Source organism: Lytechinus variegatus, chromosome 1 (genome assembly GCF_018143015.1).
Source record: "Lytechinus variegatus isolate NC3 chromosome 1, Lvar_3.0, whole genome shotgun sequence".
NCBI lineage: Eukaryota > Metazoa > Echinodermata > Echinoidea > Temnopleuroida > Toxopneustidae > Lytechinus > Lytechinus variegatus.
The window spans coordinates 35,535,110-35,797,972 of NC_054740.1; the positions used below are offsets into that span (position 1 = coordinate 35,535,110).

Here is a 262,863-nt window from a genome sequence, read left to right on the forward strand (position 1 = left end):
ACACTCCAGGAAATGCAGATGATGATGGGGGGGGGGGGGGGGAGAAAGGGATGAATGGACAGGTAGGAATTATCACTACAAATCCTTGTGTAACTTATTGGATGGGTATTACTTAAAAAGATACATCTCTAATAGCTGGTGCCATCTTCTTTCAAACAAAGGTTTTGAGGTGATTACTACATATTTTTTGCTTTTGTTCTGATTTCTTTTTGGAGTAGATAGCATCATATCCTGCTATGCTTAATCATGTTAAACCTGTGCTAATACTTGTAAGAATTTGTAATTCTTTTGTGCGATATGAAGCCGATGCCTTTCAAGATCTTTTCTCAGAGGGATGATCCTTGGGTTAAGAAGGAAAGGAGACAAAGTGGCACTTGATAAGTCATTTCTTTACTTTTCAGTTTAGAAAATGACAGCTGGGGTATGAAAGCTCATCATTTTGTCAGCTTTCTATCTATGATGGATCTATTGAATTTTTGAGGAGTGATTCATAATTTCTATGCATATCTGAATGAATCATGTCCATCTAAGAAAAAATAAAATGGTGTAATATTATGTAACTAAACCATTTTTGGTCCGATTGTTATATTTCAAAGCTCAAATTATTAGATTATCTGGAAATGATCAAATAAATGGACATAAATTACATGAAATATAGGTCTAACTCTTAACCTTTATCCTTGTTATATAAAATAAAATTGTCAATTTAGTCAGGATCCACAAGAGTCTCAGTAGAGTATGACCAACTGTGCTACTGTATGTCAGAATTATTTGTCCATATTCTTTTTTACTAAGAACACAATGGAATATCATGGAATATTTTTCTCTGACAAGTTGAGTTAATTATATGGGATGCTTTATTAGGATTCTCAGCGTGAACTAGACAACTGCTTCTACTTCAATGCCCTTCATTTGGAGGCAGGATTTAAGGAGGGAGGAATTGCTATCCTGCACTTGAATTGTACATCCTGAAAATTGATTAAATTTGAAGTATATTTTATTTCACGATAAATATGTACATGAAATGCCCCATATACGGTATAAATGTCTCTGCATTCCGAAACAACCCGTAACCCTCCTTTGTCTTCGTTAAAGAATCTTTCTGTGGAAATGTCATCTTCTTGAACTATCACTACACTTTCACATTCATCACCTGAACAATGACAATTTATGGTTTGACTCTGGCACATCTTATCATAAATAAATCACAGAGTTGGAACAATTCAATCACTTCCCTTTCTTGAACAAGCAATGAAATGGATAGTCAGATCCGAACTTGAACCAGTTTTTTTTTTCCTTCCAAACAAATTAAAACAAAATGCAGCTCATCAATCATTTTTGTTTCTCTAACATCTTGATTCTCAACAATGACTGTTTTGATTGCCTCTTTCTTGCCATAAACCAAAAGGTATTTGGGTTATAGTGCAATCATCTTTCTCTACCCTTCTGGAAGATACTAAAGTGTGATCACAGTTTTTTGCATGCAGCAATAAGTCCAAGTTCGCATCATTCACATAAGCCTACAAAAAGTCTCAGTTACTTATGAAGAGAAAATAGACAATATAAGTCTTGGGATCGATCATGCTAGGGTGATTTTGTTGACACAACGACCATCTAGATCTGAACGCATAGTTTCAATGTTTTGAAAAGACCATCACAATCTTGACTCTGGTTTGCACTTTCCGCCATGCTAATTGCTATCACATTTTGGCTTCAGAGTTTGACAAGGAAAAGAAAGGTTTTGACTTTGGTATTCAAATTGAATGCACTTTCAAGGAGCAAGCTAACAATTGAAGCATTGGTTTGGAACCTTTCTGCAACAGAGGAAATTTAAAGCTTCACCTCAGGGAACAATGAAGCCCCCACCCCCCAAAAAAAAATCTGGATGACAATCATCTTAAAAGATTTATTAGAGAAAATATAAATATTGGTACGCTTTATGATTTTTTTTATTTCAAGAAATCCACCCCTCATCAGAGTCAATTTGATTATTAGATCATTATGGTTTTTGAACATGGAATTTTACTTCTGTAAAGGAAGGGAAAAAATAAAGTCTTGAACCTGTTTAGGGACAGAGAACAAGTAATATTCAATTTCTATATTCAATGTGATTGCCCAACCAACCTGCTACAATATCTGCACAAAAACATGCTACAATATCTGCACAAAAACAATGTAAATGATGAATAATTTTAAATTTTCCTATTTTCTTTTTCTCATTCTTCTTACTGCTGAATGCGCAGGTATGAATTTAAATGTCAACATGAAGATATAGCATAGGATGAATCGAGAGCACGCCCACATTGTAATATGAAGATGTGAGAGATTATATGGGCTCCAAGAAAGGAGCTCAGGGAAAGGCTTCTACTTCTTCCTTTCTCCAACCTGACCAAGGGGTGAAGGAACAATGGTATCTTATGTAACAAGAACAAAAGAGAACCTGGGACTGCTGATCTGTGCCCTGAGGGGGACCGCCAAGATCCTAACAGACTTCTCTCAAAGGAAGGGTGATTTCAAAGGCCCCTTCCCCCATTCCGTTTCTTTTTTGCATGATTAGTCTTGTATCAAAACAGACAGAGAGTAGGCCTACTATTTTAGGTCTACATCTGAATAATGACATGCGAGACTATTTTTTTTCATATGATGGATGTGCATAGCATCTAATATGCCACCAATTGTGTAATAAGCTCAAAATAAAACTGGAATTTATCCTTGAATTCTGATTAAAAAAGACTAATCTCATAATCCATGAGAGTGAGTAATGTCCAAAGTGGATAACTGCACAACATGGTTGATTGATCAAGGTATTGATTTGAATTGTTCTCCGGATTCTGAGCTTCTTTTTGTGCGCTGAAAAAGATATGGAAGGCTAAATACCATTCAAAATCTTCACATATAATATTTTGTAATTTTTCAATAATATCCTAGGGCTCACGACATACAAAATATCTCACTATACCTTGTAAATGCCTAATTTTTATCCACAAAGAATTGTAGGAGATGAGAGCCAATGAACCACTCAACAACTTTCAATCTGTGTGGCTAATTACATGGCCATTATCCCAGCTTTTCACCAATTTCTATGAAATTTCAATGTTTTTCGTGTTTTCTATAAGAGACTCATGCAGCGAATCGTAGGTGATTACATGGTTCTACATAATGAACAAAAAAAAACACTGGTAAGGTATCTCTCCCTCAATTAAATCCCGACAAAGAATGGACCTCTGAAGGAACTGGATTCTGCTCCCACAAGATGCCTTCAAGCCTTGAAGAACTGAATACAAAATCATCAGCGATTATCAACAGTGGATGAGGAAAAGAATGCATTCCTCCTCTTTGGTGCACACTTGCTACCCCTATAACAAGCGCCAAACATGATAAATGATTCTGTTGAGAGATTACGGCATGATATTCAAAGACAGTCAAAATCTTCAAAACAAGCGGCTTTATTTTTTTCAATACTCCTGCTTTTTTACTCCACAAGCCTATGAATACTCTTGTTTTTATAACTTTTGCAAGACTACTTCAATACTATACTACTCCCATATATTTAAAAAAGAACAATTTTTATAAAAACTATATATGCTTGGTTTTTAATAAATTGTCAAATTAGTTCAATAAGATCTAAGAAGATATTCAGATAGGACTGGATGGATAATAAATTTCACTGAGGTATAAAAATTAAAATGTCATGTTCTCTGTCAATAAACTTGGAATGTTACAAGTATGGTGTTATGTACATTTGTATATATGGGTTAACAGTACTTTACATAGAGTTATTGGTATGATATTGGTATGAAATTGGTATGAAATACTTTAATATTCTATTGAAGATCCCCCTCCCTGTAATCCAGGCCTCGATTTCTTTTAGACCAATGGGTATACTGTCAGCTCAGATGAGTAATAGCTGCCAGTAATGTCTCTACACAAGCTCTGGTATTATCACAACAGTGCCCACAATAGGCCAACCTGCTAAGCATCTTGTACCCAATAGAACGGCACCAAATTGGCAACATTCTTGGGAGGATAATTTGGGGCCTTAGTGCACTATAGTCCAGGAGATGGGGAGCCGCAGTTGTCGCCAGATTTTCTTCTTTGTCTCTTCAAAAAGAAGAGATAGAATAGATGGTTGATACAGGCTTCATTTCATACTGACAAAGAAAAACTTTTTGTGTCTCTTTTGATTTGCATCTCAGAAAAATAATGAAATGGTCAGTTTTCCTGGTCGGATGACAAGCATCAAGCAAAGGCTTAGCATGTCATAGGAAAAGTTGAAATAGATGTTTTGGGGGGCGTGTGTATGCTTCCATTTTTCAGGCCAGCATAAGCGTTTTCATACGTGATTGGTCCAAAACACGGTTGCGTCCATGCTTACCTTCATTTAAACGATGTTTCAGAATGCCGATCGTAAACTTACAAAAAGGTGTGTGACTAAATGTCATTTGACCAAAATCAGGGTTTCTAGGAAGTATCAACAGAACCACAATCAGGCCCAGCTTATTTTTCACTGTAAACGGTGTCTTTGATGAAATATAGGTAGAATACTGTCCGATGCACAGTTAGTTGGTCATGCCTTAATGAATAATCATATCTAGCATTAAAAAAACAATAGCCTATCTAAAGTGTATGTAATTTTTTTTTACTTTACACCGAAAGCCTGAATTAAAAAAAATATATATTTACAGCACCATCATATGCCTGCTTCACAAGGGAAACTCATGAACTTATGCATCAGAGATGGTAATTAACATAAGCATCATACTGAGCTAGAATGTAAACAAAATACCTACATGTATATGCTGAAGAGAAAGTGGCCAGGGTACATTTAAAGAACGCTACCACAATCCTCTTGAAAATACACATGTAATCTGACATAGGCCATCCTCCCTCTATCCACGGGGTGAAGGGGGAACAATACGACTGGGTATACAATGGTAGGCAAACAAACAGAGAAGGGGAACCCAGGCTACTAATCTATAAACAGCTCCATGTTGCCCTTCATACTGGGGGTCTGTAGTCTTCAGTACATAGTTCTCCATATAAAGCCATCATGCAACTAGCAAAAGGGCATGGCACAAGCCCTGGTCCCGAATGCCATCACGGCTGAAAGAAGGGCACAAACTATGGCGTAGATGTAACAACTATCATACTGCTCGCAATGTCACTTGTGAATGTTCCACACAAAAATTATGGTTAATGCCTTTCTGCCAGCAATACACCATAGAGACACCTGTGACCAAATTTACAACTTTTTCCTTAGTTATGAATAACTACAGTATATACAAGTGTTTGAAACTGGAGTAATCAGGATGACATTGATGTCCAACATATACATTCTCTAAAACCTCCTCCCCCAAACTCAACACAGGAGTAGATCTATATTACTCTATGAAAATTTGCTTATGGGTATGTTGTGTGTGTCGCATATCCAATTTGATGTGAACCCCTTGTAATAGGCTAGATGAACTTATAAGGAATTACGTTATTAATGAAGCCATATTTGTAGGACAAAATCTAGAACTACAAAAACTACAATTTCCAGTATAAATTGTCCACGTATATATAATGTAGGGTGTGTTTTTAGCATTGCAGACAAATTAGTATGATCCATTACATGGTTTAACACATAATAATGACCAAATATAATCAAAGAACAGAGGAGATAACAAATTATGTACAATCACTCTGAAATTTCCTAATACAAAAACCTTGTATTCATTATTAAGCTGTTAATTGGTTCTCTCAAGCTATCTCATTCCACAAAGCCCTCTTTTATTCTGACGTAATTTTGAACACTGAAAGAAACTATTTACATGTTCACACAGGGTCACCCATGATTAATGTCCCCATCTTGTGTGGAATACAAATTAGGTGCCTATTCTTTGTTCAAATCAATGGAATTGGATGTTATATGATACAAACTCAAAAGAGAACATCTCCCTTATTACATTTCGATGATCATTAAATCGCGCAAGTCTGTGATAACAGACAACTAAACGTCAGAGACGAGGACAAATCAATCGGGATCAATATGCTCTCAATGTATAACAAATTTTTGCATTGAGTACCAAGCCATTCCAAGAGCTGAGTGGAGAATGGTTATTCCAATGCGGTTTGAAGGGACTGTTCAGTTACTATTTAAAAGGGAGACCAATAAATGCTAATGATGTTTACAATTCAAGTTAGGGTCTGTAGTTTCATTATGTGCAGATTGAGAATCCTGGAGTGGGGTTTGGTACGTGAAGCATTTTATTTCACATGATTGTACATTTCTTTCTACATGGACAATGAGATACAAACAAGTATGTCATTAGGCGGTTTCAAACTGCCTCGATCACAAGAATCCCCGTTAAATTACGAGAACTTTTTAAGGCTAAAAGATACCCGTTAATTATTCCTGCATTCACACCGCCCCGAAACACATCCTTCGGGATAAGTTCCCGAAGTTACGAGCATGCGCAGTGTGGTCTGATAAGCAGGCAAGGCGGGAGATTCAAAATCACTAGCCCAGCAGCCACCCACGCCGCCGCGCCCAACGACACGCTGGGATAAAAGTTCCCGTAATTTGCTTTCACATCGCCAAAATACCTGCGACCTTGGAAAAATCCCCACGAAAGTTCTCGTAATTTCGCCAAGTACCTACTATTTAGCGGGTATTTTCTTTCGGGGAGATTACGCGTAGTTTGCTTTCACATTACCAAAATACCTGGTATTTTCTGATCGGGGTAAATTTCCCGATCAGAGAATACCTGGGACTGGCGAACTTCGAGGCGGTCTGAAACCACCTAGTATGTCGAGTTGGTATGAGAATACATACAAGTCGGTGGAGGAAATTCAGCTCTACTATCCTAACGTACTGTTGAAATATTATCAGGAAAATCTAGCACACAATGATAATGGAACAACCAATCATCAAAAACAACATTCTTTCAAAGCATGAACGCATTATCTGTCCTTACAAAATAAGATAATCAATTCTGTTCCAAATATACTGGTCAAGCAGTTAAGTTCTATGTGAACATGCAAACAAGGACTACTTAAGTTTTACAAAGATAAATCATGTAATTCAATTCACATTCAGACAGTGCTTGAAAAAAATCAGCCTTTTCTTTACCTGTTGACTCACACATGTCCAACCTCAAACCAAGATTATCTCTCTCCTTCATCAGTTTTAATATGTCATTTATAACAAGTGGTGTAAATAACAAACACAGTGAATCGGGAATTAATGGTCTACTCCATCTCTTACCAGAGCCTGTCTCCCTCTCTCAACCAAACTCAGGTTGACCAAACTGTCTGTTTGTATGCCACTCAATGGTTATTAAGCAAATTAAAATGTGTCTGAAACCTATTCTGCCTCATTTCTAATGATTTCTTCTGATTTACAATATCCTTATAATATTCCCCTAGGTCTTATTGCCTCTTGGCCAATTCATTATTTTACTCAATTTTTTTTTCTTCACATTATTTTATCTAATATTCACTTGGTACAATCATGAAGCTCTCTATAGTATAACATCATTATCTGATCAAATTGAATCAGAAACCAAAAATAAACCAAAGAATAAACCAAATAGAAATATAGCAAGTGGCAATCTATCCAGAACATCATACAATGTGCAAAGTATAGGCCTACAGGCGAAACATAGTATACAAACACTAACTGTATTTTATTCACAGAGAAGGTTTAAGTTACAATGTAGGCTGTGGAGAATCACTCAAAGATTGGGTAATAAATAATCATTTAACAATGTTTACTCATGAATGGATTACAGAACAAAGACGGGTTCTCATGAATTCTGTGAAGAATCTGTGATTTTCAAGAAAATCTGGAAATCATTCATTCAGCCTACTTTGTTGACTGTTTTACCAATAAAACCTATCTACAAACAAAGAGGGCATAGGCAGCGGAAGCGGGGGACGGGTCCCCCTCAAAAAAATTTGAGGTGGGGGGATGATCCCCCCTAGATTTTTAGCTGATAATCGCCAATGAAGAGGGGACTACTCTCTATGAGGAAAATGCATATTCAGTAGGTCTATATCTTTTAAATCTGCATGATAATATTTTTTCATAATACAATCATATAGGCCTATTTGGGATTTATATTATCAATGGCAACTACTTCTGAAAGGTATCAAAGTGACCTCAAATTTTAAGATTTTGAAGGGCTATCTTTATCATTATTAAAGCCTTAATATTTCCAAAATAAAAAAAAATTGAACCAAAGTAAAACTATGTTATTATTTTTCAAGAGAACTAGAAGGGTATCAACTTTATATCTGAAGAGGATTTATGGCTATCTAGTCATCAACTCTATATAGCATCAAATGTTTTACATGTATCATTTACACAGTGATACTGTAGGTTCATGGGAACTGTCCTGATGAGCTAATATTTGATGAGGGTTATTGGGCATCATTAAGTCATTAGATTGGGGCTGATGTCTTTATCAAAGGGTGTCCACTACCAGCTAATCTGAACTTGATGATGCAAGCTCATCAATGGAAGAGGTTTGTCATAGACTCAAGTCAAGTTGTGTGCTGAGGTCTTAGCGCCAAACAGTTAGAATGACTTAAGAGTGGGATTATGAATATGTGCCCCAATATGTTAATTAGACTTGCATATGGGGAATTTCTTTTCATTCAAAGCATCATCGTAGTAAAAAGCCGACAGGAAACCAATATGAATGTTAACACAAGAATTGCAATTCTGTATTAACACTATTTGTACATTCCATTGCATTTTTCAAAGATAATGTTAGCAGTAGGTGGTACCTCCTAATAATATGGTATTATAATCATCAGTTACACGAACATTACAGGGAAGACAACATATTTCACGGCTGATCTTCCCTATAAAGCATGAAAATCACAGAATAGATCAGTTTACTCAGCACGATACACGGTTCACTATCCCATATAGGCCCCATGTTGAGCTATCCAGTGACTGGCAAAAACTAACAGAGAAAGAGAATTCCTTCCACAAATTTGACACGAAAGGTGCCGCTCAACAACATAATTGTGCTGGATGGGCTCAGATCTTGCCGGCCTTCTATGGACTGGAATAATGCAAGGATTTATGACATTGTGCCTGGTTAAAGCAGGTGGAATTGATAGATTCAATCATATTTTTTCTTTTTTTGCGAATTGAATTTCTTCACATTGGCTCAAACTGTGTGTGTAGTGTGAAAAGTATGTAGATCAAAGAGAAAAGTGTGATTTTAGCTAGCTTTCAATATGGCAGGCTGTGGTGTGAACAAAGTATTTTGGTTGTGCCTTGTATTTCAGATAAAACATCCTCTGAATTAAATCCACCCCCTTATTTGTCATTCACATTTTTTTTTCAATCTTTGTTTATTTCTCCCCTCCCAGCCTGCCTAGATCTCCTCCCTTTAACTCAAACAGATGTCATCATGCAATCAATTATCATCAAATACAAAAGTTTGACAAAATACCTGTGTATTATAAGACATGCAAAGAAATCATTTTCAGTTTAGATCACACTTTCAACATGCAGCTACATGAAGGCTACAATACGAACCAAAGTCGAGATCAGACAGTAAATGTCGGCCTCTCATAAGATTCTGTGAGCACAGCTCAGCAAATAGGGCCTACATGTATCAGAGTGAAATAATGAAGGAAATAACACAATATCTATCATTATCCTTACTAAATATTCATCCCAGCTTTCAATGTAGAGGCTTATGAGATGTGCTGGCAGCAGGTTAACCTTTTTGCAATTACTTCCTCTCTCAAAAAAAATGGCTGCAATAGGCCTACAAATAGTAGCAATAATCTTGTGAAAAACAATAATGTGAACAAATAACCAAAGAATCTTTGTCAGAAATGCAAGATCTTTTTCTTTTGAAAAACCAGGAAATGGCTAGACCTAATAAAAATCAATTTTCTGGAGCCAATATAAAGGATTCTATTCTGAAATCTTCAAACAAAATGTAGTCTTGGACTGATAATTACAGAATGCCACTGTACTCCATTGGTTTTCATCTTCTCTGCTTGAAGTACATGTGCAACTGGTTTGCATGCAAGACTCTCATGTTTCGCCGGTCACCATGGAGACTTCAAACTGAGTCAGTGTCTTTGCAACCAGACACCTTCAGGCAGGCTCATGTAGGATACCTGTTTCAGGTGTTTACTGGACAAAGAGACCAAAACTGGCCAGTCCTGAAGAAACTGACCTTTACAGTGACCTCGCAAATTGATTTATAGTTTTCTGTCAGTCCTGTGATGATAATGACCACTAACTGACCCATGCCAATGGGTTTGCCTGCTTCTTTCCTCACATGTGCAAACTCCCTGCTCAAAGTCAAATTTATGCCATCAGGCTACAAGTCTACAAGTCGTCAACCCAAGTGCTGACACATATACGAGTGCTTGGGACCAAAGTAAAGAAAAGTTTCCTCTGGTTGTATAATAGGGCTAGAAATTGAGGCTTGAGGTCAAATTTCAACCTAGAAAATAACAAATTTATGATAAAACATTCTTTCAGTCTGTAATCACTTTGCCAATTTTAAATGGTACTGGGCCATGTAATGGAGGTCTGAATGGAGCACATAAATTTTCAGTTTTGGAGGCTAAGAAAAAAAAACAAAAATCTAATATTACATAAAAATCATATTGTGCAAGAAATGATAGTGATTTACACCAAGTAGGAAGGGTAATAGCAGGGGCAACATATTTGGCATATAACTAAAACCAAAAAACAGGTGCAATAAGTCTAAAAAATTGAACTGCATGGAGAAAACCTAACCCCCATTACAACATAAACCATGTATATTGAACATTGCTCAGAGGGAGGTTATTACTTGTGATTTTGTTTCTTCGTTTTTTGCTCTTTCAAAGTAATGTGGCACCCCCTTTTTAGATGAGTCCTTTTGAAAGGCGACACTAGCCGTAACCGATGAAGGAATGAGTGGGGCAGTGGAGTCTGGAAAACAACATTAGTGGTGACATTTGAGAGAAAAGGAGGAGAAATGGGGGAATGGAATCCAGAAGTTGGAGAAGCAATCAACCGGGTTCATAAGAGAGCAACGGCAGAGCGGGTGGTAGACCAGAGGAAAATTACACAGATTTTCAGGCTTCTCTATGCTCATGTATTATCATTCAATGTTATTATCAAAGGGAATTTATCTCCTTCAAATAAATACAGTTACAAGTTCAAGAGAAATGGCATAATTGGGTTTCAGGCCACAGGACAGTGGTAGGGGTGACTTGTAGCAGAAGAGAGGTGAGGGAACGCTGTGAGAAAAGCGAGAGAAAGTACAAGATAGACAGAAAGAAAGAAACTGGTATGTTAACAGGAAATCAATGGCAAGCAAAGAAAGAGAAAGACAATGGGATGAGAGGAGAGAAAACAGGGAAGCTACATTCGGTGATGAAAAGGATGAATGAAAGATAAAGAGAGAAGAACATTAGGAAAGGCTATTGAAGTATTACCTATCAGTTTAATTCTGTCTGTGAGGATTCTTTTCTGTTTTGATTCCTTGATGAAAAAAAAATCCGAAAGGCAAAGTACAAATATGTAGAAGAGGATATTAGTGAGAATACAGTGGGAAAAAATGAATCAGAAAGAGAAATGAGAGAACTTGACACTTCAATAGGAAATAGAAAACAGAGAGACATAGGTGTATTTACCTTCATGTACACTAAGGGGTAATTCAATTTACTTTCAATCATAGCCATCATTCAAATATTATTTCCTTTTCACCTCCAAATCATGAGATGAAACATTTTTTGGCAAACCCTGAAAAACATCCCTTCCTAAATGTTGACTGGATAAACAAGACCTCAAAATAGAGCCTTGGAATGCAATTTAAACCAGATAAACTCTCATTGTGTCTACCTTCTTTTAAGTTTTTATGGTGCCATTTTGATGGACACAATTGTGGGTTACGAATATTGCTTTTTCTTAATAGTGCCTATGCTTGCACTTGGTAAATTTATTTTCCAGTTGCCAAGTCGCAAGCTTTGCCGAGTAAGTCAAGTGTTGGTCAAGTATAAGAGGTGCAGATGACACAGCTAGGTAGGCAAACAAGATGGGTCTCCCGGGAGAAACTCAACAAAGAAATGAACACATTCAGGCCATTCCAGATGCATGAGAAATACAAATTTTGAAATTTATAAATTTTCTCAAAGGTTTCAATTTAGGGTGCAATTAATAACCAGGTGCGAGGCAAACAGCTATTTTTCATATATATACAGAATATGAAAAAATACTCAATGTACATATCAAGGAAAATCCAACCGTACAAAAAGAAATAAAATAGAATAACATCATAATACATGTATTTCCCCACTGAGAATATCTTTGAAACTTTCAATGCATTTTTTTTGTTATAACACACTCAGTAAAATTTTAATATAAACATGTCAAAGACTATCAAACTCTAAACTGGAATTACAAATTCAGTTCATTCATAGGCATTCATCCATTTTTTTTAGAAAACAACAATGCTAAACCTCCAAACCAAACTCCTCATGTTTTGATGAATTTGTATACTGAGTGGGAGTGACATTATCCACAAACTATCATTCTGAATTGAAATGATCACTATTTACAGCAAAGAATGACATACTCCAGATTATTTCATATATCAAAAGGTATGCAAATATCCCTGTATAGGCCTTCATGTAATATGATTATGCACTCAAATAAAGTGATTTTCAGGACAAAGCTGTGACATACTGCAGATTTTGCAAATGTACTCTAAAATAATGAAGTGCATTTTCTTAAATTGGGTTCCCCATTCATCAATGGCGACTCACTAACATAATTACCAGTATTTTCTTGTTAATTTGAAGAAGGGCTCAATTAGCAATATGAGATATTCTAACTGCATCTAAAACAGCTCTCACATTCACAATATGAATTTAGGCCTGTCTGGCCTGATATGAAGAAATAATACTAACATCAAGCCTCTAATGAAGCCAGAATACAAATGAACTTTGTTTTGTTCAGACATTTTTCTCATATCAATCTGAATTTTTTTACACAAGGTCAGAGTTCAAAAGATGCCATTATAAGAAAGGTCAATAATTTTCACTGGAAGCTGATAACATTGAAAGTTGGCTTGTGGTAAACTCACAAACCAAATGAGCAATGCATCAAATATCTCCATAAATGTCACAGAATCCACCTATGGCTATTATTATCTTTTCTCTTCTTTTTAAATATAGGGAGGAAAACTTATTAAAGTGTTTTGATAACATCAGTTTATTTAATCCGTTTCCTGCAGGCTCGGTCATAAAAAGAAATAAGATCTGAATTTAAATGGATTTTACACCAAAATTATAGAAAGAAAATGAGAAACTTCTATAAATTGATATTTCAGGTAGTTTGTTTCCGTATCCTGTGTCAACAACCTTGGAAGAAATGTTTTGCCATCAAAATCTGACTTTTTTCGAGATCAATCCATACGGCTTATTTCCAATTCGTCTAATGCTAATTCGTCCAATTGCCAATTCGTCTCTATATCATTTGGTCTACCAACAGTTTGTCCATTATCCACATGGTCTAATTGCCATTTCGTCCACTCACCATTTTGTCTAATAACCAGTTGAACCAATAGCCATTTAGTCCATATACATTTATTTTCCGTACAAAAAAACACACAAAAAATGCGAAACGGATGGATAGCCCTTATTCAGTTTAGTCGACATGATTATACTATTCTTTCATGGGGTCAATATACAATAAGAAATAAAAAGTAATTGGACTAAGTGTTGATTGTGCAAATGAATGAAAATGAATGGTTATGAGATGAAATGGAAATAGAAAAATGTTAAAGGATGGAATGGCATAAAACTAAATGAAAGGAGACCAAGTGGTGAGTGGACGAGTTGGCAGTAGAGGAACTTGGAATTTACCATCCAAATGGGAGCAATCAAGATGACTCAGAATTTTTGTTGGCACTTGTACTGTATGTACCTGTATTTTTTTCATTATGATTATGAATGTTTAGGCTAGAGGTGCTGGATCAGAAATTGGTTTGTGTACTTCCTTCATTTCAATCCTATGAAAATTAAAATGGCCTTAAATCATTCACTTCAATGAGCTGAGACTGTGCAAAGTCACATGAGAGATTTTAGAATAAATATCCTCGGGCACCAATAAAGTTGGACGCGAAGTGTTTTGTCAATCCCAAACCGTCTTCGTCGCTATTTTCCAGAAGAAATGTCACAAGAAAACTGAAGGCAAATTGAATTTGTATATGTTAAGCTGATAAGAAGGATTCTCATTAAATGTTACAGACAGTCACTCTACTAAGAAAAAAATATAGGCCTAGAGGTTTCTCTAATGCCTCCTGTGATAAAAGTTTAGGTTTTTTCTGAAGTGAAAAATAAATGCAGAATTGAATACAGGTATGCAAAAATTAATATGGCACATGGGGTCTGATATGGCAGTTGCTTATATTTTATTAAAAACCTATTTATGTGCTCTTTATAATAGAAATTAGTTTGCTCTAAGGATAGGCCTCATATGTCATGAGATGAAATAAAACCTTTACATAAAACAATTAGCAAGGGGAATTTCCAGGAGTGTTTTGGGGTTATCCTTACACGATTTTGGTGAAAAGACTTCAGATAAAACCAAGAAGAGGACATTCCTGGTTTGTATTTAATAATACACTACTAACTACTCAGAATCAAAAGCATACTTTGTGCTTTTGTGAGCAAGGCTTTTATGTCTACTCTTTACATCCACTTTCATTTTATTTACCCTTTTCCAGATAATACTTTATTGTTAACCATCAACCTTTCTACTATTTTTAATTGCACACATGAAGAATATTTTCTAAATATGCTGAAATGAAAAAGCATTCAAAATTTTAAATGAATGGAAAGAATAAATATTATTGTTCATAATTCCTTGCATTTTTGTGTGAATTTCATGTTTTCATGACATCATTTTCTATGAATGGGCTGAATTGAATATTTTCATAACTTTAATTATTCCTGACATGAGAATGATTTCCTGGGACTGAAGGAATGCTATTCAACTATCATGTTTATTGAATACCTTACATAGCCACAATTGATGGTTGTACCACACATGACCCTGTAGATAATGTATCTTAATCTTTATTGGTAATACTATTTGAGCAGCTCATGACAAACATGTATGGCAAAATACTGCATCATGCTGTGATAAATGGACTTCAAGGATTTGGAAAACAAGTTAAACTTCTCTTTAATCTTCGTGTAAACGGCCGCCTAGTGTTTTCATCTATTTCTCCCTTTTTTTGCACTCTCAATAATCAAAAGAATTACATAATGCAAATTCTATAATGGAAAATGCACATTACAATACTTAAAGTGATTGGTTAACATTGGTCTGACTTTTAAAAAATCTGAGCTAGAAGGTCACACTTGTCACCTGTGTCTGTGATATGTTACAAAAATGAAGCCCAGAAAAAATTGTGTTCGAAAATAATTATTTAGTGCTTCAAAAATTGAAATATAAAGTGACCGGAAACACCATCTTAATTTTATCCCATACACTTATGTGTACTATTCAGGCGCCTTTTTACAAAATCGGGGTTTGCCTTGTAGTTTTAGTTTTTCTTTCTCAATAATGGTTGTTTTCAGGGTTTATTAGTTCTAATACATACACTTGTACACATGTTTCATCTAGGTTTGAGAATTTTTTAAATTGGCTGCTAACAAAGTTAAACAACACCTTTAAGTGAATAGAGATTTTTAATTTGAAAATGGGTTCAAAATAATTTAATGAAGTACATCATACATTGATCACTTTAAAGTTGAATTACATCACTAAAAAAGAAAATTCATTGGATGTGTAATGCCATCTATTAAAACTATCTGTCAGAGTGCTGTTCTTGAGCATGGTGAGGGTGCTGTTCCCAAAGTGATATTTAAAAAAAATGCAAGATGAAATTATTTTTGCAACATCATAATTTTTGCTTTAGGGCCTACAATCTGGCCAATTTTCCATTTTGCATCTCAAAGTTATTAAAAAATGACTGATCTTAAAATCAATGAATTTCCATTTCTATGGAAAATAAAATGGTACACAACAACCACTATGCCAATGGTCTATTTATACCTCACAAATTCAGAATAAATTTGGATGAAACATAATAAAACTGTTATATAGTTTAACTTTATATTAGAATAAATTATATTGATACACTTATGCTATAAAACAAAAATCATTTGCTTATAAAAGACATCTATAAAATAATAGCCAGGCCAATTCTAAGCCAAAGATTATTCCTTATGAATATAAAAAAAATTCTACTTATAATTTTGAATAATCTGATCATTCCAAAGCTAATAAATCTCACTCTTCGTTTTAATAAAAGACACCTGTAAAATTTAAGCCTAGACAGCATGACGCCAAAGTTTGATTTTTTTTCTCAAAATAAATAATATGACAAGACAGACGGGTACAAAGGTGATTGTAAACATTAATATCAGATAACAATCTTGATGAGCTTTAATATGAGCTCATCGGTCTGTAATATTTAGGTTAATTGCACGATGCAATGATAAATATAATGCCGATATCTTGTTTGAAAAATAATTTGCATAAAATGAAATACAAATATACAGTAAGTAAATGTGTTGGTTGAATAATCATTTTAGATGAGACTCTTAAACCTTGGTTATTGAGAGCATTAAGGCCCAATCAAAGGTCAATATGAAGACTGTTACAACTTTGACTGCCACGCATAAAGAAATATTCCAAATTTATGTCATACAAATTCATTTCTTCAGACTTATTCATTTTAATATACATAGTAGATATCAAATTGTCAAAATATGAATATGAAGAATGAATTTTTAACTATTTTGGGTGAAGTACATGTATTGAGATATGAGGCCAGCTGATGATGAAATTATGCACTGCATTTTTTTTTATATTTCAGAATAATTTCAGGAAGCTTCTCTTTTTTATAGGGAAAAAATGGTAGTGTAATACATATGTAAACCAGTCAGAATCCAATAGACACTATACTATAATTCCATAAAGATACATTTATGTTCAAATCCATGCGCTTTCTTATTTTCAATATGACTCCATGACGTCAATCCTCCTTAGGAGGACATTAGAGATGTCTTTCAAAGGCTTTCCTTACAGGCTTTTGCATATTTCTCCTAACAAAATTCAGGTCTTTATATATGCATCAAAATGGTATCGATAACATAGGACTAGAATCAGGCATGGTTTTAGTTTACAGATTGCATGAAATTAAAGAATGAAAGAGAGAGAATCAATGTGATTAGTTACAATTCTCTCTTCCTCGAGCGAGTTCATTGGTCATGACAGAGAACAAAGAAAGAGATTGGATACATGTAGGATTATAGTAGAGATGGTGGATTGTGTTGTTGTTGTTTTTTTAAATTACATGAAGAAGAAATAGAATCAGGTATGTGATTAACCTTTTGTATCCTTTTGTATAACTTTTCAAAATAGAGCAGTTGGTGCTTAATGTGTCTATTTTTTAAAAGTAAGACACATAATGTAATATTTATAAAGTGAATATATATATGTATTTCAATCACACAAGCATGAAATTAATAATATGCATGTTGTCTTTCACGGTTAAACAGGAGTAGAAACTAGTAAAATATTGAATTCACAAACAATTTTTTAATATCTTACTAGCACACTAAACAGGGAAGAAACTCAAATTAGACAGCAAATTGGTGTAAATCCCTGCATGGTTGAGACTCAGATAGTATTTTTGTGTGATACAGCTGTGGTATCATAGCTCACTCACACCTTTATTTTTTGCACAATTTGACACAAATTTAGAGTTATTAGAAACCATTGACCTAGTTAAATATTACTCTGATTGGCTCTTTTGACAAAAGTGGAGAATAATTGATACTCAATCCATTCTGAAACTCAGAAGCAAATATTTTTGCTGACCTACTGTTGAGAAGCCATGACTTTCTACCCTGATTTTTGACACCTGAATGCTTGATATGAACTAACCAACAAAATTCTTGTAACCTGGTAAATTAAGGAAGGTTACCATATCCTGCCCACTTAAATTGTCATCAATCACAATGCACAGAAATAAGTCATGTGATTCTTTTTCTTTTTAATCTGAAGCAACTTCAACCACCAACACTCTCAAACCAGGAATGTCAAGTCCTGTACATGATGGGGGAGTTTAATTATTTTTTAAATGGAAGAATGCATATGTGTGCAAGAATTGCCATCTTAAGAGGCATTATGCAGACAATTCGAGGATACAAATTCAACTTTTCCTGCAAGCCCTTTTACTTGGCAATTTTATAAGCTTTTAGGGTGCTGTGAGAAGAAAAAATGGAAATCTGAATACATTAATTATGAGACGTTGAGAACCATAAGGACTTCATGTATCTGCTTAATAGTGAATGTATTGTATTATCAACCTTCTAACTCTTAGCTGAGGCAATTCAAATGAGAAATTTAAATGAGTTTTGATATAATGATGATAAATGTATGATTCACATGAAATATCATTCAAGTTTCTGCAATGATGGTAAAATGATCTTCACAAAAATGTAAGGCTGCATGTTTACCATTACTTAATATTAGGGATTACCTTTTCCTCTGCATTGTGTTTTTCCTTCATCTGTGACAAAAGTCAAGTTGAAAGTCAATTTTCAGAAAAGTATATTGAATCACATTACTTAAACATACATGGACATTAGGTCAAGGGCTTTGATTTCCCCCCATCATGACCACTTTGTTAATGGGTGGAGTATGAACTTAACATATACATAGGGAGCATACACCAAATATTTGCCCATTAACTTGTCTCAAGTGCAACAATATACTCCAATACATTTCAAATATCCTCCCCCTCAAACTTCCAATTCCTTCACTTAAAATCGTATTTTCATCTCATTAATCATATCGATATACACAATCTTTTGTGGCAAATAAACTTGGTTTACCTAAGTGATTGAGGGAGTTTCTAAAGATGACTGATGGTGAAACACACAAAGGAATGCAAGATAAGGATCAAAACATTAGAGGACCAAGTATTGCTATTGCGGTCCTGCAAGTAGATACACTCAACACCCAAGTGCAGGAGGGAACTTTTCCAAGGTCATATTGAACAGAAAGTAATATTTAATGATGCAGAAAATCAATCACAGATATGTTTTTTTCTTAACCAGAGAAAATACACATTAGGGCCGTCTGCACCATCCCGAGTTTTCAAATTAGCGCGCTATTTCTGATCCGGCAAATTATCCTGATCTGAAAAATCTCGAGATTGTTTGTAATGCAGACGCAATTATCGCGCTAGTTCGTAGGATTAATCTCGAGATTGCAATCCCAAGTCAACTCGGGTTTATTTGCAAAATAGCGCGCTATTTACGAATTATCGCGCTAATTCGTAGGTGCAGACGCACTCGGGTTTGGACTCGGGTTAATTTATTCATGACCTTCAGTCCATAATGCAATTCGCGTTCCATTTCCGCCTTGGTAAAAACATAAACAGCGATTATACCGAACGCATGCGAAAGTCAACTTTATCATAGCGTTCATCAATTCCCCAATCAGCAACGATGGTGTCAAGCCCCCCGTGAATGGATTTTGGGAGAGACCAGACCGATGGGGGAGGCGCTCATTATCGACGATGGTCATAGTCAATAACAATACTGACAGCATTGTCGTCTTATTCCTTCGCAAAATGTGAGCAAATAGCATTTCTTTCCTCCCCTCTCTCTCTCTCCCCCTCTGTCGTTGCCTCGGAGTCCGCCATCATATTAAACGAAGAATACTTCACTCGCTTATAATTATAGCGCGGCTGAGCTGAGAGGATTGTTGCATAACAACGGTCGAATTCGGCGAAAGAGTACATGTACTTGATTGCATATCGCGGGAAGTTATTCAAAAGCGCGGGCCGTTGAAACTCCAAGATCGAAAGTGCGCATGCTCGGAATATCGGGCTTGTTGCCTCGCTCGAGCAAGAATCGCTCTTCGTGCGATGGTGGAGACGGGGTTTCTTGAATCTCGAGATTAATCGCGAAGAGGGCTGATCGGGCTAAAATCTCGAGATTGAGCAAACTCGGGATGGTGCAGCACCGCCTATACTGCAAGACTGCAGGTCCTGGGATGATTACAACAATCATCACAAGGAAAATTCAGCATTTTGCTCAATTGACACACACAGGTCAAATAATATCATGAGATAAGATAAGGAATGCCATATCTAAAAGTCAACAATTGAAGCTATAAATTGATATTAAAATGGATGACTCAAAGTCTCAATTAAAAAAAATATATACAAAATTGAATAAAATGGCATATTTTATGCAGTCTCTGTAAGTATCCTGTTGAAATATATCTTGGTTTGTCACTCTAAAAATTTAATATTGATTTTTTTTTAATACAGTGTACATGCTTTTTGTTGTACAAGTGTATATTTGTATGTTTATTTTCCCCACATATTTTTACTTCCTAATACTTGAACATTTAACATTGTTCTAGAAAGAATAACATTTTAGTTATAATTCCCTGTACATATCGCGGTTGGTCATTTCAGAAAAAAAGTTGTTTTTCAAATCAGCAAGCAATATACAAACTACATGTATGTTCAATGCTTATTAAAGTGTACAACAATGTGTACATACATGTATATTTGCGGTTCCCATGCTTTTATTGGTGGTGATGGAGTATTGCTGGTTATTGACTCAGGACTATAATCATCTAAGAACAATTAAATCTGTTTAACTGGACCAGACTCCATAATCAGTGAAGATTAGGATTTTATTTTATATCATTCTATAAACAGCAGTGAGCAGGTACCCACTGACAACTGCATGAAGAACCAACAATCATCCCTTACCAGGGGAACAATGATATCACCCCCAGACAATAGAATGGCTGAACAATGTGCTTTATCGTTTATTTGAGAATTTGTGGAGAATGGATGGATGATAGATATTCATTCAGGATGAAAGGGGGTCGCTTACACGAACAAAGATTAATGACTGCAAAATGACAATAAAAATAGGCTTTTAGAAAAGCTGGTATATTATGGACTTATTCATGAACAGATTAACAACCTCTCACACTAAAAATAAAACTCAGTAGGCAGATAAAAACGCAAGTTATGAATTTTCCTTTGGAATGTGCAGAAGCTGTTAACTTAAAACCGAACTCAAGGGTTTTATAATAATTTCATTTTATAATAACTAATAATTTCTATGTTTAAACAATATTTCAATAATCAAACATTCCTGTTATCAGCGATATTGTGTTTATCTTATAAGAAACAAACACAGAGGACAGGTACCTACATGTACATGTAGGCTGACTGCGTATATACTGTATTATCACCCGTATCAGACATCTGAGCTGGTCATTTACAAAACCGTATTGCCCTACATTTTCTTAATATCGGGAAGGGTAGGTATATTGTTTGTATTTTCCTCGGTCTCAATGTGCGCATTTACTTTGCATGCAGAGACGACGCAAAATATACCTTTGTATTTTCCCTGGTCTCACATCCGGGCATTTGTGGATGCGTATAAAGAGATACGCTTCATAAGGATCCGCGCACCAACAATATACGTCATAATAAAGACAACGCTGGATCCGAGAGCTTGCAAGTACGTCATAATGGTAAAGTGCAGAGCCTAGACCAATATTAACATGACACAATAGAACTCTATTTTTAAAAGAAATATCCCCATTATCATGATTTTTGCTCTAGATATCTGATTTGGATGATAATAAAAATATTGACTGGCTCTTCTTTCGGGGAACATCAAATATATTGCCCTTAAAAGACCCATATTGCCCTCGTCTAAAGACTCGGGCCAATATGATTCTTTTGCTGGCAATATATTTGATGTTCCCCTCAAGGCCAGTCAATATTATATAAATATGTAATTGTAAGGCTGACACAAAAATTTATACCCTGTCCCAAACCTAAAAGTATATACCACAGGATTAAACATGCAGGATTAAACTATGGAATTTTCTGAGATCTAAATCCCAATTTGAGGGTTCAGCAACATTTTCCAAATCGCATCAGGTCTACATACATATACATAATGTATTTGGGCCTACACATTCGTCTTTTTTTTCAAATCCTATGGGGTACAGTGATATCCTAGCATTCCAAAAGCACTGAAGGAAAGAGAACATTCCTAAAGGGTTTATCAAAAACCAATTTCCTCTGAATTTTCCCTATGTCTACGAAAGGGTGTCTCATCCGCCAGTTGCGGTTCAACAAATTTCAGCCACATTCATCGGCCTGCCTCTTGACTTCACCCATTATGAGGCACGGCAGACCTTCACAACAAAATACTAAGGATTATTTATTTAAATATTTTGTCGAGATAATGAGATTATTTAGTACTGGGTGGCGAATTGGTGTAAAAGGAAAGGCAAAATGAGCAAAGGAGAGGAAATTCAATCTTCTTTCATAAAAAAATAAAATAGAAAGAAGAAAAAGAGGGTGGATCATCGAATTTGATGGCCTGTTCTGATATACCTGAATGACTGGTACCCTGTCATGTTACAGTTGAACAAACGTGGATTAGAATGTAGAAGATTATCTCAAATGTACCCCAAGGAAAAATCATTTTCTACATGTCAGTATGTGTGATACTTCCACTGTATGTAGGCTAATATTTCTATTGGTGCATGTACTGTACGTAAAACTTTGTCCATCAAACTTTGATAAGGTGATACACCAAGTTCAATGAAGAAATGTAACTGATGTTAAGAATTGAAAATGATCTTTTTATGCACTTTGTCATGTTTTTAATTATAGAGGTTTGAAAATTCATTTTGTTCAGGACATGGGTATTTTAAATGGTAATATAGTCCTGCAGTTTGAGTAGCATGTAAACTACCATTCACCAATGGAAAGCAACTAAATCTGATATCTTTTTTCCCCTTTATTTTCATTTAACACTGGCATGATAAATCTACCAATCATGATAAAGATATGAACCAGGGCATGCATAGGCCTAATTTTCAATCACAGATCATGTTTTCCTTGTCTTTAGTACCAGAAACAATGATCGCTGAAAAAAGCCAGTATTTTTTCCCAACAAATAATAAGGCTCTCAAATTTGAACTTTATAGAGATATCATCCCCACTCTTGGATATATACACACATGTGCATTAACCCACTTGAATGATGTCATTGACAAGGTAAAGTAAACAGTTAACAGACAAAAAAAACCTTCAAAATGAATAAATTGTCCTCAAATCAATCCCAAACTATCATCAAATTCTATCCCTAAATCCCTTTCCACAAAATTCAATTGGAAGCCAAGGATTCCTGTACTGTAAAAAAAAAATTCCATCTCTTTTTTTTTCTCATTACAATTTTGGTAGGACCAAGGAGTTTTCAGTAGTGTAGGCTACATTATATTTCCAAAGTTTGAATGTCTTTTTCCACACAGCTATTAATGAAATAGGAATGATACATGTAAAAATTTAGTGAATTTGACTTGGAAGTTGATGATACAGACTAATTTTTTGTTCAAAACATTTTTTAAAGTCCCAAGATGAATGATGCACGTGAAGGACTACAGGCCTATACAGTTTGCAAAATGTGTATTCAACCAAGCCCCATATTGTCTTGAATGTACATGTACCCCTTCTAATCAAGAGTGATATTACAGTTGGCAATAAATAATTTGAAATAGCTGGATAACTTGAAGTCCACATCTAGATTATGAAAACCTGCCTGATAAGGTGTGAACTCAAATCATTTACAAACCTGACATCATAATGGCCTTCAGATTTTCTTTTCAATCTATTTCGGACTATGGTACAATATTGAAATTATACTGCACTAAAATACAAATATAAAGAGTATCAGTGATACAATACAAACTGTATATATATTATAACAATGAGGACTCCATCTTGTAATAACTCAAACAATGCGCAGAGCACTTCATTTATCTTCACTGGATCCAGAACAAACTGTTCCACTTTCAAGTTTGCTCTTCAGTCTGGTTTAAACACACAAACTTTTCTAGATTTTCTCACAAATTCAAACATTCTGGAGTAAATAAATTATGATGATGAAACAGATCTGTTCAACTGTACATATACACTGATGTGTATTAGGAGTAAAGCAATGACCTTCAAACTAAAAAATACATGTATTTTGACATGTAGACCAACATGTACAAATACATGTTGTACAAGATGTTACTCTTAGCATATTTACATAATTGTAATGAGCTTTTAAAAACGCCTTACATTGTTCAACCATTCTTATCTGTATATAATGTATCTCTTTTCCTATTATGTTTATTTTCCTTCAGATGTTACACGAAAGCAAATAATCTGTCTGTATCAGCCCATGGAAAGACAAAGTAAAATGTGATATCCATGACTATGCATTTTAGTTCAAATTTACAATGGAATTAAAAAGACATTGATGTAATCCCTGTGAATGTCATGTGAATGTGAACTGAAGATGGACTCCACCTAGGTGCTTGTCATGAAAAATAGGAAAACAAGAAAAAATAGAAAAAATAATGGAAATATGCTTGTCATGTTCGGACTTCACATAAATCTTAAGATAGTGTCAATGTGGAAATAGTAAGGATAGTGCCAGCATATTGTCCCTCTCTAATGCATTGCATTTGGGAAAAGGTCAATATAATAGTCCTACATGTACAATGAAAAATTGAAAAAACAAATCATATTACATATACTGTAATATGTTTACAATTTACATGTTTGAGCAATTATAAAAATGGATTCCGTGTACACATAAACTATGTACAAATATTAAGGTCAATGAAAAATCTTTTAGCCATTTTTGTATAAAGCCTCTCCTTGTGGCCAAGGTATTTGATTTTTTTTATCATCATAAATATTTTTGTGACAAAAGAGATTTTTTCAACTGAATAAAGTCATGCCTGAGGCGATCGAGGATCCCTACAATGGAAGGTTATCTGAACCTGTCCAATGATTTTGTCCAGCTCAAATGGCGCCTTGGTTGAGTTTTTTAGTGCCTGGTTTGAATACAAAAGTTTTACAAAACAAATACTTTGCAATACATGAAAAGTAATAGGGATAATAGTGGTCTGTATGCCCAGATGAACACACAAACCTTTTTCATATCAAAACAAATATGGAGCTGGCTCAATGGCAAGGGGGTTGGAGAGAGAGAGAAAAAAGAAGGGATACAAAGATAACTGAAGGTGACAAGAAAGGTTTCGTTTACATTTATAGTTTGACTGAATAGATTTGAATAAATATCCAATCAAGCATTTGTTTGTGATAAAATGCATGTACCATGGCCCAAATTTTTAAACCTGAATTTAAGAGTGTTTCAAACCATTCAATGGGTTACAGGAATTTACCCAAATGGAATTTTTAAAGCTTGATACAAATACATGTACATGTAGTACTATCTGCCCAAAATGCCAAATGACATTTTTTTTTTCATAAAAGCTGCACTTTTTAAATCCAATAAACATTCCATTAAAATAAATTTATTTGGAGATAAAAAAACTATAAATGTCACATTTTTTTATATACATTTTACTCTTTGATTTTCTCTTTGGAAATCCTAATGATGAATGAGGTATAATACAACTCTACAAATAATAAAACATTTACTAGCAAATGCACTTGCTTTAAGAAAATGATTTAATCCATTTTGAAGAACTGCAATAAGGAAATCAGCTTACAAGGCCAGGGGGTATTACACATAGAACAAATACTGAACCATAATATTGCAAACATATAAAATCTACAATACATTGATGTTTTCATCTCAAATGATTCTTTACATTGAATCATTTTTCTCAATTCAACTGATCTTATCTCCAAAAAGTCACTAACCCATAAATAGGTTTCTCATTCTTTCCCGCTTATTATTCTTCCTTTTTCCATTTCTTCTTTAAAAACGTGATAAGGGGATGTGCAACAACTCTGGCGTCTCACTCATCGACAGTGCAGACTGTTCCGTACAGTTACAAATTGTGGTATTTGATTCCGTGTTTAATGACGTGTTTATTAGACCATTAAACAATACTACCTGCTATTAAAGACTGATCACAAGAAGCTGATAAATTCTTGCATACTATCGATCCGACAGGGTTGGAACAGAACGATGACGTGTTACGCTTTTCTTGAAAGTGACCAGTGACGTGGTGACTCACAAAGAAAGAATTCTTTGGTTTCCAATTGATCTCTAAATTTCATGAAGTTACATCTACATTTGTCATAGATTTGTTGATTTTTGTTAATTTTTGGATGAAATTAACTCTGAACAATTTAAAGGGGGTTGATTCAAATGTGTGCACTTTATCTTCAAACCAATTTTCACTTTCATAGAAATCTTTATTGTAAAAATGGAAATCTGCATGCAGGTCTACACCTTGTCATAAAGCAGCAAATAAGAAATACCATTGAGAATTACTAGCGGCAACAACTTTCAGTATTTAAACAAATTGAAGTTTGGGCCACAACTAACAAAATGTACATGTACATGCATGTAGAAGTATTGTACCCTCTACATGTACATGTATGTACAGTGTAAAGTACGAAGATTACCAAATAATAGACAAATTATGTGCAAATTATTTACTCGGATAAATTCAGATTGGTTTTGAAAGTTTATACAGATGTAATTATGTGAAATCTTCAATCAAGCAATACTGTCTTCTGAATCCAAAAAAGTAAACAATCATAATCACAATTCACAAAGTACAGAGTACCCGGTAGGCTAAGTTGAGTATGGTCCCTCATTAATTCTGATGAGTGCCAAATCTATTATCTTATAACTTCAGTAATAGATGATATGCCTACAATGTGATGTAAAGTCTATCTGGCTTCTCATAGACTACTAAATAAAGCAACAACATATATTATCTTTATCTGAACATCAAAAGATGTACTTAACCTACACTGTATGAATATGTTTTGAAATCCTTTTCTTGATAAAATGCATAGATATGTACATGTCCATGTATCTGCATGTAAATGCATGTGATCATTATGAGCAGCATCATGAATAGAGAAGATTATGTGCATGCCCCCTCACATTGAGTACGTCTGCACATGAGGAAATTCTTTTTAAAAAATCTTTTATAATAGTTCAAAAAACTCTCCTCTATTGTTTGTCACCCTGGCTTTTCATGAACACAACTTCGCCTCTAGCTATTTTCCCAACGTCTGATTACTCCTTCCCCTGCTGCAATCAATCGTTGCTGTGCAATGTGAATAGACAAACTACCCATCCAGTCACAAAGGGGTTAATAACATTGGTGAAAAGCGTGACTTGCATTCACAATGGATGCACAGTGACACGCAACATGGAGTCTCGGCAGTCACACTCTATTTCAGAAATTGATGTACAAAACTATGTAATTAAACCTTAAATCAATAATATTCTTGTGTCTCATGATGGGATAGGCATTTAAGTAGAAAGATCTCCCGGTTGTGGGAAAATGTTTCAACTGGCTACAGCTTAAATGGAACAAAACCTTTACTTTAGAATAAATTGGGCATAGAAATGTACTTTTCGACGTTGGAAGGATAAGGCAAAATAAAATTTGTGAAGAAATTGTTGTTAAATTGTCCTACGCTCATTGTTTAATTGGTTTTGGTGCAGCCTTGCTTGGCTAGCATATATAATAATGCATATTGATTTTTGGCAGGCACAATTCAAGGGACGATTTTGAAATAACTATTCGCAAATAATGTTCACACACATGTACATGGTCATGTATTCCATGATATATGGACCTGAGGGCTAAGGCCGACACCTTGTCTCAAACATAAACCTATGTTTAATAGGGTTTTTAACATTTATACATGTATATTAAACAGAGCGAGTGAAGCATAAACTGTAAATAATTCTATTTAGGCTATGCAGGATTTTAACTGAAGTGGAAACGAAATCAAAGACCAGCCTAGGAAAAAAAGGAGGACAAGTTCTGCAACAGAAATAGCACTTGTAAGAACAACAAGATTTCCTACTCTTCTTGCTTGCCTGTGCCACAAAACAAACAGCCAAAGCAAACAAACTTTCTACCGGTCCTTCTTCAACTTGCGTCCCATCCATCAAAGGCTATACACAGGAATCTCAAAAAGAAAGAACCGTTCCTCTCAGACATTTGCTTTCTATCCCTCCATTATTCTCCATTCTTCCCCCTTTTACACATGAGGTTCCAAAAATAACAGACCAGCAAATGTACAATTGAAATCAACGTAGCAAGGAATATCTCAATTTATTTGAAAAATTTCATAAGAAAATAGGCTGGGCTGCTGGGAGGTGTGTTGAAGTTTCTTCTGCTACATTCGGTTTGAATAGCACTTGTATCCTTGTCAAAGCAATGACAGACAACGGTCCACTGACGCTGAATAGAATGTATTTGTTCTACTTTATTGTCTCTCATCTACACTGCATTATCATCTACATGCATAATGAAGTAACGCTTCCAAACCACAATATGTTCTTGGCCCTTTAATTAATATTAAACCATTTATCAGCCGAAATGTCGATATCACAATGAAATCACTTTTCATCAGAAATAATAATGTAAATTAGGTGTAAAACAATTGGATAAATGCATTTGGTCAAAATAAAGTACATTAATTTGGAAATCAAAGCCTACACTACAGGTAGACCTCTGTCAAAGGATGTTTTTGAAATCCTTTCTAAGTTTTGATGGCATGTCATATGTATAATTTACCTTCAGTGGTATCAAGTCTCTAGCTGTAATGCATGGTACATTGTAGTTTGCTTTAATATGGCCAATCAAACTCAAGGATCCCAGGAAAGCAATCAATTGTCGCAGAAATTAATGTTTCATGAAATGGGACTATAATTACATACACTGTACATCTAGAGAGAAGAAAGGATGTGTGGGAATGGAATAACAAGAATGAATTTCAATGTGCTAGGATGTCAATACAATTACAACGACAGCTATGGGTATATCGTGCCAGCCCCACCAATATTTTACACCTGGTGTGCACAGCATTCACACCTATGAAAGTACAACTTGCAGAAAATAGAATTTCTCGTTCTCTTTTCATATTGGAATAAATATGAACTTGGAAGTGATGAATATTGATCATCACAAACAGATGTTGCCAAGCAAATCTGAAACTCACCAAATCCATTGTAAAGTAAAAGAACCAAAAGAGGACTGCAATAGGAACTAGAAACAAATAGAAACATGAAAGTTTCCGTGAACAAACATTAAACACTATATCTAGACCAATTTGATATGAACAAATACATAATTTTTACAGTGTTGGTTTAAATTTAAAAAAAAACTATGCCAAGCCTACATTGTTGACATTTTGGTATTTAGCACAGCTTTTTTTAACATTCTCCTTTCCGCGCTCGAGTATATTGGGTAAAGCTCTCATCCATTGTTCGGCCACAAACTTCTGACAGCCTTTCATCGAGAACCCTTGGGAACTACACAACTTCATATCCTATGAGAGCTCAGGGTTTGCTAGGCAAGTAAATATTATGCTAGCACAGGCAATTGCCCACTGTTGAACGTGAACAAGACACATATGAACTGTGTACCAAATTTAATCAAAAAGAAAATTGCCAGCTTTCAATTTGTTTTGTTGGTTTTTAATATTAATTAATCTTACAAAATTTTGACATTTCTTATTTTCTTTATGTGTAGTGGGATAAAATGCATGGATGATGTCAGAATGGAAAGGAACATTATCAGTCATTTAATACCATTTTTTTAAAGTTTATTGAAAAAATGGTTCCATGTAGGCCTACCATTACACTGTAATAATTTTCAAACAAGAGCTGGATTTATAACTTTTTATGAATTTCTCATACTTTTAATTTCTGAAAACCAAAGTGATAACTTAAAATAACCCTAAAAAGTGCATTTGAGTGAATGAAATATACAGAAAAACAGCCAAATAACTCGGATTCTATGTTCACATGAAATGTTTTGACTTGTCATACTTCAAGGACAATGCTTGTCAGTTATCACCATGTTGAAAAATTCCCCTTTTTTCACATTTCTTTTTTGAAAAAGTGAATTTTAGGGGTTAAGCATATACACGTATACGTATGTACTGTACATGTAGATTTCTATAAATTCTCAGGTAACACAGAATTATTTTCATTTCTATTCTTAAATCACAATTATTTTATTAATTTCATGGGTTAATCATGGGTTTCCATGCATATCAATCCTCAGGCAACACAGAAATATTAAAATATACAATAAATATACACATGTAGGCAATTAAACTAATAAATAAATAAACTGAGTATTTCACTACATAATTTTTTAAAAATATGATTATCATTCACCACTAGAAATGAGATCACACGAAAGTCACCAAATATTTTCAAACTGGACTCCCCCCCCCGTGTGAAAACAACAGCAGTGAAATGTAATTGCTTTATTGGCTCTGAACTTACATGTACATGTATATTCAATACCAAGATTTTGGCTGTTGTATAGAAATAAACTTTCCTTTGGACATGATAAACTGTTGTTGAATGTTCTTCATTGCTAAATATGCTACTGCTCTTTTACTATAAAACATTAAACATTTTTCTTTTTGCATCACAGTACACAGAGAGATATGATTTGTTGAGTGTAATTTTGAGATGAAATACTTCAACTTCTTTTATTTCTGTCACTAGCTGCCAATCAAGAGAACCTATAGCCACACACCTGGGGTTGTAACCAAATAACCCCAGCTTTGGTCCTTATGAACACACGCCATCGCACCTTATCCTCCCCAGAGGTACAGACCAGTGTCTACCTTTCACGATTCCTCAAAGTGCTCTGCTATATTCCGTAAATCGGTCTGCCCTACAAATTTGTGTTGGTATTGAATGTTGTACTATGTAGATACAGTTAAAACAAGTTGATGGTATCCAAAGGTGAATTGTTATAGATTCATCTATGGTATGTTTAGTACATGTACATGTAGGTTAGATTGATTATATTGGAGGGAAAACTTGATATGGAAGATGTACAAACATAGGCCTTCATGTACATTACATGTTTTTTTTTATATTAGGAAATCGCTGGCCTGCAAATTAAAGTGCCCAGGAATGTGTATTCCTACATTAACTACATGTATAATGTAATCAGAGCATAGGCCTATACCAACATGTACTTTATCAATGAGCCCCAAACTATTCTATACCGCACCATCCTAAATGCACAAATGTAATGAAATATCAAGGATAATTCATTTCATTATTCTCTAACATTCAGACAAGTCATTATAATTAATCTAATCGCAGCTCACATGCCTCTCCATTATAGCATTCCTATAATTAAAAAAATATGAGAATCAGCAAATGCCGAGCATGAACATGAAAAAACGTAAATATGACTGGTGTTGGGTGCATCGTGGAGAGACTGAACATGAGAACATTCTCTTGGAGTACAAATGCGGGTCGACATCTCAAGGTTGTGGGTATATATCCCTGGAGAAAGTTTGAAAACAGAAAATCAAAGGTATGAACCTTACATCAGTGGAGGGTCTAGGGCAGAACCTGACAAGATGAACCCAATTACCCATTTCTCTTTTGCTATTCTGGAAGGGGGGGTGTGGTTTGTGGGATAAATGAGAATTTGAGACTGATTCTGGTGCATGCCGGATCATAGAAGGTAGTTCTCAGATGATGGTGAATTTAAATTTTTATTATAACACAATACCAAGAAGCCTATACAGCGCACAAGTTTCCATACATGTACATGTAGATGCCGGTATAATTAGACTCTAAAAAGTAAGAAAAGAACAAATGAGGTTTCCCATTGTACACAAATGGCATTTTCTATTCCCCAAAATATGTTTTAATGTAGGAATTTCAATACAAACTATTTTCCTGTCACCTAATCCTGATTAAAGGTCATTTGCAAATATCAGCTAATACATATTCTATTCCACCTTATTATGGAATCTACACTACAAATTCAACAGAGATGTATTATACACTGTATACAGTGCATTGAGTGCAATGATATGGATCACATAATGCAGAATGAAATATTATTTTAGCGGCTTTCTTTATGAAAACAGAAAAGGGAGGACAGACTGAATGCCCTTTCAGGCGGTTTTTAGAAGTTAGTTGGTTGGTAAGCATTAGGTCAAATCTTGACGGGGTTTCTCCTTTGTGTTCTTCATATCATTGGTTTTGCCCTTTGTGTTCTCATCAGACTGAATTCTCACTTCAATAGCTTATCAACAAACTAACAAAATTGGACTATTTTTAAAACATGTTGCCCTGTTCCTCTGTACCAGAACAGTACTGGTGCAAACACATGTGTTAAAAATTTCACCCCATCCCTTCTGATCAAATGAGGGTGAATTCTCAGTTAATTGAGGTATACATCTACATGTATCAGCCACCTTATTATTTTGGTGGAAGACTAAAATTATAACTAGCTAGCAATAACTATTAAATAAAAAAAAAACAATCCAGAATAGAAACAGTTATCTTTGCAGAGAATATTCCATTTTCACCTATCTTGTGAATTGAATAGTGTAGGCTTTACTATTCATGTTCCTATGATTTTGATTTGACTGTAGATGATTTATTATCGAGAGCATTGACTCAAGACTAAGTGCAAACAAAATTGTATATTCCATGGGACATTCCTGAGTGTGAATTGCACGAATGTTCAAATTTCACATCATGCCAAAACATCACTCCGTTCGTGCCCTACCTCACACAGCGACCAAAACTTCCAATTTGTCTCATTTTCTTCCTTCGTTTTCAGAATGAAATCTCACAGATATCAGATGTACGCATAGCAAATGTTGTGCATTCCAATGATATGAAGTTTAGTTTGTTTATATTGACGGACAGACATTTTAAAATTGTAATTTCATAACACTTGAGTTTGTCAAGAAAGATCTAACCTCCATTATTCAAAAACCACATAGACCTACGAGTACATGTATGGATATGGAGTTTTGAGAAAACAGTAAAATACTAAAAAGATTGCAAATGCAGAAGAATAATCTGGGAGCCCAGTATCTATGCATTTGTACTCTCAGTTCACAGTGATCATGTTTATACAAGGAAGATGTGAGGCTTGTGAGGAAGGTGCCAAACCCAAAGACTTAGCATTGACAAGAAAGACTAGAAAAAATACCAGTAATACATATACAAGATGCATGTTTTTTGCCAAAAAAATTAAGTGATTTCATTTTTTCCTTTTATATATTTATACTATCGACCTTTTTCATAAAGTTATTAGTATTCATTATTTTTCTAACTGGTGAGCTATACGTGAAAATGTACTTGAAAAAAGGCTGCCCATTCGGTAAGCAATAGATCGATACAAAGCAACAGCATTTAGCCTGAATACTTTACATGTACATCCATCACTATATGGACGTCCAGTGATCACTGTATTTACAAGCTAATTATTTCATGAATTTCAAATTAATTCACCCTGGCATTTCAATAGAGCTTTATGCTGACCATTTACAAAATTCTGCAATATGTGACTGATGAGTTTTCCCACTTCATGTCAAAGCAGTAATAGGTTTAAATTGCCCAGACAGGTGATGAATGATTTCATTTTCTAACAAGTACATCAAACCTGAAGTGAAAATTATGTACTTTCCGCTTTTTATCAGGAATAAAGGAAGTTATTTCATAATTCAGACAAATATCGAAGGTACAAACAATGGAAAATGTGTAAATAAATATGGATTGTTTATAAAATTTGTTCTGCCAAATTCCCTATTTTACATGTAAGTTTGAGTTTATGATCTAGATGCATCGTCAAATAATGTATAATCTGATTATTAGCATTACTGTAGGTACATGTACACCATACATGTATATGAATTTTGTTTCAAAGAAATTACAAGTATGCCTATTAAAAGTATGTGACCTACTACAAGTTATAAAATACAAAATATGTCAAAATTACATTTTATTCTTAAATTGGAAAATACCATTCTTAAAAATTCACATTGAACATAAATAACAGCTGAAAACCTGAATCTGCATGGAGCTTGATGAAATGTGTGAAGAAAACTCAAGCTACTTCTCCAAATCAGGAACTTTTATAAATGTTTAATAGGGCATCAAGAAAGTAGCACCTTTCATAAAGGAGATTTTTATCAACACAATGTCAAAATAGTTGATGACGTTTTAAAGTATTGCAGTGTGCAGACTTGATGGGTTGTGGTTTGCAAATGAATTCACACGGCAGCCAGACCAGCCATGTAGGCCTGCTTATAATTGGGCCATGGGAGTCACAGTTTATTTTCAAACACTGACTGGCCAGCAGCAAACTCGTTATTAACAAAAGACTCTAAAATAAGTTCAATTTCATTTTGAGAGTTTCTGTATCGTAACGTAGCTCTGCATTCAGCAGTGCAGGTTATTGAAGAGCATTTATCAAAACAAAATAATTGATTCTTATTATTCAAATCAGGGAATCATGAATGGAGTAGTAATATCAAACTTGCAGAATATCTCCCAGAATTTTTCCATTATTATCTTTGTCCGAGTGCAATAAAATCTGAGGTTTGGTCTCTCAGTGGGGGGCTTGTCATAGGAAATTGACTCGACAGGGGTTTAGGGTATATGAGCCGAATTATTGGAATCTTTTTTAAAAATGGGTAAAAAGTCTACATTGAGCGATGATGGCTTATCTAATTTTGAAAAGCAACATGAAAACTTGGAAAACATGAAATGTAAAGAACCTACGATTTTTTTAGTAGTATCCCTTTGTAACTATTTCTTCAGGCGATTTTCAATGTTTCATTAACTTTATCATTCCATCCACTATACAATGCAAATTGGCACATTAATTGGCGATACGCTGTTGATTCAGTTTCTTGAATTTCTTAAGAACCCTTTTGGCTGAATTTGTGGTTTTCTCGGTTTCTAATTTACTCTGCGTAGGCCTGCAGGTAATAGAAGTGCAACAAAAAATTCAAAATAATTCAAATCACTATGTCTCCATCCAAAAGTGCATGTAGAATGTGATTCATGCAAGGAAGTGACCCTAAACCCATGGAGCTATTAAAATACATGTAGCTCTATGCTAAAACAGTTTTTTTTTTATATAATACATGTATGCCAGGAAATGCACATTGAATTACAAAGGAAACTAAATAGTCTTTGTTGGTGGATTTGATGAATGTTTTGTTTCAATTCAAACTCAGCTGGATATTTGTGTTGATAAAGGGGATTGTGTCATTGTACATGGATTGAGATAAAAGCCATTGATACTCAACACTTCTACACTCATTAAGATCAAAATCTCTTCAGGTTGCTGACACAAGAGGTCATTGACATGTAATCTACACAGACTGGTGTAGTTTTTCAGTGGTCTTGAAGAACATTGTGTGAGCATGTCATAATGTGCCTTATAAAAGATGTACCTTATAAAAGAAAAAAGGAAATCAGATACCATTCTCGTTTCTGAAGAGCTTGCCACATCGCAAGATATAACTTAAAAATGTAGCCTATATTTTGCTTTCTTGAAAAGGGTAAATCAAAACATGCTGCTTGCTCACTGTCTTATTTTTCTAACTGTCAACTAATTGTAAAACCCACTAGACTCTCTAACCTCAAATTAACATCCTCCACAGTTGCATTCACTTTTAATGTTTTTTTTCTTCTTATTCTTTGTTTTAATTCAGTCCTACTAAAACCTACATGTACATGTATTACAACTTCAACAATAACCACACTCTGTACATGTACAAATACTAAAGTTATGAATTATTGAAACTATGTTAAAGCTTGGATTCATATCACATGTGAGATCAATTGAACAGACCTCTACATGTATACATGTACATGTAGGCCTACATGCAAGTGTATACATGCACAAGTATACAGCAGCAATAAATATCCGTACCCAACATGAATATGTATAGCCTTGGTATAAAGTTGTATTCATAAAATGTACAAGATTTTTTAATCTATTCACCATACATGAAATCACAGAGACCAAAGAGTAAATAAAACAGGTGTGATAAACATACATTCCCACCAAGAATTCGTAACTTGGTCATGACATAGGAATGTCCCATGCACCTACTTGCATACATGTACACTGAACATAAACACTCTATATGCACTGTCTTTATTTCATGAAACTATTTTTTTAAAAAGAACTTCTTCAGTTTCTTCTTAAACCAAGAACCGTAAAATATCGGCAAGAAATGAATTGACTTTCAATCTGTGCATAGGCATACATGTATGCAATGAGCGAAGGGTCAAAATCAACTTAACTTTGGTAGAATATTTCTTTGAATTTTTATTATTACTTTTTCCTTTTTTTGGGGGGGGGTGGGGTTAGATAGGTCTATCCAACAGCACACCGGTTATATAATCCTATTTCAGTGTATACCAAATGGGAAATAAACAAACTACATTAAGCATCCATGTGAACATCAAGCCGAGAGATGACTGGATGTAGGTTTTACAAACTGAGCAAAGTTTTCAATTTTGTTTCCCACTACCATGTATTGACTTTGTATGTATATATATATATATTGTGTGGCAGAGTGAAATTATGAAATGCTGTGTAAAAGAAAAGATATATTAAGTTGTTCGATTTGGCTATAAATTTACATGTACATGTAGTTTTTTTTTCTTATACATTATTCAGTAAAATCCTTGTGCCAATTCAAAGATGGAGAACATTCTTAACACATGAGATTCCATGAGGGGATTATGACACTTCAGCACGCACAGAGTATCTGAAAGGACACTTTTCAAGACCCATCCTCATTCCAATTTTCACATTTCAAATAAAGCCTTAACACAAACCCAAAGTATAATAGAGGATGGTCACTAATCAAATACTGGCCAGCAGACAATTCTAGTCACATCCTGACACCGGTGTGCAATTTGCACTGCCATCTATGCTGGACTTTCACAGGAGGGGGAAAGTGGCTACAACCTGGAACAAAAGGGTAAAATTTCAACACCCAACATTGAATCTACCGTAGCATTCAAACCAAACTCAATTTGCAAGGGGGTAGGGGGTGGGTGAGAGAGAGTCTTCAATTGTCTTGTCAGGACGATGATGGAGGATTATTGTGGGGTGAGACCTTGGTTGTTTTCTTCTTCAGGAGGCATCGGATCCATGATCCAACCCTGATGAAGCCACACACACAAGAGAAAAATGTTACATCGTCACCACAATCAACAACCGTGTCCTATTCATATGGAAATGAGCCCTCAGCCCTATACACTGCGTGCCTCTGCTTCGGCTGTGAGAATGCCAGGCTGTTTCAGTGCGGAGCAGAGGCTTGGGCCAGGAGAATGAATAGATTGTGGTAGGTGTTCTATGAAAGAGAAAGCTGTTCAGTGTTAGGCCCAGCACACTATAAAGGAATGACTAATCAATACTTGGGCCAACGAGTATTCTTCTTCTATTGTCAGGGGTATGGCTTGCCAATTTAACAGGCAGAAAATAGAAGGATTAACTTGAACACTAACACTGTGTCATGGAAAACAGAATAAAGCATCACTGTAGACCTACATGACATATCCTTTCGAAGACTCTGGCCATGGACCTACAATGTACATAACAGGTCTACATAATATCCCATAACTGTGATAAATTAAATTGTGGTTCTACATGTTTAACGCTTTGCCTGCTACGGACAACTCGCGGCACATAAAGCACACAATGCCAACGACGACTCAAGTCAGAGTTCGCAGACAATGCATACGGCACCCCAAAATTAATGTAGCGCAGGGGGGAGTGTACGTGGCGGGCAAAGAGTTAAGTTTTAAGTTGAAACTATAAAATTAGAAATAAACACCTACTCGTTATTTGTCAAATCAAAATAAAACTTATAAATGAAATATAAACTGTAATTTTATGCATCTTAACAATTTGACTATATGTGCAATGTATCAAGCATACATGTATATCATGTACATGTAGATGTACTGCCATTTTAAATTTTTGTAAAATCTCAATTTGTAATTTTGAATTTGTATAATTTGTAATTCATCTGATGTAAAACAATGTCACAATAACTATCTATATGTAATTCAATGCAGCATAATAATCATTTTAATTTGCATCAAATATTTCTTAATCTAAACTTTTGAAATCATTTATAAAATATAAATTACTGACAGAAATGTGAGTGTCTCTGACACTTTAAAACTTGTCATATTGGGTTATTAATCTTTTGATGTGTTTGGCTTCCAAGTGATTTTACTGTTAAAAGTGAATAAACGATATAACAAATCAATCTGGTGAAACTATCTAATGTGTGACTTTTATTGGCTGGGCGGGCCAGGTTCATTTCAGGATGAAGATTTAAATTGTCAATAAAAGTGTCTAAAGCCAAGAGTTTCTATCATCACATGGCCTTGACTGTTAACATCTTGTAAACTATCATTGGTGAAAAGTTCCAGACATCAGGATTACGTGCTAAACAGTTTACTCCATTACAAGTTTACAACATTATCCATTCTTACGACTTGGTTTTAAACAGAGCCCTACTTGAGAGATGAATGCTGGAGTCGGCCTACAAGAAGTACCCTTTTCTATCCTTTGGAAAATACATGTACATGTACATCTATGGTCAGGTTTAAAATTGAAAGTGTTTATTATAGAGAGGTGTGATTGCCTATATCATTTTTGTCATACATGTACTGTAGATGTACAATGTAGTCCAGGGAATAATTACTAGGGGACTCAGGAATTTTTGCCCTCAAAATGTTCAAAAGAGCCCTGGAATTCCCCATTCATATCATAACGATGTTAAACCTTATGTTGCAGATTTAGGTAGTAAGCTGCAAAAAGTACATGTAGATCCCTATTAAATAAAAAAAAAATGATTTTTTTTTTTTTTGGGGGGGGGCTGTGTCATAGCTGTGATCTTCTAGTCTGGCTCAGACAGAAAAATGCAGTTGCCCATAAATTAAAAGCTTTAAATAGAAGTTTGCAGCACTTCCAGCCAACATGTACATTGTAGGCCTATATGTCAACAATTCAGAGATAAAAACCAGTATATTTGAAAACATGTGGGTTAATTGTGTCACTTTACATGCATTTGCAAATTGGCATGCCAAAACAAAGTTCAAGTTCACGTAATCACAAACTGACTTGCTCAAACAGTCCTTATGATTGACACATGTAGCTGAATTAAAATGGTACATGTACATGTATGTATTGTAGACTTTTGTACATGTAACATAGTGGGTAGTAAGAAAGAATGGTTCTAATTAACACCTAAACAACTTGGTGTTAATACCTTTGGAACTTTAATCTGGATTAAATCCCTTATCTCCTTTATTACTAGTCAATTACAAAGGGTTTATGATTGGCAATAGCCATCTACATGTAACACCTTAATCCACAGTACTTTTTGTTTACAAATGGAATAGTACAGGGATGTGTCTGTGTAACCTACTTCTACATGATGTATTTACATACAACTTACAAGATTCTAAAAGTTGCCAGGAAGAATAGCAAGGCACAGTAGGTGGTTTCAAACCGCCTCAATCATATTAAGAATCTCCATTAAATTACAAGAACTTTTTAAGGCTAAAAAATACCCATTAATTATTCCTGCATTCACACCGCCCCGAAACATATCCTTCGGGATAAGTTCCTGAAATTACGAGCCTGCGCAGTATGGTCTGATAAGCAGGCAAGGCATAAGATTTAAAATCACTAGCTCAGCAGCCACCTAAGGCGCCCGCGCTTAACTACACGCTGGGCTAAAAGTTCCCATAAATTGCTTTCACATTGCCAAAATACCTGCGACCTTGGAAAAATCCCCGCAAAAGTTCTCGTAATTTTGACAAGTTCCTACTATAGTGGGTATTTTCTTTCGGGGATATTACGCATAATTTGCTTTCACATTGCCAATATTACTTGGTATTTTCTGATCAGGGTAAATTTCCTGATCAGAAAATACCTGTAACTGATGAATTTTGTGACGGTCTGAAACCACCTAGTATGGACCCCTCAACAATACATGCACATGTACACCTTATGATGTAATCTTGTAGGCCTATAAAAGGCAGACATTTTTCCTACGAAAATATTTCAATACAAATGCAGTTTCCTTACATTTGGTTTGAAAGACAAGATTCTTTTCATAATTTTTTTTTAAATACAGCCATTGCTTGTTTGTGAGTTTTTAAGTGTTACCATTAGGCCTAGTTACCATACTAGGATCTATGTTGTTACATGGACACGTAAGAATTGGGTGATAACTTTCGAGTAACTGGGTGAACATCAAATGTATTAAAACTTCATTCATATTCTGTCAGCACCTACAGTGTAGCAGAAAAGTGCTTAAACAAAATCAACTTCCATTTCAGGACAAATAAATCTCATCAAATCTAATGATCTTTTGAAAAGCCTACTTTCACAATAAATTTCATTCACATACATGTACTCACTGCCCAATACAATCCCATAACATATTGGAATAATTGGAATATTAATTAAATATACATGTATATGCCTACAGGTCTATCTTTTGGTCAATCATGGCCAAAAACTGAATGACACATGAACAAAACTTTCCTTTGTGTGTTGTAGGCCTACCAATCACTCTTTCTGGACCAGTAAATTTCAGACATTAGGGATTATCACAAAGACACTTTCCATAATAGCAAGATTTGGATAGGAACTTTCAAAAGGGGCACTTTTAACTGGCCAGATTAATGTAAATGTCTATATATCAGGGCGGTGGATTGGTACAGCTGTCTATTTCAGGCGTATTTCTCTAGATAAATGCCCCTTTCGACATCCATCCCACACACAGGCAGACAGAAGTAATCTCTTACTGTCACTTGCACAAAGTCATTGGGAGATTAGATCTAGGAGTTTAATCTCGTGAAAAATGTTTAGTGAGAATGATTACATGATTTGAAGCAATATCTAAGAATCACTCCATCCTTGACAAAATGAAAACTGATCACTGTGGGCACGTATAGAGTTCTCAAGGATATAAAAACTGTATCCTGTACGTACATGTATGTACACGCATTCTCCTTACTTTTCATTTCACTGATATGTTGACCGAAATGAGCAAATTCCTTTTCATCATGGAAATCTGCTGTTAATTTATATCATATTTCTTTCTTTCTTTTTTGCTCAGATAAAAATTTGTAAGAAATCAATGACAAAGCAACACTTCAAAGAGTATTTAAATTTTAAATGACTATCAAGTCATGCACTGTACAGTACATGGCAGATCATTATCATCATCATCATCAAAATTTTGAAAAAGGTCTATGATATCTAATTTGAATTTCTTTTAAAAAAAAAAAACATAGACCTTGTTCTTTGAGGAAAAGTGTTTTGATACACAATCATGTAGCATTTATTAGAAACATGTTTTCAAGGTACCATTGCCCTTTTTAACTGAAAAAAGACTTGTCCTATTTTCTTTTCTGAACATGCAGACCTAATTACTGAGAGATACAAAAGGAAAATCTGCAGCTCTGAAACGGCACAAAAAATGGATAGACTACTGTATTCAAAGTGGGGGTGACAAACAATTTGCTAGCACGCAATCTTCAATGAGGCAATGGGGCACAACTTTCAGTTAGAGATACACACATGCATTGTACAGTAACCATGTACAGTATTCAAGCAAATACCAAGGCAGAGACTAAAAATTTGTTTATGTCCATTTACGCCAGCTTTTGAATTTCAGAAAGGCAATTTTGTACTGTAATATAAACTAGGATTCAAGTGTTGGGACATGTACATGTAGTTCAAAATGCTTTTAAGATCACAATTTAAATGCAAGGTAGATCAGATTTAATTTCCCAGTCAGAGGGTAAGGTATTCACAGCTTTTGAGCATCACTATTACCTGTGGAAAATGGAAAGTCAATGTTTATATCTGGTGTCTTAACCCCCACTTTCGTATTATGAAACCTCTTTCTCTCTCACTCTCAGCCACCCTCACCCCTTCAATATCTCTCTCACTTCCACTCTCTGTTTTTCAAATGTGCAAGCATCAAAGTCAATGACAACAGCATAATCAACATGGAATGACATGGTGCTTTGATATCATGAAACCGTAAAACAGGTATTTCACTACAAGTTTGGAGAATCAAGTTAGAAAATAACAATATCAATGGTTATATTATTGTTAGGGACCATCCAGTGGTTGTGGACATCCATGTAAGTTTATATTATAAGCCTATGTGAGATTTAATTTTTGGTTTGATGATATCATTAGATAGAATTATTAAAATCAGTTTCTTACCTGCACACTTTTCACATGGGAAGATGAAGAGCTTGTGTCAACAGCATAGACAGTAGCCACTAGAGATGATCCTCCTCCCAGGTCTTCACGGTCCAGGACATCACCAGTACGTATAATTCCATTGGTAGGACTAGCAACAATCAGGTTTCCCTTGTTGACTCCTCCCGCAGTCACACCAGAAACGTAGTACCTCACCGTAGCAGAGCGGCCATCAGAGTACTGTGCTACAACATTAACGATTTCAGTCCCAGAGGGTTGATTCTCACGTACTGATCCAGAGTAAGAACTCTGGACATAGTTCAACACAGAGCTCTGGCCGTCTGAGATGATTATTGTCAGGGTGAAGGTGGTCATCTGCTGCTGGGGGTTGCTGCCTGCATCCTGGGCCTGAATGTCCAAGGAATAGAGGTTGACCGATGATGGAATGGTCTGTGTAAGGGTCAGATCACCTGAGTTCAAGTCCAGTCTGAAAGGCACCCCTGTTGAGAGCAATGTGTAGGTGACCTGCCCGTTAACACCAGTATCAGGATCATCAGCATGCAATGTGGCCACTTTGGTGTTTGTTGAGGTGCTTCTGGAAATGACAGCAGCCTGCTGAGAAGTAAACCTTGGTGCATTGTCATTGATGTCTCTGACAAAGATGACAACATCAACAGTGGCAGTACGCCTACTCTCCACAGGGACAGCCAGGTCAGTGGCATGGACAGTGAGGATGAACTGATCTGTAGCTATCACTTCAGATTCTCTATCAATTCGACTACTGGTGGTGATCCAGCCACTCTCTGGGTCAATAGCAAAGAAATCTCTGGCAGGTCGCTGACTTAAAATGGAAAATCGTACTTCACCGTTGACTCCAGAGTCTGAATCAGAGGCACTGACTCTAACAACTTGAAATCCTTCAGCTTCCTCTTCATCAATTTCAGGAACTCCAACATAAGCAAAGATAGGACTATTATCGTTGCAGTCTCTGATATTTATGACCAAGGATAAAACAGCCTGAAGAGAAGGACTGCCACCATCGCGAGCTGTTATGTTAAGCAAGTACTGGGATGTTGCCTCATGATCAAGGAATCCTGTCAAGTACACTTCTCCAGAGTTGCTGTTGACTCCAAATACTCCATCAAGATTACCTCCAGTGATTGTATAAGAAACCCGTCCATTGCTATTGATATCCATGTCTGTTGCTCGGACACTACCAATGATGTCACCAATTTGCAGACACTCTGTAACCTCAATCTCTCTCTGCACATTTGAATCAAATGAAGGTCGGTGATCATTCTCATCAAGGACTGTGATTTCAACATCAACAAACGATTCCTGCGGAACAGTACCTCCATCGCGAGCTTTCACCCTTAGAACATAGTTATCAGTTACTTCACGATCCAAAGGAGCAATAAGGATTATCTGGCCATGTACATGATCTATATGAAAATGTCGCTCTTCATTTCCACCGATGATGCTGTAAAGGATATTAGCGTTATCTCCAACATCGTCATCTGTGGCGCTGACTCTGATGATCAATGTTTGATTCTGAGCTAGTTCAGAAACGGAGGCCTGATAACTCTCACGGTTGAATGCTGGAGGGCTGTCATTGATATCAACAATATGAATGTTCACATCAGCATGATCTTGAAGGGGCGACTGTCCACCATCACGGACTCGTACACGAATAGAAAAGGTAGTTGGCTGGCCTGATTCAACAAGGCTTTCTCTATCAAGGCTCACTTTACATGTTATGGCACCAGACATAGGGTTAAGTGTAAAGAGACTATGATTTGCTGTGAAAGAGTATGTAAGTTCTCCATTTTTACCGACATCATTGTCTACTGCATGGATTGTACCAACAAATGCATTGACACCAGCTTCCTCTGATAAGTAGAAATTGTAGGTGGCATTGTCAAAGAAAGGTCGGTTATCATTTTCATCAAGAACGATAATTTCTAACATAAGTGTAGAGGTCATGGATGGCACACCACCATCTGTAGCTTCAATAGCCAGGTCATACTGGTCAACCTGCTCCCTGTCCAGTGCTCTCTTTACATACACCATGCCATTAGGAAATATACCAAAGCTGTCTGCTGTATTCCCACTGGCAATGCTGTAGGTGATTTCACCATTGGTACCTTCATCAGCATCTGTGGCCAAAGCATGGATGACTATTCTGTTAACAGGAATCGATTCTGTTAATCTCAGAGTTGTGTTAATAGAGTCGGCAAAAACGGGAGCATTGTTGTTGACATCTCGTACGCTGACAAGGAGGTTCATACTGGAAGACAGGGGAGGGGTGCCATAATCTGTAGCCTGGATTTGCAGATTATACTCCTTTTCTGGGTAGCTTTGAAGATCCTTACTCAAGAACAACACTCCAGAAGTATGATTGATGCCAAAGCGGTTGTCAAAGTTCATTGATATGTCATAAAGGATCAAATTATTTGGAGGACTATCTGCATCTGTAACTTGAACAGCGTAGAATTCATATCCAATAGCCCAGTTTTCAACCACATCCACCTGATCTTCCTGGAGTGCAAAGACTGGTGCATTATCATTGATATCCAAGATCTCGATCTCAACAACAGTCTGCCCATTCTGAGAACCATCAACAGCTAAAACTGTCAATCGGAAAGTAGTAGATTCAAATGCTTCACGGTTAATAGAACGCCTTGTCTTGATGACCCCAGAATAGAAGTCAATCACAAACAGTCCATTTGGATCTCCATTGACAATCGCATATGTGATTTCTACATTCAAATCCATACTTGTAGCTAGGACAGTTCCAACTTCTGTACTATTAGGGCGATTTTCTTCCAGCTGAAATCTGTAAGGGTTTAATTCAAATTCAAGAGGATTGTCAAGGGTATCAGTGACAGAGACATAGATTGTTGCTGGTTGAGTGGCAGATTCTCCTCCACCATCTTGAGCATGTACTGTAAGGGTATAAGAGGATTCCTGCTCCCTATCAAGTGACTCTAGCGTGGTAACGTTTCCAGATCTGCTGTCAATCTGGAACTTTGATGAGTTTGAGAGAGAGAAAGTGATTGCTCCATTAACACCGACATCAAGATCTGTTGCTGAAACGATGGTAACAAAGAGTCCAGCTGGTTCATTCTCCCTTATACTCGCATAGTACTCTGTGGGATAGAATTGAGGGGGATTGTCATTTTGATCTAACACAGCGATATTGACAGTAGCGGTGGCCTGAAGTGGAGGAACACCACCATCTGATGCAATGATTTCAAGTTCATATAAATCTTGTTCTTCACGATCTAGAGATGCTGTTATTTGAAGCAATCCACTCTCTGAATCAAGACTGAAAATGTCAGAGTACTGGTCACTGCTAATGGTGTAGGTTACTTCTCCATTCACTCCATTATCTAAATCTGTAGCAAGAACTTGAACTAGATCCCGGCCAGGAGAGTTCTCACGAACAGTCTCACTGTATATGCTCTGGTTAAAGACAGGATACTCATCATTCTCATCGAGGATATCAATGGTAAGGGTGGTGGTGTTTGTCATGGGTTCCAGGCCTTGGTCAGATGCTGTTATTGTCAGGATGACCTGGGCGGCTGTTTCATGATCCAGCTCTTCCTTAGTTGTCACAAGTCCAGTTTTATTATCTATTTGAAACCACCCATATTCATCTCCAGTTATGGAATAGACTATATCAGCATTGATTCCAACATCTGCATCAGTAGCAGTCACACTTTCCACAAAACTGCCAATCTGCAACGATTCCGAAAGGAGGGCATGGTAAGATCCCTGGAGGAACTCAGGGGCATGGTCATTCTCATCCACAACATAAATGATAATGGATCTGTATGTTGTCTGGGTCGGTGTTCCCATGTCTTGTGCAACAAATGTGAGGTTGTAAGAAGCCGTTATCTCCCTATCGATATTAGCCGTTTGAGATACCCGGAGGATGAAGACCACATCTCCAGTTGGCAGAGGAATAGAGCTCCCTGAAAAGTCATTCCGTTCGTTACCACTATAGATGTTCAAAGAAACCCTTCCATTGTCATCCCTGTCATCATCCATGGCTCTGAGAGTGAAAAGAGGTCCCGGCATAATGGTCTCACTAACTTGATGAACACCACTGGCTTCAATGTCTTGAGTTAACACCATAATGACAGGACTGTTATCATTTTCATCCTCTACCATAACCTTTACAAATGCAGAGCTCGATTGGGAAGGTGATCCTTTGTCTGTAGCCGTGACCTCAAACAGATAACCATTAGAAGTATATGGTAACTGACGAAGAAGAGTGATCCATCCCGTATCAGGATCCAGGGCAAAGTTATCAGATTGCTCATTTTTCAAACGGTACACTATCTCACCATTTGAACCTTCATCAATGTCGGTAGCATTGAGGTGCACAACTGATGTTCCAGCTGCTGAGCTTTCATTGACTGTAGCAACATAGGTCGTTTGGGTGAAAATTGGGGAGTTATCATTGACGTCTGTGATGGTGACATTAACAATGAGATAACCAGTTCTAGGGGTTGAGCTGTTGTCAGTAGCTGAAATATTCAAGATGTAAAAATCCTCCGTCTCCCTGTCGAGAAGTGAGTTGGTGACAAGTGAGACTGTGTACTCGGCATCTTCACGAGGACGGAAAGTTTGGAGCGAAAAGACATCATCTCCTTCTCCACTCACGCTTTCAATCCGATACGTGCTGATGTAGCCGTTACTGTCTTTATCAGCATCCATAGCAGATGGAAGAATCTGCACACTTCCACTGTCCGCATTCTCAGAAAATGACAAACTGATAACAGGTTGAGGGAAAACTGGAGAGTTATCGTTCAAGTCACTGACCGTTATTTTAACATCCACAATATTTGTGGCAGCCGATGTTGCTACTGCCACTGGAAGTATGAACAAATCATTTGACAATAACTCTCTATCTATGCGTACTGTAGTGGTGATAATTCCTGTACTACTATTGAGCTGAAATTCAAAGTCATTTGGAGGAGAAGATAGAAATGAATACGAGTTGCTAGTTGCACCATCCTCAGCTACAGAACCCACATAAGTCCCAGGTGGTTGATTTTCATCAACAAACAAGTTTATATCATTTGTAGTTGCTCTATTTTGTGCCTTTGCTCCTCCTGGAAACATACAAAGTAAAGTCAAATATAGCACCAACGCTCCAGGCATCATGTTTGTCCATCTTTTCCTCTTGGACCGCGACATCATTTCAAACAAGTTTGGGCTTTGCGAGCCTCTACACATTGTCCGCTCGTCACAACACATCTTCCCCCGAACTCTCGGGGCACCGCACATCCTGGATACGGCGGCGTCACTCACTGGCATCAGGCAAGCGTCCCTAGTGAAACCTCAACACAACTGCAGGCACGGCTCCGCGGGTCCACAACACAGTTTCGTTCCCATCGACATCGTCAGTATGCAAAGAAACAAATAAAATGTCACTAATAGACGATTCCGTTCAGAAGAATATTATATACTCCACTATCTCCATGACCTTAAGTGTACTTTCATATTCACTTCAATGTTTTTCAACAAACCGACGCGAAGAAATCGAAAAATGTCCAAGAGTTCATAACTGAAATGTTTCACTCCGCTAAAGCAGCGAGTCAGATCGATAATACCAGTGTACCGGTACGGTACACAAATACACTGCGCATGCTATAGCGCTAGCGCTAGCAGACTATGCTAATACCGGTACTGGGCCTACTCCAATACCAGCAGCATAGCGTTGGGTCGTCTAATCCCTACCCCAATGATGCGGGGGTACCGGTATATAGCAGTGGACTGTTTGCCCATGATTTCCTCTTATCATTTTCACTTGGCAAATGGGCAAACTAAAAGTGGCATTTTATTTGACAAAAAAGCAACCGCCTGATAACATAAAGGAAAATGATGGAGTTGGTCAGAACTTCCAAGAGACAGAATATAATTATTATTTAGCAGCAATAGGCTATCTGCATATAGATATAATCTTTTCGAGATGATATAAAAAAGGGCCGGATGTTTTCAAATTTTAAGATTATTTTACTACATCATTTCATTCTGGATCATAGTATATATCTCTATGTTCTGGATAGAGTTTGTTCATGCAAGAATTTCTGACAATTTTATCTAACCATAAGCCAATGGAAGAAGCGGGAGAAGAAGAAGAAAAAGAGAAGACTATAGTGAACATACATTATTAGCCTAATACCTTGCACCCCCTCTTCCATCAACGCTGTGGCATGGGGAGTACTTCAGGGGCTGTATAAGAAAATAACCCAAATGATTTCAAAATTCTCTTTCTGATCCAGCATATAGGGGCATAACCAGGATTGAGGAATCTTCTGCCAAGTTAAAGGGGAAAAATGAAATTTCATAACCATACAAGCAATTGCCAAAATAAAATTTGACAACCCAAAATAAGCCGCCCCCTCCCTATAATCCAAATGACATTTTTGTTGTTAGAAAGGGCATAACATGACATCTTTCAAGACCAGACATGCATCTTAGAAATTAGGCTGTTTGCTTCATCCTTCAATTTTCTTCTCTTTTTTTTGTTGGCCAGTCATAGTTTCAAATTCATGTACCATTGTAATTTGAAATCATCACCACTGTCATTCTAGCAGTATTCCCTTAAGGAATGCACAAAGCATTTTTATAGCAGCTGGACACAATGGCGGGATAATATCAGGCGCATACGCAGGGGAGGGGGAATTACAGGGGTTCAACCCCCCCCCTCAGATTTGTTTGAAAACCTTATTTTTTATTTATTTTAATTATTTTTTTTTGCTCGTCAATTTTTTTTGTTACGAAAAGAAATCTAATTTTTTGATTGTTTTTTGTTGATTTTTTTTTCCTTGTCGAATTTTCATCCAACTCGAACTCCCTCCCCTAAAAAAAATCATGATTATACGCTACTGGATAATATCGATTAACTATAAAGATCGCCATAGCCTATAGGGGCTCAGAATAGTGCTGTAGTGTATAGGTCTATATTGTTAAATTTGGATCTTCTTTTTATTCAAATCTATTCATTAATCATAACTTTATCGCAATGTGCCACAAGATATGTACAAAGTGATACCGAGTGGTTTACCATTATTATACACCCCCAAAATTGAGTTTGAGTAGAAAAAAAAAGATCCAGATCCAGATAAATTTATAGGGACCAGTATATATTGTGTCCTCCCGCAAGAGGGCGCTAGTCCAAATACTACAATCCACTTTATGGGGCATTGAATAGAAGTACGTAGTTAAGGGCAGTTACACCCCCCCAAAAAAAATGAAATAGATAGATAGATAGATAGACAGATAGATGGATAAATAAATAAATAAGTAAACCAACAAACAAACAAACAAACAAATAAATTTATAAAAAAGAATAAACAAATGAACCCCCCAAAAAAAATTAATAACATTTTTTACTGAAAATATTCACAAAATTAATCATATAATCATAGGTGTGCACGAAATCCTTCAATTTCACTTTATCAATGCAAAAGCACCCCCGATGACTTGCTTTCGAGTTTCATTTAAAATGTTTACACGTCCCCCCCCCCCCCCGGTAAAACATCTGCTTACGACCATGGTCCCCCCCCCCCCCCCCCACCATGAACACAAATCGACGACATCCATGCATTCGACCAAACCTCCAGCAACTGTGTACATCAGTGAGAGTTCAGTGGGTAACACCAAGGTGGCCCCACTCCGAGTAAAGGAAAGTGTGAAAACTTTAAAAAAAGACAACGTGTACACATTTTGGGGGCTCCTCCCTGCATGTGTCAAGGGGGGGCTCCTAACAAGGGCCGGGAAGGCTCTGATAAAACACACCCAGATTGTTATCTTCTATACTTAACTTTCTTCACCTTTTTATTTTACAATTATTCTTGAAAAAAATAAAAGGGGAAACACGTTCAGATATAACTGAACAACAAATCCTATTTTGGATAGGGCCCCTCTTACAAGCCTACTGAGCTTCTTTTGAGTTCCTGTGTGTGTGCGTGTGTGTATTTGAGTATTGTCAGACGTGTATCAATCAGATATGATTATTTACGTCTGGGACCGACCTTAACGTCACCATCCGAAAGACGTGACCGGGGCTCGAACCTCTGCATCAATTTGTAACTTCCCCCACATTGCTATTGGATTACAGGCGCACGCCACAACGCCCAGTTCCTAATAACCATTCAATATAAACTCATGTAATGTATAATAATATGTGTGGTCTTTAATAAATCAATTTATTCATTTTATTCATTCAATCTAACCGGGCAAAGGGTGATAATATAATCAAAATTCTATTTAATTCAGAATTCTTAAGTCAACCCGAATAAAACATTAAAAAGTGCTAAATGTTTGAAAGTTTATTTATTTATTCACCAACTCGTTCTGGGCACTCATGGTTCTGGGTATCGGAGTCCATACATTGAAAAACATTACGTATTATAAAACAACCGATTCGATATGATAATAATAACAATAATAATAATAGCTGGATTTATAAAGAGCATTTTGCCTGATATACTTTTAAAAACCAATATGTACAAAATAACATAGATGCAATAAAGTATGAGTAAAAATACGTCAAAATCGGAAAAAGCACAGAGATATATAAAAATATTATTTTAACAAGAAGAGAAATTTGAAGAGAGAGTTAGAAGGAAGAGCGAGAAAAATAAACAATGATTATTAAAAAATTATAGGCACACATTTAAAAAAAACCCGGTCCGTTATGAGTAACAAAAAAGTGTTTGGATGCTTTCAATCTGTAATATTGTTTTCGGTACTTCTTTCGGTGATCGTGAAAGCGGGTGTACTGAAGGCAGAAATTGATCACCAATTTTACCCTTATTGCTATGAGTACAAAATCTCTAATTTCTTGGAATGACATATATCTTCCAGAAATTGGTAATTTGTGATCAACACCGCAAAATCATGCACTAGATTTTCGCCTCTGCATGGCTCACTTAAATGGTGAAAGTAATTTTCAAAATCAAACAATGGGAATTTCCTGGAAACTCATAAAAACATTAATCTCAGTAGCGGACCGTGACCCGGACGAGACAAAGCATGGGGGGGCACTGCATTGTCTGTGAACAATGCTGTGCCCCCCCCCCCCAATGCTTTGTCTAGTCCGGGTTACGGTCCACCACTGATTAATCTTGTTCATATATGTTATTTAATTTTATATCAACCAAAGTTTTGAAGCAAGGAAGTGTAAGATCTGATGCTTGATTGTTCCAACTTTTCATGAAATGATCAACGATTTTTTTTTTAGTTCTCTGATTTAAGAATTTTATCTTAAGTTGTCAAAATCTATAGATTTCCCCCACAAATCCACAATCAATTAGCATTAAACCCAAGAATGCAGCTGTTACTTCATCTTGTGCGGAATAACATTTAATGATTAATTAATCGATTTGGGGGATTCCAATAATATTTTAATTAAGTAAGCGTTTGGTACCGCAAAATCGTAAAATAGCCTTAAAAACGGACATAATGAAGCTTTTCGACATGCACTAATCGGAGTAATATCACATGACTAATAACTATAAAGCGAAACAATAAAACCGAAAGAAACAATGGACAGTATAAACTGCGAGCTGTGATATAAAACATATGAAATCCCATTAAACAACTCAATTTTCACAAGCATATAATGATTTTAAAAAATCATGAAGGTTCTGGAAATTGACTTTACACTTCATCGACATTTTCGTTTCTTTATTTTCTCTTTCAATTTCAATTTGTTTTATTTAATTTTCAACAGAACAAAGTAAAATGGTCGTATATAATTATTACAATGACATTTTGCAAATGGAACTTATACAAACAATATAAATTGAGTTAGGTACAACATATGACATTTTGTCCACAAATAAAACAAAGTATTATATATATCATGTATATAGTCAGGTCCAGATTTGAGAAAAGTAGACTGCCTTAGGCAAATCGTGTTAATGCTGAATTGAGAAGTGCTTTAACATAATTTGAGGGCGCTGAGTCCAAATTTGCTGTTTGCCAACCTTGATTTTTATGTTAAAATCCTCAAATTGGCAAAAACAAAATGGCCGCCATTCTACACCCATTTTTACTCTATTCTGACCCCCAAAACTTGTAACAAAAATGTTTGTCAACGGTTTTTGGTACTATTTGATCTCAAAAATAACATACTAAAAATCCACAAAAATCTGTATCCGGGAAAGTGGTTATTTTCAAGATGGCGTCTAAGATGGCCACCATTAACTGAAAATTAAAATAACCGGCACTTTATCTACCCTAGACACCTTTTCCGGTGCATACATGTATTCATTGGGGAAGGCCAAACAGGAAAGAGTGAACATAAGCACTCCAGGGTACCTGAAAATCCAAGATTGCGTAAAAATGGCTGCCATGGCCTAAAATTCATAATTCATCTTTTACGTATTTTAGTGTCTTTTATTTGGGTTGTATTCATTGGTGATTTCAAGGGTCAAGAAGTAAACCGGGACAACTGGTTACAAGGACAGTCAACAGTCCACTATGTCCAAAAATCCAAGATGGCTTTCAAAATTGGAGTCTAAAATAGCTATTGTTATCTAAAAACCCACAAACCCGACATATAGTTTGTTTAATACCTGCCTTGGGCATATAATGTTGGTGTCTAACCCATGGTTTAATGGGTCAAGAAATACGTTGGGACAAGTAAAAAGACAGTCTATGGTCCTCCATGTCCAAAAATCCAGGATGGTTTGCAAAAATGAAGTATAAAATGTCTGTCGTTAATTACAAACCGACACAATTTGTTTAAAAACCGCCTGGAGAATATAATTTTTTAGTATAACGCATGGTTTAAAGGGTCAAGTATTAGATTGGGACAAGTTACAAGGACAGTTAGTGGTTCCATTATGTCCAAAAATCCATAATGGCTTCAAAGAATGGAGTCTATATAGGCCGTTCTCACCGAAAAACTGACATAGTTTGTTTAGTATCAGCCCGGTGTATATGATTTTGGTGTTTAACCCATGGTTTAAAGGGTCAAGTAATAAATAAGGAAAAGTTACAAGGACAGTCAGAGATCCAGCATGTCCAAGAATCCAAAAAGGCTTCCAAAATTGGGGGTCTAAAATGGCTATTGTTACCTAAACACTGTCATAGTTTGTTTAATATCCGCCTGGGGTATATGATTATGTTGTCTAACCCTTGGTTTAAATGGTCAAGTAATACATAAGGATAAGTAACAAGGGAAATCAATGGTCCTGTATGTCTAAAAATCCAAGATGGCTTCCAATTAAGGAAACTAAAGTGGCTGCTGATACTCAAAAATTTACATAATCTATTTAAAATCCATTTGGGAAATATGATGTTGGTGTCTACACTATGGTTTCAAGGGTTGAATAATAATTTTAGATTAGTTACAATGGTATGAAGCGGTCCATTTTGCCTATTATTTAAAGCTGGCTTTCAAAGTGAGCCTTAAAAGACTTCCATCAACTAAACATAGTCATAATTGGGTGAAAATAAAATCTACACTACATGTATTGTGGTTTGAAGGCTGACATAATTAATCGGAACAAATAAAAAAGATGGTCAGTTTCATTTTCATCGTAAAAAGTCCAAAGCGACTTCTAAAATTGCGTGAAAATGACTGCTGTCCCCTCATCATGAAACCATAGGATATTCCTGAGCACAAAAATGAAGTGTCTTGAAATACTTATCAGTGAATTATGGAAATTTTTAGGTGAAAGTGTACCTTATTTTTAAAGTTTGTTTTTGGATGTTTACTTATTGGTGCACCACCACCTAATTATTCACTGATTCACCAAAATAGGGGCACTAGATGGGATATGAAGTATTGTCATTTTTGTAATAATTGTGGCCAATTTGAATGTTATTTTTGGAGCGTTTTTCAATTTTTTGACAAAATGGACAACAGTGGTTCCCTGTAATCTGTCTTCACCTATATCAAATGACCCTTAAAATCATAAGAAAGGCCCCAAAATGTTCTTACATTGTAGGTAGATAGTATATGAACTTTGCAGCCAGATTTTTAAGAAATAGCAACTATTTTCTAAGCCATCACTATTTGGGGGGGGGGCAAAACTGCACCATTGATAAACCTTGAAATTTTTCGAATGTAATTTTTCCCTTTGAAATCATGATTTTTTTATATGTTTTATTTTATTCTCGGTAGACCCCAAAGTTATTTCTACTAGGTGGATATTATATGAATTTGGACCATTTCAAAGTTACAACGTCCATTATAGACGCCATTTTGGAAGGTAATCTTGGATTCTCTGACACACTCACTGACTATCTTGTAAACATGTCTTGATTCATTATTTGCCTTGAAAGCTTTTTGATGATTTTGATTTTGAGGATTCACCTCATTTTTGTAGTTGATGGTTCAACGACTGCCGTTGTGGACGCTATGTTGGATTTTCAGGTAACATTGACAGCGTTTTGTTACTATAACCTGTGTCAATAGACTTTGTTTAATCCTAACATGTCTTAGTTTCATGAAATAAACATCTAAACCCTAAAAGTTATGAAATTTCAAAAACTTAACCTCGGTTAAGATTTGATGTTGACTTCGCCGCCGCCGTCGGAAAAGCGACGTCCATGTCTTGCTTCTGCTATGCAGGCGAGGAAAAAATGGCGGACACGTTAAAGATATCCAATGTGAATATGCCAGCATCGCCCCCAAATTATCAAAAATTTTGCCATATTATTTATCAAATCAGCAGCTGTGAATCATGGCAGCCATCTTAGAATTTAAGATGGCTGACGAATCAATCGGACACATTATGTTTGCAACCCTGGGCATGCTGGGTATCAAAAATAACGCATAGATCCAATTTTTTAAATAAAAATCACCCATAAAAATCGTTTAATATAGAAACTGCATTAAAAATGCCGCCATTTTGTTTTTTGCCCATTTGAGGATGAAAACGTCGGAATCAAGTTTGGCAAACAGCATTTTTGGATTCAGCACCCCTGAATTACCTTAAAACAATTGATAAATCAGCATTAACACAAAATGCCTAAAGCACTTTTTCTGAGCACATTTTTTAAAATCTGGACCTGACTAATAAGCAAATTATCAAAAACATTATGAAGATCTGGGAAAATGGAGGGATCAACTAAAAAACAAATGCAGTGTGTGGACCCCTCTAAATAATTACTGTAGAATGATTAGAATCTTCCTAAATATTTAACATGCAAAAGAAAATAAATATTACCACACCAACCTAATTTCCAGGTGGTGCTGTGTATGGTGTACGTAGCACCCCTTGAAAAATATTGAAGGTGCTTAAGTACCCCCGCTTCCCAGGGCCATTGTCGTGGTAACGCTATATCACGAATCAGCGGTCGAATTGCAACTTTTCACCGAATTGGTTGTCTATCACATTCACACTAGATGGCGCTCTCCAAGTATTGATATTTTTCGCTGATCCCAAATTCTTGTGTTATAGCACATGGAAAGAGATGCTAAGTAAGAATTTGTGCATTATTTCAATAGTGTAAGAGTAAAAGTTACTAATCTAAAACATTACAGGTGAAATTCTGATCGAGACTAAAAGGACAAGAAAAGGTTACCATCGATGGCCTAAATTGTTTTCATAAAATGAAATCAATCATTTTAATATCGCCGATGGATATCCTACATGCATCAAGTATTTAAAGAATGTCGTAATGAACAAAATGGACCAATGTATTTCCATAATTGCAATGATGAGTAATAAGAAGAAGAAAGTAAAATAAAACTGTTTGTATTATTAAAAAATGAAGGATAGACCGGTTTAGAGACTTATTTTTCAAACAACTTGAATGTCTACTTAATGTCTCTTAAGAACTAAAAACTCGTTCCAATTCTCTTTCACGCAAACATTGGTCGTAAAAAGCGGATCAGGGGTGGAGGAGCTTTTTATTTTCTTATCTGCAGTGGCGTAACATGCGGGGGGTAATCTGCCCCCCCCCCTGGCGGAGAGTTCACCGGGAAATAAAAAAAAAGGGGGAAAAGGAAAAAAGTTGGGAGAAAGAAAGAGGAAGGAAAAGAGAGGAAAGTGGGAGGAAAGGGAAAGGGTAAAAGGAAAGGGAAAAGAAAACAAATAAAAAACATAAACAGGAAAAAAGGAAAAAAACGGGAAAAGGAAGGAAAGAAGAACAAGTGAGAAAGAACAATTTTCCCCGATATACAAATACATTAGCATGATCGGTAAGGCAGGGTCCGCAGGGAAATAAATTAAAGGTGACAAAAAGGCAAACAAAAGCGGGAAATGAAGGTAGAATGGAATGAGCCAAAATCTAAATTGGAAAATAAAGAAAAGGAACAATATAAAACTATCGGGCTGCTGAGGATTGAAGATAACGAGCGGAGAGAAAGATGGATGGTATATAGCATAATTTCCTCCTTTTTTTGAGGGGGGGGGAGGGCAAGAGTAAGATGTTCCGGGGCTTTAAAATGGCTTGAATATCAAGAGGTTCCGGGGTCCGCCCTTTTGGCCCCACCCACATAGCACTGTTGTATAGATGAGTTTGGACCATGGCCTCCAAAAAATCTTCAACCAATAAAAAAGGGGAGGAAAGATTCAGATTTATTTCCAACAGAAATGACATAAATATTGATACAAATTATTTTTCATACATTATAACAAATATTTACGATATTTACAAAACATTAATGATAATTAACATATCATACAAAACATTTTGTAGAAAAATTATAAAATATAGTTTAGATAGAAGAAATGTATTTGTGGAAATGGGAGATTCACTCAAAAGCATAGCTTGTATAATATGAACCCCCCTCAAGGAAGAGAAAAGAGGAGAGAGAGAGAGAAAAAAAAGAGAGAGACGCAATGGTTGCTATATTGGCATACGGAGATTTACTGAATAGATTAAAAAGAACATGATAACCCACAGAACAAAACAAAACGAAAAAGAAAGAGTAAGATAAAACGAAAAAAAAACAGGACAACAAAAGGAGAAATTAACATAAATAGAATCAGGACGAATTGCGACCGAAAAGAGTCGATAAAACAAAATGAATAGATAAAGAGTAACAAAAATAATTTGAAGTCTGAGAGGAGATGATAACGAGCGGCATAGGCGGCGGAAGCGGGGGGGGGGGGACGTGTCCTAAATTTGTTGTTGATGACCTTTTTTTTTTTTTTTTTTTGCTTGTCAATTTATTTTCCTAAGTCCCCCCTAAAATTTTTGGGTTGAGAACCTGAGAACCGCCAATGATGAGCGGGAATCAGCAATGAAGACCTCGGTAGGATTTAAGTAAGAAGTTTTTCAGTTTTCTCTTAAAAGAATACATGGAAGGGCTGTTTTTATGTTATTTTCGAGGGAGTTCCAAAATCTAGGGGCATCGAACATAAATGTACTCTTTGCCAATAAAGTTCTAAAACGGGGTAAATGAAATTCGTTTGATTGCCTAGTAGAATCATTATGAAAAGACCGATTAAGAGGAAACATAGAATCAAATACACGTGGAAGGGTATTTTTGTCAAATTTAAACATAAATTGACTTAAATGAAATATGTATAGGTCGCTTATCTTCAGCAATAATATTTGCTATAAAAAAAATAGTGGGTCAGTGTGTGAACGAAAAGCTGAATTATGAATAACACGAAGGGACTTCTTTTGCAGTAATAACAATCTGTCTAAAATGTTTTGGTAGGTGCTGCACCAGACAAAGGAAAAGTGTATTAAATTTTTCTGAATATCACGTCAAAATCTATCTTCATGTTAGATTCTCGTGAAAAGGTGATTATCTCGCTCGCCTCGCTCGCTCGGGACTTATATTAAGCTACTTCTTGCCACATGCGCCATACTGCATGGGCCCCCTCGAGCGTAATCATGGTAATAGAGCTTCGCCCTGATGCGCACAATAACAATAATCTTTCTTACCGTGGTGTACAAAGAAGATATATCTTTTTTAACATCATGTCAAAATCTATCACGAAATTGGAGTTTTGTAATAAAAATGTCAAAATATTTGCTCGCTCGCTTGCATTTTTATTGCCCGATACACCATATCGCCCCCTCATTGTTTTTGCCTCATGACGTCATTGCCTGTTCCATGATGTGACCCGGAAATTTTTGGCTCCTGCCCCCCCAATATTATATTTGATTAGTGAGATGTGTATGTTATTCATGATTACAAATGCTTCATATGTGTTTAAATGTAATTCTAACAAAATCAGCAAGCGCTTGGCACTCGCAATAGATGACTGGTGAGATATGTTTACTCTTAAGGGATTCCTAAAACATAGTCCTTAAGATCTCCCTGTTTGGGGTCAATATATATATATATATATATATATATATATATATACAAAAATTTCGGACCTTTCAGACCTTTTTAGGTCTGAATATCCAAAATTTTCAGCTCGCGCTTCGCGCTCGCATTATGTGATTGCTTAGATGCGTATTTTCATACAATGACTACAATTGCTTCCTTAAAATGTCTCTATTAGGTCAGTATACCTGACAACTCAGCGCGCGCTCGTTAAGTGACTCAAATTTTTTGCTGGTGCCCCCCCCCCCCAATGCCGTTACCCACGGTACGCCACAAAATGATTCAGTTCGTTTTCGCCTCCCAGGCACAAGTGACGCCAAACAAATTAATATAATAATAATAATAAATAATACCTGTTTATTAGAAGTCAATAAGTGCTCTAAAGCAGTAAATGCAATAAATTACCCTGGCTTTAGCCGAGTTACCGTTATTCCTGCTAGGTGCCCGGTCATTTACCTCACCTGGGTCGAGTGCAGCACAATGTGGATCGATTCTGAAGGAAATTGCGCCATGGCTGGGATTCGAACCCAAGACCCTCTGTTTCAAATCAAGCCTTTGATTATCATTTAATATTATGAATGTGGCGTTGACTTATTTATTTTTTTCTTAATTCTTTTTGTTAATCAAATGTAAAATAAGTATTGGTGGTGGCACTAGCGTACCTAAGGGGGGGGGGCAGACTGCCCCCTGACGAGGGACAAGAGGGACAACTAATGCAAGGGACGTACCCCTGCCCCCCCCCCACGAGTCACAACTGATCCCTGACGAGCCACATGTGACCCCCTCTTTTGAACTTGAAGATTTTTTTTTTGCTTGTCAATTTTTTTGGCAGACGAATTTGCCCCCCTTTGGAAAATCCTGGGTACGCCACTGGTGGGTGTTTTTATTGTGGGCTTATTCTATTTTACCTTCTTCACGCTTGCCTTCATAATTTTCTTCTTTTTATATTGAGGTGAACGCATCGAATGTAATTTTTACATTTTGTAAATATATAAATTATACATAAATGTATTTACTTTTTTTTACTCCTGTGATAAAGTAAGAGCCCCCTGCCCCCCCGTTCCACCGCCCCTGGCTACTGAAGTGCAGTTAACTGTAGTAGCAGGGATAATATTCCACAGTCTAATTGCTTCATATCTAACTCCTCTTTAGGATAACAAAAGAAATATAGGAAGTTATAACAGCCACGTGAATGTGATCCCATATAAGATAATCATAATATAATGTTCATAATTATATACTGCAGTTCAGTATCGTGAATTAAATATGACAGAATATAAAAAATACAGAAAATTCATATTTCACACAGTAATGCCATAAATGAAGAGCTCACTTGCAAAAGGGGTTAGGTCCATTTTCAGCAAATTTGATTTTTATGTCTCAATGTATAGATTTTTAGTAGCTCTATAAGAAAAGTTGAAATTCCTATTAAAAAGTGAACTAATATCGCAAAGAAAAATCACTCTTCTTTTCAAAAGGGTTTAGGTCCACACAATTTTTTTTTTGGAAAAGAATATCATAAAAAATATGAAGATAGGTAGATTTCTTTTACACCCAATTTTATGTTCTCATGCATGGAAGGGTATCATGAAAATTCAGTTTCGCATAAGAATATTGCAATATGGGAGAATTAAAACAATGATTTTTTAGTGGATCTAACCCCTTTTGCAACCAAACCCTTCAGAATAACTAATTTGTTAAAAGGGGTTAGGTCCATTTTTCATGATTTTTTTTTTGTTTTCTGTCTCTAAACCTCTAATTTTTTTATTACTCTGATGATACCAAAGAAAATTTGAAATTCAAATAAAAACGTGATTGAAAGTGGCAAAGAAAAATCTTTTTTTTGTTAATAAAGAGAGATTGGATTAATTTCAGTTTACTTGCAAAATAAGGGGTAAGGTCCTGGGGTGAGAGCCACAATGATAATTTAAAAAAAAATATGTAGAAAAAAATGAAGTCAGGGAGTTTTTTTAATACCCGATTTTATGTTCACATGATAGGGTGGTATATATTGACAATTTAGTTTCTTATAAGAATATTGCAATAAGTGAGAATAAAAAACATGTTTTTTTTTCTCGGAATGGTCAAAAGTGGACCTAACCCCTTTTGCAACTAAACTCTTCAAATACAGCAAATAGATAAATGCCTTATAACTATGCAAACAAAGCCAGTGATTTTAATCCATGTATATACATAATCATTGTATTCTCTCATTCTGTATAATTATGTCCATATCTTTTGTAATGTTTACTTGAATTTTACTCCCGCGGATTTTGCTGTTATTATTTTGTGAATTTCCTTTTGTACAGCGAGAATCGACAAGTATATACAATTATCTATTTAACGGACACAATAAAGGAAATAAGATGAAAAATGAAACACACAATGTTTTTTTTCTTTACACCAAACAAAACAAACAACAAAACAAACTATATATAACAGGGCCGTCACCAGCTTTTTTCTAGGGGGGTGCTTTTTATGAAAAAAAACACAAAAACACAAAAAACAACGTATTAACTCAATTTCATGCAGTTATATAGCCCGCCGGCCAGAATGGATATAGAAAGTACATACTGGTCAACATGCCTATTGTTCCTCAATGCAGTTTCGGTGTCTGTGAAGGATACTGGCTTACCCCCCCCTTTTTTTTTTTTTTTTTTTTGGTTCTGAAGGGGGGTGCGTTCGCACCCTCCGCACCCCCCCTGGCGACGGCCCTGTATAATTAATCGAAGGTGACTGTTTGTGTGTACTATATTAGCACTACAAGATTAGCAAAATGACGTTGACGCTGAACAATCAGCAGCACGGACCGTATATTTTTTAGAACTGGCGCAAGCTATCGGTGGTGTTACAACGAAAATTGGGTATCAGCGAATTGCTAGTGTAATGCAATGGGTTTTTTTTTAGTGTCGAAAATAATAACAAAGTTCCTCGCTGAGATCAAATGAGCAGACAATTTTCAGATTTTTTTTTTTATATGGGAACATATCAGCCATACAACGAAATATAAATTTGGTAAGATTGCATTCTTCGATATCTTTCATATTCATCGTTTATTTAATCATACTGTCTGTACTGAAAACATATTTTGATAACATATCGAAATTAAAAATGCAAGCTTACCGCTACCGACCGTCTACTTCTACACTGCGCTGAGATGATTGATGCAGTGCATGCATGTTTTGGCTCAAGACAAGTCATGTTCGTGTTAGACAGCTGGCAGCCGTCTGTTACGAGGAGTTTTTTAACATTTTTTTAAAAATTTCTCCTCGTAGAGTCGTACACAGACGGCTCGCTATCGTGCAGCCACCATTAGCCGACTTGCAATGCAAAATCCCCCTGTCGGGGCTTTTCAATTTTTGTCTTTAATGAATAAAAATTTCGAAAAATATAGCGACCTAAATGCAAATTTATATTCCCTCTTGGCATCAATTGCCAAAAAACAGAGAAAAATTAAGTTAAAAGGAACAAAAACAGTGACTTACCTCGGCTGTCGCGCAAATTCACTTCCCCGTTTTATCCGATCTTAACTTAAGTACATAAACATATGGCCATGACTGGAGTCCCCTGTACAGATCGCGCTAGAAGTAGAACTTCGGTCTCTGTATTTGGTGAGTGAAGCCAACAAGTTCAGCTGAACAACCAACAAAACAGAGACCTAAGCTTTTGGTCTAGTTCGTGTTGGCTCCACTCGATTTTCGGTTCAGTAGTAGGTCTACTGGATCATATTACCGAATAAGCTTTTTCGATATATGGTAGTATATCGTATTGCCGGACACCTTTATTTCAATGCTTTAAAAAGGGCATTTAGAGATAATAAATTCGAGAAAAAAATGCACTAGCTATTCCAAATATTATGAAAATTATGAATATGATGAAATTCTTAGATATTTACCGGCCGATTTTTTCGTACCGCACTTGCCGCATACCCCTCCACGAAAAACAATTATTTTCGTGCGTGACAAATTGCATCATGATTCCGGACGCGCGCCCTCTATGGGATGCAACATTATATCAAACATGTTGACGAGACGGCGTCGGGTGACGAGATGGGTGACGATCGGGTGACGATTTTCTTGTTCAATGATTTAAAAGGGAAGTGGTGTTTTTTTTTCTTCATATAGCATATAAGATGCAAATTTTCTGAATTTTTCTCTTATTTTCAATATTGAATCTGATCAGATGTTGAAAATAAATTTGTGTTTGCTGATTAATATCGACATCGTTCCATTCATATGTTTACAAAATTTGTATGCGATAATTATCATTCTTGAGTGATCATTAAACATAAATTTTATCATGATTAAGTGATTTATCAATAAACAAATATTGACTCATCCTCTCAATCAATTATCAATCAAATATCCATTCAATCAATCTACAATTCAATCAATCAATCATTCGTTCAATCAATCAATCAACAATTCAATCATTCCATGCAGCCAATCAATCAATCAATCAATCGCTCAATCAATCAATCAAATATCCTTTCAATTAATTAATGATTCAATCAATCAAACAGCCAATAAATCAATCACAAACTCCATCTCAACACTAGTTTTGACGGTAGAGAAACATGCAATAGAGACAAAATGTTCAGTTTTACTGAAGGCTTCTATAAGAAGCATTTTATATTCACGTTTTTTCTTTTTCTTTTTCCTTTTCTTTTTCCATTTTTTCGTTTGCACATGAATAAAACTTAAATGAAATAATATTATAAATGCACATAAGACATAAACATGAAATAATTACAGCTCGTATATCTTTCAATTAACAACATAAATGAGATGACTGGAATGTTCTGGCAAATAGAATACTGAGGGTAACAAAGATATTCAATAATTACAAAAATGATAGGAAGATAACAATAACAATATCAATAATGATAACAATTATGACAATGAGGATGAGCAATATTTAAAGTAATTATTCATAACAATACAAATCATAATACGAGTACAATCGGTATTTATTGATATATCTAGAACCTAACAATAAATAATAATTGAGGATAAGACGGTTGCATTTTGTTGAAGAGAATAAACTTTAAATAGTCACAAATATTGACATCAAACAAATATGTTTCAAGAAAGAGAATACAGCAAAATATAGTGAAATGTGGAACGGAGACATTTGAAAAACTTTAACTCTCATCGCAGCATGGGCAGTCAAAGGACTTGGGTGCTCTGAACCAGCGACAGCAGTACCGCAGATGGACCCAGTGATTGCAGTGGTCACACTTTACCCAATCAAGGATGAAGACGTGGGTTCTGTCCACTTGTTTGGGTACACTTGCTTGACAAACACAGCAGTTTGAAGATTCATCATCCTCCTCGAGTTCATCCTCACTCTGTGCGTCTTCGCGGAAGACGAGCTTCCGTCGCGTTTGTGACGAATCATTCATACCAGATGTGCCTGGGATTTCTGACTGGGGAGGGGCGGCAGTGGGTGTAGCAAAGTCATTTGGACTCTCTGGCATAAGGTTTTTGTCCTTCTTCTTGCATTTCCCTTTCTTTGGAGGTTGAATCTCTTCCGGAGCTTGGAAAGTATCATCATCATCAGGATCAACACCATTTGCCTCAAGTATTTTGTGGTAGACATCTGTTTCTGTGATAGCTACACCGGCAGGCTGAAACTTCCGCTTCCTTGTGATGGCAGAATCCTCGCTTGGGGGAGTTGGTCGTCGATCGATCAGGAATGCAGCTGCCTCTGAATCGGATGTAGTGTCCCTAGTTAGGCCTACCTCAGGTTTACTTGATGGATTGACAAGGCTGGCTGGACAACACATTTCCTCTGCATTAATCTTGTCAGGATGGAATGGGTGAATTCCTGTTGCCCGGAATCCAGCTTGCAAGTTAGACTTGTTCACGGTTCGTAGATAGGATTCTCCAATCAACTTGGTGAGGAGGTCCCTCGTTATCACCTTGCCAGGATGTTCACGGAGATACCTACTACAGGTGACATTGTAGTAAGACTTGAGCGGGCTAAATACACCTACATCCAAGGGCTGGAGAAAGTGGCTGGTGTGTGCCGGGAGAAGAAACAAGACGATGTTGTGTTCTCGTGCATGTTTGATCACGTTGATGGGCACATGTGATGTATGTCCGTCATAAATCAAGATGACCTTTTCTCCCTTCTCTCTTCTGGCATCAACAAAGGGCGTGAAATGACTCTTGAAGAAGTCCTCAAAGATGGTTGAGTTACTCCACCCACTGTCGCTCATTTGCACTCTTGTTCCTGGAATTGCACCGTCTTTGAACTTGTCCAGGTTTTTCTTCCCTTTGAAAACAAGGAAAGGTGGGATGCATTCCCCAGCTGCATTGCCGCAAGCTATCAAAGTTGTCAAGGAAGAACGTGGAGTGACTATGAATTGCGGCCTAGTTAGTGTCTTCCTTGCCACAATCTTGACGGGCTTGTGTTCACAATTAAACCCGACTTCGTCGACGTTGTAAATTCTCTCTCCTTTGCCCTCCAAGTCGTATTTCTTTAGAATGACGCTGAGTTCATTAAAGTAACTTGTAACCAAATGGGGCTTTGAAGCTTTGGCACGTGCCATGCTAAGTGACTGCGGCTTCACCAATCGAAGGGAGGGCCATCGCTTCATAAATGACAGAAGCCAGTTGAATGTGAGCAGTCGCTTGTCTGGGGATCGATGGAGAAGACGGCCAAGGTGATTGGCAAGGTCACTTCCTAGGCGAATAACCTGTAATTGTGATAGGGAATATAAAAATGATAAGAGATTGTTAACAATAATAACATTGTGCAAACCCTAAATTCTACTCTAATGCAATGCACTGTAAGTCCCCTCATTGGTTTGGTTTATCATCAGCTTCAATAAACTTGACTTAATTCAACAGCAGTCTAAATAGATAAGAATATATTTCTATATTCTAAATTATGATTAAACTTCATGACGCTTCATGATAACGATGATACCGTGGCAATGATCCTTTTTTGGGGGGGGGGCAAGAATGTAATAAATTTTCACTCACATCTCTTCTCGAGAGACCATAGCCATGGTCTGCCAAATAATTGATGTGATCGACGAGCTCCTGCTCTTCATCATGGCTGAGGATCGGCGCCGGTCCTGTATTCGTGGGGTTGACACCATATTTCTCTCTGACTCGATCATGGAGTGTTGACCTAGGAATTCCACACTGAAAAGCTGCAGATCTTATTGATGAGCCTTCGTTCACGAGGTGAAGAGCAGTTTCAAAGTTGACTGCAGAGTAGTCATGATGTCGACCTCGACTAGGACGAGACTGCCGAAACGTTTTCTTAGGAACCGGCTATAATTAGAAAGATGAATAGCATGCTATTAGTCATTTCTCTCATGTCTTTTATTAGTCATGACGTAGTGATTAATTAACTTGACATATTTAATCAAAAGATCAATAGATAAGGATTATGGATAAACGGATGACTTGTTCCAATTCTCATCAGTGTGTCGTGTTTTTTTTTGTTATAATTTCTAGGATTCATTAGTGTCTTGTTAAAAAAAAACACATCCTTCTTTCTCATTGTCAACCTTTATTTGTGTGATTTAAATCTTTTGAAAGATAATTGCTTCAACTTAACACTTTTTGATAATCATAGACACTCTATAGATTAATATTCTCGTCATTCATTATTGTGCTCTTTGTTTGTTATCACACGTGTCGTTCGTATTCTCTTTCGCCGTCTGTTGGAAAATCGACGAATGTCGCACAATCATACGTAAGTGCACTAGAATCACCACACATACCCACAATACACCGCACGTCAACATTCGGAGCAGACGAAAGATCGAATACGGCAAAACCAGGCTCGTTTTTCGTCAGAAAATATATCAATTGTGAATGAAAACGGTATGCAGTATGAAATTTTTAGCATTTTCTGTCATTTTATCGATAAATAAGGTGAAACTTACATTTTTTCGCCTCATTTCTGCTGTCTTGTTCCATGTATCGATCTGTGGAATTCAGCTGGGTAGTCCAACGCGTACAAAATTACTGTAGTACGCGATAATATGCGCGTCCGGAATCATGATACTGTCCGGTGATACAATGTGTAGCTATACCGATATTAGTAATACCGTTCGGTATGAAAGTCATACCGGTTTGGATACCGCCGTTGAAATTTCAATACCGAAATACCGTCATACCAAAAGTTGAAAATATCATACCGGTATTTTCTTCTGTATTGTCGTTTATGGGTATTTTTACAGTAAAATTAAGCCAAAACAATAAGTTCTTTGGCTCTCTCAACGTATTTAATGAAATCAGAATCCAATAATCTAACCTCGAAATGAATACATCGCCCCTTAACTACTGTCTGAGCTCCGTTAGCCGCTGCATAAGGCCTCGGCTCCACTGCTATGATACTGGGGTGCATGTTGGCTCAGCTCCATGCACTCGTACAAAGCTACAGTAAACAACGAAGTCGACCGAGATGGAGAGCATTTCATGAAGAGTTTTTTTCAGTGGTTTCAACAACAGATTTGCTTTCCGCCAATCACATGCGAGGGTTTCCTAGCTTGTAACATCCCTCTACACAAACAAAATCACTGACAAAACTCTTTTTGAAACACCCCTAGCCTGCCTTTTGACCACGTGGTGTATTGCGGGCTTCAACAAAGCATCAACCTTGGCTTGGGGCGTTGACAGACAAACCACAGGATTAACACTTTTTTTTCTTTATGCTCTTTTTTTTTTCTCGGACTGCTCTTAACTTGTATGGGAATGTCCACTAAGTTTTTTTTTTTTGGGGGGGGGGTGCTGTGCATTGACAGACAAACCACAGGGATTAACACTTTTTTTCTTTATTCATTGTTTTTTCTGGACTGCTCTTGACTTGTTTCAATTATGACAAGTTTACTTTTATACTATAAGCATGCTACAAAAATCGTCTGACCCCCCCCCAAAAAAAAAAAAAAAAATAATGATAATGAATAAATAAATACATAAAGAAAAAAATAATACATTAATGAATAAATAAATTAAATATGAAAATAAAAAAGACAGAAAATGTTGATAACATTAACAGGAAAAAAAATGTTACGCCATCCCTCTTTGTTTATTTTGATCTGTGATGTGATCGTAAATGGAAGAAAGTGGCTGAGAATATTTGTGTGATTTGTGATGGGTGTTGTATCCGTTTTGTGCATGTGCGGTCATGAATAAAATAAAATAAACTATTGGATTGATTGTAATTTAAATTTATGATGGTCTCATGGCGTGATAAGATGTTGATCAACTAAAATTTGGCATGTGTGAAAGATGAAATTGACAAAAAAAGAGGGGAAGATCGAGATTCGGAGAAGAGGAGGATGTTGATTGTTCGTGGTAAGAGAGGGGTGGTGACGGGGAGAGAATGGGCCGATGGGAAAGAGAGAGTGAAGAATTAAGGGGCTGGGGAGATAAAGGAAAACAAAAGCAAGAAAAAATGAGTGAGAAAGAGGCAGCCGGGGGATAAGAAGTTTAGGGGGAGGGTTTTACTTTTAGACAATGTGGAGATTCACAAGAGGGGGGGGGGGGGGGTTCAACACAATGGACATTTATAAGAAAAGTTATTTACGAGACGTCAAAATTTGAGGTCAGCAAACTTTGAACCTTCGACGAACACGTGTTGATGTGAGTGGTAAACAAAAGGGGCGAATCCAAATGTGAATGAGTGGGGCCAGATCGGTGAAGGGAAAATCACACATATATCCTAGTCCTAGACAGTTTTAGCAGGGAATTTTGGTGCTTGGAAGTTAGGGCATGTACACACGTTTAGCAAAGTAATACCCTTTTCATAAACCTATCCTCCAATTAGCCGCCTAAGAGTAATGCGGATAATTCAATAAAAATTGCGTTCATAAACTCCGAAAATAAGCCGCATTATTTTTACGAGCGCCCGTCCTGAAAAAGGGGGATAATCGCCATGACAACTGGACACGCCCCCTCCGATGCGGTTGTGTTGGAAAAGGGTGACCTTGTGACCGCACCATGGCAATTATCCGCATAATTTGGAAATGCGTTCATAAACTCAAAATCTTGTCCCGATGCTGCTATTATGCGGATAATAGCAGCATCAGAGTAATGCGGATAACTCTTGTCCTCCAATTTTACGACCAAATTATGCTGCTATTAGCCGCCTAATTCATTTTAATGGGGTTTATGAAAGGGGTATCAGTAGCAGTGAGTTTGCGGTGTAGCATTTGGCAACTTGACTTGTTCATTTCGTACCATGTGCTTGCTGAGATAATTTTGCACACATGCACAGGTAATTCACAGCTCTCGCTGGGGAGAGAGCATGATCGTATAACTTTTGGCAAAGAAAGAGAAAGTTTTTGTCAATGAGAATGGACCATGCTGAGCATTCCTCAGCTGACCACAAACATCACTCATTATCGGTGGCCATATCAGGGCTAAACAAACATTGGACACTGTTTGCACAATAAATTGGGAATTTACTCGGTATTAGTCGGTATACCGGTATTGAAGCTATTAGTAATACCGGTATTGAAAATATCAATACCGAAAAAGCTTATTACCGAACACTTCATGAATTCAATCATATCAAACACATTATTCTCATAAAATTCATCAGACTTTCACCATAATATAAATACACAATTACCTACAAAAAACGGTATGGTACGGTATGTAAAAATTTTGCCAAAATCTATTTTCTTTTTTTACGATATTTGCTTCCAATCGGACCCCTGGCTCTTCGCATGTGAAATATTTTGGTCACTTGAAAAAGGGATCATATTACCGAACGTGTGTTTTCTATTGGAAAAATTGAGAAAGCAACAAAGTCACCGATGAGATATTTTGACATAGGCCTACCGTATTTCATTTTTAGAATATTAAAATAAGACTTTGAAAATATCTATTCAAGTTCCCTTTGGTTTGGAAGGATGTTGTATTAAGTTTTGAGCGTGTGCAGAGATGCCAAGTTCAAAGACCAGCTACATGTATGTGTGAGATTTTCTGTGAATCTGAGTGAGATCACAGACATTGTGTACAATGTGGGGATAGGCTGTGATAGTTGCGTGAGACAGAGATTTGAGGGGATGAACAAGAGTCCAAAATGCTTGAGTCTCACGCATAATGCGTGAGACTTGGTAGCTCTGCGTGTGAAATTATTTTCTGACGCGGACAATGCGCCTGTTCGGTAATACGAGGCCGGTCGATAATACAATCACTCACTATAAGTGCAGGCTCCACTCCACTTCAATACCGCTACACTACACTCCACCTACCCAAATATAAACCTTGCTCATTAAATGAGTACTACTACCCAAACTTCGGGACTGTGAACTCGTTCGGATACTCCAAAGGTTACTCCTAGAGGCAAAGGTGGGATAAAAAAGTTATTTATTGTAAAAATTATAGAAAAAAATAAATTAAACGAGAAAGAAAAATAGCTTAATTTCTTACTCTATACCCTTATTTCACTCTGTGTCCATTCTCCGGTTATCCTCAAAATTAGTGATTTTGGGCAAGTATCTAATTCCTAATTCCTCACACGTACGGTATTAATTATTCACGGCCTATTTCAAAACATCGCATGCGATCGGTCGCAGGTCAAACAGCATAAATATTATATTGGATGGCTCAGAAAATACAAGAAATATTCTAGAGTTTGGGAAAATTTTCTACTATTCATGCAAAGCTTTAGATAAGAAATCAAGTAGAAAATTTTAAGGTAATTGTATCAGATTCAGGTTAAAATGCCATATAATCAGTTTGAAAACTTGTTTGAAGACCTCTGCTCTAAATTACTCTGCTCGCAAAATGGCGATTCCATGATGTTGGTAGGGAAGTTCAGATTTCTCAGAACAGATGCAAAAGGGAACAAAATTTGCTGATGTTTTGTCAATTTTTTTCACAATTGCAGAAGTTGTTTTAAGAAAGTTACCAAACTGAGTGTTTTGGGGTTGCACTTCCTGATGGTGATATCAGTTTTTCAAGATATTGTGATATTTTACCATGTGCAAAGTAAGGTAAGGCTGCCGATTAAGCTATGATCTTGACAGCCTAAATACATCTTCAGATTGTTATTCGCTTTCAATGGATATTCAGAAAAATTCTAGTTTAATTATTTTTGTCTTCATATTATACAATTTTACTAAAAATAGGAATTATGTATTCTCTCCCCTGTATACTTCTAAACATTCTGTAAAATTGATAATTATTTTTGTTTCTGGTGGTCATTTCAGAAGTTGTCATGATCTGTAGGCTGGAGTCACTGGAAAGATACAATGTACAATGTATGTAGATAATCCTCATCAAACAGATTCATCTAATTGTCTTTATTGTCATTTTATATCATTCTACACGCAGATACGCCAAGGATATCATTTTGTTACAACCATGAGGATTCTACCCCCATCCATCCAAGACCTGCCTAATTTCTTACACCACCTATGGATCATATGTTTTCTTCTACCGCCCTCATGGGGTCAGAACTACGACCTCTACAGCCAGTCGGACACCTGGACAACAGCCATCCTTATCCTTACCTACAAACACCCAGTCTCGAAAAACCTCACGACAGAGAAAGAAGAAAATGGCCGCTTTGCAACAGGGACTATCAAAGAAGCCAAAGGCATTCTGCTGCGACCGTCTCGTAATGTCTATGGATGTGTCTCACTGCCGAAGAGTCAAATACCAAAGCAACCATGGATTGCACTGGTAGAATACGGAAACTGCACACCAGAGGTGAAAATGACATTAGCAGAAGAAGGAAATGCTTCAGCTTTACTAATGATAAATGCTCCAGAGGTTGATGCTTCTTCAGTAGATTTTAAAGGTAGGTACTTAAATATGTACTCTTTTAGGGACAGTGATTTTCCGCGATCGCGGAAAACGGACGGAATTCACGGAAAAGGCCTTTTGAAACGGAAAGTGGCATTTCAAACGGAAAATCACGGAAAACGTATTTTCCCTCAAAATACACAGAATAGCAACAGAAATTACTCCAAAATAACAACAAAATGAGAATATTAAATGGCCACAAAACCCCAGAAAACACGATCTCACTTCGCTACAATCATGACAATTCACACATCGTGATTGCTCTCGACATCAGCACACTCGATAGTACCCCGCGATCGTACCCGGCCGGCCGGGTTGAGCTTCACATCGCTTCAGATCGCTCAACTGCACGGTCGTGTGTTGCTGCCCTCTACGTTAGAAGATGTAACAGCACGATATCGTGGTCTTAAAATCCAAGATGGCGGATTGGCGAAAGTCGTTGACTGATGATAACGATGTCCAAAAAACCCCAAAATTATCGATGAAATTTAATTTCACCGTAAAATAATGCTAATTATGTGAAAGGTGAGGATGTATGCATGCTAAATCAGTTTGAAAAATCATTTAATACACCAGCATAGATCCGATTAGAACGGATTCTATTGTGTTGTTGGTACAGTAGCAGATACAAATTTTGGCCAGTGCGAGTGTATGCGCTTTGATTTTGCTATTCAATGTGTAAACGGAATTGTCACTTTTCCGTGTGTACAACGTCTATGGGGAAACGGAATTTCCGTTTTCTGACGTGCTGAAACGGAATTTGTGATTTTCTGAAACGGAAAAGGCCATTTTTTGAAACGGAAAATCACTGTCCCTACTCTTTTATAAATTGTAGAGAATTCCAACTGTACTAAAACAATCAAAAGGTTTTTTCTTATATTATATATGTGTTTTATTAAATCTACCGGTAATCAAATTTGTAATCATTACCATCATTCAGTGAAACATTGATATTGATAATAATCACAGATCATAGATTTCTAATGAGTCTACACCTTTATAATACTTATTAACATGTCTTTTTGTATTTCCAAATTGCCTCAAACCTAAAATGAAATTGCTCTATGGAATTCCTGCTGATTCCAACTTGGAGAATTATGATTTTACTCTTTTGTTTACATGTGTGTATGAATTAGATACAAAATTCAAGATTAATTTGAGGCTGAATTTCGTAGGTTTTATTTTGCTTCATTGAGCTGAGCAGACATCACAATTGTTACTGTACCCAAGGCTCGACATTAGCGGTGGCCCGGGGCCACCAAAAATTCATCTCGGGCAACCATTATTGAAGAAATGTTAAGTTTTGGTGGCCCGAATCGGGCAACCAATAATTTTCAAAGTAGGGCAATTTTTCTCCCGATTTTGCATGCATTTATCAACCTTCTACAGTTAAAATTGCAAGCCAATTCGTCATGCGCCTTTTTTGTTAATCTACACACACACAAAGATTGCATAGTCATGACAGTATGTAGGCCTACCGCTAGCATACAGTAACTATTATTCAGCCGGCCGTGCCGGCTGTCTGGCTGAGCTTTGCATGCATGAAACCAATGCAGCTAGCTGTTTACGAGCAGACTACTCAGACCCAGGGAGCTGCGATACGAAATGTTACTGCTAAGAAATCTTCCCCAGAACTTTGGAAATCTACGTCAAAGTCACATTTTACACCAATGAAATGCCCTTCTACAGTCCATATTACTGAAACCTGATTAATTGCAAGCATTAAAAGGAGGAATTATGACCTCTCTTTTGACTCAAAAAGACCGATTTCCAAATGCATTAATACACATAAAACACATAGGTGAGTACATCACAGTCCCATATGTGCATTTGTATGTATGTTGATATTTGGTTTATTTCGAAGCTGTGTCTCTTTGAGCCAAAAATAAATAGGCCGCTCTTTCTTTCTTGTTTACAAATGACTTCTTAAACCACTCTTAAGGAAGTAAATACTTTGGGAAGGCATTTCATTGATATGACATGTGATTTTTTTCCATCATTTTGTCAAATATAGGGAAGGAATTTTCTCACTGTTTTTTCCAGATAACTTTTGCCATTTTATTTTTTTCTTTCATTTTTTCAGTGATTAAACCATTCATACCCCTTCCCATTGAAAATGCCTGATTAAAGAACATGTTTCTACTGAATAATAATTTTCCCCATTTTTGTCTCACCTGCGAAGCAGAGTGAGACTATAGGCGCCGCTTTTCCGACGGCGGCGGCGTCAACATCAAATCTTAACCTGAGGTTAAGTTTTTGAAATGACGTCATAACTTAGAAAGTATATGGACCTAGTTAATAAAACTTGGCCATAAGGTTAATCAAGTATTACTGAACATCCTATTAGAGTTTCATGTCACATGACCAAGGTCAAAGGTCATTTAGGGTCAATGAACTTAGACCATGTTGGAGGGATCAACATCAAAATCTTAACCTGAGGTTAAGTTTTTGAAATGTCATCATAACTTAGAAAATATATGGACCTAGTTCATGAAACTTGGACATAAGGTTAATCAAGTATCACTGAACATCCTGCATGAGTTTCATGTCACATGTCCAAGGTCAAAGGTCATTTAGGGTCAATGAACTTTGGCCGAATTGCGGATATCTGTTGAATTCCCATCATAACTTTGAAAGTTTATGGATCTGATTCATGAAACTTGGACATAATAGTAATCAAGCATCACTGAACATTTTGTGCAAGTTTCAGGTCTCATGATTAAGGTCAAAGGTCATTTAGGGTCAATGAACTTTGGCCGAATTGGGGGTATCTGTTGAATTACCATCATAACTTTGAAAGTTTATTGGTCTAGTTCATTAAACTTGGATATTATAGTAATCAAGTATCTCTGAACATCCTGTGCGCATTTCAGGTCACATGACCAAGGTCAAAGGTCAATGAACTTTGGCCGAACTGGGTGTATCTGTTGAATTACCATCATAACTTTGAAAGTTTATGGATCTGATTCATGAAACTTGTACATAAGAGTAATCAAGTATCACTGAACATCCTGTGCGAGTTTCAGGTCACATGATCAAGGTCACAGGTCATGTAAGGTCAATGAACTTTGGCCATGTTGGGGTTTTTTGTTGAATAACCATCATATCTCTGTAAGTTTATTGGTCTAGTTCATAAAAAGTGGACATAAGAGTAACCATGTATCACTGAACATCTTGTGCGAGTTAGAGTAGTATTCAAAGTCAGCACTGCTGCTATATTGAACCGCGTGGTGCAGGTGAGACGGCCAGAGGCATTCCACTTGTTTGATAATTTTGTTTTATTTATTTTTCTTAAATTTTCTTTTGTTTTTTCTCAAATTATTTTTTTATGACCTGTTCTTTGTTTTTTTCTTCATTTTTTCTTTTGTTTTATTTCACTTACCGTATTCATTTTAACAATTTTTGTTTTCTTTTTTTAATATACTATTCTAAAATTTATTTTTGTTTATTTCCCCCTTTTACACATTGTTCTAATTCTGCAGCATGTGATTTTCTCCTGCTATAATATGCTGGAAAAGAGAAAATAAACTGGATTTGGGGCCTGCATAATCTAGGTTTTACAATCAAAAAGGAAGAAAGGAAAAATCATTGTTTTGTAAATCTATCTGAGTTTGATATATGCACTATTTATTTAATTTACCATTATGAGTATGTGTCTATACGGAGATTAAAAATCTACACAACCTGGGAACAATACAATTCTTTTATTCTCTTTCAATCATTTCATATTTACAATGATAGAACAATATTACCACAAAATAAGCAAAGTAAAATAACAGCAAGCACGATTTACATACAAGATGTACAAAGAATAGTGGTACGTGTTAGTGATTGCAGAATATTTCAGTTTGTTTTATTCATTTTTAATTAATGTTTTTCTTTATATTTTTTGGGCCACCAAACCTTATTAGTGGGCCACCAAAAAAAATTATTTGAAGGTTTTGGTGGCCCGAATGGGCCACCACCAAAAAAAGTTAATGTGGAGCCTTGCTGTACCAGTATGATGGATGACTGTCTGCTTGATTTAGGTCCTATCCAATGGACAGGGTTGGTATTGGTAATGAGGGTTAATGCCTAAAATAAAAAAGCAGCAGCTCATTGACCTGGTTTTTACCCATATTGCTAGATTTTGAATTATGATATAATCTATAAAAGAAATTCTGTCTCTTATAGCCTAGTCACACTAGAGGCGGAATGAGCCGGAACGCCGTCGGAATGAATATTCTTGGCACATTCCTGGATATTTGAAGTGCATTCTAAAAATTCTGACTGCATTCTGACGAGTGCATTCAAAATATTCATGTCCATTCTTTTTTCCGGCCCGAATGTTTTGCTCACGCTCAAAACTTTCGAGGTGTATTCAAACTGGAAAAATATTGAACAGCATTCAAAGTGCAGTCCAGCAGCACTCTGACTGCATTCAAAATATTCTGACGACATTTCAACAATATTTGAAACATTCCGATCGCATTCATGGGAGAATCAAATCGCATAAAAGCATGGCAAGCTGTTGCTGCAACGTCAGTCAGCACTGAGGAGCATTGAGGTCATCGAACGGCATTTTTAGAACTTTTATAGATCAATTCGAAATTCCCTCCCAAATGTGGCTCGAATTGTGAAAAATTTTCATTCCGGCTGGAGTTTCTGCTTGATTCCTGCTTATTCTGAATAAGTTTGAGGGGGCTTTAAATTAAAGGTATTTTTCATTCAGAAGAAATGCCCCAAATCATGTACATTTTATGTATTTTTATTTTTTTGGGGGGGTAACAGTTAAAATTGTGTAAATTCACAATGATTGGAAGTCTGCATTACATAATTCCTTCTTTGTGAAATTTGCACATTCGCAATTCATTTGCCCAGAAGCGATTTAAATTTTAAAAAATCAGTTGAAAATAATGGTAGTAAACAAAAAAAAAATATCTGTTTTAGTGGGTGGACCTGCTGAAGATTTGAACTGACATGAATACAGTGTAACTCTTGATAATTTGGCAATTGATATCTTTCCATGTACATGTACTGCCATTACATCCACATACCAGCAATATTAGATCTAGACCTACATGAGAAAAAATAGAAGAAAAAAGATATTTGTGTGAATAGCCATATTACATGTAAGTTGCAAAAGAGCCCTTCATAGATACTGCCATACTGGTACTCATTTGGTTATAAAATAATCAATACAAAATGTGATTTTTCATGAAAAGAAATAGAAGAAAGGGGGAAAAGGCTGTCAGAAAGTATTTTCCCTTTGGCCATGACTCTTTTAAATTGGAAATGTACACTACATGTATGATTTAACCATAATGTGTAATGAGGCAGCCATGCTCATGGTGAACATTTTTAGGTCAAGAAAATATATTTTAATGGCCCATAAATTTCTAAAGTTTTGCAGCCTCATAACTATTTATAGTGTATGTATAAAACTTTACACAAAAATATATTCCACAGTGGTAAACTTTGTAGATAGCTGTCTTGTACTTTTTCTAGGCACCAACAGGGTTTTTAGTCATTGTGAGAGCAAAATCAATGCTTTATTCAAGGCTCCACACTAACTTTTTTTCTTGGTGGCCCAAACAATCTACCAAAATCATCAATTTCATATTTTGGTGGCCCTAAAACAATAGAAAACATTACAATTTATCAAAACTTTGGTAGCCCAACCGGGCCACCAAGTGTTGGCTTTTACAAAGTTTTGGTGGCCAGACTCTCATTTTTGGTTGCCCCGGGCCACCGGCCACTGCTAATGTCGAGTCGAGCCCTGCTTTATTACATCATTAGGCCTTTAGAAGGGCCATTTGAAAAAATGAATAAATATCTACACAAGTTTATGTTTGTATTTTTTAGGGTTTATAATTTTTCAATGAAAATGCATCATAAATAAGAAAAAAAGTTCATTAAACTCATAAAGTGTGCACAGCAAACCTTAAGATTTGATAGTAAAAATCATCAAGGGAGCTTTATTCTCTTGTTTCAGTGTAAGTTGAACTTATTCATGCTTTTGTTGTAAAAGTTTCCTCCTGAGTAAACATCAATCCTAGAGCAAACATTCTTTTATTGTAAAGATTTTTACAAACAACTTGACTACAAGCCAACTTAGCCAAGTTAGTTTCTCAATAATACATTGAAAGAGCAAAGTACTTCTTATTATTTGCAAGTAACAGTTCAAAAGAGTTTTTTTAAGAATTCATGTTTTATTGGATTTTAAAAACAAAATTTAGCACTCTATTCCAGTGGACAGGTTCTAGATTTTATAGAAAATGGGACAATTACATTGTAAGTGGAAACCCCATTACCAGCTATTTGTACATTATCTGAATAGACTCACTTAGACTGCTTTTGATTTAATCATAAACATGCACTGTACTAACCTTTGCCCATATGAAAACATTGAGAAAAACTCATTTTACAAACTTTATTCCAAGCCAAGCCCCCGTTATGTACACAAATAGAGATAAGATCCACTCACTTGGATATCCTGCATGGAAACTTTTATCATGCAATGGAACTTAAAAGGGCAAAGTGCGATGACCTTGTATGTAGTAATCAAATTTAAAATCACAGAGCTATATAAGTAAATTACATGTACATGTTTAAGGTTTCTGTTATATTGTAAATACCCACTTATAGTAATTTTTTGTATCCATCTTAAGAAGCGTAGCATACATGTAAAAATTATTATTGGTCCTACATGTACATGTACATATGAACAGATTTTTTTATGCATGTTGATTTTTTTTAATCATTGCTATTGTTAATCATGCCAAAATCAGACTTACAAAAAGAGTGCTATTATTACTGTTTTTGAGATGGAATTTAATTCAGAGAAACTCTAATTAAATAGAAGAAGTTTACTTTTCTATTGATGTGATTAAAGTGATTGGTTAACATTGATTTGACTTTTTAACAATCTGAGCTAGAAGGTCAAACTTGTCACCTGTGTCTGTGATATGTTACAAAAATGAAGCCCAGAAAAAATTGCGTTCGAAAATAATTATTTAGTGCTTCAAATATTGAAATATAAAGTGACCGGAAACACCATCTTAATTTCATCCCATACACTTATGTGTACTATTTAGGCATCTATAAGACACCTATTTACAAAATCGGGGTTCGCCTTGTAGTTTTAGGTTTTCATTCTCAATAATGGTTGTTTGCAGGGTTTATTAATTCTAATACATGCCCTTGTACACATGTTTCATCTTGGTTTGAGATTTTTATAAAACAGCTGCTTACAAAACCTTGAAAAAAAATCAGATTATGCCAGTTTACCTGAATTTTATTTTAAGGCTTGCTCATTCACATGTTTGACTAGTCCTTTGATGTTGTTGTACATGTAATACAGTCACTATTTCCCTCTTTCTTAGAACCTTCAACAGACAGTAGTTTTTGTCTCGCCTGCATATATACATGTAACACCGGTGTGTTGGCTCAGTTGGTAGAGCGTCCGTCTCACAACCGGGAGGTCGGGGGTTCAAACCCCGGCCGCGTCAGACCAAAAGACGTTAAAAGATGGGAGTTGCTGCTACCCTGTTTGGCGTTCAACAATTAAAGGAATAGAGCCTCGTCGATCTGGCGCTGCACAGTGGCTGCCGGGCCCACGATCAGTTGGGCAAAGCAAATTTTCGGAGTATTTCATGTCTATTTCGAATAATAAATTATCCATGGATTTATCATTCTTATTTATCATCTGAACCTAGGGTTACATTTTTTGAATGTCAATATAATGTAAACAGTATATGGATCTACATGTAGTTCATGAAACTTACACACATGTAACTAATACCCTTTTTACACAGGATTTTCTTAGCCCCGGACTATCGCTAACCCCGTACTATCCGTAACCCTGTACTATTTTTTTTTCCTTTTCACACATGCCAAATTGTTATTGCTAACCCCGGATAAGGAATTCTTGCTTTTCACTGTAACTTTGAAAGTTTATGGATCTACTGTAGTTCATAAAATTTGGACATAAGAGTAATGAAGTATCACTGAACATCCTGTGCGAGTTTCAGGTCACATGACCAAGGTCAAAGGTCAATGAACTTTGGTCTTATTGGGGTTATTTGTTGGATTACCATCAAAACTAAAAGTTTATGGATCTAGTTCAGAAAACTTGGACATAAGAATAATCAAGTATCACTGAACATCCTGTGCGAGTTTCAGGTCACATGACCAAGGTCAATGAACTTTGGCCATGTAGGAGGTAATTATTAAATGGCTGTCATAACTTTCAAAGTTGTCATTAAATTGCTGTCATAACTTTCATAACATAGTCAATTTCAAAATCAGCACTGCTGCTATATTGAATCATGTAATGCAGGTGAGACTGCAAGAGGCGCTTCACTTGTTTAGTCTGATCAGTGTCTTTTTAATATAAGGCGACTAGTTATTAAACTGTTTCCTGGATCAAATGTGATTGAATTGATGCTTCACGTAAAAATAGTTTTTAATATTCATAATTCCGGTGATTGCGTACATGCAGATTCAAGATCAAGGAATAGAATCGCTCCTCAAATTCAATTAGGGACAATGTCATGCAGAATGGAAAATGCCAATTGATGCGTTTCCAAGTGTTTTCAGATATGGATGGTGCCCATTGAAAAAAAGAATTGTGTAATGAAAACTTACTTAAAAAAAATAAACTCAAATCCAAGTACTTGATACTCAAGTATCAAGTTGTGTTTTATTTTTGACACTCCATTATTATTGCACCTCTTTCTGCATTGGGCTCCTTGGTAGCTTCTTCTCGGTGGTAACGACTGTGTGGTAGACTTTTATTTGTATAGTAAACAACACCTACATGGGGGGGGGCTCCTTGACAAAGTTTTGATGACTTTCCCATTTTTGCTCTTCAAATTATTTTTTCAAAAGAAAAAATGCTAGCTAAAGTGGTGATGACCCCTTGTTCCCTTTATCTTTTGCTTGTCAGAAATGTTTGCCCCGTCTGACAAGGTTTGCTTGATACACCATTGACATTGCTACACAGCATGGCCTATCTGAACGTATCGGCAGGGCGAATCTGATAGCATACCATGTAGATATGCTTGCATTGATTACCATTACTGCAAATATCATTTAATGCCTATGGTGCAGTCCTAGTGAAAGTTAGCAGAAATTGATACCTCAGTGGGTTTGAATTACAGGGATATGGTTTATAGTGTATGATCCTGTTTCATGGTATGTGCCTGATACACTGTATACTGTACATGTAGGGCCTACCCCTTTCAGAAATCCAATGGGCATTATTCGATTTTCATTTATTTATTTTGTTTATTTTTGTATTCATTGTAGTGGAACAAGAATAGGATTTTAGGGTAATGTGCATTCACATTTCAAAAGTAAAATGAGATTTAGAAGCAATCAAGCAGATTGTTATATTCACAAATGTGGTTCTAAATGTGGATTCTGTTTATTTAAACAAAAATACTTGATAATACTTTTTTATTGAGTCAAATGTGAATAGATAATGATTTCTATTAGACAGGTTATTATGAAAGGGATTTTGGTGAAATTATTCAAAATGCTATTGGATCAAACTAGGAGTTTAAAAGGTGATACAACTATACAAATTGTGATTATATCAATGCTGGGAGCCAGGCCGGGCTACAACTTGGAACCCAGCGAGTTGGGTGGATTTCCCCATGTCAAGCCGGTCCGGGTCGAGAGCTAAAACAGCAAAATCGGAAGCTGTTATGTCTTAGAAAAATACCAAATAAACAGCATGATAATGTAACCATTTACCTCCATGCATGAACTGAGCTTATATTTATTCTCAAAATAAGCAAACTAAATCGGTTCTTAATGTGAATTTCAGCCCTATTGAGCATCGGAAATTACCTTATTTTGGCTTCAATCACGACGTCTTCATTTGAATTCTTAGTCAAATTTTGCCAAATGAATGTAGAGGGCAGCAACACTGTTGACTTTGTGTTTGCTGTATGTACAATGTACAGTAATCGCTAATTTCAGCACATATCTGAAAGACTAAACAGCGGACTGAGACCCTAAATCTGAGAACTCGAACAATGAAATCAAGATCAAAGCCAAAATAAAGCTGTTTCTGATGCTCAATGAGGTTCAAACTCAGGTTAAGGTTGATACTTAGGTTAAGATTTATTTCACTGACATCGTGGGGTATATGCACAAGATATACTAGGGCCTAGCGTGCAGCTACATGTACATGTAGCGAGGCCAGGTTTCTAGAGGTGCGGCAGACATGCCAACCTTTCCCTTTTTAGAGTTTGTTCCTCTTTTTTTGCTATGAATACAGGGTACACCAATAATTTTTTTGCATGATTTGTTGCTTTTTTTTATATTTCCGATCATGAAGTATGTATTATACACAGCGCATGACAGGAGTGCCGGTCCGACAGTCCCAGACCGGTAAAAATCACTGTCGGCTAGTAACTTGTTACATGAAAAGAACAAGTAAATTCTTGCCTATGAGCACATGTTTAAAAAGAGTGAATTATCAAGTTTTCAAGTAGAGTCATTTCACTACAACGGGCTGGCGATTGTTACGTTGAGACAATTTTCTTTAAATACTCTATTTTTGTCAAAAATTACTTTTTTTCCCTTCTAAGAATATCTTTTTTTTTGGTTGGCCGCGGTGTTTTCACAAGAGCATACAGATCTAGGACCACCCTGTGCCTTGAATTGAACACATGATTAAGAATAATACCCTTTTCATAAACCTATCCTCCAATTAGCCGCCTAAGAGTAATGCGGATAATTCAATAAAAATTGCGTTCATAAACTCCGAAAATAAGCCGCATTATTTCTACGAGCGCCCGTCCTGAAAAAGGGGGATAATCGCCATGACAACTGGACACGCCCCCTCCGATGCGGTTGTGTTGGAAAAGGGTGACCTTGTGACCGCACCATGGCAATTATCCGCATAATTAGGAAATGCGTTCATAAACTCAAAATCTTGTCCCGATGCTGCTATTATGCGGATAATAGCAGCATCAGAGTAATGCGGATAACTCTTGTCCTCCTCCAATTTTACGACCAAATTATGCTGCTATTAGCCGCCTAATTCATTTTAATGGGGTTTATGAAAGGGGTATCAATCAATATTCTCTCTGTGTCAACTGATTAATGTGAAACCTTGTCCAAAGATATGATATGTCGCATATATATTACATCAAATGTTAATCTGTCATTAATATTGTGGAGTGAAAGTACATACAGGCCTAATTCTTGTGGTTTGTATTCAGAATGGTATCAAATATTATGTGTTAATGTTGACTTTATATGTTATGAATTAGTCGAATAAAAAATGATAAAATATAATGTTAGTCTACACTAGTATTTCACTACAAATTAGTACTGAATTGATGAAGTTGAATATACTGGTTCTCAATGTTTTATTGTTTGGACCTCTGCCTCATTTCAATTTTGTCAATGTAGCAAATAAAGATACATGTTCAGATGAATGGCCATGTGTCTTGAACTTGCCCCACAAGAAGGTGGTGGTGTTATGCTTTTTCAATTTTCATTCAGTTTAATAACATACGATATCTGAGTTGAACCGAAAGATATTGTCATGAAATTGGTATCAATTTAAAACTAAACATAATCTGAAAAAAATGAGCGCAATAGAACATATATCCATGATGCCGCAACCCCGTGGGGGGGGGCCACTTCCATTGACAAGTGGATACCATGCACGACCATGGGGTCTCGAAAAGCGCCCTAAAGACATATTTTCCATATTCTGAAAATGCACCCCTTAACAAGTATTGACGTGTGAAACCCTACCCTTAACAAGTATTAGAAACAAAACGATACTCTTGGCAAGTATTCCCTGAAATGAACCCCTAAACAAGTACAGGAATATTTGACTTTACGTCACGGGTCCTTCGGTTGTCGGTTTTACCTTTTATACACATCATTCGGTTTAGTACGACCCCACCTTCCACACCTTGCGCAAACTGGACTCTAAACATGTAGTGTTGGGGCAAAAAGGACTGTCCTTCTTCAAACATTTTGATTTTGTTTTATCATCTTCTCATAAGTGACCCTAAACACATAACTTTTCTAGCGAAATAGATACCCTTTTTTTCATTATTTTTTTGTTTTTGACACCCTTATCACATTACGTAGGTAACGTGATAACGTATCTTGAAAAAGACATCCTTTTTACGTGTTTTTTTGGCGCGCATGGTATCCACTTGTCAATGTAAGTGCCCCCCCCCCGGGGCCGTGACTGATAGAATGAAAAATGGCTGAGGGGGGGAGGTACAAACAAAGTCTACATGTATGGGAGAGTCACGTTTCATTTTTAAAAGATGAATAACTTTGGTGTACAAAGGGCTAGAGACTTAATTTTGGTCTCATTTTAAAGCTTGAGGCTTAGTAGGATAATAATCCAATATTATTCACAATCTATTTTGATTAAATTTATTGTTATTGATGATAATCAATTAAGAAAACCCTCAAATTCCTTACATAGAATACACCAAAACTTCTTGCAGAGGAACACATTATGATGTAGGTTTTTCTGCCAAATGGAGACAGAGTGTCATGAAATTGGTGTCATTTGAAAGCCGAGTATAAGCACTATTAGGGTTGACAGTATAGGCTTATATGCACATCAATTTGTGACACTGCACTCAATATAAAGAATAAAACAAGAGTAATTGAGGGGTATAAATCCAGATTTAAGCTGGCCATTAACCACAGCTAATCTGGATTTATTTTAAAATCTAGTGACTTTAAAATGATGTGGGCAACAAGATAGAATTTCAAATATTTTTGTACCATTTGAAATTTCAATTTTTTGTTCTGTTTCTATTGCATGTAAAATGCTAAATGCATGTGCTTGATTTTTGTTTGCCCTCACCAAATACCATTGTGTAAATAACTTATAATAATTGTACGATTTCCATTTTAAATGTAACTGGATGAGAATGACAAATTAAGCTACAAAAATATTGAAATTGAATAATTTGAAAAGAAATGATAAATAAAGTCAAAATAAGCAAAAATGATAAATGACAATCTGTTTATTTTTTTCTTGATGTAAAGTACTAATAATTGATGTACATACATCATTTTCCAACATGTTCAAGGCACTATAAACAAAACTACCCAAACTCGGCTATATACATGTAGGTTACCAAATTTGGGGCTTGCAGACTTCTAATAACTCTATTGCATTGTTACATGTACCTTAAGAAATATACTGTATACACCCGAGTGGAGAGTGGCCAGTGCAGCTCAATGTTTTGTCTCAGTACATAATGTACGATGTATGCATTAGTGTGAGATTCAAACCCACTCTGTCCCATGTGATATATCCCCAACATACTGCTTCGTCTACACTATCATTCCATCAACATCCATTTTGTCCATTTTCTGTGTCTATTCAGGAAAAATCCCCGGGATTATTTTGAAAGCCGAGCACGGCAAACGGATAGAAGAGCTGGTCAAGAATGGGACACAGGTCATGATCGAGATCACTGAGGGACCGCAGGTTATCCATCGTATAGAGGTCAAGAAATCATCCGTTCTCTTCGTCTCTGTCTCCTTCATTGTCCTCATGATTGTATCATTGGCTTGGCTTGTATTCTACTATATACAAAGATTCAGATACGCTCAGGCTCGAGGGAGAACACAGGTACATGTAATAATACTGCTAATGTTTCTTCTCTACTTGTTATCGTCTACCTTGTACATATTTGGGTGGCCAGCTAGCCAGCCAGGCAACCTAGAAAATGGTAAGGTCACTAGATGCAACTGCTAGAAATATCATCTGGCTTTATGGGGTATTATTTATTTTTAACATTCATTTTATTAAAATCATTTATAATTTGCTCAGAATACATACATGTATGTTGATAGTCCAATTAATTGTTTTCTTCAAGTGTGTATGAAATAGGCCATTTTTGTTGAACCTATAGATGCTTTGCTCATATTCAAGATGAATTTAAAAAAAAATTATAATTAAGGTTTGATTTTAAACTTGTTTCTGTATATCTATTATACCCATCTTCCAAATATTAAGAAATACAATTTCAGTATTCAGTGGAAATTCTTTTTTAACCCCTAATTATAACCAATTTCAATCCTCAAGTTATTAAAGCAGTATTTGCAAGGCTACTTTATCCTGGAATACCAACTTACAAATTCCAGTCACATCTAGTCTATTTTAGCACAAAACAACCCACTGATACCCCCCCCCCCAGACTCAAGTAAGATGCAGAAGTGCCCCTTTATACATGTACTTAGAATATCAACTATTATAGTAAAAGGGGGGGGGGGTGCTGCATGTGTTGTTGTTGTTGTTATTTGAAATAGGCAAACTAGTCAGTTTTGACTATTGTTGCCTTGTTAATTTGCTTTCCTTTTGTGTATTGATTTGTCCTCTTTATTGTTGTTTAGTGGCATTTTTTAACCTTCCGCCAGCACGATTACAATGTTGTTGACAAATTTTCAATTCCGGTTATATTTTGTTTTCACATTGCCTCTATATTATATGCCTCCTCTATCTTTTCATTTGTTCCCCTTATTTGATTATCACAAGGTACAATAATAGTTCAAAGTAGCATTTGTTGTTAAAATAAAACTTGAATTTTTTCATTTTTTAAACAACTTATTTTTCATGTGTTACAAGTTATGTACTCGTAGGCGGCCATTCTTTTAAATTTAAGATTGAATGCACACCTCTATTGTTGGCTTATATATTTTTATGAAACATGTTTGTGCATATTTGGGGATGCTGCTTGTGATGAATTCCCAGTGACTTAATTATCACTTTTCATTGATGGCACCTTTCCTTTAAAACCCCATTTTAGTCTCTCATTAGCAAAATAGAATCAGAGTCACGTTTTAATTTCTAGCATTTTGTGTCATCCCGAATGATCTCCTGAGAATGAATTTTTTAAAAATCAAAAGATAAATCAACCCTGCCAAAAGATAAAAGATTTAGATACTGAGAATAAATACACGTGTATGAAATAAAGCAGATTTGTTGAAGATCTTCTTTAATTCTTATAATGAAAATAATATATTGATATGAATAAATGAAAGATGACATAAGAATCAGTTTGTTGAATATATGGTGCTTTATATTAACCATGTGTATTTCTTTACATATTTACATGTTCATTTACGTGTAGTAATTAGGCCAGTTAATAATGAAAAGAGACTAGCCCATTTCCATTTGCATTCATGTTGTTTCAAACTACTATAGCCTACTGTAATGTATGCTCCGTTCGGATCATGTGGGGATGATTAAGGTATTTTGTTATTGACCACATTTTATCTCTCAATTATAGGATTAAAAGGATAGACATGTACTTTTCAATCATTTTCTATACTTCCCATAAAGTTTAGTTCCTTTTTTGTGAAAATAGTCATGTTTGCTTTATATGGCATCTGGCATTGCAGGAATGCACAACCAAAATTACGAATTCATTAAAAAAAACAAGAGCTTGTGGATCTCCTATTTTAAAATAAAACAGATGCCTATTTTCTTAAGTAAATAATAATAGCAACATTCTAAGTATCTGTTTTTCTCTGTCTTTCCTTTATTTCTCTCATATAGAAACAGTTAGGAAGAGCAGCAAAGAAAGTTATTGCTAAGCTACCACAAAGAACAATTAAAGATGGTGATCAGGTAAGAATAGTCATCTCCGTGCTCTAGTCACTCCAATTAAAACCCATTCCAAACTGACTGATGATATGTCATTGGTAACAATGTAATACCCTTTTTACACACGCTTAAAAATTTCCTAACCCTGTACTATAGGTGGGGCTAAATTGCCATTTAGCCCCACCTATAAGTACGGGGTTAAGCTTAGCCCACTTTCTTTTTACACAGCATTTTTGCAAAGTGGGCTAACCCCACCTTTAGTATGGGATTATTTGGCCCTGCAAAAAAGCAGGGTTATCCCAGCAATTGCGGTGCTAAGAGCGATAGTACGTGGTTAAGATCGCTAGTGTAAAACGAAAGTGGGCTAAGCTTAACCCCATACTATAGATGGGGCTAAATGGCAATTTAGCCCCACCTATAGTATGGGGTTAAGGAAATTTCAGCGTGTGTAAAAAGGGTACGAGTGATACTTGTACTACGAATTGATAGACAAATGTGTGCGATTTTGGATATGACCCGAATGACCCCTCAGTGCGCTCGTGAATATTCATGAGCTACCACTAGTCCGGGGTTAGCGAGTTTCGTGTGTGAAAAGCAAGCATTCCTTTATATCCAGGGTTAGCAATAACAATTTGGCATGTGTGAAAAGGAAAAAAAAATAGTACGGGGTCCCTCTACGGATAGTACGGAGTTAGCGATAGTCCGGGGCTAAGAAAATCCTGTGTAAAAAGGGTATAAAAGAGTTTGTCCATCTGGAGTCGGTTTGGTTGTAGTTACTATATGAAGCATTATATTGCATGTACAAAATTTATAGGAGGGTGACTGGTGCTTTCATAACTTTAGATTAACCTGTAGTTTCAGTCTAATTAGTTAAATTGGTTCAGAACTCCAAGTTAAACTATGGTTACACCATAAATCATGAGATGCATTGGAGGGATGTCCCTGTCAAAACAGCAACCTGTGCCAAATTGATGTGGACATGGAATCTGCAACTCGTGCGCAGAATGGAGAAATTGTCACGTAATAGTGGGCTCAATGATTATCACAATGAATCTATGATGAGTTTCAAATAGAGATATGTGACAAGACAAACTATTACAGGAAAGTTTATCTTCCCCAAATTTTTAGGGAAGCACATGATTTTATTCACCCGATCCTGACGAGACAATTTATTTTATAGTGATTTTAATTTTGAACCCGTACAAAGTTTACTAACTGCCTTAATAATGTTATTTGTATCAGGCTCATTTCAACACGATACTTTTTCTATGATTGTTAATACAGTCTCACAGTGCAGTGATAATTGTACAACTGTTACTACTGCATTTATCTCAGTATCTTGGACCAGTGCATTTATTCATAAGACTCTTTGTCAGTCTACTAGTATGTAACATGATTGATTAATCAGAGTTTTTCAGCTGATACGTTAATGGATTCAGTCCATTTGTTGAGATTATTTGGGAAGACCGCAGCATAAACGAGGGGTGAAAGACCGTATACTGCCCGTTCTTTCTCAGTTTTCAATTTATATTCTCATCAGCTCTTCTATGGCAAAAACATGCCTATTTTATGTGTTCTGCATATAAGATTGAGTACATTATATTCTCATTTTCTAATTAAACTGACGGGATAAGGGTCTTATACGAATTCCCTGTAATAAAGATGTTACTGTCCTCAGTCCAAAAGAAGACAATGTAAAATCATCTGCTTTATTTTCTTTCCAATCAGAGATAAAGCTATGTTGTTCGTATAAAAGCTGGCATAAATTCTTTTTATGGAAATGGTTCCCCTGTATTGTGGTAATGCATTTGATGTATTACCACACTACAGGGGAACCATTCCCTTAAAAGAAAAAATGATAACACAGTTTGCAGTTTCACTCTCAATGAGCTAGAACTCAACCCCATATTCCACCCCAATAGTTAAATTCCCCTGTAAAAATTAGAAGGTGCACCTTTTTTTTCAAAACGAATTACAAGACTCAAGCCCTGTTTTAATAGACAATGCCCTGGTAGAGGGCGAGTAGAAAAAGGGGGATGGAATTCCTCAATGAGGTAATAAAATCACAGGTGATAGCCTCCTTGCTCCATCTTAGGCCGTGTTTATGCTTCCACTTTTCAGGCCAGAATCAGCGTTTCCAAACGTGATTAGTCCAAAAGACGGTTGCGTCCATGCTTACTTTCATTTAAACGCTGTTTCAAAACGCCGATCGTAAACTCACAAAAAGGTGCGTTTGTAAACGTTGTTTGACCAGAATCAGGCTTTCTGGGGAAGTATAAACAGAACCACGATCGTAAACGTGTTTAAATGACGTCATTTGGTACATGCTTCCGGTGAGATGAAAATCCGCGGGCAAATACAGTCGTATTGCTCCATGTTATCTCTACGTAAAAACAACAATCGGAAAAAAACTTTCGAAAAAAGGCGCGCCCAAGTTGATCTCGCTTTACGATGCAAAACCAGCTGGAGATCATGATTTGCTCTGAAAAGTTAAGCATAAACAGCACTCCCAGAACCACGTTTACGATCGGCGTTTTGAATCGATGTTTGAAATCGCTGATTCTGTCCTCGCAATGGAAGCATAAACACACCCTTACACTCACTTAAAAATCCTACTCTGGTAAGTTTCCATGGTGCTGAATGCCCCCCCCCCCCCCGAAAAAAAAAGAGACAGAAAAAAGGAGAACAAAAGGAAGGAAAAGGGGAAAAGTAAAAGAAAGAAGGGGAGAGGGGGAAGGAAAGACAAAAAAAGTGAAGGAAAAGAAAGGAAGGGGAGAAGGGAAAGGAAAGGGGGATAGAGAAAAAGGGAAGGAATGAAAGATGGGAAAGAAAAGAGAAAATGAGAATAAATACATGAAAGGGGGGGGGGAGAGAGAGAGAAAAAGAGAGGAAGAAACTAAGGGAAAGAAAAGGAGAAGCGAATAGAAAAGGGGAGTGAAAAGGCAGGGAAGAAAAGAGAAGAAAGGAAAGGTGGGGGGAAAGGGAAGAAAATGATAAAGAAGGGAAGAGGAATGAAAAAAGGAGAAGCGAATAGAAAAGGGGAGTGGAAAGGAGGGGAAGAAAAGAAAAGAGAAGAAATGAAAGGTGGGGGGAAGGGAAGAAAAATGATGAGGAAGGGAAGAGGAAATGAGGAAAAAAAAGGAATGAATGGAAGAGAGATATGAAATTTAAAAAAAGGAAAGATTAAAAAAGGGAGAGAAGGGAAAGAAAAAAGAAGAGAAAAGTGGGGTAAAAAGATTAAGAGAAATGAGAGAGAAAAGGAAGAGGATAGAGAGGGAAGAAGAAACATGCTTAAGAGCAGGCTGAAATTTGGAAAAATTCTTTCCAGACACAGTCCTGCTTTTCTCCCAGTGGGAGCGTCTTAACAGGAAGGGGGATTTCTTTCACCCTGCACAGGTTTGCAAAAACCAACAGCAATGTATGCAAAAAATTAAGAACAAGACCATGTTTCATTGTAGTTTTACTTCGTGGCTTCTTTTAAGGGTGCATCATAGATCTTGATGTTGTTAAAACTAAATTGCTTTTGTCTTTGATTTGATTAGTTTGGTCAATATTTTAAATTTCTTACAATCCCAGTCCAGTGAAAAAAGTAATGATAGCTCTGAAATGCTCAATAGAACCCTGGATATCCCACATCATTGCAATGTAAAAGCTTATCCAGTGTTGCAGATTTAGGCAGTACTAATATGTGAAAAGTACCCCCCCCCAAAAAAAATATATATATATAATGATGTATTTTCAACGGGCCATTTGGTTGTAATCTGAAAAAACAAAATGTTCAATATTTTCGTTGGATGGCAAGGATTTGTCAATCATTAAATGATTTAGAAAGTGATAGAACCTTATTATAAAATGGGAAAGTACATGCAAGGGGCACTAAAAATTAGCAATTAAAGGATCTGCATGTTTTTTTTAATTCAAAATTAAAAAAAAAATGCTTCTTCTTTATTTGTAGACAAATTTTGATTTTTTTTGCTTCTGTCTGGTATAGCTTCATGAGGTTCGCCAAAGTTCTACACAGAATTTTGAAATTTTGAATAGAAATTTATTATGCTGATTTATGCGTATTTTTCAAAATTCACATAAAATGCTTCTTCTTGTTTATTTGTTGAGCGATTTTGATTTTTTTTCTTCCATCTGATAAAGCTTCATGAGGTTCGACAAACTTGTACACAGAATTTTGAAATTTTGACTAGAAAATTATGCTAATTTATGCAAAATTTATTCATTAATCACAAAAATTGTTTTTTCTCCTTCATTTGTTGATCAATTTCAATTTTATGATAGCTCTAGGTGGAGATACAAAATTTCAACACAGAATTTTGAAACTCTTAACTAAAAAAAATACTTCTTTATTTGTTGGCTTATTCTTTTTTTTTTGTTCTATCTGAGAGCTCCATGGGGTTCACCATGCAAGGTTCTACACAGAATTTAGAAATTTTTACGAGAAAATTATTTATTTTAATTTATATGAAATTTATTTGTAAATGACAAAAAAGCTTCTTCTGTATAATTTCTTTATCAATTTCAATTCTGTTTCCTCAATTTATGTCACCAATATAGTGTCAACTGGGCTGAAATTAGAAATTGTGTTAAATTCCGTTGCGAGATGCCGGATGAGCTCCACATCATTTACGTGCTAGTTTCTAATGTCTGATTATATGATTAGAAACCTTTTGTGGATCATATTGCAATCATACATGTACATGTCTTTGACATTCCTGTTTCAGAGAGCTGTACAGCATGTACGTGTTATATTCAAGCCATATTGTATTGCTGCTGTTGGATGGCACTTGGCACTGATGCAGAAAGAACGGATGGGAATTGTTTGTGTAACAGACACTGATAATTAATAGCTTTTTATGAAAGTATGAATTATGAATCCCTTGCTTTCTGCTATACTGCCAATATAATTTAAATGATGGATGCCTGCTAGATAGCTTCAAAAGCTGTTATTGCAGTTTTGCACATTTATATTTTTGATGGAAGTTGGTGCCATCTTGCTGATGGCAAAAGGAAATATAGCCTGTGTTTTAGGTGAAAATAAACTTTGCAGTATGGCAATATATTATCCATCTCTCAGTATGGAAAATTATAAAGAAACACATACTCACTATGGGAGATGATGTACTGTATTATACTGCAGTATACATGTTCGTAGACATATAGGCCTATTGCTTAACAGTTTTTCTGTTCAACATCAATCATTTTTCCCTAAAGGTTTGCGAAATACCCATACTGTCTTTGAAAATAAAGCGTAATAATATACCCCTTTATTTTCCAAGACCAAAGGAGCATTGTGAAAATGCACATTGTAAATTGCAATTGAAAGTGAACTTTATTTAACTTGCAATGAAGTACTGTTTATGTTCTACTTTTACAAACTTGAGCTACATGTACATGTACTGTACATGGAGAATCTGTCTGCCAGGACATTTTATGCTCATAAAATTGTGGTTTCTGTGAAATGTTGATATGTCAAAAATGTCTGTAAACAAGTTTTTTAATTAGTTTAGAATCAGCATTTTAGATTGGCATGAAAATGCAAATTTTCGAAAGGACTCCATGCTACATGGACATGTATAATTGTATTTAAATTCAATTTCTAGCCACCCCTCTCCCCCAAAATAGTTTTAAAACATGAACCCAAGTTGATAATATTAACATTGGTTGAAATGAACCTGTTTCATATACAATACATTTCCTGTCATGTTATGACATGTTATGATGATAAACTTGTACCGTGTTTACACAGTGACACGGCTCGGGGGTTCGACACGCAAGCCGTGCTCAACACGGCAATTTTATGCTGTGTAAACGCGATCAGTGTGATCCGCGAGCCGTGTCGAACACGGCTTTTTTGATCCGCCAAAATCGTAGGTTTCAACCCGCGAGCCGAGTCAGACTCGGTAATTTTTTCGTGTGTAAACAGAAAGCCGTGTCGAACTCTCTTGACCAGGTCACTGCGCGCGCTTTCACTTTTGGCATTGTTGTTGTTCGCACGGACAAGATTCAATTCCGGCGGTGAATTTCCCGCGTTTAATTTGCGACGTCATAATTCTTCTTCCGTTCGAGATCCGCGAGCCGTGTTGAACTCGCCTTTTTATATGTACGTATAAACGCGATCTCTGATCCCTTCTTCGCAGTGTTCAACCCGGCTCGCGGATTCAACACGCGAGCCGAGTCAATGTGTAAACACGGTATTAGTATGAAAATGGAGTGATCCCTTTAAGAGAAAAATTATGTAAATTTATGCAGATTTCCAGGGACTGTACAGTGTGATTAGAAAGTAATCCAAACCTATCAACAGTAAGTTCTCTGTTAATTGCTTGTCATGAATGTGCAGTACATGTTAACTTACCAGAGGATTTTGAAGCTCTCTGATTTCTATGAATTTTTATGAACAAAATATACATAAGTACATGTATGCTTTACTGTACATTGTAACTAAGATTTAATCATATTCGGGTCCATTTCCCCCAAGCACTAAATTCATGATTCACCATTAAGCTTGCCAGAGTATAAACACATGTTTTTAAAGACAAGGTGAGGGTTGGGTGTGGTTGTTTTTTTTTGCCTTACAGCTACTGCTGCCACAAAATGAGTTAGATTAGTAGGAAGAAACAAGAAATGAATGTAATTATCATATTTAGGTACACCAAGGAGAGCCAGGGAGAATGATCACGGTGGTGACTCATCACATTGTCAAATTCAAAAGACGCAAGTCCCATCAGTAGTTTTCAGTACCTGGAAATACGGATTATTATGAGTTTTCAAAGGAATAAGGACAGACCTAATTTGTGTATATGTGAAATGTTCATCAGCTCATATTAAAAGAGGATTGTTAAAGATCTTTTAGGGCTTTACATGTACATGTATGTGCAGTATTATGTGCCTGATGTTACAATCTTGCACATTTGTACATTTAAATGTAACAATTTTCATAATTAGTTTTCTCCCCTACATGTACCTTAAAATTTATAGATAAGCTTATAAAAAGCATTTGTTCTTGGATAACATCTGTAAAGTATCAATTGTGTGCAATATGGAAATCTTGAATTAAAGAAAATAACATGGAAACAATTGTCATTTTTATTCCCCAAAAAATTAATTCAGCGTGTAAAGAGCAGTATAAAAAAGTGTACAATTTTGCACTTTCATGTACCTGTTTGAAAGATGAACTTTTCTAATTTGTCTCATATTACTATGGTTCCTCAAATCAAATACCTGTAATGTTTACTCTAAAACACATTGGAAGTTTTTTGCGGGGGGGGGGGGGGAGGGTGAATTCATTGAACCTACTTTTAATATAGCCTACTATTTCCAAATATTTCCAAATTGCTAAATAAGGAAATCAAAACCACAAATCACTGGAAAACTTGTGTTGAAATGTTTGAAAAGTTAAAAGGCTTGAAAACATAGTTACATGTAATGCATGTACAGGAAAATTTTATAAAAATTTGTGTCAAGATGTTTAAAAAGAGATCAAAATGTAAATTCTGATCAGTTAGTGAATTTTAAGTTTTCCTGAGTGTTTTCATTCCACACGAAAAAGAGACAGAGAAACAGAAAATACAAAAGTAGACAAGTCTTCTATTTTGAACAATATCAGCAATTTCAGCATTATTTTATACGTGTATACCATACTGTAATTAGAAGTACTATGGAAATCTATTTTTCAAATGGATTTTCAGGAAAAAAGAAATCTACGAGGGTACTGAAAGGATCTCTCCTCTACATCAAAGAATATGAGCGATGAAAAAGGAGAATAATTTATGTGCAGCTGTATGATTCGGCTCGCTACAAGTTTTGAATTACACGTATCCATATTTGTTTTTCCATCTGTTTAGAAGGCATCTTCTTCGTATCTAGATTACCTGTGGTAATGTTAATCTTATTTACATGTATGCACGATGACGATTGAAGAACCACCATGGAATATATGTGGGTTTTGTATGCGGTCTCCAAACCGTCCAAAAGAAGTATTGCGGCCTCGGGCATGCCAAGAGCTCTTCTTGTGAGAGATTGCTTATTCTTTCCGTGCCCCCTCCCCATCTCATTTCTTGTTTATTCTCGAATTATATTCCCTGGCCCATATCCCTCTTCTCGGAAACTTCTGCCGTAATGTTTTGCAAGTTGACTCGTTTACTGCGTGTTTATGTAAATCATGGGGGATGAAGAGAGTGGAGGCGATCGGCTATGAAGAAAGGGTTATCATTACTTTGAATTGTTGAATGGAAGTCAAGAGTTGACTGTTGCTGTTTGTTGTAGTATGGGGTATACTCTGTCAAGTAAATATGGTATAGTTACATGTATATTATGGCCGATAAAAAGAAGTGTGATTATGAGGATGACGAACAGTATTGTTATAGTTCCAACTTCCAAGTATTTGTCAGAATCATTCAATTGTTTTGACTCCCACAATAATTCACACAATTGCTGAAAAAAAAGAAAAAATTGTGGAACTGTTTGTATAGAACTGAAAATTAATTTAATTATACACTGTGTCGTTGGGCAGCTGATTTAGTGCAAGGCCTAGCTATAGGTCAAGCCTCCCTGCTTGAATTGAAAAGATACTAGTTAGCAATAATACTGAAATATTATTAAAACTGGGTGTGATGTAAAAAGTTTGGGCACTTTGAATTGCTTGTTTTTGCAAAAGATATTTTGTTGAGTGCAAATAGAGGAGACAGAGATGTCACAGATTCTCTATGTTTTTTGAAATATTTCAACTTTTTTTAAAGGTCAAGTCCACCTCAGAAAAATGTTGATTTGAATCAATAGAGAAAAATCAGACAAGCACAATACTGAAAATTTCATCAAAATCGGATGTAAAATAAGAAAGTTATGACATTTCAAAGTTTCGCTTATGTTTAACAAAAGAGTTATATGAACGAGCCAGTTACATCCAAATGAGAGAGTCGATGACGTCACTCATATAATAAAATACAAAAGAAATAGTGAGTGAATGATGTCATCAATTCCCTCATTTGCATACCGACCGAGATGTACATATCACTGTTTTGTGAAATGAAGCGAACTTTCATAACTTTCTTATTTTACATCCGATTTTTATGAAATTTTCAGTGTTATGCTTGTTGAATATTTCTCTTTTTATTCAAATCAAGTTTTTGTTGGGGTGGACTTGTCCTTTAACTTTGTGGTGATAAAGGAGCTCCCAATTTATTCACAAAATATTATAACATCTTATTGCATTGTTTTCATTGGGTTCACAAACGTTATGTGATTTTGAAATGACGCAAATTGTCCAAAAATGGCATAATAAAGTTCAACACTCCAATTTTATGCAGCAAAAGTGTGCCAAACATGCTGTTAAAGGGAGCTTTGCAGTTTGTTTGCAAGAGTCACTCGGAGTTGCTTTTCATTTGCGAGTACTTCTAAATTAAAAAAAAAACTTCCCTCAGACGGAATGTACAACAGGGCAAAATGTTATTTCAAGAAAATCAAGTCTTAATCTTACTATATAAAAATTGCCTGGTTCTTCCATGCCAGCCAAAGAATTTATTGTTAAAAACTACAATTTTACTCGGAAGAACTAGAACCAGAAGAACAAATAGCAAAAATTCAACTTGTGCAATGTATCACTGGTGTTAAGAATGGAAACAAACTTTATTCTAATGCATAAATTCTGATCAGCTGTATGAAATAATTTAGTAGATGGTTAGAAAAGATAGGTGTACATGTACATATTCAATAATAAATCTTCTCATATCATTTGAAACTTGTATCTCTGAATCTTTTGATTGATTTGTTTCTCTTGTTTATCATGCTGCAGGTTGAATTGTTTTTCTTTAATAATCACCTTTTCCCAATAATAATTGGAGTGTATGGTATCTCTGAGAATCATTTCCATGACAACAGCAGTATATTAACCTCCATTTCTTCTATCTTGGCAACATTCTGTATAAAAAACCACTGGTTACCATGGAGACACTAGGCAAAACTTACGTCTTGCTGCTGCAACAAGGACATGGGAGCTTTAAATGAATAAGCTTCATCTCCGGAGTTATTGTTAGTCTGACAGTATCGTCCTCCTTAATCGTGAAAGAAAGCAACTCCCACCCACCCGTTTTTGTAAATCAATATTGCACTGCTTGACCAACAAGAATGGATGAAAAGTAATTCAAAGACTCTTGAAATGCATGTACATGTAGTATGATGATGTATGATAAACGTGAAGTAAGATGAATATGATGTATGATAAACATACATGATAAATATTATGTATGATAAATATGGTGTATGATAATCAAGATATAATTTATAGTGGCATACAATATCTAGGGAAACTACATTCAGGGAGGTACAAAAAAAAGAATCAATAAAAAAAAACAGATGAAGGCATCCTTATCAGAAGTTGGAAAGGGCCCTGGTCATATCAGTTGTCGCAGTGGGATCTAAAGATAAAGTCTTTTCGTTCTTGATATTTTAACTTCCAAGATATCTGGTATTCGTTGATCATTTTTAAAGAATTATTTTAGATTGTTGAGCGTTGATCCAATGACAGAAATTCTTTGTTTGAACATGTAACCAGGATTTTTTAAAAGTGGCTTTATACAGAGTCTGCTTTCTCCTCGTATTTCGTGCAGTAAAATGAAAAGAGTAGGGAAAATCCCTACTCTCATGGGTAACGGTCCGATCATTTTTAAGAGCTTCATTTTTCATATTTTTGCTGCATTAGTGGGTGAGTTGTATCATTTTTTAAAAATTGTTTATCGTACATATGTCCCAGTGGAAATGGTCATTAATAGTCTCTCCATTTATGCATTAGGAAATAATCTTTAAAGTGAATGGGAATAGACTGCAATATTATGACAAATCCTTTCCCCTTTTTCCATGACTACATCCTTCCAACCTGTACGTTTTTGGCGTTTTAAGTACGTTTTTGCAACCAAAATACGCCAGTACGTTTTTGTAAAAAAAAAAGAATAATTTTTTACAAAATCATAATTCATTGAGAAAAAAATTGTGTCTCTGTATGTCTCTATTTCATAAAACTTACACAAATATGGTTATTAGATCAACGTAATTTCAGGTTACTTGTTTTTTTTTCAATCATTTTGTCAAAACCAGGGAGAGATAAACACTTGTTTGAATGTTTTTTTTTTCATCTGCAAGAGCAGTGCGCATTTTAGCTTTCATGCAGCTTGAGCACCACGATGGGCGAGTGCGCCACACATTTTATTATGAAATACACTGTTTTGGGGAAAAATACACTTTTTTTATCACAGAATACAATTTTTCATTCCCAGAGGTTGGCAGGTCTGTGACTAGTGTAAAAATTATTCAGGTATCGGGTAATTTTTTGTTAGGGGATGAACTATTTTTCTTGATAGTTGAAAATTGTACATCTGATGGAATGACAGGTAAACCATATACATTATGGATGTATGCATGGTGCGTTGATGACATTCAAATGTGTATCCCAGTGTATGAATTTCCGCTTCAGTCTGTATAGCTATGGTGATTCCTGTATGACTTCATAGTTTGCAATTATGATTACAACAGACGCTGGAACAGAGATTTTCATTTTGAATCCTGGACAGAGGTAATAAACTACCTTTAAGAGACCAAGACAGATTCGAGCTTAGCTCTTTACCTTTCCTTGATCTTAAAGGTAACATTTGGTGAAAAAATGCATTCATAATTCATGGTAAAAAGTTGTTGATGATTGTCTCCTATACATATCTTCCACTAACAGGGCTATTTATTCTCTCTGGCATTGGGATTAGTGCAAGAAATTTCATTTTGAAAAGAAAATGTGGATTATAGTGTCTTCATGAAGTCATTCTTCTTCCTGTATTGTCCAATCAGCATGTAACTAATGGGATTGTTGTTCCTTCCCCATCCATTTCTTCTTTCCTTTCAGGAAATTGTTGAAGTGGAGGCCTGTCCTGTCTGCCTAGAGTTTTACAGAATCAGCGATGTCCTCAGGGTATTACCATGCAAGTAAGTCAGTGTCATCTTCACCTTGAAATCCAAAGCCTATGCAATCCACTGGGATCCCATTTTGGTTATAAATCGCAATGGCATTTAAATTCAAGCAGTTGACCAAATCAAATCTACCCAATTCAGGTTCTGCATAATTGCGTAGAAAGTCTGTGTGAGAAAGAAATGCACGTTCAGTTGCAATCTGTTGTCAATCATAAGACTGTTCTAACATCACTATGATTGAGATTTTTTTTTTCTGACAAAAAGGATTATGATTCTGTATTGCTTTGTCTTAATAGAACCTCCATCAAACATACTTAAAATGATTAGTTAACATTGGTTTGACTTTAAAAAAATCTGAGCTAGAAGGTCACACTTGTCACCTGTGTCTGTGATATGTTACAAAAATAAAGCCCAGAAAAAATTGCGTTCGAAAATAATTATTTAGTGCTTCAAAAATTGAAATATAAAGTGACCGGAAACATTGTCTTAATTTCATCCCATACACTTATGTGTACTATTTAGGCGTCTATAAGACACCTATTTACAAAATCAGGGTTTGCCTTGTAGTTTTAGCTTTTCATTCTCAATAATGGTTGTTTTCAGGGTTTATTAGTTCTAATACATGCACTTGTACACATGTTTCATCTTGGTTTGAGAATTGTTTAAATCAGCTGCTTACAAAGTTAAACAATACCTTTAAGGCTTTTATGTATTGTAAAAATAGGAAATCTATTTCCAAAATGGGATTGCTGCCAATCATACCTAAGCGGCATTCAATCAACATTTTCTAACCCTAGAAACATGGTATTTGAAGACATATCTTATGCCACTGTTGCATTCAAGCAATTTTTCCTCAGTCCTGAAAATAAATGTCTTAAGAAATGCAATTATGAATCACTGAAAAAGGTGTTTTTGATAGGCGATTGTACAGATTAAATTTTGTTTTCTTATGATAATGTACGCATTTAAGTTACCATGGTTAATTCAATGATTGTTACGTGAAAATAAACAATGATTATTCATTCTTATCTATTCATTTTATAATTAGAAAGTTGTTAACATTTGTTGATAGATTTTGTCCTTGTTTTCATTTTTCCTTCACCTCATCCCCATAAAGTATTGCAGTGATTTTGAATTGACGACTCTTCCCTTCTCTTCTCAATTTCAGGCATAGTTACCACAAAACATGTGTAGACCAATGGCTGGTAGAAAATAGAACATGTCCAATGTGCAAACTCAACATTCTAAAAGCATTAGGCTATCAGGTAGGTGTAACAAGAATGTGTGTATGGGATTCTCGATGGTGTTGATATATCTGTATGTGTCCCTGCATACTGCACATACTTTCATGTGCTCACACTTTTGACATGGTAAAGTATAAAGCGGGGTAATTATGTTGTTTTTCAAGCGGCAGGAACAGTGGTCATTGCTCACATGTGTTCATATCTTAACAAGATATGTTGCTTTGACTCTTTCCAGATGTAAATATAGGCAATTCATTTTTTCAGTATAACACTACCCAATAGACGCTTTAACTTCGTACATGTTGACAGGAAGACGTCATTTGATTTACATGCACTTTAAGCTTTTGAGAGGAATAGCGTTCAGCATTATCGACCGGGGAATATGTGCGCATATCACTTTCTAAAGGAAAACAGGGCAGTCACTGTAAACACAAGCAGCATATTTTGCACTCCTCCTTAAAATAGATTTTTTTTAATGAAAAGATTGGAGTGAAATTAGTATTGCTTTTGTGCATTAGGTTGGCTTCACTGTACATGAGAATGGTGAAATGGTACCACTCATCAGACATCATCTTATGGAGATTCTGACCTTTTTGGTTCTTTATAAATTTATAAGTACTAAAAGCTAAAGAGTGTTGTCAGTATGCAGGTAAACAAGTCAGATCGCTCAAACATGAATTTGATACTTCATCAGTTTGCTTTTTATTCTCTTTTTAATCATTACTTTTTAAAATATTTCAACCAGTTTGCATTCAGATTATTGTGATGTAATAAAGATTATATTTGGTATTTTTTTTTAATCTCTGTTGAATCACATATAGATTTTAGTGCTTACTGGCTAGAAAGCAATAGATAAAAGCAACATAAGTCATTAACACATGAAAAAGTTGTTTGTGTTAAACATCAGTCATCCCCCAAAAGGTAATTAATGGATTTAAAAATTATAATACATTTATTAATGAGAGAAATAAGTAATTAATTCATGAAAAATAAATAAATGAATGAACAATAGAATATATAGATAGATAAATAAAGTAGAATGAAATGAATGAATTCATTCAGAAGGAAAGATTGCAATATTATATGTGTTGCATTTTGAGCTGTAATTTGGAAGGTATTGAGTTGTGTGACAGCGATCCAACAATTTTGATCAGTTCGAATTGAATAAGAGCAATTTTTTTGTAAATATTGTGTCAGATGTAAAAAGACTAAGAATTATGAATATTCAATAGTAATAAATTGATGAATTCATATATTAAAATATTTACATTCTAAAACAAATAATCTGTACATCTAAAAAGAATGTTATCTTTTCTCATACATTGTACACAATATGCTTGCAAAGTATACATTGTATTTTGACAAATTTATTATTGGAGTATAGAGAAATACACATAAGAATTAGTGCGTGGTTATAATCTGAAATGGCTTCAGCTATCAAATCCCAATTAAAGTTCACTGGCAAACTGTCAGCTGTGTAATATACCCCACATATGAACATTCATGTTAGATATCTGTTTGAAGCATTACATGGTAGTGGAAACAGCTGTTTAATCTTTATGCCCTTCAGTGGCCATATGAACTTTCCATCTACAGAGTACAGACGAGTTGATTGCCAAATTTACACATTCAAACGTGACAAGTGACCATTTTTTTCAAGACAATTTTTTTTAATGTAATAGGAAATGTATGTATACACAAGCTTTGTACATGCTTAGAATGTGTTAATCTCACATTCTCTTACGTTAAAAATCATCCTTGTCTTTACTGAATAAAAATAATTTTTGAAGTAAATGTCAAACTTTTAGCTTTTAAAAGGACAAGTCCACCCTAACAAAAAGTTAATTTCAATAAAAAAAGAAAAATCCAACAGGGATAACACTGAAAATTTCATCAAAATCGGATGTAAGCAATTTGAAGTTTCGCTTAATTTCACAAAACAGTTATATGCACATACTGGTCGGTATGCAAATGAGGGAACTGATGATGTCATCCACTCCCTATTTCTTTTGTATTTCTTTATATGAAATATTGTAAATTCTCCTCATTGTACTGTAAAACAAAGTTATATATCTTCCCTAAATGTGGAATTACCATTTTTTTAACATTTTATGGTTCAATCAAAGTTGGTTCTTATTGTCAAATCTGTAAATATTGAAATATTGTACAATTCACACAATAAAAAAAACAAAAGAAATAGTGAGTGGGGGACATCATCGACTCTCTCATTTGCATGTTGCTGAGTTGTGCATATAACTGTTATGTGAAAAATAAGCGAAACTTTATAAAATGTCATAACTTTCTCATTTTACATCCGAATTTGATAAAATTTTCAGTATTATGCTCATTAAATTTTCTCTATTGATTCATATCATCATTTTTCTGGGGTGGACTTGACCTTTAACTTTCAAAGAGGCACAGTTTATAAAATTACCTTATGCATATATATGTTTATTGATTTGATAGTTTTATGTGTGATATCATCGTCGGTCCTCAGAACCGTCATATCAAACATACGAAGGTGCAAACCCGTTTCAGAGAAAAATCGACTTCAAAGTTTACTTAACAATAGTTCCCCTGCCTTACAACATATTCATTGCTAGAAAAATATATGACTGGAAAGACCATGACAATTGTTTGACATTTATATCTTTATTTTTACACAAACCAAGGATCAGAGAAAATATTGCAAAACAGCTACATGCTTGTAATTTCAGTTTGAGCAGTTTAGATTTTCCCTGTACAAAAAGGCCATAGGCGATACAACAACCCTGACCGTGATTTCGGTGCGCGCGGTCAGTCAAAATGTCGTATTGCTTTATATCAAGTGCAAAGTCAGTGCAGTGCTGATACAATGGTTTGTCTGACCGCGCATTTGCATATTAAGTGCGCGCAGCTGTTTGCTTTGCTACAGTACACGTTTCCTTAGGGATTTGTGCTTTTTATCAACAATTTCCCTGACATTGCCTGAAATCCCACATATCTCATAAACTACAATAAATTGCTGCCTAGAAATTTAGTTATGAATAGAATAGAACTTGTACTTTAATTTTCTGCAAAAATCTGAAAATTGATTAAAAAAAAAAACTTGACTGATACGATGGTTCGAATGAACGCTGATGATATATATCCTACCATTTATTTATATTATATGGAATAGAGAGGGTGATGAAATTTTGTTCTGTACACTCATTTTATACTGATTATCATCAAAATGGATGACCATGAGGAAGATGAATGTAAAAATAGGGTAACCATGATGCGAATATCCAGAAAATGTTGATGATACAACATGCAAGCTTCATGTTCAATTGACTACCCATGACTCTGTGTACCAATTATAGGGACAGTCAAAGACGGTTTCAAATGACACGATTGGCATCATTTAAATCCACTTGTCAAATCTCTTGAGATGACTATCTCAACAAAATGCCTCTGGCATTAACCGACTACCCATCCATTACAGAATCCTCTTGCGGATTTGCTTTCTTTTCGCGGACCTGTAATTAAACACTATGTTCCGGAGATTTACGAGATTCAGTTGCTAATTCCATACATCCTAATGAATTAATAACATTTTGCCGTTCAGTAATGTTATTACAGCAACATGCTTCAGCCTCATCATTTCTCTATCTTGTCAAGTGGATGTGTAAGAGTAATTGTCTGTTTAAGTAGCTCACTCTTGAAGTGATTGATTTTGATAGGTTTAGAGGGACTTCATGCTAGAGAGAATATCAACAAAGATGAAGAGCATTTCAAGGGGACTGCTTCACAGAGACTGAAGTGTAACTACAGTCATTGCCTTGATCACAACCCTGTAGCATAATCTGACCTATATGGTTATAATTGACTCTATTTAAGTATAACTTTATTAAAGTAAACTCATTTATTTGTTGAACAACCCACTGTTTGTAATTATGTGTTTGAAAAAAGGAAAGAAATGGAAAATTCCTGGAGATTCATATAAAAATATGAAAACATTTATAAGGCCTCAGACCCCTCTCTATAAGATGTGCTCTTGACAACTGCATTGGTATTGAGATTTTAATTTGTCAAAAAATTAATATTAAGAAATTATAGACTGAAACGTGTTGGGAAGACTTTATATGCACCATGTCTACTGTAAAGATCCAGAATGCTATTTCTCCTGCAAAATGAGCATGTTTAATTTGAAGTGAGCTCTCAGCCAAGTCATTAGCAATTTATTCATGAGTTATTCATGAATTCAATCAAAACCTGTCATAGAGCCATCACCGATTCAATTCTATAAAGTGCTTTTGTGCATAATTAGCCATCTAGTGAAGTCACTTTTAACCCTTTGGTTTTTTTTTAAAGCTCATACTTGTACGTACATTGCAATTGATACTCTTGTTAAATTTTGTTGAGTTTAATTGATTATTTTCTGGCTTTCTATTTTATCGTGGTCTTGTCTGATCATTTCACCTTCCCGTTAGAAAATCATGACTCGGGGGGGGGGGGGGCACTTACATTGACGAGTGGATACCATGCGCGACCAAAAAAACACGTAAAAGGATGTCTTTTTCAAGATATGGCACATTACGTACGTAACGTAATAAGGGTGTCAAAAACACTAAAATAATGAAAAAAGGGTATCTATAGGGTCAAATTTGCTAGGGTGTAAAAAAAATTATTAGACTATGGATGTACTTTTTGCCCCAAGAGTCAACACTACGTATTTAGAGTACGATTTGCGCGAGATGTGGGAGGTGGTACTAAACCCAATGATGTAGGTAACCGAGGACCGATGTCCGTGCACATATATCGCTGTACTTGTTTAGGGGTCAATTTAGGGAATACTTGTCAAGAGTATCGTTTTGTTTCCAATACTTGTTAAGGGTAGGGTTTCACACGCCAATACTTGTTAAGGGGTGCATTTTCAGAATATTGAAAATATGTGTTTAGGGTGCTTTTCGAGACCCCATGGTCGCGCATGGTATCCACTCGCCAATGGAAGTGGCCCCCCCCCCTCAAAAAAAGTTCAGTACAAAGAGGGGGAAATGAGATGGATAAAACACACCTGTAACATATTCCATCAAGGGTGAATGATGTACAGTATGTTCAATCATTGGCATCACATCAGTATGTACATTCTGTAGTTTGAAGAGAATGCGTAGAGAACAGTGGAGCGTTGTGGCCCAGTGGATTAGTACATGGTTTGAATCCCAGCCATGGCGTAATTTCCTTCAAGAAATTTATCCACATTGTGCTACACTCAACCCAGGAGAGGTGAATGGGTACCCAGCAGGATTAATTCCTTGAATGCATTCATGAGCGCTGTAAGGCAACTCGAGCAAAAGCTGGGGTAATAATGATATTATATTTCTAGATAGATGGCACTATACTGTATAAATACCTGTTATTATTATAATTATTATTATTATCATTATTATTATTATTTTTCTTTTTATTATTATTTTTATTATTATTAAAGACTTGCACGTGTTGAGAGGCACACAAGAGAACAACATCTGTGATACAATGTTATGTATTTTATTAAAGGTGGTATACATCGGACAACCATGCTTGGTTATTATCCATGCACGTGTACATGTACCTTGAATGATAACTCGTGGGTAACATTTTAAATAACATTGAATCCAAAGTACACAATTATAAGAACAAGTTTTTCAAAATTTTACAGAAATTGAAAATCATCAATCGGGTATGTATGTACACATAATTTTCATACCTTCCCTATCTACATGAACATGTATATCCACTTGACTTCATCTGATTTTATTTGCAACCATGGATGATGCAACACAATTAAAACTTGTATGTTACCAGTTATGAAAGTGAATTTCATCTTGTGTAAAACACACATTATGCCCTGCTTCTCCCCCTCAACTTCTCACTTCCAATTTTTTGTATGTTCCACTTTTATATGTATTAGGCCCGTTTTGAAAGTCCATTTTTGATGCACGTGTACACGGCGTGTTTTTCGGTCGTGTACACGTGTACACGTTGTAAACACTGTGAGTGCGAGTTCTGTTTTCATGTCGACACGGACCCGCATCAATATGTCATAAAAAGGGGTCTATATAGCCTAAGTTACGGTTTTAAAGCTTACCTGAGAAGTTTGAAGTATCAATCCACAAAAATTGGTGCAAATTAAAAGTTTACTCGGCTTAGCAGCGCATTAAATTAATAAAGAATGCAAAAGAAAATCAGTGCAGGGCCCTAGCTATCGCCGACGCTCGGTGGATGCGCATTTTGTATACTGTACCGTACATGCATGCACAGATCGCTGCAGAATAAGTGTAACTGAAGTTATCGATTAATTTTCATTATGTTGCCAATTTGAAGAGCGTTTGTTTGTAGGCTTGTGTGCGAGCGTATAACACGTAAGTTGTAGCGATGATCGCTATCGCAATTGGTGATTCTCAAATTGACTCTGAGTGTGATTGAGCAACGCTTTCGAGCTTTTGAGACCGGAGCAGACCCATTTCGTGCCGATTTCGTGGTACAAAAACGTGAGTATCCAGAAAGAATGTGGATTAAATTGGTGATTTTGGAAGTGAACTCACTCTGGATTAATTGAAATATATTGACATATTAGTAATGAAAACATGTGCAGTGTCTGAGAACTAAGATTTAATGTGAGGCTGTGAGCTTGTTTATGCAGATGCTACCGTGTACACGGTGATGGAATTTAGTACACGTGCACTGACTTGACCGTGCGTGTACACGTGTACACGTGTACCCGAAACGGGCCTAATGTGTATTAACTGATTCCCAGTTTGAGGATGTTTTAATGCTTTTTGGTTTCTAGGAAAGCTTGTCACACTGATACGAATATGAATGTTTATTTAACAATCCATTTTTTGCACACTCTCCCCCCCCTCACCATACCAAAATTGTTTTCACAAATAGTTCATAGACATGTCACTCAAAACTAATGAAAGAAAAATAGCAATTTACTTAATCTGTATATGACATTGGTTGTTAATTATGTGTGCAAGCAGTACAAACAGAATGAAAGCTCCGTACGAAGGTGATTTGCAGTAGCATGTTAAACATGTGTTTAAATTTAATTTCTTTTAATTCATCAATATTTGATAAAATCTACTCTGGTTCATAAATAATGTGGGCTAAAATTACAATATTTTTTTAAAATGTTCTTCATCATGTACAATAAAGCTATAAGACATTAACTTTCATTCAGTTTGAGATTTAGAAAGTGAGGAAATTTTCAACTTTCAATAGCAGTGTCATTTTTATTGAAATGCATTATGATTTATTAATAGAGTTTGGAAAATGGTAATTTGAAGAGAAAAAAAAGGGGGGCAGAAATTGTTTTATTTAAAGACAAATATATGAGATTAAAGTTTTGAAATAATATCAAACAAATAATTTTTTTAATTGTTTTTCCCACTTTCACTCACATCATACGCTAATTTACCTTGTTTTAGATGTTCCTAAAATAAGTTTCAACCACATTTGCTATTTTGTCTCACAATATTGATATGGATTTATAAAAAGGAAGTCCTTTAATTACGAAAATATGCAAGGAGTAAAGCTGCTTACACTAGGAAAAAAAAATGGTTAAACTAAAACATGATTGTCCTATCCATGATAAGAATTATATTGTTCACATTTGACCAATTTGAAATTTATTTGGAAATTTGGGATCTTGATTATTGTTTTTAAACATTTTTATTGCATGTCTTTATAAATGCAAATTGTATCATTCTCTTTATAGTATTCATCTTAGAGTTAACTTTGTCATGTTTTATTTTCTATTTCTTAATAACTGTGGTCCATTGATACTGTAAACTATCCCAACATGAAATATTATAGAGATCGATCATGCAAATTTTGTTATATTGGTCATTTCATTATTAAAGGGTTAAGAATTGTAGACCACTTGCAGATCTTGTAAAAAGTAAAGTTACACAATTATCACTTTTGTTGTGATATTATAATAGAGGTCATTATCACTGAAGCATGCCTGAAATCAATGCCTGAATTTTTGCCCCTCAAATTCTTATTTAAGTAATCCATGTCTTTTTATCCTTTGTGTGAACAATACCTATGTACATGTACACAAGAAGCCATTGGCTATCCTGTCAATCCTATGAATAGCAACATGCTATAATACTCTGAAGGCAAGCAAGGATAGTTGAGCAGCAGGCTGCCTGCCATACACATCAAATTTGTAGAGTGGATGGTAATTAATCCCTCTATCACATTGACCTGTGCTTCCCAGTTGCCAATTTGCCTGTACTTTTAGCTGCCTGTCTGGGCATTCTATGATAGTGATACTCGTCTGTCATCGTGTATTATGGTGTCTGTGTTGTGAGACTACAATTGGCTCTGTACTCTCCACAGCCAGAGACAGGCCAGTTCTCATCAGCCCATGCAACCATTTAAAAATAAAATCCAAATATTTGTAATGCACATACAGTCAGTGAGCTTTTTGTGACAGTAAATCAACCTAAAGCTTTTTTGACAAGTAATTTTCCATTTCATGATTTAGCCAGCTGATTTGCAAGAGAAGCTCTATATACCTTTGATTTTGACTTCAGACAATCATACATGATACCAGAACAACGCACATTCTCCAGGTGATGTTTCACAAAGATTTAAGTATGACTTAGGTCACACTTAAATGTTGAAGCGTACATGATATGCAACGCGCAATCTTATTGATCAATACGCAGAAGTGCGCGTCCTCTTGGCATGATCTGACCAATGCTGTCATGCCTTTTATACTGCGCGCAACTAGACATTTAAGTGCGATTCTAAGTCATACTTAAATCTTTGTGAAACACCCCCCAGGTCATATAGTGCAAAGATTTCATGCTCAATGGCACAATCCCACAATTCTACATTCCATGCTGTCTAACTTCAGCTGGTGGATACAGGTTTTTAATTACCTGGTTGTCCTTGGGCTTTTCTATTAGGTTGGCTGATATTGTAGGGTTTGAAAGACACTCTCTAATGAGGATGTACATAGTTAGACTTGTTTTGATTAGTTTAGATTCTTATGAAGACTATTTAAGACTAATTGCTATGGGGGGGTGGGGCAGGAGTCTCTAAGAAGCTACCATTTTCATTATTTTGTCCCTTCAAAATTGCATATGAATGCAATGATCAATTTCGGATCTGCTGTGCAACTCACAAGGGCCATTTTCTTTATCGATTTTGGGGTAAATATCCCCTTTCGCTGTCATTGTTTTCTGCTATCGATGTTTAAAAGCTCACAACATGTCAAATCTGAGTCTGAATTTACAGACTAATTGTCCCCTAGCCTCTTCAATGACTATGGAATGTTCTGCACTTGCCTTCAACTTCAGAATTATGACATTGACATTGGCCTATGATAAACAGTCTTATCTACATAGCCTGTAATAGCTTGTATTTTTTCTGTGCCATCGATGACAGTCCATAAATATATAGCTGACAGTTGGCCCCATTAAATTTGTGTGTTCTAGTAGATGGTGACATCCCTCTAGTAGAATTGTACATGTATTACTGTAAAAAAAAAAAGAGAGAAAAAAATGAAAAACAAAAAATCAAATTCTACAATGTTTACGGTGCTGCCGATGTCCATGTACACAGACAAATCACTCAGTGTGACGTTGATGTTCATTTATATATTGAGAAAAAAATGAACCTTTCTGCTTTTTTCTTCCTTTTATAAGTGATCACTTCACTTTTTTATCAAATCAGAATACAAACCCTTTGCTTTTAAAATAAGTCTTGTTTTGGGGTTTTATTTTGGGGTATTGAGTTTTTAGAGCATTTTCATTGCATTCAAAACAATTCTTCCTGATTTGCTGGGCTAGAGCTTTAAACATTCCTAAATCATATTCATTTCATCTGTTGAACCATTCAACTTTCACTCATATCATATGACATTTTTTAAATCTGATATAAAATATTCCACTGTACAATTTATTTTCGTGACAAAAAGCACTGATAGGGGTTTTCCTTTTTTTAGATGACCCATGGAATTTCTAATACAAGGCTTGTAAGTCTTGTGTACCAGTCCAAAATTAACTCATCATCAGAAACAGTTGAATTGTTATGAAATAATATGATAGATTTCTTGAAGAGATTGTGTAGCAAAGTAAGTGCATACATTTACATCATTTATAACTTGCTATTGGTTTGAAATCAGAGCATAACAAGTGTCTAAACATTAGCCCCCCATATCATTATCTTTTTATTTCTAATATAATTTTTTACCATGGTAGCTTAGTAGTTCTCGCTGTACATTGTAATATGTACTCTATAATGTCATTTTAGAATTAAAATTCAACAGCAGTTCAGTATTTCAAGCAACACAAAGTTTGCTCAATACCAGTCCTTCACATTTAGTATTTTGTGGAGCTCAATAAATTGCTGTCCATATTTTTTTGAGGCGCTCAATTGAGCTCCTCGGGATTGCTCTCCTTAAGGAGCTCAAATCAATTCAATACAATACATGTATGATAAATTGTAGATTTTTCTTAACATCGTATATGCAATCGCCGTGTAGCTATGAATCAATCTGTGGTGAAACTAGGCCTGGGTCAATACGTTTATAAGATATCACGCTCCTGCTTAAAGGGGAAGTTCACCCTGAAGAAAACTTTGTTGTAAAAATAGCAGAAAAAATAGTAACAAATATTGCTGAAGGTTTGAGGAAAATCCGTTAAAGAGTAAGAAAGTTATTAGAGTTCAAAATTTTGGATTTGTGACGTCATAAACGAGCAGCTGCCCCATGTGTTATGTAATATAAAATGTATGAATTTCAAATTTTGTATGGTTCCTGATGACTTAATTTTGTTTTCTTTTCATGATCGGGTGTGAAATGATTTTTCTATTGATATACAAAAGTGACAGTGAAAACCATTTTCAATTTTCTGAGAAAATGACATTTCATTGATTTTTTACCATTCGCTATGTAGGAATGCTGCTCGCATATGACGTCACAAATCTAATAATTGAAATTCTAATAACTTTTTAATTATTTGATGAATTTTTCTCAAACCTTCGGCAATATTTTTTATTATTTTTTCTGCTATTCTTACAATAAACTTTTTGTCAGGGTGAACTTCCCCTTTAAAAAAAATAAGAATAAAATACTGTACAAAAAAATTGCTAAAATGTCACATTTTACATCTTTAAAATCCATGAAATGGCTATCTATTTTGCATAATTCCTTGAAATTATTTTGATTTAGTTGAAAACTATCAGAGAAATGAAGAATATTCACCTCTTTTCCCGACTCTGATTTGAATTTACACTTGGTAAATATTGTAGTCCCACATGTAGACTTCCGTGGTGTTGCCATGGCGGTAGGAGCGCTGGCGCGATCTCGCTCCTCAAAAATGAAGGTCTGTTATACCTCTTAATGAATTGTACCAGACTGATACTTTCAGTCTGCAGACTTTTTATAAATACATTTCTAGCATCTGATAAGTAGGTGATTTCATAAAGTGTATGGTTTGGGAAATAAGACAACTTTCATACTAAGCTCCCATTTAATTTGGTCTCCTAATAATTTTTCCCAAGCTATCTGTCTCACCCCCTGTATTTAGGCCCTCATTCCTCTCTGTTTTCTAGTTCATACAAAAAGTTGTAATGTTCTCCAATCATCATGTCTTGAACAATTTGTTAAGTGTAATAATAATGCAGAAAAACAAGATTTGGATGTACATGTACATGCCCATGTATATAACTAATTGTTATAAGTATAGTTTAGGCCTGCACCAATTAAAGAGAAATGCCAGTTGTTGCAGTAAACACTGATTTCATGAGAAAGTCTGTAAAACCAGGCTTAATTGTCAGAATATCATCAAGGATCTAGATCTGGTACAGTTACATAAACTGAACATTGTGAAATCTTTAATCTACGCTGAAAAACGTTCACACTGAAGATCACCAACACAGACAGGCACACGTGGGACAGTTTATTATTATTGCTGGAATAAAGACCCGTCGGAAGTGACCGAATCCGCGCTTATTTTGCTTATTTCTTAGCAATTACACAATTTCTCCCAGAATCCTTTGGCACATATTTTTTATTCATACAAACAGACACTTGGGTGGTCATTATATTAGATTCTGTAAAAAGTCATTTTGAGATCGTTACCAACACTGGAATTTATCTTTAATGGTGAACTTGTATTCAAGGTACCATGTTTTATCAGCTTTCATGGACTAAAAGTTGTAGCAAAGGGAAGGTAATAAATTCTCAGAGTTCATGTTGAATCAGAGCCAACATAGATTGGGAGAAAGGAAATTTATTTTTCAACCTAAAGTAATCTATATAGTAATGCCCCATTAAAGCCTAGTTCAGACGTGCAAAAATTACCAGGGATCTCAGTTAATAATGTGATTATTTGGTTTCAAACCGCCTCGATCACAAGAATCCCTGTTAAATTACGAGAACTTTTTAAGGCTAAAAAATACCCGTTAATTATTCCTGCATTCACACCGCCCCGAAACACATCCTTCGGGATAAGTTCCCGAAGTTACGAGCATGCGCAGTATGGTCTGATAAGCAGGCAAGGCTCGAGATTCAAAATCACTAGCCCAGCAGCCACCCACGCCGCCGCGCCCAACGACACGCTGGGCTAAAAGTTCCCGTAATTTGCTTTCACATTGCCAAAATACCTGCGACCTTGGGAAAATCCCCACGAAAGTTCTCATAATTTCGCCAAGTACCTACTATTTAGCGGGTATTTTCTTTCGGGGAAATTACTCGTAGTTTGCTTTCACATTACCAAAATACCTGGTATTTTCTGATCGGGTAAATTTCCCGATCAGAGAATACCTGGAACTGGCGAACTTCGAGGCGGTCTGAAACCACCTATTGTGTAAATTTTCTTGGCCCTTAGATGTGAATTTATCAGCAGTATAGATCTACTCAGGACTGTTGATGTTCAATTAGGCACAATTTAAAAAAACTGCTTGGAAAGACTTAATGTAATACACTAGTTTGTATTACATTGATTGTACAGGAATGGTTTCTCTGTATGTTTCTTGACATTAGCTTTTGTAATAAGAGCTCCCGTTGAAAATCCATCGAAAACTATCTTTAAGAACACTAACTCTTACATTGATTTTCCCCTACAATTTTTCTGAACACCTCTCTATCAATATACCAACCTGGAGAGCATTTCATTTTTTTCCCAATGATTTTCAATGACGGATATTATAAGCTATTGCAAATAAGCTACTGCAAATCTTGGCATCTTCTTGGCTGAGAGCAAGGAATCACCTGACAAAACTTTTTAAGAAATGCTACATTGAACTCTATATCTTCACAGATCTAAGATGGGAGTGTTTTCTGGAGGAAAAATTGTCATGTCAACTCTCCAAACAATATAATTAACTAAAAATTTGAATCATGTACCAAGTTGAAAATACTCTCAGAACTTAAATCTTATATCTTAATTAAATCTGATTTCTTATGCATGCAGTCTTTCTTCAATACAAGTCCATTCCAATTAAATGAAAAGCTTATACCCTTTGTAAGTTTTTTTTAATTATCATTTTTGTATAGAATGTTTCAACATACATTGTATACTCTGGTACAGTAAACCTTGAACATTGGTTCATTGTTCAGTGTTATTATTTAAGGAAAAGGTACTTTGGCAAAACTTTGAATAACTATATGTTGAAAAGAGGTAGCCTATTGAAGATGAAAAGCTTGAACCAGCATTCACATATCAACGAGTGTTCATTTATTTGCACTTATAGGGAAAAAACTATGAAATTTGATTTTTTTTTCAATTCTTAAAACTCATATTTGTGATATGCAGTTCCAATTTTCCCATAGATTCAACTAAGGGTCTGTTTATGCTTCCATTGCGAGGACAGAATCAGCAATTTCAAACGTCGATTCAAAACGCCGATCATAAACGTGGTTCTGGGAGTGCTGTTTATGCTTAACTTTTCAGAGGCAAAATTACGATCTCCAGCTGGCTTCGCATCGTAAAGCGAGGTCAAATTGGGTGCGCCTTTTTTCGAATTTTTTTTTTTTTTGAGTGTTGTTATTACGTGGAGATAACACAGAGCAATGCGACTGTATTTGCCCGCGGATTTTCATCTCACCGGAAGCATGTACGAAATGACGTCATTTAAACACATTTACGATCGTGGTTCCGTTCATACTTCCCCAGAAAGCCTGATTCTGGTCAAACGATGTTTGTGAGTTTACGATCGGCGTTTTGAAACAGCGTTTAAATGAAAGTAAGCATGGACGCAACCGTGTTTTAGACTAATCACGTTTGGAAACGCTGATTCTGGCCTGAAAAGTAGAAGCATAAACACGGACTAAGTGATTCAGAAACCTAAAAGATTCTGCAAGTCAAAGACTACTGCTTCTTACCTTGAACTTGTAGTCTGTTGAATAATGAGGCTTTAGGGTATCAGTGAAGAGGAAAGAATAAAAGGAAAAGGGTTAGCCAGTTTTATTGTTTTACAAAACATGACAGCTGAAGTCGGTTGTTTAAAGGGATACAAAGCCAATTGTTTTCAGAGCAATTTTAGCCGACAGCAGTTCGTGTGGTCCTAATTTCAGCTCAGAAATGGCTTTCTCATATTCATAACAATTTTTTGAAGGAAAGTCAAAAGCGTCAGAATCAACATTAATGTTTATTTTAATATTGCAGGACAAAGTCCATATAATATATCACATTTCCTTATTGTAGTGTCTTCAGGGAAAAACCGAAAAGGGAGCTTTATTATAGGAATAATGAAGTTTCAATATTACCACAATTGAGTGATAATTGCTTCCGGTATGATAATGATTGAATGTATCTACAGTATTCTGTAGTATTCCAGACAATGAAACCTTTCAAATATTTAGTTTCCTTCTCATCTCTCTATGATTTCTTTGTGATTTTTTTCTTAAGGTTTCATGTTCATGTAAAAAAAAATCAGTTTTGATTTTATATAGTTTGTTATACACTGTGTTTAAAGTTCACTGTTTCAACTTTGTATTTTGTTCCACATAGCCACAGTGGAAGTCAATTTTGTTGGGGCTTTTAAACACGTCTCAATAAAATCCATCTTATGTCTTAGCTTATCTTGTCCAAGAATATTGGATTGACAGTTGCAAGGTTTTCTATTATTAGACAACCCTAAACCATGTTCTAAATAATGTAGAATAAGTTTTGTAATCTCAAATATTAAGCTAATGGTAATTTGAAATTATTTAAAGAGAAATTCCAGTAGTTGCAGTAAACACTGATTTCATGAAAAAGTCTGTAAAACCAGGCTTAATTGTCAGTATATCATCGAGGATCTAGATCTGGTACAGTTACATAATCTGAACTTTGTGAAATCTTGAAATCTACGCTGAAAAATGTTTACACTGAAGATCACCAACACAGATAGGCACACATGGGACAGTGTATTATTATTGCTGGAATAAAGACCCGACGGAAGTGACCGAATCCGCGCTTATTTTGCTTATTTCTCAGCAATTACACAATTTCTTCCAGAATCCTTTGGCACATATTTTTTATTCATACAAACAGACACCTGGGTGGTCACTATATTAGATTCTGTAAAAAGTCATTTTGAGATCGTTACCAATACTGGAATTTATCTTTAACAATCATTCTAAAAATAGTATGTATACCTGTAGGGCATTATAGCAGTGCATTAAAACATGTATTTTGGCCTACGTGATTTGCCAATAAATATCTAAGTGTATTGCTTGATGAGCTGAAATCTGACAAATTCCCCACAGGTGTAAGTACAAAACTTGATGTGTAATATTGTGCTGTTTAGCAGCTTATGCCACAATCTAACGAATAATGATCATTAAAGACACTAATACCAGTAATTTTATTGGATGGCTTTTCCTCACGGGATCTACTAGAAATATTCAATTTTTAGGGCCTATATTGCACTCATCTATGATTCATGCAAATGAGTGCAATATTAAACCTATTGAAAATAACTCGTAGAATGTTTCTTGTATCCAATTCTTAGTCATCCAATATGATATAAATACATGGGTAACTGATACATTTTTCATTGACTTTCCTTTTACATTATTTTCTTTATTTTCATTAGATGCCAGTACCACCAACTGAAGAGGCCCATTATATTTTGGAAGTAGGGCAGATTGCATTTGGCTCAGGTTTGGATGATAGTAATGAAGCTGGCAATGGACAGCATGTGGAACCAGTGCGGACACTTCTCAGCAATGGTTCAACCACAGGAGGGCGCTATGTCAGGATGATAGCTGTCGAACATGATCGCCATTCTGATGGCAATGAATCGGTTGAGAGCCGGAATGGGTCCTCTAGCTCAGAAGGTATGGTTTAAAATGTTGGTGTTTTGTTGGATTATTTTGAAAACCCTTAAATGTTTTTCAATTGTTCATATTTAAGGAGTAGAGAATTAGGTCAAGCCAGATTATTGGGTTATTTATAGGAATGGGTGTAATTTAAACCGTCTTTCAGTTATTTTCACTCACATACTGTATTTGCTCTCAACCAATCAGATGCAGGGATTTCAGTTGTGAGTGAAAAATCACTATGTCATGATGTTCCTAAGGCCTCTATACCTCTATAGAAGGTGAAAAGTATCAAGCAATTTTAGCCATGCAAAACTTACATAAATCATGCCTTTTAAAAGGTTAGTCATGCAGTTATAATGACAGTTGTATTCAAGAGAAACTATGTATACCTAAAATACATGTACCATCCCTTTGGTTATTAACCCTGTGAGTGTTCCTATTGAACAGATTACAGAGTTACAAGGGGTAATTCGAGATGAAAATTGGTGCTCTTAAGGCCTGGTCACACCGCCCAAGCGTTGTTGGAGCGGTCGTGGAGCGGTAGGGAGAGAGGATCGAATCTCGACAACGCTCGTCACTGCTCACAAAATTTGGGAAAAAAAAATCTAAAACATGGGCGTTTCCTTAGCGGTGCACCGCTGAAGCCAGCGTAGCTTTGGCATTGGTTTAACGGTGGCGAGCGCATGCGGGCGTCGGCTCGATGGGGTTTAACACTATGATCATGATGACAAAGAGTGTATGGTAAGTTCCCCCATGTCTGCGCGGTCTCCCAAGTCCCCATATTTATAGCCAAATTCTGGTACCGCTCCGACACCTCCATACCAACGCTAAACCAAGGTTCATCACCGCAATGGATCGCTACTTTAACGCCCAGCACCATTCCAGCAATCCCGTGTCCGCTCGGAAAACGCTTAACAACCGCTCCACCAAAGTGTGAACCGTTTAATCACCGGCCGGGCAACGCTGGCGAAGCAGTGGTTGTCCAGCGCTCAGGATTTCTACGTGGCCTAGCAGACAAAAGCATTCACAAACTTTCGTCTAGCAGTGCCAAACTTTGACTGGGCATTGTCAGAGCGGTAGTCAACTTTGCTGGAGCGGAAAATTGCCCGCTCCTCACCACTTGCAATATTTTGAGCAGCTCAAAACTCTCGGAGCGGTAGGAGGGACCATCAGCGGTGTCCGAGCGTATCCGGTGTTGCCTTAACAGAGGCCAACTTTGGTTAAACGTTAGTGAACGGTAGCAAGCGGTGATGATTTTTTCTCTCCGCTCCACGACCGCTCCAACAACGCTCGGGCGGTGTGACCAGGCCTTTATAATTAGAAATTGAAAGGTATTAAGAATTGATATCTAGTCCCTTGTTTCAGAACACTGATCCCCTTTGGGTCTTATGGCTTACAACACAAGAGCCTGGTCTGATCTTTCAAGAACCACCCCCCCTCCCCCTCTCACTCTCCACCAGTATTAATTCTGCTCTTCACAAGAAATTTAACAAAGGGGGTGTCTGGATGAGGAACAATAGTCACCTCAGTATATTAAATATAGTGGTGTTTGAAAGACTACTGAGGATTAACAGCACACAACATCCAGTGGAGAACCTGGGAAGGGTTTCATGAAACAATTAGTTCGTGGATTTCACCGACTTTGGTTATAGGATCCTGAAATCCTTGCATCTGATTGGCTTCGAGCAAATTTGTCATTGAAAATCACTGACAAGAGGATTCATGAAGCACTCTCTAGTCTTATACAATGTTTTGATGCTAGATTGATGAAAAGGGAATCTATGATGTGAATAATTCTGCATGCAATGCATTTTCTCAAAGGAAATCTGGTCTTTTGTTAAGACACATTATTACAATGGAAAGGCAGTGATAATGAAATGCATAGTCGACCGATTCTCAATGATGTAACCGAGTCAAACAGGCAACAAAGATGGCTACAAAAAAGCAAAATGTTTTGGTTGGCATCCACACCGTGCTCAATCCGTTCCATCCAAGGTGTACAAACACAGACCATGTTTTTGCTATAGGAAGTGCTGGTCTTCCGTGGACCTCTCCCTCCTCTTGATAAGGAAATGGGACCGGTTGGTTACATTAACACATGACTGGGTAAATAGCAGTCTCGTGGTAGATCCAGGGATCATAAACCACTGCTCTACCAGGGGTAGTGGGTCCAGGCCTTTTTTCCCCCAAACTTGTTATCATTAGGAAGTCAAAGCTACTCTTATAAACCTAGAGGCCGTTCTCATTACGCTTTCTAAAACTAGTTTACTGGAAACCGATTCAGGAAACCACTTTGGAAGATCGCTTTGCTAGCGTTCCCACTTGATGACATGAAAGTGGTTTTCAAAATCACTTCACGTAAAGCGCTCTTGTTCCTATGGAAACGCTCTCAGTGGGGTGACACGTTTCGCGCGAAATTCGAAACCGCAGCATAGGCATTCTACACCTGTCGTGTGGAATAGCGCGCTCAAAATGTGCGAAGATCGCTTCCCGAAGAACGGTTGTGTCCTCACTTATGCTAAAACCAGTTTAACGAGGCAAAGCAATCTTGAAAACTACATCGCGAGGTGGTTTTCCAAACTGGTTTGGAAGATCGCTTCCAAGACCGCTTTGACCGTTCTCACTACGTGCTAAAGTAGTTTCCACTAAACTAGTTTCCAGTAAACTAGTTTTAGGAACGTAGTGAGAACAGCCTCATATTGAAATTGTGTTGTTTGATAGGTTGAGAGTAAGTTGGTCATAGAATTTGATTTCCAGTCTTGTTTTCATGAAAAGCAAATTTTATGAAGCGATGAAGCAAGGTCTTGGCAAGAGTGAGGATTCTGCTGATGATCTATTTTTTAAGAGCATTAATTTTCTTAGAAAAGTGAATTTTAAATAACTTGCATTTCATACACTATGACATTTATTTATCTGGTCACTTCAATTCAAGAGTGGAGAGTTGTTTAGGGTGTTTAGGGTGTCCTTAGTAGTCTGTCCTTGAATCTTTGTTTATGGTCCTTCTTTCAGGACGATTCTTGTGGATTGTGTCCACTTTTCAATGGAAATAACCCCCCCCCCCGGTCTAATATTTAAATGATATTCACATTTCTACTTTTGATATAAGTTATCATTATTGATTTTGAGAGCTGATTGAGAGTAGTGTTGAAATAAAGTGCAAGGACTATTATTTTATAAACAAAACAATTTGTGGTTCTTGTCAATGTTTGAGGTTTTTAGATTCACGTTTTGAATTCTATTCTTATTGATTGAAAGTAGAGCTAGATCTCATATGCTCTTCTTCCAGAGAAAGTGCTGCTTGAAGATGATGAAGATAAACACACTGGTTGCGTGTGTATGTGTGGAACTTTTCACACACTATTGTTTCATATTATTTCATTGTTCATGTAAACCTTTTTTATTGTTTTTTTTGCTTGATTTGTCGCAGGAATTCTACCTCCAGTGACGACGACCGTAGAGCTTCACGATCAAGACTCTTTGCGGAACTTGGTGGATGATGCTTCACAGAACCGCGTAGAAGAATCCCCGCAAAACCTTGTAGAAGATTCCCAGGATCCTGGCCATGCAACGTCTGTTTAGTTTACAGACATGAACAAAATCTTATTTAAATATTTGTGTATAAAACATTGTGAAATTTTAAAACCATGCTAAAACAGGGTGTTATATATATGTAATGTCAAGTAACAGAACAACAGCTGTACACTCCACCCCCCCCCCCATGGTTATAATGTTTTGTCATTTTCTGAAATAGTACTTAACCATATTTGTGCATCTGTTTTCATCTTTTGGCATATTGTATGAATTATTTTGTATTTCAAATTTATTGTGGTTTTTATGGACAATTGAATTCCATGAATTCATTTAATTGGTCACACAGGTCCTATCAGTTCATGTTTAGTTTTTATAGTTTGTTGGAATGGAAATAGGAATAAATATCATGAATATCATTTTTGATTATAAAACATCCTGTTTCGTATACAGATTTTTTACTGATGCTCTACTTAGATTACTGGTGGTTAATATTATTTTTATGTAGTTTCCCATAAATTTCATGTTGGTTTGACCATGAAATGACTTATTCAGTTTTACTCTGCCCATGAATGTTGCAATTTTGCATATTGTTACAATTGAAATAAAAAGCTGTGGTAATTAATTTTCTGAACTTTCTCATTCAAATTTGTACCAGAGAAACTGAAAATTACTTAAGTGCTTAAGAAAATAGTAGAAAATTTTCTGTTCTCAATTATGTAATAAGGAAATTTAGATTTGAAGAAAAAATTGAAATAAAGATCGTCATTAATATTTAGCATGCAAAGAGGTAAGGAGAAAAGGATAATAAAATCGGTTGATAACAGGAAAATTATAACAACATTACCCTTAAAAAGTATTTACATGACCACATTTATTGAATCAAGAATTTTGCTGAATTAATTTTTCTTGTTTGTTCAATTTTTTTTAATTAAGGGGAGATCCTAAGATCATTTTGATACCTACTTTTAGTAAAGTTGAAGCTTTGAAAAAAGTACATCAATAATTAAAATTGTGTTTTAATGATATGATCTCTACTCCAGGCCTGCTCTACTCAATGGACCACGTTCACCATGCACTCATTATTTTTTAACTCTATTGCACAGATACATACATGTACATTGTATCTAAAAATAATTGTTAGATTACATATAGAATAAAGTTAGCACAGAAAACAAAGTCAATAGTAAATGTGGGAAACTTGAAAAATAGTTTCATATAACAGAGATCACTGGTGAAAAAAAAATTCATATGTTATTTCTACATGAGTGAGATGTTAACTTGACTTGAACTGAAGAGGGCGGTATATACATATATGTAACAGGATCTGTGAAATATCTGTGTAGAATGTTTTCTATTGCACTACCACTACCTGATGTGTAAGAGGTGGCACTTGTCATTGGGTTAAGTGTGATGACGTAAATTAGTTAATAAAATTCATACATGCTTGTGTTGTGTTATAGTTTCAACAGTTGTATGATCGGGAGGAATTTTAAAAGACTGATTCAAGAAAAATCTTTAAAAGCAACTGAAAGTTATTGTTTGCCCATATTAGCAAACATTTAAATAATAGTGTATGGCCTGGACAGATGAATACATGTATCGCCCGAATAAGATCATATCACCTTTGGTATAGCCAAAGGTGAAAATGAATTGACAAATGAATAATATTTCTGAAATTAATCGCTCATTCAAGGAAAATCCATAATTATTTTTGTTATCAGTTATACAAGTAATATCAAACACAAGACATTTTTTTAGCAATTTTGTGATGAATGAGGAAGCATGCAAACAAAATGTAATGGTTGATGTAAAATTTACATCATAATGATAATTTGCGAAATTCATGTCGGTGGTGTATCACCATCAAAGTTGATTGTTAACTTACATACAAGGGATATATACACAATGTATTTTAAACAGAAATGGAAAGTTAAGCAGTGGCCGCGGAACAGTTTTCAAGGGGGGGGGGGCTGACCATGCAAAAAATCACAATCATATGGTCATTTCTACGTTTTTTGTACACGGTACAGCAGCCCCTGTTAAGTGTAATAAACTGATTTTCAAATTGATATAGATTATAGAACATTGATAATGATGATAATTACCATCATCGTGAAAATAAAGATAATGATAATGATGATAGTAGTGAAAATTTGTATATTGCCTTGTCTGTAAAAATTGACACAAGTGAAGTGTTTTTAAAATTCAATCAATATGATTTGTAAATGGACCTGCACAGATAAAAAAAAGTGATGGTCAGTTTAAAGAGGCTTCGTCAAATTATGTGGGATATTTTCTCAGGCCTAGCTATTATTTCAATCTTGTATTTGTAATACCTAATGTGGTTTATAGACTATGTTGTCCACATTCAATTTATACTTATGAGGTGCCGATTGTCTAGTTTCCTAATCAATATACACTATAAATTACTTGGGCTTTAGCTCCAGCTGCTAAAGGTACCTGTTGCATTCAAAGAATTAATCCTGCTGGGTACCCATTTACCTCCTTGGGTTGAGTGCAGCACAATGTGAATCAATTTCTTGTTGAAGGAAATTATGCTATGGCTGGGATTTGAACCCAATACCCTCGGGTTTTAAAGTCCAGAGACTAATCTACTTGAGCACAAGGCTCCACTAGTTTTATCTGACTGTTTACAAGATGGATGTAATTATTGTTGATTATTACACAGCATCAAGAATAATTGAAAGAAACGAGATGGATAATGTTTAATAGATATATGCAAGTGCACTACCCAATAACCTCATGTTGCCTGAGGTTGTTGGCCAGGGGTGGTATATTTCTAATGAGGGCAATATATAAACGTATCTCTGAAAAGCAATTTTTTTTTCTGATACTCAGTTATGATTTAAGTATTGACATGTTTAGTTACATTGTATAAATGAAAACAAATATTATTACTTTTAATATGCATTTGCATTGATGAATGTGATACAGAAAAACGTGTTGACTTTTTTTAGTGTAATTTTCTATCATTTTGAATGGAATGTTTTGAATTTATATTCTATTGCAAATGAATTACATATAAGTCGTTTGACACACTAAGAAATTACTTCTGTAAAAGAAGGGTTTCTTTCCCAAATATTATCTTGCCATTTCATAAAATCATAGTTACTATCTCACTGTCAAAGTTTTTAATTGATTTATGCATTATAAAAAAGTCCTTGCAGGTACACTTGCCAAAGTGGGAGACTCTCATATTAAATCCATACTTTTTTTGGAGGGTGGCTGTGGAATATTAGAAAACATGACTGCTTGTAAGAGTACTAACTATTTTTGTCTTAAGTTGAAGGAGGGAGGGGAAGCTTTCAAATGAAAATGTACAAATATTTTAGTAAACTAGAGATATTTGTCAATTTAAAATGAGTATGTGCACTAACAAACTATAGTGACATGTTTGTATATTGATACATATATGCCTTGTATATAACTGAGCTTTTTATATGTAGCTGTGTGGTTAAAAATTGAATTAATATTTAAACAATTTAAATGTCATTTAGATGATCTCACCAAAGATTTGCCAATATTCAGTAAAGAACAAGAGTTTAGTTTTAGAGTGTATATTTATTTCTGAATACATCTTTAGAATCAGACGTTGTGTAAGATAAGGAAAAGAAGCTATCGCAAGTCAATTATGAAGGATTCTGAGACATACAGTGTTATCCTTTGCCATAGGATGGAACTGCTGTACTGGTTCTTTAATTTAAGTATTTGCATAGCATCTTTTGTCATGTTGCAATAGATAAGAAGGCCTTGCCATGATGATTTTGGTCTGAGTAACCTCATTCAAACCATATCAAATCACTCAAGAGCCACTTTAGTTCAGATGTTCCCCCTTTCTCAGTCACACTATTTCAACATAGCATCAAAAAACTTATTGGAGCCCTTTGATTGGCAGAATGGCCTTTTCTTTTTTGCACAGTAAAACCATATCATTTAAAGTGAAATACCAAACCAAAGTATTAAATAGATCTTAGATCAATACATTAAAAGCAATGTTTGTGCTAGGTGATGGAATTATCATGTATATTATCTTGAAGTATAACATATTTATGGTAGAGCAGTAATGTTATTTTGTCATACAAGTTTATTGGTTGTGTGCAAGGCTCATGTGAAGTGTATCTTCATGAAATGTTGCCAATGTCTACTTTGCATTTAGATAACATCGTTATTGTAAAGATCAAGAAGGATGTTAACATTGTTAATGTTTAACATTGTTAATGTTTTTACAAGTTTTTTTTTTATTGCAAGCATTGATCAGAGATATATGGGGCGTTGCATTTCAAAAATTTGCACAAAATCAAGCGTAATGGGGTATTGTAATGAATGCAAATCAACTACAAATTTGCATTCTATCAAAAGTTTTATTTGGAAATGAACGCTAGTTTCTTAAAACGCCCCAATAGTGATAGTGTTTGGGATGTTTCACCATTGGTTGGAAATGTAAAAATAGTATATCCTTCGCACAACCCCACATTGGTCAGTTCAATGCGCACTTCTGTGCATTCATCACTGAGATCATTCACAAATGGTCTTTGGTACTTAAGCATGACTGAAGTCAAACCTAAATATTTGTGGCACAGCCCTCTGTCTACTACACAAGTAATGTGACTTTGCTCTTGGAATCCAAAGTATATTTAATACATGCATTGTGCAATTTATTGATAAGAATAATCTTGTTTACTGTTAGTAATATGTCATCCTAATAATGATTTACTATATCAATGACACCCAGGACATGTCATATCAGAATTGCTTTTTTTTAAATGGATATATATCTTTCCTGGGGTACCATATCCAGTATTCAATATCATACTTTGAGTGAAAAATTACCCAGGTATATTTCTTAGCTAAGAAATATATATAATGGGTGTCAGTATTAAGTTCAATTATGGATATTTTTTTTTTACTTTACCAGGAAGCAGAATACAATTTTAAAAAAATGTTTCTTTGAAAGAAGTTCATATAAAGCTCAACATTGTAATTCTATCAAGATTACAACTGCATGCAAAAATTTTCAACCTGCCAACCAAGACCCCCAATTATTTTAATCAAGTCTGCTCTTTTGTGTCTAAAAATTCAACAAGCATACTGAGACTACTTCATGAATTGAATACTTAAATATCCTACATGTTTAATCTAAGTAAAAATCTGATCATATTCATTTTTTGTTAGTATTGAACTGAATACTAACTCTGATATGAGATAAATGTCTTGTCAAAGGGCACTGGTACATTGGGTGATTTTAAGTTTGGTGTTTATCTTGGTGTTTTTGTTTGTGTTAGAAGCACAAATAAGATTACCTTCCCAAGCTCCAATACAATGAGAGGTTTACAAAAGTGATTTGAATCAAAGTATTGGTAGACCAATACTTCATTAGACGTCATCCGAGACTAGCTTCATTTAAGTTTGGTGCTGTGCTGATGTGAAATTCAGGTCGTCAACACCAAAACCAACTGGTCAAACTATTCTGTTTCAGAAATTTACTAAATGTGGCTCTTATTAGTCATATTTGAGAGAAACTTTTCAGATAGGGAAACATTAAAAATTGCCAATCTTTCAGAAATTAAAATTTGACATGAATTAGTAAAAGTTAAAAAATTCATTTGTAATGGATTCCCGTCCCTCAGTTTATCTCAATTTTCAAACCAAACTGCACTCTCATCATCAGGCTTCCTGCCTCTGCTTTGAAAAAACAACAACAAAATTTTATGATTTAATTTAATTGCCAACAGGCAAAAAAAAGGAATTCAGGGGTACTTTTCACAACTTACTGCCTAAACATTTAATAAGCTATATTATTGCAATGAATGGGGATTTCAAGGGCTCCTATTTTTAGTTTCCGGGGCTGTTTTGTGCATTTTGGGGCTAAATTGCCCCCAACCCCCGTATAATTTTGTCCCTGGTTGCAATTAGACTTTTGTATAGGCAAAAATGAATCCCGAGTTATTTTGAATTTGGATTATTTTTGTGAAAATATTGTGCACATGCTGTAGTTTTTAAACTGTATATCATGTGCTTGTAAACATTCCCTTAATTGTACAAAGAAGATTACAAAGTAAAATATTTTATGGAAAATGTTAGGAAGTGCTTTGCCTGTGTTGGATAATTGAGTAGGCTGACCTTTTTTATCATCCAACAGGTCTGAATTCATTAAGTTTGCTCACTTCATTCTGGATTTTTTCTTCTTCAATTTGGTTAGGAATGAGAAATGTTACATGGTAAAGTTGGCTTTAAGAAAATTGAACATGTTTCTTATAGTTTATATAATTGATGAATGGATAACAGACATATATATATGTTCTCATTGAACTTATTTATTCTAAATATTTGGAAATTTGTTGATGCATTTACATCAATCATCTTGTACCCTATAATAATTGATGAATTTATATTATTTGTTATATTGATATTTTCCCATCCAATGCTGAATATGATGTATATTCTATTTCATTATCCATCATGGGTATGATCAAATTATGCTGTATTAGCATCACCATCAACACTGTAATTTGTTTGCAACTACTTGGCCATTAGTAATAGCCATGTAGAAGATATGTTAACATGTATATAACCTGAGTATCAATTATGTGTTCAATGCCCGAGTTAGGAACATGTAGCTTTTTGGTTAAAATTTTGATGATTTGAAATAATAGTTGAAGTCAATTATATACGGTTAACACTGAGCACAAACACACAAGAGTTATTAAATGCATTTAAGGACATTGAAAATAATAATTGTTTGTGGTTTATTCTTAGTCTCAAGTTTCTTCTTCACCATAGGTGTCAGACTTCTGTGATGATGGGGGAGGGGGGTGATTGGTGTCTGATGCACTCCCTCACCAAGGGGAGGGGGGTATCCCCCTCCCATGGTAGGGACTTGGAAAAATCAAACAATCATATGCTGAAAATTTCATCAAAATCGGATGTAAAATAAGAAAGTTATGACATTTTAAAATTTCGCTTATTTTTTCACAAAACGGTGATGTGCACAACTCAATGACATGCAAATGAGACAGTTGATGATGTCCATCACACAGTATTTCTTTTGTGTTTTATTGTTTGAATTATACAATATTTCATCTGTTTACAAGGACTCACTTGATTGAACCATATAGTATTAAACAATGCCAATTGCACATATTCAGGGAGGAATTAATCGTCGTTTCACACGACAACGGAGAAAATTTGAATATCTTATATTTGATATAATAAAATACAAAAGAAATAGTGAGTGATGTCATCAGTCTCCTCATTTGCATACCGACAAGGATGTGAAATTAAGCGAAAGTTCAAAATGTGATAACTTTCTTATCTTACATCCGATTTTGATGAAATTTTCAGTGTTATACTTGTTGGATTTTCTCTTTTTATTCAAATCAACTTTTTGTTGGGGTGGACTTGTCCTTTAAAGAAATTGACGTGCAAAAATCACTTTATATATCATACTAAAATCACTTTCTAGGCCATAATATTGTAGTCCACTTTCGCTATTAAATCACCAAACATGGTAATACACAACAAGTTTCAAGTTTACAAGTATTTTATTTCAAGAAGAAGAACAACTCAAAACATTAACACTATAATCAAAATCGGCATTCTCTTTGTAAAAAAAAATACAGTGAGATCCATAGTGATGATTGATAAGCAATTTTCAGTCTTTTACTCATTTTTCCTTCTATTTTATTAGTTATTTAGTTTGGTGTATGTATAATTTTTTGAGTTGAAAAGTGATATAAATTGCATTGGCCATTGATTTCATTGTAAACCCTTTCATACTTGACTGATCTCACTACTCTAGGATAGTGAGCAAAGGGAAAAATTATGTTATTCAAAAATGATGAAGCTATATTCCTAACCTGTGTAACTTCACATAGAAAATGCATTTGTTTTGTATTTATTCATGGCTCATGAAATTACCCTATATCAGCAAGTTCACTTATCACATACAGATGAGTGCAATAGAAGTTGTCTCTTCAGATAAAAACTTAGGATTAACTGATTTAGGGAACAATTTTTTTTTTTTTTTTTTTTGGTTGAATTTCTGTGTTGTTAATTTTTATTGATTTTATGTATCTTTTTAAAGTTATCAATTTTTTTTTTGGAGATATACTGTTTTTTTTTCTTCATGACCTCGAAATATCGGGGAGATGATTGTGCAGGCCACCCCCCCCCCTTAGCCCCATCCCGGATCGACACCCATGTTCTTTTTATTTTTATCTTCTCTTTTTTCTTTTTCTGTACCAAGGGCCTCAGAACCAGGGGTGGGCTTCAGCCCCTCATTGCACCATTTTCAGCAAAATGTGTGCAAACATGAATAAGATTACCATCAGATTGTGATTTTATGCATGTTCAATTTTCAACACTTTCAAATTATTCTGCTGAATCTTCATATTACCTATATATCCAAATCAATATAGTCTTTCTTTTTACAGAAACTTTTACGGATTAAACAACAAAATCTTTTGACTCACTAATTAAGTGGGTGGTAACCCCGGGGTGGGAACTTCAAAAGGGAGTTCCTGATTGGCATTTTGAAAGAAAATATGATATTTTGGTGAAAGAGAAAGTGTGCATAATTGTTTGTGAAGGAGATCGAGAGAGGGGAAGAAAGAGGGGGGGGGGCGAGGGCGTCTATTAATAGGTTGAATAAAGAAATTCAGAAGATATTGTGGATATTGTCATTAGCCTTCAATTGTTGGTGGCCAAAAGGTACATTACCACCTCTTCTCCCAATCAGCATGGGGATAATATGGAGGCAACACCTTGAAAATTGAAAAGAACCAGCGATCTATAAATGTAATGCATGTTTCCTTTTGTTGAAAACATGCTGATGAGCCCTCGACTAAAATAAACCGGAATTGTCTCTGCCGCACTGTCGTCCATATCCATCGGGGCACTCTACCATTTAGCGCAACTATGGTAACAGACCAAGCTTTATCGAGGCTCTGTTGGAAGAAAATAGTCTACGCCGGAGAGAAACTGGGGTGTTGGATTCACGTATATTGGAAATGTAAATGAAATTGAAGGTAAATAAAGAAAACATATAATACCTAATATATCTAATAATAGAAATTGTGTAAAATTAATACCCTTTTTCTAAAAATTTGCAGAAACAAATGAACTAGAAATTTACTAATCATTCTTTAAGCAACTATGAGACTGAAGAGTTAGACTATGAAAATCGGCCGGTGTAATTGTGCACAGTGCAAAATGGTGGTTGGTCTTATTGATTAATTGAGGAGTACGGTATGTCAATGAATGTAATGCAATACTGTACAGAATTGACGTTAACTTTTCGTCGGGGTTTTAGCATTTCTAAAAAGAACTTTATTTATCAACGAAAATCGGAAAACACTGACTATCTTCTTCGACACATGCACAGTTAATGATGCCGGTACCTTGGCGCGCGGTGATTGATTGCATGCTGCAGAATATATCGCGACGACAGCGTTAACTTTCTTTGGACTTGGTGGAGTTAGAGAGGGGAGATTCCCTCTGAACAAATTATCATAACAGTTTAAACATTTATTTCCCAAATTTCTCAAGAATATCATGCCATCGATAAAGAGACCAGGGAAGCCAATTAGGCCTTCATCTGCATCTGCTCGTCTGGAATCTCGATCGCAACCAGCGCCATTTGAAAATGGACGTCCAGCCACAGCAGCACCAGGACTGTTCGGCCAGGGACGGGCAGCTGGCCGGGGAGCCGGACGTGGAGCAGGTCGTGGAGCTGGCGGCTCGGGACATGGTTCAAGTTCAACAAATGCTGCACCTGCGAAAAATACTAATTGGATGTTGAACCGAATGGCAGACTTGGACATCGATGTAAAAAATGAACAACCAGCTAGGAGAATGACTCTTGGAGCTGTGGATGGTCTGACTGACAAGGATAAAGAACAGGCAGCAAGAGTTCGGCACTACGCAAATTCAGCACCTCCTGGGACCTCACTCAAGGTACTGTATATTTGTATTGTACTTTTTAATTGTAGGTCTATGAGTAGGAATTGTGATTTGTTTGTAAAACTTTAATGTTAAGTTATTCTAAAGTTAATGTTTTTTTCATCACACCAAGTCATCAAATAAAAATGAATGCCGGTATTAAAGTTTTTCTTTTTTTGTCCTTTTTTTTTAAACTTGCATTGCAAACTGCCTCTTTGATTTATCATGGTTGGAACTACCCCTTATCTACCACCTAATTTTCTTAGCATCGTATCTGCGAAAATATGTATCAGTTTTACCTAGATTTTGTCTCATTTGTGCAGAAAATTGAGCAGATCAGATTCCCATGTTTAGATCGACAAATCAGATTCTATGCATGTACACTGTGACTGGTAGTGTAGGCCTAGATATCGGCGAACAATTTATACAAGGATTTCACATTTGCTCATTTGTACCCTTCTTTGGAAATTAACCACCTGCTATACACTGAGTTTATGGCTGATTCTTATTGTGGTGGCGAAATATTTGACTCTTAAATCAGTTCTTGTATGATGCTAAATGATTGTCTCACTCCCGGTCTCACTACTCCCACTGTGAGCTCCACTGCTCCAGCACATGATTTGACAACAGATATTTGTTCTAATACTGTTTCCTATCAGATTATTTGGTATGAACAATTGTTTTGCAGCAGGGTTCGGGTCTGGTCAATACAATTTTGATAAATTGTACAAAATTTTTACTTTTTATCTTGTAAATTAGATTCTTATTGTTCCTTTGGTACATGTATGGAAACTGCACCTATTCTCTCACGCATATTGTTTGTAATGCGCAATAATCTTAATGCACGCAAGGTGGTCGGTTTTAAAAGAGGTGGTTGATAAACTGGATATGTGGTGGTCTAACTATACATATTGAAAGAGAAAGAAGGGGAGATGAAGAAAAGCAAGAAAAGGGGGGAAAAGGAAAATATAGAACAAAAATCGGTTGGGGCCAAGTAACTGATTATTTAGAAGAAAAAATTGCTTCAATAAGTTCAATTTCTGGCATTGTCTGGAAAGTCAAGTGAATTTTAGAATATCAATGGAATTCGAGTGCACCTAAGCTAAATCCAGGCATTGCTTGGGTTGTAATATCCTTGCTAACTTGCTGTGTACATGTACAGTATGTGTATTGAGCAAGCCTTCAAGGACCTAATGTAGGCCACAGTGGATTGCTTAGACTTGAGCCTGCAATCACTGGTGTTTCCTTGTGTCTTGACCGATGTCATTCTGTCAAGAAGGAGAAAGATCACAAACAAATCAAGATTGAAAAGAACACAAGGGTGCATTGGACACATATATGTAGAGTGGACAGTAGAGAGAGTAGTACTTTCATGGTACACAATGTATCTTTCTTGGGCAAGTGTTGGTCCTGAACACATGTATGTATTTTCCATATTCTGAATCTCAGTAGAGAGAGAAAAATATATCACCATATGCCGTCTTGCCCTTTCAATCTAAACGCTTTGGCATTTGTCCCTTCTTAATTATTGTTTGTGTAGCTGTGTATTATATTGCACTTCCATTCGCATGATAATTCATCATGCTATCATAATTTTTTTTAGATAAAGAGCCTTTTATATTTGACCATGTTTTTACACAATGAAACATTGTTGATTTTCCCTTTTTAGATAATATAATATTGATTATCATGAGTCCATCAAGAAAAGTCATTGGTAACTTTTAAAGGTTGGACAATGTCCCCTCCCAGCACAGATGCAGTTTGTGCTCCTGTTCTATGTTTCCTTCCAACCCCTGACTCTCTGTGTCAACCCATAGATATTAGATTCCATGGACCTAATTACGTTTAAGTTTTGTACCTGTTATCTGTATCATTGAGTCAGCAAAATACCAGGATTCTCACATCACCTCAATTATTATTTACTTTTTTGTCCATGTTTTTGTTCTGATGTATTTCATTTACATGTATTTTGCTTATTTTGTTCATTTATCTATTGTTTACATTTATACATGTATTTATTGATTTATTTATTCATTTTATTTCTATTTAATTTTTATTTATTCATTTATTTATTTTCATTTATTCATATATTTACCTTTTTGAAGGGGGGGTTACATGTAGGTCCTTATCCATACTTGTCCATTACACACAGTTTATTTAGGTGGGTGTTAAAGCTACAGCCACAATGTTAGATTGCCAATTGTATTTCCATTATTAAAGGTTGCACTCACCTGATCATCTTACATGGCAAACCATAAAGGTTTCTCTGTGATGAAGAAAATTTCTCTGGATATGAGACAGTTCTTTGATTTGTTTGAAATTCAGAGACAAAGAGAAAAAAACATTTGTTTTGGTGTACTTTCTGGTCTCTGCTTTCGATATTTGAAATGGAACAAGTAGCTGCTTCAGTTGAAATGGTAAAATTCAAAACATTCATTTGAATAAAAATCACATTCATAAGATGCCATGAAACAATTATTTGGGTACTCCAGGTTAAAAATGATAAACAGAGAATAATTCACTGAGCAAAATGATGAAAATTTCATCAAAATCTAATTAGAAATAGCAAGTTATTGAATTTTAAAGTTTAGCAATATTGAATTAATTCATTTATTTCATATAATAAATATACGATAAGAATAAGTGGGGATATGACATCTTCAGCTTGCTCATTGCATATTCCTGAAGACATGAATAGAACTATTTCACTGGAATAACCCTAAACTTTGCAATGTAATAGCTTTTTAAAATAGTCCTTGTCCAATTTCAATTTTAGAATACACGGTGAATATCATCCAATGTCAAACAGTTTGTATTTCAGATCATTACTTTGGCACCCCCATCAAGCTTCACTGGAAAGCTATGAAAGAAGATTATAAATGAATACAAAACTCACCTTTGGATTATCTTCTTAACAGAGAATTAAACTTGATTGACCTGTCAAAAGGAGATTACTATTGATGGCTTGATTGAATGGATGAAAGGCCTTTTGCCTTTGAAAGTCTGATTAAAAGTAGTATCTCAGCCTGTCAAGAAAGTTGCTCTTAATGTATACCCAATAACCAAGTAATTTACTGATCAATGTGTACTGATTGATGATGTTACATGTACATCTTTACCCAAGTACTTGATTTAAACAAAAAAAAATACACAAAGATTGTATTCATTTGTTGGACAGGGAAAACCCAAACCATTGCTTTGTTGGCAAAAATGAGCAAGTTTGAGCTTGTGTACCCCAGTAGATTCCATGTTAATTTTTTTTATTGATATAAAGGTAATTTTACATAAAAGTACATGATTGTAAAAAAAGACTTTGGACATGCCTGCAAAGCCATGCATCAAGGCAAAGTGTATCTTACCTCACAATAATGTATTTGTCATAAATACTGAACTGATTAGGTGATGTTTAAAATATGTTTTTAATGAATAAATAATTTCAAATGTATACATTAGTAATTTGGTTTTAGAGAATTAGAAATAAATTTTTTGTATTAATATGAGAATTATCCATGTAAAAGTTATAAGAAATCAAATCCATTTTATCTCATGCATCCTCCTCAATTTTTCACCTTCATTGGTAAAAGTCAATAACCTTTGATTAAACCATTGTATTGATGAATGGGTCAATTACGACATTATAGATTGTTAAATGTTTGTCTCATACTTTCCTAGTATCCCGCATGTACATGTAAGTCATTATATGTGGGAGATTATCCTCAGGGGATCTAAATGACATCTATCAAAATGAGAAGCCACAATTTCCTTGAGTTTTAATAGCCTGAGATGGTGTGCCTAGTGTTTGTTTGTTATACTCCACTGAATCTATGCAATGTCTGAAGCATTCTGTTTTATTCCACCCTTTTGAATCAGTGACCTATTAAAAAAGAAGAACCATTGACTAGAATAATCAAAAGAAGGGTTAGTAGCGCACCAGCAGAAGGGATTGTTGAATCCCAATGGTTGCTAGAGGACGAGGAACGGTTCTACGTGACGTTGGTCCCGCAACATTTGAATGTTAAGGGTGTCTTTTCATGCATTGTTGCGATGCAATGAAGGGGAATGATGATTTCTACGTGGTGAGATATTATCATAGGATTCACACTCTATCAACAAGTTCAAGTGATAAGCCAGTTTTTTTTATGGCTTCATAAAGGCATGGCATGTTTACTTGGTCTGTACCTGTTGATTGCTGGGTAAACTTCTAAATTACCACCATCTCTGACTGGATGCTTGTTTTGTAGATCTTCTAGGAGTGTCAAATTACTCGGGGTCAGGTTTTGATGACCCACGGTTCCAGGATTTGGCACCATATACATGTACCTTCGCCTATTTCACGATGTTTGTTGTAGTTGTGTATAGCATCCCAAGCAAAGAACTTGATGTGACTTGTGTGTGTCAAGAGGTTCATGTGCAATGGTTTTATCTCAGGAATTATCCCGTATTTAGTTCACCATTTCATGGGAACCAACTCTTAATTCAATTTACAACATGTGGCATGAGGTGGTAAGATATTCATCCAATCTGGAAAGTTTCAAGGGAAGTTTAGGGAACCATATCAGTGTGTTGGGGTCCTGTATCTCTCACTGTCATTATGTGTTTATGCGTTGCTATAGGGATGTGTAATGGAGGCATACTCCGAGTCAAGATTTGTTGAGTCTAGAAGTTGCAATGTGTTATTCTTACTCATAGACTTACAAAGAAAACATTCAGGAGATATTTACGTTTTGAATTCTTTGGGTAGTCTACTGAGTACTGGACACATTCTCAAATAAAAGAACTGAAGTCAGGATGAGAGAAATCACGTACAGCATTCAAATGTAACATTTTGCTTTTTATGTTTAATTTTTCTCAATGTTTCTACAGATTGAAGAAAAGATCAATCTAGATGACCTACACAGCTTGAAGAAATTCTTTGAGGTAAGATTATGTTTCATTCATTGTCATTTAAACTCCAGGTTCCACCATATGATTGATAGTGAATGATATGAATAAATGGTGTACGGTAGTTGAAGAAATTGTATTTTGTTTAGAAGATAGACTATTACCCATGGGCAGTTTGCCAGTGTTATTGTTATAAAATGTATTTTTATTTTTCCCCAGTAGCATAAATCATGGTTTGATACTTTGATGCCTTGTGGAGCATATTTTATACATTGGATAACTTACTTGTAGTTTTAAAATCAAATGAATGTTACTTAGGCCAAGTAAAAAAAGAAAGTAGTTGATCGTCCGGGTTTTTTGAGAGCGGTGATGAGGGAGGTCCTTACTATTTGCTATCTTACTATTTTTTTTAAAAACAAGGAGGCATTTTCTCAGCCCATTTTTGACAATAAGTGATGAGGGAGGTCCTTACTATTTACTATTTTTTTTGCTATTTTTTATTCAAATGGTTGTCAGGCCATGTCAAGCTCGAAATATGTGATCGATGCATGCTCAATATTAATAATAAATGAGTAGAAATGTATATATATATATATATACATATATATACAATTGATTGGAAATCTATGGAAAATGTATTATGCAATAAAAATCTATCGATGTATTTATACTGATGTATACCGGTACTGTATTGTAAAACAAAACGTTCATGTCAAGTAAATGATTTAAACATTATTCTATATTAATACATATATATATATTGTAAAGGTAAAAAATGCATGGGGGTGGGATCATTTTTATTACCATGGAGCCATGTTTAGTTTTCCAGAGCCAATCTCTTTTTTAGTTCTGGGCATGGTTTCGCATAGCAGTTTTCCAGCTACTTGTATATTCATTAACATGTTGTTTAATACTGTTCAATTTTTATTCATTTTTTAATTGATATCTAATGTTAAATGATTGAATTAATTGATAATTGTTCACATAATATTTATTATTTCATGTTTGTAACTGTGTTAGATATATTTACTAACTAATTTTTACAATTTTCCATCAAATTGAATAGCTCAAGGAAGAATAAAGATTATCAAATTTGAACAGAATTGGCACTTCTTGGAATCCCATTAATTATTTTCAATCTTGATAAAGAATAACCAAGTTGAAATTATTTTTTTTTAATATTCAATGCACTGCCTGCTGACGTTAGAAAACTCAATTGATTTCACAAATTCACATGTTGCGCCAGCACAGTCAATAACATCAATCCCAGCACACAAGTCATGCATTACCCAACAGAGTCACAACAAGCACAGTCAATCACCGTTACACACATCGAAGTACAGGTGCTATCACTCACCAAAAAACCCGCCGAAATACAAATTTACATCATCAAAATTGATTTTTCTGCGCCATATTTCCAAAGCAGGCGACAGATTAGTTCAGATTCAGGAAGCGGGGTCCCCGAAAATGCACTAAAAATGAAGAAATCTGTGATCTTCCCCGGATCTTCCCCGAGTTTGCAAACTTTATTTTCTTGCTAATTTATGATGGTATCTTCAAATTTCCAATAGAAAACCAAATCAGATTTTTTTTTTCTTTCCTGCAGTTACGGCAATATCGGACTTTGCTTGTTTTTGAAGTTGCGAGAGAGATCCCAAACCACATGAGAGCAAATCGCTCGCCAATTTTGTGATTTTTTTCGCTATTCAGCAGCCATAAAAATAGTAAATATCAAGAAAATTGATGCTGCAATGAAAAAGGGAACATCAAAAAAGGAACATCCCGATTTTTTTTTTTTTTTTTTTAGCCAATTTTTGAAAATAGTAAATATCAAAAATTTCCATGCGGCGGCCAAAATAGATGCGCGCGAGGACGATCAACTACTTTCTTTTTTTACTTGGCCTTACTATTACTTTTTTCTTTGCTTTAGATTTTAAGCCAAAATAAAAGCAGTGACGCAAACCATATTATATGACTATGTTAGTTTTTATCCTTGAAAAAAAATATTTCTATTAATGTTGTGATTATTTCATTGTAATGCAGGAAGCTGATGTGGACCAAAATGGAACGTTGTCCCTGGATGAATTTAAGACCGTCTTACGAGGTTCACTTAGTCTTAGAACCAAGGTAGCTATATCTAAAATCTTTTAGCCGCCTGCAATTCATCGAAAAAGAGTCGAGTTCAAATGAAACTGAAGAAAAAATCTTATCTAGTCCCAAAATGCCTGTTTCTAGCTGGTGAAAATCAAGATGTATTTGATTTTTATTTAGTTGTGTTTGAATGGCAAGTCCTACCCAACAAAATTTGATTTGAAGAAACGATAAAGGAAAAACCAGCTTAATGCTGAAAATTTAATGAAAATCAGATGTAAAATAAAGAAGTGATGAAATTTTTGCTTGATTTCACAAAACAATTATTGGCATATCATGGTCAGTATACAAATGAAAGAACAATAGATGATGTCACTCACACGCTATTTTTTGTATTTCATAGTTTATTTCAAATTTTGATTTTCTCATAATGTGAAACAAAGTTGGATTCCTTTCTTAAATGTGGAATTGCCTGTGATGGATTGTGATTTGATGAAGGGTTTCCTTATTGTCAAATCTGCAAAAAATTAAAATATTATATAGTTCATACATCATAAAATCTAATTTGCATATCACTGTGTTGTGCATTTTTTGTTTTGTGAAAAATAAGCAAAATTTGAAATCTCATAACTTTCTTACATACTGTACGTATGTGTTTAACATTCAATTTTAATGAAATTTCAACATTATACCTGTTTGATTTTTTTCTCTTTTCATTCAAATTAGTATTTAGCTTGAGTGGACTTGACCTTCAATAAAAATTATTTGCAATGAAGGATTGGATGGAGTTTTTAAATATGACCTTTTTTCTTACATTCCAAAAGCAAGCCATACAGAACATTTACAGATAGTTTTATGTGACTGAGCATTTGGAGAAAATTAAGTATGGTGCCATCATAATTTACTTTTGAATGTCTCATTTGATTAATGAATATCAACATGCTAGCAGTGAATTATACAAAGGCTACAAAGAAATAGGCATAATATTACTCCTCTTTCCATCATCCATCATGTTACCAGGGATACGACCTCAGATCGCATCCCTCTTAGTGCATCTGTCTAGTCTCTTTTGTCAAGTGATCAGTGCTATAAGGGCATTCATTGTGTAGTACAGTATATGATTTATCACCCTTCTGGCTCTTACCAGGTTATATGTTGGCTTTGACATGTCACTTTGATATCAAGAAGCTAACACCTGATGGAAAGGGATATTACTTGGTGCAGGTGTTTTTTGGCAAAGAATGAAAAATTAATGGCTCTATGGTGCTATCTTGTTGCATGTATACATTGGCGTTAGCAAAACGTTCTATTTTAATCCGGACATGATGAGTTCCTGACTTCATGAAAAAGAAATGATGGTAGATTATATCATCTGTTGAAAGGCGAAAGGTCTTAAATGTATGCGTTGAGATGAATATGAGATATTCCTCTTTAAGTCTAGATGGTAACTTTGATAAAGCAGAATTTATTTTTTTGCCAGAATACTGTAAATAGCGTTGGTTGGTACATGTAGGTCTGTATATTTTAACTTTTTTTTTTAATTTATGCATTCAGTTGGGACTCCTTTATATATTTATGTGCATGCATGGATAATAAGGATCATCCTGACCAATGCACACAATTTGCCAGTTTTTTAATGATTTTTTAAAATTCTTTATATTATTATTATTTTTTTGAAAATTCTGCTTATTAAAGGAAGATGATGCTTTGCATACATGTTCCTATTCAAATCAGGGGTGGTATTCTGTAACTCTGTCATAACTTTTGTCATAAATTTTGTCATTTCTCTCCGAGATGTGACACCGCTATGATTGTCACAAATCGGTATTCTGAACATTGTCTTTTCCCTGTCATATCTCTCAAAGTTCCCGCCCATCTTTTCGGAAGCAATCCAATCAAAATCATCGTTAGTTCCCAGTGGGAGCCCTTCTAGCCAATAGGAATGCCCCGTGACAGGTAGGGGATATCCCCAATTCTGTTTCTGGCATCGCGCAACTACGCGAATATTGATGCGCTTAATTACAAAGAGAGACAGGGAGCTGTGAAGGATTTTAGAGGAGAAGTAGAAAAATAAGGAAAACAGAGAAAAAAGGGAGAAACTAATATGTAGGGCCTAACTAATTGTAGCATGACAAAATAATTTTGAAAATTGTCGTGGATGATGAGTGAAACTTATGTCACAATCTAATCTAAATGATATCGTTATATGCTTGACATTCAGTCGGCAGGGTATCGGGATATTTGGTACTAAAAGATATGACAAAATTTATGACTGCTACCCCCTGTCATAACTTTTGTCATATCTTTTGCTTGTATAAAAGGATTACGCGCATCAAAGCCGCGTATTTTTGGTGCGCGCCAAAGAGATAAGACAAAATTTATGACAATTTTTGTGACAAAAGTTATGACATCCACCAGAATACCGATTTTGTCATATCTCTGAGATAAGATAAAATATGGAGATAAGACAATGTTCAGAATACCGCCCCAGGTTTACATCAGGTTGAACTTACCCTTTAATCCTGGCTACAAGATAGGACAACCGGGCAAGTGAATGAATAACTACAATTTCTCAGGGATTACTAACTTTTTTTCTCATGTGTCTGTTCTCCCCTAACAGAATGATGAGGAAATTACAAATCTGTTTATGAAAATAGATTTCAATTCAGAAGGAACCATTGATTGGGTAAGTTGGTTGAAAATAATGATAATGTACAAATCTTATGGAAAAGGCAAGCACAAAGAACTGTAAAATTTATGTTAAAAGACACTTTATTTTGATAGTTTTTTATGTGGAATATCTATGCCAATGGGCCTATTTACCAAATGATCAATTTTTTTCCCTTGGTAATCTAGAAACGATGTATTCTTTATACCTGTGAAATAAAGTTTATTCATTACTAAAAAAGGAATACATATAAAATACAACACTTTGGATCCCGTTTGTGTACATCAGCCGTTGATATGTCTTGCAAGGCTCTGAAAGCATTTATACTGTCAAGAACAATTTTTTTATAATATAATTTGATTATGTAGTACAAAATGTCTTTTACTTTATCATATTTTCCCAACTGGAAGTATCTCTTTTCTTTGCACCTGCTTTCCTTTAAGAAAATCAATACATTCAGGTGACATCGGCAAAAATAAAGGAATGTGCCTTTCATCTTTCATAATTCATAAAGTTGTGTACTGTGCTTACAAATGATGTACATTTCAGTAAATCTTTGGTAGTGATATATCTACAAAAATGAAATATCTTTATGTCTGAATTCAAAATCTCAATCTTAAGTGAGATTCCTGAATAATCATATAGAAAATAGATTTATTTTCAAAAAGTGAAGAATGGTTTCAATAACGAAACTTATGATTTAATATTCAATTAAAGTTACTGATTGAATGTTCTAGCATGCTGGCAGAAGACAGATATCATGAATGTGGTTTTCACAAAAGACAGAAGAGCGCCCCTTTGCGATAATAGCCCTGCCTCTAATGACCCTAAGAATTGTCCCGCAGTCGGCCCCACTTTTCCTTGAGGGTTTCTGACCTTAATTGCTGCAGGTACCGCAAAATCAAAATGGGGGGCATCCTTTTGTATTTAGCAATATCATCAACACAACCGTTAATGTCATTCACAAGACAAAAGATGATTGATTATTGATAGAGAGGAGACCTTGCACTATGCTGGCACATATGCCTCATTGCAGGGCCCTCTATCACAATGCTTAGAAAGTGATTGTTGGGCTGATTTTAGTGAGTGATCACACACAATAATGAATGCAATCAATCGTAGAAAGCAGCCTTGCAATCCATCTCTAAGCTTTGTGATAGAGGGCCCTGATACACTCAAGCTCTGCTTGGTAGAATAGAATCGACTTCATCTTGGCTGACAATGGGTAGCTAGGGCATGTGTATTGATTTGTTGTTTAATAATCAATGGTAGGTAGTTGAAGTGTAAGTCATCATTAGCGCATCATTTCCCTTTGCTTGATTTGAGCTGAGATTGTAACTGATTGAATTCTAGTACTACCATCTGTTTGTAAGTTTGTTATTGATTTGCATGCTTTGTAATTGAATATCTGTATTTTGTTTTTCTTTCAAAGCAATTCTATTTTAGTATAAAACTTGCATGCCACTTTATATCAGTTGATACCATCTTTTGAAAGTCTGATCATGGTGAAATTATGTTTCTGTTTAAAGTAAATCATTGTCAACTACTTGACCAATGTTTCAAAAACCATGTACAAAAATGTAAAAATGACCATGTGATTGTGATTTTTTGCAGGGTCAGCCCCCCCCCACTTTGAAAACTGCTCCGCATCCCCTGTAATGTATGTATTATATTTGGTTGACTATCATTTCAAATGGTTGATTTTAGTTACCGGTAGTTTTTACAGCATATTTTACTTGATTGCAGGATGAGTTCTGTACCTACATGCAGCTTGAGTATGAAGAGAAGGAGGATGCGTATCTACGCAAGAAAGAAGTAGACCTCCACACCCCAGCCGTCATCCTGTCCTCACCACACAGAGAACCTGTTCTTAGAGTCACTAACATGAGTGACGGCACCTGCGTTACTACAAGTCAGGTAAAGCAATAGTAGCAATATATAAGGTGTAGTAGTAGTCGTCGTAGTGGTAGTGGTAGGAGTAGTAGTAGTAGTAGTAGTAGTAGTAGTAGTAGTAGTAGCAATAGTAGTAGTATCAGTGGTAGTAATAATAGTAGTAGTAGTAGTAGTAGTAGTAGTAGTAGTAGTAGTAGTAGTATTAGTAGTAGTAGTAGTAGTAGTAGTAGTAGTAGTAGTAGTAGTAGTAGTAGTAGTAGTAGTAGTAGTAGTAGTAGTAGTAGTAGGAAGAGTAACAGGGGCGGTAGTAGTAGAAATATATTAGTCACATGAGCATTAAGGATGAATGAAACGGAAAGAAGATTTGAAAAGAAGAAGTAAGGCAAAGCAAGGAGAGAAGGTATTATATGGAAAGAAAAATGACAGGAGGAGTAGTGGGTGGACAAGAAATAGAAATGGAAACCAGGAGAAAATTGAATATACAATATCATTGATATTATATTTTATAAACATTAAATGAAATCCAACAACTCAAACTTGGATGATTCAGGGTATGTAGAAGCTTGAAAATGACATGAACAGAATAAAATCAACAGTACTATTTTTACTAATATAATTCAATTACTTTCTTTTATATTTTTTCATTCAAAGGATGGCACAATAGCCTTTTGGAGTGGCAATATGGATTTGAAGAGATGGAAGTCTGTCATGGCAAGTATTGAATTTATGATTGGTTTGTCACCTTATTACCATACTTATGCTTAACAATATTGAGGTGTCGTATAGCAGAAGCCACAAGGTTCGAGGTTCAAATTCCCATGCAGCACCATAGCAAGATACTATTCAATGGGTACCAGTTAGGATGAAAATATCAATGTTGTTGGCTTGAGGGAAATACCTCTCATTGCTTGAATGCTCCCAGCATATTTCAGTGACAGGAATGATAGCAACACTAAAGTGCTTTATTGAAACAGCTCTGATGTAGTACATGTAATGCTTAGTTCACACCAACGGCGCTTTGATGGCGCTTTTAAGCGACGTGCAAAGCTACACCAATTTGAAACAAAGCTCGATTAAAGCGTCAGGGTCGTAATAGATTGTGGAAAAGCTTGGAGTAAAGTGGGGCATTCGGCAAAAGCGCCAAAATTTGTTTAACTGTTTAAAAACTTTGGGCGCTCTGTCACAAATTGATTAAAGCACAGAGAGCGTATCAAAGCTTGATCCAAAGCATAGGAAAGCTTCACAGATCTTGGTTCAAAGCGGTGACCCCAGTCTCCACAGTCTGTCAACGCATAAAAGCTAGGATCGCAACAATTTCCAATGCGTAACAGAGCGTAACAATGCTTGATTTTAAGAGTAACAAAGCCTCATCAAAGGGGGATCAAAGTGTGAGGAACTGTAATAAGTTGGGTAATCATTCATCCCCGAAAGCACCAACCAATTCGTATCAGAGTGTAACATTACTTAAGAGATCGTGATATTTTTTGAAATGTAAGCAAAAATGATGGTTCTTTGCTCGCCGATCAAAAGCGCGGCATTCCCCCTTCGTGTGAACAGTGTATAATTTTTATCTCACCTGCGTAGCAAAGTGAGACTATAGGCGCCGCTTTTCCGACGGCGGCGGCGTCAACATCAAATCTTAACCTGAGGTTAAGTTTTTGAAATGATGTCATAACTTAGAAAGTATATGGATTATGGACCTAGTTAATAAAACTTGGCCATAAGGTTAATCAAGTATTACTGAACATCCTATTAGAGTTTCATGTCACATGACCAAGGTCAAAGGTCATTTAGGGTCAATGAACTTAGACCATGTTGGAGGAATCAACATCGAAATCTTAACCTGAGGTTAAGTTTATGAAATGTCATCATAACTTAGAAAATATATGGACCTAGTTCATGAAACTTGGACATAAGGTTAATCAAGTATCACTGAACATCCTGCATGAGTTTTATGTCACATGACCAAGGTCAAAGGTCATTTAGGGTCAATGAACTTTGGCCGAATTGGGGATATCTGTTGAATTCCCATCATAACTGAAAGTTTATGGATCTGATTCATGAAACTTGGACATAATAGTAATCAAGCATCACTGAAAATTTTGTGCAAGTTTCAGGTCTCATGATTAAGGTCAAAGGTCATTTAGGGTCAATGAACTTTGGCCGAATCGGGGGTATCTGTTGAATTACCATCATAACTTTGAAAGTTTATTGGTCTAGTTCATTAAACTTGGACATTAGAGTAATTAAGTATCACTAAACATCCTGTGCGCGTTTCAGGTCACATGACCAAGGTCAAAGGTCAATGAACTTTGGCCGAATTGGGTGTATCTGTTGAATTACCATCATAACTTTGAAAGTTTATGGATCTGATTCATGAAACTTGTACATAAGAGTAATCAAGTATCACTGAACATCCTGTGCGAGTTTCAGGTCACATGATCAAGGTCAAAGGTCATGTAAGTTCAATGAACTTTGGCCATGTTGGGGTTTTTTGTTGAATAACCATCATATCTCTGTAAGTTTATTGGTCTAGTTCATAAAAAGTGGACATAAGAGTAACCATGTATCACTGAACATCTTGTGCGAGTTAGAGTAGTATTCAAAGTCAGCACTGCTGCTATATTGAACCGCGTGATGCAGGTGAGACGGCCAGAGGCATTCCACTTGTTATGTAAAATCATCGTTTTTTATTGTCAAATTCTACAATTACAATATGTATGGTAATCAAATACTAACAGCATGGTAATGGAAAAAAAAATCTTTTTTATCTTTGCTCTGTTTTACATGTATCTAAAAATGTTTAGTTCAGGATAGTTTATTTTTTAAAGTGCTATCAGACTTTGGTGCCACCAAAGCAGTTATTCAATACAACCTTGACTTTTATCTAAGCATATTTTAAATGTTGAGAACTTGAGATTTCCATGATTTTTTTTTCTTCAATTCAGGTTGAACAGAATACGACGAGACAGAAACCTAAGTGGGTTACAGACTTTGTGATGATGACACAATTTAACAAGATCATAGTAGGAACAGGGTAAGTGTGGTTTAATCATTTGAGCCACAACTTTTTTTGTAAGAAGAGTTCGATTCTAATTTCCAAAAGGGGCTAAACACAGTTTTTTTGTCTCACCTACATAGCAGAGTGAGACTATAGGCGCCGCTTTTCCGACGGCGGCGTCAACATCAAATCTTAACCTGAGGTTAACTTTTTGAAATGACATCATAACTTAGAAAATATACGGACCTAGTTCATGAAACTTGGCCATAAGATTAATCAAGTATTACTAAACATCCAATTAGAGTTTCATGTCACATGACCAAGGTCAAAGGTCATTTAGGGTCAATGAATTTAGACCATGTTGGAGGAATCAACATCAAAAACTTAACCTGAGGTTAAGTTTATGAAATGTCATCATAACTTAGAAAATATATGGACCTAGTTCATGAAACTTGGACATAAAGTTAATCAAGTATCACTGAAAATCCTGCATGAGTTTTATGTCACATGGCCAAGGTCAAAGGTCATTTAGGGTCAATGAACTTTGGCCGAATTAGGGGTATCTGTTGAATTACCATCATAACTTTGAAAATTTATTGGTATTGTTCGTGAAACTTGGACATTAGAGTAATCAAGTATCACTGAACATCCTGCGCGCATTTCAGGTCACATGACCAAGGTCAAAGGTCAATGAACTTTGGCCGAAATGGGTGTATCTGTTGAATTACCATCATAACTTTGAAAGTTTATGGATCTGATTCATGAAACTTGGACATAAGAGTAATCAAGTATCACTGAACATCCTGGGCGAGTTTCAGGTCACATGATCAAGGTCAAAGGTCATGTAAGGTCAATGAACTTTGGCCATGTTGGGTTTTTTTGCTTAATAACCATCGTATCTCTGTAAGTTTATTGGTCTACTTCATAAAAAGTGGACGTAAGAGTAACCATGTATCACTGAACATCTTGTGCAAGTTAGAGTAGTTTTCAAATTCAGCACTGCTGCTATATTGAACCGCGTGATCCAGGTGAGACGGTCAGAGGCATTCCACTTGGATTGTCTCTAAGAAAGTGCTTTTCTTTTGGTCAAACCTTGTGTCTGCAGTTAAGCCTGGGGGGGAGGCACTTACATTAACGAGTGGATACCATGCGCTACCAAAAAAACATGTAAAAAGGATGTCTTTTTCACAATAAGGCACGTTACGGGTGTCAAAAACACAAAAATAATGGAAAAAGGGTATCTATTTCGCTTGGAAAATTATGTGTTTAGGGTCGAATTTGCGGGAATGATAAAACAAAATTAAAATGTTTTATAAAGGATGTCCTTTATGCCCCAACACTTTGTGTTTAGAGTCCGATTTGCGCGAGGTGTAGAAGCTGGGGTCGTACTAAACCAAATAAGGTAAAGCCGATGACCGAAGGACCCATAACAATAAAACATTCCTGTACTTGTTTAGTGGTTCATTTCAGGGAATATTTGCCAAGAGTATTGTTTTGTTTCCAATACTTGTAAAGGGTAGGGTTTCACACGCCAATACTTGTTAAGGGGTGCATTTTCAGAATATGGAAATTACGTGTTTAGGGTGCTTTTCGAGACCCCATGTTCACGCATGGTTTCCACTTGTGAATGGAAGTGGCCCCCCGGGCAGTTAAGTGATATTAAAAGGCAAATTTTGTTGAAATTACCTTCGAAATTATGGTTTGAACTTTTGTTCAGAGACGGGTACCAAGCTGAATAGTTGTCATTAATGCAATTTTCATTTTAAATGGTTTAAATGGTTTTGGCCGCTTTTGGTATGATTCTTCCATAAATGCAATATTGCTTATATGGCTTTTCATTACTTGAATGAAATAGGTGCATATTTCCATTGAATGTCGCTGAAATTTAAGCCTTGCATGCCACTTCCTTTTTTTTTATTTACCCTCTTTTCTGCATCTTTGTTAGAAATAAAAAGAAAAGAAGGATTCTATTCAGTAATTTCATGAAAAACTAAAATATTGAATGATCTGCAATCTACCAATTGTTAAGTACCTTGGCCCGTATACTGAAGTCAGGTTTAACTTAGACCATGGTCTTACTCTGTGCTAAAATTATGGGAAGCCAAAAGTGTCAACATTTTTATTAAGTTATATGTTTCTTATGTTCACTGTGAACTTTCCTGATTCATCGATGGTGAAGACAATCATCAATTTATACTTCCTAACATTTATGAATGATTTGAGAGCCAAATGAGCTGAAATATGTTATCTCTACCGTTAGTGATTTATGTAACAATTGGCTGTATATACTTAAACCACAACTTTAAACATGAGTTTAAGTTAAATCCGACTTTAGAATACGGGCCCTTATGTTTAATAAGCATTGAATCATCACACAAAATAAACAAAAACACATATTAATATTGGAGCAAGTGCTCAGTAAATTAATGAATGAAATTAATGACAAACTTGTTTAAAATTTTTTGAAGAATCAATAACTTCTTTATGGAAGAAGAAAGCATCCATGGAATGGCACACTGTTCAATATAACACTGTAAAATCTATTTGTATAGATACTGGAAAAAAAAATGATTTAGAGTTGAGTTAGTCTATACCATGACAATGGTCTTATTTAAGTATTATCTTTTCTCATTTATTACATACATGTAGTGACCGAGAAATCCAGTTTTATGAACTTTCTACATTTGAGCCATATTGTCAGGTGACTGGACTAGAGACTACTCCTCTAAAGCTAACATACTGGTAAGAAATATTGTCTTTTTCTCACAGTCCTTATTAGAGGTTTTAATTGTGTAAACTTGTATTCTTAAACTGTTCTTCGTATACTTGTAAATCATAATTTCTCTGACATCTTGTATAGAAACTGAAAAAAACCTATTCAATTTCCTTTTTGATATCAACCTTTGTACAAATATAACCCCCAATCATTTTACCTTTTCTTGCTCTCCTCTTCTCTTTATTTTTCTCCATATTTGGTAATGAGCTCATAGAAATGATTTATCAATTGCATTACATATACCTGTAGATACTCACTTGCAGTGGAATAGACCTCTCTTTTTTTATAGTGTATGTCAAAGTATTTGAAATAATATTCTGCTTGGAAGTTAGGGTTGATATTTGTATCCATATATTTTTTCAATTCAAACAGTGCTACAGGATTTGATGAATGCTATCTGATGTATGGAGACAGTGAAGGATGTATTAACATTATTATAATCAATGGAGTAGGAGAGACACTAAGGTAAATATTATTGACTTGTTTTGAGGGAGATACCATATAACATATTTTCCAAAGTTGTCTCATATAGCCCCATGCTGTGACAATTGCAATATGGGTCTGTGACAAAAGTTTACACCAGTCATTATTATCATTATTACCTCCAGCTGTGTATTGTGTAATTCAAGCTATTATATGGAACAATTTATTTGCCTCTTTGCTTTTCACTGTTACCTACAACTGTTACATACACTTAACATGTACAAATCTTGCGCTTGGGTTTGATCAGCTTGCAGGGTGCATGTAGCCATGAAGCGCATTATCTATATTACGTTGTTTTACAAACTGGTTCAAACTGGATTTCGCAAATATTGCCTTCTGCAGAATTTACACATAGGGTCAGTGGAAATATCTGGAACAGGCCAACAGGGCAAATGTTTACCGCTTTGGTCTGCGGCTTGAAAGTAGCGGGTGAAATATGACTTATTAGTTAGCTGCTAAAATACCCTGTCTTGCTCTCATTACAATGCTTGAGCACCTGTCAGGTTAGGCCAGCTAAAAGACCTTCACGTCAACTTGTCAGTGGCATATGTAGCTACATTTATAAAACCTTGATACATGTCGATATTTTCTTGACACCTAGGAAGACTAGTTGACGGTTCTTTTTCTAAAGCCCACTTCTCATTTTATCATTTCAGAACATGGAAGAAGCTACCCAAGACTGAAGGCATTGCAAGTGTGACCCTGGAGAAGGTCGCACATTCACCTTTGACCCAGTTTGTCCGTTGGAAGGTCCATGATGATTGGGTGGGGGATATCAAGTACTATGATGACATCAGATCTATCATCTCATGCTCTAACAGTGAGAACACTGCATTAGTCATTGGTATGTAACTTTTTTTAGACATTCTTTCTTACCATGATTCTCCAATCAATCCAATTCAAGATTATTTACCACTCTCCATTAAAAGAAAATAAAATAGATAAGCAAACAATTTGATAAAATATAAGTTGTGATGATATCAATAAGAGTACTTTAGTTCATATAGTACTAGTACTTGCCCAGGGGGGCCACTTACATTGACGAGTGGATACCATGCGCGACCAAAAAAACACGTAAAAAGGATGTCTTTTTCACGATAGGGCACGTTACGTACGTAACGTGATAAGGGTGTCAAAAACACAAAAATAATGAAAAAAGGGTATCTATTTCGCTCGGAAGACTACGTGTTTAGATAAAACAAAATTAAAATGTTTTATAAAGGATGTCCTTTTTGCCCCAACACTTCGTGTTTAGAGTCCGATTTGCGCGAGGTGTAGAAGATGGGGTCGTACTAAACCAAATAAGGTAAAGCCGACGACCGAAGGACCCGTAACAATAAAACATTCCTGTACTTGTTTAGGGGTTCATTTCAGGGAATATTTGCCAAGAGTATCGTTTTGTTTCCAATACTTGTTAAGGGTAGAGTTTCACACGCCAATACTTGTTAAGGGGTGCATTTTCAGAATATGGAAATCACGTGTTTAGGGTGCTTTTCGAGACCCCATGGCCGCGCATGGTATCCACTCGTGAATGGAAGTGGCCCCCCGGGAGTACTTGAGGGCAGGAACAATGATTCCTTGAAAAAGAAGTAGAGAAAATATAATAGGAACTCTTCTGGAGAAAAATATTTTTGAAGGCAGGAATAATGGAAGCAATTCTTGTTAATGAAAAAGGGATAGCATTTAAATCTTTGAAGATGCTAAGGTGTGCAGGACAAATGAAACTTACTGTGTTTCTTTTTTATAATAGAATACTGCGGAGCTGAGGGCTACAGATATGATCCTTGTTTGAAGCAGTTGAATTCCTTTGATAACCCACTGTATTAAGATATGTCGAATCAAGTAATTCAGAAAGCATTCCCAAATTGATGTCTCAATCGAAATTGGTGAGCCTGTTATTGTGATTATTTAACAAGATTTATAGAATATCTTCCCCTGTGAGTAATCTTTTTTAGTCTTTATCAGAAATCATTAAAGACCTTTTTTTATAGCAACACTTTTCTTTCTCCCTCTTCTCAAAGGTTGTACTATTGGAAGTACCCATGTTGAATCCAAACTAAAAGACGGCAAGGAACACTTGCCCCGCCCGACAACGGCCGACAAACGTGCCAAACTCAGCCAGATGCATTACAGTCATGCCAAGAAACGATTGGACAACGACGAGACCATCTTCAAGATCCACAAGGGGGTGAAGACCTTTGACTTCTGCAAAGAGAAGAACCTGATAGCGACCGGTGGCATGGACCGTATCCTGAGACTCTGGAACCCATATGTACCAAGGTGAGTGAAGCAGTCTTCATATTGACTGAATTTGTACATTTCATGATACATACACAACCAGCATTCATGATCATGAGAGACTTGTGGGTCAACCAGTTCTTCCTAAAGTTGCCATTCCAACTATCCCTATCTGAAACCCCGATCCATTCCGATCATTATTTCGGTGGAGGGTGGGATAGGAATCGTTTGAAATCGGGAGCAGTGTAATAACAACTTTGTGAGAAAGGGATAACATCAGGCATTCATTCTTATGGGGTGATTGGTGAAAAATTTCGAACATGTTCAAAATTTCATGCCGATCTTCCCAATCAGAAAACGTCAATTTTGAATGGCGGGGGAAGCAGGAAAAGCGTGAATGAAATGGCGCGGGCGCGCAGTCAGCTGAGCGTAATCAGGTGTTTCCTGATGTACTAACAGCAGCATGCAGACGTAATCAGTTGTCTGTTTCCTTGGGCAAGTTTTATTACTGCAATTTATATTTTGATGACTCCCAGTAAAGGGTTCTTTTTTCCCCGATCCTACCCAATTCGAAAGTTTGCCAAATCGTAGCAAAATCGGCCTCTTTTTTTCAGTGGGACCCAGGTCCTATCAATTCATTCAAGCCCATTCAAGATTGGTTTGGTAGGGACAGTGATTTTCTGTTTCAAGAAATGGCCTTTTCCATTTCAGGAAATCTCAAATTCCGTTTCAGCATGTCAGAAAACGGAAATTCCGTTTCCCCATAGACTTTGTACACACGGAAAAGTGACATTTCCGTTTACACATTAAATAGCAAAATCACAGCGCGTACACTTGCACTGGCCAAAATTTGTATCTGCTTATGTACCAACAACACAATAGAAGCCGTTCTAATCTGATCTATGCGGGTGCATTTAATATTTTTTTAAAGACATTTAGCATGCATACATCCTCACCTTTCACATTATTAGCATTATTTTACGGTAAAATCAAATTTCATCAATAATTTTGGGTTTTTTTGGACATCGTTATCATCACTGAACGACTTTCGCCAATCCGCCATCTTGGATTTTAAGACCACGATATCGTGCTGTTACATCTTCAAACGTAGAGGGCAGCAACACACGACCGTGCAAACGGTGCAGTAGAGCGATATGAAGCGATGTGAAGCTCAACCCGGCCAGCCGGGTATGGGCGCGGGGTACTATCTAGTGTGCTGATGTCAAGAGCAGTCACGATGTGTGAATTGTCATGATTTGTAGCAAAGTGAGATTGTGTTTTCTGGGGTTTTGTGGCCATTTAGTATTCTCATTCTGTTGCTATTTTGGAGTAATTTCTGTTGCTATTCTGGTGTATTTAGAGGGAAAATATGTTTTCCGTGATTTTCCGTTTGAAATGCCACTTTCCGTTTCAAAAGGCCTTTTCCGTGAATTCCGTCCGTTTTCCGCAATCGCGGAAAATCACTGTCCCTAGCTTGGGTGGTCTTGAGTACATCACTATCACTCTTGCTTTTATATCTCCTTTGAATGTAACCAATTTATTGATATTGGAATCCAGAGCTGACTTTTTTTTCAAATATTACTCTTTTTAAGAAAATAAGTAAATTAGTCATTATTTCAAAATTAATTTCAAACTGGAATCTTTTTTTCAATATCAGAAGTTATTTTTCCCTGACAAATATTTGTGTCTCTCATAAATATATCCCCAAGAATAATTTATTATGAATAAATGAGGACTGTATTACAATGTTTCTCTATGATAGGTTAATTTGTATTTCCATGGAATAAATGCCAACATCTACCAAGCACACCGTGGAATCCAAATCACTAAACCTGAGTGATCTGTTATTGGTTATTGATTGTTGATTTGTTATACCTGGTTACAGTAGCAGTCTGTGGTTGGGTGTGATGGATATGGAGGCTATATTTTTAATTGGAATCTTGATTTAACCTTGTCCATTGGTATATGTGGTTAAATGCAAATCTGGCCCATGCGCTAATTCAGTGTCTTTTGTCTACATTCAGTGAGGTAGATTTGTTGATAATGCTCACATTTATCTAAGTTTAATATCTAGTATTGCTTTATTATGGGTCTACTAGTCTAATTTAATGAAAATGGAAAAGATAAGAATGAATGCGCGACCAAGGGGTCTCGAAAAGCACCCTAAATACGTATTTTCCATATTATGAAAATGCACCCCTCAACAAGTATTGGCGTGTGAAACCCTACCCTTAACAAGTATTGGAAACAAAACAATATATGTTGGCAAGTATTCCTGAATTGCATCCCTAAACAAGTACAGCAATATTTCATTTGTTATGTCACGGACGTCGGTCATCGGTTTTACCTTTACCTACATTATTGGGTTTAGTACAGCCCACCTCCAACACCTTGCGCAAATCATACTCTAAACATGTAGTGTTGACTCTTGGGGCAAAAAAATACATCCTTTATAAAACATTTTAGTCTTAATTTTTATACCCTCGCAAATTCGGCCCTAAACATGTAGCTTTCCTAGCGAAAATAGATAACCTTTTTTCATTTTTTTTTTATTTTTGACACCCTTATTACGTTACATATGTAACATGCCCTTTCTTGAAAAAGACATCATTTTTATGTGTTTTTTGGGTTGCGCATGGTATCCACTTGTCAATGCAAGTGGCGAAACCCCCCCTCCCCCCCTCCGGGGATGAGTGTCTTGCTGAACCTTTGGCCTATTTCATAAAAATTGTTTGCAATATTTTACTGAAATCCTAAATCTGATTGGCTAGTAGTAAATTTGTTATAGAAATTGTTCTTTTGTTTTAAAGTCTTTATGAAACAGGACCTTGAACCCTGAATCTTATGATCTGTATGCTTTTTAAATACTAGATACTGAAATATCAAGTGTGAGTGTGTGTTTGAGGATGTGTGTGTATTTATTCTTCACTAAAGGAGGTGATCTCCTTGTTTATTCTTGTTTGATCTTGGTATTGATCTTTTAGAATTGAAGATTACTTGAAGAATACTTGTATAAGTTTATTTATATATTTATTCAAATATATATAAGCACGATGACAAGATCAGTTAAAAAACTGTTTTACATCATGGTCCTGACATTAAAAACATAAATACGTGTAAATCAATAATATAATCAAAATGAGATAAAAATCAAAGTAATATCTGAAAATAAGTTCTTAAAGTGATACAATGAAATACCAGACAATGAACAATATGTTATATAATGAAATAAAGTAAATGTTAAAGCTTGTGTATAGTTTTGGTAAATCCACCAAAATGCACCTATCACTATTCCAATTCATTGCTAGCTAATATGAATGGATATGCCCTATAACAGTTATGATGTGGAGGATATGAAATGAAAATGTGTTTTACAGGATAAATTTTGTGATTTTACATGGAAATTTAACTTTATCGGGTCACCCGATCAAATTAAAATATCTGTGTGTTTTTGTCTTTCAATTAAATCCTATTCCAAATCATGGAATGGGCTGAAACTTTCAAGATATGTTCTTTGTCTGTAACTTTTGGATATCTAATCACTAAATTTATAAGATAAGTGCTTGAATGCCCATTTTTAAATTTAAAACAAGCATCGCCGAGAGAGGGCGCTATATATCCAAGATTTGAATATTTGAAATTTTCTCAGAGAAGTGCAGTTAGAAAAATATCTAACGGTCTCTACGCTTCAGTAAGACTGTCATATTAGATGATATTCGATTATCAATCACATTATTGACCCTTTACCAAAGCTATACACAGGCTTTAAATAATTTGAAGTAATGAACGAATTAAAGTACACAATTCGGAGACAAAGTACATGAATTAATGGTAACAGGACTATATAAAAATCGATAAAAATCAGGATAATAAAACAAATTTGTAAGTTGAACACTAATATGAAATAAAAAAAAAAAAAGTTGTATCCAATATCCATAATTCTATAACATATTGAACCTTTATAGAGGAAAGGGAAGAAGTTAAGGGTTATTTATAACAGGGTGATGGATTGACATAAAGTCGCACACCAAGAAATCAGTTGTCCCTACCATTGTATTGACTCACGTTTCTCATTTGAGGTGTATGATTGTTTGGTGGTCAGCTCTGTCGGTCAAACAATGACCACCAATATCTGAAAATATGTTCTTAAAGTGATACAATGCAATACCAGAAAATGAACCATATGTTATATAATGAAATAAAGTAAATGTTAAATAATTAGAAGTAATGAACGAATTAAAGTACACAATTCAGAGACAAAGTATATGAATTAATGGTAACAGGACTATATAAAAATCGATAAAAATCAGGATAATAAAACACGTTTGTAAGTTGAACACTATTATGAAATGAAAATAAAAAAGTTGTATCCAATATCCATAATTCTATAATATATTGAACCTTTATAGAGGAAAGGGAAGAAGTTTAGGGTTATTTACAACAGGGGGATGGATAGACATAAAGTCGCTCACCAAGAAATCAGTTATCCCTACCATTGTATTGACTCACGTTTCTCATTTGAGGTGTATGATTGTCTGGTGGTCAGCTCTGTCGGTCAAACAATGACCACCAATCGCAGGTGTGGAAATGGATTAGACTCGGATCAATATGATGATATATTGTGGAATGTGGAGGGTGGATAAAACTGATACTTAATTGAATGAAGTTTGGAGATGGGTTTCTGCACACCTATGGTTGAGTAGCTGAAAGTGATATTGCTCATGATTTGTTTATTAATATGGCATTTTTCTCCCATTTGAAGCAAAGGAGGGGTAAGGAATCGTTATATTGATTTATTTTGTTAGATCTCATAGTGATAATCAGTAAAACACTAGGCTTGAATTCACAAAGGAGGTTTTGAAAATCCATGGTTGAGTCCATGGTTTATGCAGATTTCCTGTATAAATTACGCTTAATTTAGCGCGTATCTGGCCCGTGTATAAAAATGTCATATTCTGATGCACACTTTTGTCACAGTGCGCCAAATTAATGCCTGTTATCATGGTTATCCACGCTATTTTATTCATGAGTCCACTGTTTTTATTCATGCGTTCACTCTTCAAACATGAAATTTGCATAAACCATGGACTCAACCGTGGGTTTTCAAAACCGCCTTTGTGAATTCGGGCCTTTGACCCTCATGTCAAGTTTTTTCTGTTTTCTGTGGTAACCATTAGGAAATTGGGAAGAACCCAAAATACCATGAAATCGATTTTAAATCTTGTATTACCATCTCAGTTGAAAATCCTGCTCATGGTTGCAATGGCTACATTGCAGCTTGATTATAAAAAAAAACATTTGCAGGTCTAACATTATGTTCCCCACTATTCAATTTCATTTTTTTTGTGTTTTAAAACAAATTTTTCACTTCAATTGTTTTGTCATTTATGTTCTGTAGACTTAATCAGTCACCAAGAATTTGAAGTTGAAATATATGATTTTCACTTAAAAACAAAAAGGATGAAATAGCCTTTATTTTTGTGTTACACCTTGCTTTCAGTTTCTAATTTCTTATTTGGTGGAATTGCTCAGATATGATATTGTTTTGTTTAGAAATCATTTGAGAAATGAACCTCAATAGTTTATAAAAAAACACATTGGTGGCATTGTTTATAAATTTTGGGGGTTCTTTTTCTTCATAATACTCCAAGGTTTATGTAGGCAATGCCATAGCTTATGCCTCGGCCGCATTTGCTCTACGGCGGCCGTACGGCAAGTCGAAAACAGTCGTTTTATTCAATTTAATGAAAACATCTATATGTAGCTGGTACAAAAAAAGAAAGTTTTCGACTCACCGTACAGCCGCCGTAGAGCAAATGTGACAGAGGTGTTTTTATCAAAAGCTGATAATTATTGTTACCTTTCAAGACTAAATATAGAATTCTTGATGAAAAATCCCAATCATTCTTGTATGTAGGCTAAATTGGCAATCAATATTTGAGGAAGGCTATTCATTTATTCTTGTTCTTTTCTTTGTCATGGTATCATTTGTCCTCTTCACAATATAGAGAAAGAGTGTTGACAATGGGTAAAGTTTATTCATCCATGGACAATGGATCCTATAATTTGAATGATTATGTTATCAACATTATCTAGTTATTATTTATATAACTGACATGTTTTCCCTACAAATTGTATTTTATCAAGTGGCATTATGGCGATCGTGAAGCATTTGAGAAGAAATGTTTTTTATGTCCCTTGGGGATAATTCATTCCTTCGCCGTTAATCCTCTTAAATCCTCTTAAATCATTCATTGTGCATTGTGCAGTTGGAGAATGAATAAAAGGAGCATCGTTTATAGCCAATTGAATTCTTGCTGAGCATCAATATTTAAAAATGTGAAGCCTGCCTTGCTAAATTTGAAAAGTAAGGATGAATAATGAATGTTGAAGTTCTACAAGATAATGATCAATACACAAATCATTGTAATAGTTCCAACTTTCTTCTCCAGCGAGAAAGAAAATCAAACTGAAAGAGAGGAAGAGTGAATTAACCCTAATAATAATAGGTTTAATGTATGATTTAGTAAATATTAATAGGTTTAATGTATAATTTAGTAAATATTAATACATGTAGGTTTGATGTCTAATTTAGTAAACATTAATAGGTTTAATGTACAATTTAGTCAATATTAGTATGTTTAATGTATAATTTAGTAATTCAATATATTTGACTATTTTTACTATTATACAAAGAAAAGTACCAAAATCTATTATATCTTGCATAAATTTGCATAAATTAATTCATTTTAAAGAAATAAAAGGACTTACATAAATTCAGCTATACAACTTTCTAGATTACAAAGAGTACATATTTCTTGAACCTTGTGCAAAAGTTTGAGACAATCGGGCGAATCGCGGCCAAGATCTCGGGGGGGGGGGGCATAAAGGCACCTCCCTTGTAATAGCAAAGTTTAAAATACCCTGGGAGTATTAGGGTTAAGGGAAGGTATAAAAGGGAGAGAAAGAAAGGTATAGAGAGGGCAAGGAAGAGGAGACAATTGAAGAGAGAAGGATTGAGGAATATTTAAATCAAGTCAGTGAGTGTGAAATGGTCAGAATAAAGATTTATCTAGAGCTAAGATGATTGTATTTCAATACTGGACTCAGATCAACAGATTACTTCAAAATCTTGCTGATTTGTTTGGGAAGAATGCACAAGAATTTTTTCGTACATTACTCTCTTATAACAGGAATAACCTCTTACTAATCTTCCCTTATTATTATGTGAGTCTTTTCTTTAGATGTCTTCATTTGTACTTTGATATTGGTTGTGTGTAAATCCTTCAGGTTTCTGTTTGGAAACTGGCAACTACATTTACCTTTCGTAGCATTTTATGCCGAAATGTTTCTATTTTGGGTTATAAAGTGATGAATTCCATTTTATTCATTACATGTCATTTGATCTAAGGTGCACAATTGATTTGATGATTTGAAATTAAAGTTAATTTTAAATCTTTCTTCTTTTTAATTTCAGCAAGCCAACTGGAATGCTAAGAGGGCACAACGCACCAATCTTCTCTCTTTTCATAGCTCCTGCAGAAAACAGAATCTACAGTATATCTCAGGATAAAACAATCAAGGTAAGAGTCTCAATGGATTTGTATATATCCCATTTCCTCTGTTTAAATGTGCTTTGCTTGCCCCTGCCCCCCCCCCCCCCTTTGCACCCCTTTATACCTTTTGACTTGATTATATATTTTCTTTTTATATTGTCTTAAAATCTTAGCTGTTCACAGACATACAGTTTATATTTGTTTAGCTTTTAGCCTCCCCTTTCCCCCTCCTTCCCTCCTCCACTCACTCTTCCCCCTCCCTTTCTCTCTTTTCTGCATGTTATTTTTTTTGCAATTTGAGTTATATAACTGTTAAACAGATCCTCCATCGATTTTGTAAGTTTGTAATTTTTTATTGATCATCTATAGAACTTGTAACACATCTTCCATCCTTTTAGCATTAAGACTTAGATAATTCATGTTAAAGGGAAGTTCACCCTGACAAAAAGTTTATTGTAAAAATAGCAGAAAAAATATTTAAAAATACTGCCGAAGTTTTGAGAAAAATTCATCAAATAATTAGAAATTCATCAGAATTTTAATTATTTGATTTGTGACGTCATATATGAGCAGCATTCCTACATAGCGAATGGTAAAAAATCAATGAAATGTCATTGAGAAAATTGAAAATGGTTTTCACTGTAACTTTTGTATATCAATAGACAAATCATTTCACACCCTAGGCTATCATCACACCCTAGGCTATCATGGTAAGAAAAAAAAATTTAGTCATCAGAAACCATACAAAATTTGAAATTCAGGCATTTTACATTACATAACACATGGGGGGCAGCTGCTCGTTTATGATGTCACAAATCCAAAATTTTGAACTCTAATAAATTTATTACTCTTTAACGGATTTTCCTCAAACCTTCACCAATATTTTTTACTATTTTTTCTGCTATTTTTACAACAAAGTTTTCTTCAGGGTGAACTTCCCCTTTAAAAGGGCCCTGTCCTCGTGAGAGGAACCATCAGCCCTGTAATTACCATTTAGAGTTGTCATCATAATCTTTATTGACAGATTCCCTAGAGGTGTGAAGGTGAACATAATCATAGATTGATTTTAGTAATCATTCATAAGTCATCTTGTATTTGCTCATCTTTCTCCTTGTTTATCGACTAGACGACATGATGTTTCTCTTCCCATTACTTGTTGCCTAAAGTGTTTCCTTCCAGTAGTTGTGCATCTCTTTCATTGTATTATTCATGTTCTAAAGGTGTGGGAGATGGAAGGCGATATTGATCTTATTGTATCGGCAACACATAAGTACTTTGGCGGGCCTTTGCTCTGTATGCCCTAATCAATAAGATGGAAAAAATAAGTTAGCGTAAATTTTATTGAAAGTAAAGACTGTGTGGCATGCTTGTATTTTCATGCAGTGTTCCACCATGAGTGAATGTTCTAACTTATCATTTCTTATCATTATAATAACGTACAGAAAGGTTTTACGAAAAGGGGGTTATATAACCATAGATCCTACTGTATATTAATTTATTTGTAAAAATAGACCAAGAAACATATAATTTCTTTCTTAGCATTATTCCTATTGATTGATTTGACAGTAATAAATCCACTTGTGTATTGGAAAATGGAAATGTAACTCCTCTTAATCTAGCAACACACGTATGATGTATTTTTTTTTATTAATTTTCATTATTGAAATGACTCGTAAATAGCAATAGAATGGTTAACTTTTTATTGCTCTTTTTCATTATTTCGGTTACGTGAGCATTCCACTTTAAATCATTCTGAATTGTAATTCCTAGGATTTTCATCGTGGTTACACATTGCAATTTGGTATTATTTATATAGATCACTTGCGGTTGAAGAGGTTGTTTTGAAAATGAAATTGACATTGTAGAGCATTTTGATGCATTGAGTTCCATACCATTTCGAGATTTATACTAAAGATGTTAAATTTTCTTTCTGGGATTTGAAATGAAAATTTTATGTAATATGATATATATGCTTATTTTAGACACTATTTTTTTTATTGAACTATTTTTATTTTATTTTTTAAAAGTTTTTATATGGTTTTCATAATTTTGTATAACAAATCACATATAATTAATACAAGTAATTTAAAATATAACAGAATGAATAAATAAAAGAAAAAAAGCAGCATACACATTATTAGTTTACATTAGAAAAAAGTACAGCTTATCAACAGATAATACTTGATAAACATGTATTAAAATCAGTCACTTTGTCTCTTCTAAGTATTCCTCATCCCCTATGATATAGTAAAGGCAAGGATGTAATAACAGAGGGATAAAAATCAGGTGATTCACCCATTATTAAAGATTAACAAAATTAAGGCATCTTAAGATTTTCTTCAGTTACAAAAATTGATGATAGAATATCTTACAACTTAAATCTCCATTTCCGAAAATGGCTTGTAAGTATTATTTTGCTTGGCAGTACCATATTCAATATCCTTGTTAGAGGTCAAATATGCTTTATAACCATCAACAGTTGGTGGTTTGTTCTGAAATTTACAAATATAAATATAATACTTAAGCAAAATTTAGACATTTTATTAACTTAAACAATATCTTCTGTTATAGTGTATCTGCATTTATTTTATCTTTAAAAAATGGGGGGGGCAAATTGCTTAATTCCTGTATTTCTGTCCAATATCCAATATTATAAGATTAAATACAACAGAGAGGAATAGTGAATGATCTTTAGAGTTACTAAAAGAAGAAACATACCAATTTTGAATATTTTCTTGTTCATTACAGGATGACAGATTAATCTATATGTCTTAATTTACTCAGGATTTACACAGGGAAGTGAAGAGAGTAATTATAAGAAATCAATATAATTACTCAAACATGTCCATAACTACATGTATTAAGATATTTTCTCTCTGATCCTCATTCCCATAACTCTTCATACCCGTACATAAATAAAACATGTATTAAAATGAAATCCTGCAAGAATTTAACATGGGATTTTTATTGATTATACACAAGCTAGGTGAGAAGATCTTACTATATTTACAAAAGATTAGAAATAAAACCTGTTTGTCTGTTTTGATCTGTTTAGGGCTGAGGACACTGGCTTTTCACCCACTTCTAAAAGTATATTTTCCAATTGATCTGTTCGCCCATTGTGAATTCCCAGTATGACGTCAGTCCAAAGAAGTTTATTGGTTGTTACACATCTGTCTGAAGAGCCATAAAGAATAGGGTGTCACTTGGAGAAACTGTTGGCAATTGTTCTTTTATCAAGTGGTCCATATCCAGATGCTCAAGAGGAAAAGGAATCTATTGATTTCAAACTTCATGCCTTGTTGGAACTGATTGCAGAGGAAGTTCTAAAATAGCTTGATCACACCTGTGTCTTACCACTTCATTATGATCTTGGGATTCAGAGCTGAAAGTGGGCGGTTGGGATGAAGTCTTCCTTTGCAATGCCTCCACATTGGTTCTGTGTTTATGAGGCCAGTTTCACTGTTTCAAGTGAAGTATCCTACATCGATGTCCGCTAATGGTCGTTTCAAACCTGATCCTTGATAATTTGGAAGTATTATACTCAAATGGACTATGATAATTTTTGATGATCAGAAGGAATTAAACATTGTCTTCGTTCTTGAATAGTAGAGGTTTTGTTCTCGTTCCGGTAATTTACTCATGCAATCTGTAAGTTGTTTATTCACTTACTGTCTGTTGATGTACAATGTAGTTCAGAGCTTTCAACTCTCCCAGATTCCTTGTAGATCATTTGTGTTCTTGTTGAGGTTTACCTTGCAGCCTTTGAAGGGTGCCAGAATATTATATTTATGCTCTCTTGTACATCTCTTCTTGCATGTAATGCCATTTGAATTGACCTCCTCTCTTGTCTATAGTCATGTATACTCTGATATACCCAAAGAATCATGCCGACATTTTGAGAATTGAAAATGTTTCTTACAAATGTCAGCTTACAAGAATCCTCTATTTAGACATCTTAAGCTACAAACTACATATACAGGATGTATCATGATTTCTTGAATGTGTACCAAACCGCACAACATGAAGGAATTTCACTCTTCTGAGTGATTGCGTCTGTAAGTTCACCCTATGCTGTTATATGTTTTTCCCCTTAGGTGTGGGATACGAAAGACCAGGTGTGCATGCTGACGATTCGTCCTAAGACACACAAGATCAGAGGTGACCTACAAGCTGCTCACTACAATATAACATCAAAGGCATTCATCGTAGCTACAGACCAAATGGCAATGCTGACACACAGAGTAAAGTAAGTGCTACATCTGAATGGACAGTGCGAATTTGACCAAACTCAGGATCGTCAGTTTGGGGTTTTGAAGTTCTCAATAACCCTAAGTCCTGGACTTACACCAGGTCTCATGATTGTTATACCTGAACAAAGACCCTGTATCATGCTTACATGTTTTAAAGTGAAAACTTTGGTTATCTTCTGGTTGGTTAGTCTATCCCTATTGCCCTTATATTCTTCTTACAGTCATCCTGACACTAATTACTTAACAAGTTCTAGGCTTGGTCTGGAGGCGTTGTTATTGTAATTACTTTTCTTTATGAATAACAGTTAGATTGATTTCTTTTTGTGAAAACTTTCAAAGATTTGGCCATAAATCTTGACTCTTATTATACAATTATCTTGGTGTCCAATGTTACCTGAGCAAACCTCTTTCAGTTTTTAAATATGCCTACATTCTCGTTGACTTCCTGGTTTGATGCCTCTTTAATAGGATGCAGTATGACATTGATTGATTGCTCTTTATCATCAATTAATTGGGACGTGAGGGAATGGGTTCAGAACATAAATATGCTCGAAGGGATCATCTGTCTGGGCTAGTTTTATCCTTGAAGAAACTGTTTTCTTAATGTACAATTTTTTAATAATCTCATTTAGATCTTTAGAATTACGAGAAATCCCTACCACACACCGGACACCAATCCTCTGTGCGAGATATAACAGTGAGTTCAAGAACGTTGTGACAACGTCTGATGCATCGGTAAGTGTGAAAGGCTCAGTTTTATCTTTCCACCTTGATTTTTCATTTCTGTTTAACTTGTTATGGATGAATTTGTATAACTCTAAAATAACTCCCACTTGGTATCTTCGAATAGTTCATACTACTTGGCGGTACCACAGGTACCTTTTTAGTTTTCTGTGTAACTCAGACTATATACTGGAAGCACCGTGGTGTAGCGGTTCTGACTCTCGCATTGTTTTGTGTTTGAATCCCACCATGGCCTAGCATCCTTTGGCAAGGTGTCGATCCACACTTTGCCACTCTCACCCAGGTTCTAATTGGGTACCAGTAGGAAACAACTGTCAATGTGGTTGGTTTACAAGTGTGCGCCTAACAGGCTGCTTGAAATGCTGTGAATCCAGTGACTGGGTAATAATAATTGTGAAGCGCTTTGAGCAGTCGTAGATTGATAAAGCGCTATACAAATGACAATTATTTTTATTATATCTTCACTAGATTATGTTATTTGTTTGTTTATTAATGAATATGATATTTTTCGCTAACATAGTTGAATTTTATACATGATTTCTAAAGGAAAGTATTGCTAGAGGCTTGCCAGAAATACTATCAAGTAATGTTATTAACAAAATGGATTCAATTTATTAAGTTAGTTGATTACATACTTTTTTGTTAGATGCCCAGAAAATACTGAGTTAAAAAGCAAAGTAAATTGTGTTCCGTGATACAAAGGTATCGCTAAATAAAATGGCCCTATGAAGATCATCTTTGCATGTACATTTTTCTCAATAGATTGATGAGGAGCCAATCAGAATATTTCTTTCAAATTAGTGATTAATCACCAACCTTTGTGCCCCAGGGCTCTGGTCTCTTGCTGAAAGTGAATCAAGAGGTCTCTGTATGAAGAAGGTATTTTTTTTAGAAAATGAAATATTGTGAGTTACTTGAATTCTGCAGGTTGTCAAGCTATGGGACTTTGAGACAGGCCACCTCGTCTTTGAGTTCTCTCAAGCTCACAACAACAGCGCCATCACAGCTCTGACCTTTGATAACACTGGACGAAGGCTGATAACAGGAGGGAGGGACGGCAGGCTGAAAATTTGGAACTACAACAATGGCCATTGTCTCAAGATGCTAGAGAAAGGTAAAGCAGTGCTTCAAAACATAATTGTCTTCACTTTTGTGTTCAAAGTTCTAATAGGATATGATTCCAATTTATGGTTACTTTATCTCACATGTACAAAACAAATAATAATATAGGATTTGCATAGTGCACCTTGCTAGGTGATGTAATAGTGATGTTTTGTTGAAATCTTGAAATTGGGCAATGGATTTAGCTCAATTGAATAATCATATACATTTATATGATATATACTCTAGTCAAATATGAATACATTATTGCCCCCTAGAAATTAGTGCTCTGTGTGTTGACAAGGCTATCCAATTGAAAGAAAAATTAATCAATATATAAAAAAAAATAGAACCACATAATTAAAATGAATAGGACACCATAGTAGAATGGTTGTAGTTGTTACAGTAATTATGCTAATAAAGTAGGAATAATTAGGACTGATTTTGTTTGCAATGCATTACAATATTTCTTTGACATTCTTCTGATCAGCTGATGGCAATGATGAAGTGACAGATGTTGTGTACATCGAGATGAACAAAAACCGTTATGTGATCTCGGTAGGATGGGATAGGTCTATCAATGTCTACACAGACTCCAGTGAAGACTTCAGACACATACAGAGACCCATGCCACGATGGACCGACGATGAGGTAACTATCTCATAATCTTCTCTTGTACGAGGTAGTAGATATTAGTTGTCAGTTTTTTGTTTCCTGAAATGCAAATTTTGTCTTTGTCTTTGATGTACAAAACACATGATGAAGCAATGGAAGATACTGAAAATCTTCAGTAAAAAACAAACTAAAAAGTAGGTTTACATTACACACACTACAATATTAAACTCGGCAACCACATGTTAAACACTCGGAACAGGTTTGATCAGCAGCGCACTGTCTTGTTTTATTGGATTTTGCTTTGATTTTAAGGAGTGTATATATCATAATAATTCTAAATTTTTGCCTAAAAAGTAGGTTTTGTAATTTTTTTTCTGTAATACATATCAAGGTGTAACTGGGGACCATGTTTGATGTCAACGGGGAGTGATTCAATTCCCTGATACCAGCATGACACGATGTAACCTCAGTGTTAAACATCATCATTAATAAATATTCTTATCTTGGTTTGTTCTTGCCATAGATGTCTAATGTTGAAAATGATAATATTGACAAGTTCATACTTACAAAATACACAACGTAAGCTGCTTTTATGAAGTCGTCCTGGAAACTTAACTGGGCTCTTCTTTGACAAGAGGGAAGACTCGTTTGTTTAATATTGCTTAAAACCCATGGCCTGTTTAAAATTATATGCAAACTATGCATATTGATCAGGTTTAAATCAATTGTTGTTAGTTTATAGAGTTTTCATTGTAAGTTTGAAGAATTTAACTTCATCACAATTCCATTGTGGAATTATTATTTTTTAATCATATATTTTTTTTAATTTGCAGAAAAATGGTCATCAGGAAGACATTCTGTCTGTCTCCGCCTGTCCACCATCTCTCCTAGCTACATCCAGCTATGATGGAGAGATTATTGTTTGGAATCTAGTCTCGGGATATGCTTACTCTCACATACAGAGCACTAAATACTTTGATGATCATGATGAGAGATACAAAGGTACTAGTCAGTCATTTCATTTCATTTGATTGATTCATTCATTTCACACACGACAGTTGATGTGCGTAATCACTATTCGAGATAAACACGAATAAAGATTTCCACATTTTCAACTGCCCATTGCTATATGATTGTGAAGTTCAACAGTATGAAGAATGCACATACCAAGAGCCAGGTATCTGCTGCTGCATTCCATGTTAAAAAAGTATCGGATGAACATCAAATCTTGATGTAGCAGTGATTCAAATACAAAGTGTGCGCACCTGTGTGCCACTTCGTGAATTTTTTACAAAGGATTTTAAGGCTTGTGTCGCTTTTTCACTTTCATTATCTCATTAATTAGAGAGAATTGGGTTCTAAATTTTGATGAAGTGATAGACCATGACTAGAGAATACTAAAACGGAAAGAAATTAAAATTGATTTTTCATCTGATTTTGGGACATTGTGCCACTTCGTGGATTCAGCGACGATATAGTTGTTAGTGTAACAAGAGACTAAGCAGATGGATGTTTCATGAAGCTTTGTGTAAGTTCAGGTGGGTGTTTCATGAAAGTTGTCAGCACTGACTAAATTGTCAGTGCTGACAATTTCAGTGAAATCCTTGGTTTTGATTGGCTGAAAGGCACTGGCCTCTGACTGTTACTCTGGTAACTGTCTGAGAAAGACAACTTGTCAGTGCTGACTACTTTCATGAAACGGTCCCCAGAATGACTGGTGAATCTTTCTTGTGCTCTCTGATGTACATCAATCACCTGCTCAATAGTTGCATAATAAAATAATTCAAAACCATTTTCAATGTTGATACTTCATTTCAAAGCATATTTAACACACCATATGATTCTTATGTCTCATTTGATAGCTGATGGTGATGAGAGTATATCCAAGGTTCTATTCATTCCATCAAGACGAACTCATAAAGGAGCAGCTCAACTTGTAGCCAGTGGACCCAGAGGTTAGTTTACTTCTCTTTCATCTCAAGTTTTATTCTGTCATATTTCACAAGTATTTACTATTGACAAGAACCAATGTTGCTAAAAAATCTATTTTTTCAAAGCCAATCATTTGGAATAACCTTCCTTTATATATAAAAGATAGCCCTCCCTTTCCGTTTTCAAAAGGAGACTAAAATCATATTTAATTGACAATTACACTACTTAATTCATTTATTATATTACAGGCTTTATCATTACTTTGTTATATATTTAGGTTTTTTAGGTGTTGTATAAGTTTTTTTTTAATCAATTTGTATTTTGTTCTATTGGTAGCAGCACCAAGGGCTTCTCTGCCTTCTAAGCTGTCTCCTTGTTTGATGAATTATTTCTATTTCTTGTATATTTTAATATGTTGATAAAAGTTATTTTTAATATATGAACGAAATAAGTGCATATGAAAGAATGTATTGTAGTATTTGTATTGTTGTCACAGTATGTTCTCTTATATGTTTAATCTAGGCATAATAAATATATATTGAATCTTCAAATCTTGGTGGAGAAAAACCTGTATCTATCAGATGTAACTTTTTCAGGGAGCCAAAAGATAAGGCCAGTGATAACTTTCATGTCAATTGTAATACAAGTTAAAAATATCTAAACTTCCAAAGCTACTCTCACTTTCTGTTTTTATAGAATCTACTACATTGATGCAACATGCATATTAAACTTTGGCAAAGTAAAAACAATTACGTAAGGCAGTGCTATCTATAATTGCACCAACAGGTGTCAATGATTTTTTTACAATTTTGTTTATTTTTTCAGGTTGTATCCATTTCTGGAATGTGTACAACAATGGCCAGCTCTATGGTAGATTCAATTGTGTAAGTTTATCCAGATCTTAAAATTTTATTTTAAAAAATCAAACTGTTTCATTGACTTACTGCTTATACGAAGTAGAATGCAAAGTTTCCCCTATTCATATCTGCCCTACAGAAAATAGTCCTTTTTATGTTAAAACGTGTTTTCAGACATGGCAAAGTTAGCATGAAAATAACCAATAAGCAATATATCTCGGAAATGAATCTAGACTAAAGTGTCATATTTTTGTATTCTGAGGAGATATTTCAAGGGTTTCTTATTTTTTATAACTTTGTTACAAGAATATGATTGATTGGTTATACTATTTATGTTGTTTATGATGTCATTCAAGAGTATACTATTATCATCACTATTATTTACAGGTAAAGAAGAAAGGTGCTTCGGTCAACTGTATGCAGCTTTCTAATGATGATTTAACTCTCTTCACGGGTGACTCATTAGGTATGTATGCATTGTAACATTTTCAATATACATATTAGTGGCTTATTATATTTTATAAAATAGGTGTAGTATTTCAAGCATCGCAATTGGCCAATACGTGTCACATGACATCCAACTTTTTTGTGCACTGCACGGCAGTGCAAAAGGTGCGCAACGAAAATTGACATTGCACGCTCAAGCAAACCAGTGCGGTAGAAGTCCAACAAAATTGTACTTTAACTTTTTAAAAATTTGTTTGTGTGTTGCTATTTTTATAAAACAAATAATGCACTTGCTCTATCGTGCGTAAAAGTAAATGCAGAGAAAGCTCGGTTTCTTTAGATGGTGCACACTGGGCACTCGCCGCCTGTGGCTCGTGCACAGTGTGGCACCTATCTAAAGAAACCTTACATGCTATGCATTTCGACTCACAACTCGGCTGCATGCATTATTTGTATATTGTCATTATAGTCTGGTCTGTTAGCGTCAAAAATGCCCTACTTGTGGACACGGTGGACAAAAGCATGATTTTTTCTCCAGACCTTTGTTTATGTATAAGAATTAAGAATGGGGTATGCTCCAAAAAATCTGGCTGCAGGAACAGTGAAAAAATGGGTGAAAATGTCAGAATTTATGAGTTCAGATTTGTCTGATATATAGACTAGCGCTAGTGCAAAACTCAATAGCAGTGCATTATTTTGCATTGGATTAGTTCTTGAATTCAGACCCTTTTTGAACAGATCTTCTGTTTGTCCTCGCATCTCAATGCACCAAATATCTGAATGAAGATGCTAACCAAGCCGAAGGGTGACGGTGGAGGGGGTTGAATGTTGGTGTGTATGTACATATTTTGGTCTTGGGGGAAAGATGTGCAAGACACATTTTTTGCATGTGTTGGAAATTGTGTTGCCATGGTAACAGTGTATCATTGCAAAAATAATGTAAAAATCTTGCAGTTAGAACCACTTCCTCTGTTTTTAACCGATTCTCATTAAATTTGGCACACACATTGGTCTTGAGGTGAAGATGTCTAAGACACACTTTTGTGTGTCTTTCAGAAATCTTGTTGCCATGGTAACAACATATTATCTGGTGAAAATTGGGGAAAAAACCTTACAATTCAAACTGTTTCATCAGTTTTCAATCAATTTTCATGAAATTTGGCACACATTGGTATTGAAGTAAAGATGTACAAGGCACTTTTTGTGTGTGTTTCCAAAATTGTGTTGCCATGGGAACAACATATTATATGGCAAAATTTAGGTAAAAACCTTGCAATTTGAACTACTTCATCAGTTTTTTTGTTGTTGTTGTTATGAACCAATTCTCATGAAATAATTATGGCTCACACATTGGCCTTGAGGTAAAGATGTGCAAGAACCTTTTGTCAGAGAGTGCATTGCCTTGGTAACCACATTTAGCCAGAAATATGGGGAAAACTCATTGTGGATCAGTCTACTTCTCAGTTTTCAGCCTGTGCTCATAAAAGTTGACACAAATATTCATTTTGGGTAAAGATTCATATTCAGTATTAAAAGGGAATCAAGCCTTGGTCATAATGTTGTGTGCATGGAAAAGGATAAAAATAAGAATGGTGAAAGTTTTAAAGAAATCGGACAAGCAAAATAAAGTTATGGCTGCTTTAAAATTAAGATCCCTAGAATTCAAATTGGCAACTGGGTAAGTAAATTATGACAAGGGGTGAGGCCGCAAGGACAACTTTCCCATAAGACTAGTACTTAGTTATCAGGATTTTTGGTTTTCTCCTAAATCCCTATTCCATTGGGGCCGTACTATAAACCCGGTAGTATGTTTTATGTCCTCATGAAAGAAAGATATAATTTGAAGTAAAACTTTTGAAAAAAAGAAATTTTAGCTAAATTATTATTCCAGTACATGGAAGAGTGGTCCTTGCCTTCTTACATCACTATGACATCCAAATGCGGTCAATTTGAAGTCTTCATGGGTATAGTGATTACCAATGTTTATAACTTTAATATGTTCACAACTTTGTTATGGTTTGTCCGATATTGTTCTAAACTTTGACCTATAAACTTGTCTGATTTTTCATTTATATTATATGACCTTTATAACGTCATATAATAGCGCAGGGTATTAATCACCTTCAATAATATTTATAGGCTTTTTTTGGGGGGGGGCGGAGAAGGTCCTTAAAAACTGACAACATAAAAATATAGAAGGTTAAAGGCCATGACCATGAGGAACTTAAACACTCTTAAAAAAAACACCCCTTACATTTTTTATTTGGGGGGGGGGCTTTAGAAAATTGCCACATAAAGAGTAAAAGGAAATTATAACGACTAGGAACTTAACCCCCCCAAAAAAGGGGGAATCCTTTACACTTCAGCATATTAATTTAAAGCCTCAAACATTCTGCTTTGAAAAAAAAATGTTTCCGGTGTCCAATTAATCAATGTTTTATTTGAAGCATGAAGCAGGGGCTGTCACAGAAATATACTGAAAAAATTAAATGAAAGAAAATATAAGGCTAAAATCTATTGTGCACATATATTTTTGATATGGTATGTTACTGAGTCATGGATTTGCAAGTGAATTTCTAAAACAAGTGCAGAGATTTTTGTATATATTTATATTTCTATAATTAGTTGCATGATTAAAGGTACACTTTAAAATATGTCAGAAAAAATATACTTAGAGAGAGACAGGAAACAGGAGATGGCATGGTGAAGCTCAAAATCAAGAGTGATGTGAAAGTTAAAAAGAAAGAGTAGGAACGGAATATGAATATGAATAAAAGACTGAGTAGGAGAATATAAATAAACAATGGTTAATTGGGTACTGTAAACAATTTTTTTTATCAAATCAGAATGCATTAAACTTCAAATGAATGGTCTGAAGTGCAAAGGACTCTTCTTACCTTTGAAAGGGGGGGGGGGGGCATTTTCTGCTAAAAAGTATATCAGCCCCCTATTTTTCGGGGGGGGGGGGGGTTAAGTTCCTAGTCATAATCCTTTAACTGTAATTTTTATGAGGTCACTTTCTAAAGACCCCCCCCCCCAAAAAAAAAAAAGAGTAATGTCTAGCTTTGAAAATGCATTGACCCCTGAGGGACAAAGGTGTAGACTGGTTTGAGCATGGGGAAGTAGAACTAAAAGTGGTATGGGGAGGGGTGCACATCTTGGGGAGGTGGAACTAAGGTTTGGAAAATCAGCTGTTGAAAGTAGAAGGGGTACACATTTTGTTTTGCTTGCCAGTGTTGGAACTCCTCTGCTTCAGCGGAAGGTTTCATATTCACCCAGTGTACCTCCAGCCTATATCCCCTGAAGGGGATGTGTTTTTTAAGAGTGTTTATCATTTTTATGTTTCTAATGGCCACTGCCTTTAACCTTCTTTGATGTCAGATTTAAAGGACTAATCCTGCCCCTTCCCCCCAAACCCAGAAATATTAATGAAGGTGATTAATACCCCCACATTTTAATGCAGAGAAGACATTTAGAATTTGATATGAATCTTTACCCTAAGATGAATATTTCTTCCAATTTTTATGACCACTGACTAATAACAGGGGAAGATGTTTGATCCACAATAAGTTTTCCTACATTTCTGGTTATCATATGTGGTTACCCTTGTAATGCACTCTCTGACAAATGCAAAAAAAAGGTTCTTGCACATCTTTACCCCAAGGCCAATGTGTGAGCCAAATTTCATGAGAATTGGTTCAAAACTGATGAAGTAGTTCAAATTGCAAGTTTTTTACCTAAATTTTGCCATATGATATTTTGTTACCATGACAACACAGTTTCTGAAACACACACAAAAAGTGCCTATAGTACATCTTTACTTCAATACCAATGTGTGTGCCAAATTTCATGAGAATTGATTGAAAACTGATGAAGCAGTTTGAATTGTAAGTTTTTTTCCCAATTTTCACCATATAATATGTTGTTACCATGGCAACAAGATTTCTGAAAGACACACAAAAGTGTGTCTTAGACATCTTCACCTCAAGACCAATGTGTGTGCCAAATTTCATGAGAATCGGTTAAAAACAGAGGAAGTGGTTCTAACTGCAAGATTTTTACATTATTTTTGCAATAATACGCTGTTACCATGGCAACACAATTTCCAACACATGCAAAAAATGTGTCTTGCACACCTTTCCCTAAGACCAAAATATGTACATACACACCAACATTCAACCCCCTCCACCGTCACCCTTCGGCTTGGTTAGCATCTTCATTCAGATATTTGGTGCATTGAGATGCGAGGACAAACAGAGAAGATCTGTTCAAAAGGGTCTGAATTCAAGAACTAATCCAATGCAAAATAATGCACTGCTACTGAGTTTTGCACTAGCGCTAGTCTATATATCAGACAAATCTGAACTCATAAATTCTGACATTTTCACCCATTTTTTCACTGTTCCTGCAGCCAGATTTTTTGGAGCATACCCCATTCTTAATTCTTATACATAAACAAAGGTCTGGAGAAAAAATCACGCTTTTGTCCACCGTGTCCACATAATTTCGCTAACTGACCAGACTATTATGAATTGCCAATTCTGACCAGTCATCTTGCAGAAAATATCAGCATCCTTAAAGAATATTGTTACAAGAGATTTGGAATCATAATATAATACCAACATGATGACATCACATAACTTTGTTAGAGCATAGCGATGATGATAAGCAAGGAATTCATGCACTTGGCATGCTGTATCAGTGAGGTAGGTATTGTTTCTGAGAGCTACATGAGGTTCACCAAGGTTCTACACAGAGTTAAGAAATTTCGACTAGATAATTATTTATGCTTAATTTATATAAAATGTATTCATAGATCACAAATGCTTCTATGTCATTTCTTCATCAATTTCAATTCTATATCCTCAATTTATGTCACCAATATAATTCACTACAGTGTCAACTGGGCTGAAATTCAAATTGTTTTAAATTTCGTTGCGAGATGCCGGATGAGCTCCACATCATTGATGTGCTAGTTGTATTTGAAAATAAATTTTTCCTTTCCACCATGAAAATCACATGAAGGGTGATGTTATTAAACCATTTTCATTGTTTTTGTAATCCACAAACAGTCCTAATTGACATGTTTATACATGTACTTTGTATGATATTGGTTTTAAAGTTAACATTTTGAATGATCATATGATGGATGGATGTAGATTTTCTAGTTCAAGGTTTTGTTCTGTAGTTAAATGCGGACAGATTGATATTAAAGGTCAAGTCCACCCCAGAAAATTGTTGATTGGAATTGATAGACAAAAAACAAGCAAACAGCGCAAATTTCATTGAAATTGGATGTGAAATAAGAAAGTTATGACATTTATAAATTTCGCTTGTTTTTTGCAAAACCGTTCAATTCCCAACACAGCGATATGCAAATCAGAGAGTTGATGGTCTTCACTTACTATTTCTTTTGTTTCTTATTGGTTGAATTATACAATAGTTCAATTTTTACAGATTTGACAATAAGGACCATCTTAACTTTAACCATAAACTGTTAAAATAATGGAAATTCCACATGTTCAGGGAGGAATAAAAATTTGTTTCACTTGGCAATGAGGAGAATATTAGAATTTTTCATATTTCATATAATAAAATACAAAAGAAATAGTGGGTGGGTGACGTCATCAGTCTGCGAATTTGCATACTGACCAGGATGTGCATATAACTGTTTCATGAAAAATAAGCGAAATTAAAAAATGTCATAACTTTCTTATTTTACATCCGATTTTGATGAAATTTTCAATGTTTTGCTTGTTGAATTTTTCTCATTTTATTCAAATCAACTTTTTGTTGGGCTGGACTTGTCCTTTAAAGAAATTTATGATTTCATTAAAATACAACAGCAAAGATAATTTTTGTCTCTTCAAGCTTTTATTTGTTTGATTTGGTTCTACATCAGTCGTTTTAATCTTCTGATTCACACATTCACTTTTTATTAATTTTTTTTAAACCTAGGTTTCGTCTCTGTCTGGGATATTGATCATTATTGCCTTGACCGCCCTGAAAACATTGAAGAAGCTCCTGAATGTAAGTGTCATAACATTTCTTGATCTATAAAATGCCTTTATGTTCTTTAATGTCAATTCCCATATGATGGTGATTATCATTAATCAGAAACTTTTTGGCCATCACCTTGTGTTTGCTCTAAGTCTTAAAGGGGAATCCAACCCAAATAAAACTTTCTTTTAGAGGAAAAAGGAAAATCAGACAAGTTGATAGGTGAAAGTTTGAACAATATCGGACAATCAGTAAGAAAGTTTTAAATTTTTAAAAGTTGTGAATATTGGTAATCTCTATACCTATGGAGATTTCAAATTGGCAACAAATGTGATGTCAAAGTGATGTAAGGCAAGGACTACTTTTCCATGTACTCCAATACATAAAATGACTAAAATTAAATTTTTATCAAATGTTTTACTTCAAATGATATTTTTCTTTCATGAGGACATACAATATACTACCTAGGCTATATTTAGATTACAGCCCCACGGAGAAAACCACAAATCCCTGACAATAAAGTACATGGCCTATGGGAAAGTCTTCCTTGCCTCTTGTCATAATTTACTTACCCAGTTGCCAATTTGAAATCTACATAGTCTTAGATATCTCAATCTTAAAATGGCCATAACTTTCTTATTGCTTGCTCGATTTCTTTCAAACTTTCACCATTCTGTTTTATTTATTTTTCTCCTTTCAAATGCAACATTGTATTGCCAATGCTGGATTCCCCTTTAACAATTTCAAATTACCTTTATGTACTGGTATGCTTAATTTTCAACACTGATTGTAGTTCTAATTGAATTTATTTTGGGGGGAGGGTGGTGGCATTGGATCTGAATATGAACATGGATCATTGTTTTCAAGTTTTCTTCAATTCTACACTTGAATTTTAAGTCCTAGGTAAAGTGCCCCCATGACCAATCCTTTGTCCCCAAATTGAATAAGATAACCAGCCTTTTGGCTGTCACATTATATTTTCTACGAGTCTCAATTCTACTTACTGCTGTATTTCTTTATTAAATTTTGAAGCATATATCTGTGATTTTCTTTCTAATTTTTTTAAATTTAATTTTATTCATTTATCTATTTCATTTTTTTTTGGGGGGGGGCTGATTCCCCTAAGTTAACTCCTTAGAATTAACAGTTTTATCATGTTGAAATAATTACACTGTTCATTTATTTTCCAGTGTTAGGGTCATGGAGAGGTCACATCCAGAGCATTACAAGGTTTGTCCACTTTGCAATACTAGTAATTAATTTTAATTAAGGGTGAATTCAAACCAATACCTATGTCTCTACTGTGAATCATATTGCATTTTGAACGGTTGGCAGTGCTTTTCTCCTTCTTAGCGGTTGAATCTTTGCTAACTTAAGCAACTTTCGTGACTTATATTTGAGATATTTCTCACTGATTGTGGAGGTTTGGAAACTAATCTTAATTGAAATGTATTAGACACAGATCGGAATGTAGATATTTCTAATTATGAATGTTTCAAATGGAATCTTGTGCAGTTCCATCTGTATTACAATTATAGTAGAATCAGTAAAAGACTCCCTTTAATGCAAAGTTGAATAACAATTACAATTTTGTTCAATTGAAATTGATTTCCATTTAATGCTCAGAGAGCTATGTGAAAATTGATTATGGTTGATTTCTTATCCATTTGCAGTATGAACCTTGTCGAAGAACATAGCATTCTAATCACATCGTCACTAGACTGTACTGTAAGGCTTTGGACAACAGAGGGCCATTATGTTGGTGAGAAAAATGTGACACAAAAATGTTGCTCTAAACAATTTTTTTGGTGGGTGGCTAATGTGGGGGCATGTAGTCATTTATGTAGGCCTTTGGTTTTTATGTTGATAGTACCAAGTTCTAGAAAGCTGTTTGTCCCACTTACTGTATGCCTTGTATCATATGGGAAAAGAGCATTTTAATATGCAGTCAAAGACAAATTTCCAGAAAATATTAATGAATGTTGCTCTCTCAATCTATTCAAGCCAAAAAGTATTACCCATTCCAAAGATAAAATCAAATTTTTCCTGATTAGTGATGCATGGTATGGTAAGTTCCAATATATGATTGTGTTTTTTTCTTTCTTTCTTTTTTATTCTACCATTTCAGAGCGCTAAGAGACTTAATTGTAATGTGCGCTATATAAAAATCATACTTGAATTCCCTATTGCATGCCATATATAACACATCTCTGCATTGATCAGGTTGTGCTCTGGAGATGCGCTCTATTGCATATTCATCAATCAGATATCAATTATTATGTCAGTGTTGGCATTTAAGCATGACTTAAAATCATACTTAAACTCTTAGTGAAACAGCCCTTTGGCAGGCGTCCTGTTATGCTTATTCCAACTGAATTCACTAAAACATAATGGCCGGTATTCTGATGTCAGGTTTAACTTGGACCGTGGTCTAACTCTGCTAAAATTATGGAAAGCCAAACATGTCAAAATTTTCCTTACATCGCATGTTTTTTGCTCTTTCCCAACTTATGAATGGTGAAGAAAGTTATCTTATCTATCTTTCCGAAACAGTTAAGAATGATTTTGGTGAAAAATGAGCCAATTCATTTATATTATATAGATTTATTCAACTATTGGCTGTCCATTATTAAACCACAACTTTAAACCAGAGTTGAAATTAAACCTGTCTTCAGAATACGGGCTAATGGGTTTATCATATAAAAAAGGTAATTGCTATAAGGCCAGGTCTAATTGTATAATGTGTGCCCTCATCTTAGGTACGTTTGGTCAAGATGATCCTTGGGATATCTTCAACCCGACCACCTTCAAACATCCCATGGTCCCTTACGATGTCCTGGTCGACCCCCAGAGCATGCCCAACCACCCCATCTTTGATCAGAAGTCGACGTCGTCGGTGTCGGACTACATCTGCGATGAATCCCTGGACGATGGCCAGGCCGGTGGGGATGTAGACATACTGGATGATGGAAGTAGTCAGGGGGACGAGAACGGAGAAAAGGAAGAAGTGGAAGAAAGAGAGGATGACAAGAAGGTAAGATTGATGAATAGTTTTCTCAACTATGGAAAGCCAGAAACAGTATAATTTGTCGTCTACAATGCATTCAAGCATGCTTGAAGAATGATACATGCCTGTGCAAGCATCACCAATCAGTGTGCTCTATTTTATCAAAAAGGAACAGTACAGTACACCTTGTTGATGAATCATAGTTTATTACCTTTCCACGATTAAAAATTACACATTTAGTGATTTTTTTTATCACTCATAATTATTTTTAGGTTCACCTTTCCCCTCAGCTATAACACTGGATGCGTCTGACATTGATTAATATACAAATAGCGAATAGGCATGAGTGCGACGGTGCGAGATTTCGCATGAGGTGAAAGAAAGATGCCCTATTCAACGAGGCTAACGCCTCGTTGAATAGAGCGTTTCTTTCTTTCACCGAATGCAAAATCTCGCACCATTGCACGAATAAGAATATTCGCTATTTGTGTTGTACAACGCCTCGGTATCTAGCGAAAATATGAAAAAACAAGAGTTTTTCCCTCCAGTAATCTATGAAAAGGGAGCAAAAATATTGAAAGCGAAAAGCAAAATCTCACAAGCTGGGCCCACTACAAGCGCACATGATCTTGGACAGCATTGCGCATTTAGCCAGCGGGCTGTACGCGCATTGTCACCTTATTAAATGAAATCGCATTGTGACGTCACCTCGTAAAACCGTGCAATGGTACATTTTGGACGGTACATTTTGGATGGTACGTCTTGTGTGCAACGGTACGAATGTGTCACATTCAGCCTCCCATTTGATCGCGTACAACAAGCTAAGTAGGCGTTGTACAATTCAATATGAATTACATAATCATTGTACAAGGCTAGTATCCATTTAAAAAAATAATTTGTCACTTATATGTCTGTCTTTTATTCAGAGTGAATCTACTAGCTACATCAGCACTGATGAGAAGTTTGTTTATGATGATGAGATGATTGCTGCAGAACTCAAGAAGAAACCATTCAATAGGGGCTCTGGTAAAAGGTAAGTTAATTTCTTATGATGGCCTGTGATGATGATGATGGTGATGGTGATGATGATGGTGATGATGATGGTGATGATGGTGTTGATGGTGATGATGGTGATGATGATGGTGATGGTGATGATGATGATGGTGATGATGATGATGTTAGTGGTAAATGCGGTGACAAAGACAACAATGACTGATGAAAATAAAAATTTTGATGATAAAGGGATGGTGGTGACTGGTGACTGTGATGATGAAAATGATTTTGTTGTAGACAGTGGTGGTGGTGATATTATTGATGAATATGAGAGTAGGACCAGTAGATGTATCTTTTGATTTTGAGTTCCTTTAATCAGTTTTACAGAGAGTAAAATAATTCCAGTATGCAATTTTAATAGATAGAATTAAAATAACATCCTCTCTCTAATCATACTCTGTTTTGAAAAGCAGTCATTTTTGTGTATTATTTTTCTTCAGATTACGGCATGAAAAGCTCCGGTCTATGCCCAAGGAGAGGGCTGTCACCAGCGCCTACCAGACCCTCAAGTGCTTTGACCTGGAGGACACGCCCCCTCTCGCACCCCCTACCAGGAGCAAAGATAAGACCAGTGATCCTTTCACATTCTCGTGATGTAAGACTGGTCAACCAGACCAAACTTTGAGGTCATTCCATGAACTTTTCACCTTATGAAAACGTAAAGCGATCCTTCCGCTATTTAGTTATGAAAAGTTTGGTGAACTTGTCACCAAGAGAAATGAAGGTCAAATTCACTTTTGAATTCTCATAGAGAGGAAAGAAGGTCATATTTGACTCTAGAGGATCTCATTCTACAAGACAGGCTGGAAAGTTCGCGGTTCTTTTTACTTCTTGCGAATGTCAGCTATTAATGTAAAGCCTTCCAGTTGATTGACATTGACATTACATCGTATTCATGTGTCATAGAATGCCAATTAGAAATTAAAGGAGATTTATTTAACTTTAATAATGTCCAGTCACTGGTAGGACATACAACCATTCCTGTACTTGGAGGATTCTAATGATAGACTATTACCTTGAGATGACAATCAATAAAATATATTTTTGTAAAGTACATCAAGCTTAGTTTCTTTCAGGTCAAATATAGTATGGCATTGTTTTCATGGTAGTATATGAACAATAACCTAATCATGAAATACATTGTTTGCAGGTATGTTATCACAGTTATCGTATTCTGGGTATACATTTTTTTTATAATATTTAATCCAAAGTTTATCCGTCCATTGTCCTGTAACAAATTAAAAAAAATATATATATCAGTACAATGTATTGCAAGCCTTTAGTAAAGAATTGAAACTGATTTTATATGTTCTGACATTACATTCTTCCGTCCATCAAAGAATTATTCAAGCTGATGAAGTATTTTGACACTGGAAAAAAAAATTGGCCTTTAGAATGGTTTCAATGTACTTAGAATTTTAGCCATATTTAGTGGAAGGAGGCATACACACAGCCATTTTAACACCCTTTAATAAAAATAATCATAAAACATTTTTATGATGTGGATTTACACCTGAGAAATTCAACCACCTCATTTCATAATAATAGTTTTAAAAAATAAAATAATTATTTTAAATGGCCGGGTCCGTGCATTAAAAAGAGCAAATAAAAGCAGGATTCATTTCATCATAATCAGCATAATGCAAGTACATTTTTTTAATGGTTTAATTTATGATAATTCTGTTACCATGGTTTATTACCAGAATATCATGAAAATTGTTGAAATGAAAGAGTTAAGGTGATAAGACATATTTTCCTTGTATTTACTTAGTAGTGAAAAGGAAAGTAAATTACAAAACAGGCTCACAAGGTCACAAACCCTAAACATGTTGGAAACAGAATTTCATTGCTCAATATCCAACATTGTTGGACATTGCTATGGTCACATCAGGGAAATATATTATGAAGCATCTCAGATTCAAGCACTTCAGTAGCTTATAACAATTGTGAGTTAAAATTGCCATTCGTTTCATGAACAGATGACATTCTGAAGAAACGTTTGTAATATACGCCTTTAATCGGGGGGGGGGAGGGGGCCTGAACAATTTTTGCGATAAATCTGCCGCACAAATTTTTTTGACCGCGTCGCTTGCTGAATTTTTACTTTCAGTTTCAGTTGCAGCCCCTGGAAACATGATGGTCCCGAAATTACTCAAAAACCTGAATTTGTGTACAAATCCAATGCAAATAGTGTTTTTAGCCAAAATTCATAAATGTATCATTATTTTTCCTTTTACTGATTAAAATCATCTTGTTTATGGTCAAATAAAGCCCATGACAATTTCCATTGAAAAAATTAGCGAAAAACAAATAGTCAAAACACAGAGAAATATATAAGAAATTTATAAAACAAGAAAATACATAAGAAAATAAATGTGATGTTGAAATTTGGTCAGATTCCTATAAAGAGTCTATGAACCAAAAATTAAAATTTTGGGTGCATTATTTAGTCAGAGCAATTTTTTTATTTTACGCATAAATTAGCATAATTAATTAGCAATGAGATTTTTCACAGAATTTGATCTTATAGTTTTGTAGATTATGCCATGGGTAACGCACATGCCAATTTTTTTTGCAATCGGCGGCTGAGATCATAAGGGGGGGGGGGCTACATCAGCCTCCCCCCATCTTCTTAGGTATTAAAATAGCCCAGTCTATTTAGGGTTAAACAACAGGGTTATAGTGTTTGATCTAGAAAAAAAAATGTATTTATTCATATTGCTTATTGATGACTAACATTGATGTTCTAATGCTCATTCTTACTACCAATCTCAATTCAATTAATGAAGTAATGACTTCTTATTAACAATAAGAGGGTCTAAATGTTCACAAAAATTTGATTTGGCTGGAAATCAAAATATGTACTCCAACTATGAAATCTCAGTAAGAACCATAATTTGGACATAGAATATATACTGTTTAGATGTGATTCTAAAAGCTTAAATCAATTTGATCAATTTTAATATAATTGTGACCAGCCATGAAATCACCAATATTTTGCTGCACTTGACACCAAATAAGAGTAGAATCTGTTGAAATTATTGTAGAGTTAATTTGAAATTGAAAAAAGGTTGCTCTCATATGAGCATTTCAATATTAAAATGCTGAATTCATTTCACAGGATGAAAAACTTTTAAATTTTGTTTATGAATATTCACATAATAATGAATAATGTATTTTGTTTCATTTTGATTTATACATAATCGGGACTGTGTAATATGTGTGTCTTTTTAAGAAGTGCTTTGAATATTATATTTATCAGTACAAATTTATGCACTTTTTGTAAATCAAGTCTATGCAGAATTGTGTATAGATCATTTCGTTGGCAGCATGTAAATATTCTTTATTGGTTGTATCATATTCAGGCATTATTATTTTCAATTTAATGTGTTCAGTGTATGTTATTAAATGTGATGTAGTTGGTCAGTGCCTTAATAGAAATAAACATATTTCATATAATCTGAATTATTTGTAAGTGATGGATTTATGTGCATAAGTAAATTAATTGTAAATGGGCAAAGAATGCGAAAAGTGGAAAGAGAAAGTGTTCCGTGGGTCGTTTGCTTGTCGACCAAATGTGTTACACAAGGTAGGAGCAGAAATCATTGGTTCCATGAATGTGTCATAACATTTCTTGATCTATAAAATGCCTTTTATTGTTCTTTAATGTCAATTCTCATGGTGATTATCATTAATCAGAAACTTTTTGGCTATCGCCTTGTATTTGCTCTGTCTTAAAGGGGAATCCAACCCAAATAAAAACTTTCTTTTAGAGGAAAAAGGAAAATCAAACAAGTTGATAGGTGAAAGTTTGAACAATATCGGACAAACAATTAGAAAGTTATGAATTTCTAAAAGTTGTAAATATATCACTATACCCATGGAGACTTCAAATTGGCGGCATATGTGATATCGTAAGGCAAGGACTACTCAGCTCCAATACATAAAATGGCTAAATGTCGTTTTTTTTCAAAAATTTTACTTCAAATTAGTTTCTTTCATGAGGACATAAAACGATATACTATTATAAGCTATATTTAGATTACAGCCCCAGGGGAATGGGTACTTAGGAAAAAAAACACAAATAACTTGTAATGAAGTATTTGGCCTATGGGAAAGTTGTCCTTGCCCCTTGTCACTTACTAACCTAGTTGTCAATTTGAAATCTACATGGTCTTATAGAGATCTCAATTTTAAAACAGCTATTGCTTGTCTGATTTCTCTCAAACTTTCTCCATTCTGTTTTATTTATTTTTCTCCTTTCCAACACAACATTTTATGACCAAGGCTGGATTCTCATTTAACTTTTCATCACTCAGTCTCTTTAAAGGTCAAGTCCACCCCAGAAAAATGTTGATTTGAATAAGTAGAGAAAAATTAATCGAGCAATACGCTGAAGATTTCACCAAATCGGATGTAAATTAAGAAAGTTATGACATTTAAGTTTTTCTTATTTTTCACAAAACAGTGATATGCACAACTCAAATGAGACAGTTGATGATGTCCCCAACTCACTGTATCTTTTGTTTTTATTGTTTGAATTATACAATATTTCATTTTTTATAGATTTGACAATGAGGACCAACTTGACTGAATCATATAGTATTAAACAATCCTCATTCCACATGTTCAGGTAGAAATAAATCGTTGTTGACAATGAGGAGAAAAATTCCCTACTATACAAAAGAATTAGTGAGTGGATGATGTCATCAGTCTCATTTGCATATCCACCAAATCCACCAAGATGTGCATATAACTATTTTGTGAAATTAAGCAAAATTTTAAAATATAACTTTCTTATTTTACATCCGATTTTGATGAAATTTTCAGTGTTTATGCTTGTTGGATTTTCTCTTCTTATTCAAGTCATCTTTTTGTTGGGGTGGACTTGTCCTTTAACGTACACGTAACATCCCCTTTGTTATCCTGTTGATCACCTGGGTTGATCAGCAAAATCCATTTGAGTGCTAGAGCTGGATTTTAGCAGGGAGTCATGAGGCCTGATCTCTTCTATTTTCACCCCACCCCCCCCCATAATTTCTACTTTTAACTCGGTTAAAGCTCAAATTGTAATTTTGTTTTTGTATTTTTTGGTGCGTACAATCTACAAGAATATTTTTATTAGGAGGCTGCACCCTACAAGCTCCGTTTTATAGCAGCCTCCTCCAGTATATATATAGAAATTTGCTATACATGTATGTTTTATTGCTTATAACTGTATATCAAAATGTACGAAACGAATATGTAAATGTTGGAAATGGAAAATAACATGAAAGTACATGTAAATATGGCACCTATATTGTGGTGACAGTGCCCCCCCCCCCCCCGAATGTATGTATCTTAAAGTAAATTTGTGTGCTTAGTATTTCTTGGGGCAAAGGAAAGTAAGTGCCCAGGGAAATATATGCCCATGGACCAACAAAATTAGTTAGGATCTTATAGCAGTAACTATATCCCTTATAAGAACTGTACTTGTAACTTTAGATAAATGTATTCTCTGAATTCTCTTTCTTTCACTAATTTCTTCTTATAAAGTCTATCATTCTTATCTTTTACACTTTTACACTCATCTGGTCATTTGTTTTCTCATTCTTTTTCTCTGATCTTATTTGCATAATTATTCTTTTCTTACTCATTCTGTTTAACTTTTTGTCATTCATCCTCTATGGTCAACCCCATTTTTCTCAAATTCTTATAATTGTCCAATTAAAAATAGTCAACAAATACTGAGAAAATGCAAAGATTCACACTTTCAGCTGATAACAAAGCCTTTAATATTTTTTTATATAAAAAGCTTAGCTGGGGTTATACAAGGGCGCCTTGGGCTACCAACATGGTAGAAATGTGAGCAATGTATATACCCTATATTCTATATCATTGATAACACACTGTAATTTCAATAAATCACAATTACACATTTATACAAATATATGAAAATACAAATTTCATATGACATATCAAATCTAATTTGGCATATGAAATATGAATATTGATATGAATATGAAAATACAATCTTAATATGGCATATAAAATATGAATATACTTGTAGTTTCTTTCTTCGGCAAAATAATAAATTTCTGTTTCCTGACTGAGTAACCTGATGAATACGACTGATATGATTACGAATAAGCCAAACTTTGCATATGATCCGATGAATCACATTGTAGGCCTGACATTAAAACATAAAACCGGATTTGTGCTTGTCAAGGTAATAAACTGAAAATGAATCTGTTGAATTCACAGAACTTCAATACAGTCAAATAAAATATTACAGATCAACTTGGCAGTGATTAATTAAAAGTGCTTTTTAGGCTCCGAAATTCCTACAAGACAGACCCTTAACAGTTTATGAACTTATAAATACTGGCAAGATAATAATAATATTAAATAATAATGATAATAATATTGCTAATTATAAGAATTAGATTTATATAACACTTTTTTCCAGATGCTTTAGCACACACCAAAATAAAGTTTTAGAAGCCTCTTTGTTGGGAAAAAATACATCTCAATATTTATACATTTTCACCCTTTCACAATATTTTTGGTCTCTGCATGATCCCATGCAAGTATTTCACTGGTATTTCTATTATCTTGTGACAATCTTTGAATTAATTTGAATCATCTTTCCAGGAAATATACCAATACTTGAAAGCCTTCTGAGAGATGATTGGAATACCAATGACCCAGAATAAGGCAATTTGATGCTTCTTCAGAGATTGCTCGAAGATTATGGAAGACCATTTATACGAAAGAGATTTTGAAAGACCATTTTGAAATTTTACTATATTTGGGAGACTTCAAAGTCAAAATAGATCAGTGGAATGGAAATCATGAAATACCTCCAAAAGATCATTGAAAATTCATTGAAAAAGCAATTCATCAAAATTTATATTTAAAGTTCTTATTTCATCACAGATCACAGAGAGATCCCATGGTAAAGTCATACGTAAGTTAACCATCCATCAATTTTTTTAGATAAAACTTAAATATCTGACTGGCATCATTTTACATTAATTCTATTATGACAAGCGAATATCTCAAAACAAAAACAATGAAAGTCTGGTAAATAGAGTAATATCAATGAAGCAATAAATCAATTTGATTATAACATACAATAACAGTCCTGATAACCAATTTATAAAGAAATATTATAGGAATTGCATGTTTCATCTGCTTTCCATGATCATCTGGCATCATTTTACCTTAACTCTATTATGACAAGCCCATATCTCAAAACAAAAATAAAGTCTGGTAAATTTCTCTTTCTGTTTATGGTAACTCCCGTATGAACTCGACAGAATTTTTTGCCAGTAAAGCCCCTTTTACACCTTCACGGATCCAACACGGATCATCACGGCTCTCAGTCCGTGATGATCTGGGGTGCCAAATTTGTATTTTCCTAGCATTCCCGGAGTGAGTACGGAGTTAACTGGTTATTAACACGGATATGTACGGAAAAGTACGGAGTCTACAAGGATAGGCAAGGTAGCAATAGGGATCCTGTTTGATATGCTCCCGGAGCCAACACGGAATACCCGGATGATCACGGATGTTACTGGGTCTTTACACGGACCTTCACGGTTGCTCACATTCTGTACTGGCTAGAATGAAGTTTCGTCCCTTTTTGCAGCATCTGGAGCATGCTCGTGCTTGGTTATGAATACGGACTATTGTTCATGTACGCAAAATACAAACATTTGACCCCGGATAAAGCCGGTATCAACAAGGATCACCCGGTTGTTATGCATTCGGTAGCTACACGGATGTACAAGGAGGCTACAAGGATGAACACGGATGATTATCAGTCCGTGTACTCCGGGATGAAAAATTGAACATGTTCAATTTTTCTCCCGGACATGCCGGTACATCAAGGATGGCGCCGGATGAGTAGCCGGAGTGTACACGGTAGTCCCGGACTGTACACGGATGACCCCGGATTGACAATCCGGGATGATCCGTGTTGCTTCCGTGAAGGTGTAAAAGGGGCTTAAACGTCAAGCTGGTATATAAACAATTACTTATAGGAAACATTTTACGTCTAGGTTAATAAGTCATACTCAGCTGACGTTATAGAATATAGATGACAGATATTAATCTTGGGCCTTTTTATCAAAGTGGAGACAATGGCAGAATGGGGATTCAAACTCACAATCTTGCAATTATGAGTCCAATGCTTTAACCACTGGACCACACAACCCATGTGATCCAGTGGTTGATCAGAATAAAATCAATGAAGCAATTACTCAATCTGATTATGTTACAAATAACAATATACTGCAGTGCTGTCATCAGCTTTTTCCAAGGGGGTGCTTTTGGGAAAAAAATGAGACAAAACTGACCGTATCTGACGTCAGGCAGTGCTGCTGGTGGCCCTGGGACCAATTTTTTTTTTTAACAGGGGTGCTGGTTTGAACTTGACAAGCAAAAAAAAAAAGTTTCAGCTTTCACTACCAAAAAAGGTCATTTTGGTCAAGAGAAATTTGAAAAGCAAACCAATTGATCAAGACATATACACTATGGGAATTGCATGTTTGCACCAATTTCCAAAAAAGTAACATAAATCATCAAATACTAGTAAAGTGAATGAAATGGATAACAATACACTTCACTGAAAAATACCCTGTATTTTTTTTCTTCTGATCAATGCCAGCAATTTAGTACTGAGTCTGTTCTCTGTAATCTGGATGGCAGAGGATCATAGTGGGAGGGGGTTAGTTTGAAACACTGACCTTATAATAAACAAAATAGCCAGAATAAGGCAGATCAATATCATATTTCTTCATACTGTTCTTGTCGCTCTCTTCTTTCATCCTGTCTCTCTAGGTAAGCACTCGCTGGCCAATAGAAGATCAGTGTTACCATGCATAAGACAGCAGATCCTCTAAATAGGTTCCTAGCTCCATATTGGTAATAGATTACTCCACCCAACAATGTCCCCAAGCCTTCACCTGCATATAAGGGAAATTATAAAATTGGTGTGTTGGCAAGGCATTCAGATTTAAAGGAAAAAAAAAAACATGTAAATGAAATTCTTTCTTTTGATTCTAACCTTCTTCATAATCTAACTAGATATCTATCTTTTTATGGGCATGAAATTGGAATGAATGGAATAAAGATTCAATTAATTCATCCAATTATTTCAATAAAGATAGAGAGCATTCATATTATGATTATTATCAGTGCCCCTCTATTGGGGTAACTGGCTTTCAAACTCCTCTAAATACAATACCTTATTAGTAGTCTGCTGGGCAAACCCTTCACTCGAGTTAAGGGTCCGAATGTGCAGCCTACTCATGCCTTGTGTAGTTTTCTGTGTGCTAGTCTTTGCATGGAGGCACACTTGTTGATCAAAGTTCCAATCAGGGTCTGTGCCTGCAGACTACCTTATTAGATGGCTGCTTTAATGCTGTCAACAAAAACTGTTATTCTCAATGTACAAGACATCAAAAGAAGTTGTCAAACAGTGATTGCAGTATCTCCTGCTCAAAACCCCTGGATGCAAAAGAATATTTGATGACCAGGGTTTTCAATGAATGAGATTCAATACGAAACATTGGAATATAAATAATTGCAACTCCTCTTTTCTTTTTGTTCTATTTTTTTTTTCAAAATCTGTGATATAATTTACATTGAAAGCCCTCTAAGGATATAATTATTGCTCATGCTCACCTAAACCACATTTGATTCCAAATGTGATGGACTGCATTGTAGTAAGCATGTTGTCAGGAGTGATGAGGTTTACATAGGAGGTACAAGCTGGCCAAAGAGCACCATAGGTGACCCCATGGAGGAGTTCTATGGGTAAAACAAGCCATGGGTTCTGCAAGAATGAGTAGCCAACAAACCTCACAGCATAGCAGAAGAGGGCCAGAACAAAGACTCCATGGTGTCCAAGTCTTTCAACAAGCTTAGTAGAAAAGAACATGAAAGGGACTTCAGCTACGCATGTTAGGGTCAGAGTCAGTCCCATGATGGTGTGGCTTCCAGAGAGTTCAGCAAGGAACAAGAAGACATATGTACTGATGACTCCCACTGATATCCCAGTGATGAACATTGCATACAGGAAGACAAGAACCTTGGGTCTCTGGAGTAGGATGCAGACATCACTGGCAAGTGATTCAGATGGGCAGTGTGGAGGAAAAGTTATACACAATGCCGGTATAACTGACAATAGTACAAGTGCAATAAAAGCTAAGAAAGCTGGAAGATACTTGTTGAAAGACTCTGGATACGCTGCAGAGTAGGTATCAACAGCAAATCCAGCCAGGGGTGCAAAGACACCCCAGGCAATTGCACCCCATAGCCGTTGATGTCCATATTCTACATTTTGCCCTCTTTCATTGCATTCTTTAACAAGTGCCATAGCTGCTGCATCAAGTAAAGGGACAGCGGGGTTGCTCACAAATTGTCCGACAAGAACAATCATCAGCATCAGAACAAATGTGAGTGTTTTGTCTTTCTTTTCTAAATCCTCCCATTCAAGAATGTCAGTAGTCTCTGTGCTTTGAGACAGAAATTCATTTGATATTAAAATATTCTTTGACTCATTTTTAATACTGCATACTTCCTGGATTCTCTCTACCATATTACATGTATTCAAAAGTTCAATCAACCTTTCATCTTTTAATCTACATTTGCAGAAGCAACACGCAGCTGAACTTTTAAACTCCTTGTTCTTGAGGATATTGAGCTTTCTTTTGACTGATCTTGTACCACCAATATTTAACCTCCTAATATCACACAATAATTCATCTTTCATATTACTTGACATGAAGTGATGACACCAGTCATAGTAGTCACTCTTCTTTATCTGAATCAAGGATGAGTCCAACTCTGGTTCTGGAATCTTTCCAAGCTCTCCAAGGTATCCTTCCAGTGGCACATGAGATATATTTGTCCAATTCATTGCATTATTTGCATCAATAAGTGACACAAAAACACCACTCCCATACACCAGCCCTGTTCCTATGATACTGCTAACCATGATGAACCGATGCATGCTGAATTTATCTGCCAAGCTTCCACTCAGCGGAGATGAAAACATCCCAATAAAAGGTTCAATGCCTCTTGCTACCCCAACTTGGACAGGATTCAGACCAACATATGACATATAGACAGGAAGGAAGGGCAGAAGACTCACCATTCCTGCAAAAAGAAGAATATGTTTTCAAAGTCAATCATCAGCAGTCCAAAAAGTTGAAAACAAATACAAATTTCACAGAAATACCCCGATTAGATTTTAAAACCCTGAATAGCATGATTTTCATCAATACTGAAGTAACATTAAAGTGTGTAGAATATTGTCTCTCTTTCTAGTTTTATGACAGTCTTGGATGACTCTATCACTATTAATGGCCATGTTCTATTATTAGGATCTATACCCTTTTTCCCAGCAGTGAAGAAAATGCTGCTTGAATAAAATTAATCTATATAAATGAAGATAATTTGAAAGGAAGATGTTCCCTTTATAGAGGGGAAGGGGTCTCTATAGCACACACTTACCTGACCACAGCAGAAAATACACAGCCTTGACAGGAATAAATTTCTGATTCCACCTCACAGTCTCTTTTAAGTCAATTTCTTTCACTGAATGAATAAGAAAATAATCAAAAGAATTCTCATCGATTTGATCCCCAAATGATCAAAGTCAAAATACCATTTTGTGTGTGGAACTGGATAGATAACGATCATAAAGTAACGTTATGAAAATAGAAGTAGATGTGAATTTTTTATATAAAAATTGGATGGAAATATGAAATTTAGGTCTATGACAATTTAAAGATTTGCTTATTTTCGCAAAACTACATCATGGCTGGTATGCAAATGAGGGAACCAATGATGTCACAAACTCGGCATTTACTTTTATACATTCATTTATTTATATGATGTAATTCTTGGTTTTATTCTTCATGGAAAATGTACAATCATCATTGCCTTTAATTGGGATGTTGCAGAGATCTTCTGTATCTTAAAATGTATGGAAAAAAATGGGGGGAATTGAATTCATACAACAAAATACAAAAGAAATAGTGTGTATTTGACTCCCTATTGTGTAAAGGAACATTGGACTCCCCAAACTGGAAAACCAAATGTCTCTGAAATTGAAGACAACACGGAATCTTTCAAATTTCTAAAATTAACAAGCCACAACACAAGCTTTTCTTAGAGGGGGAGGGTCACTTACTGGGGGAAAAAAAATGATTGCCTAGTTACAACTACTGGTATATGGAAATTAACACGAGTATGTTTGGTTGTCAAAAATGATTTGTTTTAAAGTAATGTGTGTTTCAAGTGTAGTGTTAGGTGTAGATTAGACCAAAAGCTTCGGTCTCTGTTATGTTGGTTGTTCAGCTGAACTCCGTTGGCTTCACTCACCAAATACAGAGACCGAAGTTCTTGCGCGATCTGTACAGGGGACTAAATGGCCATATGTTTATGTACTTAAGATCGGATAGAACGGGGAAGTGAATTTGCGCAACAGCCGAGGTAAGTCACTGTTTTTGTTCCTTTTAACTTGATTTTTCTCAGTTTTTTGGCAATTAATACCAAGAGGGAATATTAATTTGCATTTTGGTTGTGTTAACTTTCAAAATTTTTATTCATTAATATCAAAAATTGAAGAGCCCCGACAGGAGGATTTTGCATTGCAAGTCCCCTAATGGTGGCTGCAAGATAGCGAGCCCTCTGTGTATGAGCCTGAGGAGGAATAAAAATAAAAAATGTTAAAAAACTCCTCGAAACAGACGGCTGCCAGCTGTCTAGGTGTAGATCCACTCATCCTACGAACGAGATTATAAAATGCTAGCCTGCTGTCACAGTAGTGTTCGGGATCCACTCCACTTCACTATACCACGTACGGTTGTGTATAGCAGTAGACGGTAGTGAAGTGGAGTGGATCAGCCTGCATGAACAACTGAGGTAGTACCGTATAGGTAGTACGTAGTGTAGTGGTCGGGTTGCCCCGGGGACCTACACTGCACTGTGTAGTGTGTTCGGGCTGCCGCAGTAGGCCTGCCGTGTAGGCCGTAAGTAGTGGTCGGGCTGCTGCCGCAGCGACTCTGGAAATAATGTCTCTTTACTACTAACATGCCCTAAGGCTTAGTCCCAATAACACCATTAAACTAAATTTCAAGAACTTCTTATAAATTTTCTCAAATGCCAACATTGTCAAAGAAAAAATACGTACAAGACGAAGTTAATGCTGGAATAACCTCTCCACCTCCACGCCTGTAGATCGGCATGGGCGCCGCCATCTTTTCGTGATGATGATTCCATTAATCTTGAGAGGGTATATACTCAAATTTCATCATGAAATATCTTCTTTATATTTTGTCGCAGAAGACATATAATTTCATATCATTTTCTTTATTTTATTTTAATTTCTTAAAAGATTCACTCTGAATTAACTAAATACAGTAAAGTCATGTAATTACTACGCTCATAGAATTAATATCCCTCTCCTTTTTTAGCTTGTCCTCCAGCTTTGAGCCTCGAGTCGATGTTTGTGTACTGCTGCTGAACAGAAGGGAAATAGATTTTCTAAACTTAGATCAGACGCAGAGAGGAAGCCAAGTACCACCAGGTCGCGCTCTAAGTACCGGTACGGATATTCGTTCAAATCAAAAATAGGCCTAGAATAGATTCTAGATAAATTTTAGTGAACATTGATCGACGATCGACTTGTACCGTATTACGGTACTACCTACTGTAATTGTAACCCAGGGAGCGCCGGCCCGCGTAGCGGTTAAGGTTCGGCGCCCAGGAGCTCATGTATTGACCCATACTCACGGGACAAGGGTAGATTGTGGTCAAAATATCTAGCAAGATAGGCAAGACTTCCATATGTCCCCTCCACTAAAATTGAAAAAAAAATATGGAGAAGGTTTATCAAGAATTATCTAACATATATCTAAGAGATTTAAGAAGGAAAAGTCGGATACATACCAAAATATGGCTTTATTCCATCAAAAATTCGAGAGTGTGTAATTCCCAATGGCATCGGTTTATTTAGTCAGAAAAATAAATACCCAATACTCTTGAATTGTTATGAAACCCATTGCTTCCAACAATTCCTGCTAGCTCAGTGAGTAAGGCGACAGACTGGAGATGCTTCGTTCTGCAGCGAGAGGTTCGAATCCAAGTTCCCACCGGAAGTAAGAAGAAAAAAAAGAGACAGAAGGGGGTTTTGGGGAAGTATTTTTTAAATTAGTGGAGGGGACATATGGAAGTCTTTCCGCAAGATAAATTATGAAAACAGAAATTATGCACTTACCACGATTATATGGATGAAGGTCTAACGAGTGGCAGTTTTCCTGACATCTGGGCACAGACTGGAACCTCAAAAAACAAAAAGTTCACTCCTTTTCTACCCTCGTTTTGATCGGCCATTTTGTTACAATTCGTAACAAAAATGGCTGATAGAGACGGGTGTAGAAGGAGAAAATTTTTCGTTTTTGGAGGTTCCAGTCTGTGCCCAGCAGATGTCAGAAAAACTGCCACTCGTTAGACCATCATCCATATAATCGTAAGTGCATAATTTCTGTTTTCATAATTTATCTTGCTAGATATTTTGACCATAATCTACCCTTGTCCCATGTGTATGGTCAATTACACGGTAAGCTCCTGGGCAGGAGTTCCCTGGGTTACTGTAATTGTAGTCTGTACTGTAGTACTACTAGTATGTAGCCTAGCTTCACTCCACTACCGCTACATGTAGGTGATTAGACTAGCGGTAGTGAAGTGGAGCCTACACGAGCATCCCTTGAGCGGAGCCTGAGGTATAGGTCTGGTTGAAATGTTCCAAGGCTTGATTGGAAGTTTGATAATGTCATGAAGCATAAAGACTTGTCAATCAATCATTATGCAATAATCAAAATCTCCTGGCAAAATCTGTTTCAAATCATATCGGCTTACATTTGACCCGAATCCAATCATGTCATGACATGAAGTGCCAGTGTGATGCCTCATTCAGATCGTTATTTTTTCCGAGAAATGGGAGGACAATCATACCAGGACATTTGACTGGAAAACTAAAACAAGTGCTCAATTATGAATTGACAAGAGTGGGGAACATTTTGGTCTTGATCGTGGTTTCGACTCTTTCAATTTCAATCAGAATGAGAAGGTGAGACGTGCCGGGGGGGGGGTCCACTTCCATTCAGGAGTGGATACCATGCGCGACCATGGGGTCTCGAAAAGCACCCTAAGCACGTAATTTTCATATTCTGAAAATGCACCCCGAATAAGTATTGGCGTGTGAAACCCTATGTACCCTTAACAAGTACTGGAAACAAAACAACACTCTTGGCAAATATTCCCTGAAATGAACCCCTAAACAAGTACACAGTCAGACCGCAGCTCGCGCGATAACAGTCAGTCCGCAGCCCGTCCGAAAGTGCTCTATTTTATTCAGCGGTATGCATAGCCGTCCGTGGTTATGCATACGTAATGAGCTGTGAAGACGAACTTTCCGATCGGTGTTTTTTGCTCTTAGAATCGTTTATTCCTCACAAAATTGGTCTTATTTTATAGATAAGGCTTTGAAATTTCTGATCAATTGAATAAAATGCACATTTGACGTATTTTGAAGACCGATATTTAGCTTAGAAAAAAGGATTTTTTTCAAGAAATATGTGTGAATAAACGGAGCGTATTTTTGCATAAAAATCACACTTGCGTCAAATTGATATTATAATCAATGTAAAGCGTAGACATTCTTCTTTACGACTAAAAAAAAATTATGAAATTTCATGATGTAGCAAAGTCAGGAACCACAAAAAACCACGGCAATGTCCATCGCAAAATGATTGGAATTGCAGTACAATTGCCGACGCGTTCTGATTGGTCAACAGCGGCGCACAGACTTACAACATTTTATATAGCATAAAAAACCCGGAAGTGGTACGAAAGCGATCTGTGGCGACTTGCGTAGGCACTTTGTTTGACGTGTGCAGGGACCCTGGTTCGAACCCGACGAAGTGTTTTTTTTTCGCGGGGGGGGGATATATTTTGGCTTTTTCTTTCTCCATAGCTTCCAAATGGTCAATTCCATTGTGACTTATGGGACATTTGATACTTTTTTCCACATAACTGAGGTGCATATCTGAAATAGTAGCTGCACAAACATGGATTTACTTTATTAAACTGTAAGAAGAATACTTAAACTTACTATATACAAAAATGTATGCTTTCAGCTTGGTTGCATAGGGTGCTAGATATTCAGAAATGTCATTGTGACTTATGGGACATCGATGGACCACACAAATTGGGCTCTTTTGTTCAAAGTGCCATATCTATCTCAGTTTTATGACAATGTTTTTAGATTTGGGCTTGGAGATTAACTAGTGATAGGGCTCACTAACAGTACTTGAATTGGACTTGATTCATTTCATTTGTTTCAGTAGTTGTGTGCAATCGTGTGTGACTTATGGGACAAGTGAATGTGACTGATGGGACCCTATCTCATTTCATGGAATTTACATTTCCTCTCGATGCCTTTTGAAGTCAAACTTAATTTCAGCATGAATAAATATTCCCTAATAAGATGACACCTTTAATAATTCATGCCATTGTGTCAGAAATAAATTCAACAAAGGGCAGAAACATCTTTTCATGCACTTCATTTATATAAAGGGAACATTAACCAAAAAAAGCTTCCTTACTTGTCATCAAGTTTTAAGAACTGTAATCAAATAAGTACAAAATAATCAATAAACAATTACAATCATAAATATTTAGCAAACAGATGAAAAATGAACAATTAGAAAGAATGTACACACTTTCAATTGTGACTGATGGGACATAATGATAGGACATATTTGTTACAGATGGGACAAATAAATGTTGCTTTTCTCTATCTGTCTCATACAGTATGGTAAGAAAATGACCTTTACAGTGTAATACATGTAAAAAATTAAGACATTAATGCTGCCATGAAGTACATCAATATTCTTGTTAATATACTCTCTTTTGTGTCAAATGCTCATATTTTTCATTAGCTGTTGATGTTTATGATAAAACAGATGGATATCAGTGCACAGGCAAATTTTTGACAAAAAATATTAAAATTTTGGCATAAATTCTTTTAAAAAAAATCATTAACTGGACTGTCTAGAAAACGGTTGCAATCGCTTTCTACTATCTAAACTGCATGTACATGTATACTTGTATAGTAAAAAGTGTATTCATTTACATGGAAGATTTACCATTGTCTGTGCAAAAATATGAAAATAATTGATTTTCATGAAAAATCCAAGATGGCCGTCAAAAATTGCCAATTTGGAACCCCATGGGACACGATTTGACAAAGGGAACATCAAGATTCATTAACTATACACTTCAGGCAATACAAAAAATGTTGGTTAAAAAATATACCATGGGGATGCACCCTATCACACCTTTTTTTTTGCCAGCTGCTTGGGTTGATATGTCATCTCTTTCATAGAAATTCTGAATGCCTGTAAGGACATCATCATTTATAGAGTACCAAAGTGATGTTAGTTGTCATGGTGTAATGGCGGCCTGGTTCTAAACAAAATAACCTGGGGCCATTTCATAAAGCTGTTGTAAGTTAGGAGCAACTTTTCAGAATGACTAGTGATCCTTTTTTTATATGCTAAAACATTGCCAATTTATGATGACATTTACCACAAGGATCATCGGTCGTTCTTAAAGTCGCTCTTAAGTTACGAAAAGCTTTATGAACCAGTGCCCTTTTACGACTATCAGAATGATGGTAACAACCAGGGACAACACACATCACCATTTTTGCAAATACAAATGTGTAAGACGATCATGCAGCTGCGACTAGGTTTAGAACAGGCGATTCGATGTTCATGACATTGTGACACCACCCTTTGGTCCTCTTTAAATGCGCATGTTCCTTTCTATTGGCAGGCGGCAGGAATGATTCTGAGAAAACTTGATTGCAAGCTTCTGAACAATTTTTTGGCATTTACAGGGGCTTTAATAGCTCTGCTCATGGTAGCCTTAAATGCATCTGAGGACTGGTGCTCTTATTTTGACAGGATCCAGAGGGTCGCTCAACTACAAAATTTGTGACTGATGGGACATTGACATAGGTTTTAATAGTTTCCATGGAACTACATGTATATACCAAGTTCACATCATATGTAAAACAGTGGATGCATACTCCAAGGGGACAAGAAAACCAAGAGAATGATCTGGACCTAAAAAAATGAATAAAAGCTAGGGTGAAACAAACCCAATTTACCTGCACTCAGCTTTGCATTTTAGCGATCATATTCAGTTTTCTCCTTCTTTCTGGACTGGGCACACAATGCAAACTTTTTTTTTGTTCAATGCACTGCCTATGATATTCAGACTGTTTTTCTGACAGCATACTGTTCTCCAGCTTTTAAGCATTCTTGTCTCTCTCTTTGCTGTCATGGACAGCTTTAAGGTGGCATGGTTTACGAACTGTATATGTGACTTATGGGACATGTGACTTATGGGACTGAAATGTATGTCCCCCCAGTATAGCTATTTCAAGTCCAATACAGATGCAGCTTGATTTGTTGAAGCAAGCATGTACTATGGTAGATAAAAAAGTCCAATACTTGTCTCCAGGAGTCTATGGCAGCATATGAGGGAAACTTAATGCTCAAAACTGTGACTTATGGGACATCAAACATACACACCTTGAAATGTATTTTGTGTCTCACAGTTTAACTGCAGCGTGTAAAACAATACAGCTAATGCTAAATTATTGCTTGGAGGTCACATGGACAGTGGAATTTTTCATCAGCACCCTTTGCTTGCCAGGAGCCAGGGATGGGTGAAAGTTGTACATTTTCTATGAAATCTTAGTACCACAATGCAACAGAGTGTACATTGTGTATTTTATGAATGAATGAGGGTATAGTAAATATAAGTGTGTTTTTGTAAACCTTAAACTGTATACTTATAAACAGTATAAACAAAATTGCTCAGAAAAGAAATTTTTGAAAATGGAAAAATGCAACATTTGGCTGGAATTGACCAAATCATATTCCTCCCCCGTTCCTACCCAGCTTTATTCTCTTTTTTTTACTTTCATGTGAATTTCTATTTAGGGCTGTATTATTAAATCATGGAGCTATGAATAAATCTTACTTCTTCTTAATCACTTTTGATTTTCAGGTTCTTGATTACACTTATTTGGGCAGAGGTGGGAAGGGAAGTGAGTTAAAGGTCAAGTGCACATCAACAAAAAATTCTTTGAATAAATAGAGAAATTTCCCTTTTTTAACACAAAACAGTTATATACACAAAACAATGGTATGCAAATAGAGTTGATTATGTCATTCACATCACATTACTTTCTAAATTTTGGTTGCATTTTATTATATCAATTTTAGCAAATTTGTTATAAAAACTCTTCATCGAGTCACAATAGGTTACATTCATGGAAACTACAAATGTTAATGGAGGAATTAAAATCTCTCAAAATTTGTCAAAGAAAATCAAAATAAAACATACATGTCATGAACTGTGAACAGGTATCAAACAAAAAAATACACAAGAAATTAGAGTGTGTGTGACATAATCAGTTCTGTAATTTGCACCTTGACCAAGATGAGCATATAATTGTTTAATGAAATTAGGCAAATTTCTAAATGTCAAAATTATAATTTTTTAAATTTTGAATCATAATGTTTATTAAATTTTCTGCAATACTTTATTTTTCTTTAAATTCAAATTACTTTTTTGTTGGGGTGGACCTCACCTTTACTCTTTGCATGGAATGTAGGGAATGCACATTAATATTTATCCACGAACAAAATTGTCTTAAAGTGTGCAAATCAGTAATTGGACACATGTTCACTTTCCTTTCATCCAGGCCACTCCCTCACATCCACCAGGTTTACAGTCTTACAACAAAAATGATGAAGTAATCATAATACCATCACACCATAGCTCCATGATCACACAACATTCACACAGTGCTTCGCAACAAATATTTCACTTCTGTTCACACACATGCAATAATTACTGTGGAAAACAAAAACAAAGCGTAACCACATTTGAATACCGTTTAAAAGGACAAATATATTATAACTTGAGAAAAAATTGTGAACATACATAAACACTTAACCTTCAGCACATTGGATAACATTAACAGAGTTGCTTGAGAACAAAATATAATTATGGGGCATTGCAAGAAACTTATGTTCAATTGCAAATCAACTACATGTTTGTGTTTAAGCAAAGGACTTACCCTTGATTTTGGAATGTGTGAATGAGTAGAAAGTTTCTTGCAATGCACCATTAGTAACATTAAAACTGTTCTTTGGTTTTAAATTGTGTATTCTTATTTTTGTCAAGCTGTATTCCTATCAAAGTCAGTATTCTTAGTCCTCTCCAAAACTGTGCTCGAATTTTCTTGTTTCCAATATCGATAAAGATCAATTTTCTGTTGTATCATTATCACTTCAAAATTTGCAAACGAAAAATGGCTTTGTCCAAATCAGTCCGACCAGTACATGATGGATCATCTCCCAGAATGAAGTAGCGAGCAGGGACCAGAGTCAGCAAGTGTGCAGATCTGTGTGTAGAAGAGACAAAAAAAGGAGATAAATAATCTAAATTACTAAATAATCATTCAAAGTACATGTATGAATCATTTTACATGTAAGAGACTAATACACGTAGTACTGTACTGTCTGCGACAGCCACATTTTTTTTATTTGAACAAAATGGTTCATAAATACTACTGAGTACGGTAGTACCAAACTTTTTAGTTGACTTTAAATTGTTTATTTTCTATAGAGTAGACTGTCTAAAATAATCATCATTTCATTCTTAACCGCAGCCTGTGGCAAAAATCATCATGGGACTCAACTTCGACTAGGCCTAATTATTAAGAAAAACATAAATCAAGAAATATCTCAATCTATAAAAACTTGATGGAATTCGGAAACCTGATAATCATTAAATGAATTTTAGAAGACATCTACTTATTGAGCTTCGTTTATAATTACAAATAAAAACAGGTCCACCGTCCACAGTCACATAAATAATGCGAGCCATCTGTCATCATTACAGAAGTTTCAACGTATGGGACCAAAGACGAAATCCTACCAACCCGCGACGAACGCAATTTTAGCATTATTTCGCGCCATCGTAGAGTGAACGCGAAGGTTACTTCCGGGTAAAACGTAAATTTCTTGATTTTTAGGGTATCATTTTCTCTAAAATAAAAATATAAGGTGAGTTTGCGTCAAATTGGTTCTGACATATTTTGAACAGTGACTTCTTTATAAAAAACCCCGATCAAAACAATTTGGTTATGTAGCAAAGTCAGGAACCAAAAGTGAAATTCCGACTACAAAATCGTAGTTAAAATATTACTAAAATAAGCATTAATTAAACAGGTAAAAATGGTAGGTTGAAAATGTCGAAATATGAAAAATTATATATCAAAATGTAGATGAAGGCCTTGAGAATAACTTACCACAATTCGTTTCGACGTAAACTGAAGTTAGCGACCAGTACAGAGCTATAACTTCAGCCCCTCCAAATCACTGGGAAAATCAAGCCAAATTGATCGCACGTTTTCCTTCGGAGACCGCTAGAGGGCCGCTGAATAAATCTTCGTGAATAGGAATGTTTTATTGTTACGGGTCCTTTGGTCGTCTGCTTTACCTTATTTGGTTTAGTACGACCCCACCTTCTACACCTTGCGCAAATCGGACTCTAAACACGAAGTGTTGGGGCAAAAAGGACATCCTTTATAAAACATTTAATTTTGTTTTATCTCCCAGCAAATTCGACCCAAAACACATAATTTTCCTAATGAAATAGATACCCTTTTGTTTTTTACACCCTTGTCACGTACGTAACGTGCCCTATCGTGAAAAAGTAATGTAAGTGCCCCCCCCGGGAGACGTGGGTTCAAATTCCTGCCAACTGGCCATGGTGTGTTTTCCTTCCGCAAGAAATATACCCATTGTGCTGCGCTCAACCCAGGTGAGGTGAATGGCTACCCGGCAAGCAAGAGTGGATCCAGGGTTTTTTGAAAGGGGGGGGCGCACATTTGGTAATCCTGGGTTTTAAATTTTAGGGGGGTCTACCTGAATTTAGGGGGGGGATGCAGGAAAGAAAATTGACAAGCAAAAAAAAGTAATCAACAGAAAATTTAGGAGGGGGGTCTGTCCCCCCCCTCACCTCAAATTTAGGGGGACAGGCCCCCCGCTTTTACCTTCTATGGCCGAAATCGATCTTAAGTTTAAATATGATTATTTTTTATTTAACAGAAGGAAATAGACAAAATATAAAATTCCTTCCTCACAACTGACAGAATAATTGTAGAATAATTTTTCCTCCGACTGAAATATCCTTTTCCGTATTAAAATAAGCCTAAAAGTAAGGGTAGAAATTTCAAAAATAACATATTTCATTATTTTAGTAAAAATATAATCTTACCAACCTTAAGCCATGCATCTTCTCTTTATTATTACTATACGAGGGCCTAGGCATACAGTTTGAGAAATGTCTAAGGCAGTAAGAAATGAAGACATAGATGGGACTGTTGATGAGAACTTGAGTGATGGTCCTTGGTATTCAGATCCCAAATATGAACGTTACTGGAATCACTACAAGAAAATGAAAACCTGGATGCAGGATCAGAAGCCTGTACAGGACTCTTTGCTGAATGTATGGATGGCATCCTTCCAGCAGTACTTGCATCATTATCAATGGTGGATGTACCAGAACTCGATGATGAGTAGAACCTTCCCTCATCAACATCATTTGCATCACTCGTTTACTCCATCACCTTGGCACTCTTATCCATCAAGAACTCATCATCATCGTCACCATGATAACTTTCATCATAGCCATCATCCATACAAACCTCATCCAGGAGCAATGAAATACCGTGTCAACAAACAGTATGTAACCGATCAGAGTGACGTTGATTATAGCGGTTTCAGCGAGACGCCTCAGGATGACGACGATGAAGGCCAGGTCTGTGCGGGAGGTGAGGAGGAAGAGTTTGAGGTAGAACTGAGCGAGGAGATGCGGCAGTTCTTTCTTCAGTCCCATAAGCATCGGGAGGAACTGAAGGAGCTCAAACTGGCTCTGAACCAAAAGAAACCTGTAGAAAGGACTGAAGATGTGGATGGGACAAGGGAAAGTACAAAGGAAGACGAACCCTGTGAAGATGAATTTGAAATAACTTTCACCAGTTCCAAGAAGAACAAGAAGAAACATATAATGGGTGCCCCTGTAGAACAGCCTGGTAGGAGAAGAGCAGAGGAGATGAAGGTGAGGTTAAAGCTCTCCATCTTAACAATCTTAATGACTCCCTCCCTCTCTTTGTTGTCCTGATCCTTTAAAACAAATTAAAGGAGAATGAAACCACGTTCCTGCAACTTTTATACCATTTTCCTGTAAAGAAACAGATCATCAGAAGATTGAGAAAAAAAAATTAATGAAAAGGAAGAAAGGTATTTATAAGCATTTGAATAATGAGATCACTAATGCTAAATTGCTATGTAGATATGTGATCATGCATGTTCAAATTCCCTATTACCTTTGTACATATTTGACTAATATTTTCTCTTTCTATAGATCAGGAGGTGTATTTTAAGTGTCCGAAGCAAAGATTGGATACCGTACTGAAAATATACCCCAAAACATCTTTTTTCTTAATTCCAATGATAGGACAAACAATTCAATTGTTCAACTTACAGTTTCATTTTCTGTATTTGCCCTACTTGAATATTATCAAATTATCTTAAATTTTGTTTCCTTTCTTTTATTTTGCAAATTTGTTCAACTTTGGGGGTTTCTGTGCATTGTTGTTAACTCAAGATGATTTATTAAGTATTAGTTTCTTTACCATGAAATACATAATTTCAAACTGTGTAAATCGATTTTGGGGGAATTCTTCTTTTTTTATATCTGTTAATTTTTAGTATTTTGATGTGGTATGTAGAAATTTGAATAGTTTTTAACCCTAAAAAGACTTGGGGGGCTGATTCAGCCCCCCCTCGACATTTTTTGTGATATATCCGCCGCTTGAAATTTTTTGACCGCTTTCAAGTCTCGCGCAACTTTTGAGACCAAAATTGTGACCCCCGGGTACGTGGTTCCGAAATTACGCAACATTTCGTAAGTGCATGCAGACCTAAAATTACTAAAAAAACGTGAATTAAGTGTGTACAAATCCAATGCAAGTAGTGTTTTTAGCCAAAATTCATAAATGTATCATTTTTCCTTTTACTGCTTAAAATCAATTAATTTTATCTTTTTAATGGTCAAAATAAAGTCACCGACAATTTTCATTGAAAAAACAATAAAAAACAAAAAGTCGAAAAACAAGAAATACATAAGAAATTTATAAAACAATAGAATACATAAGAAAATAAATGTGATGTTGAAATTTTTCAAAAATGAATATGATCAGATGCTTATCTAGAGTATGTGAAAAAAAATTAGCACTTTAGGGGCATTATTTTATTAATTAGAGCAAACGAATGATTTTACGCATAAATTAGCATAATTAATGAGCCATGAGATTTTTCGCAAAATTTTATATTATAGTTTTGTAGATAATGCCATGGGTAACGCGCATGCCAATTTTCGTCACGATCGCGCAATTGATGGCTGAGATCATAAGGGGGGGCTGAGAAATAGCCCAGTCTATTTAGGGTTAAACGATGGTCCAGTTGACTGACTTTTTTGTCAAGCATGATTTTGATTTATCATGTAATTTTTTTTCCTTTTTCTCTCTTCAGATTTTGTATGGGAAGGATTCACCAGCCATTCATGGTATGGAGACTGCTATTCAGATGCAGTTTGACAGGAACTGTGACAAAAAGCAGCCAGCTTTCTGGCCGACTGTACCCCTGAAGATGTAGCACTCGTGGAAACTGGAAAATACTTGCAAGATAATAAAGCCTTACCCAGTCAATCTTTCATGGGTTTACCCATAATACTGTGATAACTTTATGAACTTCAAATAAAATACATGTCTTTATGCCTACTGGTAATTTGTCCTTACAGAGGCAGCCATCCATTTTCACAGGATCTGTAAAAGCCTTTGCATCCTGAATCCAGTTTGTGTGACCAATCACCATGTCCAAATCCATTTCATATCACTTGACTGCATAATATGTTATGATCATTTTGCTTACCAGACATACAGTATTTTATGATTAGTGTGCACAGTCTCTTTTGGATATCATAATCATGAAAATGTTACTTTTTTGTAGTGATCCCAATGACAGGACCGGGCACTTGACCATAATCTGTGTACAGACAATATAACCTTCCAGCCATCAGCACCTTTTAAAGGTCAAGTTGACCCCAGAAAATTGTTGATTTAAATCAATAGAGAAAAATCAAACGAGCATAACGCTGAAAATTTCATCAAATTTGGATGTAAAATTAGAAAGTTATGACATTTAAAGTTTCACTTATTTTTCACAAAACGGTTATATCCACAACTCAGTGATATACAAATGAGAGAGTCCATTATTTCTCTCACTCACTACCAGTATTTCTTTTGTTTTTTGTTTATACAATATTTCAATTTTTACAGATATGACAATAAGGATCAACTTGACTTAACCATAAACCTTTAAATAAAGGTAATTCCACATGTTCAGGGAGGAATACAATTTTTTTCACATGACAATGAGGGAATATTTGAATTTTTCATATTTCATACAATAAAATACAAAAGAAATAGTGAGCGGGTGACGTCATCAGTCTGCTCATTTGCATACTGACCAGGATGTGCATATAACTGGTTTGTGAAATTGAGCGATACTTTATAAAGGTCATAACTTTCTTATTTTACGTCTGATTTTGATTAGATTTTCAGGGTGATGCTTGTTGGATTTTTTTCTTTTTTTTTTTCAAATCAACTTTTTGTTGGGATGGACTTGTCCTTTAAAATTTAATGGTAAAACTCGGGCAAGCAGATGCCTTTCCTGAACAATTTTCATTTTCTTTGACATGTTTATCATATCTTACATGAGTTCTAACAGAGACAGTTTCTTCATTTTTAAATATGTTAAAAGCCAGTAAACTAACTTTCCACCCAATTGTAACCATCAATCTTTAGTCATGATAACAGTGGTGGAAAAAATGCATGTTTTGAACAATCCTCCATTCCTAATTTCATTATTAGAAAAAAAAAATTGTAAAGAAAATATTGTTTATGATATATCCCACATGCAGGGAATAATTTTACTTACCATTTTTTGAATTTTGATTAGCTTTTTTTTGGGGGGGGGAGACAATAAGTGAAAAACTCGACTAAGTTCTATACAGTCCTGTGTAAAAATCTGCTACACAAAATACTTTGTGTGAAGCAGTCTTTAAGATTATGGAGCAAATTGAGAGGTGATACCAGGAAAATTATTCCCTGCACGTGTGTCTTTATCAAGATCAAGATACATGTAGTCTTCTATTTGTACATGATATATAATTGATAAATGACATTTTTCCAATTTAAACAGCAATTTGAATCTTGATTTAAAACACAGGACACAAACATGATCAGGAGAAGAGATTATGTTACTCTTTGGCCTCTGCACATGTTTGGTTTCAAAATACCATAACTCACAATGGCAATAGGGCTTCCAAACTTAGAAGAAAAGACCTTACATTATGGTGTATTGCTATATCAGTACCTAACTTTTTTTTTTTTTTTTTTTTTCTTTTTTAGAATCCTTTTTTTTCTTTCCTTTTTTATTCCACAGAATAAAAAGAACCTTTATTTCATACTTGGATTGATGATTGGATCCCCACAGAGAAATTATCCCCAAACTAAATTTGTAATTGTAATTCTACAGTTGTACTTCTAATAATAGAGAACACAATACTGAAGAAAAAAGGGAATGTCAATGACGAAAAGAACGAGAAAAAAATGAAAGACAGAAGATAGAAGAGAAGATATGGAATGATAAATGTGAAAGGAGGAGGTCTTCAATTGCACTCTCTTACATGTACAGTATATTCTTAGTGGACTAAAAACTTGGTATGTAACGTTTTAAGAAGATAATTCAAATTGAAGTTATATTGAAAAAAAAAATCTGATAAGTGTGAAGTAATGACTGGGGGTGCATTTTTTCTCAGATTTAGGTCCAGTATAAGTGCATTATAATGAGTTGAATTGAAAACACATTTGTGTCATTCATCTTGTTTACTGTAAACAGTAATCAGAAACTCAATTCGTAAATACCTCAAAAGGTGTCACATTTCTTTTGATAAATACCTGACATAGATTATGGTAATAGGCATAGCTACATGATGGTACATCGGTCATGATCACTACAAATTTTGGACATGCTTGACTTTCTTAGTGAAGCAAAATACTTGTCAGCCTGTAAAAACGATAAATCGCACAAGCATGAATTTTCAATATGCATTTAACCATTTACCATATGTATTTGAAAATGTCCATTTTACCCTTGATAAGTTGAGCACAAACTATATATATTTAGTAAAATATATATATCAATTTGAAATGAAGCCTTGGTATTTTCTTTTTTGTGGGGAGGGGCAGGGATCGTAAACAGCTTCCATGATTAACAGTAGGAATAGCACTTGGGGAGAGTTTCATGAAGAGTTATGTCATTGATGATGAAACCCTCGGATCTGATTGGCTTAGAGCAAAGTAGTTGGTGAAAAGCCATTCACGAAATGCTCCCTAGGTCTACAAATACTACTGTAATTTTGAAACTAAAACAAGCTCACCAATTAGAAATACATGTGGAATATCCCCTTTTTCTCACTGTTTGATCACTGGCATAAATCCAAGCGGTAGACCTTTTGTTCAGGGGGAGGGGGTGATCTATTGTGTCAACCCCCCCCCCTTGAATAGTGTGACGTCATGGATTTACGCCATTGGTTTGAATGTTTGTTCTGCAGTAAATTTGAGAGTGGTCAGAGATGGTAGAGGATGGTAAACAGCAGATTGATTTGATTTGATTGATTTTGATTGATTTTATTTAAACACGGTAAAAAGCCCTCGATCAGCCAATGGCTGGTTTTCAGAGAGGCCGTGCAGAATAAAAATTGGTGAAAGAGCTAACTAGAATATTGTGATACGAAATGAACTTGTTGTAGTTGAATAATAATGATAACAATCATGAATGATAATGATAAGTATAATAATAGATAGTAATAGTGACATATGAAAACTGTAAATGATAAATAAGCATTCAACAATCATATTCAAATCCCCCGATCCTCCCCAAAGAAAACAAATATAATATTTAAAAAAATAAAACAAAATCAAAAAGTGCATGAAACGGGTTGAACAAGTCACTACAATTGAAAGTTCGCATACCAATATAATGTCCAGACCTTTTGGATACTTTTTGATAGGCACTACAGTGGGAATCGACATTAGCAATATAATACAAAATTTATTCTCTATATGGCACAAGTATTCTAAATACCAAGTAGCCTCTTCTAGTTATGTTCCATGGATTAGAAAAGAAAAAAATATGCTCTTGAAACTTAGTTAGGAAGAGGTCGAAAGCAAAAGAGGGAGGAGTAAGAGAGATCGAGGGGGGGGGGCATTGATCAAAGGTGAAAGAGATCTAGGGTGGTATACAGAAGAGGGATGAATAAAAAGTGAAATATGAGAAGCAGGCATGGCAGGGGCAGAATATTTGATAATCATATATATATTTCGTGAGAAATGAGATTTTAAAAAGTGAGAAAATTGGATGTCGCCTTTTGCATTTTATAGCCAACCCCCCCCCCCCCTCCTTGTTTACATGTAACTCAATGTTTTCTAGTTCTTACACGGAAGAGAGAACGAACGTGTGGGTAGGGATGAGTATCACTCCCACCTGTTACGGGTATCTGGTTAAGCAGTCTTTGCATGGCATATGGATTTAATGTAACGGAAACTCCGTTACATAATTAAACATTAGATGGGTATATAACTGAAGAAGAAAAACATATAGGGGGGCCACTTCCATTCACGAGTGGATACCATGCGCGACCATGGGGTCTCGAAAAGCACCCTAAACACGTAATTTCCATATTCTGAAAATGCACCCCTTAACAAGTATTGGCGTGTGAAACCCTATACCCTTAATAAGTATTGGAAACAAAACGATACTCTTGGCAAGTATTCCCTGAAATGAACCCCTAATTGTTACGGGTCCTTCGGTCGTCGGCTTTGCCTTATTTGGTTTAATACGACCCCACCTACTACACCTCGTGCAAATAGGACTCTTAACACGTAGTGTTGGGGAAAAAAGGACACCCTTTATAAAACATCTTAAATTTGTTTTATCATCCCCGCAAAGTCGACCCTAAACACGTAATTTTCCTAGCGAAACAGATACCCGTTTTTCATTATTTTTGTGTTTTTGACACCCTTATCACGTTACGTACGTAACGTGCCCTATCGTGAAAAGGACATCCTTTTTACGTGTTTTTTTTGGTCGCGCATGGTATCCACTCGTCAATGTAACTGCCCCCCCCCCGGGGTGCCTTCAAATGCATGTTGAATTATCTTATTTCATAATCACATAAAAAACATTGAATACCACTTTTTATTAATGTGCTCATAAAGAAAAAAAAACTCATTAAGAATGTTATATTGTTTAAAATAAGAACAAATGCGAAGCGCGAGCCATTGTCTGTATTACGCAATTGGGGGTTCAATTTTGTTTAACTTCTCAATAATAATTATTATTGATAACCTCTTGGGAATAATGCAATCTCGAAGGCAATCTCCTCATCAGTGGTGTAGCCGCTTTATTCAGCAGGGGCTCACAAGGGGGGCTTGATCTTTTGTAGGAGCACCAAGATAAAACAAAATCGGTGGGGGTACAGACCGAAGTTAAAGAAAATCTTAGATTTATCCTCAAAATCACAATGAGGTATTTCACAAGGCCTCAACAATAATGCGAACGCGATTTTTTTTAAATGTATTTTATTGTGAAAGCTTAAGACGTTATAATGAACACGATGCGTATCTAATTTTTTTTTCTAGACTGTAAGGATCAACTTGGTTAAGTTTGAGTTTGCGTTTAAAAGTAAATAAGCTTGGTGAGTTTCGACTTTTAAATTGACAATTTTTAGCACATTTTGTAACTATGAACAGATCTCACTAAACAATTGATGCGAGCGCAAAGTGCTAGCCTAAGACAATAAAACTGAAAATGTCCTTCTCGTAATGATTAATTTCGGTATCTAACTCAACAATTTATGCGAGCGCGAAGCGCGATCTGAAAATTTTTGATTTTCCGACTTTTAAACGGGAAAATGTTTATCACTTTGTGTAACTATGAATAGAATAGGTATCTCACTAATTGATGCGAGCGCAAAGTAGGAATTGAAAATTCAGATTTTCAAACTAGAAAATTTTAGCTCCTTTTAACCATGTAAATGCAGTAGAATAGGTATCTAACTAAACAACTGATGCAAGCACGGAAAGCCAGCTGAAAATTTTGATTTTCCGACATAGAAAAGTTGAAGTTCTAAGAGTAGGCCTACTTTTTGTAACCATGAAGACAATGGGTATCTGATCAATCCATTAAAATGAAGTGTATAATCATTTAATTTTAATACCCGAAAAGCGGATTTTCTGAGCACTTTTGACAGGGTTGATATACCCAATTAACAATTTGTGCTTGCGCAAGTGAATTATTTTTTTTAAATTAGATTTTGACCCCCAAAACGGGACATTCTATGCATTTTTGTAACAATGGAAAGAAGGGGTATCCTCACTGAACAAATGAGGCGAGTGCGAAGAGCAAGCAAAAATTCGTTGATATGCCAACCTAAAGAATGACATTTAAATCGTCTTTCACTAAAGAACACACTGCGTAAACCCCCCAAAAAGAAGATAATAATAACAACAACTGCGAGCGCAAAGCGCGAACAAATTTTGTTTATATACTGACTTAAGAAGGACTCTTTTAAGCTTTGATTCCATTTCTAATTGTTTTTCTTTTCTCTCTTCTTTTTTTTCTTTTTTCTTCCCATTTATCATGGGGGGGGGGGCTCTTTGCCCCATGGATCCGCCTATCTATGTATATCGACCTGAAAAAAATAACATTTTTAAGGACTTATGTAAGTTGGATCGATGGAGAGGATACGCTCCTCACTAATTAAATATTGCGAGCGTGTTTGAACATCAATTCGCGCCCCCCTAGTTCGAACATCGATTCGGTGCCCCTAGTGAAAAAACCCCATCAATTTGGCGCCCCTATTTTGAACATCAATTTTGCGCCCCTATAGTTCAAACATCAATTCGGCGCCCCTATAGTTCAAGCATCAATTTTGCGCCCCTTATAGTTCGAATATAAATTCGGCGCCCCCCCTCCCAGTTCAAACATCAATTCGGCGCCCCCAGTTCGAACATCAATTTGGCGCAACCTAGTTCGAACATCAAATCGGCACCCAGGCAACATCAAATGGGCGCTTTCGCCTATTTATTAGTTATTTCCCCCTCTTTCTCTTCTCCCCTCTCATCGATCCCCTTTTTTTCTTTCTCGATTCCCCCCCTTTTTTTCTTCTCTTTTCGCCTTTCCCCTTCGTTTTTCTTCCATTTCTACCCTTCACTCTTTTTTTCCTTCTGTCTTTCTTCCCCCACCCTCTCTCTCTTTTGTTCCTTTCCTCTCTCTTTTTCTTTGTTTCTCTTTCTCTTCTTTCCCCTTTCCCCCTCTCTCTTTTCTTATCTTCCTTTCCCCCTCTTCATCTCTTTTTTTCTCTTCTTTTCCCCTCTCTTATTTTTTTATTCCTTCCCCTCTTCCTCTCTCTCTTTATTCTTCTCTTCTTTTCCCCTTTTCCTCTCTCTCTTTTCTCTTCTTTCCCCCTCTTCTCTTTGTTTTTCTTCTCTTCCTTTTCCCCTTAATTCCTATCTTGAGCCATGATCGCCCAGCAGCTGAGGCGGATACCGGCGCTATATACAAGAACCCATCATCATCATCTATCTTTCTTCCTCTCTCTCTTTCTCTCCCTTCTCCTCTTTTCCCCTCTCTTTTTCCTTCTCTTCCTTTCCCCCTCTTCTTCACTCTCCTTTTCTCTTCCTTTCCCCTCTCAGCCTCTGGGGGGGGGGGGGGGGGGCGAGACCTGACTGGCTACCCCTGTCCCAGCGTAGTCACAGGCCTGTCCTGCTTAATTCTTTCAAGATCTGTATTGTCTGATGATATAAATTTTAAACTTCAGTGTTGCTGGATTGGACATATCGATTTTTGTGATTGGAAAAGACTTGCCTCAAGAGTGACTCATGCATGGCGCCTCCGACGAGTGGGTATAACCTAATTAATGAACTTGAAAAGAAAAGTATCCCATCGCTACGGATAGCCAGACAACACAATGACAGATTAGGATTTGAAATGACATGATCGGGGGTCTTAAACTATTGTTCATTTCAACTTACAAAGGCAATTGATGCATCGAAGAAGGTCATCTTTTACTCTCCATTTAAGAATTAAGAGGGTGACATCAAACGGAGTCCGACTTCGCTATTGCGATTTTGATGCATATACTGTTTCAGAGGGTGGGGGGGGGGGGGTGAAGAGTAAATAAAAGAAGTCGTCGGTGTAATTCCTTTTACCCATGTAATTTAATTTTGAAATTGAAATCATTTTTAATTTTTTTTTTATTTGAATTATCTTTACTTCTTATACCTCTACTCGTCTAATACTCCATAGCTTTAAATTTTAGAACAAATCTCTCCTTTTTTTACGCGATCACGCGATCTAATAATTTTGTCCTCGTTGTTTCTCTTGGCAATATGAATATGGCGATATGTTTGTTTTTTCAAGTAGCTCACGAAATACGAGTTTTTTTTTCGTCGTCCTCTCCATTTTCACAAATATCACAAGGTACTTTATCGATGTCATATTTTTGGGGCTAAAGAATGTCTGTGATTATTGAACAATCTTATTCATCTCACTGATTTACATCGACTCAACCGTATTGACTTCATTTGTATATTTTGTTGAAACGACAGGAAATGAAATGATATGCCTAAAATATGCGTCATTATTATAGGCAAGTCTTGGTATGTTTTGAGCTATCATTATATGGTAAATAAACAATAGATGGCGCTAGACTTCTCTGCGCGATCGATGCGATAGATTTCATTCAATGATGCAGCAACGAAAACCATATTCTATTCGCGTCGTCGCGTCGAGGTTTGAAGGGTTTCTCCGGGTCGGTCGGCCTCGCTAGCTCGGGTACGCGGCTGGCCAGCTGGCATGTATATCACAATCGTTAATTGTATACGGACTACGGTACGGTGCAGCTCCGGAGGCGCGTTTCCGTTTTACACCCTGGCGAAGGCATTTTCCGGAAAAGTAGCCAAAAAGCGACTAGTGAAGAGTCTACGTCTACGTTTGTTTACATTATCAGCTGGGCGCGCGATCCAAAGTCCGCACCGAAGTTATCCGCAGAACATGGACCTATAGGTCCATGGCAGAACATACCGTACTTGCAAATGAAGCTGAGCCATGCATAGAGATGTATATACTTTCCAGGTTCAATACGAATGTTTGCCTTGATCATTTGCCTTGCCGATTTGCTGATGTCTGTCTTTCTCTCTATCTGTCTATATATCTATCTCTCAAATTCTATCTCTATCTATGTAACTGCAGTATCTATCTATCTAATAATCTTCTCTGTCTCTCTCATTCTTTATCTAACATCTATCTATCTCAAATTCTCTATCTATCCATCCATCTGTCTGTCTTTCTCTATTTCTCTCTCTCTACCTACCTATGTAACTACAGTATCTATCTGTTAATTTGTCGCTCTTCTCTCTCATTCTTGATCTATCTGACATCTATCTATCTCTCAAATTCCCCAGCTCTCTCTATCCATCTGTCTGTCTTTCTTCTATCTATTTATCTATCTATCTATGAAACTACAGTATCGGTTAATTTGTCTATCTTCTCTGTTTCTCTCATTCTTTATCTATCTAACATCTATTTATCTCTCAAATTCTCTATCTCTCTCCCTCCCTCTATCTATCCATCTGTCTGTCTTTTTCTCTATTTCTCTTTTCCCGTCCATATATCTATAACATATCTCCATCTCTCAAGTTCATCTATCTATCTTCTATCTATTTTTGTATACAGTATCTATCTATCTGTTAATTTGTTGATAATCTTCCCTGTCTCATTCTTTATCTATTTAACATCTATCTATCTCTCAAATTCTCTCTATCTCTCCCTATCTATCTATCCATCTGTCTGTCTTTCTCTATTTCTCTCTATCTATTTATCTATCTATTTTTATAACTTCAGTATCTATCTGTTAATTTGTTAATAATCTTCTCTGTCTCTCACTTTTAAATCTATTTAACATCTATCTCTCAAATTCTCTATCTATCTCTCTATCCATCTATCTATCTATCTGTCTGTCTTTCTCTATTTCTCTCTCTCTATCTATCTATCTATCTATCTATGTATCTGTTAATTTGTATATCTTCTCTGTCTCTCTCTCTCTCTTTATCTTTCTATCTATCTAACATCTATCTATCTGTCTCTCAAATTCCCTATCTCTCTCCTTCTCTAGCATCTGTCTGTCTTTTTTTCTCTCTTTCTCTTTGTCCGTCCATATTTCTATCTATAACATCTCTCTCTCCCTCTCCCTCTATATATCGACCTCTCTGTCTCTCCCCTCTCTCTATTCATCTATCTATCCATCCATCTCTCCCTCTTTCTATCTATCTATCCACCTCTCTCTCTCTCTATTTCTATCTGTCTTTCTTGTCTCTATCTATTTATCAGTCTTCTATATCTATCTTTCGGCAGCTTCTAAGTGTATCAATCCATCAAACTTCAATTTGTCTTTCCATTAATATAAGTATCTGTTTATTTTGATTTTGTCTGTCATTCTATTCATTTAGTTAATAATTTATTTTTAGAAAAAAAAACTATCATAAACAACGCGACTGCAAAAGCATGTTCGGATTTCACTCCTGACTGCCGCTCTCTCTGTACATGAAGTGCCGAGGAACTCTGTGCTCTGATCAGTAACTGTGCAAATTGCATGCGGTGGTGGACTCGCCTGTGTCGCACGCTGCATGCAACCAGCGACGTGTGTAGACTCTTCACTAGTCGCTTTTTGGCTACTTTTCCGGAAAATGCCTTCGCCAGGGTGTAAAACGGAAACGCGCGCTCCGGAGCAGCTCAGCTCAGTACGCCGGTAACTTGGCCAAATTGTTATTTTCGACAGTTTCATTATACGGAGAACTGTAAAACTTGATCTGAGTGATGTTTCGGAGAGACGTGTCGCAATATTTTATCAATTTTCTTTATCCATGGTGATTTGGAGAGCAGTAAAACTCGAGGAATATGGACCAAAACTAAACCAGACAGAGGCGTGCTGTGTTGTCAAGCAGTCTTGGGTGAGGTTCCCCGTAAGAGCTGGCATGGTCTACGGCTAGGCCGTAGCATCGTCTGTTTTCGCATGGCGTAGGCCCGGCCTAAGTCTGATTTTATGGATTTTGCGCGAGCTCCTGCTTTAAAAGGTGTGCATATTTCAGTCAATATTCAACTTCACGAATGGATGAATATTAAATGATCCCATACTATGATTAATTCATGATTTATTTCACTGTGCGAAATGCCAAAATGAACTTGAAGTTGAAATAAACTTTCAGATTCAGAATTTAGCAACACAAAATTAGAGTCTAACTCTAACTTTGGCATGCCTTGCCCCTAGCTTGGATGGAAGCAAAACGGAATTAAATGAATGGGATGGCATCATCAAAAGTCAGGACTGTAGGAGTTGGAGGACAGTGTGGCCTGCAGTCAAACTGCAGGATGGATTGCAGTGAAATGTGTGTGGCTGAAGGATTAATGATGTCCTGTGGAACAGATTTTAGGAGGAGGACACATGGCTGTCAAGTACACCGGAAAATGGCATTGTCGTGGAGAGTATGTGTGACTGTATTTGCATTATTGGCACTAATGTCTGTCAGAACATGTGTAGCACAGGAATCAGTATCTGTTTATTACAGTGTGAAAGAAAATCAACCCATTGGGACATTTGTGGGAAATCTACAGGATGACACATCTTTCGACCCGACATTTACAACTTTCGATCAAATTACAGAATTCACGCTAGAGCAAGGGACAGGAATAATAAGAACTAATGTAGTCATAGACAGAGAGACTGCAGATGAACAGGAAATCATCATGATTGTGTTTGCTGGTGCAACATTTGGACAGACTATTGTGGTTACAATCCGGCTAAATGATACAAATGACAACAGTCCAATATTTTCTCAAAATAACAGGACGTTTGAAGTGACTGAGGCGGTTCAGCCTTACATGACTAAAATCAATGGAGTCACTGCAACTGACGCGGATGAAGGTATAAATGGCATTCAAGGATATCGAATTGTTGATGGGAATATTGACAACACTTTTGATCTTGATGTTAGAGTTAGGGAATCTGGTGTCTACATGGATATCATTGTCAATAAGACCCTTGATCGTGAAACAATCTCTTTATACACCTTGGTCATTGAGGCCTATGATGGAGGAGATCCACAGCTCACTGCAAATACCACAGTCAATATCAAAGTAACCGATGTGAATGACAACTCACCAGTATTCACCCAGACTTCTTTTACTGCTATCATCAATGAGAGTGCTCCTGTAAACTCATCTGTGCTTCAGGTGACAGCATCTGATGAGGATGAAGGGTTGAATGGAGAGGTTGTCTTCAGTTTACAAAGAGACGATGGCTTCTTCAGAATTGATCCTGCTACTGGAATAGTGTATCTGAACAAGGCCCTGAACTATGAAGATGCCCAGGCCCATGATTTCCTTGTCATTGCTCAAGATAAAGCAGAACCTCCAATGTCAAGCCAGCCTGCCTATGTATCCATCATGGTGGTGAACATCAATGAAAGACCACCATCTCTTGAAGTTCTCTTTCTTCCTGAAGGAGGAGCGCCACAGGTCTCGGAGGCAGCGGTCGCAGATACCACCCTGGCACGCATCTCTGTCACAGATCCTGATGATGGTGTCCTTACCAATGTCTCGATGACTATAAGAGGCGGTGCTGGCCAGTTTGACCTTGAAAAGAATAGCAACCAAGTATATTTTCTTATTGTGGCAAGCACTGCAAATTCATTTGATCGTGAGGAGGTGGCAAATTATGACATTTCAATCAGAGCGACTGATTTTGGATCACCGCCACAGCATGCTGAGGTGAACCTGACCATTGCAGTGACTGATGTCAATGATAACCCACCCATCTTTGACCTTCCCATTTACCATGCCACCATCATTGAGGCATCTGAACCTGGTACCCCAGTCAAGCAGGTCCATGCAACAGATGCTGATGAAGGTGTCAATGCACAGATCATCTACAGGATATCTCCTGAAGGCACCGGGTACTCTAACTGGTTTGACATCAATCCAATGTCAGGTCTAGTGACTACTCTACAGAAGGTGGATAGAGAGGAAACAGGATCTGTTTTCCTAGAAGTGATTGCCAGTGATGAAGGAGAGACATCTTTGTCGTCATCTGTGATCATCAACATCACCATCACCGATGTCAACGACAACCAACCTGTCTTCTTTCCAGGGTCTTATAATGCATCCATTTTGGAAGAACAGGAGATACCTTACTGCTTTTTGCAGGTAAGAAAACTTTTCTTGTATTTTTTGTTAGTTTTGTTATGAAACTTTTCATTTTTCAAAACCAGAAATTCAAAGGTAATGGTAATTTAGTTGATAAGAAGCATCTGCGACTTGGTTTGATTGGGATATGGAGTCCTTATGAATCCAACTTATCCAAGCCACTGAAAAAATTAATTGGTTGAAAAAAAAGTCTTTGTCAGCAATATTTAGGGTTTATCTCCCTCTTAAAGAAGAATTTTATTTTACATTTTTATACATTGTAGATTGCTACATGTAGGTTTCAACTTTCTTATTAAAAAATTCATGAACTAAAAGAAAACATTCTTTCACTGTCTAGTGGATTAATATGCTTTGTGAATTGGTCGGGCAAGTAGCACTTCATGAAAATGTGCTGTTTAATACCAAGTGTATGTTTTATTTTTCAACAGTGAGTAATGGGCTACATTGTGGATCGGTGCAGTATTGCTAGTGCTAAATTTATAAATATTGACATAGCTGTATGAATGGTCTGAATATTTTCCCTATTTTTCCTTCATGTTGAACTTTCTTCGTTCTGAAAGAATGAATAATTTTGCACTTTTGCAGTATACATACCTTGTTCCCCTATCATTTCTCCAAAAGCAAAGCAAATCCCAGTTCTGAATGTTGGATTGTGTCAGTTTCTTTGATCATGACATGCCTCCTTTATGGCATGAGATTCAAATATTATGGAAATATTCTCTCAATATTTGTTTTGATGAGAAAATCAATTATTTACTTTAAAAGGTCTATTGTTGGAGACAAATGAAGAAAATTTCATCCTAGTGGAATTTCTGGAAGTCAATAACAATTTCGAGTCACCACATTACATTCTCCAGTTTAATCATATTTATTATATTCCAAATATTAGAGTGTATATTCAATACTGCCCACCATCAGTGTAATGTATGACGGTGCTGTGTTCTTACATAAAAGTTTTAATTTAACCAAGATGATTCAACTCCAACTGCATTCATATTCCTGTATATAATGAATGAATGCAGGCACTTCTTTTATAGAAACAAGCCTTCTTCCCTCTACTCTCTTTTCACTCCCAAGCCACAGCCTACTTGAATAGCCATTGTTATGCACAATGAGATGGGGGCAATGAAAGAGCAAAGCCTATCACTCTGTGTGCACATACCATCTACAATGCTTCACAACAGTGTACTGTCTCCCCACCACCTTACCCCAATGGTTAGCCGTTCCTTTGATCTCTTCTGTCGCCAAACAGTATGGAGGTGTCACAATGGGTGCAGTGCTCACGGCTTATTCATTAAAACCACAGTTCTATCACCCAAAACATTGCAATTCTTTTGATGGATTAAGAGATTAAAGATGCTGATTTTCAAAGCAAAGAGAATCCAGTCAAAAGGATGGAGTTTTCAGTGGATTAAAAAAAAGATAAGGAAGAAAATGATCCTATTTCCTTTGAGTCACTGAACTCAATTCCCTTAAAACTTATGAATGAGTAGAAATTAGAGGAGTTTTGTACTCTTCATTGTAGCTTATAGGCCGACATACTTGTACCTATAAAATTTGCCAAAATCTGAGTTCATGAGGGCAAGGGTCTTTATTTGAAGCGTTCACTCTGTTGAAAGTGCAGCTCACTTTTTATCTGATGAGATCAACTTTAATTTTTTTTACATGAATTGTTCGTAGATGATTTCATGTAACAGAAGGAAAATTTATAATAAACAAATTTTAGCTTTAAAGGCGACCACACACCTTACGATTGGTCTGCAACCCGAATTCAGAATAAAAGTTGTAGAATTTGATGCTAGTAACCAACTTGCTAGTAACTAGTAAGTAGTATTGAGACGTGGAATATCTTACTGTGTTATGTTCGAAATCATCGTACAAATATCTATGTTCAAATCAGCGACTATGCTATCATCCTAAGAATAAAAGCGAATTTAATATCTAGTCGTAATGACGTCATAGCAGTGGTACGATTGGCTACGATTTGAATTTAATTTGGTCTTTAATCCACAGTAAAGGTTAGCAATCTTTCAAAATGGTTATTAGTAGTATTCTTTCAATGAATTTAACCTCAAATATTAAAAATGATATGTTCCATTCACATTTTCAGAAAATTAGCAGTGTGATTTGTTCCAAAATCAGATCGCGAACAGTCATAAGGTGTGGGGTGGCCTTAAGAGGTTAAATATTGAAGGATTAAAAATGATTTGATTTAATTTTTGATACCATGACACAGTGTGCAATTCAATAAGTAAAGTTAATGGGGTCTACATGGAAATACTGAGAAAATTGTCTGAATATAACTTATAAGATTATGATTAGAATACAGTTTACAATGTATGTCAGGCAAATCTATTCCAGGTACATGTACCAAATTGAAGACTGTTAATCCTTCATTCTTTCATTCTTGGGATCAGAGTTTTTTTGTTAGCATACCCTGTACACAGGGAGTCTAAACCTGATGCCTCCATCAATGTTCCTGAATGTGAAGGATAATGTCCAATTTCCAAGATGGAATCCTCCTCACAGCTGCTAAGAGTTAGCATCATCAGGGTCAATTGATAGCTTTGCTGTACATAGTGATATTGGATAGCACGATCTTGCATGGTTTTGGTCCAAGTTGCATAATGTGCATGCTATGTACACATTATAGGTTAATCATGTACCAAATGTCTTCAAATATGTGATTTTTGAAATCATTGTTGTGGAGCTTTTCAAACATGACCATAATTTCTACAGTTGATACTCTGCCAATTTGTATCAGGTGACAATAGAAATATTAGGCTGCATGCATGTTTGCATATTAATGCATCAACCCCCTGAATCATGAAAATGTGCCTCCATTCATGGAATATAGGAATACACTGCAGTACATGTAATTCATCTGTTTTAGAGTGCCGAGATCGAGTATTAAGTTATATGCTTACGTTTGACAATCCTTTAGAATTGTCTTTCAGAATATTCTTTAGATTCGAAGCAATAACTAGACCAAGCCAATACATAATGATTTGAATGCCCCAATTTCATTCATAATAAAATTTCAACTGGAGGGAAGCTACATGTATGTACTATACATGTACATGCACATGTAGATTGATGGCCAGGGCATTGACTCTGGTGGTGATACTCCTTGATATAATAAGATGGAATGTGAAGGAGGCAAGATATGTGGCAAGGGATAGGTTTATAAATGTACTTATATTGGCTTGTTACTGAATGACAAATCAAAAAATAATAAAAGAAAAAGAAAGGACCCACTCACCTAGGGGGGTAGCCTATTCAATATTTGTATCTGGAATATATGTAGGTTTGCCTGACATAAACTGTATGCTAATCATGATCTCATATTCAGACAATTCTCTCAGTATTTTCATGTAGACCCCCCCGTGACATTTAATACTTGCTGTACACACGCATGACCAAATTATTTCCAAACACTCCCTAAACAATTTTTTTTCTCTGTGTGCAAAATAACCCCCTAAACAAGTTGTCCCAAAAATACGACATCGGGGGAAAAGCTTGGGGGAAGAAACATACCCTAAATACGCTTGACCCCTGATTGACCATTGACCAGTCTTTCAAAACCACCCTTTTTCTTGAAAATCAGTGTTTTTGATACCCTTAACGAGTCCTCCCCCCCCCCATAAAGAGAAGAAGAAAAACCTCATCTGATCTGCTTTCAGCAATTGAATCAATCCAGTCTCAAATTTGAATAACTAAACATAAGATGTTTATGTTTAAGAACAGTATCCCATTAAAACTGCCTGAATTATTTGATTTTTGTGCTTCAAATACCCTTGAAAGCTTTTATGTTGTCAGGGGAAATGTTTGTCAACTCAAGATATTCTGTTGTAGTTCATCACTTCTAGCAAGTACCACTACTTGTAAATAATGAATTGATCAAATATCACAGTAGACTGAGACGAGGCTGTATGGGACAGACTTTGACAGTGTACAGAAGCCTACTTCTGAATTCTGCTGGAATATGTAATTAAATGTTTTCAGTTTTGTAATTGAGGAATCTTGTCATTGTTGCAGATCTTTTTGTCATTAGAATTACAGTAGTATAATAAAAACATTAATTTGATAAATTGGCCTGAAGCAATACCAGTTTTGTGGTTCCCCACACTTAGTCATAGCACTGATCGATCAGACAGGAAATGCTATTTTTTGTAAATTAAAAACCAGACAAATTATTTTAAATTTTAAGATGATATATGCCTGCAGCATACTGTATGTATAGAGAAGAGATTGTTCTTTGTGAAAAATCACAATTCAATTTATTAGACACCTTTTATAACAATCACTCCAATAAATTAGACTTAAATTCTAATTGGTTCATATAGTTTGCGGTATCATACAAGTTGTCTCAAGTCTCAGTCTCAACTCCAAAGGAATGTCTCGAATAATAAGATAATTTATTCATGTACATTCAAACAATTATCTTTACATAAGGTATTTTTTGTTAAAACATAACTGATTTACTATATTAAACCTGTACATTTACATGAATTGTACATTTAAAATGTGAATTATCATTCTGTTATCTTTATGTATTTGAGACAGAAAATAAGAATTTGAAATATGTAATAGATTTTCTTTTACCCTTATTTCATATTTTCCATAGACCCTAATTGTCTCTCACATAGGCCTCAATGAGTAAAAAATTATCGTAGGTTGGCACACTGAAATTGTTCTCTCTTTTATGCAAGCTTGAAAATCAGTAATATTTTACATGCATATCCTCTTCTATATTTCAATTTGTTCTTAAATTTTAGAACTTTGAGATGAGAAAATTTGAGATGCGTACAGGGGAAATATTTCAGTTGGGCATTTGAGTGACATTATTTTACAATGAGTGTCAGATTGATATGTATGGATGTACACGTCATATGGGAGTGGATGGGATGTGATGACCATTTAATGGCTGTTGCATGTGTGTTAACCATTAGCAATTCTTCCTTCTAATTGATTTGAATTGTATGCACATGCATATGTGGTTCCAATTACTCTATAGTTCATGGAGGTGTCTCCATACTGGCAGAAAACATAATTCATTTGCAATCTGCATTTAAACCACTGGCACATGCAAACTCATTTCTTTTTAATGTGATAATATATTTCGCTTGTGGATTCTTCAACCAACCAATTCAATTTACATGTGGTCAATTCCAGCGTAACGGACATGACGTTCAGACAAATTTTTGTAATTCAAATGTTTATACAGTAGAACTAGCAGTCTTTTGATAATTGTTACTAAGCTTATCAGACACATTTAAGTATCAGTTACATACACATAAAATTTCAAATCTTTTCATTGAACAGTTGCGGAGAAATTGCACTCTTTGTGACTTGTGAGCGTAACGGACATGACACGAAATGGACGAAGCATTTTTACCTCCTATTGCTTATCAAAATTCCTGTGAATTCTTAGATTGCGTGTACCTGACATTGGTGTTAATTTAACCTTAAGATCATGCTCTATCCATAAAATGGTGTTTAACAATAGTTTTGCAGTGCAAACTACAAAATTTTATCAATATTGCGATTTTTCTATTGGAAATTGAGACTTTATAGATTACTTTTTAAGAAAATTTGACTGCTTGAGTGAAATCTGAAACTTCATTTTTTCTCTAAAGTGAACATTTTCCATGGAATTGCCCATGTGTATTATTTTTGTGCCGGTTTCCCTGCATATTTCAAAGCGAACCACAAAACTTTCCAGCTTGAAATCAGGCTTAGAGATTCCCTGAAAAGTGATACAAATCCAACAAGGCTGAGACACCTTTGCTTTGCATTCACAATGGGTTTGGCCGTTACCGACAGCAAATATTGCTTGACCACCGCCAGAGTTTTGTGTAATTGAAGAGAAACCCTTCAAAACTTCTCTGGTCATCTCAGCAAATACATCTACTCCTCAGCCCTACTAATCTTCATTGCGCTTGCATGGTAGTTTTACTGCTGTTGAGTCTGGTTCTTTTAAATGTTTGATTAGTAGTGCAGAGAAAACAATAGAGCATGGAGAAGAGGAGAAGCATCTTGAATGCGGCAAGAAGCAAATAGGGTAAAAAAGCTTGAATGATTCAGGCAAAATCATGAGGGCCAAGTATTAACACAATGCTTATCGATGATCTTTGTCTTCATCTGGATCTGATACATTTTCACCAATGATGCATCATTGACCTTTATTCTCAATCACTCTTAAAATTGATTGTAAGATTGAAATCAATTGAATGATCAGAAGCTTTGTGTCATGTGATCCAGATTCTCTGTTACTGCAGTGTTTCAAATAGGCTACCCTCAAAAGGATTGGTGAAAATGACCATTCTCTTGATTGTACATGTACATGAATGTATGTGTCCGACTGAATTGGTCAACTTAAAATCAACCAAATCCTGGTGGATTGTAACCAGTTATTTGGTTGATTTAACCTTGTTTTTTCTAGGACACATACATGATGATGTATTAGCCAAGACAATGGTCATTTTGACCAGTTCTTTTTTATAGTGTACATACAGTATATGTATTGCAGTTTATGAATGTAATTGCACAATGCGCATATTAGATTGAAAAAGCCAGAAACAAACTCAGAAAACTTTCTGAAGTTTTGTGACTAAGGGCAAGAATCTCAACATAATATTTGAAAATGATTTTCAGTATGTACAACATTATCTAACTTAAAAAAAAGATGAAAAAAATGTTTAAGATGGTTTATATTATTCAAAAATCTCTAGTAAGTTCTGTTTTGAAAAAGATTTGAATTGAATATTCTCACTTTTTTTTGGAGGAGGGGGGGGGGTAGATTCACTTGTACATGTACGTAACAATCAGACAAGCTCTAGAAATTAGCAAGTGAGTAGGCCTATAAATGTACTTTATAATAACATGTGAAAACAAGGAGAGCAAAGATGACACACAGGTCACCTGAATCAACTCAAGTCTGAAGGAATGATGGATTTCTGAGAAATTTGTATTCATCTATCTATTTGTATGAATGATTTAATTGAAGTCTTTGTCAAGTGTTTATATATCACTTCAAGACATTGAGGTTAATACTGTTAAGACAAGGTGACTTGATGAGAAGACATGTATTTGTTACCTTGGTTTCTGAAGAAAAAAAAACTAGCAAAGGCAGGTGGCAAAAAATGAATCAAGTACTGTACATGATGTATACATACAGGCCAGGTGGGTGTTTCATAAAGCTGTTCGTAAGATACGAATGACTTCACGCACAACTGGTGATCCTTTCTTGTGGTAGGTGATATCTCCATGTAATTGAGTTATGATCTAAGAATATGTTCCAGTTGTTTGTAAAGTCGTTCTTATTAGGCCCGTTTTGAAAGTCCATTTTTGATGCACGTGTACACGGCGTGTTTTTCGGTCGTGTACACGTGTACACGTTGTAAACACTGTGAGAGCGAGTTCTGTTTTCATGTCGACACGGACCCGCATCAATAATAAAAAAATGTGTCATAAAAAGGGGTCTATATAGCCTAAGTCACGGTTTTAAAGCTTACCTGAGAAGTTTGAAGTATCAATCCACAAAAATTGGTGCAAATTAAAATTTTACTCGGCTTAGCAGCGCATTAAATTAATAAAGAATGCAAAAGAAAATCAGTGCAGGGCCCTAGCTATCGCCGACGCTCGGTGGATGCGCATTTTGTATACTGTACCGTACATGCATGCACAGATCGCTGCAGAATAAGTGTAACTGAAGTTATCGATTAATTTTCATTATTATGTTGCCAATTTGAAGAGCGTTTGTTTGTAGGCTTGTGTGCGAGCGTATAACACGTAAGTTGTAGCGATGATCGCTATCACAATTGGTGATTCTCAAATTGACTCTGAGTGTGATTGAGCAACGCTTTCGAGCTTTAGAGACCGGAGAAGACCCATTTCGTGCCGATTTCGTGGTACAAAAACGTGAGTCTCCAGAAAGAATGTGGATTAAATTGGCGATTTTGGAAGTGAACTCACTCTGGATTAATTGAAATATGTTGACATATTAGTAATTAAAACATGTGCAGTGTCTGAGAACTAAGATTTAATGTGAGGCTGTGAGCTTGTTTATGCAGATGCTACCGTGTACACGGTGATGGAATTTAGTACACGTGCACTGACTTGACCGTGCGTGTACACGTGTACACGTAACAGCTTTATGAAACACCCACCAGAAGTTGATGGGTATTTGCAGATACATGAAATTCATACATGTACATCTGAAAACTTATTGTAACATGTACATGTATAAAGCTCACTTTGGAGTCTTTGGACCACCCTGTTATAAATAAATGTAATTGAAAATGAAATAACACAAAAGGCCACATGCAGAGAGATGAAAAGACTTGAAAATTGATAATTGCTTGTGGAATTCTTTTAGATCAGACCATTGACCCTCTGAGGTGTGGTCAAACCAATGGTCAAACTGACCCAATGAATTCTTTCCTTAACCTTGCACTAACCAGACACCGCATTGTCACTTTAGAAATCATCCCGCAAGATATATATCATTGGCGTCACAATATTCTTTCTATACTTTATGTACATGTACCATAGCTTTTTTTAAGGGGTGCACTTCACCACCCAAATGCTACAGTATTCACCCATATCGATCTGAGGGTAATCAATATCATTGATCAGTGTGTCTTCTGAATTCTATTCAGCTTTCCACCCAAAGAATACAACGTCCATGGGATGCCACCATTTTGGTTCTTCATAGACTTAGTTGCAATGATGCTTCTATTCATGGCATATTGGCACCCCAAGCGTACATCTGCTTTGTATTTTAAACATAAACACCAACTAACAAAAAAAGAGTCTTGGATGGATTTATACTAATGTTTTCAAAAGAAAGCTAATTACAGATTGAAAGGTAGAAATAAACATATCCTTTCGTTGGTTAAACATCATGATGTATACATTCTCGTTGTACATTGTAAAGTTGATAGAATTTTCCTTAAATATCAGCAAAACATAAAAATAATGCTTGTATTATTTGGATCTTTAAAAAAAATGGTATATTAGATGTACATGTACAATATATACTTAAAAGATTGTTATGAAATTTTTTCACTTTATCTAACACAAAAATAACCAATCAAAACGGATTAATATTCTCTCACTCACAATGTCTTTGAGAAATTTTTCTTTGGTAAAACAATAATTGATTCCACATTTCACATGTCCTTGTAAAGAATTACACTTTGTTGAGCTTGCTTTTCTGAAACAAAACAAGTGGTATTAGTCACTGTTCCAAGTCAAAGAACAGATAACACATTTAGCAATGCACTTATTAATCCTGTTAATTACCCTGATCGTAACCCAAATCATTCCTAATCATCATGCACCTTGCCGCCAAGAGGAGGCAATGTGTTTACCAAATAACCGCCATCTGACTACATGAGAATGTTAATAGCAGGAAACAATTAGCTGAATATTGTCAGTTCATATTACCCAACTTCGTCTTATACTGCATGGTAACTAATTAAGGAAGGTGTCGGATGATAGCCAAAGAGGCTTCAGTTAATTTTCTTTGCAACAAACTCATTAGCAGGTGAATATTCCATCTCCTGGGAAAAAGATTCCATTTCTAATATCCATTTCTAATTCCATCTCTCTATTGAGGTTTCATAGAATATGATGATATTTACATGTAGATTTTTCTTTCTTTGTTTTGATAATTATATTGTTATATGTTTGAAATGAAAAGCAATGAACAACACAACAATTTTTACAGGAGCTTGATGTAATTCACAAGTCTGTGTGCTCATAAATGTACTGTACGTGTACATTTGTACATGTTCTACATGTACATGGGGAAGGAGGGGGGGGTTCAAATGAGGAAAATTGTTTCTTGTTTTTCCAGCATGCCAGCCGTGCATGAATCCAAATCTGCTAGTATGGTGATTTGACAGGATCAAGTAAAAACCCATTAAGATTAACAAACAGCCAGAAAAGCCTCAAAAATCTGTCTCGGTCATTGTTGTTTGGGGCTTCACACAGAGACCCAACAAAGAACCTGAAGATTTTGTTCAAGAATTTGCGCAAGTATTTAGTGCGGTTTTGGAAGTTTGTGGCATGTAAAATAAGAAAACAACTAGAAGGGGGGGAATTGTGGAAAACCTTCAATCATTCCCTTCTCTGCCTAAAGTGTGTGTTTTCTTGCCTTATTGCTTTAAGAAAAACAAACTATGAGTTTTATGAGGTGTGAAGAGGTGTTTAAAAGGGAAAAGGATATCATGCTGTTTCTTATTGAAAATTGGAAGTAGAATTTGTTAGTGTTGGAGCTTACAGTATGTTTGTATAGACTTCTTCAAGCATTTTATGATTAGACTGCCTATAGATTAGACAAAGTATAACTACACATTATGATTAAAATATATGCAATAAAATGCACAGTTTCCATAAATGCATGTCATTTGTATCAATAAACTAGACTTGCTATTGCTAGTTGCTTCCATGTGTATTCAATGATTTAAGTCACAATCACGAAATAACATTAGGTGTTTTAAGATGATAGGTAATTATTATTTGCTTCTGAGATCAAAGTACAATGTACATGCAGAGATTAAATTTAACTGTATGTACATGGACTATGTATAGCATATATAAGGTGAAGAAATCTCATCCTCCCATATTTCTTGGGGACATTGGTCTTATTGGCGTTTGATAACAGTTTATATGGAACCAAAGACTCAAGTTCATGGGGAGTTGCTGTAAAAAAATTGATAATCTTGCATGAAGTTATTAAAGGCCACCTTTGCTGTGAAGCAATAATGTTTACAATATTAGATGCTACATGTACATGTATGTTTAAAAAGCATCTTTTATTGTTTTGCATTGGGATTCATCTCAGGGTGGATTTCTTAAAATAAAAACATATCATTTGATGTGTAGTTATTGTAAAATTGCTGCAATGTCCCTTTTTATTTGTTTTATTATCAAACATTCAGATTGTATCACAATATTTACAGGTATCCAAACTAGGAACAAAATTACATGCAATTAAAAGATTTACAAAAGGTTTAAGGTTACCACTAATAGAAAATAAAAAAGATGATGGTTCAAATTTAGACTGATAACTATAAAATTTATTTACACTTATACAATGGATATCTTGTCATTATTCATCATAGAATTTTAAGTGTAATTATATAGTTGTAAAATTCAATATTGAATGTAACTCTTGAAACATGTCAATTACAATTTGCTACAATGTAGGTAGGCCTTCCTTTCATATTTTATGCAATCTTCAACTATAAAAAAAAAATTCAAATAATTTTCACATTTTCCAACATCAATGTTCTCTGGACTAATCCTTTTTTTATTTCTTCCCCTGAACATTGCTCAGTATTGTTTATATTATGTGTTTTTATATGTTGGAAATGTTTCTGTTCAAGATGCTTATTTTAGGCTATGAAAACATCCGAGATTGTGGAATAGTCATGTTCATCTACGATCCATCAACTTTTTGTAGGTATGTTTGTCAGCATAATCAAAACTAGACTGACATATTTTAAAAGATTATAACAGTTTTTTTCTTTTGCAAATGATGCGTTGTATATTTTTAGAAGCAGATGGTCAGTTTTACATAACCAAAATGAAATTCCTGAACATCAATACATCCTCAGTTAATCAATCAAGTGGATTTATAATCTTTTCATTTCAGTCAGAGTCAATTGAAATGAACTATATATGTAACATAATGTTTCTTTTATATAATGTTCTAATTTTTGGAGTTAGGAATACTGTATATGATTCACTGACTATAGTTTCATGTGATATGAAATTGAATCAAAACTTGAAAGAAAAGAACATTGATAAAAGAGCCATATGTTCAATCGCTTTTCAGAGATACAATCATATATCTCACAAAAACGTGAAAGCCACGATTTGCTCAAAATTACAGAGACAAATAGATATTTAGAATGGAAACTGATAATTTTTGTCTGATTTTTCATAATCATACCTGAGGACCATTCAACTATGACTTCTATTTGTCTTTTGAGTGTGAGAAAAATTGAAAACATATTGCCAACGTTTACCCCGACTGCTTCCCTGTAGCAGATTAGATAGATAAGATTGATCAATCTGATGGTGGTGATGATTTGGTGTTCCACTACGCTTACTCTACACAAAACCGCAGAGTGTCGGCACTAATGTTGGGGGCAGGAGTAGATTTTGGTCAGATTGTTTATTAAAGTTATCAGAATCTGTGGAATTTTCTTTTGATCACTATCAGGATTAGAGAAAAGAATGGAATTGTGTGCATGACATAAAAGCAAGAGGATTGGAAATTCTTTTTCATCATTAGTTCCTGTCATAAAATGATTAAGATCAAGATCTAAAAAGCTACACGAACTCTGATATAAAAGCCTGCGATCTTTACTGCTGGAATACATAGCTTGTTAGGGATATTTGAGTGGTTTCTAGTTTTTGGTTGCCGTGGGAAATCTGGACTTTTATTTAATTTGTTTTATAATTCAAATACAATTCATTGTTTAACAAACTTCGTGCTGAAAGTATGCAATCACTTGTTTGATGCATTTAAGTTTGCACTTTTTTTAATTTAAACCAAAATAGATTCTGAAAATGAATATTTATATGAATCGTCCAGCATGGAACTCAAAATCCTTGTACACTGAGGTGGGGTGTGTTATAATGTATGTAACACCTGCATTTTGTTATAGATCATAAAAAATCTTAATCTAACCCCTTAAAATTAATGCTATATGCAGTATGAATGAACCCTTGAGAGTTCTCTGAAACACTTCAAACTTTCAGAAAAGGGGGACCTTTTCCATCAGTGTTCCACTTTCATTTCTACACTTTCTAATAAAGATGGTACGTGTACGTGATCAAAGCCATTCACTCAGAATATATCTATGAAATAGGGGAAGATGATATGAAAACAATAGCAAACAAAGGAAGCGATAGCCCATGAGGCATCATGACCTTGTTGCTTTCGATGTACTGTTAAACTAAATCCGGCTGTTGGGAGCTTGCTGGAGCTAGCTGGGGGTAATGCAGAGAATATTGACTCCAGAGCGAGATGGAGAGACAGGCAGAGGGGATTGCGAAGAAAATGGGATGATGATAGTGGAAATGTTTCTAGGTCAACTCATATTGGAGTAAAGTTTAAATTAATTTATTTCTATTTTTCTTCAGTACCTAGATCTGGCACGGTATGATAGTTCAATAGTGCTTCACTCAATTCTGTTATTGCTTTTTTTTTTTTATTTAAAAAATAATAAAATACACATTATCATCCGGTGAATTGACATTTGCTCCGGGCTTAATTTCGTCAAAGATGTAGGGTTAGGTTGCAATAGAGTTTTATGTGAGATTTACATGTAGGGTATAATGTAGGCAGGGTATAGTATTACATCCATGGTTGAAGTTGGTCATTTGATTAGTGTGTGGAATTTAGAGCGGAGCAATTGTCGCCAGAGCAAATGTCATGGAACCTTAAACATCCATGTAGATTTCATGACAACATACTGTACATAGGTGTCACAATCAATTTTTTTACATGTATCTCAAGAAGTAGAGGGACAAAAAACCTGTTCTTTATTCATAGTTATTGTAGTGCACTTGAACATGTACTTGTATACTTGTATGGCAAGAAAGTCTTTTTTATGCATCGTCTGTGCATGTAGCATCACACTGTTGGATATCAGCAGGCGTTCAAATAACTATCTATTTTAGGAAGAGAATCTAGTTGTGGGGATATATTGTTCAATCCTTCTAGCATTTTGGCTGTAGTACTTCAGGGTAGCATCTCATGAAAGCATCTTGCCAGCGATCTCCACTGATAAGTTTGATCCCAACCAATCACATGTAAGAATTTCAGTAGCTTGTAACAGTTTCCATTGATTATTGCTGATAAAAAGCTCCATGAAACTCTCCCTTTGCTCCATGTGTATAACCATTGTCAAGGTCAGGGAATGATTTTCCCTTGACTCCAATCTAGCCAAGCCATCTACAGTAGATGTAGAAAGGGTATTCTAAATGAATGCATCCAGTGTATATATTCAGCTGGCAGTGAATGTGTGCTTCCTATATGCCTGGGTGTTTTGTTTAAATGCATTTGGTATATGGGTTTACGTGAATATGGAAAGTGTTTCTTTTCATGAATGCACATGTTCCCTGTCTATGAATACAATGCATGAATACATGTACATGTAAAATTTGCAAGTTGCCACAATTGAGAAGATTATGTTTTACAATGCACCTCATCTAGTCAAGAATACAAACCACACTTTTTCAATTTTCCGATGTTTTTATTTTTTGTGTGTGTGGAGGGGGTGGGGGTGTATGGGGTGATAAAAGGTATAAAGACAGTGTAAATAGACATACTGTACATGTACATGTACATGTAGCTTCAAATGTATTGGTCTTTTACTCTTACTATATAAAGTTCAGTCAAAACATTGGTATTATTAGAATGAAATAACCATTTAGTATGAATTTTTGTATCTTTGATAAATCTACAACACCAACGTTGTCAATTGACATTTATTTGCACAAGTTGCCTTGAATACACTTTAAGAATTGGAAGGGATAGCGTATTAGGGATATGAATAAGACACTTTATCTTATGGCATCCTTTATTCGTCTGTTATTATCATCTGAGCTGTACCGACACTGATAGGGGCTGTTCTAAAGTAGTTCAGGTGACCCGCTCACCAGCTCTGGAATGCTCATAAGTGATACCTCATTCACACAATGAATTTCTATATATACAACCGTGCAAATTCTAGTATTCCATTTATCTTCTATAGCTAATGTTTTAAGTTTTTACAATTTTGTACTTTGAAATATCTATTAAAAAAACAACAACCCCCCCAAGAAAAAACATGTCATTTTACATTTGCCATGGATTCTATAAAACATACCAAAATGAATATTGTTCACTGTGAGTTTCAAGCAGATTGTTTGTTTCATGCTTCTGTTTAAGTGAGCTAGCTTCTCCAAACTTGATATTTAATAAATACTATCTATACAGTGTAGGCCCACATTGTATCTTTTTGTCTATTGCCCTTCATATAACCTTTTTTTAAAATTCTTGTTCATTGCCCATATGTTGTACTGGTTTCATATAAAGTCTCATTAGTCTGAATGTTCCCAAATGAGATACCTTATTCTTCTGTTTATCAGGAGATAATGTAACATACCAGTGTATAATGATACAGTCAGAAGCTTGATCTGGCATTCTTGATTATGCTATCATGGATCATAAGCGGTAAATGGCAGTACAGGACATGAGGGTTGATTCCAATGCATGGCTTCCAATATTACTATGTATTGCAAGATACCTGTTTGTGGATTTGTAAAATACATGGGTATTTGTTGCTTTTGGGGTTATTAAGATGTCCAAAGAGCATTAATTTTATTTATAAAAAAAGGATGACAAATTTAAAAAGTCATCTGTCAATAATAGCCTTTGTGTGTTGGTCAACATGTTAGTGGAAAGTTAGGCCCTCATGACGATTGTCGTTTTTTTTCCATGTTGTACAGTATACAAGTACATGTATGTTTTGACTGAGATCATACAGAACTTTGCAAGACTTACTTCTGTACATCTGTGCTGCTGCACAGGGATTTCTCAGTGTCTGTTTTGATTACAGTAATAGCAATATTTTTATGACACATACATGTATTTATATGTTTTTATGCAGTACTAGCAATGTATTCATAAAATTGAATTCTTCAATATCATGCCTAAATTTGCTTTCAGTAAGTATAAAAGAAGTTCTCTGTACAGTTTTTGCACAAACCTGTAGCCCTACATCGTATGTTAAATGAAATGTCAAAACACTGAATGATAAAAAAAAGATCTTACACTTGCAGTTACATGCACACAACAAAGTGTCATTTATTTACACTTCCGCCTACATTTCAGAACTCCAGCATGATAAAATAGGAGAGATGTATCATGATACAACTCAGGGGTGGAGGGAAGACATGAGGATGTTGCCCTCATCCTCCTCGCTGATGACCCAATCACTCATCAAGAAGACAAACTACATGTACTGATCTCTCATGGGGGGAAAGATACAGGGGCACTAAACCTTGCCATCCCACCACCAAGCAATCCAGCAGAAATTCCAACCTGCTTGATTTCATCCATATGTTGATGTCAAATTCAAAATCATTTCTTTAAGATTTAGGTGAGAAAGAGGGAGGAAGGAGAAAAATTGTGGGTGGAAGATGTTACACCTCATAAAGCATCAATGCTAGAATGAAATGGGGTTGTGAACTTGATGACATCTGGTTTCGAATTAATGCCGATTTTGTCAAAAGAATGTCCACGATCAGTCTAGATGGCAGGCCAAACCAGAGAATGTTTCTTTTGTCCACAACAATTTTGAAATTTAATAGAGAATTATGAATGCTTAATATTAGGAAATAATGTTGGAAGATGCATACCTGCCCAATTACATAGTGAATGTTTATTTTTTTATTGAGTGTTTGTATGTATTGAAAACTGGTACATTCAAATACCAACACAGGATGTGGTGAAAACATTTTGAAGGTTATGTTGCGTAATTTTCAAATGCGTAGGATTTATGAAAAATACCAGTGCATTGAGGTCATCCAAATTTAGTCAACGTCAACAAGTTTTAAACAGGAGGACTTGTTGACTTTTCCCAAGCTTAGAATATATTAACCCAGATTGATTTAGCTTATGATTGTCCCATTTCTCACAATCTACCGGGCAGCCTTGTCGGTGCCTCTGTCATCTCAGAAGAATGGATGCTTCCGATATATCTCCATTCCTTCCCCGTTTCCCAGGATTAAATCGTTGGATGCAACCTGCGTTAAAGAGACGGTCGACGTCTGGAGAAAGAAAAATGATTGAGCAAAATCAGGATTCATCTCATTTAAAAAATGTTGATTTCAATTTCAAATATAGAACGATAGCATACATGTCCATTTCCACTGGAAAGGGACTGTTTTATTCATGCATGCCCTATACCTTGGCCTTCAAAATGTTGGCCAGAATTTAGGAACCATGGAAATCTTAAGCGCAAGATGACAATCTCATTGATTCCAAATCCTCATAATAACTTTCAAGTTTTTAAAAAATTGCACTTCATAATTCATATCCATACAATCTACTAATAACATTTCCTGATTGCTTTTGGATATTTAATTTTTGCGATATATTTGATTTTCAACGATCTCCTACTTTGTCTTTAAAAGGCAAACCAGGTATGCACCAACATGTAGGTGGGCTACGTGCCGAGCATGAATAATGTTTCTTTTTGCCGTAGAATTTTGGAATGTTGCAAAGAGTTGAAGAGGTCGATATGAAAATCCCTAAATGCGTCAATTTTGCTAAATCAAATCCCGTGATTGAATAAGCTCTGCATACTCCTCTCTCACTTCTCATTATTAAAGGCTTGAACTTCAGATGGTATTTTGTTGGTACTATTTCTGTTGCCTATTGAATGAAGTACAATTCATAATCCTTGACTCTATAGTGAGAATTATATGCATTGTTTGATCTCATAATGGAAGAACTTAAAGAGTACTCATGCAAAATAGGCATTTTAATGATTGAATGTTTTTCTTGTCACTCTACATTCTCGCTTTATCATAATTTTGACCGACATTCATTTCATACACTTCTTTTTAAATCTTTTATTTGTACTTGTTTGTTTTGACTATGTCATTGATTGAGCATTGCTTTTGTTTGATCATCAATGTTTTCTGAAATGAAAGGCATTTAAGTGGGTCAGCTTTCAATACATATTTTTACTATTAAAATGGGTCACTAACATTGAAGAAAAGTCCATTTGAAATGTTTCAAACAAATTATTTGGTCACTCTATGACAGTGATTGAACATGTATGATTATGGCCCAATATCTGCATAGACTTCCAGACAAGAGAAGGTTCACTGTAAAAACTGTGGTGTTAAAACTGACACCAATTGGTGTTGATAGAGGACCACACCCTGAGGTGTTAAAATTACACCTAAAGATTGAACATAACACCAAAGAGTGTAAATGTAACAACCAAAGGTGTTGTAATAACACCTATACATGTGTAGGTGTAAAACTAACACCACCAATTTAACACTGGTGTAAAATAACTGGTGTGGTCCTTCATGTACACCGGTTAACACCACAGTTTTTGCTGTGTTGATAAAGATGTATAATTTGTCTGTTGGATGTTGGGATACATGTATATCCGACCAGAAAGTACACTGTACCTACATGTAAACACCATGAAATGATGTGTTGGTACTAGGCAGGGTAAAATTTTTGGGAAGAGATGAAAACATCCTAGCTGAAAGCCTGAAAAGTCCAATGAAAGAAAGGGGTTGAATAGTTTACAAATGTTTTCAAATTTACAAATGTACATTTTATTTTTATTTGCAATAGAGATTATAGAGAAAAAAGGGAGAGAAAGTCAAATTAAGATCAGAATTCATGGTCACACGGTTATACCCTTTTTTTTTACATCTACATGTACACGAGTAAGATAATGTATTTAATTCACTATAGATAATAATACTACATGATGAAGGCTACATACATGTACAGTGTACATGTCACTTGTACATAAACTTTTATTTATTCACTTTCTGACCAGTTGTTGAGTGGTAATAATTTCAACTTTTTGTATGATTCAAATGAAATCAGCATTACACAGGTGATTTTATGACCAGTAATTGCAATAATTGACACTTTTGTGTAAGGTTTTTACTGCACAGTCATGGGACTGTATTTTATTCAAATGCCACAACATGCAATATTTAGCCTTTTCAAGTTAGCAGTATTTATTCAGAGTTATCCATAAAGTGATGACATCAACGGGGTAGGCTATAAATTCTCCTAAATAACACACACAGAGAATATGTCATGGTGCGACAGCCTCTCTTTGTCCTGGTTTCTAAAGAGAGAGCGATGGCGCTATGCAGCTAGCCCGGGGCAAGCATCTCCCCCCCTCTCTCACTCTTCTTTCTCTCACTGATGCTGTATTCAGCTCCCCTGTCATGCTCCGAATGGCAAACACAGAGCATTCACACTGAACTTATGAACCGGACCAAAAATATCTGATCATTTTAATCTTTAATAAATAGTGAGACAATGGTATTGTAATAACAGATTGTTGATATCATCATGTAAATGATAAATGGCAAACTAATTCCTCATTGCTTACTGGTACATGTACATGCTGAAAACATGTGATTTTCATCGTAGGATATTGGAAGTATAATATGATTTTAAAAAAATTCATACCTGTATTTGAATGTATGGGCATACATGTTCCAACTTTTGAATACTTTCATCATGACATCAGGTATAATGAATTCTTGGCCTTCCTGTGATGTTCTATCAATGCGAACAGAGCCAATGAGTAATGAGTGTGCCTGCGGAGTATTCTCATTGAACTCATAGTTAACTCTAATCCCATCAATGTTAGGAAAACACCCAAAATGGGGGGGGGCACCCCTCAATATTCTTTTTTTATCAATGCAGAGAACAGTCATTGGCTTCACACAGTTGAGTTTTATGACTGCTAATTCATAAAAAGATAAGTCCTGTGTAAATTGCATATAATTTTCAAGGCCAGTATGGATTTGAGCTAATGGTAGACATGACAATGGCCTTTGAGAATGACCCCAAGTTCATTTGAGGTCATGTATTAACATATTGCGATGAAATGTAGCAGATGGATCTGAACTTTGTATCAAGATATAGAAGTGAATGATTCTATCGTGAAAGGTGAATGTCAACTTTCATGACTTCATGCATACCTGTAATTGCAATATATTAGTTTACATGTTGGATGGTGGTGTTGGGATATACTACTATTCCAGTGGTATTATAATGTCACAATAATATGTATTTTTTCATAGTAGGTCTTCTAGATTGTATGCTACAGCCTACATGTATGTTACTTGTACATAATCCTCTTTGAAAATTATTTAGTAAAATATTGAGCAGTAGGGCATTGCTTTATATCATTTGACAAGTTTGGTTTAAAAAATATATATAAATAAAACTAGAAATAATCAAATAAAACACACTTTCAGAGTGATTTGAACTGATTATTAAAAAAAAGGGTCATTTTTTTATTTTACATTGTTTCATCAAGAATACCAGAGACAATATTGTTTTAATGCGCAGGATCTGACAGGAGGCAGTTGTAGAAATAAGTGATATTTTTGTCAACCCCTAATCTTTGTCTGCCCCCTCGAGGCTTACAGTTCATGTCAAAATCTTAGAAGTCAAAGTTCGCTGTATTTGGATTCATGGTGTCTTTTGTCTTTTTATTGTGTGATGCGCTTATTGTTGAGCGGCACGTAAGCACATACCACAGTCGAACCTCCCTTACTCACCTTTATAGTTCTCTCAAGCCATTCCTTTTTTAATTTAGGAGAAAAATGTGCAAATATATGTCATCGTGCCCTTTAAAATTGCTTATTGCCAACTTTTGTCTCGATTTATGTACAGGTCAATGATTCTATGTTCTACTAGTGATATATTTTGACATTTTTGTTTTGAACAAGGAGTCTAGACATGTCAAAAGTTTGCTATAAAATCTAAGAGGAAGATTGGGGCAGCATGTACTTACATTAATTTTTCATACATGTAGATGTAAAAAAAATAAATGTCTGCTTGGTTGGTAGACTGGTGGCAACTATGAATGATATTTTATTTTCAGAATGCAAGTCATCATTTCTAATTGGTAAAAAATATATTTTAGAGGCATGAGACGTAGGCGTGTCATGTCTCAACAGTTTAACTGCATTATACTGTATTATATGATATAGCATGGAAATAATAATGCAAGGAAGATTTTGGATAACACCTATTGAGGTTAAACTTCTGACCTGAAAATTAAACTATAAATCAACTTGGGGCTCATGCATTGTTGGTCATTGACATTTGCAATCATCAAACAATTAAGTATTTTAGACCTGTTCAGAATTGGGCCAGCTGTTTATTTAAGCCTCTAATTGGAGGCTAGTTTATGGGACTGTTTGGCCAAACATCAAATATTGTAAAAGACTTATCATTTAAGTGGTTCGTGGCTTCACTCTTTGAGGTCCCAGGGTACTGAGAAGTAGTAATTTAGTTTTCATCTATTTCATGTATTTTTACAGTACGAAAGCAAAGTTTAAAAAATTTCCCTGTAAGAAAACACCATCTAGCTAATAGTCGCATGTGGGCTACATGTAGGCCTATTTATTCAAATCATGAGAACTTTAAATTAACATGAGGCAAAAATTCTAAGAATATGCATCCACCGTGTATATCAAAGACCTACATACGAGGCCGTTCTCATTAGCTTTCTAAGACTAGTTTACTGGAAACCGATTCAGGAAACCAGTTTGGAAGATCGCTTTGCTAGCGTTCCAACTTGATCACACGAAAGTGGTTTTCAAAATCACTTTACGTAGAGTGATCTTGTAAAACGCTCCCAGTGGGGTTATACGGTTCGCGCGAAATTCGAAGCCGCAGTATAGGAATTCTATACCTTTCGTGTGGAGTAGTGCGCTCAAAATGTGCAAAGATCGCTTCCTGAAGAACGGTTGTGTCCTCACTTGTGCTAAAACCAGTTTATTGAGGCGAAGCAATCTTAAAAACTACATCGCGAGGTGGTTTTTCTGAACTGGTTTGGAAGATCGCTTCCAAGACCGCTTTGACCATTCTCAATACATGTTAAACTAGTTTCCTCTAAACTAGTTTTAGGACCGTAGTCAGAACGTAGTCTAAGAATCCGAAGGTCTTTTTGGTGGCTCATTATAAAGGAAATTTATGTTGTTCATATGGGCAGGTACTAATGCAGACTTGTGTTGTGAGGCATGAAAAAGTAATTTCTAAGGTACATGTACATGGAGGCCTATATTTGTAATTGGGCAGGTTTGAAAGGATATATACATCAACGTTTGGAGGTTGTGATCTTCCTGTCTGAATTTTGCAAACAGTTATATTATGACACTTTATGACAGCAGTCAATTAAATCCAGACATCAAGAAAGACATTTTAAATTCCTCCAGAAGCTTTATCCCACTGAGACCTGAATTTGAACCCAGACTGTCCAAATGACCTTACTCCAGTGGCTTGAACTGACACGACCCCAGCATGACCCAGCGTGACCCCAGCATGAGTGTGGTTAATCTGCTGCTATGTAGATTCAGTGACATCCTTGTAGAATTGGTATCTCTTTAAGAAAATAGATGAAATCATTTGCTATGTACATGTACTATTGATTTTTTTTTCAAATTTATTTATTGTCAAATTTTAAGAAGGAGAAAATTTTGAAGGAATTTTATTGGATTCATAATTGAAATGCTATAATGGTATGTGAATCAGCAACATGAAGTACATGTACCAAATGTTCAGCAACTTCAGTTTTTGACGAATGAAAATTTACTTTAATACAAAGTAAAATATTGGTTCAAAACACCTAGTGTCTATGTCATGATGCAACCTGACAATTTGTTAGTACATTTGTACAATTGAAAATAAAAGACACATAGAACTTCTTACTATAAACTATACCAGTATTCATTTCTTGGGAAATTTTGTAATTTTTTGCTCTATGAAATTAACATAGTACAGGAGTACTATGCCCTTCATTTCATGTTTGCTTTGTGCAGCATATTTTTAGATCTTCCCAAACGGTGCTCTAATGCTTGCGCTACTCCCTAGAAGTTTGAAGTTATCACCTGAAACAATCTCGGCAAACTTCCATCTGTTTGCTCAATATTCATACAAGATTGGAACTTGGACCCCCATCGGGTCATGCCGCTCATGCACCAAGTAAACATGGCTGAGTTTCTCAGCTTAAACAGTAGACAAGAGCTTGCAAATGGTAGCCATTTTTGTGTCCGTTGTCTTTTTTATCCCCGTTTGATCAAGAAGATGCCGGGGCAAAGTGCTGCAAACAATCGAGAAGTGCGGTGATAATAAAGCAAACAGGAATTGAAAATATTGACAGGTTGGGTGTTGAAGCCACTGTTGAAATGAGCTGAGAGGTCTTGCTGACCGATCCAAGATAAAGAAGAAGAGGTCTCTGAAGACTAAAGAAAATGGGGACAGACACCTGCTTTTTCAATGATTCGGGTGACTGTTGATGCACTTTGGGAGATCATATCGGCAAATATATATGAGCATTTGATTGACTCTTTGTGAGGGTAGACTCAAGGTGTGACAAATGATTTTACCACTCCACTACCTCTTAAGAAATTAATCTAAATATTTCCACCAGGGATTTCATACCTCAGCAAATAATTGATAAAATCAAGGGAGTTTTGCAAAAGATAATTATTATCAGTGAATTACATGTATTATAATCAGGAATATTTATCAGAGATACTTTAATGCATATAAAACAAATGTTTATCTTGCAATCATCTCAGTGACAGTATAACTATTTGTTCATGCTTATTACTCCCCCCCCCAAAAAAAAAGAAATGAATAATTTTTTCAAAAAGCTCCATGTTCATTTAGCACAACGAGTGTTAAAATGGTAGTGTTTAATTTATAACAGCAGAAAAGTATGCCACTTTTGGTGCTGGCTGCTGTATATCCCTATACTCTACAGTTTTTCAGCATAAACTATTGACATTCCCTATCCAAAATGAAATCCCACAGTATGAATACATTTGAAAACATTAATGTTTACTTTGTCATGAATGAGTGGTAATATGTGTAAAAAAAAAATTGAACCCTGTGTGTGAACTTGTGAATCCTGAATAGAGAATGAAATAAGTTTTGTGAAGAAAAAAAAATTGTTATCAAAATTCAACTGCAATAGCCTTGTGTTCAAATTAAATGTATAAGATATGGGAATTGAATTTTTTCAGAAATTCAGAGTAATATGAATTAGAAAAAAGTAATGAATAATGTATCAACCAATACATGTATGTATTCCAAATTTTGCATAACTGATAAATAAGCATAACCTTTTTTTTTATCGTCCACCTTGCCGAGTTGCCTCCCTTGGAAATGGTTTTAAACATGTGGATTAATTGTTAAAAAAAGTAACATTTTTTATCCCAATTCTATATTTTTTTCTTTCAAGTTCCTTGTTTTAGTATATCTTCTACTTGATAAGAGGTTAGAGAATATGAGCCTGTGCATACCCCCCTCTCCATGATATATGCAAACCTGAACCTTTTGTGACAGTGGCTGTCAGCCTTCCATCCCAAAGTCAATTTTGATATCAAATGGAGGCGCCTGGTGAACTTGAGTGGAAGCTCACATATCCACAATTCAACTCGGAATCGGAATGCTCCCATGCTGTGCAACTCTCTATCGATTTGCTTAAAAATACCACAGAGATATAGGGATTTTGCTGGGGTGTGAGGCTTGCAGACTGCGAGCTTTGTTGTGTATTTTTTGTGCAAGTGCAGTTCACTCCATTGTGCTATAGACAGAGTCAAGCAGATGAATATTTCATATCGAAATAGAAATAGAAATTGCAATCTGCATGAATTGATGTTTTTAAGCAGTTGTACTTGTAGGACAAGTCAGTATTCAAGAGCATTTCTGTGTATATCTGAAAGTATTGAAAGATTGTTTTTTGTCTATTTGTAGTTATCTGCAATGTTCTTGGACTTGGAGCAATTCAGTCCTGGAATTCTTAAAAGAAGTTTATTTGTTGTCAGATGCCTAGGAATATAATATTTATATATACATGTAGACAGTGCTGTTGTTAGATGCTATAGGCCTACACATGAATAGAATAAAAAAAAGTTCAACTTGAAAACAGTAAATCTTATGTGGACAAGAAAATGATTCAGGCAGGATTATGGTATTAGAGCATGCATGAAATTTCATGAAAACTCAAAACAGTATTAACCTTGAGGTATTAATTCATACATTTCCCTTAATTCATAATTCCAATTTGATGCTTCAGATATTTTTTATTTCAAAGAAATTAGATTATTTTGAAAGTCATTAATTTCACATTCCAAGTCGAAATAACACAAAAGGCTTGTACTAGCCCCACAAAACGATCACATATCTGGTTTTCATACAACTCATGAAGGATGTAATACCAGCCGCTTGGAAGAGTTTGAGATCAATACGTGCCGCAAATCTAATATATCAGGGACCTCAAATAGACAGTATTAGATCTAACGTGGTGCAGATTTGTCTCAATATTGCATTTCTCCCTTCAATTCATTCTGTTTGCCGACACCATGCAGTGCTGCATCTGCATTGCTGGAATGCATGTGGGGCTGTGTTGTATAGACATTTAAAGCACTTGATTGACGACTACTGCCCATTGTGTGTGCATAGTAGGCAAATTCATGAACAAAAACGTAAAATTGCAGTGGTGTTTTAATGCAACGAGATACATTGAATGCTGTTAGCCTGTTGCATTTAATAAGGAAACGTTACATATTATTGTGGCCCTTTTGTGGGTTGCAATTAGCATACGTCCACACTATTTCATATTATATAAATGGAGATACATGGAGATGGGCCTTTTTGAAACCTGTTTGCTGTAGAAAATGATATTGATTGCCTTTTAAATTAATTCCTGTAACTTTCAATCGCATAGGTCCTACATATAGAATGCAAGTAAGCAGTAGGCCTACACTGTACATTCAACATCAGTTCACCCTCATTTGTACTTGTAATGTTTTTCCTTGTTGAAGAACACACAGGTTTTATAGTCATACCATTTCTATTCAATGGGATCTGTGCAATGAATCTGTTTTTTTTTTGGCCGTTTGGGTAAAATTTTAGAGGAATTTGTAAGGAATTTAGTGTTGTTTCTGTTGTTCGCAGAGTAGTGGTTCTCAAGTTCAAGATTGGAGTCAGATAAATGTTTGTAATATCATGAAAACCTGGCCCCTCTTCCCCACACCTAAACACCAAAGGCACTTTTCAGTATGATATCAATTATTGACCTTTGGCCTTCAATTTGAGATTTGAAAGCTGAGGGTGAAGCATGAAATCTTTGAAGGCTTCTCAACGAAAAGGTGTCAATTGGAGGCAACTTGGGTGAAGGACATCAACCCATAACTCATCTGTTAGAAATCATGATTATGTGCCATATATTATTCTGTCAAATAATAAATTTCTCAAAGAATTATTTTTCCCTACCAGCACAGCATCCTCTGCTCATTTATAGAGATTTTTCATCTAAAACATGGATTGTATTTCGAGTGTGTTTGCACGTAGACATTTCCAACACATATTCTTGGTGGGATGTTGTTTTAGTCACATTGGTAGGATAAATGTTGTTCTTATATCGCCTAAATGGTTGCACTCGTAGGCAAGGAACATGCAGCTATGTAATGTTCAAGCACTTATTTTTGTTGGGTGTACGTGTCACACGTGAATGATTTCATGCTTAATATTCTCCAAATGTCAAATCCAAACTTTGCGATTCGTTTACTTGATCTGTGCCCCTTTGTTTCAATGTGCTGCCAGGCTGTGAAAGATTTGTAGCAGAATGCCCTGACATGGTATCAATGGCAAAGCATTTTGTGAACTTCCAACTTTGGTGTAGTGTCACAAAATGATTCTTTACTTCCGAACATAAGCTCTCCATCTGAATGTCAAAATCTTTTTCTCCCGTGAATCATATTGGTGAGAAATCTGTCAGTATTTTGTCTTTCGTTCAATCTCAGGTTACTAAGCATCCTCTATGTTGTATCCTCGAGATGTTCGGCAAGCAATTCATACGATATTTTCTGCCTCTTGAGAAACTATCCTCAAGTTCAAAGGCACAAAGATTGCACATCGGAGGGGTCTAAGTTTCAGATTTAGACTCAAACAGGTGCTGCTCTGAATCTCTCCTAGCTTTAGTGCGTGCATGCCAGACTTGTGGATTTGTAACGTGATGAATTCACCTCGGGATGGTTTGAGGCACCCCGCTTCTTTCCCCTTACAACAACATTGCCGTATTCCGTCAGTTTGTGTGTAAAATGTTATCGGTTTGAATCATGGGTTGGGTAAGAATGTGGCTACCTGTTTTGACAGAAATGGCACCCACTGAAATTTATTGTCACTGATGGGAAAACCTCTTAACCCCAATTGCAGTAATCTTTTAGTTTGAAATGTGATGGCCCCTCATCAATATTGATCAGGAAGAGATTTCAAGGAAAGGTTGATAAAAAAATACGAGCTTGGAAAGTGTGCTGATTGATAGTGAAATGTGTTTTCCAACTGCATGGCAATATTGTTTGTTTCTATGTTTCACTCCTTCAGGTTATTACTCTGTAGGTGTCTCTTGGCATTATTGTCGGCTTCATCACATCCACCAAAGAACTTGCTGTACCATAGCATCCCTTTGCTCTGTTGCACAGAAGTTACCATTTTAATAACTTTGCCATCCAATGACAACTACCATGGTAACAATGCTCATCGGCCAATCAAAATCAAGGATTCCATGAAAGATATCATTGGATGGCAAAGTTACCATATAGTAACTTTTATGTAACATGGTCCAGAATTCATACATCATACATGTAATGACTTAATCATTAGAGATAATGATTAATAGACTGACAAAAACTACTTTTTAGTTTCATTGTACTCTATCATATAGACCTACAGCAGGCCTTGATTTTTTAAACTGCATTTCCCCCATTTCTTTTGCCATTCCTTGGTGTTATTTGATACCTAGATGTCTGCATCGAAGACTACTCTGTGATACGTGAGGTAAACTTGTGAACTAGGGGACCCCAGTCTCTTTCAGTTTGTGGGTTGCCTGGCAACAAGAATTTCCCCTAAAGTATATCATTATGAATGCCTGCCAGTTATCCATAGTTCAAAAGATGATTTACAGGAGACTCCATTTTCACTCTCTGTTGAAAAGACCGGTGTAACAGTTTAAAATATCTGCATGGCTTGTTGACAACAGCTTCTACATGTATGCCTTCAGCACAGCAGAGAGACATGTATGGTTCATCTGGATGTAGATCTTTTTGTCATCTTTCAATTGTTGAAAAGAAACCATGTAGCCTTCATTATCTTCATATTTCTTTGTCAATTTTGAAAGGGGATGTAACTTCTTCAAAGTTCAAAATCATGTAGGCCTATGTGTACAAAGGTTTTTTTTATCAAGCTACATACATATTCACTTGCGCTTATGGGTTATCTGTAAGTCTATAGCAGCTAGCCTATATAGACAAAATTTATATTCGTCATTGTCATGGTGGCATCAGTATAATTTGAACTAATCCATGGGAAAGGGATTGGCTTTAGAAGTACATGCAATTAATAATCCAGCACTGCTACATTGTCCAAAAATATATCCTTCATTTCGGAATCAGCTGCCATATTCCATGCCCTTCTTCCTATCAATCGATAATATAAATTCTACTATATATTCGATAAGTATTTTTGTAGTGGAAGTATTTCTGTGGAAACTGACAACAGTCAAACTTTGTGCCAAAAAGGAACTAGGCCTAATTGTAGATTAATGTGCCAAATAAATAAAGAATATAAATGAGAATATCATCAACTTTGTGTCGTGTTGATGAAATACTGAATCTATTCGATTTAGTTGTTGTTTCTAGAGCTGTAATACATACATTTGAGTTGTTTCCATGCATTAAAACCGATCTCTGTACCTTCTTTCTATACGTGTATGTATGGTATGCCCACCCTGCCCCTTTTCTCAATCACCACTGCCACAAGAAAAAAATCATCCTGGATAATCATGAAAACTCCAAATGTTATAAGATTTGTTACATTAAAGTACTATGGGATGAGTAGGTCCATGGTATTACCTAGACTGCATCTTGGGTTTTATGGCTAATAAAAAGCAGACAGGTTGGCAATAAAAACCAGGGTGGCTAAACTTGATGGTCTGTTATGAGACCATGATTTCACAATGTCAATGCTGAGTGGATTCTCTGTGAAGGTGAAACGGTAACATTGTAAATCATGAATGAAATTGACAGTTCTCAGAAAAAAATCATACAAGGATCTTCAATGGCATAAATTCAATCTATCTAAGGATTAAATATAACAGTGCCTCAAGCAAAAATATTTTATTATGTTTTCTGTCAACAATATTGAAAGAAATTAAGGTGATGTAAGGATATTTTCAAAAGATCAATAACAAATTTCAGATATTAGAAGCTTCAACTGGCTTCCCCATAATACATGTAGCAAAAAAATATAAATCCATCAGAAAAAAGGAATCTTCTGGAAATTCATTTTGCCCAACTGATTGTCGACCCGGCAACCACTGAACAGAACGTTGCTCTATCCTTTCAATCGTTGAACACCAAACAGGGTAGAGAAACTCCTATCTTTTAACGTCTGCAGCTAGGTTTGAACTCCCGACCTCCCGGTTGTGAGACAGACGCTCTACAAACTGAGCCAACTCACCCGTATACATAATAAGAAATAGGCCTACATTTAAAAAAAAATCTTTCTTTTATTTTCATCCATCGAATCAGTTGCAGCCCCCTCCCCATTGTATGAACATTTTGGTTTTATTTTCAAATAATGTTATGTGAATTACTCTTTCCCTGTACCCGTCTGAAGTACACGTACCATGCCTCCCCTGCTCATATGGTGTTACCATTGGCCAGAAATATAGGGCAGCATTTCATGAGTATCACATTCATACATATTTTTCTAACATTACCGTATAATGTTTCCTGTAAAGTCACGCACAAAGCTTCATATTCAGACAAATTCTCAATGGATAGATGTATAAAGACATTGATGGATTAATATCGGGGCAAAACAAGAGTTCTTTAAATACTCTCAGGGATGAAAAACAGTCTTTATTTCCTGATGGAAGAACATTGTGATGTGAAATCAGATATATCTCAGGTGTGGTATAATGGTATTGATAATGAAGGGGCATAGATCTTCTTACCCACACTGTGCCTCTTACTCTACTGAATTAAGTAAGTTTCTGTTTAGGGACAAGCTTGTTTTAGTTCTTGTTCTGCATGTACATATTATTTTAATTTGTAGACCTGGGTCAATTTTTTTATTTCTTGTATACTTTTATGAAATAATAGACATGTTCCCTTGATAATAGACAAGCCAGTCAGTTGTGTGGAAGGACATGCATTTTGTTACAGCTCAAACAAAATATATGCCTTTGTGGGAAATAGATTTTTTCCTTAAAGATGCCTGATGGATATATTTTATGAAAATCATACTTTTTTCTGTTTTATTGAATCTTTATCTTTATTAAATCCTCAATAAAGGATATACAGATCTAGAATAGTGACCCAACTTAGAGGAGATACTTGTAATCCCTCGGTTAGTATTTTTTGTGGTCTTTACAATTTCTCTATTAAAAACCACAAGTCAATAAATTCTAAAAGGGGGGTTCAATACATTATACTTCAAAAGTTGTTGGTTAAATAGAGTTGTCCATTATTCATTACTTCTATTTTATCCTAAAGGTCATTGTCCAACTTGACCTAAATGAAGCCACTAAACTTTTATACCATGGTAACTTCTCAGGCTTCCTACAAAATATGAATTTGGTTCATGAGGTTTAGTTTTTATTGTCAAGAGGTGGTTTCAGACCGCCTCGAAGTTCGTCAGTTCCAGGTATTTTCTGATCGGGAAATTTAGCCGATCAGAAAATACCAGGCAATATTGGCAATGTGAAAGCAAATTACACGTAATCTTCCCGAAAGAAAATACCCACTAAATATTAGGTGCTTGTCAAAATTACGAGAACTTTCACGGGGATTTTTCCAAGTTCGCAGGTATTTTGGCAATGTGAAAGCAATTTACGGGAACTTTTAGCCTAGCGTGTAGTTGGGCGTGGGCGCCTTGGGTGGCTGCTGAGCTAGTGATTTTGAATCTCGTGCCTTGCTTGCTTATCAGACCATAATGCGCATGCTCGTAACTTCAGGAACTTATCCCGTAGGATATGTTTCGGGGTGGTGTGGATGCAGGAATAATTAATGGGTATATTTTTAGCCTAAAAAAATTCTCGTAATTTAACAGGGATTCTCATGATCGAGGCGGTTTGAAACCACCTAGAGATGCATCTAGTCTAAATTGTATTTCTTTCTCTGAAGTTGATTACATTTTAGTAACCATTTTTTTCTTTTTTGTTGATAGATCCCAGATATTGTATTGGTTTTAGATTATTTTGATACGTAAATATATCCAGTCCATACTTCTACAAAATTAATAAATGAGAACTTTATGGGGCCTATGTGTTTATTCTATTAAGTTTCATCTGTTAATACTTAATCTGCTCGTTCCCCCCCTAAAAGAACAACAAAATATATGGAAATATTGTGGATCATCTTGTGAGATAAGTCATAGTGGGGGGGGGGGGGGTTATGACTGTGTGGAAGGGGCTGCTATTAATATGTCCAGAATTTGTACATGTATGTGTTTCATTGACACAATACCATACCCTCAGATTGCCTGCAGTGGTCAAATCACGCTAAAATATACATCAAAATATCCTTATCTGATGAACTTGCTAAAATTCCTTAAGAAACACAAAATTGTTTTCTTCTGCACCGGACCCGGTGATGATTAACGATCATACAAAATCCTAGATCTGACATTGGACTTTATACAAGCCATTAAGGCCTTGCAAGGTGTTTCATAGTATTGACTTTATCATGGTTGATCTAGTAATAAGAATGATTGGCACCCATTACTGAATTATCGTCCTTTCAACTTTTGATTGAGTCTCTTTTGGTATGAAAGGTTCAAACTTCAAGATCAAGATCTTGTATTCGAATACCAATCTGATGATGTCAAAGACTGAATATAGTCTGGAAAGGCCAGAGGCGGCTTAGTAATTTGTGTAAATTACTGTGGTTTACAGGGGCGGATCCAGCCTTCGCCAATAGGGGGGGCCCGGATTTTTTTTTTCAGCCATATTTTCCCCGATCGGCCACTCGAATATGATATTTGCCGGGATTTTTGGTTTCTTTAAAGGGGTAGTCCTATCAGTCACTTCTTAGCTTTATTCTTATGAATAAACATAAATATATATAACCATAATCCCTATTTATATAATGCGAGCGCGAAGCGCGAGCTATTTTTTTTTTTTGGGGGGAAAATCTTATGTACTTTTTTTTTTTTTTTTGAACATTCTGGGCAATGTTTATTATCCTGGAAAAAGATGAGTATGCAAGTGAATAATTATTACGGACCTGAAGCGTGAGCAGAAATGAACTGATGGAAAGGTACTGTTAAGAACTTGCTTGCAGTTAGCCATGAAGACGCTACATATTAAAAAAAATCAAATAATGCGAGCGCGAAGCGCGAGGTGATTTTTTTAGACATTTTTACCTAAGGAAAGGAAATTCTAAGCACTTTTTGTAACTTAACAGAATAGGTATATAACTAAACGATTGGTGTGAGCGCCAAGCGTGAGCAAAAAATTTCGAGATTTAGACCTACTGAACGAGACACTCTATTCAAGTTTTGTAAATCATGAAAAGGATGAGGAAGTGGGGATCTTCCTTAAATTATTAATGCGAGCGCAGAGCGCGAGCGGAAAATTTTTATATACGTTTTGAGCTGATCGAAAACGTACCTATTATGGACTGCTTGAACTTAGCCATGAAGACGTTACATATTTCAACATTCAAATATTGCGAGCGCGAAGCGCGAGCTGAAAATTTTTGACATTTCTACCTGAATAATGGAAATTTTAAGCACTTGTAATCGTGGAAATGATACGACAAAACTTAACATTACTGATGCGAGCGCGAAGCGCGAGCGGAAAAATTTTGGACACTCTATCATGTTTTGTAAATTATGAAAAGGTTAAGTTATTGGAAATTTTCATACATTAATAATGCGAGCACAAAGCGCGAGCAGACATTTTTTTTTATATTGTGATCTGAAACTGGATAATTATTTAAATGGAGAACAAGCTGCGTATCTGAATAAACGTGTGTTTCAGATTTCGACCTAGAATTTGGTTATTCTAAATACCCTTTTTTTATCATGAAAATTAATAAAGCGAGCGCAAAGCGCGAGCTAAAAATATATGATATTCCGATCTGAAAAGGGGATCACTTTAAGCTCTGTATTGCAAGCACTTTTTGGAAAAATTGTGAGGTGTAAAAGTATCACAGTTAAAACAGAGCTGATATTTTTCATTATTGTTACTTTGAGTTTTGACATAGGACCGGGATATTCTATAAGGACATTATGTCATCATAAGGAAATGATGAATATCTTCCTATTTCTCTTCCTAAGCATGAGAGCGCGAAATCTATTAATATTATGGCCTGAAAACTGGACATTTAAAGCACTTTTGTAATTATGCATAAGATGCATGAGTTTGATATCTATCAATGCGAGCGCAAATCGCGAGCAGAAATTTATGATTAATTGTCATCAAATGGTGATTTGAAGTAGTTTGTCAAGTTTAAAATTAATATCGAGATATACATAACTCACTAATCAAAATGCGAGCGTGCAGCGCTAGCTGATACGTTTTGACAATCTAACCTAAATAGGGATATTTTAGAACTTTATGAAATACAGGAAAATAATAGGTACCTGACAAATCAAATTTTGCGAGCGCGCAGCGCAAGCAGAAATTGTTAATATTCAGACCATAAAACAGAAATTTTTACACTTTTAACAAATCAATTTGTAAATAAAACAAAATAATGAAAGTTCAATTTCCCAGCTGAAATATGTTTTGTATATTGACTTCAAAAATTGATATTTTAAGGTCCATATTGAGCAAGATATCACCTAAAAGGCAGTGCGAGCGTATTTCCCAACTTGAAAGATTAAAACAAAATTATATTCCAAGTCTTCCCCTCATCATATTTTATTCACTCATCTTCCTCCTCTTATGCTTGCCTTCCTTCTTTTCTCCTCTCTTTTCCCTTCTTTTTCTTTTTTCCTTTCTTTCCCCCTTTTTTTCTTTTTTTGCTCCGCCAATAGGGGGGGCCCGGGCCCCTTGGGCCCCCCCCTGGATCCGCCTATGGTTTATATTATATTGATCTTAATATCGAATCTTGTTTTTAATTCATATGATATATATTGTTCTCTACCCTAAATAAATGGCTTGGTTGAGTCTTTATTGCATCATAGGGTGATTTGTAACACATTTAAAATAAACCCTTACCTTCTGCATTCTTTGCTGAAATGAGTCTAAATATTGTTTTTTCAAAGTTTGTTATTAGTTTTTGTTCATGAAAACATTGATAGATTATTTAACCCAAAACGAAGAGAACATTTAGAGAGTGGAAATCGGAAAGAAAAGAAATATGATCAATGAAGAAACGAAGAGCCAGCCGTCTGATGATTTGATGATGTACTGGATACACTGAACTTGCTCAGTTTAAACGTGGATCCTACTAGATCTAGTGGCTTGATCAATTCAGCAAGGGGCAAGCTTTGTTGAATAGAAACTAGTTGATATCATATACTCCCAACGTGAACAACCAATCTAGAGTCTAATTCATCTTGTAACTTTAGCGATAGTGACAAAACTTCTTCAAGGCAAATTTCTACCCATATCCCCACTGGACAGGGCTTACAGTACTGGGGCATCTAATATTTCTTTCACCGACCTCCGAAAGATCTCTAAGAATAAGATAGAATAGGATGAAGAGTTGAATGAGAAAGGGTCAAATTTGAGATTGTATGAAAACAAAGATGTTTTTCCTAATAAACGTGATTCCTGTAGCGTTGCTTCAAAGAATGGCTTTGTATGAATTTGGGATTTAGGTCGGTATGTTAAAGTTGTTCAAGGAGATATTTTCATTCCAGTTTTAACTTTTACCCCAGCGGTCTGTGACTTTATAAAACAAAATGGCAGACTAATATGAAGTACATGTTCAAATATAATGTTTTCTTGTTCTTGATTGATTGATTTTTTTTAAGTTTGATTTGATATTTTGAGAAATCTGAACTGCACTGATTGGAATTCAGTTAATGCTACCTTTTACTTCTATGAACAATATTTCTGTTACAGAATTGTCTAAAGATTGAAGATTTTATTGGACCAGAAAGAATTTCTATGTTGAAATTAAATTAACAATCACATTGATGAGTAAACCTGAATAAGGAAGTTATTCAAGGAAAATGATTTTGCAGACTTCTTCATTGTCCATTGATAAACGGCACCACAAATGGCTACATTTCAGATTTTCAGTCATGTATTTTCAAATTTCCTGATAAAACAACTGTAGGGTTTTTATACCTACATGCAGATTTATATTCAAAACAGAATTTTCATGGCTGCATGCATGACTGAAATTGAATTCAGAAGTACATGGATGTGGTTATGTGATTAACATTCTATAGATCGATATGAAAGGAAAGTGAAATAAAAAAAAGTTATTCCAATTAAGCACTAGACGAAAGAAAAATGAAATCCGTTATTCCACCTCATTGTGTGGTACAAAACAGTCCCAGTCCAAGTGTAACCGATAATCTTTGTTTGCCGACACCCTGTCCCCATGACCTCATTGCCTGCATGTGGGACTAACAAACAAGGGGCTAATCTGTGCCTGGAGTATGGGGGAGGAAGGCAGGCAGGTGATGGAGCATGTGGAATAATAGATGGAGCATTAGGGATAGGGTTTCCTGAGCTTCAGTTGATGATGGGGTGAGAACGGATGTGAGAGGAGATGAAGAGAAGGAGTTTTGTGGATGATGGTCATAGAGCAAAATATAAGGAGTGATCAGAATGTAGAGCTAGGCACATAATTAAAGAGAAGGGATGCTGAAATTCAAAGGACATGCCTTTTGATTAGGTTTGGATAAATAACAGTTATTTCTTGAATTAAATCCCCCATAATATCCCTTTTATATATCATACAGCCATAAACATTGATTTTATAAACACTGCATTTTTTATGAGTGCCCATTTATAAACACCTGAAAAAGACTGAAATAATATAATGGTGACTGTACAGAGTGGTACAGCAGATATTAGAGGACTACAAAGTGACGATAGACTGTACTAAAGAATAATGCACACTATTTAAGATTGTGTTTATATCTTCGGAAGTCTTCTGATACTCCTGTTCATAAAACTTATTTTACGACCAAAGAATAAAGCTATTATTTGATTCGTAAAAGGGATAAGTGTGTAAGTAGTCTCACATAACAATGAGGTAAATGATAAGATGTCCACTTTTGTTAAAAGTTTGTTCCTATTTTTGTATTGAGAGTATAGTCGTTGAATTTAAGCCTGCTATTTATAGTTTGATTTCTTTTTGTAAACAGGTGAAAGAAATTTATGTTCCATGAGAAGCTTAGAATCATTTGTAAAAGCATTTATTGCATGCTGTCACCGTTAATTAAGCCCACTCCTAAACAATTTTACTTTTACAGACTGTTTTAAGGCAAAAATATGTTCACCTTGAAATCTTGATTACTAATATTTTTATACTCATGTACTTTGAGTTCTCAATAAAATACATGTACATGTAGTTATGTAACATTATCTGGGAAATGTGTGAAAATCTATTGTTACCCAAAATCTCTGATATTTTCAACTTCCAAGTTGGTAGCCATGTTACAAAATCCTGCCTGTTTGTAGACATCATTTATCTCTCTAAGAAGCTTTTTAAAGGATTATTTGATGAAATAGTGATAATGTCTCCTCCATTTAATCAAATCCTGAGCACTTTTGTTTGTGTGAGTGATGATCTCGCATGAATACGTGTGAGGATTAAGATAATTCAGTGAGTCAGAAAAAGGAAAAGAATACTGTAAAAGCCCTTAAGCCTTTTATGTAAAAATATGTTTTGATTCTAATCTGTAGGTGTTATTGCTTCATGCTCCTTTTAAATTTTCTTGAAGATGCTACGGAAGCACTGAAAAGTTGTACAGTTTATCAAGAGCACTGAGCACATACAATATATTCCATATATATCTTCAAGACAACCCCTCCTCCTTTAGAGTGTCATGTTCAAAGTATACAGTTCCTCTGGTTTCTAGTTTCCAACACTTGCTGCTGTTATTCCCATCAGCAGGTCTTTTTAGGGTGACGCTTGATGAACTGTAGGCCACCAACCCGTGACAGTTCCTCTGGAATCCAGACAAAAATCTTACGAAAGTGATCACATCCCATCATATAGATAAAACAGTTGGCTCCTGTACTGTACTTATGTGTTCCATTTGTATCCTTGTGTATACTTTGGGAGTAAAAGGCCTTAAGTTCTGTGTAAAATGATAATGATGTAAACTGCGGAGCCCTTCTGACTCAGACATCCTTGATGAGATTGGAAGGATGTCTTATGGGTGGCCTTTCACAAAGTCAAGCTGATGCTACGAGTACAATTGCTTCTTGGGTGAGGATTGCAGGGGGGGGGATGCATTAAAATTGAAGTACAAACCTACTCCAGGTATGATTATAAAGAATAACAAATTAAAATACATAAAAATGCAATTGCTGTTAGATAGGCTCACTGATTTCTTTATTCCTTTTTAAGCTCACAAGCAGTTCCCTTTATCCAGTGACAGGGGAAGAATTTCCTGTTTGTTAGTTCATGGACCTACATGGATTGTCAGAGTGGTAGGTCCATGGTTTATAGTTGAGTTGTTTGGCTCTTGTGCTGTTGTATGTTACAAAACTCTTTTATTTTGCTTTCATGTACCTGGGTATATATTTTTACTCATTTGTTATAAATAAAAACATGGACTCCAAATGATGTAAAAATAAAATTCTGGTGTGGCTAGCACCTGTTGTACTAATGTATATGTAGGGCAATGTGTACTTCAAATAAAATTTGGTGCATCAATCTGGAACCTCAATATTATGCCGAGTGTAATTCATCATTGTCATTATGACTGTCATCGCAATGATGAGGGTTAGGCCAAACATTTTGATGACCCTGTTCAACCCATTCATGTGATCACTGTGAAATGTAGCCACATTCCCAAGTGGTTACCTGAAAGTACATTCCCATTGCTACAAATGACCCTTGAATGTAGAGAGTGTGAACTTTAATAACATGTATCTAATTCAAAATTCCATGTTTTTTTTTACATGTTTCTGCCTCTTGAATTAAATGAGTAAGAAAATATGAATGAGAAACAAATTGAGAGATAAACATGTGATTAAAATTAATATCTAAGTAGTTTAGTCAGGTTTGAAAGTACAAGCTCTTGTGGAAATATCAGATGTTGGTGATTTATATCTCTGCATAAAAATTTAGAGCAGAATCATGTGGTTTACATCTTTGACTAAATATTTTGTTTCTCATGATGTACAAGCCTGACAAAAGGAAGAAAATGCCAACAAACTGTTAGCATTTTGTTTTTAAATGCAAAACTTTAAAATGTTGAGACTCAATAAATCATAGAAGTCATGATGAGGTTGAGTGAAATTTTGCAAAAAGTTGTTATGTGATGTTGTCAGGGAAAATATATCCTGGCCCCTTGGAGTGGTAGACGTGATCTTTGAGCATTGTGAGTTGAGATTTTTATCACAGATTTATGATCTGTGTTGTATGCATGTAACTACAAATATCTACATGCATTAAGGATTTGCTTTTATATTTTTCATTCTGATTCTCTGTGGATCTTTCTATCTTTCTTTGACCCACCCCCTAAAAAAATGCTCATTGTCCATACATCATGTCACTGTGAGTTGACTTTAACTCTGCTTTTGTATTTCTCTTTTATTTTCATCATGTCATCAGGGATGCCATGCGTTATCACCACAGCTATGTGTACCAGATAAACCAAATTATTAGGAACTGTAAAAATGAAATATCATTATCCATTTATTTTTTTAGCCTGTCTTCTAAATCCAGTTTCACTTATGTATAAATTCATGCTTAATTTGCATTGTTTGATTTATGACCCACAGTTTGAGTAATTGCTGTTTGAAGGCCATATGCTGGAGCATATCACATTAAGTTACGTACTAAAAAATGAATTGCGTAGTGCACCAAATTACGTGTGAAATTAAATATTTTTGACAGAGATTGCATTGAATTATATACTTCAGAACTCAGGATGTGGTTGTTAGATACGAAACAGAAACGGTAATGATACGTGACTCTCCATAACAACATTCTTGTCGCTTATACACACAATTTCAGATTGTAAATCATGTACCCCTTATCCTGTTTATCAAACTTTAAAAATCAACATTGAAATACATATAGTACCAGAGACACAGTGGAATAAAAAAAGTATTCCATAATGATGGTAATTAATTGCTTGAGTGGGTAATAAATCCATGCTATTTATATCATTATTATTATTAATTATTTTCCATGACTTTTATTTATTTATCTGTGAAAAATGTTTTAAAAAAATGATACTATTTATAGGTCTGTTTTCCGGAGAGTTGTTTAAAAATATAATTTTAGCAATGGTAGATAAAGCTGTTATGTATCATTAGGCGATTTATGAAGTGTCATATTCCTTTTATTATTCATATTTCTATTTTTCCTAATTATTGGAAACCAACTTTTCTATTTGAATAAGTACTGTCCTTTTGCCAGATCATCTCTTTCCTCCACAGCTCATCTTATTAAATCAATGGTGTCAGTATTTATGTCTTTCTCTGTTTAAATGTATATGGGCATAATTATGTTCAGGGCTCCATAACACAAAGATTAGCAATCAATCGCTAAATGAACTGACCAATCACTATCAATGTTACACGTGCATTAGGTTTGAAATACTGACCAGGGACCAATCAGTGCGGTTCTTTCGTATTTGCAATTCATCGCAAACCTTTGTGTTACGGAGCCCAGGAGGCCGTTTCATAAAGCTGTTCGTAAGATAAGAGCAACTTTAAGAACGACTGGTGAACCTTTCTTACACTAACCATGCATCGCCAATTCATATACCATTTACCACAAGAAAGGATCACCAGTCGTTCTTAAAGTCGCTCTTAACTTACGAACAGCTTTATGAGACACGCACCAGGACTATCATAATTAGTATGAAGCACAAGGTCACAAATTTATTGTCAGTATGGTTACTAATGTGTACTTACCGAACATTTTAACAACATCAAGTTGGTTATGTTTAACATCAATCATTTAACACCTACACGTTAGTAGAGTTATGGCAATATATTTCCTCAATTAGCTATTAATGTTCTATAAATGGCAACAGGTTGTCTATTGAAGCCATAAATCAAGTGTATGGTATTGGTAAATGGTGTTGTTTCCAAATTCTGCATCATAATTGACAAATACATCCAAAGTGTTCTTCATGTACTACACTACAGTGGATGGCTACTTGATGCAGAGCTGTGCACTGCTCATCATAATCGTGCGGACTTGGATATTGACACTGGTGACTAAAGAGGGATAGAGTTTCCCCCTCAAAGGGCTCAAAATTGCACCCCTAGTCTTCAATCTGTCGCAAAAAAATGTGAATTATCAAACATCTTTGAGACGTTAATTGCACTTCCCATGTGATGGTAGGCAATCGTTTTTGCCTTTTCATCTCTTGATGTAAAAGATTGTATTATTTTAACAAGATAATATGATGCCATTATCTTTCCTTTTATGGTTATCCTAATAGTGACACTATTTTCTCTTGCATCTGTATATATTTTTGAAAATTTTTGTTCTTGATTTTTCTATGTCTATTAAAATTTTGTAAATAAAATCTTGACTAAGGTACAGTTTTTTTTCATTGAATAGTTTTCTCTGTGTTGTCTGGAGGTTATGTTATTTTTTAAGGAAACCAATCTTGTTATTTCATTCCATGACTTGTCACACAAATGGCTACACTTTCAAGAGCCTGAAGTCTTCATCGAAGACTATTCATTTGTCATGCTGCATCCGAACGAACGATTCGTGCAAGCCCATACACCAAGAAGCTTTGCATGCATAATGTGCCTCATTATCAGGTAAATCCTGGTCTTGGTTTAAAAAACAAATACTAGTTGTTGGTATTTTGTAATTTAAATTTTCCAAGTAGGCCTATCTTCAAATAGACACACACTCAATAGTAATTGATAGGTCTGCAAATGAAGTAAATTGCTGGAAGAATTGTTTTTTCGAAGGCAAGTTGGAGAGTGACACCCATCCCCCTCCAATCACAGAGCTATTTCTGCAAATAATTGCTACCGTACATACATGTACATGTCGCATACACACAGAATTGTGATCTGGGGTAGTCAGTGGACACTGCTGAATGGTCAGAGTGAGTAGTGGACTGTCTATTGTTCTCTTGATCAGAGGTAGCTGGGGTAACACCCATTGACCACTGTGGACAATGGGCACCATGCCCCCCAGAGAGACAACTGTGAATACACTTGCACAACCCCAATACAAATATATGGGGGAACTGGGGAAAAGATGGTACATAATTACATACTGTAGTCACATAGTGGAATGGGATATTTTTATCTCATAGATGTTACTGAAGAGATGAGCAAGGTCTCTGCTAAATATAGAGGTGAAAGTTGAGGGAGATAGGTTCAGATGCCCTGAAATTGGATGTAAAAGATTGTATTTTGTTTTGACACGCGAACTTTTTTTGAGTTGAAAATTAAGATGTACAATGATATTTTGATTTATATTTGATTCCAACTTTTTCTCCATTGGCCACTAAAAATAAAAAATAAATAAATCTCAAGTCATTGTGTCGGTGCAATAATGCGTATAGAAAATCATTTTCATACACTGCATTGGTGCAGAAACACTCTTATGCAATGCACTTGTGCATGCTGCCAAGGGCATTTTTATGCACGTGATGTGCAAAAGACGAAGTATGGACAAATGCAATAATGAAAAAAAAATGATACATATAAGATACATCTACTTCAAATTGATTTTCTTTCTACTTGAGAAAAGTTACAGTAGTCTATTTTATGAAATATTTCAGTAAGGTTTTTCATCCATTCTAATATGCAATTTTCATATGGCATTGATTGCCACTGTACTACCAAGTTGAATCTGTGACTCAGTGTCTAACGACTATTGAGGTTTGCTGTGTATGAATAATGCATAATAATGCAGATGGCATAGGGAGACGGGTCAACAGAATCATCGCTATTTATTCATTCAGTTGAAAAATTGTAACACCCTGATAGCGGACGATTCAAAATAAAAATAAATACATTGCTTAATAATCCATCTGCTCTAATACTTGTAAATAAAGGGGACGCTACTATTGGTAACCAAACTGAAAGAAGCTATGGGGTAGAAAGTAATCCATTCAGACACCTCAGTTGGGAAGGTATTGTGAGAAAATCACTCCGAATCGGATAATCCTGTTAATCTGAGAAAGATATTTGTGAGAATGTCTGATTTTCTCTTCTTAATTTAGTTTGGGCAATTGTTCCCTTTCTTTTCCCATTCTTTCCCTGTCATTGTTGATCTTATGTTGATAGACTCAAAGAAGAATTAAATCCATTCTTGCTTTATATTCTACCTCGATAATCTCTCTGATATTTCTTATCAGAATTAAAAGGTAGTTGTACTCTATGTGTAAGGAACTTTTGAAATGATTCTTCTAATCCTGTCTTACACATTCCTTATTCTGATTCTTGAAGAATACTTTCCTTTTGATTTCGAAACTGATGTGTATTTCCCTTTTCAATATCTGTTGTTGATTCGACCTTAATTCAGCATTAGATAAATGCCAATCAAGTAGACCTCTTTCTGATCCAAAGATTTGCTTCGTTGAACGGAGGAATAAGACCAAGATGAGATGTCCCTTTTCAGAGTCAGAAGTACATGTACGTCAATACTCTAAATTCTTTTTGCTCTTTTTACATGTCAAATATGATCCAATTCATTTTCTTTTCTTTATATCACTCTTCATATTATGTGATTTTTTATGATGTCTGTATATTTAGAAATAGAAAGACGTAACATCAATTTGTCTTCAGCAGTAATTATCAATTGCCTTTATGGCTTTCAATTATACATCACACATTTTTATTGCTTCACATCTGAAGTTCTTGATTTGCTTTCACTCTGTAAATATCCTTTTGATCAGGAGAAATCTCTGAAAATTTTGAAAAGTAATGACCAGTTGTTTGGTTTTTCTTTTGGACAAATTGCAGATAATTTGCTTTCACACAGGTGTAGTAAAATATCAAGTATTCTTGTAATATGTTGGGTTTGAAAACTTCAGTTTTGAAGTACCGGTGGATATGTTTCAATTCACATGATTTTCTATCATGTTTTGCGTACGACATTACAAGCATTTAATTCATTTCACAAAACGCAATTCTAACCTGTTTTCTTTTATCCAGCTTTTCTAAGTGTTCACTTTCAAGTTAATATAACTCCCTGCTATTTCGTAACCGGTAACATGAGTAACTATATTTAGAAAATGTTTATTGTTAGTCTAAACAGTTTGGGTTTTCCACTATTTCTTTACTTTTCAGAAATCACAATCACCTTTTATTGTGTATCATAAATGTCCCTTCGTGGATTGGATTGATGATAAATAATATCTCAAGTATTTGACTTTTCTGCTTCAGTTTGTTTTTAAATGTAGATGGTGCCATACAGAGCTTTAAAAAAATCATAAGAAATTCAGGATGTTAGAAACTGTCCTTATCTCGTCCTTATTATATCTTATCCGATAAGGAGTTGTGATCAATTTGAATGAAATTCATCTCAACTCATATACAGTAAGTCTTAAAGTAAGGGCGCAAAAGGCATTGCCACATAATTTGGTGGGTGGGTCAATGTATTCATAAGAAATGTTATTTATGTTTTACATTTCTACTGCTATTATAGGTTATCTCGTAATTCAGAGGAATTTTCTCCTACATCCTTTTACCCTGACGAAGGAACAGGAATTCTCACAAATCGGTCTCACCTTTATTAATCCTTGACCTTCTTGTAGAATAAAAGATGAAATATGATTGGCTCTTGGGAGAACATTCATATCTACATATTTTAGACCAGGTTTTCTGATTGGTTTAAGACACCCAGGAATGCGAGACAAGATGAAAGTGCCATCAAGGGTCAGCATGTTTCGGTTGCCATTGATCACCTGTTCGCCGTGTCTCTCATTACAACATTATGAACCATATCATTCTGTGAATGTGAACATGAACTGAGAATGCTGATGATGGTAGGATCCATGGTCCTAGCATGGATCCTTGTAGGATGCTAGGTTACAACTCTATAAATGTATACCGGTAGTACTTTACTGACTTGTATGACTATCTTGGCGTGTTGCAAGAAACTTGCGATCAATTGCAAGTCAATTTTTGGTCCCTAAATCAATCATATCTCTTGTAGCTAATTTCAAATTAATGATTGATTGCTAATTTGCTCCTTGAAACAAGAAGTTTAATAATCTGATTTGCTACAGCTAACGTTGATCTATCAGTTGTAAAATTGCAACAGAATATTTGCTATTGATAGCAGATAATTTCTTTCAACACAACCCTATGAGATTGCACAAGAGTGGGCCTGCTCCGTGTTCCAACTATTATCGTAAGTCTAGGTTCCTGTAATTCTTAAACACCATTTGTATTGTTTGTTAAGATATTTAAGATATAATTCTTGATATTTAAGAAAATATCCACCCATGGTTACTAAAAATTTCAACATAAAAATTCTTTGAAAAAAAATGAACATCATCGCTCACATAGCATACTTTGCTTTAAAACTTTGTGGTCATTGAGATTGGATATAAGAGCTTAGCTTTATAAGGAATGTTCATCAATCTATATCTGTCAAAGAAAAATAACAGACTCACACACACAGCCTTGAATAAAGTCATAAATAGAAATGTCAGATTTCTTTAAACAAAGTTGATGAATTTACTCTAATAAAAGTGGTTTGATTGGGGCATTGTGCAGCTAGTGAAAACTATCAAGCAAGACACATCTTACCGATAATTTAGTTTGAATGTATCAGTAAAACACCATAGCTCCAACGTGGCTTGTCTGTCGCCTTCACATTAAATTGTTAGAAATGTACTTTTTTTGGTTTGGAAGTAATCGCATCTATTAAGTTAAGTTTTATTTTTTCTAAAAAGAATATCAGCATTATATTTCCGAATTGTCTTGACACTTGTTATTGCCACAGATACTTTTAATACTCACAATCATTAGCCTCCATTCTGGATACTCAAGGGATTTGATTTGCAAATCTTTTCAGTCCTAATCCCATATCTTTCTGGAGATAAAATGATGAGTGAAATAGAGATTTAAGAAGGAAGCTAAGCATTGTCCCTAGGATCTTTAATCTGAAAATTGCAAGATATAGGAAAGAAGCCGTACACATATCGGCATAAATCCACCGCTAAACTCTGAATGTGTGTTTTTTTTTTAAGTATTTCAAAGAGATTTTTTTTTGCTGAATTTCTTCCTTGCGAGTAAAAAGTATGCTGGATTTGAGGTGATAAATGATAGGAATTCATCAATTGATGTTGAAGACTATTTTGTGGAGATTATGTTGATAGAGCTGTAATTGTGTAATAACACACATTTAATGTTCCTTAACGATTCCTCCAATTTTCAAATGTATTTCCAATGACGAACCGTTTACTGATCCCATCAAAACACATTTTCAAAATACAATAGAAAACTGTGTAGTAATGAGGAATGGCTTCATGGCAATAAGAAATGGAACATTCTTGAATTTATATATGAAGTGATTGTGGGAGAGCAGAAATACTCTCATTTATTTCTTTCAATATTATATACAAGTAAAAACATACAAATATCATACATTATTTTGAACATAAATATACAAATATAATCATGAAACATTGAGATTAAGAAAAAATAATGAAAGAAAAAGGTATCCCAAAAAGCCTCAAAGGCTTGAAAAAAGGGAAACCAAGAATAAAACATAAGAATGATTATAGATAATAGCTAACAAATAGAACACCGGAATGTGTCGCCCCAACAGTATAGCTTGATTGCGATGATCGGCGGGCACGTCGTCAGTACTTTCTTACAAACCAAAACACTGACGACATGCCAGCCGGTCGCTAAGTGAACCATGAAAAAAAAACATAAACAGGAAAATAGGGTGTCAATTGACTCTTAAGTCACATGTTTTTAGTCTCAAACAATATCATTAAGCCATGATTTAGATTATGTCTGTCATTGAATGAAAGTACGTATACACTGTAAAACTGTGGTGTTAAAACTGACACCAATTGGTGTTAATAGAGGACCACACCCTGAGGTGTTAAAATTACACCCTAAAGATTGAACATAACACCAAAGAGTGTAAATGTAACAACCAAAGGTGTTGTAATAACACCTATAGGTGTAAAAGTAACACCACCAATTTAACACCGATGTAAAATAACTGGTGTGGTCCTCTATGTACACCGGTTAACACCACAGTTTTTGCTGTGTAAGATCACTTGATAGAAGCTTTTGAATATTTGATAAACATGATATGCAACGCGCAATCCTATTGATCAATATGCGGTAGTGTGCATCCTCTTTGACTTATCTGACCAATGAGGTCATGCCTCTTATACTGCAAACAACTAGACATTAAAGTGCAACTCTATCAAGTCATACTTAAATCTTTGTGAAACACCTCCCTGGTACTAAAAATCTGAATATTTTTCACCAATAAAAAAGCATACATGTATGTTTGATTGATTGACATTGCATTTGGGATTTTTTTAAATTTTTTTTTTAGATTGTTCTTTGGGCTTGATGTTGCCTTAAAAGATAGACTGTGTAATTTGCACCATTCACTGGACTCCATCAGAAATACAGGGAAGGTCATGGAAAAGAATTATATTTAAGTAGAAAGTCAGCTTTAAAAAAATAAATAAATAAGAAGGATGGAATTTGGCAGAGCAGCAATCTCATCTGAGTTGCTTTTTTTTTTTAAGTAAAGGCGTTTTAAAGACCCTTAATCCCATAATGGAGAGTGTGGTTTTGACTTCAAAACAGGCCTTCCAATCTCTCTAATCCATCCCTGTTGGTTCTGTCAGTGAAAACATGGCTGTCACATTAGTCACTCAAACCACATTGTCTGGAAAATTTTACTATTGTTTGTTTCTTTTCATGCTATAATTACCAAACAAAATTCTTATTTCAATTATCATGGTACTTCACAATTTGAATAATTTAATGAACAGAATTAATTAAGACATTCTTTTTTTTCAAAAATGATTTTGGAAGGTAGAAAATATTTCTTGACAATTTTTGTTTGATTTGATAGTCTTGAATTTCCCCTTTAATTGATTATATTTGCCTATAGCTAATGGAAGGAAAAGAAGTTTAACCAAAGTCACGATTCGATCTCTCTTGTAAATATGGCGGAAACTCTCTTTTGAAGTTTATTCCCCTTTTTAACCTTTAGAGAGGAGGAATCTTATTTGGCTGACCTGTTTAACGATTCAATAGCCTCTCAGGCAAGAAGGGCATTAGATCTATAGAATTGTGCAACAAAATGCACGTGATATGTCAGAAATTCTTCAGGTTATATCCTAAAGGCTCTGATTAGTGTGTTATTCTCTTCAAATATAGTTTGAGGACATGGAATAAGATAAATAAACAGGGTGACTGAGTACAGGATATGGAATGCCATATCAAAGCAGTCTAGAAATGGAGACAGGTAATATTATTAGAACTTAGTTAATCAAATCAAGGTGTACTATTTCTATATTTAAATATATCTATTAAATATTTCCCCCTCCCCCCTCCAATCCATTAAGTATCATGTGTTGCATATAATTTTGTATTTCTGTTCAATGAAATCAAAGATAGACATAAATTTGATAATTTGATTATTGTAATAATAACTTGCTTGTATAGAGAATGAAGAATAGCCCCTCCATAAAGTTATCATTGTTTGCATGTATCATTTAGGAAAGTGAAACTTCCCTAATAGAATGAAACACAGGAACAAAGCCAATATCTTCAGTTTATGTTTCATTTTTTTTATTATAAGATAAAATTACAAATTTAATACTAGTAGATCAATAACGAAGTACATAGATGATGAGAAAAACACCAGACCTGGCTATTGTTCTTGAAACAAAGCGGACAGAAGG

At 35.5% G+C, this 262,863-nt stretch overlaps 7 protein-coding genes and 1 long non-coding RNA gene across 11 annotated transcripts; 5 read left to right on the forward strand and 3 right to left on the reverse strand.

Annotated features, from left to right (window-relative positions):
* Positions 1 to 41,688: 41,688 nt before the first annotated feature.
* Positions 41,689 to 47,891, reverse strand: LOC121412741 (protocadherin Fat 4-like). The gene has a single exon (XM_041605512.1). The coding sequence runs from the start codon at positions 47,501 to 47,503 to the stop codon at positions 42,185 to 42,187; it is 5,319 nt and encodes a 1,772-aa protein (XP_041461446.1). The 5' UTR covers positions 47,504 to 47,891; the 3' UTR covers positions 41,689 to 42,184.
* Positions 47,892 to 61,330: 13,439 nt separating this feature from the next.
* Positions 61,331 to 121,678, forward strand: LOC121412764 (RING finger protein 150-like). The gene is made up of 8 exons (XM_041605531.1): positions 61,331 to 61,463; positions 70,763 to 71,231; positions 84,613 to 84,860; positions 86,790 to 86,861; positions 98,728 to 98,807; positions 99,961 to 100,057; positions 116,084 to 116,327; positions 119,740 to 121,678. The coding sequence occupies exons 2-8, from the start codon at positions 70,793 to 70,795 to the stop codon at positions 119,889 to 119,891; spliced, it is 1,332 nt and encodes a 443-aa protein (XP_041461465.1). The 5' UTR covers positions 61,331 to 61,463; positions 70,763 to 70,792; the 3' UTR covers positions 119,892 to 121,678.
* Positions 62,927 to 66,503, reverse strand: LOC121412752. The gene is made up of 2 exons (XM_041605520.1): positions 65,441 to 66,503; positions 62,927 to 65,151 (listed from the first exon to the last, which is right to left on the reverse strand). Exon 2 carries the CDS (start codon positions 65,050 to 65,052, stop codon positions 63,592 to 63,594), a length of 1,461 nt encoding a protein of 486 aa, XP_041461454.1. The 5' UTR covers positions 65,053 to 65,151; positions 65,441 to 66,503; the 3' UTR covers positions 62,927 to 63,591.
* Positions 121,679 to 128,788: 7,110 nt separating the features above from the next.
* LOC121412771 (WD repeat-containing protein on Y chromosome-like) lies at positions 128,789 to 178,765 on the forward strand. Of its 3 annotated transcripts, XM_041605544.1 has the most exons (27): positions 128,789 to 128,890; positions 129,411 to 129,818; positions 134,667 to 134,720; positions 136,728 to 136,811; positions 139,396 to 139,461; positions 141,190 to 141,360; positions 141,988 to 142,047; positions 144,285 to 144,373; positions 146,987 to 147,079; positions 147,486 to 147,578; positions 148,253 to 148,440; positions 149,618 to 149,876; positions 157,312 to 157,417; positions 161,488 to 161,639; positions 162,276 to 162,378; positions 163,315 to 163,501; positions 163,979 to 164,139; positions 164,937 to 165,105; positions 165,966 to 166,058; positions 166,861 to 166,919; positions 167,280 to 167,358; positions 173,298 to 173,369; positions 174,530 to 174,569; positions 175,013 to 175,101; positions 176,099 to 176,373; positions 177,273 to 177,379; positions 177,840 to 178,765. In XM_041605544.1, the coding sequence occupies exons 1-27, from the start codon at positions 128,879 to 128,881 to the stop codon at positions 177,991 to 177,993; spliced, it is 3,423 nt and encodes a 1,140-aa protein (XP_041461478.1). In that variant the 5' UTR covers positions 128,789 to 128,878; the 3' UTR covers positions 177,994 to 178,765. The 3 variants fall into 3 exon arrangements, with proteins under 3 accessions (XP_041461478.1, XP_041461483.1, XP_041461487.1); XM_041605549.1 differs by lacking the exons at positions 128,789 to 128,890; positions 129,411 to 129,818 and adding an exon at positions 133,701 to 133,879; XM_041605553.1 differs by lacking the exons at positions 128,789 to 128,890; positions 129,411 to 129,818 and adding an exon at positions 133,924 to 134,306.
* Positions 178,766 to 185,400: 6,635 nt separating this feature from the next.
* On the reverse strand, positions 185,401 to 190,852 carry LOC121412797 (major facilitator superfamily domain-containing protein 6-like). 2 transcript variants are annotated; one of them, XM_041605563.1, is made up of 4 exons: positions 190,589 to 190,852; positions 188,905 to 188,988; positions 187,072 to 188,547; positions 185,401 to 186,350 (listed from the first exon to the last, which is right to left on the reverse strand). In XM_041605563.1, exons 1-4 carry the CDS (start codon positions 190,653 to 190,655, stop codon positions 186,172 to 186,174), a joined length of 1,806 nt encoding a protein of 601 aa, XP_041461497.1. In that variant the 5' UTR covers positions 190,656 to 190,852; the 3' UTR covers positions 185,401 to 186,171. The 2 variants fall into 2 exon arrangements, with proteins under 2 accessions (XP_041461497.1, XP_041461502.1); XM_041605568.1 differs by lacking the exon at positions 188,905 to 188,988 and having other exon boundaries at positions 190,589 to 190,651.
* A 20-nt stretch (positions 190,853 to 190,872) lies between these two features.
* On the forward strand, positions 190,873 to 202,473 carry LOC121412814 (gem-associated protein 8-like). Its single transcript, XM_041605579.1, has 3 exons — positions 190,873 to 191,002; positions 199,871 to 200,670; positions 202,146 to 202,473. The coding sequence occupies exons 2-3, from the start codon at positions 199,894 to 199,896 to the stop codon at positions 202,266 to 202,268; spliced, it is 900 nt and encodes a 299-aa protein (XP_041461513.1). The 5' UTR covers positions 190,873 to 191,002; positions 199,871 to 199,893; the 3' UTR covers positions 202,269 to 202,473.
* A 10,051-nt stretch (positions 202,474 to 212,524) lies between these two features.
* Positions 212,525 to 217,095, forward strand: LOC121412825 (protein dachsous-like). Its single transcript, XM_041605590.1, has one exon. The coding sequence runs from the start codon at positions 213,093 to 213,095 to the stop codon at positions 215,040 to 215,042; it is 1,950 nt and encodes a 649-aa protein (XP_041461524.1). The 5' UTR covers positions 212,525 to 213,092; the 3' UTR covers positions 215,043 to 217,095.
* Positions 217,096 to 235,069: 17,974 nt separating this feature from the next.
* Positions 235,070 to 245,391, forward strand: LOC121412836. Its single transcript, XR_005969679.1, has 3 exons — positions 235,070 to 235,082; positions 242,093 to 242,097; positions 244,029 to 245,391. It is a non-coding gene; the product is annotated as an uncharacterized LOC121412836 (long non-coding RNA).
* Positions 245,392 to 262,863: the final 17,472 nt, after the last annotated feature.

What these genes read in the sequence shown, in the direction of transcription:
- LOC121412741 (XM_041605512.1), bottom strand. Translation starts at nt 47,503, where the DNA reads ATGCCAGTGAGTGACGCCGCCGTATCCAGGATGTGCGGTGCCCCGAGA.
- LOC121412771 (XM_041605544.1), top strand. An exon ending in CACTTAGTCTTAGAACCAAG is followed by an intron (nt 136,812 to 139,395) that starts GTAGCTATATCT and finishes CTCCCCTAACAG; the next exon opens with AATGATGAGGAAATTACAAA. An exon ending in AACAGAGGGCCATTATGTTG is followed by an intron (nt 175,102 to 176,098) that starts GTGAGAAAAATG and finishes CCCTCATCTTAG; the next exon opens with GTACGTTTGGTCAAGATGAT.
- LOC121412814 (XM_041605579.1), top strand. Translation starts at nt 199,894, where the DNA reads ATGTCTAAGGCAGTAAGAAATGAAGACATAGATGGGACTGTTGATGAG. An exon ending in GAAGAGCAGAGGAGATGAAG is followed by an intron (nt 200,671 to 202,145) that starts GTGAGGTTAAAG and finishes TTCTCTCTTCAG; the next exon opens with ATTTTGTATGGGAAGGATTC.
- LOC121412825 (XM_041605590.1), top strand. Translation starts at nt 213,093, where the DNA reads ATGAATGGGATGGCATCATCAAAAGTCAGGACTGTAGGAGTTGGAGGA.
- LOC121412752 (XM_041605520.1), bottom strand. Translation starts at nt 65,052, where the DNA reads ATGAAGCGATGGCCCTCCCTTCGATTGGTGAAGCCGCAGTCACTTAGC.
- LOC121412764 (XM_041605531.1), top strand. Translation starts at nt 70,793, where the DNA reads ATGAGGATTCTACCCCCATCCATCCAAGACCTGCCTAATTTCTTACAC. An exon ending in CAATTAAAGATGGTGATCAG is followed by an intron (nt 86,862 to 98,727) that starts GTAAGAATAGTC and finishes CTTTCCTTTCAG; the next exon opens with GAAATTGTTGAAGTGGAGGC. An exon ending in TGGGTCCTCTAGCTCAGAAG is followed by an intron (nt 116,328 to 119,739) that starts GTATGGTTTAAA and finishes GATTTGTCGCAG; the next exon opens with GAATTCTACCTCCAGTGACG.
- LOC121412797 (XM_041605563.1), bottom strand. Translation starts at nt 190,655, where the DNA reads ATGGCGGCGCCCATGCCGATCTACAGGCGTGGAGGTGGAGAGGTTATT. An exon ending in TCCAGCATTAACTTCGTCTT is followed by an intron (nt 188,989 to 190,588) that starts GTACGTATTTTT and finishes TTATTCATTCAG; the next exon opens with TGAAAGAAATTGACTTAAAA. An exon ending in GTATTTTCTGCTGTGGTCAG is followed by an intron (nt 188,548 to 188,904) that starts GTAAGTGTGTGC and finishes TTCTTTTTGCAG; the next exon opens with GAATGGTGAGTCTTCTGCCC.